The sequence below is a fragment of the Protomyctophum parallelum genome (genome assembly GCF_964188405.1).
Source record: "Protomyctophum parallelum genome assembly, chromosome: 21".
NCBI classification, from domain to species: domain Eukaryota; kingdom Metazoa; phylum Chordata; class Actinopteri; order Myctophiformes; family Myctophidae; genus Protomyctophum; species Protomyctophum parallelum.
Window position 1 is genome coordinate 10,235,078 of NC_139713.1, and position 263,602 is coordinate 10,498,679.

General features: G+C 43.7%; 4 protein-coding genes across 6 annotated transcripts; 2 read left to right on the plus strand and 2 right to left on the minus strand.

The window, feature by feature from the left end:
- The first annotated feature begins 22,032 nt into the window (after window positions 1-22,032).
- On the plus strand, window positions 22,033-185,347 carry lamc3 (laminin, gamma 3). Of its 3 annotated transcripts, none has more exons than XM_083793995.1 (28): window positions 22,033-22,694; window positions 31,090-31,394; window positions 59,945-60,075; window positions 69,056-69,222; window positions 73,125-73,313; window positions 76,201-76,318; window positions 81,443-81,541; window positions 87,290-87,426; window positions 88,186-88,305; window positions 106,472-106,673; window positions 117,705-117,814; window positions 126,502-126,729; window positions 149,460-149,648; window positions 157,456-157,704; window positions 158,984-159,137; window positions 160,118-160,260; window positions 161,775-161,953; window positions 164,315-164,552; window positions 167,124-167,362; window positions 172,220-172,296; window positions 173,121-173,255; window positions 175,191-175,410; window positions 176,700-176,852; window positions 178,913-179,015; window positions 179,977-180,179; window positions 180,724-180,867; window positions 182,252-182,351; window positions 185,017-185,347. In XM_083793995.1, the coding sequence occupies exons 1-28, from the start codon at window positions 22,307-22,309 to the stop codon at window positions 185,277-185,279; spliced, it is 4,983 nt and encodes a 1,660-aa protein (XP_083650121.1). In that variant the 5' UTR covers window positions 22,033-22,306; the 3' UTR covers window positions 185,280-185,347. The 3 variants fall into 3 exon arrangements, with proteins under 3 accessions (XP_083650121.1, XP_083650122.1, XP_083650123.1); XM_083793996.1 differs by having other exon boundaries at window positions 176,703-176,852; XM_083793997.1 differs by having other exon boundaries at window positions 175,191-175,404.
- Window positions 185,348-189,319: 3,972 nt separating this feature from the next.
- LOC310879148 (sorting nexin-6) lies at window positions 189,320-198,918 on the minus strand. Its single transcript, XM_083793588.1, has 15 exons — window positions 198,693-198,918; window positions 197,183-197,302; window positions 196,637-196,744; window positions 196,007-196,067; window positions 194,615-194,742; window positions 193,687-193,770; window positions 193,342-193,416; window positions 193,163-193,193; window positions 192,894-192,981; window positions 192,573-192,612; window positions 192,331-192,417; window positions 191,533-191,622; window positions 190,930-190,995; window positions 190,035-190,173; window positions 189,320-189,982 (listed from the first exon to the last, which is right to left on the minus strand). Exons 1-14 carry the CDS (start codon window positions 198,696-198,698, stop codon window positions 190,036-190,038), a joined length of 1,122 nt encoding a protein of 373 aa, XP_083649714.1. The 5' UTR covers window positions 198,699-198,918; the 3' UTR covers window positions 189,320-189,982; window position 190,035.
- A 941-nt stretch (window positions 198,919-199,859) lies between these two features.
- LOC310878660 (uncharacterized protein) lies at window positions 199,860-202,778 on the minus strand (the record flags this gene model as incomplete). The annotated part of the gene is made up of 3 exons (XM_083793029.1): window positions 202,686-202,778; window positions 201,745-201,985; window positions 199,860-200,293 (listed from the first exon to the last, which is right to left on the minus strand). The coding sequence occupies exons 1-3, from the start codon at window positions 202,716-202,718 to the stop codon at window positions 199,860-199,862; spliced, it is 708 nt and encodes a 235-aa protein (XP_083649155.1). The 5' UTR covers window positions 202,719-202,778.
- Window positions 202,779-206,679: 3,901 nt separating this feature from the next.
- On the plus strand, window positions 206,680-232,446 carry aif1l (allograft inflammatory factor 1-like). Its single transcript, XM_083793799.1, has 6 exons — window positions 206,680-206,836; window positions 207,066-207,127; window positions 214,686-214,752; window positions 221,415-221,456; window positions 222,661-222,823; window positions 230,123-232,446. The coding sequence occupies exons 1-6, from the start codon at window positions 206,812-206,814 to the stop codon at window positions 230,208-230,210; spliced, it is 447 nt and encodes a 148-aa protein (XP_083649925.1). The 5' UTR covers window positions 206,680-206,811; the 3' UTR covers window positions 230,211-232,446.
- The last annotated feature ends 31,156 nt before the right edge of the window (window positions 232,447-263,602 follow it).

Sequence of the window (263,602 nt, forward strand, 5' to 3'; positions counted from 1 at the left end):
CATCTCCGCCTGTAATCCAAGTTATTTTTTTATTGACAACGTGAACAAACCCCGACACCAGCGCTGCAAAAATAGACAGATCTACAAGCTCTCAACGTGTAGCGAACGGTGCTGCAGAAACAGGCAGGACGCTGCGCCTTGAGAGCCTGTGGATCAGCAGCAGCATGTGGGCGCCCCTCTGAGCCTCAGACGCCGGTGCGGGGAGGCAAGACTTCTCCACTGTATAGGCTCGGGGATCATTCGTTAGCTTAGCGCTTAGCTTAGCGTGTAGCCCCTACTGGTGCAACCCACTGATTGAACTTCATCTCCGCCTGTAATCTAAGTTATTTTTATTGACAACGTGAACAAACCCCGACACCAGCGCTGCAAAAATAGACAGATCTACAAGCTCTCAACGTGTAGCGAACGGTGCTGCAGAAACAGGCAGGACGCTGCGCCTTGAGAGCCTGTGGATCAGCAGCAGCATGTGGGCGCCCCTCTGAGCCTCAGACACCGGTGCGGGGAGGCAAGACTTCTCCACTGTATAGGCTCGGGGATCATTCGTTAGCTTAGCGCTTAGCTTAGCGTGTAGCCCCTACTGGTGCAACCCACTGATTGAACTTCATCTCCGCCTGTAATCTAAGTTATTTTTATTGACAACGTGAACAAACCCCGACACCAGCGCTGCAAAAATAGACAGATCTACAAGCTCTCAACGCATAGCGAACGGCACTGCAAACAGGCAGGACGCGATGCCTTGATAGCCTGTGGAACAGCCCGGCCGCAGCCCGGCTCCGCTGCTCCGCTCCAAGCCTCCGATGGACCGGTGCGGGGAGGCAAGGGAGCAAGTTACCCTGGCTGCGCAGCAGAAACAGACTGATCTACAAGTTCTCAATGCCTAGCGAACGGAGCGGCAAAAACAGGCAGGACGCGGCGCCTTGAGAGCTTGTAGATCTGCCTTTTTTCCGACCTGCAGTGAGCTGTTCTCACTTTACTTGTATGACACGAATACATCGTCAATCGCCGATTTTTGGTCAGACGATTGGCGATTGAAAAAAATTGGCATATCGCCCAACCTTAATCTACAGTACAAGCTATGACCTTGTAGATCTGCTTTTTTATTTTATAATTATATATTTTTTAAATTGTGAAAATGTGTGCAAATCTTTGAATATATATATTATTATTTTCTAGCGAACATTTTAACTCAAATATTTGCTTCTGGGGGTCCCTGGAACAAAATATTTTCAGATGGGGGTCCGCGGCCGGTCCTTGACATGGAAAAGTTCGAGCACCACTGATCATTAACATGCGATTTTCAGGAAACTGTGAGGACTTGGAAGACATTTGTAGAATCGGGTCCTCAGGTCTTTAGGTTAAGAGCGAGGGAAGCGAGGCTTGTGAACATGCAGTACATACTCCTGTCAATGCTCCTGTCTGCACTGCCGTCCACATACATACAGTCACGTTGGGCAAGACCTACGCTGCTAAAAAAATTTTGGGCGGAAGTTGATATTGATATCCGTGAATGAAAGGAAAGTGTTGTGATTGGTTGGAAAAATATCGTATCCGGGGGAAATACATCTGACGGATGTTCCGGACTGACACTTCCGCTGATAGGGTCTCGGCCTTAGGTTGTGACCAGGCTTTTCTCTTCACAGATGAGTAATGCTGCGGGACCGAGGCTAACATACAGTGGGCTGCTGTACTGTATGTGACCATTTGCCCTGTCTTACATGTGTTTGGCGGTTCACACTGTTAAGTCTGATTTCACACTCGTAAGTCACTGGATAACAAAGCCTGCTGCTAACCATCCATCCATCTTCAACCGCTTCCCCGCAGTCGGGTCACGGGGGCAACAGCTCCAGCAGAGAGCTCCAGACGTCCCTCTCCAGAGCAACATTAGTACCATTAGATCCTGGGTGATCCCGAGGCGTTCCCGACAGATGTTGGTGATATAAACCCTCCAGCCCATCCTTGGTCTGCCCCGGAGTATCCTTCCCCGCGGGACGTGCATCGAGGACCTCCCTATAGGGAGACGCTCGAGAGGCATCCTAACAAGATGCCCGAACCACCTAAGCTGCATGGCTCCTTTCCAAGTGAAGAAGCAAGTGAAGTGCTGTTAAACCACTATAAGTTATATAAATAGTTGCAAATGGCTCCGGTAATAACACATTGCAGAATCACCCACTCTCGGGTAAATGGGACAATTGAGCATATTCACACTGTGGCAATTCTGCTCCTACTTCATGCTTCAGTGCTCTTACTTCCGTAGTTATTGTAAATCACCCAAAATGTAGGGAGAAAAACATTTGCAGGATTGCTCTCCTCTCCTCCATGCTCTCCTCTGCTCTCCAGGAGGAAGTTGGCAAGTTGTTTACAGTCGGAGCACACATAGGGATTACACTATGATGTAGTAGAATGGAAAATAATATCTGCACGTACAAGCACAGGACCATGTTGTCATATACCCCCGCGTGCATGCTCGCTCGCTCGCTCGCTCGTACGCACACACACACACACACACACACACACACACGAGCACGTGCGCACGCACACTGACACACACAAACTTCCGAACTCAGTCAACCCCTGAAATAAAAATGTATGCAGTCTTAATGAGTACTCCAGTGTCTTATATTCGGGGAGTCTATTTGAAGTGCCAAGCAAGTAAAATACTTTGTGCTTACACTTCCAAACTTCCAAAACACCTCCCCTGTTCTGTTCTGTTCTGTACCATCAATAATCAGATGTTTAATTGGGCCTTTTGATTGTCCTGCAAGATCGGCTAATTGTGCAAATGAATCTTCGATTTTATCTTGTTTAATCCAAAGTGAGCCAATTACCTAAATCGCACGCAGAAAGCAACACAGCAAACACGACAGAGAGAAAAAAAAAGAAAACTCAAATAAACAAAGAATTTCTTTGTTATCAAATGTTTTTTATTTTAAGACAAAAATCACAATAATACACGTTAACAACATGAATGACTTAAAGAAAACAAAACACATATAAAACAACACATAACAGCAAAAGCAAGGAACACAAAAACAAACAATCCCACCCACCCCTTCCCCCCGAGACCAAAGATGGCACAAAATGTCATTACTCCTACTACTGTGCAATGGAGACAAAAAATAAATAAATAATGATAATAATAATAATAATGATTAAACCATGCCCTTAACCAAATCTGCAATACCAGACCAAATCTCAATGTTTTCCTCTTTTGCACCATGCAATCTTGCTGTAGACATTTCTAGATAAATGATGTCTAGAAAGGTCAAAAGCCCATTGGCGAAATGACAATGTATGAGGCGGTTTCCAGTGCGAAGCAACCATCTTCTTTGCGGCCGTTACGCCAGCAAAGAAGACACGAATACGGGTGTTATTTAATGGCAACTGGGATACATCATTTAATAAGAATAGAGATGGGGAGGGTGTGATGTTAACTTGTAGAATAGTCGAAAGGTTAGTAGCAACCAAATTCCAAAATGTGAGGACACTCGGACACTCCCACACCATATGAAAGAATGTACCTATGGCGTTTGACGTGCAGAAAGTGCAGTTGTGATTATTTAAAATCCGCATAGCACACAATCTAGCTCTGGCCCGCTGTAACAAGGAAAGTTTGAGACGTGGGCGTTTCCTATTCCACACAAATTTAGATATAGCAGAATGTATCTTAGTCCAATACTGTGCTGGCGGTGGCAGTGGGAGCATAGAACTCACAAAGTTAACCCTAGGGAGGACATTCATCTTTATGATTGATACTCGAGCTCGAAGAGAGTTGGGCAATGACGACAAATAAACAAAGAATTATGTGTAAACACATACACATATTGTACACATACACTGTATACAGGCATGCACCCGCATACTAACTAGTTGAGCTGCGACAGAGCATGCAAGCATGCAGCATTTTTATTTTATTTATTTTATATATTTTTTATCCCACGATTTTGTAACCTATTTTTCACCCCTGTGTCAATCATCTAATGTGATCCTGGGCTCTACACACCCTCCACCAACCTAGTCCCCATATATGGGGGACAAGGGGAGAGCAACGGACTTGAACTCATGCTTCCTTCATGCCTGAGTGTCCAAGTTGCTCCTTTACACCTGACAGGGGGGAGTTTCCCTGATTGGATGTAGCACGTGGAAGGAACACGATATTCCAACCACTTTCCCCTCCATCAGGCGCCCCGGATGGCCAGGGGGAGGCAGTTTAGTGACCAGGATTACTGCATGTTTTTTGTGAGGGTATACCTACCCTGGGGGACACGGGGAGAACATGCAAACTCCACACAGAAAGGCCCTTTCGCCAACCCCGCCTTCGGGTATGGGCACTGATGACGCGGAGGAGGAAACACGCCGCCAGCACCCACAGCGTCCCGAGCGGGAATCGAACCCAGGATCTTCTAGCTGTGCTACCGTGCCCAGCATGCAGCATTTATGACGGGATGCAACAACATCTGCGTGTGTTAATGCATGCAGATTTAAAACAGGATGCTGAAACATCTGCATGCATTATAAACACATGCAGAGTGTATGATTATGAGTGCAGCAACATCTGCATGCAGATTTAACCCGTTAAAAAAAGGGAAAGCGTCCGTGTAACATTACTTTTAAATAATTTGGCCATTCACAAATACAGTAGCAGATCTAAACGCTCATAGTGCGTCACTTCATACCGCACTATGAGTTTGTAGATTAACTTTCTTTATCTGGAAAACTTGTTGTTTGACTATACAGTATACATATTTTTAAAGTGAATTTTTTTTTAACTCAAACCTTTGAGCTTCTGTGGGTCCCTGGAACAAAATACATTTTGGTGGTCCTTGACATGAATCGGCACCGCTGATATTGCAACATAGGTTTTTCAGAAAACTGTTGGGCTTTTGAAGATGATGCTTAGAAGATGATTAATCAGCCTCAGGTCTTATTTGTTAACACAGAATGCTGAAACATCTGCATGCATTACAAACGCAATTAACACATGCAGAGTTGAGTGCAGCAACATCTGCATGCATTAACATCTTGGAAGAAATTCGTCTCACTGAGGTCACCTCCGATAAAGGTATAATACCTCTCTCTCATCCACACATGGACACACGCACGCACGCACACACACAGAGAAAGTCTGTAGCAGAGAGAGAACAGAGAGAGGTTGCAATGAATGGAGCGCTGCCTGACCAACACCAGGCCCCTGTCAGGTCTGCAAAGGACAGCTGAGTTACACACACACACACACACACACACACACACACACACACACACACACACACACACGGAGAGAGAGAGAGAGAGAGAGAGAGAGGACAGAGAGGCCAATTGTGTGTGAGGAAAGAGGGGCAAATTAGCTACTGGACGATAAAATGGCTCTTGGCCTTGAGGACGATCACAGCCACCACACAGATAAGCCGCTGTGGAGGTCGATAAGAGGGACCATTAGCTGACAAATGGCTGCCGCTACAATGTCATTAGAAACTCTTCCAATAGAATACAGGGGAGTGAGTGAGAGAGAGAGAGAGAGAGAGAGAGATAGAGAGAGAGAGAGAGAGAGAGAGAGAGAGAGAGATAGAGAGAGAGAGAGAGAGAGATAGAGAGAGAGAGAGAGAGAGATCAAGTTTGTACATAGCAACACATTAACCACATGAATCCTATGGCGTCCCTATTCTGAGCATGTTGTGCTATAGGTGAACCCTCGGCAGTCAACAGAGCTGTTGAAACCTCAGACTTCATGGTGGTGTAAAAGCATGGGTCATCGATATGTCCTTGGTCTTGTCCGCGTGGCACATTTTAGATTTTTCTGTTTTACACACCATTATAATGTTTCTTTTTGTGATCATAATACCCAACGGAATGTCAGCAGACCTTTGGGGCGAGGTCGCTTCTCGCCCTCAGGTTTAGAGGAGAGAAAAAACATAGTTTAAATATGGATTTACGATTTGTACACGTTCAGGGTATAGGGATTTAACCGTGTATCTACCAACTGGCTCAGTCACAAAGAAGCCATGCCCAGTTATAGGGAGCAGCTAATTAAAAGAGCAAATTACGCGTCAAAAAAATAATATTCAGAGTCAAATTTAAATGTAAAAACTTGAATCAGGGGAGCATGGAGCATTCTAATGAAGACATTGAAGGGGATTAATATGCAGGGTAATTGCTGGATCTTTCTCGATTCTCTCGAATGCCCTTTTTTAATCAACAGTCGGCTAATTACTAAAACCAGATGATGTTTATGGGAACAAAGGGAGTGTTTGGGTTGAGGGCAAGAATGGGAGTGAGTGAAGAGGACTATAGTGGCATTCCCCATGAGTACACCATGCAGTTCAGTTCCATTTTATATTGGAAACATAATAAAATGAAAAGAATAGAATTCATAAAAATTAAGTTGATAATAAAACAAAAACAATCAAAGTCAATTTGGAGATTCACATCTTACTGTACACTATAAGATTTCTGGGCACTTTTCCAAGTGCCCAAAAATGGATAATGAGATAACTACTGCTTGACACACACACACACACACACACACACACACACACACACACACACACACACACACACACACACACACACACACACACACACACACACACACACACACACACACACACACACACACACACACACACACACACACACACACACACACACACGCACGCACACACACTAAAATGTTGCCATACTACACTTTATTACTCTATTATCACTGCTGCTACATTTTTACTCGTATCATAACTTGTTTTATGATATCATGTTTTGTTTTATATGTGTTGTTAGTGCAGTCTGTGGAGCATGTCACAACAACATTTCATTGCACCGACACTACTTGTGTGAGCGAGTCATGAATAAAACCTTTGCATGCTTGTGTGCGTGCATGGGTGCACGTACAGTACAACAAAGTAAGTAAGTAAGTAAGTATAAGTAGTAAGTAAGTAAGTAAGTATAGCCTAAGTGTAGCCTAAATGTTAAGTAATTAAGTAAGTGAAGAAAATTGCTAGTTGTGTTTGCTAGACAAAGTATATGTGGCTATCAGGATACCGATCAGAGTAGAACCAGTAGACCAGATGGATTGTTAAAGTTATTATTTATTGGTGGCATTAATGGCAGTGAAACCAGGTTGATGATGAATAATGTGATGATAATGATGATGATTTTAAACTATAAGTAAAAAATACACAAAGGAAAGAAATCAACCAAAGTACAGTACATACAACAGGAAGGTAATTAACTTACAACAAAATGTCGAACCCATAATTAACAGAATGGCAAACAAACTGGTAGGTAAAGGAACATACAATCTAAAGCAGAAAAGGAACATCCATCCATCCATCCATCCATCCATCCATCTTCAACTGCTTATCCATAGTCGGGTCGCAGGGGCAACAGCTCCACCAGAGTGCTCCAGACTTCCCTCTCCAGAGCAACATTAGTGACTTCCTCCTGGAGGATCCCGAGACGTTCCAAGGCCAGTGAGTCGATGTATTTCCTCCAACTTCACCTTGGTCTTCCCTGGGGTCACCTCAAATTGGGGCCAGAGTAATCTAGTAAGAGAGTGGCGACACGCTTTGATTTCTCTGCAAAGCGGTGTGCTATGGGCTATAGTTCCAAACATTGGAACTATCCCATTGAGATAGAATGAGCACTTCTGCATTCCATTGTTACAATGGGAGTCACTAGATTACTCTGAGTGGGACGTGCCTCGAGGACCTCCCTAGGGAGACGCCCGAGAGGCATCCTACCCAGATGCCTGAACCACCTAAGCTGGTTCCTTTCCAGGCGAAGAAGCAGCGACTCTACTCCGAGTCTCTCTCGTGTGACTGAACTTCTCACCATATCTCTAAGGGAGATGCCAGCCACCCGTCGAAGAAAACAAATTTCGTCCGCTTTATAATGGTGGACACAGTTCTGGTCGTGCTGCTTGTGAGCATTCTGCATAGGCTCACCACAGGTGTGCCAAATTGGGCCCCACCCACCAAGTGTAGTACATTTTATTTTAGAGCGACACAGAGTGTAACGGCGGACGCCGTTACTATACCTAATGCATATGCTAACACAATTCTACATGTATGGTATAATGTAAATAAGGACACAAATTGTAACAAATGCATTTATTGAAGCTGGGGGGGGGGGACGGGGGGGACGACGACGACATTGCAGGGGGACACTGAGTTGTCGGTGATTAAGGGGCGGACGTGCCAATCTCATCATACACCTACAAATGAACAGATATAAGGCACATTAGTTTAGGAATAAATAGGACAGCATACTTTCTAATTGACCAGTATAATGAGAAGACTTGTGAAGAAGGAATGTAAATCTGATGTCTAAACTTACCTCTTGTTTATTCTCATCCTCCTTTCAGGGTGGTGTTCGGGCAAATGAGTTCCCTCCGGGTATAGGCACCCCTTTTATAGTTCCGGGAGGGTGACACCAAGTGGGAAATGGATAGAAGGGGAGATTGGGATGGACTATAATGAATGTAATCATGTATAGGATTAGGTTGTGCATGTATATATTTCTATGCTAAATGCTAAATGTGAATAGATATTGAGGGTGCATATACAGTACATGTAGTAGGTTTATGTAAAATGGCATTGTGTGATTCTAAGAGTGGGGAATATTATTGTTATTGTTACCTGGGGAATGGTATGGGCTAACCAGGTAATGGGTACCCCACCCTATAAAAGGCAGTCAGTTGTCTCTAACCCGAGTGATGACAGGTTGCATTGAATATGACTGTCAAAGTGATTGAGGAAAAGATTTATGAAATAAAGCCTTATTGAAGGTGCCCTGGACTGGTCTCCACTCATTTATCGCCTTGGCCACTCGGCACTCTTCCACAGAGTCAGAAAGCAAAGCATGTCAACAATAGAACAATAGAGCATGAAGTAGACAAAAGAACTGAACAATCGGTACTGGTGAAAATCTGGAAATCAATGCAGGACTTTCCGACTTGAACTGTTACAAGACATCTGCAATCATGAAGGGCTATGCAAAGGCCTCTCTGAATAGGTGAGTCTTTAAATGTTTTGTTTTACGGTCCACAGAGTATTTTGGTAGCCGCAATTTGCAACTCTAGATTTTTTTATAATGGGATGAATCTAGAGTTGCAACAAGCTCCATCCACTTCCTATTCATCATTTTTGGTTTGAGATCTGCTTGTCTTAAACGACTTTAAACTCACCAACATTGCAGCTGTAGTCCAAGCTTGAATTATCCTCTTTCAATCTGCCGAGCTTGTTTTTCATAAATATCCACCATAGAGATGTTATGAGCTACTTTCTGTCAAGACATCCTCTGCAAATGATTATTTTGTTAAGTGTTGCAGTTTGGAAGCACTCGTTTCTGTTAACGGGTCGCGCTGCTGCCTCCTGCATTATGTGTAAATTCGAAACAGGTTGAACGCAGGGCTGTTCAGTGACGTACGACGAGTGCTTCCAAACTCCAGCACTTAGAAAAATAATCACTTGCAGAGGATGTCTTGACAGAAAGTAGCTCATAACATCTCTACGGTGGATTTTTATGAAAAACAAGCTCGGCAGATTGAAAGAGGATAATTCAAGCTTGGACTACAGCTGCAATGTTGGTGAGTTTAACGTCGTTTAAGACAAGCAGATCGCAAACCAAAAATGATGAATATGAAGTTGATGGAGCTTGTTGCAACTCTAGATTCAACCCATTGTAAAAAAAATCTAGAGTTGCAAATTGCGGCTAAGTATTTTGGTAGAATGGGAGATCATTCCATAGCCTGGGAGATCATTCCATAGCATGGGGGCGAAACTAGCAAAGGCTCGATCACCTTTAGTTTTTTGTCTTGTGGGAGGAACAACTCCAACTTATACAGAACCGTAAGGGTCCATTTTGACCCCTTTGTGGTCCCCAAACACAATGTTGAGAATCAGTATTTTAGACTAAAAACAATAGTTGAAAATAGGGACATAAACATCATTCCTAACTGTGTGAAAGTCATGACATCCATTTCAATTTGACCATTTAAAAGAAGTCATGCTATGTTCATATGTCACGTGTCGATGAATAGGATTTTAAAGTATAGCTGCTAGGTTAGTTCCATTGATCCAATTCGGAACACAAGCGATTGATTGGTCATTAAAATAAACTTGGTCTGAAAATGCATGCGGCCTGATTTCCACGTGGGCCCCTGCATCCAGAACAGGTTGGAATAAATCGCATGCAGCGCCTCATCTATATTAATGCTAAAGCCCCAAGTATATAGGCGGAATATAAAAGTGGGAAGTGTGTGGTTTCATGATGTCAAAAGGGGACATTCATAACGGCATAATGGGTATGGTTATTTCTTTTTTGTGATGATGTGGCGCTTGTGTGTGTGACGCTCATTAGTTAGTCTGATGGCCTGCCCTGCTCCCCCTGTGGGGAGCGCTGGTGGCAGCTGCCTCCTCCTGCATTCACCAAGTGGAAAGGCACTGACAGGCGTGACATCAAATCACTGTTTGAAACCGTAACTCATCGCTGCGACATTATGTCATCATAAAAATATATAGGCAGGAGGCCAGGCCATGCACTGCCTTCGGAATAAAAAACACGCATCACGACAGCTTCAGCAGCAGCTATCTATAGGAAGAGATGGAGTATAGAGGGGATGGCGGGAAACGTTGTTGACGTGTGACGGAGTCGCACGGCGGAAATAGCTGATCTACAAGCGCAAAATGTGTAGATTGAGAGGCACGGCCCGCTGTGCGGCACAGCCGTGCAACGGAAGCATACATTAAGGCAGAACGCGAGGTGAAGGTGAGGGTACGGGGGGATTTGGAAAAAGGCAGGAAGGGAAAGAATAGCAATGTACTCGGCAAGGAGAAAGTTGAGTTTATGTGGCGAATGAATAATGAAAAAGGACATTAAAAGACGGAGAGGAGAGTTGGCACAAGGCGGAAGGGAGAGTAATGAGAGTAAAGCGAAGGAGACAGGAGAATGTGATTAAGTGAAGAATGAAGAAAACACTTTTAATCGAGCAAAATCGACCCCAGACCGGGGCCTTTTTTAAATGTCTTCAGAGAGAGACAGAGGCCTGCCTGACCTTGCTCCAGCAATCGTGTGATGCTGATTCAGAGTCTCAGACTAATGTCGTCAGCAAAGACGTGCATGAACCTGCGTGGGTGTGCGGCTGATTGTATGCATGCATGAATTTACCCGAGGAATTGTGTATAATGTATAGTGGACGGGGGAGGGGTGACGACCCGGGTACCACCGTATGTCTGCCTGGAATATAAAATGTGGCTGTTTAGTTGTGCTGGATTTTGACCAACCAACTGAGTCTAATTGAGAATTGAGAATGGTTTGTCACGGCTACATTCAGTCCTACATCATGCACTGTATATATGGTTGACTTGCCTGCATGGATAAGGTGGGCATGAATAATACTAAACACACCAGTAGTTCTCAAAGTCAGGTCTGGGGACCCCCAGGGGTTGTTGAGGGGGTTCCACGGGGCACCCAGCTAAATTTGTTAATACAGTATAGCTCGTTCATCCCCTGGGTTGTGGACGATTTTCTCTATATGGACAATAACATTGGGTCATCTTAGAATGGTCTCATATAAGAATTGTAGTCCAACAATAAACAAACTGTCCTGACGATATTGTCAGGGAGGTGGCTCTGACATCGTTTACGATTTTCTCACTCATTTGATACAGTCAGATTCTGGCGAAAATGTAACTATTCAGTGGCAGTAACATTGTCGATTTCTCGCCGTCAGTTGATTCTTCATATCCATATGATTCAATGAACGGACTCAGTGGAGAAACAATGACATTGCCAACACACTGTAGACAACAGGCGTTTTGCATTACTTTAAACAGACCAGAAATAATGTAGGTTGCATGACAATTATAAACATGTCCACTCCACACACCAAACATAACATGTGTTGAGATGTAGCCACATGTAGCTGCCCACAGGTTCAACAGAATGTCCACGCATCATTTATTTTTTTACATGCGCACCATGGGCCTCTCCAACTCCTCCAAACAGACACCAATAAGACACGCACCGTGAAAGATGTGAAGCAGAATCCTCTAATTAGTAAGTCCATCCAAGTGCATCCAAATTCTACATTACATCAATACATAAACAAATCACGATCAAAAGGAAATTGCGATATTTCAGAGCTCCCTGTAAATGTCTGAAATACGTGTCTCTTTGACGGGGGGCGAGCCACCATTGCTCCCCCGTATTTTGAACTCTGCACTCGGGTGCTTTGCACATTCCTCTCCTCATTTCAGGAAGGCACCACACTGAGTCCATTTAGCCCTCTCAAATGGCAGCTGCAGCTTTGAAGTCGAGAATACAAATGACATTTTCTTTGGTCAGAATTGGACTATTATGGCCGCTTTTTAGAAATTTAGAAATTGTATTATGTAATGAGTGTATAGTGAAAACAGGTTGACGTCTGCACTATCTTTTAATAGTGAATTAATGTTTAGAAGTGAATTAGAATGTTTTTTTAAAGATGTCGGGGTGAAATTACGTTTTTGATAATGCATCGTTGGATGCATTATCACACTTTGCAAAATGTTGACAATGTAAAAAAATAACCATTACAAGAACATTCTGAGTGTCATAAATCTGCAAAAAAAGAAATGTGTTTGAAAAATGTAAAACAGTGGTTCCCAGTGGTCCTTGAGGGAGTTCCAGGGGGTCCCCAGCTAAATTATATAGTTTGGAACCAAATGGACCCTTATGGGTCTGTAACTCTGAGTGCGTACAAATGGAACCCAATGGGTCCATTTTGTTTCATTTGTACACTCTCAGAGTTAAATTAACATTAATTTTACAATATAAATTGGGGGTCCCAGAGATAGAAATGTCATTAAATGGTGGTCTGTAGAATAATATGCATGTCAAACCTTGAAATTAAACTGCTATAGAGCCATAAAAATCTTCTCTTATGGGGTCCCTCCCTGGAATATCTCTTCAAATGGGGGTCCGTAAGTGTCAATTTGGGGGTCCTTGACATGCAAAAGTTTGGGAACCACTGGTGTAAAACACAAGACAAAGCTTTGACTATAATATTATGCCAGTCTCATAAACCAGGCCATTGCCTGCTGTCTTCAAGAGATAAGTCTTATGTGAAGAAGAGTGATATATCCCTAGAAATAAATTCACACACCTCACCTCTCTCACATGGATATTCTTAGTCACTGCTCAGGATATACACATCAACACAGCAGGTGCTGTCAGGTGGAAACCTCCCAAGTCCAAAACTGTAATTTTGCAGGAATATATGGAACAACATTTTACAGAAATAGTAAAAAATATATCAGATCTACAATCTTAAAACGCGTCGAAATGCGATGCTTTGTGAGCTTCTGGGTCTGATATTTTTGCGACTCGCTCTCGCACAACGAAGTAAGGCAGCTATTTGACAAAGAAAACACGGAATGTTTAAATATGGAGATGGGAGGTTTCTGCCCATCAGTGACGCCCATGCAGGATGCTGCATTTACAGCATTATGCAAACGCATGCTCGTATCGATTGCAAGATGAGCTGTGTTCACACACACACACACACACACACACACACACACACACACACACACACACACACACACACACACACACACACACACACACAGAATGAAGGGGATTTTGATAGGACACACACCCCTCCCCCTCATTGACAAGGAGTCTGCTTGCATATTGGCATTAGTCTCTCTCTCATTAGAATGGCAGTGGCGCAAAATACGGTAACTAAATAAATGTACTCAAGTACTGTAGTTTTTTGAGACACTGTACAATTTTAGATGCTTTAGAAAACATATAATTAACCAATTAAGCACTATACTTTGTTGATTCACAAATTGTCTGCTTGTAGACCAGCTTGAAAAAAAGTTAACCTATAAAGATATTTAAACTTATACCTGCAATTATATTTGGATTCTAGTTCATTTTGTTGTGATTAAGTAAAGGGGGTAAATGGCTACTGGACTTTTACTTGGTAAAATACTGTTCTACATTTTGTGGCATTACTACCTATATGGTACTAAAATGAGTACTTTGTCCACTCACTGCTCATTGAAAAGGGAGTCTAGATTGCTTACATAGGCATCAGTCGAAGAGATCCACACAAAGACAGTCAAACTGAATTTAAGCCAAAACTGCTTTCACCCGCAGTCAGCAAAGGATTTCACTGCAAATTGATGTGGTCCCTTTTACAATGTTCCCTGCCCGAGCACTGACAGAGCCCCAATAAATCAGAGCAATCACAAGGATATATGGCAGAGAGTCTGTAGTAAATCCTTCTGCAATCATAAATCCATACAGCCGAGCCCAGCGTCTCTGTCCACGCGTTCTCTCCCTCAAGCCTAATTTATTCTTCAGCGGAAAGGTGTCGCGCGACATGTCGTTCAACACGAAAGGAAAACGCATTAGAGATCTGTCACATCATGGCACTTTTTTTTGCTGATAAGCATATCCTGTAATTAGACTACCAGCTGTCTGCCTTCTTCTCACTTCCTCTGGCTTTTCCTTGCTGAAATTTCTACATTTCTCATATAATTCTCCTTACGTTCTTCTCTTAGCACACTTTTTACTGCTATTGGAGACATAGCTGTTAAAACAGTGGATCATGCAACCTTTTCCATTTCAAGGATGTCCCAGTTTGATATGCATTACATTTCATTATGTTTTATCTATGGGACTCCAATCTACTCTGTAAAATCCATGTTAATTTAACTCTGAGTAGAGAGCGTTCCAAACTATTAAACATTTAGCTGGGGGGCACCGAACCCCCCACCAAGTGGTTCCTACCCCACCCCACGTTGAATATTCTGTTTTTATTTTAAATTTTTCACAAAATACACAGAACACCCGTCCACAGCCCTCCCCCCTCCCCACATACAAACCCACATACATAGAATACAACACAGTTAAAGCATAATAACAATAATAATATTATACAAAAAACGTGAAAAACAAACAAAAAACTAAACTAAACAAAACAAAACAAGAGACAAATCTACTATACAGAGAAAATTGTTTCCGGTAGCAATCGATCCAGACTGAGATAGTTATAACAATACTGATACAGGTAAGGACAAAGTCTCCATGTGATTCAAATAGGGCTGCCAAATCTTCAAAAAATTCTCAAAACCCCTTGAACTTCTCAAAATATATGTAATCTTCTCAAGAGGGACACAACTGTTCAATTCTGAGAACCATCTTGCGATAGGTGGGGGGGAGTCAGACTTCCATGTTATTGCAATACATTTTCTAGCAACCCCCGAGTGCAACCTCTATAATTTTTATTTTGTGTCTACCTAAATTTGCACTGATTGCACTGAAGTTTCCTAAAAGGCAAAGGATCCAACGGGAAGGGAGCATCTATAATTTTAGCCAGTGTATCACAAATATCATGCCAGAATGTTTTAACTTTTATACATTGCCATGTACAGTGCAAAAATGAGCCTTCTTCCGTACCACACCTAAAACATAAATCTGAGATCTCAGGTTTTAGTTGAGTCGCAGACTAAGGTTCTGTGACCATCCTCTGGCAAGGATGGTTTGATGATTGATTTGACCTCTATGGACCCTTTATAAAAGATTTAGCCCCCAGGTCCCTCGCAAAAATCCCAGCATTTTTTGCGCCATAGCCAAAAATTAACTTTTGATCCAGATGACGTAGAATCATGTATGAAGACACTTTTTCATACAAGTCAACCATGAGGATTCCAAATCTGACACCATTTTAATCATAAGACATCGTTTTGGCCCCAAAATCCAAGAGCAGAGAGGCTGTCACGACACAAATCAGACCATAGATCTTCATCAATAATAATATTTAAATCTGACTCCCACCTTTCTCTAGATTTGTGTATGCCCTCCCTTGGGCATTGGCCACGCAATAGAGAGTACATAATAGAAATTAATCCGTATGAACCTTGATCATTATGTAATAAATTCTCCACATCACTAAACACAGGTAAAGTCATTTCCGGCCCTAACATCCTATAAGGTAATCCCTTAGTTGTAAAAAACAGAAAAAATCCCTGTTTAACAAGTCATATTTCCCCTTCAGTTGTTCAAAAGACATGAGCTGTCTATCTTTATAACAATGTTCCAAGAGTTTTACCCCTTTGACATGCCAGTTCTCCAGGATTCTATTGTCCATTCCATTTTTCTTTAATGGTGTTTTAGGAGATAAATCCGTTTTGTACTTAAGAATCTTACGAACCTCATGCCAAGTTTTAATTGAATGAATTGAGTACCCCACCCCACGTTAAGAGTAAGACTCACTGGTCTGTCCCGTCCGTCCGTCCGTCCGTCCGTCCGTCCGTCCGTCCGTCCGTCTGAATTTGTCTGGAGCTTGCTGATCAGCAATATATTTCTTGTGCACACTGCCAGTATGCCTATTTTCACTATTCCACTGTTTTTTAGTTTTAAGATTTGTTTTTTGGGCTTTTCACCATTATTTCTATAGTACAGAGAGAGAGAGAGAGACAAGAAACGGGGAGAGTTGGGGGCTCGGGGAATCAAACCCGGGTCACGCCCCCTCAGGCCTGACCGTGTCCTCCGACACTCATACGCACGCACATACAAACACATACACACAGAGACTTGCTCTGCATAATGTCTATTTTTATAAATTTTTAAAGAATTCACTTAATGTAGTTGTGATCAATGTCATTGTGATCAACGTCGGTTCAGCAGTGGAGACCACCCTCTGCTTATCACGGCCACTCTCCGTTCACAATTGCTTCCCTATATCTACCACACCTGCCTTCACTCATTGGCAACTCCCCATCACTCGACCGGCTTGTCTGTCTTCACAACAGACCAAACATGCGTCGTGAGTATAGCCTATAGGCTATGCGCTTGTAGATCAGCTATTCATTGCTTTCAAATTCACCGTCATCCTCCTCCGCGATTCTTCCTTCCTAGATTCGTCTCTATTTCTCTAGGAAGGTGGGCAGTGACAGAGATCAACCGCTCCCCGAGTAGAGCAATTAATGATGGCCATCAGCTCCAAAGACTTCGCCCCCACCCTGAGTCTCGCCCTGTTCCTTATCCCATTCCACGTTCATCTCATTTCGTTTCAATAAATTGTCAAACTTAAGTAGAGGTGTGGTCTCTTTCTTACTAGTGAAACCTTATGAAAGAATTGTATGGTTGTAAGAAGGGTATTTGCTGGTTGCATATCACTCTTACACCAGTGTGCCTATTAGAGCACCAGGACCAGACTGGCTTGTGGTTTCACATGGTATATATTTATTGAGGATGACATGGAGTGATGATTTTAACTGCACAAGAAAGAAACGGTATAACAGTCAGTAGTGCAAACTAAAGGTACAAACTTGGGCATAAACAAACAATACGCAAAAAGGACAAACAAAGGAGCAAACTTACACGTACATAATGCATCAACTTGTGGCACAACTGTCAGGGTTCCCACAGTACTTCTCTGATAGAGGGCAAACTGTTTGTGAGGTTACCACCTGGGCCTATATAGGCCAGCCGCAGGTGTGCCTAACTAGTAATTAGTATCGGGCCCCACCCACCACTAGAGGAGCAATGAGGTGATCTCCCACTCCACCCCACTCTCAGCTAGAGAGTGAGGGGATTTCGTACACCTTACTTACATTATAGTGGAAGGGTCTTTCTTGGGGCTGAAACCTTGAAGTCATAATGTCATAGATATGGTATAGACACGACTGACGTCAACAGGCTCGTCACATGACCATCCAAGATCCACTTTGGAGCCACAGCATTCAATGTCGATCCTGAGATAACACAGGATTAGATTGTCAAACACACACACACACACACACACACACACACACACACACACACACACATGTACACACACACACACACACACACACACACACACACACACACACACACACACACACACACACACCTTTTCTCATCATTGCCGTGTCACCTCGCTGTCAGCTTTACCCAGACACCTGTGTAGTGTGTAACCGAGGAACTGTGTGAGTGTGTGTGACAGTGGCACGTACAATCAATGGCAGCGAGATTATCACCCGAAGAAGACACGCAAACAGTGGTACTCAAGTCCTTAATACTGAAGTAAAAGTAGTAATACCACAATGTAAGAATACTCCGTAAAAGGCCTGTAGGCATGTGCCGTGTATAAAACGTTATTATGCCCGCCTCCAATGGAGGAATCTATAGAACGGAAGCCTCAGGGCATCAGTACGAGGGCTGTCACCAGAGCCAGAGGGGATTGTGCGGTGCCGACTTAATGCACACTCGCACAGACTTTGCACAAAATTTCCTTTCCGTTCAAGGAAGCTGGAAGCTCAATTTGGAACAATCCCAGTCACACAAGAGGGTGTCCATCCTTTGCATCGTTTAAGGTCCAACTAAAGGGATGGATCATTGACAATCAAACATGTGAAAATGTAGGTTTTAGTCGCTTTCTTGAGTGTCCTGTATTTTAAGTCAATAGGCTACTGTTGTTTTTCCTTCTCTGTTTGTACCCTTTTAGTAATTTGTATGTTTGTATGTGTTTGTATTGTTAGATTCACTGTATTCACATGACATGATCCCCACAGTCCATGCTGTCCCGCCCAAAATTAATAAACTCATAAATACAATAAATCATTACAGTACATTACAGTAAAAGCATAGAGTTTGGGATCAACGTACAGTAATAACACAACTTAAAAAGATAAAAAGCACATCTAAAAAATCTGAATATTTGTGTCTATAGGTGGAACATGACCTTGCTTTGACACAATCTAAATGTCTCAGTAGAAGAGCAGGGAGACAAAATACAACGACCTCAAAAATATGCAAAGTGCTGCCATATAATCCTCCAATGTAACGCGGTGAAAATTATTTCATTTACTTTGTGCTTTCCAGCCTGGCAAATTATGCACTGTGACATTATTGTGTCGCCTGCAAGAAGGAGAACAGCAAGTACCTTTCAGAGACGTGTGATGTTGAAGGATGAAGGGGACACGACGTACCATCCATGCTGTCACAAAACAGCATGGCTACATTAATGCATAACGTCGCTGTGCGGCAGAAACCTCTTATCTCCATATTCTAACCTTTTTGTGAAAAAATAACGTCCTGCTTGGTCATACTTATAACTACAGCATCACACAAAAGCATGGGGCGACAGTGGCTCAGGGGTAGAGTGACCGGATGGATGGGAACTTCAAGGTTCCCAGTTCGACCCCCCAGAGATGTGCAGGTTGGTGCCTTGCATGGTTTCCTCCGGCATCGGTGTGTGAATATGTGTGAATGGGTGAATGTAATACACAATCTCTGTAAAGTGCCTTCTGCCTTGGATAAAGGTGCTATATAAACGCACCATCAAATACCATCAAAAGTAGCAGATCTGCAAGCTGGATACTTGCTCCTTTTGCTGTTTTATTTTATTTATTTGAACCCTAAAAAGTAACAGTTTTAGACATATGAGGTTTATGTGCACAATGAGGACAGTTATGGCTGTGCTCTAGTCTACAGTAGTTTGTCTATTTCTATGTTGTTGTTAGCGGCCTAGAGGGGTGTGTTCAAGCTACGTGCGACACAACATTTCTTTGGGAAACCCAGCCACTAAACATGAGGCCAGTCTAAAGCGACACTGCAGTAGAACAAAAATCTTTATTACAAAATTATGTTTCGGTCCTTAAACCTTTATCGGTTCAAACATGATTCAGGCCTGGTACTGGCTCATGTCTAAAAACGGGAGTAGGTTATACAATTAAATTGTTCCCCTGGTGCACAAAAGTCCCACGAGAAACATTCTTCATGCCCTTTATGGCGATGATCTTGTGCATGCCGAAAGGATAATGTGGATAATTTTAGCACCTGCAAGTCCTCCTGTGACCGTATAACATCGCAGTCAGCATTTGCTAGGACCCCTTCCCCCCCCCCCCGCTGTGTTGTCCACTGCCAAGCACATTAATCACTGTAAGGATGGAATCGCATTATTGCCCATTAAGTGTTGCACTCACCACTGCAACCACTACAACCCACAGTGGTGGGAAGAAAGTATACTCTTTTGAAGAAGAAGAAGAAGAAGAAGAAGGAGGAGGAGGAGGAGGAGGAGGAGGAGGAGGAGGAGGAGAGGAACTCAAATTCTTCAAAATTCTCTTTCAAATGTATTTTGAAAATAGCCGATCTACAAGCTATAGTAGATCGCAATTTTCAAATAGGATTCTGCAATGCTTTTCAATTGGAACGGCACGGTTCTGTTGCAACAAATCGCTCCGTTAATCCCATTGAAAAGCATTAGCAGAATCCATGCATAGGCAGAATTAAAGTTTGGTGTGACCGCAACCGTATTACAACATATACGGTCCTTAAACCAGTCAGTTCAAACAAGACTATTTTTAAATGTATTTTTATTGATTGAAAAGTTTATTGAACATAAATGTAAAAACAGCCAAACACTCAGTCCAAAAGGGATTGCACCAACAAACAAAAAAATTCCTTGCGGTCTTGTTTCCATTTAGGCCCTATTTATTTATATTATTATATTTATATATGCAATCAATTCATAGACGGCTGAAGTATATAAAATAGGGCTTAATTGGTTACTGTACGTTTTGCAAAGTAACAAGTAAAGATGTCACTTGACTTGAATGAAAAGTACAATATTTGCCTCTGAGGTGTAAAGGAATAATATTAGTATAAGAATAAGTAAAAGACGTACCTCCAAATTGTACAGGGCAGTGCAGTACTTGAGTAAGTGTACAAATGCCTTCGACACTCACTGCCCATGACTCACTGCAACACAGACGTTTAGCAGATTCAGCCCAGGCTGCTACATTGTTAAAGTGATTATTTGCTCCATTAAATTTGATTGTAATTACCTGAGCCTTTTCCCCCAGCCTACGGAAAAGGCTTAGGGAAAAGAGGTATATAATGTTCTTTAAGCCAGTGTTCCCATTCGGCAGCTCTACTGGCCACTGCCGCCCCAACGCTTTTCAGGCCAATTTAGAAAGAAACCAGTGTTACACATCTTTTAATTCTAAGTCATTGGTAGGAAGGTTTCTGAACTGACCATGTCCCACCAATGAAACACTGAGTGAGTAGATGGAGATAGCAGTGCCATCTTAAGCATTAGTGAGGATCAATTACATGAAGATAAAGCGTGTGCTGTTGCTGGTGGTGGTGCAATGGCATAATCTGACCAGCAGGAGGGGAAGTCTATGGCTCATGTGCCCCAGTGCCTTCCATATGTTTTAACTCAAGACCCAAAAGAGAAATGTGTAGTACTTTATATTAATTATACACTACCGGTATTTAGCATTATAGTTAAGCATTAGTAAATACTTTATTCATCATGAATTCATCAAGCATTATTCATACAATAGTATAGCATTTGTTTCAGCATTTCAACTATACACTATTTAGCTTTAGTTAAGCATTCTCATTCTCAAGGAATTCATCATTTGTAATGCATTAATCACACATTATTGTTTATAGAACATGTATTAACAGATGTAGACATGATAGTTTAGATAGATACATGTTTTATATTTTAATGTGTGAATCATACTTGAACTCATGATACATTAAAGTTCACTAGTTGTTAGTTAAGTATTTTGAGAGAGCCCATCTAAAGTTAGGACTATATGCCATATAAATAATTTATAATTGCATAGAAGCAATGATAGAAAATGCTTAACTAATGCTAAATATTGCATGGTTGAAACATTTATAACTGTGTTTAATGCTTAGTAATGTATGAATAATGCTTTTCATAATGATATATCCATGATGATAGTGTTAAACATAAAAGTGACTTTCCACCCGGATCCAAACTTAAAATTACGTATTATGTCCCGTAGTTTTTCCCCAAAATGTCTTCTTCTTATTTTGTATCTTTTGGCATAAAACTTAATATATGAATTAAGCATAAACAAAAGTTGACTCGCGACCCTCAACAAAATGTGTTCCTCTGACCCATAGTTTGGCCCACCCTGCTCCACCCTTCAAGGCAGTTCCCTCCTCCTCTATCCCTCCTCTGTGTGTGTGCCTCTCTCTTTCATCCTATCCCAGATGAGAAGGGGTCCCTGACTCCCTCACTATAACTGCTCTGCAGCCGGCTGAGTGAGAACACATGTTACTTGGAGAAGTAAGAGAGGGAGAAAGCATAAAGGGCCACGCTGAACGAGAAAGAAACAGAGGTCTTAAGGCTGGAGATTTATTTGTGTTTCTATTGTTGGACTACTTCTCCGGGGTGAAGGAATATGAGCACTGCTGTTTCTCTGCTTGAATCAAAACTACTATAATGCACGTGAGAACTTTAAATACCTTGATGTGTGAATGAGATCATATAAGTATAGACTAGAACATGGATACGTCAGTGGCAGTGAGCTCCCTTCTCCTGGCGGTCATTTACCTGCACTGCACCAGCGACCTGGCCCGCTGCGCCATGGACTCCTGCTATGACGACCGGGGCACCGCAGGCCGCTGCTTGCCCAAGTTCGAGAATGCAGCGTTCAACCGCACCGTGGTGGCCTCCAACGTGTGCGGCGACCCGCCCGAGGACTACTGCATGCAGACGGGCTCCACGCGGCTATGCCGCCACTGTGACCTCGCGGCGTCGGAGCCGGGCCTGAGCCACAACGCCAGCCTCCTGACGGACTTCCACACGGACGAGGAGCCCACGTGGTGGCAGAGCCAGTCCATGTTCTATGGCGTTCAGCACCCCAACTCTGTAAACCTCACCCTCCATCTAGGTAAGACCACATGCAGTCACCCCGACACTGTGTGAACCTCACCCTCCATCTAGGTATAAGACCACATGCAGTCACCCCGGCACTGTGAACCTCACCCTCCATCTACTGTAGGTAAGAACACCGTCACCCCAACACTCTGTGAACCTCACCCTCCATCTAGGTAAGACCTCATGTAGTCACCCGACACTCTGTAAACCTCACCCTCCATCTACTGTAGGTAAGAACACATGCAGTCACTCCAACACGCTGTGAACCTCACCCTCCATCTAGATAAGACCACATGCAGTCACCCCAACACTGTGAACCTCACCCTCCATCTACTGTAGGTAAGAACACATGCAGTCACCCCAACACTGTGAACCTCACCCTCCATCTACTGTAGGTAAGAACACATGCAGTCACTCCAACACTCTGTGAACCTCACCCTCCATCTAGATAAGACCACATGCAGTCACCCCAACACTGTGAACCTCACCCTCCATCTACTGTAGGTAAGAACACATGCAGTCACTCCAACACTCTGTGAACCTCACCCTCCATCTAGATAAGACCACATGCAGTCACCCCAACACTGTGAACCTCACCCTCCATCTAGATAAGACCACATGCAGTCACCCCAACACTGTGAACCTCACCCTCCATCTACTGTAGGTAAGAACACATGCAGTCACCCCAACACTGAACCTCACCCTCCATCTACTGTAGGTAAGAACACATGCAGTCACCCCAACACTGTGAACCTCACCCTCCATCTACTGTAGGTAAGAACACATGCAGTCACCCCAACACTGTGAACCTCACCCTCCATCTACTGTAGGTAAGAACACATGCAGTCACCCCAACACTGTGAACCTCACCTTCCATCGGTAAGACCTCATGCAGTCATCCAACACTCTGTGAACCTCAGTGGTGGAAAAAGGTAAAAGTATCAATTCAATACTGCAAATGCTGCAATGCAGACATACTCATTTCACATCTTTTCAAATCTACAAACTCACAATGCATTGCATCACGAAGCATTGTTGTGTGTTTTATAATGGCCGAAATGTATAGGGCTGAAGTGGTTAATTTATGTGTTGTAATAATAATCAAAATCTACAAAGTAACTAGTAGTAACTACAATAGTAGTAACTACAGTTTTCAAATAATTTAACCCATGTAGGGTCGTGTTAATTTAAACAATGTATGTTAGAACTTTGACTCCAGTGTTAACTAGACCCACTACAATGATATTATAGGAATGAATGAATGTAGCACTCACAGTCACAGCTATCAGTGTGCCTGGGGACAAAGTCCAGTGAATGCTTTGTACACGTTCATTTGTTAGAATCAGAAGTCTTTATTGCCATGACATGTAAACATGTTAGGAATTTGGTTTGGTGGGACAGCAGAGTTCAGTTACAACAACTTTAGGACAAGTGCAAAACAGGACGAGACAGTGCAAAGAATAGTGAATAAAATAAAGTGCAGAGAGTTCAAGTGATCATTTCAGAGCACAAGTCAGTTCATTCCACTCTGAGTGGGGGTGGAGGGAGGATAAAGGGGGGACAATGACAACATATAATGCCACTGTGCCAGAATATAATTGGTTTAATAATGGTTTTCTCACTTTTGTCAGTATTTCAAATTTCCTTTTCTGAGTCAGACAACAACAACTTTTACAGGGAGTGTTCGATAGAAAACAGCTGTTCTTCAGAGCATGCCTTTGTACGTATTTTCTAAATGACTTAGTCTGTTTTCAAAACCACTCTGGTTCCACATGTGGCTTAGGGCCACATCGCTGTAATTGCAAACACATAGCTGAAGGCATGTATGTCTGTGGATTTTGTGGGATAAAATGTGAGTCAAGAGAAATGTTGTCTGCAAAGACAGATTTAATGAAAAATGGCCATATTTACTCAGCCACAAGATTACTGCATATGGGGGGAATGTCATCAACCTATTATTGTTTGTTATTTCCGGCCAGGCCAAAGCCCAGGTACAGTGATTTAGTTTTCGACCCTGTCTGTCTGTGGCCAAGGAATACACTGAACCCCACATTGTTTGAGTCATTCTCATGGTGGTGCTATATACCAGCCCAGTTTACGTTTCAGCCTCTATATACAGTACTTGAACTGTAGGTCTTGCAATCAAAATGTACAAATAAGGACCTTATTTCTTACAAAAAAACATTTGACTGTGTTGCTTCCTCACGTCCGGAGGGCTCCAACCCACAACTTACACAGCCCTGCATGGGCATTAAGGCCACCATGACATAAAGCGGAGAAACACTGTAGAACTCATACTATAAAGCTTGAATTATCCTTCAATGTAAATCAGTATTTCTGTTCAAAAGTCGATGTGAGGGGTCTGGGTCTATATTTATCACCCGTCCGTCCGTCCGTCCGTCCGTCCGTCCGTCCATCCATCCATCCACTAAGGACCTTAGCATCCGTGTCCCATTATTCTGCCTTGGAAAGAATGTCAACTGATACGGTGTATTGTCAAAATTGTCTAACAGCAGATGTTACATATGATTAGGCGCCGACTCTTTTTGTCCTCAGCCCTATAGCGCTCGCCTTTTCTGTATAACGACCATTTCACCATTTCACTCCTCCATCACCAGTGACTGTGTGTGTGTGTGTGTGTGTGTGTGTGTGTGTGTGTGTGTGTGTGTGTGTGTGTGTGTGTGTGTGTGTGTGTGTGTGTGTGTGTGTGTGTGTGTGTGTGTGTGTGTGTGTGTGTGTGTGTGTGTGTGTGTGTGCGTGCGTGCGTGCGTGCTTTTGGTACTGTAAGTATTTGAATGTACAGTACTTGTAACAGAGTATATCTACATTGCGGTACTGATAATTTTACTAAAATAAAACATGTGATTACTTCTTCCATCACTGTGTGCATGTATGTATGTATGTACGTTTGTGTGCATGTGCAAACATGTGCGCACGCACGTGCGTGAGTGCGTGCGTCTATGCGTGTGTCTGTGCGTGCGTGCGTGCGTGCGTACGTGTGTATGTATGTCAGGTTAGCACAGATCCAACCCGGGGTTAGGAATTCAACCTGACAGTTCAGTGCACCCACTTCCCCAGACTTTGTAGTGGCGGTGTAACAGAATACCAACCCCCACATGGTGGAGAATGAAAAAACGTTTGCTTCAAAAGAAGCAATAAAGAGTGAGAAAAGGATGACAGGAGTTGAAAATGTCAGCGCAGTGACTCTGGAGGAACTGTCTAAATCACATGCAGTCTCATAGCGCAGGAAGCGACTCCATCAGTCGGAGGATATCGATTTATTTTTATGCTGGAGAGGAGAGACCGCAACTAACGTGTTAGTAGAAGTAAAAGTATTGTACTTTAAATGTACAGTAAATGCTTAGTCACTTTCCACCAGTAAATGGCCTGTGTTCAAAATTGGACTTGAGTGAAAGTACAAAAGTGCATCAAGATATATGCTAAAGGCGGGATGCAAACCCCAGTTTTTAGGTGATAACCTAACCGCGGCACCCACCACGGTGGTTAGAACAATAAAGAGCCATGAGCGGATTTGAATGTTATCAACCCATCAGTCACGACTCACCAGTACACGTTACTTATCAAGACCATGCAATGGAGTCTACTGGATATTTCCTACCTACAGTACTGTATTGACATTGTTGTTGTTAATAGCCGATCTTACAACCTCACTATCATATGCGTCACATAATATACAAATGTGAGTATTTGTTCCACAATATAAATGCACCATTTATTTTACCACAACAATGAGAACGAATAAGTAGCACTTCAGAAACTCAACAGAGGCCTGGAGAGTCTGCCATGGACTCACGTGTCTGTCTGGCTTCACCAAAGTCATCTTAAGCCTTTCCCCCCACATCATTACAAGGTTTTGTCTCTCTACGGCGCTGTGCATTCATAGTAGGATGTCCATTCACTGGCACAGTGGTAATGATGCCTTCTCTCTGCTTTTCCAAAGGCAGTAAGCTGAGCTCTCTTCTTGTTATTCACCAACTCCCACTAATGGTATTTCTTTCCTTTTTTAGCCATACGATCATTTAACTTTCATTTACTCGCTGCATGAGGTGAGCTTAGCTTTGTCCTGCTGGCACTATGTGATGACAAAAAAAAGAACACAAATGAGAGTAGCATAAGATGTTACATTTGTTGGATGCCCCCGGGAGGGAATGCAGACTAATTGCAAAGGGTATTAAATGTATATTGTATACATAATGACTTGTGATAGCATCATCTCCTTTCAGGATTTTGTATGCTTTGTGAATGTAGTATAGTGTCTGCCTTGTATTTGAAATGCCGTGTGCAATTACAAGAATTTGTTTGTAGGCATTTGCTGTAAAGCCATTACTATATTATTAAGCAATACAAAATGCAACAAAAACACTTCCTCTTAGTACTCCTCAGCAGTTAATTCATTGAAGGCAGGAAAGTATGAACCCTGTACTTCAAAGAGAAGATCATGAAAGTGACTTACTGTATATTATGGTCTTTTCCAGGTTAAAATGGACATTTTTAAAGGCATGCACACTTGCACAGTACGGTAAAAGATACGAAAGCAATTGTGGGATATGTTGATGTGACAGTAATAATTCCGTGTTTGTTTCACTTGTTGACTGCAAAATTGTTTTCCACTTGGACAGATGACGAAAACGTTTAGGCATTCTTGGGTGACGTCAAGATAATAGTTAACAGAGTTGCAGACTGCACTGCGTTGGGTCCCAGCCAAAACCCATCTATATTGACGACTAAATCTCATGTGCATTAAACCTGGGATACGGGGGGAAATCATTTGATTCAATCGGACACTTTAGGTCACTTTAGGTTAATGCATGTACAGTAACCAGAGTGTCTTTGAGGAACATGTTCATGTTGACACACTTGTGTCCTGGGTGTTCTGTGTGTCCTGGGTGTTCTGTGTGTCCTGGGTGTTCTGTGTGTCCTGGGTGTTCTGTGTGTCCTGGGTGTTCTGTGTGTCATGGGGGTGGCAGAAGACAGCCATGCAACAGTCATGCAACAAGGTTGTGTCCCGAAACCATGTGACTCCCATTGGAAATGCATTGAGGCGACCATAACACACAGAAGACACAGGACACGTGTGTGTCTTGCGTGTGTCTTTAGGTGTGAGTGAGGCCTAAATGGACATCCTAAACCTTCTTGCTCCACGCAGTGCAGGAAAACAGTAGTGAAAGTTTGATGGCCCCTAGCGTCTAATGAGCGGTCGCTTTCTTTTGCCCCTGACCTGTGCGAGCGCATACTATAGTTCAGTGTATCTGGAAGTGCGTCTATCATGAAGTAGGCCTATAAATGAAGCCTCTTCCTGTTATCGTCCGTCAGGCCCTATAACTAACACAGCTGTGAGCCTATACTGCTGTAGGGTCTGGCACAACCAGACAGGCAGACTAAACCCATCAGCGGCGCGCTAGACTAAATATTTACCACCCACGTTGCAGCCAAGTCACTACTGTATAAACAGTAAAAAAGAAAAATCCCCACGTGGACGGTGGACAGACGGGCTTTAAATTGATACCAAAATCCATGAATGAGAATGTATTTGCATGTTTTAGAATTGAGACGTTAACGTCTGCAACTATACCAGGCTGTGACTGACCGTCGTGAGGGAGAGTTATGCTGAGTGTGGCAGATCTCAATCATTGTTTGACATTCTGAGGCAGGATGTGTCTTTCCTTTGATGGCACACACAGAACGAGAACCAGCTGCAGACATCTGTGTGTGTATGTGTGTGTGTGCAGTGTGTGTGTGTGTGTGTGTGTGTGTGTGTGTGTGGTTTCACTTGTGTGTGCGTGTGTATATGTGTGCATGTGTGTGTGCATGTGCGCGTGTGCACTGCTCTCTCTCAGTCTTTGTGGGAAAAATCTGACCTCAATTCCTTACCAGCGAGCCACCCCAGTGCTCTTTTTATTTTCCTTCTTCCTCATTATGTTTTGTTTACTCCCCCCGAACTGGCCCGACTGACTCCCCGTCTCTTCTCTCCTCTCCCCTCCCCTGCACAGCCCCACTCTGACCTGGCCGCAGTCTCCATCCATCCCACTGCATGCTTTGTTTATCATCCTCTGCAAACCCCCCTCAGAGTGTGCTTGTTTTGTTTGGAGAGGGAAAAGAAAACAGGCGTGCAGAGGACAGCCCCCCCCCCCACCACCTCATGCATGGGGCCTTTAATGTGGGCCAGAGAGACGAGATGGGGGGGGGGGGGTCTTATGCCGATACACACAACTGCGCGTTGCGTAAACATAAACATCCTTCCATTCAGCGTGTGGGAGTTCAGGGGTAAAGTCGCTTCAGCCTCAGTCGCCACCAAAAGCGATGGATGGATGCAGTTTTACTGGAAAATCCATTGTTTTGGGGGGAAACGACCGTCGGTCGTGCCACATATAAATTAGCCTTAAGGATAAATGTAGGGCTATAACTTGCACCATCCTTTACTTGTTTGACATTTTTTACTATTTTGAAAAACCTTTTTACAGTTAAATAGCCTATCTACATGCTCAACGTGTAGATCGGCTAGTTGAACTATTTAAAAATATAAAAACCTCAAAATTGTACAGTACTTGAGTTGAGTAAATGCACTAGAGTGACTTTACGCCACTGGCAGAAACTAAACTTGACAGGACTCAGTCAGGGAGAAGCATGGGGAGCGTTGTTTTTTCCCCCACAATGATTCATGTAATAGGCCTACAGCTGCTATAGCCGGTGTTTCAGAACATGTCAGATTTTATACCTGCCGCCGAAAATTGCACGACGCCGGGCTGGTCAATAATCAATACTATTTCCACCCCAGTTGTCCACACGTCAGGGCGATGGTGATGAAATCCACATTCCGTATCCAGCAGTCTGCCAGAGCACAATCGCATCAATCTAGCAGCTATAAGTGGCCATGCAGAAAGATTGTGTAGTATACTCAATGCAGGAATATATACTGTAGGCTGCTTCACTTATTCCTTTTTTATTTAATTGAACCCAGACTTGGGAGACTTGATCGTTCCACTCAGTATGCACCTCTAGTCTGACAGTGATTCACCCCCACTGCTTCAATTAGGGCACAACACCAATTACAGAACAAAGTTACCCAGTGTCTGCCAAATTAAATTTGTATTATCATCTCCACTTTTTGCCCAAGGATCTTCTTCCAGACAGAGGGCTCTCTTGTTTCACTCCACTCTCCCCTCCCCTCCTCACTAATTTAGGCTGTTTGAACTCCCTGGTAAAACCAGTCTCCCCATTATCTGTTATTTTCACTCTCAATTCCTCCAAAACCAAATTGTACGCCAACACACTGCCTATGATGTTCATCAAAGGCCATCGGCTAATCAGTGAGATGCATAATTGTGTGCGAGGCAGCAGTGCTGTGCTTTCACACACTAAAACACTGGTTTTCAACCAGTGGTCCGGGGACCACAATTTGGCCTTGAGGTGGTCGCCAGCTAAATGATGAGTGTTGCTAACCAAAATGGACCCTTGTAGATCTCTCTTGAGAGCGTAACATTAAACCAAATGGTTGGTTTCATTTTATGCTCTCAAGAGTGACAGTATTGTTAAACATTTGCATTATTATTGACTCTGAACCACTAATTGCTCCCGATGTGCAGGTTGGTGCCTTGCATGTGAATGTAATGCACAATTTATGTAAAGCGCCTTGGATAAAGGTGCTATATAAATGCATTTATCATTACAAACCCCCCAAAGCCACCGCTCACTTTGCATTATGGTGTGATTGTTTTGTAAAATGTTGAATGATTTAGCATTTTTGTAACACAAAACTTTCTCTTTTGAGGGTCCCCCCCCCCTGCACCCCCTCTGGCACCAAACATTTTCAGATGGAAGGTTCGCAGCCAAATACAATATCATTTTGGCGGTCCAAAAAAGTCTATACTGAGGCATTTTTTAGAATCTGCCTCAGGACTTAACAGGTTAATCACTCACTGGGAAAACATTATGAACACTCTGGAGTGATGAGAGGTTTGCTCATAATATCCACACTAGTACCACAATGTTAATACAACATATATGCACTTTGCTTTGTTTCCTTGTGACCTAATACGATTCACGTCCAAGCCCCATTATGCTCTTTGTAACGAGAAAAAAAGAATCCTTGGTGTTCTTCTATTCCTGCAGGAACGACATTCATTTATACGCAGCACAGAGGCGAGGGAAATTAAGCTCATCCACCATTACTTTCTTTTCTTTTCTCTTTTCTTTAATGCAATTATGTCTTTTGTTTTCGCCCTTTGCCTCCCGGGCCCCCATAAACTATCATCATGCAGCACTTGTCTCCTACATAGCCTATTCGTCAACCCACGATTCAAGTTCATAACTATATTCCATCTAATTGTTAAAGGCTATTCTTCCTCCGCAGTGTAAACCATAATACGCTCTGTTTCCCTGACCCACAGGGAAGGCCTTTGAGATAACCTACGTGCGATTGAAATTCTACACCAGCCGCCCGGAGAGCTTCGCCATCTACAGGCGCACGGAGCCCGACGGGCCCTGGCTGCCCTACCAGTACTACAGCGCCTCCTGCAGGAAGACCTACGGCAAGGACGCCAAAGGCTACATCCAGCCGGGGGGGGACGAGAGGGCGGCCCTGTGCACGGACGAGTTCAGCGACATCTCCCCCCTGACCGGAGGCAACGTGGCCTTCTCCACGCTGGAGGGACGACCCAGCGCCTACAACTTTGATGAGAGCGCGGTGCTACAGGTACACAATTTAACCACGGTCTGGAAGAGGCATTCCTTATCAGGGGTTCCCAAACTGTGGCACCCCATGTGGTGCACGACATGAAAAGGTTTAAGGCGGTTTTTATGGTGTTGGTGGTGCACAAGCGTCAAAATCCGGTAAACCACTGAGCAGTGGTATATACAGCAGCTGCATGTCTCTCAGTGCAGTGACATTCTGGGATTATTTGCCATAATCATGTTAAAAAGATTATCATTTTCGGCGAAATACAACGAGTATTGGGGCGTATGTGCGTCGGCTAGGTCAGGAGGTAACAGGGGGTGCACGGCCAAAATACTTTTTGCCTACAGCTTGTTTGCAAATGTAAACTGCTTGTGTTCATTGGAAGGCAGCCTCTTATCTGTATAGTTGTGAGAGGCAGGAATGCCTAAGGCAAGAGCTGAGAAGCCAGTTGGCAATAGACAATGCTTCCTGTATCCGTGATCTGATTCCTGAAGCACGTATTCTTGAGTTCCCCGGTTTGTGCATCTACTTTTGTGTGTTAAAGAATGTGTTGTGGCGCACAGTGGCACAGTGGGTATAATGCTTGCTCACTGCTAGAAGGTCCTGGGTTCGACTCCCACTGGGGACGATGTTGGCGTGTTGTGTTCTCTCAGTGCCCATATCAGTGCACATACCCAAGGTGGGGTCGACGAAAGGGTCTTTCTGTGTGGACTTTGCATGTTCTCCCCGTGTCTCCTAGGGAAGGTAGTATACTGTAGGTACCCTCACAAAAAACATGCAGTAATCCTGGTCTCTAAACTGCCTCCCCCTGGCCAGCTGGGGCACCTGATGGGCCCATGAGGAGGGGAAAGGAACTGGTCGGAAATAACGTGTGTTCCTTCCTACCACGCCAACAGGGGAAACTCCCCCCTGTCAGGTATGTCTCATGCTCATGCATTGGAGGTCAGTCCGTTGCTCTCCCCAGGTTTGCAGAGGGAGGATTGTTGGATAATTTTACAAAAATGTATTGTTAAATGTGAACGCAAATAAAGATGTTGTGCTGTGTATGTGTGTGAGAGAGAGAGAGAGAGAGAGAGAGAGAGAGAGAGAGAGAGAGAGAGAGAGAGAGAGAGAGAGAGAGAGAGAGAGAGAGAGAGAGAGAGAGAGAGAGAGAGAGAGAGAGAGAGAGAGAGAGAGAGAGAGAGAGAGAGAATCCATACATGTTTGGTTGTGTTTGTACTGTATGCATGTGTACACATGGTGTGTGTACTATCAAATCTATATTTTTAGTTTTGGGGGGTATTTATCACACATATGTACATACGTTAAATGTATCCTCTGAATTGAACCCACAATTTAGGAGCACTCGAGGTGCCATTAATACGATACAATACATTTTATTTAAGGCGAAAAGCTGGGATGTTGCTGAATGACTGAATGGACGGATAAAACACAATAAAACACATCCGCTGATATTGCTTGTCTCTCCAGGAGATTATAAGAAGCAAACAACAATATAAAGGCGGTGGAAGTGCCATCATTATTGCAGTTTCATGAAAGGTGGGAAAAGAGAGAAAATAATAGAAAACGCACATCAGATATCAATATGAACATAAATATAAAAGGTGTTTGATGTTGTATGCTGTACATAATAAGATGTGTGGACGTGGTGAAAATATCAGTGGGAAAATCAGATCAGATGTAACAGATAAGCATGAACTGCATGGTTAAACTTTCAGGAAAGTTTATACTATATAATCTGGAGAATAAACAGAAGCTTTACTTCAATAACGAACCCATCTATAATTCAACGCTGCGATCGATTAAGCATCTCACAACAGGCACATGCATTCTGCAGACATTTCTACCACCATCTCTAGTCTGGAACAGTGATGCCCCCCATGGGATTTGCCCGTGAGAGAATCTTCAAGATTAATCCAAATTCGTAAAGATAAAGATTGATCGACATCATTTAAAATAGCAGATCTACTTTGTTTCTTTGTGTCGGGGATGTGTAGGAGGTTGGCATTTATATGTCTATGGTTGGCATCACCCGACCTGAGGGAACGGCAGGGAGTGTGACGTTTGAGAAGTTCGGAGGCGACATACTAAAGCCTAAATCGCATGTGCTAAGGCTAATGTTGAATGGTGTGAAGTTCGATTGAGACGACGCAGTGCCGTCCAAGTTGCGTCTCGATAGGCACAGAATCGTAATGATTTGGGCTGAGCGTTTGCCCCTAAACTGCCACTCTGGTGGTGGACATTTTTGTCAATTTCATTTTTGCCACGGACATACAACATGAGTGGACAATAATGAAAAAACATTGCATGGATTCACCTGGGACGTATCCTCTGTGCCGCCCATCCATCGCACGAGACTCACCGTGCTGTAAACACCGTAAACTGTGTTTTTGTAAACTGACATACAAAAACAAGACAACCAACAAAACATTAACTTGGACATTCATACAATTACATTCATAATATTAATACATGACTTTCACAATAAGGCTTACAAACAAACAATACTGACCACTTTGCCTGCTTGCACATGGGGGTCGACTTGGAACCTTCAGTCTTTCTTGAAAAACCTTTTAGTTTTCTCTTCTCTATTTTACTTTACTTAATTTATTGTACTTAACTTTACTTTCTTCTGCTTTACATTTTATAGTTCACTTTACTTCGTTTACTTTACTTCTCCTAGTTTACTTTACTTCTTCTTGTCTACTTTGCTTTCTTCCTTCTGCACAGGGATCTCTCTCATGTGATCTGCACAGTGCACTCTCCTTCAATGTAATGAGACTTCTGCCCTCTCTCACTCACAACAGGTGTAACCAACAAGCTTAATTACCAGAAGCACAGATGCAACAAAGACACATAATTGAGAACCCTCAACACATAGAACACACTTAGAGCGCCCCCAAAAGGACAAATACAGAAAAATGAAAACCTTCACATGGCTGCAGTAACATCCTCAGTGATGTATCCCAAGGTCATCAGGGTTTCGGGTCTCTCGAACATCATACCAATCACTCAGGTGACCAGCCGGGGTGAGCAAGTCCCGACTTACGTCCCAGTAATATTACCAGAAACTAAAGAAGAAGAAGCTAGCCAATGACCATAACAACCCTTACAGGTCAATTTCGTTCTCTCAGAGCTAAGGGGGTCCTTTACTTGCAAATACAACATTTGACTTGAGAACCAAGTTGGACTATAATGTGCCATAGTGTCGTATAGTGAAGTGTTAGACATTATCTTGAAGAATTCCTGGAGACTTGACATTCAGTAATCGGGTCTCAAAATAAGAGCATTGTAATAAAGTAAAAAAGAAAATGAAAAATTTGCCACGGACAAGACCAAGTTTTGCCACAGACACCATTTACTGTAGTGTACAGACATACGGATGACCCCCATGGGTGCTGTTTTGGGGCTCCTCTCGCTCCTCTCTCTTCTCCTTATGATTTGTCCTACACTAAGACAAAAGGAACAGACCTTCTGGCTGTCCTGGCTTCCCGCTAACGAGCCAATTCCAGCCCTGTGTGCACATTGTGTCTTTCATGTGTCTCTGTTGTCTTCCCAACGTGCCCAACCTGCAGCGACATTAAAGCTAATCCACCGGCGTATACTTCATTTCTATTTTCTCTCATCGCAGACCCCCCAGGGACCATCACAGGGCCCAGATGAGACAGAAGAAATGTCTTCATCCTGCCGCTCTGTGCCAGATTAGTGTATGCTAGAGAAAAGATGATGTGCTTCTCTTTCGCTGTGTGCCTCTGCCGATATCTTCGCCCTCAATCTGTGTCGCTCTCACTCTCGACGAGGCTGCCTCTCTGTGCTCAATGGGAGGTGATGAGCTGTGATGAGAAGGCAGGTCTATGAGGAGGGAAAATAACTGTGTGTGTGTGTGTGTGTGTGTGTGTGTGTGTGTGTGTGTGTGTGTGTGTGTGTGTGTGTGTGTGTGTGTGTGTGTGTGTGTGTGTGTGTGTGTGTGTGTGTGTGTGTGTGTGTGTGTGTGTGTGTGTGTGTGTGTGTGTGTGTGTGTGTTTTTTTGACAATCTAATCCTCTGTTATCTCAGGATCCTCAAGCCCTTAGATCTCCATATATGGATATATGTACCTGTTCTGACATTCCATATGTTGATCCTTCCCCATCCGTCCTTCCTCTTCGATGTCTCCCTTTTGACTTATATCCACACTTTTCCTGGGCTGTGTTTCCTGTTGATTTCATTGGATATCATTGGTCATCTGACCAGTTTCATTGGCTTTCATTGGATCAAATCGACAGGAACTGGAGCACACACAGCCCAGGAAAAGTGTGGATACCTGCATGTCCATTCAAAATGGTGTAGTTCCAGACTTTCTTCAGTGCTTTGCACCTCCCCTGTTCCACATGCAGTCTTATGAGTCTATTGAGTGACTTCTAGGTTGTCCAGCCACGGTCGTGGCCACTAGCGAGGCTTTCTGTTGGTGTCCTCTATCCAACCATTCAAAGAGCTTGTGTGTCATTGCTTTGCCATTCATCTTCCTAGATGATGTTCCTCTTGAAACTTATTTTGAAGTGATGCTTTGCGTTTCCTGTTTTCCTTTGTAGTAGTTTGTCTCACCTTCCCTGATTTTTGGTTCTTGTTCACCTGTGTCCTGTTAATCTTGTGCCTATAGTGTTCCAAGTCTGTTTGTTTGATGGTGTTGCTCTCCTGCAAACTTCTGTTAAAATAAACCTCCACTGGATTCTGACTTCCTCTCATTTGGGTCCTACTTGGATTACATTCTGACATTTAGCATTTTTGCACACCCGTCTAGTGACTGCACCTTTCAACATCATTATAGGTGATAATAATGAGTGGGGAACATGCATCAAATCAAAATGTCTATCTAGGTGCTGAAAGCAAGTAGATTGTTGTTATTAATTGTGGAGGTAAAACTGGACCATTTGGTAGTGATTTCTGAAGACTGGGACATGGTTCTGTTTTACAGATTGTTTGCGGGGGGACTCGGGAATCTGGATATAAGCCAGTTACAGATGTTTGCAGGGACTCGGGATATATACGCCAGTTCGAAACGGGGACAATCCTGGAAAACTGGGTTGTCTGGTCACTGTAGACGGGCAAATTATATCTTCATATTATCCTGTGCCTTCGTGAACCCGTATAGCATCCCTATTCTGGGAATGTTTTCATTGACTGAATACATTATTAGTCGGAGATGTAAAACGGCACGATCGGTCCAGTGAGTTAAAGTCCCTGGACCACAGTGTGGTCCTATTCAATGCATCAACATAATTATAGAGCACAAAGAAATAACACAATAATACATCTTTTATTGTTTTTGTTTTTTTTCAGGCCTATTTAGAAAGAAACCAGTGGGTCGCTGACACATTTTTATGATTCCCTTTATGTTTTTGGTTTCTTTTAATTATTATTATTCCAAGACATTTTCAAAAAACATCCCCAATTATTTTCATTTCAAAACATTTTTTTGATTTTTTTGAGTAAACAAAGGTTTAAGAAATATATTATAGTATGAAAATAGCCGATCTGCAAGCTCACAACGTGGCGCGAATCGACGTGTTGTGAGCTAGCTTGTGGTAACCGCTTTCACTATGGGTCCCGGGCAAACGTCTGATTTCTTTTTTGGGTGTTGAGCGTAAAAGGTCAAAGGTGCGAGTTTAATGGGTGGTGTCAGGGCATTTCACATCTTGGTGGCAGAGCAGAATGAAGATTTCCCATGTTTGTTGTAAATTTGGGTGGTACCACCAGATCAGATCATTGTCGCTGTGGTGTGTCAGTCACACACCTTGGAGAAGTATAGTTCGACATGTATTTGACTATCTTCAATAGTAGGCTACCAACCCCAGTGATATTTGCTTAATTAACCCCCGTTTTCTACCCTGCCTGCAGCCATCCTAAACTAGCAAAGTGTGATGGAATTAGGTGGACTTATAAGGCCAAGAAGTGGCCGTATCTGTTTGTTGTGGGAGGTCTGAATTACAGACGAACGTTCAGCCAAAAGTAGCTGATCTGTAGATCGGCAATTTTCTTCTGTGAAGACAAGAGGTTTGGTGTAGAGGGAGAAGGGGGGTTGAAGTATAGACCCCTAAGTCAACTAAGAGGGTTTAAGAGAAGTGGTTATAGGCCTTTATACATTACTGGTGTTGTACTCTGCTATCGGTCAAAGCACAGCTGTTGCTGTGAGCATGTTATGTTAGCCTCATTTGAGCTGTTTTTTGACCACTACATACCCTGCTGTTGGCTGAGCCTTCTTTGGGTAATGGACCGTTCATGATGCACAACAAGGACAATGTTGAGCTTGAATGATACAAAGACAGCATTTCAGTTTTCCACACTGTTATGATAAGCATGAGTTGCCCATGTCTGTGTACGTGAACGTGAGACACATACTTGATATGTATTGTGTACTGCCTGAACTGTAGCATACTTTAGTTAGGCTACAAGAGACATCTCCGCGACAGCAATAAGGTCAGCCTTGCTGCAGTAGGCACGTTATTATGTCTCATATCTTGTTGTCACATCACTATGATCCAGTACTATATATGTTCCTGTTTGTGTAATAAACTTTGTGAACCTTTAGTGTAATACTGTCTCGCAGTCGCCGTACCGAAGGAATACTTCAACTGGATTATCACACACCACCCAGCCTGCACACACTACCTGTCTGTCAAACCAGACGAGGGTCCAGTACTTAGAGTTTACAACACACACCTATACAGTACTAAAGGCAGTCAAATGTGTTTTTCTTTCTGTCTTCTACCAGTCAAATATCTGGCCTGCCACTAAATATATTATAAAAATCACACTTGTGTGAAGTGGGGGGGGGGGGGGGGGGGCATGTTGATGTTCCATAGCCAAGTCTATGGATGGCATAAAATTACTATAGGGGTGGGACGATATGGGTACCTCACGATATCGCGATATTAGGCCCTCGATAATTCAGCAGCGTTTTCCCAGTTCAGTCTCTTTCATTTCAGGACAGCATTATTCATATTTACCGTATTTAAAACGAACACTTTAATCAGCGTTATTATACCGCCACACTGTTTCGCTGTTTTCTCTGCGAGAGCAAATATGTATTTGTTTTTTAAGGTTTTTTTTACATTTAATGTTCAGTTGTTGATGACTTTCTCAGAATGCGTGCGGCATTAATTGCCATTTCATTTTTTATAGCTGTGATTATTCCCGCTGTGTGATCCCACAGTAGTTAAAGCTGGGGGTGTAGTGGTGGGTGGGACGCGGGGGAGCAAAAATATGTTTTTTTGACTTGTCATTTAACTTTTATGAATACGATTAAGCATTGTAAATGCTTGTTTCTAAATAGGCTACATACACGTCTGCATGTTTTAACAGTGTGTTGTTTCTGCACGTGTCGTGCATATGTGCGTGCACGTGTTTTATGGGGTCTAAAAGTAGCAGTAGGCACTGGGGACATGCATAAATGAAACGTTATTTTAACCTTTTGCATGTCAGAGTGGTTGGAGGTGATTACTCTTCCATTGACCATTTTACTGCACATCTATCTACTGGTTGTCGACAAGCAGTGGCAGTGGTGGAAAAAGTACTCACATGTTTTACTTTCGTAAAAGTATAAATACTGCAATGCAGATGTACTCCGTTATTTTACTGTATTAAAAATCTACTTGAGTAAAAGTACAAACGTATCGGCATCAGAATGTACTTAAAGTAGCCTACTGATAGTAAAAGTACTCATATGTGTCCCAATGTCCCATTTCACAAGTTCAAAATGTGTGCAAAATCTTTTGAAAATAGCCGATCTACAAGCTCACGACGCATTGAGCGTGGTACTATAAGTACATCCTGATGCCAATACTTTTGTACATCTACTCAAGTAAATTTTGAATTTCGGACTATGTATGTATGTATGTATGTATGTAGGCTATTTGGTTAAAATGGGTAGGGTTTAAAAAAAGGTTAAAAGCTTGCTCTGGTGCACTGGCCTAAAAGTGGGTCCTTAAAAACTGCTTCAACTTCTAAAATGTATGTAGTGTATATGTGTGTATGTATTTTAAAAGGGGGGCTTTTTTGTAAAAATTCCTGCCCGCAATACCTTCATATATTTAAAAATAAGTATATTTGTGACACAAATCTTGACGTATTGCGGCTTTAAATGTAATTATTTCCAGGATTAAGACGTAAACCCTGCGGGGAGCAGCCTGCATGTGGCCCAGTGCGGCTGGAACAGATGCTGTGGTTATAAGCAGCAGAGGCGGAGCTGCTAATGGTCCTGCTGGCTGTATTTCACTGTCGTTTAGATGACATCGACCCATCGATTATAAAGCAGAGGACGATCAATAGGAGTCACAGATACACAGATTGGGCGGCAAATCTCCTCACCAGACCTGCTGCACGAGCTCCCCCATCGCCTCCCTCCCTCCACTGCTCTCTCTCTCTCTCTCTCTCTCTCTCTCACTCACTCTCTCTCTCTCTCTCTCTCTCTCTCTCTCTCTCTCACTCTCTCTCTCTCTCTCTCTCTCTCTCTCTCGTTCCCGTGTGTTTCTCTCTAAATGACAGGAGAGGACCCAGAATTGACTGCGATTCCACCGTTAGAATAAAAGGCAGATCAATTGGCATCACGACGTTCTCCCATTCCGCTCTCCATGCACCAGTTTTTACGGTTGATGGGTGCAATGAGAAAAGACTCGTGGATGGATGGATGGATAAATGAATGGATGGATGGGTAAATTAATGGATGGATGGATGGATGGATGGATGGATGGATGGATCATGAACGTGCATGCGTGCATGGGTGTGTGCGTGTGCGTGTGCGAGAGAGAGAGAGAGATTTATATGGATAGTTTGAAATGCAAAAAGCCCTGCAGCTTCCTCACAGGGGGCAGATCAACCTTGTTGTTGTGTTTTACTTAATGATGCGATAGACAAAGGGTGCCCACTTGGGCTACAAAAAAAAACATTGAAAAAGAGCTGAAGAAAAGGGTGGGAGTGAGTGAGCGAGGGGATGAGCCACCAGAGTAACATTGTTTATTGAATATGAGATGAAGTGAGGACATTAAGTGGGAGGGAAAGAAATACATGAGCTGCATGCTTTTAGTTTTAATACTTTTAATACTTCGCCAGGAAGCTGTTCAAATCTAACTTCAGGAACTGGCTAAATAGCTTACCTCCCCTCAGGAAAGAGATCTGGACGTCAAACTAGAAATGGAGACGACCTGGACACCCCATCATGCAGAACTGAGAGATACACTTGTAGAGAGGCTGGGGAATTGGCCATGTTTTGCACAATAACAGTCTTTTCAAGTTTTCATTATGTCTGCCCACGATCTCTGTGATTCGTGGGCTACAGTATAGGCGTTTACCCAGTCACTGATACTAAAATCTGATATTTAATTTTAATTTTTTCTATGAATCTGTGACTTGACACCCATACTGTTATAAAATGAAAATAACTGAGAGATACAGAAAATCACCAATGTGCAGACTTTTAAATGATAGTTTTACACCATTGTCAGATCAGTTACGAAACTTTTGGGAAATCGAATCCCTTGGAATCCACATGAAAGAAATGCATTCTGAGAAGGAAGACATGGCAGTATGTATCCCAAGCCGTGTATATCCACGAATTCCCAAGCCGTGCATGCCTATTCCCACTATAGGCTGAGGAAGAAATTCAGTGTTTTTAATGGCACCTCTGTCTTTTAAAACCTGTGATCATGCTGAAAGTTGAATAAAAATAAACATCAAAGAAAGTTAACATTTCCAACTTCAGAATTAATACTAAATAATGAACTCAAGACAATTAGGTAGCATAATTTCTATGAAGCTCTTAATGCATGATGAAAAAAAACACCAAACACTGCAAATTAGCCTATGCATAATGCTTCGCATCAGTAATCACAACACATGTAGCATTAATTTTATAATGACTAAAGTCAAGTATAATATTTGTGGGGTATTTACTATAACACACCACAAGGGGGCATGCAGTAAACACGTTGGCGATGAGTCACGTCATGTGAAAGTGAATCAGCTAAGTAAACACAGGTGTGTGTAGCCTAGTGCGTTTCTGTTTGGAGCTATGGTTTGGTTTGGACTGGCGGCGGGAGATTAACATTTCTTTCTGCAAAAGCAAAGCAGAGAAGAGACAACATTATTAATAAAACACTAGACAAAAGTAGGCCTAACACATGACATAATAGTAATACAACACATGCCAAGGATTCTGCAACACAGAAGAAGTAACAAAGACAGGACTAATCAAGAACGAATCAAAAGCTAAGGTAGGCCTATGCACCTGTTGCTAATTAGTCTGTCACAATAACATTATGCATACTGTATGTACAGTAAGAATGCCTATTGCCTGGCTATACAGTGATACAAGCCCATTGTAATGCATTGTATAGACCTGCTGCTGGCGTCTGGAAAAAGTGTTTACTATTCACAACTTGTTTTGCATTTAATTTGGATGATTGTCAGCCCCACTAGCACGGGAAGGAGCTTGAATGTATTTAGGCCTATTATTACTATAGATAAACCTTAAACCAACTGGTGAAGAAGGGAGGGGTTGAGAGCGGTTTAAAACCCATTTTGGGACGGGAACCCCTTTTGGTGTTAGCATTATGTTATGCTTTAGCTATTGAAAAATAGCTATTGCTATCTGCTATTTTTGAAAAATCGACTGACATGGAATATAGCTTTTTCAGAAAACTCAGGATGTAGAAGACATTTTTAGAATCTGATCTCAGGCCTAAATGGGTTAACCCTATATCTGCTGCATGTATGAGTGTATAGCAGGCAGCCCACCATGAAGGGTCAATATTGGGCAGTAAGTAGCCTAACCTTGAGTGCATTGTTGTGATTTTAATACAACACAGTTGCATTGTCAGCTGTGGTCAGTGTGGTGGCTGTTGCTAGGCTACAGATAAGATGATGATTATAATAACCAGTAAGACGCCTGAGGGCGAGAAGCGACCCTGCCCTAAAGGGCGAGGTTGCATGCACAGCACTGCACGCATCCGCCTGGGTGGCGGCAGACTGCTGGGCGAGCGCTGGCGCTTTGGCATGGGGGGGGGGGGTCAGATCAACATGTGGAATGAATTCTGTACTGGCCATATATGGAGCGTGTCTTGAGCGTACAGGGTTTGATGAGGTCAGATCAACATGTCAGAACAGGTCAGCTCCATATATGGAGAACTAAGGAGTGGCAGCGGGGGCAGCTCCAAGTGTGTCCGTGGTGGTGGTGTTGTTGAGAAGCGACAGACTGCTGCTTGTAGGCCTGCTGTGATTGGCCAGTAGTTGTTGCGTGCATGCTCGTTTCGTGCACACGCCCCCCGCGACTCACCAGACCTGGATTCGGTTTAGCTTTTTTTTTTTTTGCTTGCGTTGTCGCGCCCCTCTTGAGCAGACCGGTAGCAGACCTGTCGTTGCTCCAGGCAACAATGTGTGTGTTCCTCGCTCCACGTTTGCAAGGCCCTTAATTGTGCACTTGTACTGCCGGATACAATTGTATCCTGGCTGGACAACATTGTGGGTGTTTGCATTGTATCCAGTACAATGCAAATACAAAATGGCCAAAGTACAATATGGACAGAGGGTTTTGTCCCAAAAAGAAAAAGTATATATACTGTAAGCTCTGTTGTATGCAATGTTTACAGATTCGAGGCATTTGACCTGGCAGTTCTAGTTTTGTTTTGACATTGTGTTGTTTTGCTTTGCTGTCAATGTGCAGGGCTCTGAAAGCCTCGGGGAAAACTCTTCTCGAGTATTTTTGTAGGTGACCTTCGTGACACCGCAGGCGCTTGTCTGTCCACATTGTTCCAAAAGAAAAAGTCCAATGCTAGGGTGATTTGTGCTCCTCGGAATCCCCCCCCCCCCCCCTCCCTCCCAGCTCCAAACTAGCCTGGTTAATAAACCAGACTAATATCGCACGGACCGCGGGATATTAGTCTGGGGAGGCTCAGCTTGGATTTCATTTCCAGGGAAACATTTTCTCTTTGACGCAATTGGTCAGAGCTACTGTCAGTCAAAGGTCTCAAGCATTGAAAGTCACTGTACCAAAGCCCGCCCATATTGCATACCGTGTCCCGATTGGCCGCCCACATTCTCTGGTGTAGGAAATGGGCGTACAATTGAGCCTCTCCAGACCGAAATCCGCCGGCAGGCAATTTATTTTTGCCAACGGCTGTTTCGGTCTGGTTTATTAACCAGGCTAGCTCCAAACACCTGTTGTCGTATGAGATCTGTGATGGATGTCTCCGTGGTGTTGCTCTACTGACCGCACCATGCACCACCCCGACTCGCAAGGCCTGGTTGGAGCTATTTCCGTGCCAGAGACAGTGATGGACCCTGTCAGGATGCTCTGAGTAGTAGCAGTAGTAGTGGAGTGGAAGGATTTCACCACCTTTTCTTTTTTTTTTTTTTAAGATATTTTTTTGCGGCTTACGCCTTTATTGATTTTTTAAGGGATAGAAAGTAGGCTGACAGGAAACGGGAGAGAGATGGGGGGATGACATGCGGTAAAGGCCGTGTCGGGTCCGGGAGTCGAACCCGCGGCACACCGCGACTGGATCACCAGTCCGGTGCCCAGACCGTTACGCTACGGCCTGGGCCTTCACCACCTTTTCTTTCAGGCCAATGAATTCTCTTCTCTCTGCTGTCTGGAAGTGATGTCTGGCAGGTGTTGCCTAGCCTTCTACAAAGGCTATGCAAGTTACAGATGGTACACCTGAGTCATTATAGAGAAAAATAAGAACCCCTGCAAGAGACTAGTGGGGAATGATGTTCTACTGAGATGCACTCGCGGTCTATAGAGCGTCGCAGTCCCGCCCCCTTTCATGACAACGCCAGGCCCAGGAAATGATTCCCAATGCATTTTTCCCATATACGTTTCAAAAAGTATTTATTTAAAGACCTTTTAAGCCTCGTACAAAGCCAACTCGAGTTGTGACAAATCATGAGAATAAACACAATATTTTGGACCAAACAAATAATTACAAAGGCTTAAAAGGTCTTTAAATAAATACTTTTTGAAATGTCTTATGAGGAAAATGAACGGGGAATCATTTCCTGGGCCCTGGTAGGGGGCGGGACTGCGACGCTCTATAGCTTTGATTAATCCACACCACTCTCAATGGCAGGTACAGTAGGTACCTGTTCCATGATTAAATTCCAAACGTACTGACAACTATCGGATTTGGCATGTGTGCAATGACAACCAAAATCTTTGACAAAGTATATGGAGCATGCTTCATCCAGGGCTCATGTAATATTGTATAACTGCTGGACCTCACAGTAGATTTAGACATTAGTGTACAAGCTTACATTAGCTTAGTAATTATAGACCTGCTGGTTATTTGCAGGGTGCGTTGGAAGATGCATTAATTTCCTGACTGCCAAAGTGCCAGAACATCATATACTGTATAGACCTTTCAACCGATTGCAATGCGAGGACAGAAATAACCCTGTTGTATGTGTTTAAATATACTCAACAGAAAATCACAAGCATGAACTAATTCATCACAGCATTGGAGTTATGAGAACAAGAGCATTTTTTATGATATTGTAAAATGTTTAACACCACAAATCTTAGGGCGGGGGGTCCCTCCCCTGGCGCCCAATCTTTCCAAATGAGGGTCCGTGACACATGAAAATGTTTGAGAGCCGACCAACTGTGTATATATATATATATATAGGCTACAGAGACAACAGAATGGGACGGTGCACGCTCCAACTCAGTGTACATCTGTGGGAGCATCAGCTGCCAAGTGTTGGCATGTCTTTCAGACTGTTTATACACCTTTGAGTTATATCAGTCTATTGTCTTCTGTTCCAACCCTGAGGAAGGCACATTTTACTGCCAAAACTTTGGTGTTCTTCTATGATGTCCTAAAACAATTTCAAGTTATTGTAGTTGGTTGTACCCTTTTCTCCCCAATGTACTCGTTATTGCCAGTTAATTAATCCATTAGTCCATGAGCCAGACCCCCCTAATTTGTGCGTTAATTACGAAATGCGTGGGAAAATTCTTGTTTGAACTTTTGACTAACTGTAGTGTACAATACATCTCTACTTCACATTTTTGTATGACAACAACCACAGACTAGCAGCTTAGTGGTAGTTATCATGCAATTGAATACTTGCACCCCTATATTGTTACACGCAAACAAATATATGATTTAGGATTAGGGTTAGTTAGTAGATTATATCAGTCTTGTCTTCTGTTCCAACCCTGAAAAAGGCACACTTTACTGCCAAAACATTGGTGTTTAATTGCTATATGTAAATTAGCACTTAGCAGTGGCATTTTGTATTTCCGTCAATCGTACAGAAATCCCCGGCCTGACAAACAAGCTTTGTATTATATGTAGCCGCTGAACATCTTTAAAAAATATATAAACCTTTAACTACTGCGTGCACTCTTAAAGACATGCCACTGTCGAGTGGAATGTAATAACCGCTAACCTAATACTCCTCTGACAGAGGAACGAAGGCCTCTCCATCTTCCTATCCTTCAGAGAGCAGTATGAAGTAGAAAAATGAGAGCAGATCGCTCTCCTGAAATGAATTGTATTCATAAATACGTGAATCCTTTTAAGTGCTCTTACCTGGCCAGCCTTATAAACAGTAAAAATGTAGCAAAATGCAGGATTAAAGTCCTTCTCTTACTTCCCGGATTGTCAAGAAGGAGGATATTATAAAATGATCTCTGCCGCATGTTGTTCCGTGTGGCATCATGTAAACCATGCCATTTCACGCCGCAGTGCGTGGCCTATACTGTACAATACATACGGCTCATACAGAGGCATGCATATTTCATAAGGCTTAAAGCAGGAAATTGCATCCTGACTGTTTTATTAGCATTTTAATCCCTCTGTATAGTAGAATTGCGCCCGTGTGTATGTCTGGGTCCGGGTGGAAATGCCACTTTACATACTGAACGTATACTGTCCTCCCCAATTCATGTTAGGCTATAATATGTCCTGCTTTCAATACCTCTTTGTTTCTCCTGGCTTTCTTTTTTTTTTACAGAGCAGTGGTTCTCCGAACTTCTTTATTTCAAAGGAAGCCTAAATCTTCTCCTATGTTATGGGGTCCCTTTACACAACTCCATTTCTTGTCAAGGACCCTATATGTATTTTGCCGCGGAACCCCATCTCAAAATGTTTTGTGTCTCGGCCCTCCAGAAGCAATATAGACGTTTTTCTTTTTTTCTTTTATTTAAAAAGAATAGCAGATCTACAAGCCATGAGCTTGTATATCTGCTATTTTTGAATTGCAGAAGCATAAAAAAATGGTTAAAGTGAATGATCGTGATGCTTAATTTCCTTGTTTTGTTTTTAATTCTCAATAGGCCTACAGTAGCCTATGTAAAGCATTTTTTGTCTTCTCTGTGAGAAGGGGCTATAATATAGAATTGTACGTACTTGCACTATATTACCGGTAACTAATTTAACTGGGGACCCCTTGGAACCCCTCCCCCCCCCACCCCTCAAGGACCCCTGGGGGGGTGAGAACTTGAAGTGAACCACTGTTTTAGAGGTCGTCACAATAACAACATATATATTGGAAGATAAAGACAAAAAGGGGTCGTGTTTGGGAGGTTGATAATGGCGACATAATCCCACACGTGTGTTCCACGCGCTCCACCCGCCACCTCTTCATCAATCATGTCGCGTCGGTCGGTCCTCATGGTGACATCAATCAGACGCGTTCTGATGTCGTTATTTGTCACCGTCTGACAAAACGGTCAGGGATTTAATTTATACACTGCCGTCGCGCGGCGGTACGTACGTGTCACTCTGCCGGACATATAGCAGACCTAAAGCTCACGAATGTGTTGCGAAGCGACGCTTTGTGTGCTTGTAGATCGGCTGTTTTTGACGCCTGGCGGCGGCAGCGTGCATGTGAAGTATACGGTAAACCGGTGCTTAAACGCGCAGCGACACCGTCTAACAATCTGTTTCTAGATGTTTGCTTGGAGTGATGCCTTACTTCAAAGGGCCCTCTGTTGGTATGTTTGTAAAAGCCAGCTGTTTTTTCCCCCCGTCTTTTTCCTGATATATACACTCAGAAGATGAATGCTGAGGCATGATGAATTACATTTTAATTTGCTCACTCATCCATTAAAATGGTTTGTCTCTCTCTCTCTCTCCCCTGCCAAGCCTTCCAAGCTCTCTCACTCACATTACATGTGCATGCACGCACACATGCACACTGCACTCTTTGTCCCATGGAACCTGTGTGGTGGCAAATTGGAACTCTATTGTATTGAATGACAATGAGTAAAAGGTGGGCGGGCATGCAGGGAAGTACGTACATACATATTGAGAGGGTACAAACCTATAACCAATTTATCCATTCTGGACGGGAATTCCCTTCCCTGGAAGGTAACTCTCTTCAGACAGGTCTGATTTGTTTTTATATAGATCTGTTCTTTTCACTACTATTGTTTGACACTATCGTATGACAGTCAGATTTACAAAAAATAACAAGAAAAAAGAGGCTAAAAGTTGAGTGGAGATGCAAGGTTTCTGCCCGACAGTAACAATATATTGCTCTGTGTGCGCGCGTAATCATCTATTTATGCTTATGAGCACGTTCATTAGACCATACACATAGTTAGCATTTTGCAAAGGCTGACTCATTGCTAGTATATTTGAGGCCTAAGCCTATCCGTAACCCATTAAAACCTCAGGCCGATTCTACAAAATGTCTTCAAAATCAGTAGTTCTCAATCTTTTTTGTGCTGAGGACCCCCCAAAATTATATGCATTTGGCCGCGGACCCCCATCTGAAAACGTTTTGTACCTGGCTGGGACCCCTAGAAGATTTGTGTTTAAAATAAATGCAATGTGTTGTGACGGGATGTAAGCTTTTTGAGAACCACTGTTCTAAATCCTGAGAGTTTTCTGGAAAAACTAACTTTTGTTGCTATACCAGTGGTTTTCCACAAGTGGTCCTTGAGGTGGTCCCCAGCTAAATGATGGAGAGTTGGTAACCAAATGGACCATTTTATATCTTTAACTCTTGAAAGAGTTATGGTACATTATTGTTAAACCTCTGCATTACTTAATTTACAAGAAGGCTACACAATTACAGAATGTAGAAGAATAGTTATTTTGATCAATGTTTGCCTGTTATCTCTCCTAATGGTACCAACATCAATACAGCATGGATAGTGGACAAACTATTATTCAACGACAACAAAATATTCTTTAGTTTTGGCTCTGTGAGGCAAAAAGAAGTCATCAAATGGTAGTCCGTGGCTCAAATGCTGAATAAATAATCGGCCTTGATATGAAAATGGTTGAAAACCACTGTTGTATACAATTATTAAGTACACAGATGCTTTCCTGGTGTTAGTGGCTTAAGTCAGCACAGCAAGCAGCATGGTATAGTATTCTGAGGTAATTTCAGGGGACAGAATGAAAGTTAATTAAGCTTTTGCTGGGCTTTGCACAAATAATAAGTTATGGGCTGACTACTAATTAACCTTTCGGGAAACTGCTTCTTCTTCTTTTTCCTTTCCAGTGCAGCAGACGTGATATCTACAACTATACAGTATGTGTCTGACTCGCATTGCCGAGCATAACGAATAGCTCTCTACCCTATGATGATAGTCGCTGATGATTTGTGGGAGCGCTACTTGTCATGAATGTCGACATGTAGCACGGTTTATCATTTCATAACACATAATATTACCGTACAGTATATCGTTGCTGTCCGTATCTCCATATTTCAACTTTTTAAATGTATTTATGTTTTTGGTAAATTAATGCCTTAAGACTGCAGAGGACTATAGGTTCACTTGTTTTTGGGGGGATTGTGGATTATGGTTCGTAATCCCTCCTGGTGTGATTGACTGACAGTGTGATGTGAGTTCTTGTCCTAGTCTAGTCTTTATCTTGTCTTGTTTTTCTTTTGTCCCTGTCTTTTGTCCTATAGTCTAGCCCAGGGGTGCCCATACTTTTTTAACCTGAGAGCTACTTTCCAAATGACCAGTCACCAGCTCAACAAGATCTACCCACCGAAAACATAATACCATTGCTGAAAATGGCGGCGCTGGCATTACATTTAAGACAAATGCACTTGGAATGGGAAAGGGGAGATATGGAATAGGTAGAGTTGTATTTCATTTGTAATCTACCGGCATTTGTGCGCAGCAGCACTCTTGAAAACAAAGTATTGCATTATGGGTTTGAGCTGACAGGACCTTTTTTATGTCCGTCAATCAAGTCAACTTAATTCAAGTTGCAGATGCCAATTTAGTTTTTATATTTAAATTAAATATTCTTTAGAGGCATGTTATGTGATCTATATACTGCACAGCCTTTGTGATCTACTGGTAGATCGCAATCTACCTTTTGGGCACCCCTGGTCTAGTCCATTTAGACCTGAGGACGATTCTACAAATGTCTTCTAAATCCTGACACTTTTCTTGAAAAACGTCAGTCGTTCTCATACATTTTCATGTCAAGGACCCCCAAAAATATATGTAATTGCCCGCCTGCCCAATATGGGACCCCCCAGAAGCAAAGATTTGAGTTAAAAATGTTCGCTCTGAAATAATATAATATAATCAAAGATTTGCACTACATTTTCACGATTAAAAAAAAATACAGATTATAGACTTGTAGGAGGGGGTGCTTTTTTCACCCACTGGAAATATACTTTTAATCAGTGTTTTCTTATTGGAAAAAAATGTGCTGAAAATGATGAGCTATGATAAAAAGTTGTCAAAATGTCCCACCTACCTCAAAACGTTCAGTGTGGCTGACAATTTACTGTCAGCCACACTGAAATGCACTGCAACATGTCATGAAGTAAACCTGACCCCATTTAGAATTCTTATGTGTGAAATGCTACACACAGTAGCTACACAAGTTTGTTCTGTTGAAAATAAGAGAATGAATGCAATTTTCAATTTCAAACCTAAAACATGTAAATGCTATAAAATGTTTAAAAGCTTTTTCATTTTCTCCTCAATTTAGTCATTATGCCAATTCCCCCATAGTCCCTGATGTTGTGCAAACTGCCAAATTACTTTATTGTAATCTTTTGCTTTGTTTATAGACTTTTTTTGTTTAATTGTTCTGCATCAGTTACAGATACAGAGGCTCACAACACGTCACAACATAGCACCATGCATTGTGAAGTTTGCAGATCAGCTATTAACCAATCTGCGGAACCGAGTCAAACTAAATTTAAGTTCTCGTCACTTAAATTATGATTATTTTGGGGAGACACGGCCTGAAAAGTTTGGGATCCCTCGCACGGTTTTAGTTTTTGCTCTGAGACCCAAATCCACACTGTAAAACGCAGTGTTCATTTTACTCTGACTCTGTGAGTGTCAACCCACAATAAGGTCCATGTCATTCGGTTTGTTTCACTGTGGGTTACAGACCCCGTAGCAGTCCTAATGTGGACGCTCTGGTGGTCCCCGAACCAGATGTTGAGAACCAGTGATATAAGGGTCTGTAAGTGGTCTAACCTTTTTTTGCTTTTTGAGGGCAAAGAGTGCACCGAAAATGAACAGAAGCTTTTATTGTATTATGTATTGTATTGCCTCTGTCTCGTGTTCAAAACCTCATATGTCCAAAACTGTTACAGCTTTGCGGTGCGTTTTTTCGCGCTTGTCGATCTGCTACTTTTGATGAAGTAAAAATGTGGACATAAGAGATTTCTTCTGCCCCGACAGCGATATTATAGTTCAGTGAGATATATGAGTATATAAGTGAGATAATCAACTCCTAGGTGTGCGTTAAAGAGTATTTGTTAAGGCACCTTTCATAAGCGCCCACTCAGACATCGCGTCTTAAAAGCCTTCCTAACACCCCCCTATAGGAGCTGATGATCACTTACTTTACTTACAGTATACCAGACAATAATAACTTAAGCAACAGTGAGTGAACAGTGGGGAGTGTCACGTGTGACAGCATGAACATTCCTTTATATTCCATCAGCTGTGCTCATGCTTTATACTACTACCACTCGATTACTTATATTGCGATTTGTATTGCACTACACTACTACACTAGCATTAGTTACATGTTACTTTGCAGATTTATATTGCTAGACTTGTGCACGTCGGGCACCGGCCTACTTGGGAACAACTTGACAAGTTGGGAACAATGCAAATGGGGAATGCATACCCCACCCTAGTATCCAATACCTGTTATATCTGTGGTCATAGCACCTGTTTTAACCTAGTCTGTCTGTCTGTCTGTCTGTCTGTCTGTCTGTCTGTCTGTCTGTCTGTCTGTCTGTCTGTCTGTCTGTCTGTCTGTCTGTCTGTCTGTCTGTCTGTCTGTCTGTCTGTCTGTCTGTCTGTCTGTCTGTCTGTCTGTCTGTCTGTCTGTCTGTCTGTCTGTCTGTGTCCCCTTTGTGCCCATACATGGAGATCTCTATCTGTCTGTCCTTGTCCCTTTTTGTCCATACGTCATCGCTGATGTCATCAGTATATGGGCATATTATGGGCAGAGCCATAGAGTAAGACAGAGTTATGCAAACTCCGTTCACTTCATTGAGCCAGTCATTCCAATGGTGGCTTTTCTACATAGACTTCTATTGAGCATGGGGACAACCGGAAGTTTACGGAATGCATTGGAGTCTATGGGCTCGCGCAAGTACATGAACCACGTGACCGGGCTGTTTTCTGCCCCCTCAATGATTATGGGCCCGCCTGGCCATATATGGGCATATGGGGGGATCAACTGTTGTGGGTTGTCCTTGTGCAGTGTTAAACATCTATGGGGAATGTGTGGAGATTGTCTGAAGAGTGCAAACTGACTGTGATGGGCGCTTTCACATCTTGTCATTAAGTTAACAGTTTTGTTCCAAGATCTCCCTGCCGTGTTTTCACTAACCTTTGAATCCCTGTATGACTCAAAACGTATTAAAAACGCGGATTAAACAATGAACATAACTTGTGAACGGGAGGGAAGCTGTTCTACAGTCAATGAACTTGTGTAACTCGTGTTCAGGAGTCAAAGTGTTAATGGCAGAGCTGCAATTTGCCATTGGCAGTCCATATTTAATAATGGACTGTCATTTGTGACGTCATTTAGACTTTTCTGTGTGGATGTATGGGTGTCGATGGCAATGCGGCTATAGTTGCCACCCTGCCTTTAACAAATGGCAAGATGGCCGTGGTCTGCATAAGGTGGGCCCATGCCGCCCATCGAACTCTAGGTGTGAGGACAGCAGTCCAAAGCCTCTTGTTTTAAGAACTCCGAAAATCTTGTGAAATTGGACATTCCGCATACTATGTCCTGATGTTTTGTACTTTTACAAAGTAAAATGTTTAACTTTTTACTTTGTACTTTAGATTTTTTACCCGAGAAAAGAACAAGGAGTACTTTTTCCTCCATGGCAGCTGTACAACATTTAATTGTGTTTCAACACAACAACTTTAAGGATGATGGATGTACCGGGAAAGCAGAGAAGGTAGAAACAGAACATTGTGCAAGGCAGAGCATGAGAGAGAGACAATAACCTCGCTTTCGGACAAAAAAACTTCTATCTCAGCTTTTTCATCTTTTTTACCTTTCTTTTAATTTAATTAATCCTATTTTATATTTTGTTGCAGTGGTTCTCAAACATTTTCAAGTTAACGACCCCTAAATGGATATGTATTTGGCTGTGGACCCCCATCTGAAAATGTTTTGTGCCAGGGACCTCCAGAAGCAAAGATTTTGTTAGAAAGATTCACTTTAAAAATATCGATCGATCGACGAGATAGATCATATTCAAAGATTTGCACAAATTTCCAAGATTTTTCTAAAATCGTACCTGTGCGAACTGAGTGGTGGAACAACAACACATTGCGAGCTTGTGGATCTCCTTGTTGGCAGAAACAACAAACATTTTGGGGAAATTGTCCTTCCTATAATGACATGCCCAAAATAGGGACAAAGTGTTTAAAGTGCTTACGTTTGTGAGGTTTTTATACATACAGAATGTACGAATTTGTCTGTTTTGGCGGAGAACGTGGGACTCTATCCGTGTTTCAATGTAGCCTCGCGTAGCCAGACGAATCTGCCATTGCAAAACAAATTGCCCCAGTGATATTGTCTGGCTACGCGAGGCTAGACCCCTCAAGGAGATGGATTGCTGAGGCGGTGCGCAACACCTATAGCATCAGCTCCCAGTACTTATACCACACTCTTAGTTACCCAAGCTGTGCTACTCATACGTTGAGTTTTCAGTACCCGGTAATGAACCCAGAACCCAATTGTCGTCCAGAGGCAATTGGCCCTTAGCTAAATCCCACCCCAAAAGCGATTGTCCAAATGCCAATCCAAATAGTTTCGCAACCGTTGCTATGCTGGGCACGCTTTCGTCACCTCATAGCTCTGTCAGTGTTATATTGCATGGCTGTGTTGTTGAACACATACACAGCTTAACGTCGGGAAAGTTACACGGCAGACCCACCCAGGTGATGGCAATAATACCAATCAACGTAGTCTTACCATTCATTACAAACTCGTCGTTGAAGTTGATTGAGTTGGATACTGTTTCTCCCTCTAACATTTCCTCGTATTTCTAGTTTATTGAAATAATGTGTCATGCACATTTGTCCAGTGCATAGCCTACTGCAGACCTGGTTGACTAGATTTAGAAAACATTTTGAAGTCCTATCTACTGAAATGATTTATATGGAGAAATCCCGCCATTTAATGTGCATGATGCATCTCAATGGGCGAGAAGCACAGCTTGCCAAGTCTCCTCTCTTAGTAACCGTTGCTAACGTGCCTACGGGTTGGGGGGGGACTTGGCGAAGGGCTAATTAAGTAATTACGTTTATTCAATTTACAGAAAAGTAAGTTTTGGACCTACAAGGTTTCCCCACTGACGGCAGTGCAGGTGGAGATGAGTCTTCTTTTGGTCTCCACATTTCCTCACCCAGAATGAGAATGAGTAACCCACTTATCCAGCAGCCGTCTGTTGCTCTGCTCTGACCTCTTCACCTCGAGGTGGATCCTCCAAACCGTTCTCATCATTTTCTTCCGTCCCGTGGTTTATCAACCTTTCCACCCCTCGTTTCATCTCATGTCATCTTGAGAACAAGACCAAAAATGAAGAATGGGCACCCGCTCTGCTTCCGAAGCAACATCCAGGGCGTCGGTGTAGGTGCAGAATCATCGGCACCACATTAGCCTGAGTGGAGCAACAGTACTCCTATTCTGCTGCACTAGAGCTTACTGTCAGTGGTGGAAAAAGTATCAATAAGTAAAGGTTCCGGTAGTACAAAAATATTGATGTCAAAATGTACTTAATGTACCAAAAGTAAAAAAGTGCTCATTTTGCAGAATGTCCTATTTCACAAGCTTTTGAATGTATTAAAATATTTGGTATAGGACTGATGTGGTTAATTTATGTTTTGTAATAATCACTATCCCAAGCTAAAGTTATGAGTGCACTACTAGACACGTTACATTACTACTTAATGGGTTAACGCCATCTCGGTGAACCAGGGAAACCAGACAGATTTCTTTCTTTACGTACGAGCCCCTGAGTAGGCCATAGTAAGAAAAATAAATGATCTCTTCCGGACGAGATAATTAATTTTTCCTACCATGGCCACTCATCTTATCTTGTCCGGATGAGATATTATCTTATCCGGACGAGATAATTTATTTTTCTTATCATGGCCACTCAGGGGCTTCGGTGAAGGGTAATGTAAAAAAAAAAGTTGTGAGTTCACACAATGCGCTTAGAGCTTGTACAGTAGATTGGCTATTTTTGGCAGGCGACCCACCGTCCTACGCTGAAGAATAAATCCAGCTTACAATTTACAATTTAGGCATTTAGCAGACGCTCTTAATCCAGAGCGATTTGCATTAAGCAAGAACAAAAAAGCATGGGAATACATCACATAAAAACATTTATCAAGAAACATGCGTAAGCTAAGAAAGTAACAGTGGATAATGAAGCTATACATATAAACTATACATCTATGCTACTATGCTATACATATGTACTATGACGTGCTATGACTACATGCAATGCAATTATAGTGCTGTCTAGATAACATGCTATAAGTCTGTATCAAATGCTATCTATGTCTACAGAAATGCTATCTAAGGGGGTGGGGTAAGTGCTATGGGCTTAACACGGGCTTAACACACTCTCGGTGCATTGAGAAAAAACTGGAGAGATAAGGTTACCAGGACCTGGACCATACGGTATACTGTGTAGACAGAAGAAAATTGGGGCTTTAGCAAAGCATGGCACAGGAAAGCAAAAGGGTCACATAGAAAAAGTACCATGAAGTTGAGTGAGTACAAAGGACAGAGAAAGTTGGGAAAAGAAATGGGCAGACCACAAGGAAGTATACAGGGGGCATATGGGGTTATATACGGCTGGCAGGGGGACGAGCTGAAATAATGAGGATGATGTAAGAACAAACCAAGGGGATTATGCTGGAGGAGAAATCACTTATTGTGGAGGAAAAACACTAACAGAATAAACGCGAGAAAAAGAGAGACGACACTGCAGCAATATAAAACTTGGCAGCAAACAAATAATGCCCCTCCTCCCCGTATCATCTCCTCCTACCCCTGATACGATTTAACCAATTTTGAGCGAGAACCCCTTTTGGTGGTTACATACATTATGTTATACTTTAGCTATTGAAAAATAGCAGACCTACAAGTTCATAGCGCGCCACGCCACCGAGTGGCGCGCTATGAACTTGTAGGTCTGCTATTTTTTTTAAATCGAAGAACGACTGACATAGAAACATAGCTTTTTCAGAAAGCTGTCGGGATGTAGAAGACATTTTTAGAATCTGATCTCAGGTCAGAATGGGTTAAGCTACCATGTGTTGTGGATGCTCTGCCGGGGAACAGGAACAGGTAGACAGGACAGAGTTAGCGGGAGGGGGAGAGAAGGAACACTGCAAATAATGGAAGGTAAAGAATAAGCCAAGTACACGCCTCGGCGGAGTTGAAGATAAAAATGGGGGTCAAGTAAGGTGAACGTGAAGGAAACGACACGCAGCATCTGTACCTACTGCTGATCAGAGAGAGAGAGGCAACTTTTTTAAACGAATGGCTCCGGAGAAAGTTTCTGTCTGTTTCTTGGCTGGTTTATTGGGGCTTTGGTAGGAAATGTTGAGAGAAAAAAAATATATATAAAGCCTGATTTAGAAATCAGACGATCTTTAAGCTCACAGCGCTTTGCGTCGTCACACGCTGTGAGCTTGGAGATCGGCTGGTTTCGACGTGCGACACCGGCACGCGGAAAAGTACAAATCACCTTTAATCCAGTGCTTTTTTGGAGCTTGTCCCATGAGACATGCTGAAACTAGGTGGAGCGGGAGGGTGGAACGTGCAGGGCTCCAGACTGAAGACGTGTGCAGGGAAGAAGGGGTCTGCACACGATTCCTGCTTCGTGCTCCATATTGCGGTGTCCTGGCAAAGCCTGTGGGGAATCCAATAATCCTGTAGAAAGCCACCTTGCCCGCGAGCTCCATTACTCTTATAACTGAGCGATTATGCTTTTCATATTACATGCCATGGAACGAATCCTATAATTGATCATGAAGAGCTGAAAGACTAACATAATCAAATTTAATCACGTTGAGCTCTAGTCTGTGCCTCCTAAAAGAGATCGTCTCTTTCGGGTGGAAACCTCACATCCAAAACTATCTTCTTTTCGGGATTCAGATTCAGAAAAGTAGCAGACATACGAGCTCATAATGCGGAGCAAAGTTACAGTAGCTTGCGGATGTGCTACTTTTGATGCTTTTGTTTTAATTTACAAAAAATTAAATAAACTATAACAACTATAACAAAGTTAAAATATGGGAGATAAGGGATTTCTACCCCGACATCGATATAAAAGCTTACATATTGGTCTTTGTTCGGCGGCAGCGGCGGCGGCGTTGAATAACAAAGTGGCTTAATTTATAACGTGAAACACGGAACACGGAATGACACCTCCTCGGAACCGTCCAAATCTCTCTCTCTGCAGACACTTGTTTGGTGTGATGTATCACAGCTTAAAGGAAGCCCTCGCCGCTGCAGTAAAACTTTATTACCAATTACTCTTTTAAATGGGCTCTGCTTCTAAAGGGGCCTCTTCTCATTCTGCCGAGCCAGACGGGTCATGGGCAGTGTTGCCATGTCCGCTTATTATAAGTGACTTTGGGCTTGTTTTTCTGTAGTCGCTTGCAAATATTGGTGAGGCTTGTTTTAAGTGTATAGTTGCTTATTTGGGCTTTCTTGTATGTTTTCCTGTGAACTTGTGTGAACTTGGATCATTTTATTTTAGAATCGGCCTCACAGGTCTAAATGGTTTAAAGTGCTCGTGCGATATATTCACTTTTTGGGTCTTGTTTTCATAGACCTGGTCCCAAACTCTGGCAACACTGGTCATGTTCTCTCCGTTTGAAGGATGCGGGGCACTGTGGCTTTCTGGACGCACCCTGTGTGGTCAGATACTTGACATTCCGAGACACAGGTCTGTCATGGAGCTCACATTATTGTAACATCTGGTCTAAATAAGGAATGTGTGTGTGTGTGTGTGTGTGTGTGTGTGTGTGTGTGTGTGTGTGTGTGTGTGTGTGTGTGTGTGTGTGTGTGTGTGTGTGTGTGTGTGTGTGTGTGTGTGTGTGTGTGTGTGTGTGTGTGTGTGTGTGTGTGTGTGTGTGTGGAGAGAGAAACTTAAGATATCTCCATATACACAACATAAACCAGGATGTATGAAGTTTCAAGTTAGGCATAATGTGCATACAGTACAAACACAAAGGTGGTGACTGTGACAGACATATGAATATGAATGAGAAGACTATATTAGAGTGCCATGGATTATTAACCGCTTGAGCCCTAAGCGTCCCTGTTCTGTGATCACAGCCGCCACACAATGTGAGAGATTTGGTGTAGAGGGGGGGGGGGGGGGGGGGGGGGGGAGGAGGGGGGGAGACCATATACCATATGGACGATGCACCAGGGGTCATTAACAGTGATGTAAATAGGTTTTTAATGTAATGAGTCCCGGGATGCAGGGATGGTCTTTTAGATGAGTCCCAGGGACAGACTTGGTCTTGTCCGTGACGGATTTGGGATTTTCCTTCTTTTTTTTTTTACACCATTATAATGTTCTTATTTTGATCATAAGATCAAATGAAGTCTCCAGGTCTTCTTCAGAATATGTATGATAATTATTTACTAGGACACTATGGCATTAGAAGTCTGACTACTAGTACTAGTGGTTCTCAAATGTTTTATTTGCAAGGACCCCCTTAACTATTAAATGGAACCACTGTTCCATTTGTACAGTCTCAGAGTTACAGACCTGCATGCAATCATTCATCAGGGCTAGCTCTTTGTTTCTGTTAATATCATCGTCCACTAGTTTTATATGTCTGTGGCTAAATATGGAACTTTGACCATAATGTCCACATTACTAGAGATTCCTCACATCTAGAGTTAGTTCTGGCTGCCTATGTCACACCGCCGATCGGACCTGTCATGCTTTGCCCTTTTATGCACATATATGGAGATCGCTGATGTATTCGGTACTATAAGAAGAGAGTCGCGACACGCTTTGATCTCGCCGCAAAGCGGGGTGATATGGGTTAATGCTATAGTTCCAAATATTGGAACTATCCCATTGAAATAGAATGAGCACTTCCGCATTCCATTGTTGCGAACGCAGTGATTGCGAAACGCAGTGAGCACTAACTATGACAGCAAGGGCTGAATGTCTGTGTGTCCCGCTGTTACACCACCCGCCCGCCACCAGAGGGCGCAGCTGTATCACACAAAACACACGCACGCACTCTCACACACACACACACACACACACACACACACACACACACACACACACAACTTAACTTAAAAAAAACTTAACTTAAAAAAAACTTAACTTAAAATGAAAAAGAAAAAACTTAACTTAAAAAAAACTTTAAAAAACTTAACTTAAAAATAAAATCTTAAAAAAACACAAAAAAGTGAAGTTTAAAAAGAAAACCTTAAAAAAGTATGTAATTTATTCTAATTGTTATTGCCATTTACGAGCTGCGTTCGCTTACAATGGGAGTCAACGCTATAGTGTCGTCACGCTCAGATGTCCCCTGTGTACCCATACATGAATGATTTGTTTGTGCCTGATGCCATGACGACACATTGAGGGGAGCACAAAGAAGAGAAACATAATATTTTAATAAAGTTCACTAAACCATCACAACCAGGTTGCAGAAGAGCGCTGTATATCGTAAACACTGAAAACACCAAATTACATGTTGTATTATGCGTCAATGGTGGTCAATGATTTAACCACTTGAACCCTACAGTATATACATTTCGGCCATTTGAAAATAGAATTTCAAAAGATTTGTATACATTATATACATTTGAAAACTTGTGAAATGGTACATTCTGCATATTGAGTACTTCCAACGTTTGGTACTTTAAGGACATTTTGATACCAATACCTTTTCTATTTTTACTCCAGTAAACTTTGAATTCCGGACTCTTACTTGTAACATAGAATTTCTATATTACACGTACAGTATTGATACTTTTACTTCAGGTGGTGCAGCAGACGTCCACCTCACCTCTCTCTCCCACATGTGCCTCTGTTTGTGTCCAGGAGTGGGTGACAGCCACCGACCTGCTCGTCTCCCTGGACAGGCTCAACACCTTCGGAGACGAGTTCTTCAAGGACGCCAAGGTGCTGCGCTCCTACTTCTACGCCGTCTCCGATTTCTCCGTGGGTGGCAGGTAAGAGACGTGTGAGGAATTGGCCCTCCTGTGAACATGTCACTATACAGATACACATGCCGCCTCTCCCTCCCTGCAACGCGTGAAGACGGTGTCTGTCTCACTCCACGCTTTGCCCCTATTCTTTCTATTTTCACCTGCACAGTCCCCAACACTATAGTGTGGCTCCGACAAGATAACTTTATATTCACTGTTGTGTTTTCTTAATTTAAAATAAAAAAAGCTGAACTCGTATAACGGATAATGAATGAATGTGGTAAATACTCACACGCATTCTCACACCTTAATTGCTTAATTACGAGTCTAGGAAGGATTTGACCATCGGTTTGATGAAACGATCGAGTGGCGCGATGACGAGCACAGAGGATTTAATGAGCTTAGTGGGATGTGTTCTCTATTGATTGCTTCTCCAAGAATCAAGTCCTTATTTAAACGGGATAATTTTTATTGGGTTCTTGCCGGTAAAGTGCACACACTATACACACACACACACACACACACACACACACAGCTCTGGTTCCCGCGTACCCACATAAATGAATTAACACACAGAATCACCTGGTGGTGACGTAATCACTAATCAGTATAGCACATCAGTATGCAACTCCAATGGCGCTGAGTCGACCACTCACTCAGGGGTCAACTCCACTTCTGACGACGCGCTTGCCTTGTTTGAACCCATGAAGAATAAGACCTGATGCCGATTCTAAAAATGTCTTCCAAGTCCTAATCTAATCATTTTCTGAAAAACGTATGTCATTGCCAAGGAATCTCAAAATATTTAGGAATAGCCAAAGTATAAAAATAATTCAATTAAAGTGGTTAAAATGATTGTGATGTTTTATTAACTATACTTTTGCTGGGGACCCGCTGGAACTCCCCCTCCAAGGACCCCAGTTTGAGAACCTATGTGCTATACAGTGTAGCTAAAATCTAAAATGACATGGGTCCTTTCCCGGTTTTGGTGGGTCAAATGATTTTACCAGGCTCGTCAGCCTATTACGGGTTGGGACTCGTAATGGGATTAGGTTATGGTTAGAGTTGGGTTAGGGATAGGGTTAGTTAGAATGGGGCCAGTCGCACCAACGGGACGCAATAATGACATGGCACCGCAAGAACAGCTTTCCAGGGGGCAAGATTATTAGCAGGAACGCTGAACAGCGACACATCAAGGGAGAGCTGCTGTCACATTAAATGGGCAACACAAACGGTTGATTTTGCCCCCAGCTCTTCACTGGTCTCACCTGAGAGCGAATACCATTGCTGTCAGGCAGAAACCTCTTAACTCAAATTTCTTTTGAGTGATGCAACCACTCCTATAGACAGCTATGTGTGTCCCTGCCTGGGTCCATCTGTCCCTGGCTGGCTGCCTTGGTCCATCCGTCCATCCAGCCTAACACACACGCACGCACGTGCGCACACATACACTCGCACACATACAGACTTCCTTTCCTGTTTACATAACGGACAGCCCTCTTCAATCCAGAGCTTTCATCCTGCACAGCAGATCGTGTGACTGATAAAACATGCCGTGTGTCTGCCTATAATCCCCCCCCCCCCCCCTGTGGATTCCACAAGTAGTTATTATTATTTTTTATTCCTCACAGTAATCAGAGAGGACATGGACGCACTTTGCCATCGCAGAAATAAGTGGATGGTTAAGTAGCTGAGATGGAGCCTTCATACAGAGTTCAAACGTGATCTGACACCTGTCATAAACACTCACGATGACGGCGGGCGAAGTGACAAATGACCTCAAATGTCACAACACCTGGGGGGGAGGGCTCTGCATGACAGCGTGGTAACCTCGTGCCGACAGCTTCCGTATGACTCCCCGTGCGACTGACTGCCAGTGACACCATGCAGTGGTCAGTGGTACATGGGTTGACAACTAAATTGTGGAGAAAAAGGGGGTACAAATAATTGTCTTCTCTAAATTATATATACTAGTCCTTACCCGTTGTATGGACAATTTCCCCCCATAAATATATTTAATTGCTCTTCATTTTAACTTGTATAATATATTTGTATACACACAGATGTAACAAATATACGTGGAGACATTTGAAAGGTGAAGATGCCTGTGGAACCCCCCATTGAATGGCATTTGTATGTCTGTTAAATGTGAGAGTGTAAATGGGTCAATTGTATACGCTGTCTCTGAGTTACATGAGACCCCCATTACTATTGTAAAAGCAGTAGCGAAACTCACACACACACACACACATACACACACGTGCGTTGCGAAAGTAGCGAGACACACACACGCGCGTTGCGAAGGTAGCGAGACACACACACACACACACACGTGCGCGCGTGGCGAAAGTACACACACACGTGCGTTGCGAAAGTATAGCTGCGTGCATGTAGCTCATGTGTACGGCACGGCGAAGGAGGTGGTGAGGAGGGAGCGGACAGTGTGGTGTCGAAACAGATGTTGCGCGGAAAACTGTGTCCCAGTATTAATCAGTGACCGTCCCAAAATGCAATTCACTTGTGACACTGGTGACACGTGATTTCCGGGGAGAGGAGTTTTGCCGCCCTGTGGCCGCGGGGGGTACTGCGCCCTGGTGCGTTTGTAATTTACTAATAAATTCATTAATAATCATTAATGTGTCAAATCGAAAAAAGGGCTTCGTTACGCCCTCCATATTCATATGGTCAATGCCTGTGGGAGTGATTGGTGCAGGCATTGAGGAGCTACGGCGTTGTTTCTGACAGACACACACACACACAGACAGACAGACAGACAGACAGACATTGTTAGAATTATAGTATGATGATGATAGTATGATATATTATGTATTACTGTTATGAGTAGAGTAAGGTATAAAGCACGTTTCCCAAACTGTGGATCGGGACCCATCCTTGGGCGTGAAGCATTGTGAAGCTATGCTACTGTACTTGTAGATCCTACATTTTCACTGGTTTGGTTCCCGGGCAAATGTCACATTATCTTGAGCTAAGAAGGTTGGGAACCATTATCACAGATGATACTGTATAGACAGTATGCAGCCATACTGTACATGCATTGGGTGTATGGTTAGAAGAAATGGCAATGGGATGAGGCAGTTGAAATAGAAGCATACAGTATATAGCACAACAGATGTACAGTACATGAGGCTAAAATAGCTGCAGATAGATGACATGTAGGTCTCACAAAGGTTGCCACAGAGGAATAACACTGTCAGTGCAGACGGAAGCATAGCCACATCATGAACCCTTGGGAGTCCCTATACTGTATATTGTGGCCTGCATGGGCCTGCTATTTCAGACATTTGTGGAAATAGGTGTAGATTTGGCGAACATTACAAGATCACAACGTATTGTTACATTGTGAGGTTGTTGGATCGTCAATTTCTTATTTCACACATTCTTATAGCCTGCACATCAACTGTGGTTATATTGATCCATATAGCTCAAATGAACAGATGCTGGTCGTGCAATGTTCAGCATCGACACCCTCCAATGTCTTTCTCCTCACAAACACACAGGAGGACACACATTCGACACAGGACACACATTCGTATAGCCTGCACATCTCTTCTCAGACACTGCATAATAATCTGGTATTGAAATATTTGTATGTATATTTAAGTAGCACTGGGAGTGGGAGCCATATGGCCCATAGGTCAGGACTCAGGAGATTAGCCTATAGGCCCCATGGACATGGCGCTAGTATGTCACCGCAACATGACTTTCCCGCATTAACCCACAACGCCCAACGCTTAGCTGGGTACCTTTCATACTCTTTGGAATGGTCACGGTCGAGCTACACCAGGCATTTCAAAGCGTGCGTATGTTGCGCGCGTACAGTGCGTTTGGAAAGTTCCAATTAATATCAATGATACCAGCTACACCATGGGCACGCGGATACGCGAGCACCACATAGGCAGACTCACCACATAGGCAGACTTTAAACTAGGACTGAATCTAATACTCGGTGTGTGCTTATGCAGGCTTGCGTACATTACGCGCATGCACACACGCTTTGAAAAGCCTTGTGTAGCTCGGCCGTAACCTTGATGGCTCCCCAAGCTGCTGTAGAATGGCTGCTCACTGCTCCTATAGTAGGATGGTGTAAATTCAGTGGACAAATTTCATATCATTTCATATAATGTGCAAACATTAAAAAAAACACCCCAAGGAGTGGGTATCCCACATGGTGTTTCTGAGCACTCATAGACACAACTCTTTCTACCTCAATGGCCTGGGACCCTCTAACCACAAGGCCTCTTTAGTCCCCGCTTAACATAAACAACCTCCAATATTTTTCTCATCACAAACTGAAGGACACATTCAGGGCCTGCACCATCTCCCTCAGCACCTGAATAATCTGGTATTGATTTTTACAGGCCATATTTAGTGTCTGTTTTAATAGCGGTGAGGGAGTTCAGGTGAACTTCATTTTCATTAGTCTCTCCTACAGTAGCTGGAGGGATAATGGGTGAAGGAGGAGGATATAGTTCTGAGGTTGTTGTTGGAGCTTTGACCACTTCGGTTCTGGGGACGATGCCGGGCCCATTTTTGAATAGTACTAGATCACCGGTTACTTATGACCAATATTTTTGTCAAATTGAGAGAAAATAAGAAATAATTGATTTCATTTTTTCTCTCAAAGAAAAAGGGACACAAATTGTGTTTTTATAGATATAAATAAACTCCCACTACACCTTAGATACTAGGCAGCCTCTTTAAAGCACAGCTCAATACCTATTTCTTCACTCTTGCTTTTCATCTACTCATTATTTACGCCTGATTCGCTGCCATTGTTTGCTATTATCTTCTTAATGGTGTTTTAGGTTCTTTGCTATCATTTTAATGTTATTTGATGTTTTTGCTTTTATTTGCTGTTTTATGTTTTTGCTCTGTAAAGCACTTGAATGCTATATAAATAAAGTTGTATTTATTTTTTATTATTATTATTACCATACAAAAAATATGAAAAGCAATAGGTATTTGGCAAGCTCACAATTGTGAGCTACTTCGGACACATTTCAGTTACTTGTCCGCAATTAGGGACGCCAGGTTGAAGGTGGCTAAAAAGCTTCGGTCACTTCGGTTGCAATATCCTGAAAATATCTATTTGATATCGACCAAGAAATGGACGACATCAACCAGACACGTGGTTCTCAAAGTGGTGTCCAGGGGCCAGGGGGACCTTTAAGGTTCCAAAAGGACCCTTAACTCATTTTGGGCGGGAACCCCTTTTGGTGCTATTTAGCTATTGAAAAATAGCAGATCTACAAGCTCATAGCGCGCCACCGAGTGGCGCGCTATGAGCTTGTAGATCTGCTATTTTTTGAAAAATCGAAGAACTGACTGACATAGAAACATAGCTTTTTCAGAAAACTGTCATTTTCATTTTCAACAGACATTTTTAGAATCTGATCTCAGGTCTTATTATGGGTTTCTTGAGAAGGACTGATCCAGATTAACATGGGTGTGGGGCTGTGTAGTTGTTGTTGTTGTTGGTACCTCATTGACAACCAAAATAAGTGTGCTGCAGGCATCAGGCACACATCTGGATCCTGGACATCTGGCTAATTGTGACAGAAGCTGCCTCTCGGTCCCTGTCCTCCCAACACAACTCCACAACATGCGTAGATGGAAAACCCACTGCGCTGCTATCGCACAAGACATGAGCAAATTGTGTTTATATTTTAAAGAGAGTCTCTGAGATGTTTAGGCTTAATCTGCGAAGAAAGTGAAGCAGCTGGATCCTAGGTTGGTCATTTATTTTAAAGTATACAGAGACAATTATGAGGTACAACAGCAGTGATTCTCAAAAAGGAAATATAGGGGCGCTAGCCCTTCCAATAGATGTCTTTGTAGCCTGGCATATTAATGGCGCAATCGTTCACTTTGTACGCACCAAATTTTGTACAAAGTATCTTCTGGACGTATATTTCTTTCCAAAAAAAGCTGATAGCCACGCTTTTTTTTTTTACATGGATTGTGATTGGATAACCCAGGGGTCGGCAACCCAAGATGTTGAATGAGCCATTTTCGACCAAAAACATTAATTCAAAATCTATCTGGAGCCGCACATTTTTTTAAGCCTTAAAATGCTTATATAATGAAGACAACAGGGCTGCAAGTGGATATTAGCCTATCTATTAAAATAAAGTGCGCTATGGTTTAACTTTCATTACATTATTATGCCATGTTTTGTTGCGGCCCGTCACCGTTTATATACCTGCACAACAGCGCAGTTTGTTCGATATCAATCGCATCACACGACTCATCACAGGCAACCGAGAATGCTGGGGCTGAATTGATATCATTGATTTGTTGACTGGTGATGTTGTTTGCCATTTTTATGGCTCTGTCTTTGACTGTCTTTGCGGAGAGAGGCATGTCTTTAATTTTCTGTATTATCTCAGTTTTGTTTTTGAAGTCTGAGAATAGGTGCTCTGATATTTTAATGAATGACTCCTTCATATGGGCGCGTTCGGAAATAGCGCACTGAGCCCACTGTGCAATGCAAACTAATAGGCGAGTGTGCTCCGGTGTGGTATTTCCGAACGCGCCCTATAGTCACCGTCTGTGAACGGCTTGCCACGTTTTATTATCTCCCGGGTTGCAACGAAACTAGCAGTAGTGGTGGAGTACTGGAGTTTGAAGCTGCGAACCACTTTTTAAAAGTTAGTTTGCTCTCTTCTGCAGTTCTGCAACAGCCCTCTTTCTCTCATTCCCAGCCGGGTGGTCAGCTGCAAACTTAACATGCTTTCCCTGGAAATGTCTTTCAATGTTACTTTTTTTGTTGCTTGATAGTTTGTCACTGCAGATTAAGCATATACAGGCAATCCATCTGCATTGGCTGTGAAGGCATAAGCGTCTGTCCACGAATTGTTAAAACCTCGGTTTTCGTCGGCTATTTTCCTTTTTCTCCCTGTAGAAGCCATAGCGTAGCAGCAGCCTCACACACACCCACCGGTTTGTTTACACCTGTCTGGCGCAGCATGCGAGTGTCGCATGTTATGACACAAATTTTAGTTGACATTATGTGCTGAAACTTAATATTTATTCTACACATTTTTACAAATTTGGGAAACTTAAGAATGTTTCTGTCACGTTTTGCCTCCTACAGAAACCATAAATGAAAAATAAAAATGTGAAAAAATAAACATTATACATTTTCATCGATTTTTTTGTAATGCTACAGAGAGCCACCAGGGGAGTGCTCAAGAGCCGCATGCGGCTCTAGAGCCGCCGGTTGCCGACCCCTGGGATAACCCAATTTTGATTATTTGAGTATAGTTTTGACTGCCCCCTGTCCCCTCCCCCCGTTAGCCATGCAAAAAACTATGGCTGCCATTTTCCAAAATGGATGCTGTCAAAAGTCCCTGACTAAAAAATTAGTCAGGGAGCCAGTTGCCCAAAAGATTATGCTATGCAATTATCTCATAAATTCCAGTGGGATGTAGAAGTGGCGTAATATCAGCAACGGGAGTTGCAGCACAAGCCTCGACACAGTAGAAGAGAGTAAGAGACACAGCTATAAGGTTTTTTTGAGTGGTGCAACCACTCCTGTCCTTGTACCCGTTTGTGTGTGTGTCTGTGTAAGCACGAGTATGTGACTTAATAATAGCAGTAGGGGGCGCCAGAAACAGTGAGAGGGGTAGTGTCTCTAATGAGAGAGAGTGAGAGAGAGAGGGGGGGGGAATTGCACCACTCAGTTCACACGTGTGTGATTTTTAACTGATGAGTGGATGTTGGTTAGCTGGCAAATAGGCCTGCTGTGAATGCACGCGTGCGTGCACAGTGCACACACACACATACTGTACACACTCGCAGCGCAGAAGTGTTTGCAGCACTTTATGTTCAGGGACAGCTGGTGCCTTACAAGTGTCACCAGCAGCGCGCGCGCACACACACACACACACACACACACACACACACACACACACACACACACACACACACACACACACACACACACACACACACACACACACACACACACACACACCGTGGAGCCACTGAGGGGGATAAACACTGTGCCTGATCCCAGGCTATGTTTATGCCAGGGAAAACCTAATGGAAAGTGACAGCTCCTCACACTCTCGTGTGTGTGTGTGTGTGTGTGTGTGTGTGTGTGTGTGTGTGTGTGTGTGTGTGTGTGTGTGTGTGTGTGTGTGTGTGTGTGTGTGTGTGTGTGTGTGTGTGTGTGTGTGTGTGTGTGTGTGTGTGTGTGTGTGTGTGTGTGTGTGTGTGTGTGTGTGTGTGTGTGTGTGTGTCGTGCGCGCATATTCTAACATACCAGAGATACATTGAAAAGTTACGGTGCCGTGCAAAAGTAACAAAAATAGCAGATGCACAAGCCCACAACGCATCGCATCGTGACATGTTGGTGTAGATCTTATTTTTTTGCTATTTTAAGTAACACAGGTGTGTCTTTGGGCATTATGAATAATAATCCAATTGAAACCTACGTATTAACAATAACGTGTGATCTACTATAAGCCTGTTCTTAATAATATCTACATGATTGTGTGAGAAAGACAGTTATTACTTATTATGAAAATATTTGCAGGCAAACATTTCACCTTTAAACTCATACAGTTTCATATAGCTGAATGATACCTCATACATACAGGCTTATTGCCTTTATTCATGACGCAGAACCTCAGAATAATTGACATAATGTTCTGTTTCTGTGAGAACGTACTCAAGACGCAGACAGTTCATACTGTGTATATATATATATGTCGTGGAATTAATCACACAAAAACTAAAAACAACAAACTCTGGGCGTATATGGTCCTTAGAATGTGAACTCACATTATTTCAAACTTTTCTTGCAAATTCATTCGTATATTTTGCCGCGGACCACGAAAAGATTTTGTGGCAGGGACCACCAGAAGAGAAGATTAATTTGTGCTTAAATGTAACATATAAAATATATATAGGATGTACATCTTATAAAAGTTTGAGAACCCGCTTCATTCTAGCTGTGTCTGTCTGTGTCCTCCAGATGTAAGTGTAACGGCCACGGCAGTGAGTGCGTGGAGGGGGACGACGGGAGCCTGGTGTGTGCGTGCCAGCATCACACAGTGGGCGTGGACTGCCAGAAATGTCACCCATTTTACCAGGACCGGCCGTGGGCCCGGGCCAACGGGGACTCCGCCAACGAGTGTCTGAGTGAGTACAACCGGATCCCAGTCTACGAGGGGCAAATGACTAATTAAGTTAGTTGAACAGACATTAAAACCCTCGGACTGCCACCCCAATAGCAGCTTTTCACTGCCTTCTGCCAGCTCTATTCATATTTTCTATTCATCTTTTTAATGCCAATAGGAAGTGTGTACACATCCAGGGGACGTGTGTACACACGTGTGTACACGTCCTAGCAATCTGTCGGTTGGATTAGTTATGACGTTCCCACACGTTGTACGGTCTAAATGGGTTAATAACAAAGAAAATCATGCCATATAAAGAGACACGTAACACAAGTAGTTATTATCCTGTAAAACGCATAGCCATGTACTCAATGTGTATAATAACGCATCACGATATCACGATCGATCACCTTAACTCACATTCACAACACTGCAAAGACACGATACTATTTCATGCGTTTGTTTCGTTTGGGTGCTACGTGCTACTTTGTGCTTTTGGTAGGGCATTAAAACATTAAAATGCCCTTCACCTTTCATTAGGGCCTATTGGGTAGTGTTTCAGGGCATATTGATTTTTGTTGCTGCAGCAAATTGGGCCTTTCCAAATACCTTCGTGAGACGTTACTGTCAAGATTTGACATTGAATGAAGTGAAGATAGTGGGCTGGCTGACAGGCACAATGCAGCTTCCTATTTTAAAATGTGCTCCTGAATTTAGCCGTTGTGTGTTTGCTTGAATTTAAAAGTAATCATGGAAGATGCTTTGGTGTAGTAGAAATAAATCGGGTCTGCCAAGTTTTAGCAAACGAAGTTGGTTTTGATCATATCGTCCCTGCATTACAATGTACCAAGTTATGCCTGGCGTTTTTTTTTACCTTTCATAATTTGCAAACTTTTTAGAGGTGAGCAAACTCACAAAATTGCCCTGTAGGCTGCCTTGAGTTTCGTTCTCCTTGAACGATGAAATTGCCTCCATCCCGCACTCAAAAGTAGGGCTTATATCTTCAGTTAACCCATTCTGACCTGAGATCAGATTCATACGAGGTTTCCACTGGACACACACTGGTCTGATTAACCCATTCTGACCTGAGATCAGATTCTAAAAATGTCAAGTCGTTCTTGGACTTTTCAAAAATAGCAGATCTACAAGCTCATAGCGCGCCACTCGGTGGCGCGCTATGAGCTTGTAGATCTGCTATTTTTCAATAGCTAAAGCACAACATGATGCCAACACAAAAATGGGTTCCCGTTCAGAATGGGTTGAATAGTTCAAGACTTGGTCCATTGAATAGCCTTTGTTTCTGACCATGCTTTGATTATGGGCCTTTGGCACTGTTTGGCATGTGCCCCATTCCATTACCCTCATACACTCTGGATTCTATGATGATGTGATGTCAGCACCTTTTCCTGCCGTTACTCGACACTCTGAAGCAGTGAAGAACTATTATCAGTATTGAGTGTCAGCATTTCTTCTTTTTTTTTAACGATATTTTCGGGGCTTTTTTTGCCTTTATTGATAGATCACAGTAGGTAGACATGAGGAAACGGGGAGAGAGATGGGGGGGCGGGGGAGACGCACAGCAAAGTTCGTCGTGATCGGGACTCAAACCTGTGACACACAGTCATGCTGTATTACCAGCCAAGCTGCCTGGACCGCTAAAGCTGCCAGGCCGAGTGTCAGTATTCCTTGGACGGCAATTTCATAACTGGCATAACTATTTGGCCAACAATAACATCTGATACACAATGGACACATCAAGTGTCCTCATAGTACAAAATAAATTAACCACAAGTCTGATTCCCTCGACATTGCTTCAAAACGTTCCTTTGTTACAATCGAGAAAACACTTTTTTATCATTTTTCACCCCAAATCCATTTGTATGCTAATCAATCATGAGTATATGAGCGTTCTGCTCATATTTGTCCAAAGGCGACTAATGATGGTTCTCTCTCTCTTCCCATGTAATAAAACGCATGAGCGTCACTCATATTCCCCAGCAACATGGAGCCATAAAATATTCATATGTCTATTGCCAACTCAACAGAGAGCTTTGATTCGTAATAAAATGGGCAATTCCCCCCTAAATCCCCCCTTAGGGTAAGGAGGGATTTGATGTTGAAAAGGGTATGAGGGTAGCGGGTGTGTGTGTTATCGGCTGAGTAATTTCCTCTTGTATAAACATGCATTACTGTTATCTAAGTGCCCCCTGACAGACGATTGGCTCCTCATTAGAGGCCTCTGTGAAATGAGATTATAGCAACGAGCCCCTAAATTATGATCCAATCCCAGAACGCATAATCTCTCATATACAGTGCATATATACACCTGCCTCCCTTCCCCCTTCTCTCCGTCTATTTCTGTCTCTTTAATGTTTTTCTCTCTCGCGCTCTCTCATTGATTTTCTCATTGTTTTTTCCCCTCCCCACTTGTCTGTCTGTCTGTCTGTCTGTCTCTGTCTCCCCCTGCCTCCCCTTGTTTCCCTTCTCTCTTACGTATAGCCTGGTTTATGTCATGCTGATGTATGTAAATAAGCGAGAGAAAGAGAAACTGCAAAAGCAGCAAACCTGCAACACTCCAAATTAGGAGACTAGTTTTATAGGTGCAACGCTCAAAAGTACAAATGGGATTAAAGGAATAGCCTATAAGAAATGTCTTTTCACTTGGTTTATTTACCTCTGACGGACAACGGACGTGTTTCGGAAAGATGGGGCCTTCCTCATAACCGACGCACTGTACGAAAGCGGGACAAAATAACCGATCTACAAGCTCACTCTGCGTTGTGAGCTTGTAGACCTTCTATTTTCAGTGCGTGAGTATGGAATGTTTGGTCCGTTTGTTGTTGCATTTTTCTAATTAACTTTCAGCATGATTGATCACACAGGTTTAAAAGTTTCATGACATTAATTTGACTTTTTTCGGTTTTCTTTTAGGTTTTATGACCTCAATTTACACCCACACAACCTGAACTTTGAACATTCAGTGGATTTTCTGTGATCTGGGGGTTTATTTCTGTGTCTGTGAAGCCTTTTGAGCTGCAATGAAAACAGGCAAAACAGTGAAAACAGTGACATCTGCTGGCAGATTTGCTGGCTGTGACAATCATAGCACTTGTTTGAGCCAGAAAACCCAGACCACAGAAAATCTACTGGATGTGAAAAGTTCAGATTTTATGGGTGCAATTGAGCTCAGAAAACCTAAAGAAATTAAAGGTATATTCAGTGATTTCACTTAATTCAAATATCACTTATTTTTTGTTTTGTTGTGATAATCCTCCCTACTATAGAGTCTGCTGGCCATATAAGGAGTTCCTCCCTGTCCCCAGTTAACCCCTGGGGGTCAAAAAACCGTAGGTTTCGTTTTTGACTCTCTATCCTGATTGGATGAAAGGCTGGGTCCCACAGCCAAAAACGAAACCTAAGGTTTTTTGAGTGAAATCACTGAATATACCTTTAAGTAAAATTACAAAAACTTTTTTTTTGTCACAATCAAAAAAAAAAAAACATTGGATTATTTTGATGGTTACTAAAACAAATGTATGTCCATTTTCTGTTTTTAATTAGACCAAATTATTGTAATAACTTACAATAATGTAATAACTTAGTAATAATATGGAATATCCTCAAAGAACATCTAAAATCCTCTGACCACCACATTTTGGTGGTCAAATGCGGAAGTGCAACCGAGCACTCAATGTTAAAGCCCAGCTGCACGGGGTTTCCCTGTCATGCATCCACGGGTCCGCCTGCAGTCCCTCCTCTTACCACTAGGGCCGGGCTCCTCAACGTTGGAGAGCCTCACTGGGGCCTTGGAGTCGACCCATGCGTCACGGAGCGTGTGTATGACTTCCATGTTTGAGTAGTATAGGCCTAGAGGCCATGCATTAACCATGAGGCTCTCTCTCTCTACCTTTTGTGTTTTCCCAGAGTGCAACTGCAGCGGCAGATCAGAGGAGTGCGTGTTGGACATGGAGCAGTACAGGAGCACGGGGAGCGGTGGGCGTTGTGTGAAGTGCACGGACAACACGGACGGAGCCCACTGTGAGCACTGCAGAGAGAACCACTACAGAGCATCCACACAGGACCCCTGCCTGGCCTGCCTCTGCAACAGCAACGGTAAAACATGGGCTATATATGAGAACCACTACAGAGCATCCACACAGGACCCCTGCCTGGCCTGCCTCTGCAACAGCAACGGTAAAACATGGGCTATATATGAGAACCACTACAGAGCATCCACACAGGACCCCTGCCTGGCCTGCCTCTGCAACAGCAACGGTAAAACATGGGCTATATATGAGAACCACTACAGAGCATCCACACAGGACCCCTGCCTGGCCTGCCTCTGCAACAGCAACGGTAAAACATGGGCTATATATGAGAACCACTACAGAGCATCCACACAGGACCCCTGCCTGGCCTGCCTCTGCAACAGCAACGGTAAAACATGGGCTATATATGAGAACCACTACAGAGCATCCACACAGGACCCCTGCCTGGCCTGCCTCTGCAACGGCAACGGTACAATATATGGGCTATGCACAACCAAGGCTGTCACGATTACAACATTTAACTTGATGATTGTCATGCAAACAGTGGCATGCACAGATGGCACCCCCTGTGCCCTTTTTTTTGTACAATGTACACTGTACAGTATGTGGACCATGGTGACATTGATCAAGTCTTGATACAAAAGCTTATAATATATTATTTAGGCCCCACAATCTATAAATCTCACACTATTAAGGCAACCGGGCGGTTCCACGCGCTGCACAAGGTGCCCTTTTTTCACTTGAGCACCTGCCCCTCTAAATGTCTGTGCACGGTGCACGCCACAGTCGCCACTGCATGCAAATAATTGCGTTTGGCGATTTAATTTTGTTTTTGACATTGGAACATATGAATGCATTTTCTTTTGCCTTTTAGGCACTGGGCGGATAAATTATACAAACAATTACCTACATAATGATTCTACAGTATACTTAACTGTTGTAACCAACTGACACACCTTCCAGTGAGGAGCCTTCGTCGCACTCCTCCCGCCCAACACTCCCAGTCCCCGCTGACAGGTGCCGCCCCCAGCCCATAGGAGTATGTGCAATTGGCCCCCTGCAACTGCAACGTTCTGTCAATTAAGCTTTGTAATTGATATCAAACCGGATCACTGTATTATTATTACATTTTTTGCTTGGCCTTTTGTATACAGGCTGACTAAAAAGCTGAATAACTCTAAATCTACGGAGCTCTCCATGGTTATGACAAAACGCGCAATGTTCGGAGGTCTTTTCTGATTATCCGGTGATCCCGATTGGAACATTGGCGTTTTCTAGAATACAAATATTTTTCAACAGCTAAAGTATAACATAATGCTTAAAACACCAAACGGGGTTCCGTCGAGAATGCAAACAAGTAACGGGATATTTCACTTTCAAATGAAATGCATTAGAAGGACATTCTAATGCATGAGGGGGCTGACATTTATTTTTTTACATTAAACATACACACACACACACACACACACACACACACACACACACACACACACACACACACACACACACACACACACACACACACACACACACACACACACACACACACACACGCACACCCCCTTCCTATTGGCATTGTGCTGTCCTTTGTGTAGAGTTTGAAGTGACTTTTGTTCAGCAGATAAGCTGACCAAGGCTGGCAGCAGCAGACACTACTGTATATAGATACTGCTCTCCCCCCCCCCCCCCCCTCCTCCATTAACCACACCTGTGTGAGTTATTATTGAACATCAGTGCTATGGCTGCCAGGCTATTCCGCCCTTCCAAGCCCATTGCGGAGCATGTCTTTGGTAATGGGGTGCTCAGATATTCTGATGTGGCCTTCAGGATATGTTATTAACATTACACTGAAGGGACTTGATGCACTCTGATGATGCAATGGTGTAAGTGGAACATGTACCTTTTTTTTTGCTTAAGTAAAAGTAGCAATACCACAATGTAGAAATACTCTTATCTGTTACAAGTAAAAGTCCTGTGTTTAGATTTTGTTCTTGAGTAAAACTACAATAGTATTTCTTGGTTGAAAATGGTTAAGCAATATACACATTTTGAAAAGAGTGCTACATATGGGACAAGGACATTCTGCATTATGAATACTGAAAGTATATTGATGTATATGATGTCAACACAACATGCGTCCGCATGTCGGACATGCGCTGCTCCTGCGCTTGTGGTTATGGTTAGGTTAGGGTTTGAGGTGGGTTGTCGTTTGTCGGACCAATGACTAGTCTGAACTAAGTACTGTAATGTACTCTAAGTACATTTTTGAATATAGGATGTACTTTTACTAATAAGAGAGTATTTTGTCTGTCGGCCAGGTGGAAACCTCAAAACTGTTACTTTTCAGTATTAAAAAAAATATATAGCAAAAGTAGCACTAGCAGACCTACGAGCTCAAAACCTGTCGCATCACACCGTTATTCCAGTGTTGATTTTGTCGACTAATACAGGGCTTGACATCAAGGCATTAAAGTAATAAATCTTTCCGGACAAGTGCATCAACATTTTACTTGTCCATTGGACAAGTGACTCTTGGTTTCACTTTTTCTGTGATGCCCTAGAATGCTAAAATTTCTTTCTAAAGTTTAAATTGAGCTATGGTTTTGTTATATTACACTTCGTATAAACCAGCAGCAAATTCAGGATGATCGATGAAGTTTCTCCATATTGTCGTTGCTAGGGGCGCCTAAAAGTCGCTAGGGGCGAGCATATCCCACCGCTAGCAACTTCTAGAGACTTTTCAAAGAGCCACACACCAAACGATTTCTACAAATTGATACTTTTTACTTTTTCGAATTTGAGTAAATTTCTTCGCTGCGTACACGTGTCTTTCATCTTCTCTTATTTGATTCAATTTCACTGTGTGCCTCCTCATGTGGATCTACTCCTCCTCACATCTCCACACCGCTGCCTCCACGCCTGTCATCCATCACCCCGCTGTACGGCCTCAGGCTCCGTGAGCTTACAGTGTGACGCGGGAGGACGGTGCGCGTGCCGCCCGGGCGTGACAGGGGACAAGTGCGACATGTGTCTGGCTGGCTTCCACTCCCTTGGCCTCGGTGGCTGCAGGTGAGTCACACAGAGTGACGCACACGTACAGTATATGCATATACACTTGGAGACGCATTGCGCATAATCAAGACCTGAGGTTGATTCTACAAATGCCTTTTTAATCACACATTCAATATCTCAATTTTTCTTTTTAAATAAACAATTATTTATAAAATATATATTAACGCCCAAATCTAAAATGACACGGATGCTTTCCCGGTTTAAATGGGTTTTGCTTAATAGTTAACTAAATGATACGTAAATGGTAAATGGTGCATTTATATACATACATTTATTTACATAGATTGTGCATTACATTCACCCATTCACACGGATGTCGGAGGTTAACCATGCAAGGCACCAACCTGCACATCGGGAGCAATTAGGGGTTCAGAGTATTGCTCAAGGACACTTCGATACTAACTCTGGGGGAGCCCGGGTTTGAACTGGGAACCTTACGGTTCCCATTCGGTCACTCTACCCCGAGCAACTGCAGCTCCATATACTGTACGTAGCTTGCTGAGTTAGTTCTGGCAGATATACTCGAGGGGATCACTCAACGCTATGCAAGTCCCACATGCCACACGCCGCCGTGGCAATCAGCTGACCATTTGGGTGGGGTATTTAAGCTCACCCAAGGTTGCAATCTTCCTGCATTCCTTCTGTTGTCCTTATGAGCCGTTTGCCCCCACCTCCACCCCAGCACCACCGGTGGGCTCTGCTATTTCTGTTCCCTTTGGGGGGGGGGGTGGTTAGGTTATCTATCTCCCTGCTCTTAATGGTGGTTGTGTAATTGTGCCGAGCAGGGAGAAAAATTTAGAGCCGAACGCCAAGATAATATATTATATGCACACTTATATATTCTCATTCTATAACAATTTATTTTGTTCAATCTATTCGTGACTTATCTGACAGAAATTATATAAGTCTGTTTAACGCATAATGAGGCAAAGAGAAGTAAACAGCTCCATTAACGCTGAGGTCAGGAGGGCAAAACATTAAATTCAAATGAGCGCTAGCTGAGAATATAGGATAACATCTGCGAGGCAGCACATTCAGATACTGTACACTGACTCCTCCATGCCATGGATCTTAATGACGCAAGGCATGCATTTTGATCATGTCTAAAGGATTATTCTTCCAACTTTATGACCTGTGTCCGTACGTGCACGCATGTGTCCATTTGCTTAATTGTGTCTGCACCCACACATGTACTTAACACATGTGCATGTGCTTGTTTTGTCTGTTTGTGTGCGTCTTGTGTCTATCCGTATAGTGTCTGTCTGTCTGTCTGTCTGTCTGTGTGTGTGTGAATTATGTTGTGAATTGATATTCATAAGGAGCCCATATCCATGGCTCCCCCTGACCTCAATGCTACCCCGCTCATAGAATGCTAAGTTGTTCTGGCAGTGAATTACATTACAATTTCTATCAGCTTTTCAGCTGCTATACATGCAGACAATGGATTATTAGCTCTTTACAGGCAGGCCTTGAACGTTGACCCTCCTGATTTAGCTGCAGTGACGTAGACACAGGCGCACCGGATGCGACGCAATTTTCTTAAGACCAGAATTCTCCAGGGATCTGTACTTGGTCCCTACTTTTTCCATCCTCGAGTTGGTAACCGAATGGACCCTCATAGATTTTAACTCTTGAGAGTGTGCAATGACTACAATAACTCTCAAGAGTTAGATAATTGTTAAACATCTGCATTACTTAATTTACAAGATATTAGTCTCTAGAGAATGTAGATTTTATTTTTATTTTTATCAAACTCTACTTAACCTGACTCCGCCAGATGGGGCAGTAGAGAGTACACAGGGGGAACCTGTGTACTCTCTACTGCTCCATCTGTCGGGTTAATCTCTACTATGGTACCACATCAAAATCGTATCCAACAACAACAAAATATTCTTTAGTTTTGGGTCTGCTAGGCTAAATCTCATCAAATGGTGGTCCATGGCTCAAATGCTGAATCAATAATGGGCCTTGTTGATATGAAAAAGGTTGAAAACCACTGCAATAAAGCATGAATTGTATGATTCGTACAGTTCCAACTCAAGCAATCTCAGCCAAAGAGGGACAGCCAATGTGATCTATGGGAGAAAAAGGTGTAAACAACATTAATAATGTGGAAATTACCCGTACTTAACTGGACCTGCGCACCCTGCCCGCTATGTCTGTAGAGGTTTGCTCAACGTTGCCATAAATCAAAGCTCAGAGGTCTACTTCATACACTGCATCCTCAGTTGAACTGGTCTCCTTCACGCTGACCAGGGGCGATAAGGAGAGGCTGGACTACTTACTCACAAACACTGGCAACATTTATGTTTGACACATTATTCAAATGTTCACTTTTAGACTGTTTTCCCCTCCTCACGACCAATTCATCACACTCTCTTTCCCCTTCACATACGTAGTCTCTTGTGGAAGATGTGCTCAGATTTACTTGCAATAATAAGTAGGAAGGAACACTGCAGTATAACAATACATTGTATACGTTCACAATTTCACTTGGAAGTACAACAGAATTGGCACATACTTACAGTGCCAAAGTAAAAAAGACGTGTGAGCCATTTTCAAAATTTTCAACTATAAAATAGGGTTAAGTGGTTAATGTATGTTTGGTATTGGTTGTACTGTGTGTGTGCTTTAGTTACAAGTAACTTGTATATCAATCAAATAGTAGAGTAAAAAGTACAATATTTCCCTGTAGTATTGGATGTACAGTAGTATAGTATTGTAAAATGGACGCTCTCAACTAAAGTAGAAAACAAAATACCACAACATTCAAATTGTACATAAGTGCTGTACTTGGGTAAATGTGGCCTACTTTCCAAATGTTCCTTTCCACCACTGAATCCAGGGCGCCTGTTGGAAAGGAGGGACAGATCATTTAGTGTCTAATATTTAACTCGGAGAGCTGGTGTACAAATGGAGCCTTAAGGGTCCATTCGGCTCCTTCTTGTGTGTCTGCTCCCGGAGCTCCAGACCCATAAGGTCCCATTTGCTCCCTAACGATCAATCATTTAGCCGGACCGCACATTGAGAAGCAGCGAGTATAGACAGCCCGGGTTGAGGTGAGGTGTGTGAATTACTCAGACCAGTGGAGCACAACCAGGTAGACTGCTTTGCCTTGGGGATAATTACATTATTCCTAATAATGGCACCTCGTTGAATAGGAAAAACTGATTCTTTCTGGAGGGAAAAGGAACAATCAATCAATGAAGGTGATCAAATAAGAGGAGTAGGACAGATGTGGCACCTGTCAAGGTTGTTGTGACAGCCCCATATTGGCTTTTTTGTTGTTGTTGTTGTGATTGTGTACAGAATCTAATCTAGCAGCTTAAGTTTTAATCAAATGTGCCTTGTAATAATGGTGAATAATGATGAAATGGACCAGAATATACGTCTAGGATTTCACTAAGCAGTGAAATATTGAGGTGCAATCCATAATGATTATGGCCTCCCACATTAGAGACGTTATATAGGCTGGCCATGAGAGATATTGGACTTGAAGGCATATTTCACTTAATAGAAAATGTGGGTAATTTTATCATCTATACTCAAGCTTTCGTGAACACCCCAGACAGTTTTTAAGTTGCTCAATTCAGTAAATATTAATTTTAGCTGCCGGCCTTCATATGGTATATAAGCCCTTCAAACCAAAACATTTTAACCATGTTAGATTAATCGAAAACACCCGTCCTTGGTTCTGGTGATTGATATTTATATTAATACAGGTAGTTCTTCTAACCAAGCAATTGGTTGAAATAGGCTCTCCAGTTGTGCTGAAATGAGCATGACAGCATACTGTACCTAGCCGTTAATGGAAGATTTGAGGATGGATTAATCACATTAAAAATATTATCAGTTGTGCTAATTAGACAGTTTCATCAGAGCAGCAGCTAAATTGGCTTGGTAATTGAACAAAAAGAAAGGTCTAATTACATTTTCCTCCTGTGTTAATAGCTGAATAGGATGAGGCAGGTCTACGCTCCTGTATTTTAACATCAGTTATTATGGTGGTACTTGGAGAGCCAGATATATTCTGTGGCGGTACTTGGTATAAAAAGGTTGAAAACCCCTGCCCTAAGGTATAAGTGGACAATATCAGTCACCAGAACCGCAAGGACGTTTTGTGCCAGGGACCCCCTGAAGAGAACATTTCTATTAAAGAAAATTCAAAATGATTCAATTCAGATACTTTCCCCCAAAATGGCACTGATCAACTGTTTTAAACCGCTGTTCTAAAAAGAGTATTCTGAATTTAAACTCGTATTACAGCAAATAAATGACACAGATGCTTTCCCGGTTTTAATGGGTTATCAATGTAACTTGGAGAATGGGGTAAATCGAACTGTACATCTTTAAAAGCTCAACTTATGTATTCATTTTAGTTTTGTAATGTGCCAAAGTAACTGCCAAAGATGATATCTCCACTGTAAATGGAGCTGCCTGGTACCATGTACTAATTGAACTAATGAGCACCAGCAGGCATCAGTGCTGGGACTAGTGCTGTTTCTCCCTAGCGCGCTCTCTCTCTCTCTCTGTCTCTCTCTCTGTCTCTGTCTCTGTCTCTGTCTCTGTCTCTGTCTCTGTCTCTGTCTCTGTCTCTCTCTGTCTCTCTGTCTCTGTCCAGCTCAGGGGTTCAGCTTGCACATTAACACATTGTCCAGCTCAGGGGTTCAGCTTGCACATTAATACATTGTCCAGCTCAGGTTCTCAACGTTTTTGGCTGGGCACCCCCGGAAAGGCTTTGGCCGTGTCTCGGGTTGAGAACCCCTGAGCCAAATTCCAATACCAAAACTCTCGGCCACTCGCTCACTCACACTCGGTCACTCCAGCATGGCAAATTACGGTGAAATTGGTGACCTGTCGAAATATGTGAACATCTTGTGGACTTCACACAACTTACACAGAGGTCTTTAAATATGTGGCCTGAATACCATGTCACATATGGTACATATTGTCACATATTTCAGCAGGTCACTAGTTTCACTGTAACACCACACCACCATGCTGGAGTGAGCGAGTGGCCGAGATTTGGCGTATTGGAATTTGGCTCTGGTCTAGCTCATGCAGTGTGTCCATGTGATCGTCCTGGCTGTGTGCTTTTTAACGACCGCCTTTCCTCTGCAGGCCATGCGACTGTGACCCCCGCGGTAGTGTGAGAGACTGCTCCCCGCTGGATGGAGGGTGTCACTGCAGGCCGAACGTGGAGGGACAAGCCTGTGACAGGTACAGTAAAGCTGCAGGCTCCGTCCACGCTGCCATCTTTCTTGTCCATATCCACATGGTACCACATCAATGCAGCACAGAATTGTGGACAAAATCTTATCCAACGATGAGAAGTTTTGGGTCTGAGATGCTAAATGTCATCAAATGGTGGTCCGTACGAGGCTCAAATGCAGAATAAATAATGGACCTTGATATGAAAAGGGTTGAATAGCTCACCACGCTTGGTTGTTTTGTTGCTTTTGTCGCTGCGAGTGTGAATGCAGCTACAGTATGTAGCACCTAAAGTGATCTGCTATTTAGCACCAAACTGGTTGCCCTGAAGTCACTAATGTTGCCCTGGAGAGGGAGGTCTGGAGCTCTCTGATGGAGCTGTTGCTCCTGCAACCCGACTACGGATTAGCGGTTGAAGATGGATGGATGGATGGATGGTTGGCCTGTGAATACGAGCCAAAGAAGCACTTTTAGTGCTATCTAACTACTAAATATACTAGATATTGAGTCCTCGGAATGTGTGAGGAGTCTGAGGACACATTATGCACAGTGATAGGCTGAGCATCTCATAAGAGGTTTGTCACACGACACGAGCCAATGTGAGTGGCGGAGGGAGGGAGAGAGAGGGGGAGATAAGAGTATACAGTAGGCTATTGTGAGGCATACAGCCGCCTCACGTGCCTGCGTGTGTGGCTGTTCTTAAGCCTGCACCGGAATGGGCAAGTTTTGTATAGTTTTTAGTATGGTATACAGTATATACTAAGGAAAGTGCATAAATCTTTGCCACAATTTAAAGTCACCTTGAAGAATTAAGGCAGTATTATCTATCCGAAACGTTGGTGTCTCTGTGTCCTCATTAAACTTGGCAGCTATGAGTGTACGGCTATACTTTTTTTCATTCAACATTTTAAGTCAAACACAATGTGCCAGAAAGTGCAGAAACGGAAACCAGAACAGAAAGAGAAGGAAGAGGGAAATCGTGTTCTGCTCATGAGTTGGAAATTGTAACTGATGAAGTAAGCAAAAAAGAAATAAATGGATGCAGTTAATTATCCATTCTAGGTCATCTTTTATGTCCTCAAATAACAAAAGTATGTCAATGTATACTTCCATACTGCCTTCTGTCATTTGAAAGGGAGTAACGGATAACAGTAACAGGAATACTCTTCACACTTTCCTTTTGTCATCCTGGCTGTCACCTAGCGTGTCTTCTCGCGAACAATGCTGTGACCGAGTCAGTGCACCTACTGTACTGTACAGTACATGCCCTTGGCGTAAAATAGTACATTGCAATTTCATGGTACATGGACGCGTTCAGTACATCACTTGGAAGTTGTGCATTTGAAGAGACACCATGCACCACCCACCCTGTATTTGTGCCACTCCTTAAAATATGTTAATGAGGCCAAGTGCAAAAAAATAAAATCATAATTTCCCGTAACGACAGCAACAGTAACAGTAACACACATTTGAATTATACTATTAAATTGTGATATTATCAAATGTGAATTTATAGTCTGTCGGGACTTGGGGTGGAAACCTCATATTGTCCAACACTTACTTTTCAGGATTCAAATACTTTTTTTTAAGAATCATGACACACACACACACACACACACACACACACACACACACACACACACACACACACACATACACACGTATGTGCAGACTGGCTGTTTGTGTCCATGTCTTGATCAGGCCTCATTCGGACGGATGGGAATAAGAACACAAATGCTCGACAGGAGCGATCATATAATATATAATAATATATAAGCACATAGATTTTCAACTACAACTCATCTGCCATGTCTAGGGACTTTCTATACTTTAGATCGGTTTCCATGGTCAATGTATTCATTGGCACACCATGCAGGTATTGTGACGTCTGCGATGTGATCCGTCTGCTTTAGAGGTGACAGACATACGTGTACGTGTATAGATAAATAATACAGACAAAACGTTAGTTCTAGACGACTTGGCCTCCAGCCAAGCTGTAAATATATAAAGCCAACCAATGTATTTACACTTATTCAATAGTGTGAGGCCTGGAGCTTCGTGTTTGGTTAATATTACACTGATCTTTATCTGTTTAATCATGCCAACCCCCCCACCCCCCCGAGGACAAACAAATCGACATACTGTAAGTCGTGTTCGCTGTCCTATTTGTCAGAATGATGGAATATTGCCCCAAAAAAACAAAACCATAGATCATTTATGAAGCTTAACGTCTAGATAGCACGGGCAAAAAAATCGATCAGGTGTCTGTTTTTTTATGCTAATGTCTTGCTGTTTGACCGTAAGACGTGCTTAATGTGAGAAAAATACAGAATGGTAAAATAAATAAAACAAGAGACATGAGAAAGTAAACCTATTGACTAGGAGAGCTGGGTATTGTCTGAATGTTCTGTTCCTAAATATAGTATCCATCCAGAGTACCCATTTTGATAGTGTTCCAGTTCTAAGTTTGTCTGCTCGTTTATTTGTGTCAACACTTCCAATTAGAGCTGGAGAAACATGTTGACTCCTGTTACTGAACAAACACTCGTCTATAGCACTGAGTACTATCAGGATATAGAGCTTTTTAACCAAAGAAAATCACTTGCCCGGCTATACCGTTTAATATTGATAGTTAAAGCGATATTTCACTTATAAAAAACACATTTCATCGCCTACTCAGGCTTATGTGTGAACACCCCAGACAGTTTTTAAGTTGCTTTATTCCGAATTTCCGCGGACCCCCAAAGTGGCTCTCAGATGGACACCCCCATGGAAAAGGAAAGGATCACCTGCATGGTGCAGAACGGTAGAGGCTGAGCTGCTGGAGATGGGTCTCTCTAGGTGGAGGAACATTATCCATGCCTTATGCCCCATTGGGGGCAAAGAGCATAAGTAAAAGTATGTTTATTCAGAATTTAGATATTTGATATTCATTGTATCAGACACACCCCTTCCCAAACCCATTGTAGATTCATCGAAAACACCCGTCCTTGGTTCTGGTGATTCATACTGCCCTCCGAAAATGTGAGGTGCCCGTGTTTTTTTGTATATATATTTTTTAATATTTTTAGGGGAGTGAGCTAGCCCCTCCTACACTCAGCTATTTGTCTATTTTTGTCTTACACAAACATTAAATTCTCATTGACAATGAATGGAGAATTTTAGTCAGTGTATGAGCAAATGGGTAGTGTCTATTTTACATCATGATGATGTACGATGATAAGAGCGCCCTTCACTTCACGCCGGTGTGATTTTTCATAATTCTTTTATATTTTTTATGGAACCTTGTTCTTCTCATTTCCCCCCCAAAAAATATTAAAAATGAAAAAGGTATGCGAAAAAACACGGGCACCTCACGTATTGAATCGAGCAACATAACTGTCTGGGGTGTTCACATCAGAGTAATCTAGTAAGAGAGTGGAGACACTAGAGTTTACTCCGATTGTAACAATGGAATGAGGAAGTGCTCATTCTATCTCAATGGGATAGTTCCAATGTTTGGAACTATAGCCCATAGCACCCCGCTTTGCAGCGAGATCAAAGAGTGTCGCCACTCTCTTACTAGATTACTCTGGTTCACATAAGCCTGAGTTGAAGAGAAAATTACCATTAAAAAAAAGAAAAAGTGAAATATCCCTTTAATGGCAGGGTAAGATAGGACCTTTTGTAGGCCAAGCCGTTATTAGACTCAACATCTTGTTTTTGTTCTCTCTCTCTCTCTCTCTCTCTGCTGTGTGATCCGACTAGTGTAGCATCTGATTCTCAGCAGTGTGTGTGTGTGTGTGTGTGTGTGTGTGTGTGTGTGTCTGTCCCACCTCTGCATCAGCCAGAGAGAGTGTGGAGGTCAGAGCAGAGCAGAGAGGAGCCGAGCAGCTGGGCTCTGTTGGCTCTCCTCTCAGTGCTGCAGCAAAGCCTGGCTGTCCGGCAGAAACCTTGTATAGACCAGTGGTTCCCAAACTTTTTCATGTCAAGGACCCCCAAATTGACACTAATTAGCCCGTGGACCCCCATTTGAAAAGATATGCCAGGGAACCCCCATAAGAGAATATTTTGACGGCTCAATGACCCCCAGTTTGACCTGCATTAGGCTTCCATTTGGTTCCATTTGTACACTCTCGGAGTTACAGACCCATAAGGGTCCATTTGGTTCCAAACTACCCCCTGGAACTCCCTCAAGGACCGCTAGGGGTCCCCGGACCCCACTTTGGGAACCATGGTATAGACGATAACTTCCCAACCTATTTTGTCTAGAGCTGAGTCATCTATAGGTTTAGTTTGTTGTTTGTTTTTTCTCTTCATTTCATATGTAGGCAATCATGGGCAAAATAATTATGTATTGGTTCATTAGATTGAGTGAATAGCTTTACAGCAGTGGTGTCCAAAGTCCGGCCTGTGGGCCAATTCTGACTGGCTCCCACCAGTCATGCATCCAACAAGCTTCAAACTGAGCAGATTGGACCTTCCGTTCCAGAGATAATGGCCAAAACATCTTTTAAGTACATAAAACGACACATTGTGAGCTTTGGGCTATTTTCAAATTGCCAAAGTATATAGCAATATAGGTCTGACGTGGTTTTGTTCTTTTGTACTAATAATTATGATCTACAAAGTGCGATGTGGTTGCGAAAGTGCTGTCTCGCCAACACTAACTTGGGATTCGTGAATCATTGCCCGCCACATAACTAATTTCTAACACCAGGGTCTTGACAGTTAGCATGCCTCTAGTTCTGGGTGCCTGACAGTGCCCTGCCAGCCTCATCCGTCTCCATTATACTGTGAGGGTCCATATATGTCTCTGCCCCATACAGCAGTAAGCAAGTAACTAATGTATATGTAACTAGTACAATATTTGCCTTTGAGTGTAGTGGAGTAAAAGTAAAATGATTGATTACTGGAAGTACTCCAGTAAAGTATAAAACAGGAACCCCTTTTGGTGTTTTTAAGCATTATGTTATACTTTAGCTATTGAAAAATAGCAGATCTACAAGCTTATAGTGCGACGCTATTTTTGAGTGGTGCAACCACTCCAAGGAACAGCAATGCCTGTGTTCACCTACCTATGTTTTGGTTCACTTATGTGTTCACGCCTATGTATGTGACGTTATTTTTTAATCGTGAAAATGTGGCATAAATCTTTGAATTATATATTATTTCAGAGCGAATGTTTTTAACTCAAATCTTTGCTTCTGGGAGGTCCCTGGAAAGTCATATTTTCAGATGGGGGTCCGCGCCAAAATACAGATATTTCTGGGGGTCCTTGACATGAAAAAGGTTGAGCACCACTGACATAAAAACATTGGTTTTAGGTTCAGAAAACTTTTAGGATTTAGGAGACCTCAGGTTTAAGTAACAGTAGCCTTACTAGCCTACTAGCCTAAATGTAGGCTACTTTCCACCAGTGTCTTTTGGACATGCAAGGTTTCCGCGCCGACAAAAGCGATGAAAGAGACAAACAGCTGGCAGGTGGCCTCCCCTGCAGTGACGAGCACGGCCCCACTACTCTTCCAAAAACAACATGCAGACATTAATGTCGAATAAAATGACTACAAGTGTTATGCTGCTAATTGGCGATGATGGTGTGTGTGTGTGTGTGTGTGTGTGTGTGTGTGTGTGTGTGTGTGTGTGTGTGTGTGTGTGTGTGTGTGTGTGTGTGTGTGTGTGTGTGTGTGTGTGTGTGTGTGTGTGTGTGTGTGTGTGTGTGTGTGTGTGTGTGTGTGTGTGTGTGTGTGTGTGTGTGTGTGTGTGCGCGCATTACAGATGCAAACCAGGTTTCTTCAACCTGCAGCAGGACAACCCAGCAGGCTGTCAATCATGTTTCTGCTCAGGCCACTCCCTGGCCTGCTCCTCGTCCAATCAGCACGCTGCAGCCAACATCACCTCCGATTTCCTTGAAGGTGTTGTGCACAGAGACACCTCTCGTACCGTATCAACGTTTATGAGTCATTTCATTGAAAGTATTGTGCACACAGACACCTCTCGTACCGTATCAACGTTTATGAGTGATTTCATTGAAGGTATTGTGCACACAGACATCTCTCATACTGATTTCATTGAAGGTCTGTAACTCTGAGGGCCCTATTTTGCGTGTCTTAAGTACCAGGTCTCATGACTTAACTTAAGACCTGGAGGCGTGGTTAATGCTGTTTGGCCATAAGTCATAAGACCTGGTACTTATAAGACACGCAAAATAGGGCCCTGAGAGTGTATATGCACATGGAAATTTGGTTCCATTTGTACACTCTCAAAGTTATGGCGGTCTCACCACCAGCATTGTAATTGTATAGCAGATGTGAAGTCCACACTACAACTCTGACCGTGTGGTAAAAGCAGTTCCAGAGACGGTTCCAAATGTGATAGAACATGGAACCGATTGCGGTTCATCACTGTGACCCCTTTTCCTCAGGTCAAAATGGGTTAACCACTTCAGCAATGAGCTACTTAAATAATTCAAAATGATTTCTAAAATACCCTATTTACTTGCTCAACTTCAAAATGTGGTTATTTCTGACGTTTCTTTTGTTATTTAATTGTATTTCTTTTATATAAATATATGTTTTTGACATGCCCAAAACTGGGACGCCAGATTTCTAGTGGTTGAATTGAAAGTATGGAGTATATGTAACGGTAACACACATCTTTGTCATTTCCTCCAGATCAGGACGGCTGGTCGGGAGTGTTTTCTGGGGGAATGGAATACCCCCTGCTGTGGAAGGAGGGAGAGGTCTACCTGCTGCCCCTCTCCGAGGAGGACATCGGCTTTTACAAAGCTCCCGGTGAGTCAGGAGGAAGGGAAGTGATTTGAGATCTCCTGTGGAGACAGAGCACCAGCTTATAGGGAGGGAGAAGTAGGCCAATGTCTCCCCAATTTCTTTGCTCATGTTGACTGTTAGCCACTCACTGCAAGCCTTCTGTCATACGGTTGGTTGGTTGGGTTGGGTTGGTTGTGTCTGTCAGTCAGTCGGTCGGTCAGTTGATTCTTCATATCCATATGAGTGAAACGACCGGGATTACATGTTTATTTTTCAAACACAGTTTCCCATTTACCCCTATGGGATAAATGGGAAATGGTGCATTTATATAGCGCCTTTATCCAAGGCGCTTTACATAGATTGTGCAGATCAATTCACCCATTCCCACACACATTCATACACCGATGGCGGTGGAAACCATGCAGGGCACTAGCCAGCACATCAGGAGCAATTTGGGGTTCAGTGTCTTTCTCAAGGACACTTCGACACTAACTCTAGGGGAGCCCGGGTTCGAACAGTCGACCTTGCAGTTGCCATCCAGCCACTCTACCCCTGAGCCACAGCCGCATTGGCGATTACAATGCAAATAAAAAGTACATGAACCCGTGGATTTGCGCCCTCTACCGATATTGACGTCAGACTTTACAGTGCTGTAGGCCTAATGGAAAAAAAGTAGATACAATTTTGAGGTATTTACTTTTCCTTCTAAAATGAATGTACTTGTGAAAGGGGACATTCTGCGTGATGATTACTTCTACGTTTGGTACTCTATTTTGATGCTAATATATTTTTTGTAAAGAATGTCTGTACTTTTTCCATCACTACAACGTGCTCAACATACTGTATAGAGACGCCATGGTTTGAACGCGATCAACCTATACTCGATTATCAACGCCCGTAGAGAAAACCCTATGACCCTTGCAAGTCTCAGTGAGCAACATGCTAAATGATATCAGAGGTATGGCATGTAGTGTACAGACTGTACACAGTACACACTACAACAGCCACAGCCACAGAGAGATGAATCAGGCCCCGCGGCAGTGGGTCGTACATACAGCGCATACGCCAGTTCCTCCACAGCCTTATCAGAGCCATTAGAAGATAAGGGAATAAGCTGGAACAGCTACAGGACTTAGGGTCCCGTCTGCCCGCCGGCAACAACAAGAAAAGAAGGAAAGGAAAGGACAGGGCTGATGGAATTGGAAGTCTCTGCCATGTTGCAGACGTCACAAAGTGAAAAAAATAAAAATAAAACTTGGCCTGGTTTCTCTTCATCTTCACCAACTAAAGTTCCAGGCATCAGCCCCTTCCAGCCAGCAAGCCCCACCCCCCAGCATCCGGCAGCGAAACAGGAGAAAATCCCATTAACTCAGCGTCCTGGAGGTTTTAATGCTCGAAATGTGTGATCACACAAAACGACTCCCGTTTTAAGACATATCTTTATTTTAGATGCGACAAAAAGCTTGCAGTTGAATGAGGGTTTGATCGTCGTGCGTGCATGCATGTGTTTGCGAAATGGCAACTGTGCATTCGACTGGCCATGTAGCGTGTACATGCATGTGTGTTTGTGTAGACGACGCGGTACCGAAAGTATTTATTTACTTATTTATTAATGAATTAACCCATTTAGTACCGAGACCAGATTCTACAAATGTCTTATAAATAGACACTTTACTGAAAAACCTACTGTATGTTTCTGTCAGTGGTTCTCAAACTATCTCATGTCAATGTATTTGGCCGCCGACCCCCATCTGAAAATATGTTGTTCCAGGGACCCCCCCCCCCCCCCCCACAAGCAAAGATTTTAGTTAAAAACGTTCGCTCTGAAAGAATATATATTCAAAGATTTGCGCCACATAAAAAAAAAAAAAAAGAAAAAAAAGGCTGTGCCGCGCTACGAGCTTGTATACTGCTTTTTTGTTGTTGTTGTAGATCTTCTATTTTTCATTAGGTAAAGTATAACATAATGCTTAAATCACCAAAAGTCCTGAATGAATTAATTGTGCGTATTTATTCATAATCTATTTGCATTTGGTCCGTAACGGCGCTGGTCTCTGCAGGCCAACAGCGCATGCAGAGATTAGTGGCCGTGCATAACGCTGCACGGGAGCTGCTTTGTGGCGGGCCTCCTTATCGCCGCTGTGCAGCACTTGTTTGTGTTGTTTCCCCCACATAATAAAATGCAGAGATCTATTGCCTCGTCGTCCCTTTTAATGATCTCATTTTCTCTCGTCCCTCGTCTATTTTACTTATTTTTTCTTTTTTCTACGTTGCATTGCATGTGTACGGTTATTTTAAAAGATTAGTTGCAGACTGTGGAATTCTCTCTCTCTCTCCTCTCTCTCTCTCTCTCTCTCTCTCTCTCCCCCTGCTCTGTCACTTTCATTTTTGGTTTTAACCCATTCTGACCTGAGATCAGATTCTAAAAATGTCTTCTACATCCTGACAGTTTTCTGAAAAAGCTATGTTTCTATGTCAGTGGTTCTTCGATAAAAAAAAAGATAGCAGACCTACAAGCTCGTAGCGCGCCACTCGGTGGCGCGCTATGAGCTTGTAGATCTGCTATTTTTCAATAGCTAAAGCATAAATTATGTTAACACCAAAAGGGGGTCCCGCCCAAAATGGATTAATTTGTATTTGTGTGTTCTAATCCCCCCGCCGTGTTGCCCATCAAAGCGGTAGATAATTCTGAGTGACAATGCCACATTACGCATCACACGGAATGCAATTTGTGTTGGTTTTCGTTTGAGTCCATTTGTCACCTCGGTGTGTTCTTGGGTGTTGTCTCGTTATGTAATGGACGGGAAGATTAGCTGGTTACTGAATTAATTGGAAGAGAATGGTGGCGGACAAAGCCCTTAACCCTAGTGCCTGAGTCGGGCAGAAACCCTTGTCTCCATATTGTGACTTTTTGTGGGTTTTCCCCCCCGTAAATGAACACCATACTTCATACTACAGCGTCACACAAAGGCATCAAAAGTAGCAGATCTACACGCTCGAAACGCGCGAGTGACATCTTAAGTAGATCGCCTAATTTCGGTGGTGAAGTGGTTAATCCGACTAAATAAACATATAGTAGAATGTTTTTGTATACTTTTTAGGTCTGTCAAACGTTTACACATTTTAATCAGATTAATCACAGTTTAAAAATGAATTAATCATGATAAATCACTATTCGAACTAATGTCCAAAATATGCCATGTGTTTCTGTATATTGTTAAGATAAATGTCAGAAGCCGGATATATACATTTAACATACTGTACGTATGAATGTATATTTTATTCTTTATAACAAATCCAGTGTGGTAGGGTGGTGTCTCTCTGTCTCTCTGCCTTGTGCAGGCTTTTATGGCAATGTTGCTTAGGGCAGATATAGGGCTAGATAGTGCTAGAGTGGATGGGATTATGGGATGTATGGGGCGGGTCATCCAAGCATGGATTAATTGCGCTAAAAACTTTAATCTAATTAATTTCACAAATGAATTAACTCTGTTAACTCTGTTAATTTGACAGCCCTAATAATTTTGTTTCAGTTTTGATCTTTTTTATTTTCTTTCCTTTCCCTCTGGCGATGTGTGGCCATGATGCATCTCACCTCCTGTGACTCCTCTCTTCCATAACATTAACTCGCATATATATCCCCATGTGGTGGTTTGACCTTCTCTGAATCAACTCATAGCGGCAGAGAAAAATAAATAAAAAACACTGCCTTTTTGTCCCAACCTTAACACCTCTCAAGACACGGTTCATGCCTCCCTCACCAATCTTCCTCGCCCCACTATTTGACCTTCTCTAATCTTCCCAACCTCTCTCTGCCAGCTTGACCCCCCCCCCCCCCTCTTTTCAAGATTTCCAAGTGGGGCTGTAGTATACCATCCAGAAAAGGCTGCACTAGAAATGTTTTTCATTTTATGTGCTGCTTCTTCTTCTTGATTAAATAATATAATAAATCCCCCATTTCTGCTCCTGGTCTTGGAACAGATTGTGGCTAGTTTACACAGCTCTGTGTTCCCAATGTCACCACAGGGTTTAAGACACAGATTTAAACACTTGGATCCAACTGCCAAACTCTGCATCACAGTGAATGAAACATGAATACATCCACAAACTGCCACTTCAACCACTATATTAACTAGCAGCCCTGATGAAGACCGATATAGGTAGAAACATGTTGGTTTAATAAAGTATTTTCTCCTCCTTTTTACAATTTTGAGTGCCCGGATCTCCCTTTCTCGATTGATCCAGGAGCACCTTTTTACTATTTTAACATTTCTTCTTCTACCTGCACGTCTGCGGTGACGTGCTAACTACTCCACTACAATTATTATTAACAGCTTTGCATTGTCATTACAAAAAAAAAGATAAGCTTTATTTTATATTTAATCTATTCAAAAATAGTCAATCTACTAGTTCACAACATGAAGTGAAATTGTAATTCAGGCTTTTTACTTGTAACAGATCTAGTATTTTTACATTGTGGTATTGCTACTTTTTATTAATATAACCCTATAGACCTGGGGCCGATTCTACAAATGCCTTCTAAATCTAGTTAGTAGTTGTCTTCACTTTCAACATATTTCAAACGTGTTCAAACATAGCAGATGTACACACTCGCAGCATGGCACGAAGTGACGCCCTGTGAGCTTGTACACCTGCTATTTCTGAATAGCCAATGTTAAAATCTGATCAAAAAATTTACAACAGATACCTTCCCGGATTTAGGCTTAAGAAAACATAGCGAATACTTCTCCCGCCATGCATGAGTGTAGTGGAAAAGCACATCTCCAAACAGTTTTTAGGCCATAAAGGCTATAAGTTGAAGTTGGGTAAAAAGAAAACCTGACTTCAACTTATAGCCTTATGTCCTCTCTAATTGAACAGAGCAGACTTTAGCCCGAGGCCCTTCATGGCTGAGCTGATGGCTTCATGCTCGAGGGGAATGTCGTACATCATATCCTTTAGCTCAGCCACCTGTCCACAAGCCCTCATGGACATGGTCCATGGCCAGAGCAGAGAGGCCAGCAGGCTGCCGTGCCAAGAGCGGTGCATGGTGGACAAAAAGTACTCCATTCATCCATCCATCCATCTTCAACCGTTTATCCGTAGTCAGGTCGCGGGGGCAACAGCTCCAGCAGAGTGCTCCAGACCAACCAGAGCAACATTAGTGACTTCCTCCTGGGGGATCCCGAGACGTTCCAAGGCCAGTGAGTTTATGTGTTTCCTCCAACTGCGCCTTGGTCTGCCCCGAGGTCTCCTCCCAGTGGGACGTGCCTTGAGAAAGCATATTCAAAGAGCCTAGTGACAGTCAGGGGTAAATATAAACTGTTACTGACTTACTCCTGATGACATCACAAAACCATTGACTTAGGACAAAAAAATCCTATTTTGGCCAATACTTTTACTTCTACTCCAGAGGCAAATATTGTATTTGTACGCCACTACATTGAATTGAAAACTTTAGTTACTACTAGTTACTTTGGAGATTTTGATTATTATTAAAAAAAACATGCATTAACCACTTCCTCAGTATAGTAGACTATTTGAGAGCTTGTAGATCAGCAGGGACAGTTAAAAGGGCAGGGACGTGTGCACATCCCTGGGGAGGATGGCTGAAGAAGAGGAGACTGGCCCTCCTCGAGCAGCTCAGAGCTGAAGAAGAGGAGACTGGCCCTCCTCGAGCAGCTCAGAGCTGAAGAAGAGGAGACTGGCCCTCCTCGAGCAGCTCAGAGCTGAAGAAGAGGAGACTGGCCCTCCTCGAGCAGCTCAGAGCTATCTGTCACAGACGAGTCTCGCTCAATATGTCCACTGCCGGGCATTAACATTTTCAACCATGCAGGAAGCCGGGCTGCATGGCAGCCTCTTTCATTTTAACCCGAGTGGACTTGGGGAGAATTAAGGAAGGAAAGGGGAGGGGTTTTTTTTTCTCCAAGGGAGAGAAATGGATGGAAAGAGATTGAATACTGATAGACTACAGAGTGAAGGTTAGGGAATAGAGAATGATATGGAATGCGTAATGAGCTCGGCGAGACCGGCGCGGCTTCTATTCAGACGAGGTTGTTTTGTATCCAGATTGTGTCCTTTAAACGCGGGTCGAGATGATGGCCGTTCATCGTCTGCCTCTCACAGCGCTGTCTCGATGGGGGCCACTTGGCGATCGGATCGCACGTCTCTCGCTCAATATGCTAATAAGCGGCGGTACTGTCAGAGGTGAGCAGGTGAAGTCCAGTGCATTTATTTAAACACTTCCCGGAGTCCCACAGGGCTCTGTAATGTGCTCCTCCTGTTTTGGCTCTCTGTTAAGTCAATGGTTCCCAAACTGGAGGTCAGGACCGCCAAATGATTCGCCATTTACTGCCAGCACTGTTTCTCTCTGTGTCTCACCCCTGCTGCTGGATACAGTGGGGACTTTTGAAGACTGCAAGACTCCAACATTCAGCACAAAATGATCAGGAAGCTAAATTGCCTATAGCTTATTTGGCTTTTGTCTTTTTAATAGTCGTCCGAAGCGTTATATTGTAACCGCGAGGTAGCAACAATTTGGAAATGAGCCGCTAAAATCCCCCCACCCACCCACCAAACACACACACGCATGCACGCACGTGTGTACACACGTGCACACACACACACACACACACACACACACACACACACACACACACACACTTCCGTTTAACATTTGCAGTCGTGCAAATAAGCCCTACTTCAAATCAAATTAGTCAGAGTCTATTCTGGTTGCTGCTGCTTACTGGAAATGAAAAAAATGCATCTTAAAGATATTTGATAGTTACAGACTCTCCCAACATTGGAAGATTGTGGAGTTGTCTGCAGGCTTTGATAGATTAGTAGCGATGCCAGGGTTCATGTGGTTAACAAACAAAGCACAAGGACTTATCGCATGGGATGGTTGAGGCAGGCTAGGGTGACAGCAGCAGAGACAGCCCCGAACAACACAACACGTCCAAGAAAGAACAGACAAATCCAGCCTCTGATATTAGGGCAAGGAGGGGACAAAACAGACAGCTTAGCAAGGCGTGTAGAACAGACTACACACAAACACACGCCAAAACACCAAAACAGACGGTGACAACGGAACAGTGAAAGCAGGGTAGTATAAACACACACGCACACTCACAGTAAACACATCACACATAACTACACAATTAAATTAACACCGCTACTGAATAATACAAAACATAACGGCAACAAAGAAACAAGCACACACACCATACAGTGTTCACTACAAAATAAAGTGTTGTTACTACAAAATAAAACTGCCAAAACCGGGAAAGCATCTTTGTCATTTTAGATTCATAGCTAGCAACTTTGGATGTAGGACACTGGTAAAATGATCAGATATGCACGATACAAGCTTGTACACCGAGCTTGTAAATTCTTTAGAAATGTTCTTTGATGGGTACAAAACTAAAAAGGGAAAAAAAAGAGAAAACACACAAATAGAGAAGGGTCTGGACAGAGACAGATCCTGACCGGTAAATCACCCAATCAATGGCAGTGGGGGAAAGTAACTGCCGGTAAGTACATACATGTACTCAACTTGTAACTTGTGTAATTGGTATTTTTACTTAAAGGACCTATAACATAGAATTCAACTTTTTCCATTTCTTTTCTGTTTTTGGAGCTCCCATATGTGTTTTCTATCCCCACAAATAACCAATTTTGAACAATCAGGCTTTCATCATATCAGGTGCTTAAATAGAAATTGCTCTCAGGAACAGCTCAACTGATTTTGGCCTCATCGTGATGTCATCAATGTCACCCTACTTTGTATAATTCCTCCTCTTCTTAAGTATTCAGTTCCAAATTAGCATTTCCACTTTGTTTACAATGTCCACCATTGTCGATTTTCCAAGCTGGCATGGAATGGAAACAACCTGGTTTTATCTAGCATCAGTATTATAATGACTCAAATATTAAATAATCTGCATATCAGCACCCCCACCACCTCAGGACATTGTGGTACTGCAGCTAAAACTGCTTTCAAAGTCCAGAAAGAAATGACCAGGCATGGTTATATGAGTGGTGATTGAGGCTCAAACCATTAGAAATAACTTTGAGGGACATAGACAATATGATATTAAATATTAAAAGCCGTTTTAGAAAGTATGTTATTTGCGCTTTAAAACGTAAGCAAAAAAGTACTTCCACGACTGATCAATGCCAAGTCTGAACTAGTGACTCCGTAGACACGATCAGAGATCTCAGCCTAGTGATGATGTGTTTGGGGAAATCTAAATGCAATGTATGGTAACCTTGCATCTCCAGCCTTCCCACATGGTCGAAAAGCGTATAGGGGCTAGCGACGACAACTGAGAGAACCATTCTCCATTGTTCCCTCCTGATGCTGGTTCAACATGAAGGACCGCACACAATGGTTCTGTAATGCTGCCATTTATTTATTTATTTTCTGAATTGTTTTCACCCAGTTTTTAGCCTCTGCATTGAATTTAAATGTCCCCAGATATGTACGCCTATTAGTGTATAAGCTGACTCTGTGAGAGTTTTGAGGGTCATTGAGAGAAAAATAAAGTTGAGAACTGCTAGGGAGCATGTGAGAGAGAGGGTGTGAGAGAGAGGGGGGTGTGGAGTTTCATACTTTGAAAAGGTGAAGAAGAGTTGAAGAGTGTTGGACAGAAGAGCAGAGTGACAGTGGGAGGGGGGATGGAGAGAACAGACAGTAATACATTGTCTCTCGGCACAGCTCTGCTGTTTTGAGCTGACACTCTTTGGACCGAGTTGTTTTGACACGTTGCCTTTGGGCTGGATGTGACCTCCCCCCCCCCCCCCCATCCCACCACCACCACCCCGAACGCAGGAATAGAACTCTCAGCTGGGCTCTGCTCATTGGGACGGACGCACTGGGGACACTGTTCTTCCCCTCTCTGCTCCCCTCGCGACCCCGAACCCAAATACACCAGCTCTCACTTAATTACAAATGGAAAATAGATGGAAGCAGATGGCATTGCTATTGGCGTGTGTGTTTGTGCGTGTTCACATGAGCGTGCATGTGTGTTACTAGCCTTGTGTTATTTACTAGTCCATAAATCCATGCATACATGCATGTGAGTCGCTACATGCACTTGTACAACACAAAGCACCATGCAGAACCATCGCATCTGTTTCACAGTTTTTGTCTCACTGCACTAGCTGCCATGTAACCATGTGTCTACTGTAGTTGGTTAGTGGATCAGGTAACCACTCATCTTGATAAGTGTTGAGTGGCCCACCCATCTGACCACTCAACACGGTGGCCGATTTTCAGAGCGTGAAATTAATATTATTAAAAAAAAACATACTGTTTTGACAATTATAATTGGTGCCCCTCTTGTACAAACCATTTTTAGATGGCTGGTCCGCACGGCCAAATACATAATCAATTTGGGGGTCCTTGGCAGGAAAATGTTTGAGAACCTGTGATTTCAGAAGACATTTTGTAGAATCGGCCTCAGGTCTTAAAGATGGAGTGCCGTGATTTTTTTCCACACTTAAACATGATCATCAGGTGTATTTAGGTGTATATGAGGTATAATTTTTTCAAAAAAGTGTACAGTATTTGTTAAAATGATGGTTTTATGTGGACACACCCACCAGTTCATTAGGTATGCGTGAGTTTAACCATAGCACCACCCACCTAATCCAGTCCCTCCGCCTCCTCCTTTAAGACCACCCACTTGTCCTAGTCCCTCCCCCTCCTTATAAAAGGACAGCCCATGGCTCTGCCCTTTTGTTTACAAAATGGCAAATTGGTGTCTGTAATGTAACAAAAACTCATGTTTTTTTGAATGTTAGAAGTGAACACACAATATTTCTGAGATATCGTATAGGCACCATTATGCACTTATACTGCCACCATCCATGTATAGGCATATAATCCATGCATCCATACCTTATCAGATCTGTTTTTTCTGATTTTTTATAATCATTTATTTATTTCCTCCAATTATATTGACCCTATTGTCGCAATCAGCTCAGCTCATCATCCAATTCGATCATAGTTTAACAGCAGAAACAATTAGTTTGATAGATCATTTAGCCTACAATATATTGTAGGCTATTGATTTCCTCCAGCTAAGCACCCTGGCATTAAAACTGTCCTTTATCTGACTGCGTTGAGTTTCAGCAAAAGTCGCCAGATTTAAAGAAACAAGCGGCCAGGTCCACAAAAATAAGTCACAGAAATTGCCGTGAATATTTATGAAAACGTTTCAACAACACCAATCCTTTTAACAACATATTAATCTGAGGGTCCTTCACATGAATCATTGGTCAAGTCAACCACATCTCCCCTGAAAGTTACTTATATGAAAACAAGCCCAAGTCGCTTGTAATAGCCAGACATGGCAACATGACATCCAGCGCGACACAACATACTTCTAATTCTTGACTTTACAGTATGGAGTTAGAACAGTCTCAAAAGGTTCACAGTAAATAACACAGATTTGTAACTCACAAGTTCAGATTTGCAACTCACGTGAGTGAATTTGTGTTTCACATTTGTGTTTTGTATCCACAAGTTCAGATTTGTGTTTTGTATCCGTGTTTCGTATCTGTGTTTCGCATCTGTGTTTTGTATTTGTGTTTTGTATTTGTGTTTTGTATTTGTGTTTTGTATCTGTAATTCGCATCTGTGTTTTGTATCTGTGTTTCGCATCTGTGTTTTGTATTTGCGTTTTGTATCTGTAATTTGCATCTGTGTTTTGTATCCGTGTTTCGCATCTGTGTTTTAAACACAAATAAAAAACACAGATGTGAAACACGGATACAAAACACAGATGCAGATTACAGATACAAAACACAAATACAAAACACAAATACAAAACACAGATGCGAAACACGGATACAAAACACAAATCTGAACTTGTGGATACAAAACACAAATGTGAACCTGTGAGTTCACTCACGTGAGTTGCAAATCTGAACTTGTGAGTTACAAATCTGTGAGACTTTTGAGACTGTTTTTGAGACTCTTCTGACGTTGGGCGTTAACGAACGTCATCATTGGCTGAGGGAATCTGTCAATCATTCTGATTGACAGATTCCTCTGCCAATCAGATCGGTCCGCCTTCAGCCAATCCTATGGCTCCTTACATTGTAAGGGGGGGGGGGGGGGGGGGGCTCCTTTTGCAAGACCCCCCAGTAACTCTGTCATTTCTCAACCGTTTTGCACGGGGGTGGGCTCGTTGGAATCATGTCGACCCCCTGGGGGTGTCTTTGGGGGTCTCAAAGATCGGGGACCCCCAGGGACCCCCTGGGACCCCCCGGGACCCCCAAATGGTAACTGTCATTTCTCAACCGTTTTGAACATGGGTGGGCTCATTTGAATTGTGTCGCCCCCCCTGGGGGCGTCTTTGGGGGTCTCAAGGTTCGGGACCCCCCGGGACCCCCAAATGGTAACTGTCATTTCTCAACCGTTTTGAACGGGGGTGGGCTCATTTGAATTGTGTCGGCCCCCTGGGGGCGTCTTTGGGGGTCTCAAGGTTCGGGGACCCCCAGGGACCCCCCGGGACCCTCAAATGGTAACTGTCATTTCTCAACCATTTTGGACGGGGATGGGCTCATTAGAATCATGTTGCCCCCCTGGGGGCGTCTTTGGGGGTCTCAAGGTTCGGGGACCCCCAGGGACCCCCGGGACCCCCAAATGGTAACTGTCATTTCTCAACGGTTTTGGATGGGGGTGGGCTCATTTGAATCGTGTCGCCCCCCTGGGGGCGTCTTTGGGGGTCTCAAGGTTCAGGGACCCCCAGGGACCCCCAAATGGTAACTCTGTCATTTCTCTACCGTTTTGGACGGGGGTGGGCTCATTTGAATCGTGTCGCCCCCCTGGGGGCGTCTTTGGGGGTCTCAAGGTTCGGGACCCCCCGGGACCCCCAAATGGTAACTGTCATTTCTCAACCGTTTTGAACGGGGGTGGGCTCATTTGAATTGTGTCGCCCCCCTGGGGGCGTCTTTGGGGGTCTCAAGGTTCGGGGACCCCCAGGGACCCCCAAATGGTAACTGTCATTTCTCAACCGTTTTGGACGGGGGTGGGCTCATTTGAATCCTGTCGCCCCCCTGGGGGCGTCTTTGGGGGTCTCAAGGTTCAGGGACCCCCAGGGACCCCCAAATGGTAACTCTGTCATTTCTCTACCGTTTTGTTAGAGTTGTACTTGAAATGTACTGTAATTCTGCAAACTTAATAAACCAATCAATCAATCATGACTTGAAAAAGAAGTGTGCAAATGCACAGAGACTTTTGTGGCTGGTATATCTGCTGTTAATGGTGTGTTTCGTCTATTTTTGTGTTTACAGTAAAATGTACCTGCTTTGCACTACTGCATGCTTCAATGAGGAATGCTAACAACCGAACCATGCTAGTTAGCTCACACATCGTACGGACTGGTCTAGTTTATTGTAACCACAGTTTACATTAGTGTATGTGTTTATTTCTATTTTTATATAAAAGCAACAAAATACATTTTCATGTGGCTTGAGTGTTTATTGCACAGTAATTGAGTAATTGCACAGTTTTGTCGGGTAACGGCGAGCCTTGTCAGAGGGAAATAGCTTGGTTAAATGTCCATATCAAGTGATATCTGAAAAGTGTGTGTGAGAGAGAGAGAGCTATAGTAAGAAGAATATGCAGATCAATATAAATGGTTCTCTCTGTCTCCCTCCCATCAATAAAGATCTATCATGAAAATGTCAAGAGTTACCATGTGGGGGTCCCCGAACTTTGAGACCCTCAAAGACACCCCCAGGGGGTCGACATGATTCCAACGAGCCCACCCCCGTCCAAAACGGTTGAGAAATGACAGAGTTACCATTTGGGGGTCCCCAAACCTTGAGACCCCCAAAGACGCCCCCATGGGGGCGACACGATTCAAATGAGCCCACCCCCGTCCAAAACGGTTGAGAAATGACAGTTACCATTTGGGGGTCCCAGGGGTCCCTGGGGGTCCCCGAACCTTGAGACCCCCAAAGACGCCCCCAGGGGGGCGACACGATTCTAATGAGCCCATCCCCGTCCAAAACGGTTGAGAAATGACAGTTACCATTTGAGGGTCCCGGGGGGTCCCTGGGGGTCCCCGAACCTTGAGACTCCCAAAGACGCCCCCAGGGGGGCGACACAATTCAAATGAGCCCACCCCCGTTCAAAACGGTTGAGAAATGACAGTTACCATTTGGGGGTCCCGGGGGGTCCCTGGGGGTCCCGAACCTTGAGACCCCCAAAGATGCCCCCAGGGGGGCGACACAATTCAAATGAGCCCACCCCCGTTCAAAACGGTTGAGAAATGACAGTTACCATTTGGGGGTCCCGGGGGGTCCCTGGGGGTCCCGAACCTTGAGACCCCCAAAGACGCCCCCAGGGGGGGCGACACAATTCAAATGAGCCCACCCATGTTCAAAACGGTTGAGAAATGACAGTTACCATTTGGGGGTCCCGGGGGGTCCCAGGGGGTCCCTGGGGGTCCCCGATCTTTGAGACCCCCAAAGACACCCCCAGGGGGGGCGACACAATTCAAATGAGCCCACCCATGTTCAAAACGGTTGAGAAATGACAGTTACCATTTGGGGGTCCCGGGGGGTCCCAGGGGGTCCCTGGGGGTCCCCGATCTTTGAGACCCCCAAAGACACCCCCAGGGGGTCGACATGATTCCAACGAGCCCACCCCCGTCCAAAACGGTTGAGAAATGACAGAGTTACTGGGGGGTCTTGCAAAAGGAGCCCCCCCCCCCCCCCTTACAATGTAAGGAGCCATAGGATTGGCTGAAGGCGGACCGATCTGATTGGCAGAGGAATCTGTCAATCAGAATGATTGACAGATTCCCTCAGCCAATGATGACGTTCGTTAACGCCCAACGTCAGAAGAGTCTCAAAAACAGTCTCAAAAGTCTCACAGATTTGTAACTCACAAGTTCAGATTTGCAACTCACGTGAGTGAACTCACAGGTTCACATTTGTGTTTTGTATCCACAAGTTCAGATTTGTGTTTTGTATCCGTGTTTCGCATCTGTGTTTTGTATTTGTGTTTTGTATTTGTGTTTTGTATCTGTAATCTGCATCTGTGTTTTGTATCCGTGTTTCACATCTGTGTTTTTTATTTGTGTTTAAAACACAGATGCGAAACACGGATACAAAACACAGATGCAAATTACAGATACAAAACGCAAATACAAAACACAGATGCGAAACACAGATACAAAACACAGATGCGAATCACAGATACAAAACACAAATACAAAACACAAATACAAAACACAAATACAAAACACAGATGCGAAACACAGATACGAAACACGGATACAAAACACAAATCTGAACTTGTGGATACAAAACACAAATGTGAAACACAAATTCACTCACGTGAGTTGCAAATCTGAACTTGTGAGTTACAAATCTGTGTTATTTACTGTGAACCTTTTGAGACTGTTCTAACTCCATATTACAGCCTCGTATATAAGTATTAGGACCTACATACATATTGACTACAACAGCCAACAAGAATGCACACTGTGACACTACACTCTGTATCAAAGCCCGACCACTGTGATTATAAAAGAAACAACCTACTCCTTGAGAACAACAAGAGCAACTATACAGCAGAGCAGGTAGGCTATAAGACTGGTTTGTTGTGGTTTCCTTCCTGAGGACCCGACGTGAACATTTACTTGCTTCCAATCTAACGAAAAACAGTCTGCTCTGCTGTGAACTGGTAATGTGTGAAATGACTGTTTGAAAATCTGCCACACAGTTAGACACACACAGAGCAGCAAAAGCAAACTGGCTGCGCTGTTCAGTTCACACGTGTGTATGTGGCAGGCAGCTCCGCCCACAGAGGTTGTCGTATTTAAAAAATATGTATAGAGGGGGAGGTGCGTGTGTGCGTGCAATATTTTTACGTCACACTATCCGTGTTTACTTCATTGGCCCGTTTGACCGTCAAGGGTTCAGCCTCCAGGAAGAAACCCTAAATACAAAGTTATTACACCATTGGACATAAAAACGACTCCAGGGTGTCTAATGAAGTACTGTCACCCCATAGACACATGAAAAGCTGGAAAAATACAAAAATTGTGGCACTCCATCTTTAATAATTGTTTTCATTGTCTTCTCCTTTCAAACGGCTCCCCCCGAACGCCACAGCCCTCTCTCTTTGAAGATCAGACGGCGTTTGTGTTGTGCTGAACTCTGTACAAAGCCAATATTGGACTGATTACAAAGCGGCCGTTTGTCCAGGCAGCCTCCGCTCTCAGCCTGTCTGTCTGTCTGTCCGTCCGTCGGCGTAGCAGTCGATGTGAGTTACATCCACAGTTGTGGAGTCGTGTTTGTGCGAGACGTGATTTAATTGAAACGGAGTTGATTTAATTGGTTTGGAGCGGTTCTAAAAGGCCCGATTGATCACAGACGTCTCCACCATTCAGGAGGAGACACGGGGGCGTCTGCCGGTCTGTTGTTGACGGGGACTTTATGTGTCTCTGGCAGAAAGGTCAAAGGGTCACGCTGCCTGGAGTCCATCACTCAGGAGTTCAACACAAAACCCACGGCTGGAAAGTTACAAAGTAGGATACATTTACTCTTTAAGTGCTTTAGGTATACTTTTACTAATCTGGAGTATTCTCATGAGGCAAATATTGTACCTTTCACTGCAATGAGTTAATTGCAGATTTAGGTTTTATGCATTATACTACCGACAAAAATAGCTGATCAACAAGCTAATGTTGCTGCCTAAGTGGTTTTGGTTTTGTTTTGTTGCCTTTGATGCTTCTTTGGTGTTATCTATGTTTAATCAATGAATGCAAATCAATGGTCATTAAGGGAGAGCAGATCACACTGCCTGTGGCTTCCGTGATGACACATGGCTTTGGAGATACTGTGTTCCCTCCTACTCGGTAGTCACTCATTGATTGGGTTCGAGGTTTTTACTGTCGCATCATGCACTCGCTGCGCAGTTATACGCCATTTTATGGCAGTCCTTAAACAATGAACAGCAGGCAGAGTAAATGCGACATAGTCATCGACACAGACCAGACTTGACGACAATCATAATTAGAAGGCTGTCTCTTCAACATAATTACACTCGGTTGTATAAGGGGCAATTTAGAACATGGCCTAAAAAGTAATGCTGTAGTAGTTTACTATTATTTCTTGATAGAATCATTGTAAGTTCTAGCCTGGCTCCAGCCCTGAATCGCTAGCCACGGCCATTATGAAAATATGTTCTGGCGAAACGAAATGAGATTCAGACTGAGTGTCAGGCTATGTAAGTTCAGTTTAACGTGAAAAAGGTTGAATTAAGTAATAAGTGATTTTATTAGCATTAAATGACCGATTCTACAGTGCATTCACACACCGATAGCTGAGGACTCAGCTGTTTTGGCGGCAAAAAAATAAAGGATAAAGGACTTTTCTTTATATGTTCGCCTACGTATAATACCAAAAATAGGGAGACCATGTTTAAGGTAGCTAATGATATGAACATGCGGTTGTTTATATTATAAAATGCAGATGGACTGGCATAGAGTCCACACTACAACACCCTTATATCATCTTCTGGATCACAGTAGGCCTCCCAGGCACCACGAGGGCTCACTAATGTACTTCACACTCCAAAGCAAGGCAGCAGCCAAGTGTGCAACCTGTTAGCTATTAGCCCACACATTCACACATAGGCGAGGGAGGATGAAAACTAAAATTGGCAGCATATGCTTTAAAGACAGTTTGGATTTGTTTCAATGTTCAAAGATATCTGTCGCGTTCAGTATTCGTTGTACCACACAAAGTATACAAGTGCCGTATACTTTATGGCTCAAGTTATCTGGATTTTATTTGCCTCTACATCCTTTTGGTGTATACGTTACACACACACACGCACACACACACACACACACACTCACACTCACACTCACAATCACACTCTCACACACACATGCAGAAATAATGCTCGTGTGTGGATTGGGATCGGAGGGGCATAGTACAGCATCAATGCAGTGAATGTGCTTGATGCTGTGGAGTGGTAGTGGAGTCTTTTTGAAGTCCTCTTAATGTGCTGTAATGAGGCAGAAATGAGATGGTGCTTAATTAAACAGTCTCCCACTGTGCTGCTGTTTGTGTTCTCAAAAACCCTGGGTCTCTTTCACCCAGACGGATAAACAAGGCCCTCTAATTGTCTAATCCTATAACCTCAACCTGAAGTCTTTTCCTCTCCGAACCATTTCTAACAGCCATTTCACGTGTGAGAATGAGGGTCTACACAGGTTGAAGTATCCCTGGGCAAGACCACTTAACCCCTGACAGACACCCCCCCACACACACACACACACACCTCCTTCCCTCCCTCCAAGGCACCTACTGTACATTATCTTTCCTCATTTATTTCTCACACTCTATCCTTTTTTTGTGCTTGGCCCCTCAAAAGTACACACACGAACACACACTCGTTTGTTGCAGTGTGCTATTAGCAGCAGGTCAAGTATCGACGTGTCCATGTCGGAGAGGGCTCCGCTTTTCTCCACGATCCCCAACATACGGAACTCTCTATAGCATTTGTATAGGCAATCTTTGACACTGGTGCCAACGTTGGCACAAAGGAGGGTGATCACTGGCACACTGGCATAAGTGTGAGAGAGAAGATTTTTTTTTAAATAAATAATAATAATCAAATAAATAAATGTACGGTAGTCAAATAAATATAGTCCCTCACATTTATATGTAAATCTCATCCTGCACATAATTCTACATTCATTAAAACACTGAACTCTGACTGGAGACAGAGTCTGAGAGATAGGTGAGGTTATTACTCAGAGTCTGAGACACTGAACCCCTAATTGCCATCGGTGTATGAATGGGTGAATGTAATGCACAATCTCTGTAAAGCGCCTTGGATAAAGGCGCTATATAAATGCACCATTTAGTCTAATGATCATTATAACGATGTGAAAGGAAAAAGGGAAAAGGTTATATTCGGACCATCAAAATATGTTGAAATGTTTCGATGTGGCGTCATTAAAAGTATTGTTGACAACGACACGGCGGTGACGACACAATGACTATTTAGAAAATAAAAACATGGCACTTCATTTCCAAAAGCTCTCTTACCAGATAAGTTCAACATACTGAACTCTACTGTATATTGAGTAGTTGAACATACTGTACTGAACTGTCTAGTTGTCTCTGCTCTCTCTCCTCTCGCCAGATAAGTTCCTTGGCAACCGTCTCCACAGCTATGGTCAGCTGCTGTCCGTCAGCTTCACGGCGGAGACCACGGAGCTGCTGCCCGGCCACGTCACCGTGTTCCTGGAGGGCCCCGGAGGACGCACGCTGTCCGCCAGCCTCTCCCCTGAGCCAGCGCTGGACCGTCACACGGCCACCGTTCCCCATCACGTCTTCTCTGTCAGGTACACCACCTGCTGCTAGCGTCCTTTCTAGCGTGTGTGTGTGTGTGTGTGTGTGTGTGGTCTGTACTAATTATTGCTATACTTTGTCCCCACAAGTATAGTAAACCTATCTACAAGTTCACAACGTGTCGATGTATATTGGCTAGTTGAACTATGCAAAAATGTTTTTCAAAATAGGAAAAAAAGGCAAAGAAGTTTAGGGATAAGTGGTTTAGCATATATATATATGCACACACACACACAAAATAAAACATTGCACAAATTGTCAAAAACGTTGATCCACGCTTTTGTTTTCTCTTGACTTGATTACTGCAATGCACTTTTTTCTGGCCTGCCGATGAAAACAACAGACTATACAATTTGTTTGTTTGGGTTGTTGTTGCTCTGTATATAGCAACATAGTTGTTTTATAATGTTGGGTTAAGGTCAAAAAGTATATGCCATGGTAAAAATGCCATTTATAAAATCACCGTACCACTATACTCCTCACAGGAATACTAATACAAACACATGTGTGTGTGTGCGCGCGGCCGAAACGGAGGATGATCTAGCTTTGTGATGACGAGCGACGATCTCTTCCTGGGAGAGAGGGCCATTTAATGATGGGGCCCTGTGGTCCCGTGGGGCCCCTGGGCTCTTACCAGGGGGGGAACGGCGGGGTGGCGTTCACCCATAGGGCCGTGCCGGGCCCGCGGTACGAGAGGGAACTCATTACCGCTGTTAAGTCACCAGACAGGACAGTCGGCATGCAGGACTGCTAGCCCATTTAGACCTGAGGACGCATCTGTGTCACCTTATAGCTTTTAAACACTTTAACCGTTATTATTGTAACTTTAGCTGTTGAAAAATAGCAGATCTACAAGCTCATAGCGCGGCACTTGGTGCAGCGCTATGAGCTTGTAGATCTGATATTTTTAGAAAAATCGTGAAAATGTGTGCAAATCTTTGAATATACTAGTGTATATTCGAACGTTTTTTTTTTTATTCAAATCTTTGCTCCCTGGAACAACATATTATTTTCAGATGGGGGTCGCGGCCAAGTACATATAATTCTGGGGGTCCTTGACATGAACAAGTTTGAGAACCACTGATACAATCATAGGATTTTAAGAAAACTGTCATTTTGTGGAATCTGCTCTCGGGTCTTAATAGGCTAGAAAAACCACAAAGGTCACCTCCTTTTCCTCATAACTACATCCACACACGGATCCACCGGCGCTCCCCTGACAGTGGAAAGTAACCAAGTACATTTACTCAAGACAAGTACTGTACATGTATGTACAATTTTGAGGTATTTGTACTTTACTGGAGTATTTACAGTCTCCAATACTTTTGCTTCTACTCCACTACATCTCGGATCTGCTTGTAGATCTGCTATTTTCAAAATATTTCTATACATTTAAATGAGACATTCTGCATAGTGAATACTTTACATTTTGATGCCAATACTTTTGTACTTTTACTCAAGTACATTTTGAATTCCGGACTTTTACTTGTCGTTGACTCGTTCTACATTGCAGTATTGAAACTTTTACTTAATGTAAAACATTAAAAAAAATCACACTTGTGATAATCATTGGTTGCATTCGTACACTCTTACACATTCATCACAAATGGACAAAATAACACTTTATATGTTCTGTATATTGTTTGTTTTCTGCATTGCATGTTACGTGTCATAATAGTTTGATATTATAGTACATTATAGCCTACGTGTTCTGCTGGATTATAAATTGATAGCTTAATTGATAGAAAGGTAAGGAAAAAGGAGATTGGGGTTGATTTAATCATTATCCCAATAATGATATTAACCTTTTTTTTTACAGCCAAGCAGATCGTTTTTCAACTTCATGGCTTGACCACTTTGGGTACTATTTCAATAGTCGTGGCAGAAACCGATTCAGACCATCGATAAACAGTTAAAGCAACACTCTTTACGAATGAGAAATGTGTAGAGAATTTGTGGGAATATGTAGAGATTAGAGAATGTTCAAATGTAACCCAGTGGACCCTTACAAGTCCATATGGTTACATCTCTGCATCTTCCGAGTGAAATTAATACTGGAGATTGCATATGACATCTCAAGTCAAGCCAAGCCAGAGAGAGATAATCCAGAGAGAGAGAGAGAGAGGTGTTGATATCGAGTCAAAGAAGTGGCTATTCCTAGAATGCTGGTGTTCTGTACCTGCCACATCTACATGACAGCTAAGGCATGAGGCAGCCATCTAATCACTGCAGTCTGCATCCCAGCGTTCTGCAGGGACAGTGACAGTCACACACTGAGTAGATGAGCCGTAAATCTGGGCAACCACCACCAGCGTGCCTTCATCCCCCCCCCCCCCGCCTCCCACGCCGCAGGAGTCGGCAAGGAAGCGATGAAAGCGTGCACGACGCTGCCATGATACATGACAAGCAGCGGAAGAGGAGAGGGAGCTCGGGACTCTTTCTTTCGGTGTGAATAAAAGACTACAGATATGACACGAGAATGCCGTTCAGCACGTGTACATGAAGACGAGGAAAGAAATAAGAGTCCTTTATTGAGCCGGTGGGGGAATTCAGTTCCATCTTCACCCGATTGATAGCCGTGTTGAGCATGCGAGGGGAAGCAGTCGGTGTCTTCGCTCAGGGACACGCTGACATATAGAGCGAACATAAGAGTACATAGGCGGGCCACTGACCTTCTCATTCCCAGGCAGCATGTAAAGGCATGGCGTTACATGTATGAACAACCTCGCTCTCAATGTCAACAAGACAAAGGATCTGCGTGGTGGACCTCCGGAGGCCACGGGGAGACGTCGCCGACAGTTCTTTTGGAGTGCACATCTCTCTCTGAGGACCACAAATGGGCCACACATAGTACATACGCACACACACCACGCGCGTGGTTAAAAGGGCTCAGCAATGCCTCTACTTTCTCTGTTGCCTGAATACATTCGAGGTAAAGCCCACTCACCGTATCCTCCTCGGGGCATTCGACTACATCAGGAAGCGCCACCCTGATGTCGAGCTGCCTCATGCAGTGCCACGGTACGGTACGGGGAGCTGCAGCGGGCCCGCCCTCCACCGTAAAAACATGCACTACAGAGGGTGCTGAGGGGGAGGACGTCCCGTCATGTCTGCACTACAGAGGGTGCTGAGGGGGAGGACGTCCCGACATGTCTGCACTACAGAGGGTGCTGAGGGGGAGGACGTCCCGACATGTCTGCACTACAGAGGGTGCTGAGGGGGAGGACGTCCCGACATGTCTGCACTACAGAGGGTGCTGAGGGGGAGGACGTCCCGACATGTCTGCACTACAGAGGGTGCTGAGGGGGAGGACGTCCCGACATGTCTGCACTACAGAGGGTGCTGAGGGGGAGGACGTCCCGACATGTCGTGGGGAAGCGAACCTCTTCCTCCAGGGAGGGAACTATACCAGTGGTGGAAAAAGTAAAATTTTCACTTAAAGGTATATTCAGTGATTTCACTTAATTCAAATATCACTTATTTTTTTGTTTTGTTGTGATAATATTCTCTACTATAGAGTGTGCTGACCATATAAGGAGTTCCTCCCTGTACCCAGTTAACCCCTGGGGGTCAAAAACCCTTAGGTTTCGTTTTTGGCTCTCTATCCTGATTGGATGAAAGGCTTAGGTCCCAGCCAAAAACGAAACCTAAGATTTTTTTAGTGAAATCACTGAATATACCTTTAAGTAAAAGTATCAATGCCGCATTATAGAACTACTCTGTTACAAGTAAAAATCCAAACTTTGGCGTCAAAATGTACATACCAAAAGTGAAAGTACTCATTATGCAGAATGTCTCATTTCAAGTATTGAAATCTTTTGAAAGTAACGGATATACAAGCTTACAATGCGTCGCATCGCGCGCTTGCAGATTGGCTATATTCAAATGGTCGAAATGTACTTCACATACAGTATGGCTGCCTGAAGTAAGTACAAATACCTCAAAATTGTACTTGAGTAAATGTAATTCACTCAAGTACAATTTTCACTGGGGACTGCAGTATACATGGAGAAACGCTGTGGAGCCGACCGAGGCTGAGGACATTATTCAAGGACATTATTCACCCTCGTGCAGCCGACAATCTGGTTGGCAGCGCTGCAGCTGTGTGACCGCGGCCAGACAAAGTGACACCGGCCTGTCAGAATCCATAGCAGCAGACATCTCTGAACCGGTCAGAATCCAATCCATAGCAGCAGACATATCTGAACCGGTCAGAATCCATAGCAGCAGACATATCTGAACCGGTCAGAATCCAATCCATAGCAGCAGACATATCTGAACCGGTCAGAATCCATAGCAGCAGACATATCTGAACCGGTCAGAATCCAATCCATAGCAGCAGACATATCTGAACCGGTCAGAATCCATAGCAGCAGACATATCTGAACCGGTCAGAATCCAATCCATAGCAGCAGACATATCTGAACCGGTCAGAATCCATAGCAGCAGACATCTCTGAACCGGTCAGAATCCAATCCATAGCAGCAGACATATCTGAACCGGTCAGAATCCATAGCAGCAGACATCTCTGAACCGGTCAGAATCCAATCCATAGCAGCAGACATATCTGAACCGGTCAGAATCCATAGCAGCAGACATATCTGAACCGGTCAGAATCCAATCCATAGCAGCAGACATATCTGAACCGGTCAGAATCCATAGCAGCAGACATATCTGAACCGGTCAGAATCCAATCCATAGCAGCAGACATATCTGAACCGGTCAGAATCCAATCCATAGCAGCAGACATCTCTGAACCGGTCAGAATCCATAGCAGCAGACATCTCTGAACCGGTCAGAATCCATAGCAGCAGACATCTCTGAACCGGTCAGAATCCATAGCAGCAGACATCTCTGAACCGGTCAGAATCCATAGCAGCAGACATCTCTGAACAGTGTTCACCTGAGACTGTTGAGCTGCTGAGCCTGTCGCCATGTTGCTTTGGCACATGGAATGGTGATTTTTTTATATAACTGCTGTTACTGTATTATGCTGGATATGTTTTCCACCTACATAAGAAGCATTTTGATGGCACCTATCCATTGCAAATATATATTTTTTGGGCATGTAGATGTAGATCGTCTATTTTATACCATTGTACAATAAAGTATAATGCAATAATCAGACTAATCGATTAAGTCGATTATGAAAAAAAATACTTTGTCTTGATTTGTTCATGATAATCTTGATTATTTGATTAACCTACATGAGCAACAGTTTGTCAGTTATTGGCTCTACATGATGGTTTTGTATGCTTACTGTATGTCAGGGGTCTTGATTGATTGAAGTGTTTATTAACAGTTTGGAGAATTACAGTACATGTCAAGCACAACTCGATACAAAACTGTTAACTGAGAACGACACCATAAAGCATTACACTCGTTTACAATTATTTAGTTCCTTGTTTGTGCCAAATCTGGGTTGCACATGTTTAGTTGAACTCCCTCTGGTGTTATGGGTGTGGACTTTGTTGACATTAAGGAAGTATTTAGACGGGTACATTCTTGGTGGTGTATCGAATCTTGTGGACCAGACACATTGCAAGTTGCCGTACTCTGTCGTCAACCCTAAACCAGATTCCAGCTTGTCAAAGTGGGCAGGGGTGAGGTGGGTTCGGGGAGTGAGGCCAAGTAGTAGCCTGACCAGTTTGTTTTGGGAAGTCTGGCGCCTTAATAAAGAATAAAGAAGCGCTAATTTCTTTATTAGTAACGCTCCTCTCAACTGGCCGGTCTCAATCATAACATTACATAACATTGGGTCTCTCTAAAGATTTATGTTACCTGCTTCCGGTTACCTGTTTCCTGGTCATGTGACCTGAGTAACAAATACGCTGTGTGTGGCAGCCAATCAGGACTAGGTCCTCATTGAGTCATGTCTGACTAGGTCTTCTACATTTCATGAGCTGTTGTTAGTCAGGTTTCACCTGACAAAAAGTATTCGTTACTGTGCTACTATAACACATTCAGAAAGGAATCAGGTTGAGAACCCCTGTACTACCTCGCAACGCTTCTTGGTGCGCGGTGTGTCTGTGGTGCACACACGCACACTCACACACACTAATTGCCAGTCTTTTCCTCACACAAACATCTATATTTGGGAGCCTGTGCTAAGAAACGGTGTGAAAGATTTTTAATTGCTTCTGCCAAAGCCTCTCTCCATGGTGGATGTCCAACCTCACCAGATGAATCACAATAAGATGTTGATGGGCTTGCTCTGTGTGTGCGTGCGTCTGCCTGTTAGGGATGCCCCGATCACGTTTTTGGGGGCCGATCCCGATCACCGATCGGCCGATTCCGATCCCGATCTTTTTTTAATTTTAATTAAAATAAATAAATAATAATAATAATATTTTTTTTTTACTTATAAAATAAACCTGGCACGCATATCATACCTTCCTGAAAAAAGCTATTCAGGTCCTGTGGGTGCAACGTCACTGAAAACTTTCATAATAGCAATTAAATTAATTTACTCATGAGTGCTGAAATTGTGAAATGGAGGATGTAAGAACACACTTTTGGCAAATGGTGGTTTATATCATGTATTTTAGACTAAAGCTTATGATTAGGAACAGGTTGGGGGTTAGGGTTTATAATTAGGGGTTGCATTAGTTGTGCAGCGATGTACAGTACATCAACAAACACTTGCCAGTATACAAGTTAGCAACGCATCAACACTGCAACGCGGTGTGAACCTGATGAAGGCTGCATAGCCAATAAAGAAATGGAAATGTGAGTTCTTTGTCCACCGCTTGTTTAATTTTTGGATGTGCTACCTTTTTGGATTTTTTTTTATTCCTATTTCTTTGGCGGTGTGAAGTGAACCCACTTTCAGCTAAGCTGTGCTAAAATGTCGTACATGTGCGCGCGTGCGTATGACGGTGTGTGGGTGGCTACACGAATGCATGTTACGCGATGACATAAATCGTGCCATCATTTGAAGCACTTGTCACTGCGGTTCGTCGTGACAAATTGACACCAGTGGTGTCACACCACACAGTAAAACGGTGTGTGCACTTTTGAGGTGCTTGTCAAATACATTTAGAGAAGCATAAATCCATGGGCAGAAGCACATTCATGGACCGGCACAGTATATCCTGTGAAACACTTGCACATTGTCACTGAGAAACCTTGTATCTCCACATGTGGAATGTTACTTCATAAATTAATGCTCCAATTTATATTTTGAAAGTTGCAAAATAAAAACCTCAACCGTTATCGAAAAATAAAAAAAATACATAAAAGCATGGCCAAAATTGGCATGCTGTGGTTTTAATAAATATTCAAAGTATCAACAACTTTACATAACTAGATTATTATTATTATTTAAACATGGTATTGGACTTACAAGGTTTCTGCCTGACAACTACCATTATGCTATCTATCATTGGTGGATGTGTGTTCACACCTGGTGCAAAGACACTCTTGTCTCGTGTGTGGTCAGGCTATACCGGTGGTGGAAAGTAACTAAGTACATTTATTTAAGTAATGTACAATTTTGAGGTATTTGTACTTTACTTGAGTATTTCCAATACTTTTACTTCTACTCCACTCCACATTGTGAGCTTGTGTAGATCTGCTATTTTCAAAAGATTGTTATACATTTGAAAACTTGAAATGGGACATTCTGCACAATGATTACTTTAACTTTTGGTACTTTTAAGTACATTTTGATGCCAATACTGTTGTACTTAATAAGTACAGTACTTCAGTAAACGTACTTAGTTACTTTCCACAACTGGCCCCTAGAGGTGTGGTGGAGCGCGGGAAAAAGTATAGTATAGTATAGTCTATACTATAGACCAGGGGTACTCAACTGGCGGAAGACCACCTCTTTGCGGACCACCCCAAATATATATATATATATATATATTTAAGTTAATTTAAGTTAATAATATAAATAACATCAGATGGTACATTTCTCATGTGAAATTGCTGCAAAGGCCCCCAAAATGTCCCCCAAGGGCCCCCAAAATTCTGGCGCGCGCTATGCGCGCGCGCAGTGTGGCCTGCCAGGGCGTATAACTCCCGGCCTGATTTGGAGTTCCACTCCGGGCCTGCACTCTGCACCCCATTATTGGTTGGGTGGAAGGTGATCTGATTTGTATAAGCTTGGCTTGACCATACTAAACGGGCATAGAGCCCCGCTCTCCGATGGACGCCGCGGATGGGACCGGACCTCGGTCTTATTCAAAAAAAAAATTGTGGACCTTCATCATTTCTAGTTGAGGACCCCTGCTATAGACTATAGAGGACTGGGTCTGGGCCCTCTGGGGAACCCCAGTCTACTAAGTATATAGAGTTTATGTCGATAAGGCTCTAACCCCAATAACCCAGCATGTGGACTGTGCACTTACATGCATAATGTATTGTGTGCGTGCTTCTTGTACATGCGTGTGTGCATGCATGCTTCTGTACCTTCGTGTGTGTGCATGCGTGCTTCTGTGCATTTGTGTGTGCATGCATGTATCTGTACTTGCGTGTGTGTGCATGAGTGCTTCTGTACATGCGTGTGTGCATTAGGGCTGGGTGCAATAACCGCAATACCGCCATACCGCCGGTATGTAACGCATACCGCGGTATCGGGTTCATTACCGCGGTAAAAAAAAAATTTTTTTTTTCTTTTTCTAATGAAATGAAAAGTGTATCATAATAAACAGTGACGCTCAGTCAGTCTAATCATGCCAGCAACACAACAACACCAGAGGGAGTTCAAAAAAACATGTGCAACCCAGATTCGGCACAAACAAGGATTGATTGATTGATTGATTGATTGATTGATTGATTGATTGATTAAAATATTTATTAACAGTTTGCAGAATTACACTACATTTCAAGCACAACTCAATACAAAGACTGTTAACTGTGAGTGGACACTAAGGGGTCCACCTAAATTCATTTCACTCCTATGCCACAAAAATGTGGAACGCCCTACCAACTGTCATTAAGATGTAAATCCCTTGACTCCACCCACCCCTTTCCCCCCTCACTGTATACGTTTTCCCCCTTTTTACCTCCTTTATGATGATTTCCTGTTTTTGGCTTTATATAAGTGCATAGTGTACAAAATGATATGATGAATTGAAAATGGTGGACCCTCTTGTAAACAAGTGTAATGCTTTATGGCAGGGGTATTCAATTAGATTAGGCCTCCTATGTGACACAGACTGAGTAGAAAACGTGCCATTTTATCATGATTATTGGTGAGGACCTATTATATGAAGATAGGTTCAAAAGTGGTCCTTTAATGATTACCGTCATTATGGTAATCCCACAATTAATATCGCACACACCATACCTGTAACTTTTATTAGCCCTCTTATTTTTTTTATTTTTTTTTGGGGTATGGGGGGCCGGCAATAACCGCGGTAATAAAAATCCCATACCGCCCCAGCCCTAGTGTGCATGAGTGCTTCTGTACATGCATGTGTGTGCATGCGTGCTTCTGTGCATTTGTGTGTGCATGCATGCTTCTGTACATGCGTGTGTGTGCATGCGTGCTTCTGTACATGCGTGTGTGTGCATGCGTGCTTCTGTGCATTTGTGTGTGCATGCATGCTTCTGTGCATTTGTGTGTGCATGCATGCTTCTGTACATGCGTGTGTGTGCATGCGTGCTTCTGTACATGCGTGTGTGTGCATGCGTGCTTCTGTACATGCGTGTGTGTGCATGCACGCTTCTGTACATAAGTGTGTGTATGCGTGCTTCTGTAAATGCGTGTGTGTATGCATGCGTGCTTCTGTGCATTTGTGTGTTCATGCGTGCTTCTCCACATGCGTGTGTGCATGCGTGCTTCTGTACATGCGTGTGCGTTATCCCCTGCTCTCCGCTGGTCCGTCGTCCCCTGATGATAGGCTCTCATCCTCGGTGGAGCAGAGGCTTAATTCCGTTTGCTCTGCTCCATGCTGATTGGAAGGGACTGACATGTCCGCTCCACAGGGAGTTTGTTCACTCTCTCTCTCTCACACACACACACTCTCACTCACACTCACACTCACACACACACACACACACACACACACACACACACACACGCTGCTTATCACTGTCCGAGCAGTTCCATTACCATGTCTTTGAGGGCCCACTTTGTAATTGCCTCCCTTTATTAGTTTGCCTGCATGTCAAGCCAGGAGAACAAGTACCCTCGGCGCAGCAGGGGGTGGGAGACAAGTGCCCCCCCCCCCAGAGCTGGACATGCACCCGGTCGTACACACACACACACAAACACGGTGTCACACGCACATTTTGAAATGTTAACATTTACATGAAGGATGTAAACACACTGAAACACATGAAGTCAAATCATGTGATTGGCTGATATGCGGTGGTTCCCAAAGTGGGATCCTTCAGCAGGCAAAGGGGGTTTATCTTGAAAAAATATATGTTAACCCTATCGCGATGCAACACGGCGTGAGCTTGTAGATCAGCTATTTTTGATCAAAAAAGAAATCGTGAAAATAAGATTTGTCATTTTTTAAGTATTCAGTGCCAAAAATGGATCAAAAATCACCATTGGGTTCAATTCAACACCCAAAAGACTAGACAAACATGAAACATTCATGAAAACTGAATGAGAAATAAATAAAATCCATCTTTGGAGCTTGATCCAGCATGTGCAGTGTTTGATAAGGAGACGTGTTGCACGTTGATCACACCTCAGCTGAATAAAGTCATGAATTTTAAAACCTAGCTGACAGGTTCATATTTGCATGTGTTGTGCGATGTGTGATGTGCCTTCATGGAGGGGACAGGAGATTAACAAGGCCTTCGCTGTTTACATGTGACTTGTTAACGATCAGTGGTGCAACTTGACTAAAATGATCAGTGCTGCAAATTATACTCTGGGCTGTTGCAAGTAAAAGTCTGGAATTTGCCACATTTTCACGATTTTTCAAAAAATAGCAGACCTACAAGCTCATAGCGCGCCACCGAGTGCCACGCTATGCTATTTTTCAATAGCTAAATGATAACATAATGTTTAAAACACCAAAATGGGTTAAAGTAAATCTGTCTGCACGTCCCTCAAGGCTCCATGAGGAGGACAGGACGTTGAGGCCACCGCTGGCGACCTTTGACCTGCAGCATCTCCTCTACAACCTGACGGCACTCACAATCAGCAACGCGGGAGGACACAACTGTAAGTAACTGTGTGTGTGTGCGTGTGCGTGCACATGCTTTTTGGATCATATATGGTATAAATTAAAACGATCGCAATGTAAGCTAGCAATGTAAAGTAAACTTTTTTAGTGGATTGTTTCCGGGTCGTGGGTTTCAGAGTAAAAGCGTCCAGACAACTCTGGCACCCCAGAGCTCCTATTTTGAAAAACTTCCGGCACTGATTGTGTTTTAATAACAGTGACAAGGACCGTGTGTGTCACTGTTATTCACTGTTACCCCTTTTTTGGGTGGCCCCTGAGCTTGAGCCTTTTCGTGATAACGCGGACGCTCAAGCTCAGGGCCCCCCCCCCCCCTAGCTCAGGGGGCCCGTTGGATAATCCTCCCCTGGCGCGGCAGCACGTGCCTGCTACAGTAGCCTATGTGGTGCTGCATGCATTAGCTCACAGCGTGTCTGCCAGACATCCGACTCCCATGAATCTCTAATGCTAATGATATAAGTCATTCTATTTGAGCTCCTCAACTCCCACTCATTTGCGTGTCATGTTAAGCATGATTGACCCACTTTGCGCAGGCAATGTGATCCCTATCTATCTTATCTCGACTGGCTAGTCGTCTTATTAACACCCAGTCAAAAAATAAATCCTCGGTGTACCAGTAAGGGGTGAATTTGTTACACTGTTTTAAGTGAATACAAACTTAAGGATTTATTTTATGCTGTGTAGATCAATGGTTCTCAACCATGTTATACCAAGTACCACCTCAGAAAATATTGGGCTCTCCAAGTATCACCATAATAAATAACTGATGTTAAATTAAATTACAGGACTGTAAACCTTGCCCCATACTATTCAGCTATGCACAGTGAACACACAGGAGGGAAATGTAATTTATTCTCTGATTTAGTTTGTGTTCCAATCCTAATTATGCTATTTCTAATGTGCTTAATCACTTTCTATTAATGGCTAGGTGTGCTGTCATGCTCATTTAAGCACGGCTGGAGAGCCTATTTCAACCAATTGCTTAATCAGAAGAAGTATGTGTAGTGATATATTTCATACCACAGGTTGAGAATCACAGGTGTTGACTCTCTCTTGGAAGAGAGAACGATGATAACCAGATCTCTCTCTCTCTCTCTCTCTCTCTCTCTCTCTCTCTCTCTCTCGTAAAAAACACATTGAGACTAAATTCTCTTTTACAAGTGTGAACTGGTACACAGCTCTGCCAGTAACAATAAATACAAGACGATAACAAGCACATATAACATTCATAAACACAGTACCCACCCAAGCTACCTAAGAAGCTCAAGGGAAGAACAACAAAGTATAATAACGCGACTAATACAAGCTAGTGTATAAAAACTAAGCAACAAAATGTGCTAATACACTAAGAAACAAGAGAACCAATATTTGCTATACCTGTACGAGACGTCAAAGCAGGAGCAATGTCTGGGAGTGGGAAGTATGTGCCCATGGCAATCCTTTTGAAAGTCACTAGGGTGGATCATATAGAAGTCAGTTTGAGTCTGGTCTGTATACAGTAGGTCATTCCATGACCAGGGTCAGAACGCATCTCTATCTCTCTATACACCACAGCACAGCACCACAGCACTTATTTTATTATTCCATTGTTGCATAATCATGCTGTAGATGTTACTATTCACACTTACTTTCACCCAATGTATTTTAAAGCTGCAATCCGGTAGGTTCTATGCTGTGTCCTGATGGAGACTGTAACACCTCCGGGATTTGAACCCCGGTCTCTCGTGTGTGAGAACCACATTTCTACCGGGGACAGGCTTTAGTTCCAACATACTATTGGTCCGATTGTCATTAGACCGTCAACCTACAGTACCTCAAACCCCAACCTAACCATAACCACAAGCAAGGGAGCAGCGCATGTTCGACCGCATGTCCGACCGTTGTTTCTACATTTCGGAAATTTGGTGTGTCGGATCTGCGTGTGCATCCCATTTTGTTACTGGCGGAATGTTATTTTAAGGACGTCACACGCACATTGCGCACGCCTACATGTGCGCACAGAACAGCTCCAACCAGCATTAGAAAATATGCATTTTATTTTACCTTAATGTCTTCTCACCTATGGTCATGAAGTGTGGGTCATGACCGAAAAAAATGGATGGATGGAATAATTATATTATAATAATAATTAATTATAATTATACGTTTACGGGTGTATAAATAGTACTAGAAATGTACCAGATCAACTATCACAGCTGGTGAATTTCAGACTAGAAGGCTTTCTTACCTTTATTTGTAGTTGTTACGTCCCCACCAAAGAGGCCCAGGTGTTACATTGGGAAAAGGCGCATTATTGACTACCATAAGCCCTCAATGGGGGTTGGGTTTTAGTGCTAATTCGCTTATTTCCATCGAAATATGTAGTAAAGTGTGCCACTTGGGTCTTGGCATACTATTTACATTATGAAGAGAGAATATATTCAAAACAAATTGATTTTTGAGCGATGGAAATGAGCGAATTAGCACTAAAACCCAATGCCCCATTCAATTAAATTCCTTGAGGGCTTATGGCAGTGGAAATAGCCAATAATGCGCTTTTGCACAAAATTACACCTGGACCTCTTTGGTGGGGACGTAACAACTACAAATAAAGGTAAGAAAGACTTCTAGTTTGAAATTCTCCTTTAAGAGACGCTGCAGTAGCAAAACTAAAAAGGTTGCTTGCCTTTGAACGACTATCTTTCTCTTCTTCGACGGTGGCTGAGGCATTCTTGTTGCGGGCAGATGGGATACTGGCAGCAGCAGTACTGTAGCCAAAATTCTCTGTTGCTTTCCGTGTGTGTGTGTGTGGAGTGAGGACGCATTTCCACATTCCTGCTACAAACCTGTTAAATGCAAAGTAGCCACTTGGGTACTTTGAATCAAGGGGAACACCTTCAAGTGCGTTCAACCGTGCATGTGTGGGCGGCTGTGTGCGTGATCCTGGCAAATAAAAAATACTGGCTCCAAGCACTGCAGATGTACTAGTTATACATGATTCTATTAATATTACCATACAGATTGGTATATAGAAATAACAATTTCTTCATTAAAAGGATTTTCCGGGCGCCGTTTTAATTAGGGGACACGCGTGACTCATTGCTCGCTGGCAACGAGTCTTGCGTTTCAGATCAGACATGGAAGCACAACATACATATGGAATTGTATAAGTCATGCTCCTTCTTGCAAACTTGTTCACGCACTCACACAAACGCACACACACACACACACACACACACACACACACACACACACACACACACACACACACACACACACACACACACACACACTACACAATTCAATTGGCATTGCTGCTGCCTCCTTTGCACATCACAGGGGAGGGACTGCTAATGATTTGTGTTAGGTCTTAAATTAGTTCTCAAACAGTGTTAGAAGTGGCTTATCGCTTGCAGGCACGCTCGGCAGGCGCTAATATGAAAGTCACATAAAGCTGTGTACACCCCCCCTACCCCACCACACCCCACCTCCCAGCCACACAGCAATATCCTCAGTGGTGCCATTTATAACGCAATGGAGCGTAACAAATGTAAACCAAATGGACCCCTTCCGGGTCCATTTGGTTTACATTTTGCACACTCTCTGAGTTGGATTAAAGCTCTCTGTCTCTGTCTCTGTCTCTGTCTCTGTCTCTGTCTCTGTCTCTGTCTCTCTCTCTGTCTCTCTCTCTGTCTCTCTCTCTCTCTGTCTCTCTCTCTCTCTGTCTCTCTCTCTCTCTGTCTCTGTCTCTGTCTCTGTCTCTGTCTCTGTCTCTGTCTCTGTCTCTCTCTCTGTCTCTCTCTCTGTCTGTCTCTCTCTCTCTCTCTCTCTCTCTCTCTCTCTCTCTCTCTATCTCTCTCTCTCTCTCTCTCTCTCTCTCTCTCTCTCTCTACGTCATTCTCAGGCGGTTCTCTGTATATTCATCTGGCCTGCTCGTTCGTGCTTTCCGCGCCGGCTTCTTTCTTTAGCACGTTTAGCGCAATTATGCTCCAATCCTTCCAACCACTTAAAGCCAATAGTATAGTTAAGTGGTGTACCCCAGGGCTCTATAGTATAGCCCTCCCCCGTGTTTTCTGTCCAAGTTTATAGCTCTTAAGCCCATAAGAGAATTAAAATAAATAAAATGCTATATTTGCTATGTTTGCCCAAAGGCAACTTACTTTTTCCACCTTCCAAGTAATGTCGTGGAATCAAAAACTATAATATTTGTATTTCAACCGTAGTGGAGTGAAAGTAATTTAACCCAGCTTGTAGATCTGCTATTTTTTTTAAATCGTGCAAATGTGGAATATATATTCTTTCAGAGCGAACATTTTTAACTTAAATCTTTGCTTCTGAGGGGTGCCTGGAACAACATATTTTCAGATAGTGGTCCGCGGCCAAATACAGATAATTCCGGGGGTCCTTGACATGAACTAGTTTGAGAACCACTGACATAGAAGGATTCTTTTTGTTTTTAATTGGCCTCAGGTCTAAACCTCAAATACTTAAACAAAGTATACACACAGTTACTGTGTGTTCTCTTGGTCACACCTCCAGACCTTGTACTTAACCCATTCTGACCTGAGATCAGATTCTAAAAATGTCTTCTACATCCTGACAGTATTCTGAAAAAGCTGTGTTTCTATGTCAGTGGTTCTTTGATTTTTCAAAAATAGCAGACCTACAAGCTCATAGAGCGCCACTCAGTGGCGCGCTATGAGCTTGATCTACAAGCTCATAGCGCGCCACTGAGTGGCGCTCTATGAGCTTGTAGGTCTGCTATTTTTCAATAGCTAAAGCAACAACACCAAAAGGGGTTAACCCATATAGTTCCCGAGGCGGATTCTACGAATGTTGTCTAAATCAGTATACAGTAGTTCTCACATAAATGTTTTTCAAAAATGTTCAAAAATAGCAGATCTATACAAGCTCGCAGTACGGCACAAAGTGACGTGCTTTGAGCTTGTAGATTTTTTTATGTTAAATGATGCATGTTAAATGGCACAGATGCTTTCCCGGTTTGAATGGTATAAAACAACTGGTGCATCAGAAAAGACCAAGCTAGGACCGATGAACGTGAAAGCATGAACTCCCACGCACCATGTTCAAATGCAAAATATCAAGGTTTTTTTTATTGCAACAACAACAAAAAACTTGTTTCCCAATATACTTGAGTATATTGGGTATACAGACGTGTGGTCCCTGATAAACAAACCTTGATTTTATTTTTTTGCAGAACAGTCGAATGCAGAAGGATTTATTCAACCAAATTTCAGGAAACATAGAATACACACCGGACTGGAAACACTACTACAGAACACTAAAACAACCAGTATAGACAGGGAATCATACACACGTGATAATGAACATAGGGATTGGCCAGGAGATTAACACAGGAGGGGAAAACTAGTGATCACAGGGAGGTGAGACACCACAAGTAACAGAGGAACCCAAAATACACTAGATACTATACAAAATATAGGTACACCATAATAAATCACCACAGTTCATGACAGTGTGGTCAAAAAGAGATATTTATTAGATTTGAACCTCACGGCACCTCATGAGATTTGTTGTTAATGCTTGCTCGTTAGTTGGCTAAACTTTCACTATCGCGTTACATATCGTGTTTGCTTTCAGCATGGATGATATGAGAACGGGGTTTGTAATAAATCAAATAAAAAACATGATATGACGAGCTCAGTGGAGGTGAACAGTGGCAATGATCCGAAAGTAGAAGTGCACTGCAACAGTTAATAGAACTAATCAATTTAATCGATCATAGAAATCATTATTGTACGGAGCCCCGGAGTGGCCATTGAGAGAACAAAATCACACTTGTATATATTTAAAATGTATTTCCTTTAGAGGATAGCCCCTTGAGATGTATCATCTCGTTTTAGAGGGGGTCCTCGGGCACAACACAATGAATACAGTACATAGACAAAACAATACATTAAACATGTCGACACAGAACAATACACTTACAACATCAACAAAACATAGATGCTCTCCAAACCACTCAAACACTACATCAAGACCAGAAGCAACTACACTGAAACACCTAACAAAATACTAATAATAGTGACAAACTGACAATAATGAAAATAATAAAAAATAAAGATAAAGCTATAAAGAATAATAAAGCATTAAAGTACACACCTCTCTCCAAAATTCAAAAACAAGTACAAATGGGTTTCAGGTCTGTGAAGTGAGAGGCCCGATGACATCTTAATTACGATGTCATTTACTACCCTAAACACAAACATTAAAGTTCATAGACTTGCCTGGCAAACAATGATAGTGTATAGACATAATTATTTGGTGACCCCTGTAAATAAACAAAGGTAAAGTTGAGACAGAATGGGACTGGTTGGGCATGTTGGAGACATATTTGAACAAGGGCCAAACAATGGTGTCCCAGGCAGGTAGCCAGCCTACGGAACAGAGGAGAGATAGACAGAACTCTGATCTCTTCCGTTCAGCCCCGTTTACTTTTGCAAATGGAACTCTCAGCCCTAATCCCATTTCTGCCATTGTCCACAGAATGGAAGCGACAGGGACCTGAAGTGTCAGAGAGAGAGAGAGAGTGACAGAGAGAGAGAGAGAGAGAGAGAGTGAGAGATCTGATAATCTTTTTTTTCTTAACCCATTAAGACCTGAGTCCGATTCTACAAATGCCTTCTAAATCAGTGGTTCTCAAACTTTCCCCAAATTGAAATATATACATATACTGTATGGCCGTGGACCCCCCCGTCTGATTTTCTTTGTGCCAGGGACCCCCCAGAAGAGAAGACTAGTGTAAAAAGAATAATGTATATTTCACTATTTCAGAAATAGCAGATGTATACGTAATGTGACACGCTGCAAGCTTTTAAAAACTATTTGTATAATTTCAGCACCATGGACAGCTCTGTTTGTCATGCGTTCTCTTGTGCACACCTCCAGTACTATACCCATTTTGGGTATAGTTGATCGGGCCTCGAACGGGCTCTCTCTGATTTATCCAGGGACATCCGTCTTAGTGGGCAGATTTTATGTTGGTTGAAATCAGGTGATATTCTGGGCCAGATGTGACTAGTCTTGGTTTGACTTGATCTGGCCCCAATAGAGACGTCACTGATTCATCCAGGTCCTGACCGTGCTTGCTGGGTAGCCTTCTTATTGACCCTGATGCCATTGGCTGTCATTATCTTACATTTATTGCATGGTTTCTTTCTTTTTTAAATGTTTTTTTGTGGCTTTCGCCTTTATTTTATATTTTTTATAGAGGGACAGACAGTATAGGCTGACAGGAAATGGGGAGAGAGATGGGGGGGGGGGGGGTGATATTCAGTAAAGGCCGTCGGGATCGGGAGTCGAACCCGCGGCACACTGCCAAGCTTGTGCTACCGTCCAAGGTCCCTGGACCGCTGAGCCACGGCCCAGGATGGACCGCTGAGCCACGGCCCAGGATGGACCGCTGAGCCACGGCCCAGGATGGACCACTGAGCCACGGCCCAGGATGGACCGCTGAGCCACGGCCCAGGATGGACCACTGAGCCACGGCCCAGGATGGACCGCTGAGCCACGGCCCAGGCCTAATGCACGGTTTCTATACGTACATCTGTACTGCAGTTCTTCCATCCGACCCATCAAATTCCCGCCAGGCACAGATTATGTTGATTTAAAGATAGTGCCACCCTAAAACATGATCATCAGGTATTATTATTATATAAGGAGGAAGAAGTTTTTCAATTTTTCAAGTTCAGCCTCAAGCGACACACACGTACGTACGTACGCGCGTGATAACCGTTTTGAACATGCAGTATTGTCAGAGGACGTTGGTACGAAATGAACAGCTTGACATGAACAGGTGCATGTAATGATACAAGTCTGCTGGGGAAAGTTAAATCTATGCCTCTCGGTGTAACACACACACACACACACACACACACACACACACCAACCACACAGCGAGCTCTCTCGGAACAGAACATCCAGACTGTTGGACCTTGAGACCTTGCAGTGCAGCAGGTTTGCTTTGAGAGCAGAACGTGTGTTGAGGGATTCAGTTCAACATGATCTATCCTCGCCCTCCGTGTTCGTCAGATCTCCCAGTAGACCCAGAAGCCCTCTGCCGCCATACCTCAGCCCTCTGCCGCCATACCTCCCTCCTCCATGTCTCCTCTATGTTGCTCTCTTGCAATGATGGATCCATTTATTACATCAACAATTCCCCGGGTGACTGTGTACAAGATGTTTTTGGGTTCCGATTCCAATCCTGATGTATTTTGACAGCGGACCGACCGTCTGAAAATATTTGGTGCCAGGGACACCCCCAGTGGAGAAGATTTATGTTAAAGAAGTCTAGATCTGCTATTTTCTTTTGTATAAATCATTTACACCGGGAAAGCATATCTGTGTCCTTTTAGATTTTAGAGCTGGCTAGTCAAGAACATAGCAGAGCCTGTACATCTGCTACTTTAACAAGAACATAGCAGAGCCTGTACATCTGCTACTTTTGAACATTTTAGCAAAAATCTTGAAAGTATGCTGAGAACTACTGATTTAGAAGGCATTTTGTAAGAATCGGCCTCAGTTCTTAATGGGATAATAATAATTTAAAAAATTGGGAGGGGGGGGGGGGGGCATATGCGTTTTCCACCCGACAGCAACAACCCTGACTTGTCCCTTGTTCCACCCCCTCCTCCCCCCATCCTCGCAGACACGTCCCAGCTGTCCGGAGTGACCCTGGGCTCGGCTGCCTTGTCCTCCGGGTCGGCCGAGCGCCCTGCGCCCTGGGTGGAGGTGTGTTCCTGTCCCGCTGGCTTCGAGGGCCGGCACTGCGAGCGCTGCGCCCCGGGCTTCACCAGGGAGGAGCCTGGCAGAGGGCGGCTCTCGCCGTGTGCGCCCTGCAACTGCCATCAGCACGGACCCTGCCACCCGGAGACAGGTACTGTGTGTGTGTGTGGGTGTGGGTGTGGCCTAATGTATACAACAGGATGTGGGGACGACGATTATTGATCTACAAGCTAACACGTTGCACCGTGATACGTTGTTAGCTTGTAGATCTGTTATTTTTGTCACGTGACACCTTCGCTCAGTGGTGGAATGTAACTAAGTACATTTACTTATACTGTACTAAGTATTTCCAATTTCCAATTATTTTACTTAGTAGATTTTTATTATTATTACAAAATATACATTTAACACTTCAACCCTATATACATTTTGGCCATTTGAAATGAGCCTATCCAAGTTCACAATGTGATGAATTCCAAACATGATCAAAGTATTCCAGCACCACGCCTGCAGACTTGCATCACAGCACCATGGGGTGCCACGGCAGAGAAACCCTGCTCTAGAGCCTCATTATTGCCTGAGGTGAAATACTTGAAATGAAATGCTAAAAATGTGTGGGGGAACCCTGTATGTACTACTGTACAGTATGTACTCCTAAGTACATTTACTCCAGTACAGTTTTGAGGTGCATTTAATTCACTCGATTATTTCCATGTTTTGATACTTTCTACTTCTACTCCACGATTCATCTCACAGGCAAATATTGTACTCTTTATTTATTTTTACTTTGCAGATTTATTTAAATGATTAAAGATCTGCTATTAAAGTCTGCAGCCAAACACATATTAACTCACTCCGCCAAGATCGTCTTTTTTTCCAATGGTGCTCGGCGCCATGACATCCTGACCAAGATGCCCGTGGCCATAGACTCCTGTAATGACCGTGATCTTAAAACACGTTTTTCTCGGAATTGAGGCTTACATTGAAGTGTTTGAACAGAATGTGGATGTTCGGGGGCTCATTTCTAAATCGTCACTATACCTCGCGGTTATAATATTAACCCCTGGGCTACAATTAACGGAAAAAACTGATTATTGCTAAAAATACAAACCTACCGTTAACGGAATTAACGGAATGTCAATCAATGTCAGTTATCGGGGGTTCAACGAAGCAAAAATTAGCATGTTTTCGCTCATTTCACTAATGTTGGATGTAATTTACCAGAAAACGGCCGAAATCCGCGCGATCGTGCGCTATCGTGCACGCGCGCCGTCTCTATGTGCGTCGCTGTAAAAAATGTGATATTTTGCGATGTTTTGGGGTTGATTTGACCTTAATTTGACTTAGTTATGAAAAACTTAGCATTAGCTTAGCATTCCGGACAGCCAACTGAGTGACACGGGGTTAAAGTACTACCGCATGTTATCGATCGTTGAACCGGAAGTGACTTGACCAGATTCGTCTATTTTTGCCAAAATCAGCATAATGGTGCGTTCCCGCCATCTGGTGGCAAAACGAGAGAATACATTATAAATGCCATTTACATTTGAATGATCTGTTCAAACCATCAGATCTTTCTATTAATGTTAAAATGATGAATAAAAAATATGCCAATGTGTTACCCAAACAAAATAATTGGGATTGGTAGTCCAAGGGTTAAGTTATTAACGCTTCTGATGACATTTAGAATGACATATTTGCTTCCCGTTCATTTTGGGATGAATTTTGGGCTCTTCAAAATAAAAGACCCCAATATATCCGGCGGCAGGTAAGTTGCAGCATTGGACTCAATGGTGGCGGTCAATTTGGCAGTCCATGACATGAAAAACGAATAACCACTACAGTGCAATACTCCTCTCCATCTCTTCTCTCTCCTCTCCTACAGTATACCCACAGACTTGTGTCTCAATATGAGCTGCCTCAAGGCTTGTGTGTGTGTGTGTGTGTGTGTGTGTGTGTGTGTGTGTGTGTGTGTGTGTGTGTGTGTGTGTGTGTGTGTGTGTGTGTGTGTGTGTGTGTGTGTGTGTGTGTGTGTGTGTGTGTGTGTGTGTGTGTGTGTGTGTGTGTGTGTGTGTGTGTGTGTGTGTGTGGGGGGGTCTGGAATTAGGACTGGTGTCATTGCCTGTCTGCCTTCGTTCGCCTCAATAAATCTCGCCAGCCTCTCCCCTCTGTTAATGAAGTCGAAATTCAACCACACATTCTCAAAGTCTCGGCTGACTTTCTCAATCCATAGTTCTATCAGTGTTTGTAATTGTTCCGTCTCTCTTTTCCCCAAACATATTGTTTCTTATTCATTCTCCCACTTTTACATTTACTATGCCAATGCCCCTGGTGAACGATTTACCAATGCCCCTGGTGAACAATGCCCGATGCGAATGATGGCCACTGGTCCTGAAATACTAGTACCCATTGTCATAGTACTTAGCCTTATGCAGTGGTGGGAAAAGCACTCAAACTGTGTACCCACCTTGACAAACACTAAGTCATTGGATTTGTTTAATCAACCGAAAGCCAAAAGCAATTCCATTTTCATCCATATAGGTGTGCCACAAGTACGAAAAATTTAACTGTTTCTTGCAGAAAAAAGATTTTTGGGGGGATAATTACTTACGCATGATCATGATCATGATCAGGGGTGACGTGACATTATACTTGGCTGGCAATATTAGTGGGAGGGGCCTATGTAAGTGACTGCGGCAACCACACTTTGCAATTTTTCAAATTTGCGACTTTTCTAGTTATTCTTTTTCCATTTTAGTTTTTGTTCTATTAACTCAGTTTGGATAAGTTTGGTGAAAAGCTGGTGGCTGCACGGTGGCAGCCCCTGTCACGGGGTAAGTGATACTCCAATGTAGAAGTACTCTGTTATAAGTAGAAGTCCGGAAATCAAAATGTACTTGAGTAAAAGTGAAAAAGTATTGGCATCAAAATGTCTTTAAGGAACACAGTTTAAAAGTATAGTATAGTATAAAAGTAGGCTACTCATTGTGCAGAACCCTGCAGAATGTGTTTAAATCATATCTTCTCTTGTGCGGGTCCCTGGGGCAAAACATTTTCAGATGGGGGTCCGTGACCAAATGTATATCAATTTGGGGGTCCTTGGCATGAACATTTTTGAGAACTACTGACATAGGGTATACACTATACAGAAATGGTACCATCATCATACCAACTATTATGCATTTACAGTAGTTCTCCTATAATAGCTTGCATTAGATGAATGTGTGTAGAATAGAAGTAAATGTCAGCCATTAATTACGCCCTCTCTGTTAGGCTGTACGTGCGCGTTTACATAGGAACTAATCAATCAGAATTTGGGAGGGAAATGGAGATAAGCAATTTAATAGTAGAACAGACACACTTTCATTTTTCATACTGAAGAAAGTGAAAGAAAGAGACAGAGAGGGAAGGGGAGATTGAGCAGGGCCGTGTGTGTCCCCAAAAGTCTTACTTTGCATTTTCAACATTAGCACTAAAGATATTTTAAAATATACTTTCGGGAACAGAAATACCAGCTTCCTTACTGAGATTTCGGGAGGTGTAGTTCCAGACTCTATATGCTGTAGCATTGGGAGATTGTAGAATCAGTGGGGCAACCAGAAGATAGTAAGTAAGTAAGGCAACAATAACGTCAGCTACAGCAGTGTGGAATAGTTGTCTGGCTACACGAGACTATCATTTTTCAGCAATTTCCCATTCCATCCAAGCACTTTTGATGTCCTCACAAGTATAGTAATACAAATGTGTATGTGTGTGTGTGTGTGTGTACTTTTAATTTATGTGTGCACCTGTTAAAGATCAAGGAGGATTTGGTTTTCACTCAGCAGGTTGGGGGTGCGGTAGCATTTATCATATCTTGGCACCTCCTGAGGAGTGCAAATGGAGTTCTATAGCACCGGATACTGTACATTCACACACAGAGATACATGCTGCTGAGCACACACACACACAGAGGAATGCACATGCATGCACGCACGCACATACACACACACACACACAGGATCACACAGACACGTGTGATTTACATCATATGTCTGCATTCTGTGTGTGCACTGCCGTATGCACACATTCACACACTCAGTTTCAAGATAATACATAATGAATTTCTCGCACATGCACGCATGCGCACACACACACACGCACACACACACACACACACACACACACACACACACACACACACACACACACACACACACACACATGGCTGGCGCCGGGCAGTTTGGACTAAAGCAACAACTTTGGAGTATTTTTCGGAGAAAACAAGCAACAAAGAAACGACAATGAGTGGATCCTTATGGGAGGCGCGTGCATTGATCATCACGATGGGAAGAATGTAGGCGCTGTCTAACAGGTTGCGAGGCGTGTTGGCGTCCATCGTGTTAAGGGTCCATTTGGTTACCAACTCTCCATTTAGCTGGGGACCACCTGGAACCCCCTCAAGGACCACCGGTGTTCCCCGGACCACTGGTTATAAACCACTGATATATATCATGTACAGTGCAACACAGAGAAGGTGTAACAGGAGCCATGGTGGTGAGTGAGTCCAGCATGTTTCTGAAGCTCTGAGGTTGAATTCCATCGATATCACGTTCAAGCAGCTGCTAAATATAAGCCTTTCTTATAGATCTGCTGGAAGACAAGACGAGAGAGAGCCTGTCAGATTCACAGCCTGTATAACAGCCACTTAGAAAGCCAAACTGGATCTAAGTTGCAACTGTACTTCTTTTTTCCGTCTTCACCCAAAAATATGCCAATCTACAAGCTCACAATGAGCTTGTAGATTGGCTATTTTTGGACTGAGCAATATATTTATTATGGTTTGGCGATGTATTGGATCTGCTTTTTAGGTACTCAGATCAAGCACATCAGTCCCGACCATAGGGACTCTGAATCCCCCGTACCTAAACGGTAGATCCAAAACGACAGGTGGTAGCTGGGGTGGAGGTGGGTGAGCAGCAGGTTTGTATACAGCAGCAGCAAGCAAGGTTAAAATAGCCAGTATGAAGATGGAGTGAGTGTGTGATTGGCTGAGTGAATCATGTGAATGAGAGCGTGATGCTGAGGCGGCCCAATTAACGGCTGGCAGCAAATGCACTGAGGTTCCCTGAATGAACTTGCTCTGCGCATCATGTCTACGACAGGCACACATGCTCATTAGTTAGGACTTTTTCCGTCACTCTTATATACTCTTATATACATACATGACATTATAATATATACTGTAATGTAAGACATAAAAGGTTGTATGAAAGTCTCTAGGTGCAGGTCAAGGTAACTATGAAGGAAGGTTGATTAAAGAGCTGCTCTTCATCATCCGTCATCAGGGGGGAGGGAGGGCCAGCCTGCTGTTTTGCTAGCACAGTCTTAATTGCTGTGTAATTACCTATAACGAGTTGCATCATCGTGGCGGCACGCCCACCACACACAACAGAGATGGAGTACGTCGTCGCTGTCGGCCAGAAAGCTTGTAACTCCATTTTTCAACTTTTTGTTTGGCGTAAATCAATGCCCTACTTAATGCCCTAAACCTGTCGTGTCTAAAGTAGACTATGTTTTTTCACTATAAGTCCATCTTGTGGGTTTAATATTGAACCAATGAAAAGTCATAAGCGCTTGTGACAAAATAATAACTGAAGTGGATGCGAGTTGGGAACCTTAACTTAAAACCTGAATTGGAACGACTCCGATTCCATCTTAACTGCGCGTCACTTCGGCGTCTTGCTTCTGGGGGCTTGATCCCAACCCTACATTGGGTCTATTGGAACCAGGGGGTCCTCTCCGTGCTGGCTCGCGCTGGCCATTTTTGTCAAAATTCTGTTTTTGTCACAGACAAAATGAATTTGATATTTGATATTGATTGAATATTTTATTATTATATAAAAATGCAAAAACAGCCCAAGGTATAGTCAGGCCTTTTGGTACCCAAAAGGATTTCCGAAAGAAAGACATTGCGGTCTTGTTTCCATTCGGGTCCCATGTACTCACACACATAGTCATGAACAATAATCTAAAACAGTAATCGATCACCTCTCAGTAATATCACAAGTAATATTACCAGAAACTATAAAGAGTGACCATAACAAGAGTGTTCAAATGGACCCGCAAAGTTAAGGTGGTCATTGCATTATAAAACATCTGAGATCCACTACTAGTTGGACTCCTAATATGCCATAGTGTCGTAGTAAATCAGTGCCATGATACATATTCAGAAGAAGAACTGGAGACTTGACATTCAGTAATTGGGTCTTATGATCAAAATATAAGAACATTATAATGGTGTGTAAAAAAAGGAAAATCAAGAATGTGCCACGGACAAGACCAAGTCCACGCACACGGACATGATGGCCCCTGATTGGAACACGTACAGGCTGTCCTCAGTTGCTCCTATAAAAGTTATGGTTTAATTTGGACATGCGAGGTTTTCGTGCGCCATATGCGGCGCTGCTATATCCACTGGTGGTTGTGGTTATAGAAGCTGCAGCCATGCGGCCGATGGTGCTTCATAATCATGATTTATTAAGGCTCTCTGAGTCGTGTCGTTTCTATTTGCTCTAGCACAACACAACAGATTGCAAATGTTAATATTGGTGGTAGGAAGGAGTCATTTGCGATTTCCGCATGCAGCGCGTCGCCCACTGGGCTAATGAAGTCAAGCATATGTCCTTCAGATGCACATGAGCCGTAGTCCTTATCTGTCAGTGTGTGTGTGTGTGTGTGTGCAGGCGTGCGTGCATTTGTGCATTTTTGCGTGTGTGTGTGTCTGCGTGCCGCTCGCACAGACAGCGCGCATGTGTATGTATGCATGCATGTGTGTGTGTGTGTGTGTGCCCAAGTGTGTATTCATGTTTGTGTAATTTGCCAGTGTCATTGTGTGTATGCACTGACGCACACACTCCTTCACTTGCGTGTGTGTGAGCTCACGCGCCTCTGTGTTAATTGGATACATGCCAACCATAAAATTGGTCGAAGGCCATAATTTATAAACTCAAGGGAAAGCAAAGTATAAGGAGAGAGGAGAGCATGCAGCCTGTTCTAATGTATAGATAAATAAATGGAGACACGCAATTTTCTCAGCAAGACCCAACTTATAGAGGAGCTCTCATTAATCACCTGAATCAATGACATGTACATGATGCGCCCGTTCTGCTCTTACATTATACGACCCTTCCCTGAAGGAGGACACACCACATCATCTCCGTCTGAACAATTATCCCTCAGTCACCTTGCATTAATACATTTTGGGCGGGAACCCCTTTTGGTTTTGTTTCAAGCATTATGTTATACTTTAGCTACTGGAAAAATAGCAGATCTACAAGCTCATAGCTACGAGCTTGTATAGGCCTGCTATTTTTTTTTTAATCGTGAAAATGTGGGGCACATGTGGAGCCAAAGTTTTTAACTTTTTGCTTCTGGAAGGTCCTTGTAACAACATATTTTCAGATGGGGGTCGGCGGCATATTACATATATTCTTTGGGAGTTGACATGAAGATGTTTGAGAACCACTGACATAGAAATGTGTTTTTTTTTTCAGAAAACTGTCAGAATTTAGAAGACCGTTGTAGAATCGTCATCAGGTCTAAATGGGTTAATACCTAAACTAATTGCATATCGTCAGTGCTGGCGGGCAGAAACCTTGTATCTCCGTATTTCTAATTGTGTATGGGTTTTTATAGGTAATTTAAAGCAGCACTATATTATTATTTATTTTTTAAGATTAGTTTTTGGCTTTTGTGCCTTTATTGATATTAGTTACAGTGAAGACGGACATGAAAGAGGGAGATAGAAGGGGAGAGACATGCAGCAAAGGTCGTCATGAACGGGACTTGAACATCACGTTGGTGTGCTGTCAGGCCACAGCCTATATGTGGCATGCACCTGGACCACTATAGGCCAGCGGGTGCCCCTATACATTTTAATTTCTTTTAATAAAATGTTAATTTGTCCAATCTGTAATGTATGGTAGAGTATGTTAATACAATGTTAGCAGTGAGCCCAGTTTCTCTGATGTCATGGACACTGGGCTCACTTCCTTCCTGGACTACAATTCCCATAATGCTTTGGTGCACTGCTCCTCCTTGTGGATAGGGGGAGGGCTGTCTTACTGAGACAACATGTAGTCCAGGAAGGAAGTGAGCCCAGTGTTCATGACATCAGAGACACTGGGCTCACTGCAAAAATCTAAGATATCTAAAACCACATATTACACACCCCCAGGAAAGTGTTCTAAGGGTGAAGTGTCCCTTTAATGCACTGGTGGGCATGTCTACATAAAAACAACATTTTAACAAATATTGTACACTTTTTTGTAAAAGATTCTTCCTCCTCAAATCACGGCACTCTTGGACACAGCTTGTTTATCGACTTATTTTTTCTTAATATTTTATCCCACGATTTTGCAACCCCATTATTTCTAACTGCTGATTCGGTCTGGCTTATTAGCCAGGCTACATTATTTCACCCAGTGTCAATTATCTAATGTAATACTTACTTCACTGAATGAGGAGTCCCAAGCCGCTTCTTTTCACCTGACAGGGGGGAGTTTCCTGGTTGGACGTGCACGTGCATGTGGAAGGAACACGTTACTCCAACCAGTTCATTTAATTTCGATCAGGCTGACCAGGGGGAGGCAGTTTAGAGACCCAAGATTACTGCATGTTTTTTGTGAGGGTACCTACAGTATAGCGGTGACATGGGGAGAACATGCAAACACATTAAGGCCCTTTATCAACCCCACCCAGGGTGGGCACTGGGCACTGATGACGTGGAGGAGCTATCGCTAACATTTTGATACCTGAAAGCGTGTCTCTGTGGGGTTTATACATATTGATTGAATGACAAGTAAGTATTACTTAGTCACAAGTTTGTGACTAAGTAATAACTGCATTGGATCCATCCATTGGAAGTTGGAACACAGTTTATGTTTTTTACATTTTAAGTGAAACTGAAAAGTAACTTTTAAATGTCAAAGTGAGCTAGCCTCAAATGTCTCGTTTGTGTGCGGGATGAAAAGGTTACTTGTTTTTTCTCCGTTGGAGCATCGTTGGATGCAATGCATGTCCTATCCCTGTGTTTTCTGGAGGTCAAGCAGTGTGGTAGAATATTTTGTGTGTTCACAGAAGATTTTAGACAACTGAGAGATGCATTCTTGGTTGAACTGTCTGGTGTGTTGTTAATTTTGGCAGCGGCTGAAATGCTTGCGCTTCAGTTTTTCCGCTTCTAAAGCTAATTCCGTCAAGAAGAGACAGGCTCAAGGCCTCTCAAATCATAGACCTCTCTGGCAATCTGACCAGCGAGACATGCTGAGCAAGGTTCGTCTGAACGAGAGAGAGAGAGAGAGAATAAGAGAGTGAGAGAATGTAGTACTATAAGATACTGTTTTATTTGTATGCTTAGAGTTGTGTTGTTTGTGCGGATCAGAAATAACGATGGTCACACTAACGCATTAAGACCCGGCGCTGATTATACGAATACCTTCTAAATCAGTAGTTCTCACACGAAGTGACAGGCTGTGAGCTTGTATGTACATCTGCAATTTTTTAAAGCCGACGCAAAATCTAAAATGAAACAACTGCTTTCCTGGGTTAAATGAGCTAACGGCCTCATTTATACTTAACTTATATAAATAATATTGCAGATTGGCTATTTTCGCCGTTCTGGACACGACTGGCATGCAAACTGAGCATGAATCAGGCTTAATTCCGACTCACTGCATCCCTGTCCTTCTTTCTTCTCCTTCTTTCACTCCCCTTTTCTCTGACGCCGTCTTCATATCCCCTCATACGGATCCAAGCGGGGGTGTCTCAGGGTTTTAGCCTGGCTGCGACAAATATGGCCCCACCAGAGAGATTAGAGCACTGGGTAAGCCTGGCTTGACTCCTTATCAGTCGGCCTCGACTTCTCTCCCATAGATTTCTCTAGCTAATGACCTTACAGAGCTGAAGATGGCATTTAAGCGGGCATTTTGGGAAAAGCATAGTCCTGCAAGCATGCTCCTTCCGAGGCAGCCGGAGGGGGCAGAGACTCTCAGTATCTTCTCTTTGCAAGTTTAGCCAGATTTTGCGAGAGAGAGAGAGAGCTACCTGGTTCATGAAAACAAGCCCAAAAGAAGCGACCTTAGACCATGAGCAACTCTAAACCTATACTGTGCAGTATATGGCTATTGCATTAGAAAATATATTTATATTTACAAGCTACTTTACAGAAAAACAAGTAAAGCCCAAAGTCGCTTATAATAAGCAGACATGGCAACACTGTGGCCATGTCCTCACTTGTACTCTAAATTGATGCGAAGTGACAGGTACTCTGGGTGATGTGGCCTTTATTAGGCCGACATCAAATGTGTATTTCACTGCATGAGTCTCTGGTAGTTGGTTCTCGTTCTCACACACCAAGGACAAAAGAATAAATGTTTTACTTTCCTTATTGTACCGCAGTAGTTGACAGTGTTGACATTTAGCCATGCAGAACTTCCGAGAATTATTCAAATCGTCGCACAAAATGTCAAAGTGTAAGGAACAAGCAAACGGGGAACATAAAGTTCTCATTTATGTTGTACTGTAACTGCAGTACACAGCCTCCAGATGTTTACAGTCAGCTAACTAACAAAGGTTTATTCATGGCGTCTAAGCTTCATGAGCTTTACAATATTATTGGATATTCTGTAAATCAATTGTTCCGACATCGCATTATTACAACATTGCGTTTGCCCGACTGATCCCATTATAACTAACCCTATATCCCGAACCCTAACCTCACACTACCTAACCTAATGGTTGGAATAATAATAATAATGGGATGGCATGGCAGCAAAGTGTAGCTAACCTTTGCCAGCCGATCCAGTGATTTTCCATCATGTTTTCCATCATGTTCACATGTAGACCAGCACACAGACCACCATTGTTTCTGTCCCCATCGGGTAATTAACAGCGCTCAGTCGGCTGATGCAGACTTTGCAGCGCTCTGACAGCACGCCGCCGTCGTTTTACCCGTTTTGTCGGTGTACATCGAGGTCCCATGCACGGATAATTATCATCACATATCAAAGTGGAGGTCCTTGAAATGTAACTGTTTGAGGACCGCTGCCCTACCTACGATTAGGGAGAGACCACACCCGACCACTGCAGATGCACTAATAGTGTGTTAAACTCCCATACAGGAGGGTTATCCTGTGTATGGCTGTAGAGAGAGACAGCGGGTGGGGGATGATGGATGGTCTGTCCCTCTCTCCAGGGCAGGAATGGAAGGTACACACAGGAACAGGAGGGAGCGAGAGACCTGCTTTCTTTCGAGGCCGCGTGGCGCGCGCTTTATAGTTTTGAAATGACAAAGAAAAGGTAGAAACGTACATAGAATATAGTTTAGGGTCAAATCTATTTCAGTTACACAAAAAGCGAACGTTAGATCAAGGGTATGAAAAAAACATGGTGCCTTTTTTTGCGGCGCTGTAACTTGTTGTATCGTCCTACCTAGAGGTATTTTTTTAATTCATTACTGCCGAACTCATTCCATGCCACATGAAGCCTTTGGACGCCTCCCCCTGGTTGGCAAGAGTGCCAATGGCGCCTTTGGACGCCGTTTATTTAATTTTTTTATTCCATATTTTCGAAAATTCCTCTAATCTGTTGTGCAGGTGATGATATGCACATTACATGCACAATATAATTACATTTAATATATTTTATTTTATTCATAATGGGCTTCGGAGGACCAAAACTGGTGTCCACCAGGTGGCACTGAATGAGTTTAATCGTCAGTCCATGAGAGGACACATTCCTCATTGCACATGCAGAACTGAATTTCCTCTGTTCTGCTTCGTTCCGTGTTCAAACGCTTTCGATAAAGGCGCTATATAAATGCACCATTTATTTTTATTCTTATAGTAGTTAAATGTGTGAGAGACTTGATTACTGTTGCTCGTCTGTTTGCTGAATGGAGTGGCCCTCACAGTGCGGTCCCTGAGGGTTCCTTGAGAGGGTTCTAAATGGAGCCTTATACAACTCTGAGAGTGTCCATTTGATTCCATTTAGAGACCAGGATTACTGCTTGTCTTTTTGTGAGGGTACCTACCTACCCTAGAACATGCAAACTCCACACAGAAAGGCCCTTTCGCCGACCCCACCTATAGGGTATGGGTGCTGATGACGTGAGAGAACATGTCCCCAGTACCCGGCCTAAATTGGGCCCGGGACCTTCTGTGTGAGGCGGCAGCACTACGTATTGACTGCGCCACCACAGATTATTTGTTTAGGAAGTTACAGTACATCAATTATAATTAAAGCAATCGGAGTGTCTTATTACAATTCCCCTTTAGAGAAGCTACGCTTCAGAAAGGCACACTTGGTATTTAGATTAGCCTACGAATTGGAGGAGAAGCAAAGAAGGGGACAGAATGCAAGAACCGAGGCAGAGAAGGGAGTTGGTTAAGTCTGTATTTATAGGGAAACGGAAGGAGCATGAGGGGTGGTCCTGCTCCCTAATAGCTCCACTTAAACCCTATAGGCCTCTACTTAGTTGCCTCATGTGGCCCATAGAACAGGAGCCTAATTTATCTCTGTAGCGTGAGGTGGCTTGATGTACAAGTACACCCCTTGGATATGACGCTATAGCATGTCACAGGGACTTACAGTACCGCCCAATACTGTCTGAATTTGAGCCACAGCACGTCACAATGTGACACTTTGTGATCTTGATGTGATCAGTAATCATAAATGGGCTATTTGACCTATTTGACCTCTTTCATGACTTAAAAAAATGTGAATAAGTCAGCCTTCATGATTTTGAATGATAAACAATGACCTCATGAATTGATGTATAATTAGTGCAACATGACTTATATACCGATAAACATTATGGCTGGCCAGTTGAAACACTTAAAAGGAGAGCCGACTATAGCCCAACATACAGCGGGTGCGCAGCGACGTGGCACAGGCGTTGCCATGCAGCAACGCCTGGAAAATAGAACAGTGGCGTATCGGAGCGTCAGGCGAGGCGTGAACGCGCGTCGGACGCTGCCGGTGTGGGATAGGTTCATTGAAAATAACGGAGGCGGATGTTTTGACGCGCGGCATTCGCAGACGGTGTGTGTTGGGCTTATGTCAGCCGCTGTTTTCACCTCGCTCTTGCTGCTTTAAAGCCTATAGCTTTTTTTTTATCCGTTTAATTATTTGCATGTCGGTAGTTAACTGCACTTTGGCTTTGTAGGGCAGTATATGAAAGACCTGAAATATAGAGCTCTAAGCAGCGCGCTCGACTGCTTTTTTATCTAGTTCCACATTAGACATGCTGATAGACATGTAGCACACACAGACATATCATTCATCGCTCATCACTTTCTTCCACTGTGTCGCAGGCATAATAGAACCGCTGCATAGCATACTGTAGTGCCAAAATTGCATATCTTGTCTGCCTGTCACGTATTAGCAAATTAGGCACAAAATTGGAGACATCTGCTCTTTTTATGGTTAGAGTTTATAGCCTTCTCTCTAGAAGATCAGGGCCCCACTCAGCTGCATTTAACGCGTACACAAATCCATATTTATTTAGCACGGCATAATAATATCCACTAAGTGACATTTCGCAGGTTCGCTGGGATTGATGTAAGCAGATTATTCGACGGAGGTTAGAAAAACAAGTACGCAAGTATGCCAGCAACACTGACGGGATGATAAAAAGGGTTATTAAAGATCAACTAAAGAGCCCTTTGATGTGGCGCGTGTTCCTGTTTAGGACTAAACTACCGCCGCACAACTGCTGCCACGGCCAAGTCGCCAAGACATAAATTTGGGACCAAAACAATTAAGCTGTCAACCTTACACTCGCTCAGATGGAGATCACAAGTGGCAGAGTGTTATAGTCGCATATGTTAAAACATCTTTGGCTGAGTCAGCTGGATCACACGCTGTTTGTTCTGTGGAGGGTTTGGGAGGGGGGGGGGGGGGGGGGGGCAGGGTGAGGGGTCAGAGAAGGAATCCCCCCCCCCCCCCCCCCCCACAACACATCTGCGCCCTCTTTCCTCAGCACACTCTGTTACCCATTTTGACCTGAGATCAGATTCTAAAAATGTCTTCTACATCCTGACAGTTTTCTGAAAAAGCTATGTTTCTATGTCAGTTGGTTCTTCGATTTTTCAAAAATAGCAAACCTACAAGCTCGTAGCGCGCCACCGAGTGGCGCGCTACGAGCTTGTAGGTCTGCTTTTTTTTTAATGAGCTTGTAGATCTGCTAGATTTGAATTATTTGCCCCCTGTTTTACATGATGTTACTGTGCAGTATTTTCCTTTATAGTAGAGCAACATCACTTACAGAAGCAGTATAACTTGGTGTCCTTGAGGTGGGGGGGGGGGGCTGGTGGTCCCGGACCCCAGCTGAAACATTTGGTCCAATAATGAACCCATACAGGGTCTGAAACTTTGTCTGCGTGATCTGCGGACCCATAGGGGTTCTTTTTGAGTAGTTATTGGGACTTTAACTGTGTACAAATGGAACTAAATGGACCTTTGATGGTCCATTTGCTTCCATTTGTACGTTTGTACACTCTCAAGACTCTCATGCTGCATTCTAACAGATACAACAAAGCTATGCAGCATATTCTGTAGCTTTGTATCTTTGTAGCTGAAGTTGAAACGAGACCAACGTTTTTTGTTTGATTATGAATATTATTTTTGCAGCTACAAACGCCAGATGTACTGTACTGTATCTTTGCATCTTCATGCTGCTGGCTTTCATTGTGAGTTAATGGTAGCGTGTATCTTTGTATAGCTGCCAGTGTAAACGCAGCATTAAGACTGCAGTGTGTAAGTAGTATGCTCACACATGTGCAGCGGGTGCTCTGGCAGCACAGCTGTGTTAAATTAAGAGTGCAGCAGCATTAACATCAAACAGGCCTAGAGCAGATGGAGCTTTGCAAGAGAACGCTTCTACTGCAACACCCCAGCATCTCTCTCTCTCTCTCTCTCTCTCTCTCTGTGCTCTCTCTCTCTCTGTTCCCACCCACTCTGAATGCTTGTACAGTATGCATTAGTAGATGTATTCTTGTATGCATTAGTAAATAGAAAGACGTATTCTCTGCCTTAAAGCTTTTTGTGGTGTTCCAGTAGGCTGGGGGGATTCAAACCATTTGGAAGAAAATAAAGAATGTTTAGAATAGAATGCTTTATTGGAATTATTATTATTATTTAATTTTTTAAGAATCGCAACAATGTCACCATTTAGAATATTTATTCACAAAAAAGCCGAAGCTTGTTTCCATTGCAGTTCCACCAGACATGGAACGAGAGGCAGCGAACTGTACAAACACCCTGAAACAACAAAATGCAATCATTATATAAAGTTAGAAGCAATACATATACGACAAGTTTTATTTGTAATTGAGTTGATACTCTTAACCGTTTCCGCGCCTTTGCCGAAGCCCTTCGGCAATTGCGCTTTTATAGTGCTTTCGATCAAGCGACCCATAATGTTACTCACGTTAGCCGCTTAGCTAGCTGTGTTGTTAGCACAGCACTGGATCGTTCATCTTAGATCGTCGTCGCCATAATAATCCATTCTATCCGTTTCTTTCTAGCGCCTGTATCTCCTATTCCTTGTCCCAGATGGCATTTTGGTCAAAACAGCATTTCTTTGACGGCACGGCTGTGGAGGTTCCCAGAGCTCCGGTCTGGGTTCAGATTGTCAATAAGGAAGGCCCAGCTCTGTGTAGTTTCCAAATTTAGGTCTACTGCGAACTGACAAAATAAGAGCTCGATTTTAAAAAATGCTGGCGTGAATTAGGTCCTAATTTTTCAATAAAAAACATTGTGCGTGCGTGCGTGCGTCATTATAAAATAACTCCTATATTTCTAGTTTGATATACACACAACATATGTTGCACATGTGTGTCTGCCTAGTTCTTTTACGTTGTTAATCTAAGAAACCACACACTACATCCATTCATTGCTACACAGATCTCCCAAGAACATGAAACATAAGAACATGGAAATTGATGGGGTGTGATCTTTGGAAACACACATTTGGCGTTTGATAGTTATTTATTTACTGTGCACATGGGAACGCAATCCCCCCCCCCCCCACCCCCGATCGTCTCACGAAAACAAAGCACTAAAGAAAGAAACTCCCTTTTATTTTTCTGTATTTTTCCACCTCTAAAAGTCATCTAGCGTATATTTATAGCAGTCTGTAATATTTATCCATTTGTAGTAATTTGTCGGAGGTGAGCACAGTGTGGAGGACAAGACAATATAAAGACATAAAGAGAGCAAAACAACAGCAGACACAAAGTGAGGCCACAGCAGCAAGAAAAGCATCTCTACAATAAATCCACTGAATCTGTGTTTGTCTGTCCTTCACATTATCTCGAGAACTATTCGACCGATCGGCTTCAAAATAAACATTGAGTTGTAGATCAAACATATGGTCGTGAGACCTATTGTCTGAGTCAAGGCGGTCCAACATTCCAATCACGTTAGCAGTACTTGCTTATTCATCCACAGTCTGCTCGTAAACAAGGCATAAAACAAAATAGCAAAAATAGGCATTGTAGGCCTACAAGCTTGTAGATCCGACGATTCTCTTAAGGGTTTGACATGGGAAAACAAAAGCGAGTGCACTGTGCATGCATCAAAGCACTTGTGGGGATAGGCTCTCGGCTTTTGTCAGGTGTAAATCGTTTTTTTGGTTTAGTTTATTAGCACATTGTATTACAAAATAGAAACAAAGAAAAGAAAAGAAAGAAGCCATGGCAGGCTTATTTGGAATATATCCTTTGCTTAATGGGAAGAGATCATTAAATAACATACGTTTAAAGTTCAACAAGTACAATACAACAGAATAGAAGTTTACATGGAGGAGTACAGCCTCAGACTGCTTGTATCTGGGTAGAGCTATACAATACAGTGAGGAGCAGAGTGGGGGGGGGGGGGGGGAGTAAAGGTGGTGTGACTGTGAGAGATAGGAGGGAGGGCAGAGAGTACTGTACATGCAGAGCTACAGTACAACATGTATAAGATGAAGTGTCCAGGTTACATGTTTCAAGGAGCAAGGCTGTGCAGTCAGACAACACGTGCGTGCGTGCGTGCGTGCGTGTGCACCTCAGTGTCGGAGCGGAAGAGCAGAGGGAGATATCTGCACTGCAGGCCGGAGTGATTTTTTGGTCCGTTGTTTGTCGGCGAGACCTGCCGAAAATAGCAGACCTATACAAGCTGTGAGCAAGTCGGTGAGATCCTATAGCAGCAGGTGACAGTGGCAGCTAGTGTACGAACACTCATCGTCGGTTGATCAAACAAGTTGTCTCAGAGTTATTACAACGTGATGATGAGGACGATGAATGGCGTGTGCCACCATATACATCAAGCCGTTTTTTTGTTTTGTTTCCGAAGCGTGCAGTTAGCTTTTCTGAGGCAGGCGTGATGGAATGTGCGTGGTAATGCTGTCTATATAGGCCCCCCCTCAGTGGCACGTACTCGCCTCCCATATCGTGAGCAGTCATCTTCACAGCCAGTAAAGTCAGCACATTCAGTGCTATACCATTACATTTCCTATGGCTCATTGGGGAATGACAGCACGCACCATCAGTGTCATTGTAATGCCTGGTGAAATTTAAGAAAGTCTCTGTGCATTATGCTAGGGAACAATCATTACTGCTAAGTAATGATCGCTGCTCAGACGACTGGTATTACATGCTTGGAAGTCGTGTATTAGTCACCTCGACTCACTAAAGGAACCGATAACGATTTTTATGCGGTGCTACACACTTCATTAGACCACAGTGTAATTATTTCCCCCCCCCCCTAATAGTTATGCGATAATTTTCATATCCAAGGCGTTCGTTATTCCATCTCGTGCACTCGCTCGACTTTGCGTGTCTGAAGTTTAACAGTGCTTTATCTAGAGGGAGAAGACTGTAGTTTTCGTCACCCCGTAACTAGAGGCAAGATTCGTTTTTTTTACTCAGACACTCTTTGTGTGTGAACTAATTGGTTTAATAATGAACAGCTTAGAGAGTGTCTCCCTGGATAACGCCGCAGGCTATGAGAAAATTATGAGAGATTTTAATGAGTGTTCTGTAAACTAGTCTTGAAGTGATTTGTTATGCCTGAAACTTGTTAAGATCGGATTTGTACTTCGTTGTGCGACGTCGGTGGAAATAATAGCCGCAGAGCTCAGAACATGTTGCGCTTTTGTGAGCTTGTGATTGGCTATTTTCGGCATCCGGGTTCCTCCCTCGCAGACCTCCGTTGTAAATTAAATGGCTTGTGTTAGCAGTAGCTCACCATGTTTTTCTTTCGCCAGAAACGTTAATATGTCGGGAGCGATGCGATGAAAAATCACATCTGAACCTCGGATGGAGGATGATCACCACGGACAGTGCTCGTAGTTTCAGAGATAACAAAGAGATTCTACTTTTAATGGGACCCTATGGGATGTGTACGCACGTTTCCTTGAGTGACGGGCCAGTGTTAAAAGTAGATTTTCAGCAAGACGGTTTCATATCGATATAAAGTACATTAATTGACAGAGAATTCCATCAAAAACAGACAACAGTAGTTGGATTTCAAATGACGGAATATTCTGCCCCAGGGCATCCAATTGTGTGTGTGTGTGCAGTGTGCGCTCGGGAATTAGTTGATTTGACCCCCAATCCAACCCATTGATGAGTCACGCACTATTAATTTATTATTTTTCTACCCTTTTTATCCTATCCTTGATGTTGTTTACAGTAGATTCATAGTATTGCTCAGAGTCTAAGGCATAAATATATTTGTTATTGTCATTGTCAGTAGAGGCAGGTAAATAGTAAATACAGAATAACGTCTGCTATTTTAAAAGATTTTAATACATTTCAATACATATGAATGATACCTTGTGAAATGGAACATTCTGCACAATGAGTACTTTTACTTTCGGTACTTTAAGTATATTTTGATGCCAATACATCTGTGCTTTTACCCAAGTAAATTTTTATTACAGGACTGCACTTTTCCCCCACCACTGCAATGCATGCAATACAGTATTAAATGTTCCGCAAGAGATCATCGCAGAAATGTCTGTCATTTGAGCATAGTGAAATAATTTGATGATCTCTCTCTCGTCCTGCAGACCTTGAAGAAATACAAAAGCGTCTTGTCACAACATTATCCAGAGGCATCGTAGGGTACTTTGTTACCTCACATTAGCCAGAGGCATCGAATGGTACTTTGTTACCTCACAGAGCAGAAAGTCTTAACAGAAATGTTGAATTTGAATTAGCAATCAACTTGAGTCACACATTAGCCCTAGTAGAAATATTCACTTGCTGTTGATTTCACTGGGGCTGCCGCAGTTTATTTATAAATCACCATTTAAAGATTATTTTTTTTTGCGGCTTACGCCTTTTATTGATTTTTGAAGGGACAGACAGTAGGCTGACAGGAAACGGGAGAGAGATGGGGGGATGACATGCAGTAAAGGCCGTGTCGGGTCCGGGAGTCGAACCCGCGGCACACTGCGACTGGATTACCAGTCCGGTGCCCAGACCGTTACGCTACGGCCTGGGCCTATAAATCACCATTTAAAACAATGTTACAAAGTGCTGTACAATTAGCAATTTAGGCATTTGGCAGACGCTCTTAATCCAGAGCGACTTACATTAGGCTTACATGAGGCTGTACAGTGAGTGGACAACAAGGTAAAACAATCACATGGAACTCACTCCCAACTCACATCAGAGCTGCCCCCACCCTCGAAATGTTCAAAAGCACACTCAAAACCCACCTTTTCAAACTGGCTTTCCCTACATACAATTCTTAGAACCGTCAACAGACTTTCCATTTTTGTATTGAAAAGGGAAGGGCATTCCACAGTGTGGGAGCAACTATACTGGAAATGCCCGGTCAGCCTTAAGTTCTCATTTTAGTCACAGGAATCATCAGAATTGCCCTGATCTGAAGACGGTAGGTCTTCAGATCAGGCCCTTCTGATGATTCCTGCGACTAAAATGTACATTTAAAGTACATTTAACTTAACTACTGTACTGTCGAGGTGTTAAGAAGAGTTGACGGTCGTTTTGTCACGTCTCCATAGCAACACACTAGTGTTTAAACTGTCTCCGTCAAACCTGACGAACCCTGAGGATCCATTTATTAACCCATTAAGACCTGAAGCCGAAAATCCAAAAAGTTTTTTGAATTAAGAAATAAAACGTATGTTACTATATCAGTGGTGATATCAGTTATGCCAAGGACCTCCAAAAGTATACGTATGTATTTGACCCCCATCTCAAAATATTGCGCACCATGGACCTCACAATAAGTACCAATGATTTCAGTAAAAAATGGGACTTTAAAAAATATATAAAATATTAGCTTTTTTTCATTATTTAAAAAAACATACTGCAGCAGATCTACAAGCTTATATTGCGGCATGAGCTGCAAAGTGATGCGCTATGATGTGCTTGTATTGTCTGCTCTTTTCAAATAGCCAAGGTAAAAGTATAGCCTAAAAAAATATGTTATATGGTGGTCAAAATATATAGCAAAAAATGAGTCAAATGACACATGGATGCTTTCCCTTTTAATGGGTGTAATTTAGTTGAAGAGCATCAGCTGGAAACGTCGCTACTGTTGGATGTGCAGAGAAATTGCAGTTAAGGGAGCTGCTAGTGGCCCAGGCCGTGGCGTAACGGTCTGGGCACCGGACTGGTGATCCAGTTGCGGTGTGCCGCGGGTTCGACTCCCGGACCCGACACGGCCTTTACCGCATGTCATCCCCCCATCTCTCTCCCGTTTCCTGTCAGCCTACTATCTATCCCTTAAAAAATCAATAAAAGGCGTAAGCCGCAAAAAAAATATCTTAAAAAAAAAAAAGGGAGCTGCTAGTTTGGCTTCCTTTTTTGTTATATTATCTTTGCCTGTGTGTGTGTGTGTGTGTGGGGGGGGGGGGGGGTGGGGGGGGTGAGTGTTGAATGGTTTTTCTTTTTTGGGGGGGGATGTGTGTGAGACTATTATGTACCGTTTGATGATACCGGCGTGGCCATTAGTATCCATAAGCAATGATGCACTGCTGCAATTATGCATGGAACAATAACAGAGTTGTGTGTGTGTGAGGGGAATTCAGTCGTCTATACCGTCGAGAAAAAAACGTTGCAGCAATTCAACCCATCCTCGAGGGAAGCCTGAGCAGAACCAAGTGCAAATAGGCTCCGCTTCACATTCTGTTATTCAAAAACAGTAATAGGTACTTTGGGCGGTAAGACGTGAGTATGGGGTGGAGGCAGGGAGGGATGGAGGGAGGGCGCACAATTCAATTTACCGTGTATACAGCTATTTAATTATAGCCATTCAACCACCTGTACTCAACGTATAGTCTCCAAAGGACAGCTAATTATTCCTAATTTCCTATATACTGGTGCTGCACCTGTCAGCAGGGAGTGTTGGGCGGGAGGAGTAGGACAGTACGTCCTCCCGGTGGGGGCTCCTCACTGGCAGATGAGTCAGTAGGATATGACCGCAGTGACAACACAACTGTGTGTGTGTAGGGAGGAAACAATTGACGACATTGGGGAGAATAGGGGTTAAAAAAAGCAAAAAATATATACATTTTAATAAATAATGAACACTGCCATAACCCATTTTGCGCGGGAACCCCTTTTGGTGTTAGCATTATGTTATGCTTTAGCTATTGAAAAATAGCAGATCTACAAGCTCAATCTCAGGTCAAAATGGGTGGGCTTTTCACACAGGGAAGCGACACTTTACCTGCGTTCTGCCTTGGACCCGACGGGGTCATACTGCTCATGTGAATAGATAGTCCTCTACATCTGCCTCTCTCTGGCTCCGCCTTCTGCCGCTCTCTCAGCCAATCGTTTTCAGCAAATGATAATACTTTTTTGGGTTTTTTTTTCCAGGCTGTGGAAACTTACCAGTTTGTTTTTTTAAGACCGACAGTCATAGAAATGATAATCTCTCTGCACATGGGGTGGAAAAAGTTTGCTTCTCGAAGGTCTTTTTGGTGCAGATCTGGCCCTTATTTTCTTCTCTTTTTTTTTTCTTTTTTTCTCGCAAAGCAATTACAGTCAGTGTGAATTTAGTTCTGCTTTTCTCAGGCGAGAGCAGCAGGAAAATGTTTTCTCATTGCGTTTGTTAGGGCAGTGGTTCCCAAAGTAGGGGTCCTTGAGAGGGTTCCAGGGGGTCCCCAGCTAAATGATAATTAGGAACCAAATGTACAATATACATTGTGTTCCCAGAGATAGAAATGCCATTAAATGGGGGGTCCGTAGTGGTCAAACCGGGGGCCCTTGAAATGAAAACGGTATAAAATCACTGCTAGAGCTATAAAAACAGTCTCTTATGGAGGGGTCCCTGGCATATATTATCGAATGGGGGTCCACGGGCTAATTGTCAATTTGGGGGTCCTTGACATGAAAACGTTTGAGAACCACTGTGTTAGGGTGTTAGTGTTGTGTGTTCATTCATGGCTGGCTGGGATGATTTTCACCAGAGACATACTGCCCTCTACTGGTTGGTGGTGAGGAGGAGGAGAATACCGTGTGTGTGTGTGTGTGTGTGTGTGTGTGTGTGTGTGTGTGTGTGTGTGTGTGTGTGTGTGTGTGTGTGTGTGTGTGTGTGTGTGTGTGTGTGTGTGTGTGTGTGTGTGTGTGTGTGTGTGTGTGTGTGTGTGTGTGTGTGTGTGTGTGTGTGTGTGTGTGTGTGAAAACAAAATGTGTGTGTGTGTGAAAACAAAATGTGTGTTTATTCATTTAAGTGTGTGTACGTGATTGATTGATTTCTGATTTAATTGTTTTTTTGGTACGTGTATGTGTGTTAAAACTGTATGTGCCTGCATGTTTCTGTGTGTGTGTGTGTGTGTGTGTGTGTGTGTGTGTGTGCATGCGTTCCTTCATTCAGGTGTGTGCGACTGTTCCCACTTCACCACGGGGACGACCTGCGACCGCTGCGTGGACGGTTACTACGGCAACGCTTTGATTGGCACCCCCGCTGACTGCCTGGCATGCCCTTGCCCGCACGGCAGCAGCTGTGCTCTGATCGCAGAGACCGGGGACGTGGTCTGTACCAACTGTCCTCCTGGACAGAGGGGTGAGTTAGTTAAACATCATGGTCTGTACCAACTGTCCTCCTGGACAGAGGGGTGAGTTAGTTAAACATCATGGTCTGTACCAACTGTCCTCCTGGACAGAGGGGTGAGTTAGTTAAACATCATGGTCTGTACCAACTGTCCTCCTGGACAGAGGGGTGAGTTAGTTAAACATCATGGTCTGTACCAACTGTCCTCCTGGACAGAGGGGTGAGTTATAGTTCACATCATGGTCTGTACAAACTGTCCTCCTGGACAGAGGGGTGAGTTAGTTAAACATCATGGTCTGTACCAACTGTCCTCCTGGACAGAGGGGTGAGTTATAGTTCACATCATGGTCTGTACAAACTGTCCTCCTGGACAGAGGGGTGAGTTATAGTTCACATCATGGTCTGTACAAACTGTCCTCCTGGACAGAGGGGTGAGTTATAGTTCACATCATGGTCTGTACCATGATGTCGGTGATCTGAAAGTTATATTTTGATATACATTAGGCTATATATCTAGGGTCACCATAAGTCCTCTTTTACGCGGATATGTCCTTTTTTGGGGTGCTTGTCGGAGGGGGGGGGGGGGTTATGAATTCCTTCAAATGTCCTGGTTTTGCTCGTATCTGTACGGGTAACGCTCAAAGACCATTACAGCATATGTGACTACATTTGACTGAGGGACTGCCATTGGATTTTTTAGATTTTTTGTTTTTTTCATTATGAAAGCAGGGAATCATAGCTTCAAATTGACATATTGGTTGTTCAGTTTGACCCACCAGTTTTGGAGATATGTCTTATAGAGTAATGTCTTGTAGAAAACAGCAAGTTGAGAACAGGCTTGAAAGGTTCACTTCTCTAACATTACACCTAGCTACATGTTTAGGCATTTATTTTTGATATTTACATTTCAGCTCTGACACTTATTTCAGACATGCTCTAGAGTCTGCCTGTGCTATTAACTCATTTTTGAAAAATATAAAAAGTCTTTCTCCTCTGGTGAAAAGCTGGAGTTTGCGAGATGGCAGTCTCTCAGTCAAATCTGGTCACATATGTATTTACAATGCTCGTTCAAATGGTTAGTTTGAAAAATAATACTCTTGAGAGGCGGACTTCCAGCCCGAACCCCGGAATGTGTATTATTCATTACTCAACTCTGCTCCTCACCACGTGCAGATCAAAGACTGCACTGAACCTGAGCTCTCTGTGAAGTAATGACATCATGGCTACAGTGTATGAACATATAGCTATAGCGTTCTATTTCGTCCCTGCTGACCGCCAGAGGCGGTGCTTTAAGCACTGAATACGTCCCTTCGCGCATGCGCAGTCGAGTATTTTATACCAACAATGTCGGTTGACCCCGTGATGACCCGGAGTCGTCTATAACTTCCGGCAGTCGTCCGGGGCTCAGTCCCTAATTTCTTCTCGCTTTGCGCAAGTTGTACATAGCACAGAGTTCTACAGCAGAATTAAACTGCACGATAACAGAACTATTGCTTTGCTACTACTAAGTCGCCGGTAGTCCCGCGACCATTGTTGGTCGGAGCTGTGACGCGTGCGTTCGCCCTCCAGGGACTGCGACTTAATACTACTATTATTGTATCGTTTTCGAGTGGAGCTGGGCTTCACATCGTCTTCTTTCCCCGTGGGAACAAGGTAAGCAGACAACCCCTGTTCGCATAGGCTGCGTGCGCGCTGCTTCCCTGCAACACACACGGTCGCGTGCTACAAACGGCGACCTGAGCGTCCCGTTTTAGCACCCGTCAAAGTTGAACGGATAGCTCGTTCTCTTTGACAGCTTACGCTGTCTTGTTTTCCCACGAAGGCTGCGCCGCAGTGCTGGTGACGGCAAGCGTTAGCACTACCCGCTCCCAGCACGTGAGTCGACGCTAGTATTATTTGTTTACTACTTACCTATACTACTTATACTTATACTACTTATACTTATAAGTGTACTTATCTACTGCTATATTACTCTGCCTCTCTGAGCGAGTCTTTGCTGGCACTGGCCAGCTATATAGCACCGCCGCGTGCTACAAACGGCGACCTGAGCGTCCCGTTTAGCACCCGTCAAAGTGAACGGATAGCTCGTTCTCTTTGACAGCTTACGCTGTCTTGTTTTCCCACGAAGGCTGCGCCGCAGTGCTAGTGACGGCAAGCGTTAGCGCTACCCGCTCCCAGCACGTGAGTCGACGCTATTATTATTTGCTTACTACTTATACTTATACTACTTATACTTATACTTATACTACTTATAAGTGTACTTATTTACTGCTATATTACTCTGCCTCTCTGAATGAGTCTTTGCTGGCACTGGCCAGCTATATAGCACCACCGCGAGGTTACGTCAGTAACCCCGGTTATATGAATTGGCTTGACTGATTTAGTCACTTGTTCTCAAATAGTGTACTTTAATTTCGGCACAGAGCCATTGCCACTTTATAGGTTGGTTTTTCTGAAATTATATATATATAACTATATCATTATATATATATCATATATACTGGTCTCTGCTAGAGCACCCCTTACCTGGCATAGGCGGCGTGCGCGCCCCCTCCCTCCAGCTAAGCGGCCTTTAGCAGCTACAGTAGCCTCTACTGGCACAGGCAGCGTCCGCGCTCCCTTCCTACCAGTTTACGGCTCCACCCCTAGCGACCACTAGCGTCCGCGCTCTGGGCTACATCTGCGGGTTTCCAATGGACGAACCCCGCCACCACCTGTGCACCTCCTGCCAGGCTCCTCTGCGGCCAGAGGATGGGCATGACCTCTGCCCTGGGTGCCTTGGCCCCCAACATCTGAGGGAGGCACTCGGTGACAACCCATGTCACGTGGACGCAGGAGCGTCCAATCTCTCTCGCCGGTAATGAAGGCTAACAAAACCCTCCCCGGACAGAAGATACGTTATCGTTTAAAGCGGCGCTATCCCCGCTAAACAGACGTTCATATGATATCATATACTTATCATGGCATAACCTCCTGTGTGTGGGTAAAGGCTGCGTTCGCGCCGCCTCCCTGCTCTGCATACGAGGTCCGTTCGACTGTGAACGCTAGCGCTTATTATAAGACTTGCCGAAGGATAAGAACACTGTCATATTACCTTCGTTTGTTAAACACGCTACTTTTTAAGCTTTGTTTAGCCCCTGCTGGTGATGGCAAGAGCCTTGCTGGCCAAAGCCATATACCGATATTGGCAGCATTCAAGCTTAACTGCTTTTGCGAATAGCTGTATTGTTGTTATTATCAGCCCGGTACAGGAGCAGCTTCCTGCGTCCTCCCAGGGTATTGATGTTGCTACCAGTATAGTTTGTAGCAAAATAGTATTAACAGCTACTGGTGTACATAGCCTGTCTGGTTGTTAACCCAGCTGGCCCCCAGTAGTGGGCCTAGCTGAAGCTGCTACCAGTATGTCTGGAGCTCAAAGCTCCATTAACAGTTTTTTGCATATACAGTGGGTGCAACCTGGTTTGTTCCCACAGGTCGGATTAGTGCCCCTGGGTACCTGTAGGTCCTATTAGCCCAGCTGGTCCCCAGCACAGAGTATCTGGCGCTGCTGACAGCGTAGCTCACAGCTGCTACCAGTAGCTTAAAGTTAAAGCTGTTTATGAACAGGCTATAGCTTGTCTTGTTTTTTAGTAGCCTAGCTGGTCTCCAGCATAGCTCTCTAACTGGCGCTGCTACATGTAGTTGTAGCCCAAGCGCTTATTATACTATTGAAGATAAAAAGCTATCTGTATATAGCTTGCCTTACTGTTTGTTGGCCCAGCTGGTACAGGGCAGGCAGCGTATGCGCTCCGCTCCTCCAGCATACGGCCAGCTTGATGTTACTTACTACTAATCGTTTGTTAGCTCAAGCATTTATTAACAGCTATTGGTGTATAGCTTGTTATGTTCATTAGCTGCAGCTGATACAGGCAGCGTACGCGCTCCCTTCCTTCAGCAGGTGGCTCCTATCGGTGGAGCTATCGGTTGTAGCCTTTTCTCCAAAACTAGCTTGTGTCGGTTTATTTAACCGAACCTGGCTGGGGTAGGCAGCGGTAGCGCTCCCTCCTCCCAGCATGAATGCGTAGTAGTGCACGTGACTAGTGTATTGGAAGTGTCTTTTGTTTCGCTCTGGACTAGCAAACATAAATAATAATGCACTGGAGTTTGGATAAGCGTCATAGTGCCGTGATAAACGGTCACATAGGAAACACTACAGCTGCTACATAGCAGCGTCCAAACCTTGACTGAAGGCTACTTTATTATCATAAATTATAAGTAAGCCTCCGCCGGGGGTACAGGTAGCGTAAAGCTCCCCTCCCCCACCGCGACCATGCAGGTCGCACAGTCTATCTAACAGCAACGTTTGTGTGCTGTTTCTATGATGCACTTTACATCTGGTTGAATCTCAAAGTGCTGCAATGAGCATTTGCATAAACGTAAATGCATATTCACATGCTGCGGCAGGTATAGCAGCATTCAGTTTTTCGATTAAGTCATTATATGCCGATCTAAGTTAAAGCCTCTGCTGGCACAGGCAGCGTACGCGCCCCCTCCCTGCAGCATATGGCCAACACCTAGCAAACCAGTAGCGTCCGCGCCCTGGGCTAGTTGGGACTGGTGTGCACCGGCCGGTCCAAAGGAACCGGTGCCACCACAACGGAGAGCACCCACTTTCGTACCTCGAAAGCCTCTGCTGGTACAGACAGCGTATGCGCTCCCTCAAGCATATGGCCAACACCTAGCAACCAGTAGCGTCCGCGCCCTGGGCTAGTTGGGACTTGTGTGCACCGGCCGGTCCAGAGTAACCGGTGCCACCACAATGGAGAGCTCCCACTTTTGTACCTCGTGTGAAGCTCTCCTTCAGCCGTGAGCCGACCTTGGTCCTGCCCCGTGTGCCAGGAGGAAAAGGTCTGACCGCTGACTACAGCAGATCCGAGAGGGCTCAGCTATCTGCAGAGTTGGCCCGCATGAGGGCCATGCTCACTTCAGATAACACCTAGGCACCTCGGAGGGTGCCGAAGCGCCTACCTCTCCGATGCCACAACTGACTCGAGGTTGATGTGCTCTCCCCGACAGCTTAAGCTACGCACTTCCATGACTATGAGGAAGATGCAGAAGGCGGTGCCTCCCAGGCATCAGAGCCGGCCTCCCACTTCTCAGCTCATGCGCATAGCCGTGGAACGCATACTAAAGCAGGCAGTCGGCTCCTCCAAGCGCCTTCTTCTTGCTGTCTTCGCCGTCCCCCACGCCTGTACCTGAGACAGCTACAGGCCTGCCGGGCGAACGATCAGGGCCCTCTCCCATCTCTATACCGATGGTGAAATCCTGGCAGCCCTGCCCTGATTGGGAAAAGTGTCCTGAGACAACCCGTTGCGACGTGACACTTTAATAGATTTGAACGCACAAGGCGATAAGGGCTGGCCTGGGTTACATGCCAGCCACCAAGCCTGTCATTGCATCCCTCATTGTGTTCCCCAACGAGGCCCGGTGGCAGAACGCTAGGTGACCTCGACCCCAGTGCAGGAGCACAGACAACCTGCTCACTGGGGCCTCCCGTTCACACTTAATAGTGGCAACGTTAATACTGGCTCAGTCACCTTTGGTGTGTCACTGGAGGCATTGGCGTCATGTCCTCAGAGCGTGGGCGGCTGATGTCCATCGTATCTCTAGCCCGTCGCCAAGTCGGGTTTTCACAGTCAAGCTTGACTGATGAGCCTAGGCCAACTCTCCGTAGTCTCCCTGAGGAGCCAGGAGCACTAGGTGGTTCAGCCGGGCGAGAATCGCCGGAGCGAACCATCCAGGGGGGGAAGACCAGGCTGCAGCTTGCAGGCCTACGACACATCCCGCCTCCCAAAGGGCCGAGCTCCAACATTGATGAAATCATCTTGACTGCCCTCGGAGCTCGCGTATCACCGCCGGCCCACACTAGAGGCCAGCGTGTTCCCTGGCGTCCCACGCAGGGACCTGACTGTGACTGTGACTTTCCGGGCTGTGCAGTGCCTTCTGACGCCAGCCCCCCATATCCGGCGGGTCAAAATGGCCATTATCAGCAACATGACGAGAGCCCTACTATCAGACCAGGAGTGATGTGTCCTCCTGCCCAAGGGCGCAACAGAGGCTGTATATCCTCAGTCACACTAAGGGAAGTCCGATCTACATACTTCCTCGTGACGCAAGACAGACGGGTGTCGACATGTCTTGAATCTGATGGGACCCATATGAAGTTTATGCCAGTCTACTGGGCCGAACACGGCAATGTGCTGGAGCGGCAAGTGGTGCGCTCCGCTCTATAGCACACATTCTCATACTCATGGGACCTTAACCGGGTACTGGACGCCCTGTGCGGGCCTACCTTCGAACCCTTGGCACAGGCAGAGCTGAAGTGGGTGTCATGCAAGACAGCCCTTCTCCTGGCCATTACATTGGCAAAGCGTGTCAGTGAACTGCACGCTCTGTCAGTCAGCGAATCATGTCTGAGGTGGAACGCAGACGGCTCGGGGGTCACGCTGTGGCCAAACATAGCATTCCTCCCGAAGGTGCTGTCGCAGGCTCACCTCAACCGGCCTATCAGGCTGGCTCGATTCAACCCCCCACCTGGGGAGCTGACAGACAAACTGGAGCTGTTGTGCCCAGTCCGGGCCCTGAGAGCCTACATTGAAGCTACTGCACGCATCAGGCGAGCAGAGCAGCTGTTCTTTTGCCATAGTGGTGTGAACAAAGGCGGCGCTCCCTCCAAGCAGCGCCTGTCCCACTGGATTGTAGACACAATCAGCCACGCCTATGAGGCAAGTAACCTCCCCGTACCATCAGGGGTACGGTGCCACTCTACAAGGAGCATTTCCACATCATGGGCTGCCATGAGAGGGGTGCCCTTGGAGGACATTTGTGCCGCCGCCTCATGGGCTTCGGCAGGCACTTTCTCAAGGTACTACAGGGTGAATGTTGCCACTCCCCACCCAGTGGACGTGGCCCTCTTCCCCGAATCCTCCGGTTCTACCCTTTGAGGTCTGTAATCAGGATTCCTCGTGACTTGGCTGGTATAAGTCATTCAGTGCTTAAAGCACCGCCTCTGGCGGTCAGCAGGGACGAAATAGAACGATAGTTACGTATGTAACTACGGTTCTATGAGTCCTGAATGACCGCCAGAGGCACTCTTGTCACTCAGAATCCTCGTGTTCTCGCGAGAAGATTCTGTAGGGACTGAGCCCCGGACGACTGCCGGAAGTTATAGACGACTCCGGGTCATCACGGGGTCAACCGACATTGTTGGTATAAAATACTCGACTGCGCATGCGCGAAGGGACGTATTCAGTGCTTAAAGCACCGCCTCTGGCGGTCATTCAGGACTCATAGAACCGTAGTTACATACGTAACTATCGTTTTAAAGGACCACTTCACCCGACACCCAGTTTTAACATGACCTTGCGTCACCAGGCTTTTGTCAACCTGTCATATACTTGGTCCTACAAGATGGCATCATTTCTGTGGACAGGTCTGTGGACAGTTGAGCAACATCATTGGTAGGCAGGTTTATTCATTTCAAAAAGAGATTTAAACCTTTGTTCTTGACTTCTTGTGTTGCAAGAACAATAGTTTTTATTACAGCATGCTAACTTTATAGGAAGAGAAAGGTTGACGTTTACATTAGCTTGAATCCCCATCATGATGTCACTGGTAGGAAGGTTTCTTAACTGGCTTGAAAATGGGTGAAGTAGTGAACACAAAAATAATGTCAAGAAATCTCAAGCTGAATGTCTTGTACTGCTACTTTGACTGTAAGCGTTTCAAAGTTGATACAAGTCTGACCTCTGACCTTGGCTTCCCCCCCCCCCCCCCTCAGGGAGTCGCTGTCAGATGTGCGAGGATGGTTTCTATGGCGACCCGCTGGGCCAGTCCGGCCCGTCGGCTCGACCGTGCGTGAGGTGCGACTGTAACGGCAACGTGGACCCCAACGCGGTGGGCGTGTGCGACCACCTGACCGGCCGCTGCCTGAAGTGTCTGGGGCACACGGAGGGCGACCACTGTGGGCGCTGCCAACCCGGCTTCTATGGCGACGCGCACAACCAGAGCAGCAGCCAGAAATGCAAAGGTGAGTGGACAGAGCAAAGTTATAAAGGTATACTGTAAGGCAAAATATTGTACTTTTACTACACTATAAATATTTGAAAACTTTCTTCAACACCACTTCAGACCTATTTTATAATTTGAAAATAGCCAATATATTCTAAACCGCGTGAAATGGGACCTTTTGCACAGTACATTTAGATGCCAATACTGTTGTACTTTTTGAATGCAGGCCTTTTACTTAACAGAGTATTTCTTCAATAGGGTATTGATAAAACATAATAATAATACTTTCCCCACCACCGCTGAGATTCAATGACACACATCCAGTAGAGCCATCAGTCTCCCTGAGTGACACTCACTCTGCTGTCTGCGTAGCGTGTCTGAGTTGCACTCCGGCCTGGAGGAATATGGCTGGCACGCAGACACCCCTCCGATGGATGGAGGGAGGCTGTGCTCGCACACAGCCAGATCTCACAGCGGCTGTGGTGCAGACACCATGATAGAGAAGAGCTTTTTGATAACAGTGGGAATCAGGGATTCGACTAGGGTGGCATGAGGCTACAAGAAGAATCCCCCTATTCAAGCTTCCAGTTCTTTTAGATAAAAGATACCATGGAGCTAGCAGTGGTGGAAGTAGGACTTTTTTAAATAAAAGTAGCAACACCACCATGTAGAAATATTCAGTTAAAAGAGTGTATAATAATATAATAAATGTATAATTAAAAAGCTTGCTCGAGTAAAAGTACAAGTTTAATCCACTCAGTTTGTAGTTTTGTATTACTAATCTAAATCTGCAACGTAACTTGTAACTGAAGCTGTCAAATCATTGCAATGGAGTACAAGTATACAATTATTTAAACAAACATATCAGGCAAAGCTCACTTTTAACCACTAGGCCTACAGTATGTATTAGCAATTTAATGCTATGATTGCTTATCAAACATATTGCATTATATTATAATAATTATTATTCCTGATCAGAGCGTTTGTGTTGTTTGTGCTGTGCTGTGCTGTGCTGTGCTGTGCTGTGCTGTGCTGTTGTGCTGTGCTGTGCTGTGCTGTGCTGTGCTGTGCTGTGCTGTGCTGTGCTGTGCTGTGCTGTGCTGTGCTGTGCTGTGCTGTGTTGTGCTGTGCTGTGCTGTGCTGTGCTGTGCTGTGCTGTGTTGTGCTGTGCTGTGCTGTGCTGTGCTGTGCTGTGCTGTGCTGTGCTGTGCTGTGCTGTGCTGTGTTGTGCTGTGCTGTGCTGTGCTGTGCTGTGCTGTGCTGTGCTGTGCTGTGCTGCGTTGCGTTGCATTGTCCAGCTTGCAGCTGCTATCCAGCGGGGACCTCGGGGCCGCTGGACCAGTGTCACCCCACGGACGGACGGTGTCACTGCCTGGGTCACGTGACGGGGAGGGACTGCAGTCACTGCGACGAGGGCTACTTCAACCTGCAGCCTGGGAGAGGCTGTGAGAGGTGAGCAGCATTCTGTCAAACATCACAATATCATCCCTGTTGGGTTGGAAACATCATTATGTCCAGAACGGCTGCTTTTCAGGATTCAAATTAAATCTACAAGCTCGGAAAACACAGATTTGGTGCTGCGGTTCGAGTGACGCTGCAGTGATCAACTATAGGCCGTTAATTTATGAAGCAAGAAACACAAAAAGTTTGAGTGCGGTTTCTCCCCCGACAGCAACGATATTTTAAACGTGCAGGTTCTCAACGTTGGCTCAACTCTAGATTGGGCTTCCAGTACAGAATATTTTTTGTTATTTTCAACATTTCTGCCTCTTATATTATCTGACAATTACTTTTGATGCAGTAAGGGTCTTTTTTTTCTCCTTCTTCTTTTCGTTCCTTTTGAGGTATTAAAACGGTCTTAAAAGTCCTTCACTGATAGAGTGATGTCACAGGCAAGCTACATGAGAACCGTTTGAATTTACAATGACAATTTAGGCATTTAGCAGACGCTCTTAATCTAGAGCGATTTACATTAAGCAAGAACAAAAAAGCATGGGAATACATCACATACATAAACAAGTAGTTATCATGAATCATATGTAAGCTAAGAACCTAACAGTGGAATATCTATATAATGAAACATATATACTATATAGTGCTATCATGTCCACATAAAATGCTATAAGTCTACATAAAATGCTATCTAAGTCTATATTAATGTTATCTAAGTTACATACTGTAAGTTGAGCCTTTGCATACGCCTGTAAGATCGTCTGGGCTAGGGCAAGTGCTACGAGCCATGATGAGGTGGGTTTTCAGACTACGGTGGAAGATTGGGAGTGAGGCTGCAGTTCTGACTGCAATGGGAAGTGCATTCCATAGTTTTGGAGCCAGAAGGGAGAAGAGTTTGGGACGTACGCCGTTCCCACGTGTCAATGTGCCTGGTGGTGATTATTAATGTTGTCTTCTTCTTTTCTTTATTTCCTATTAAGGTGTGAGTGTAATCCGGTTGGCTCTCTGTCCACGGCCTGCCACCCGGTCTCAGGACAGTGCATGTGTCGTGCAGGAGTGGAGGGGAGACTGTGTGACTCATGCCGAGTCAGCTTCTTTGGATTCTCTGCGCGAGGTTGCAGAGGTACTGGAGCTGTACTTTGCATTCAACAACAATATATATAGTTTAGACCAGTGGTTCCCAAAGTGGGGTCCGGGGACCCTAGGGGTCCCCAGCTAAATGATAAGTTAGGAACCAAATGGACCCTTGTGGGTCTATAACTCTGAGAGTGTACAAATGGAACCAAATTTGTTCATTTTGTTCCATTTGTTCCTAATTCAGGTCAAACCGGGGGCCCTAGAGCCGTAAAAGTCCTTGGCATGTATTTCCAAATTGGGAGTCCGCAAGCTAATGAGTGTCATTTTGGGGGTCCTTGACATGAAAAGGTTTAGTTACCACTGGTTTACACCGTCAAATATTAACCTTTATTGAGAAGGATATCCCCTTGACATGTATCATCTTGTTTTCGAGGGGGTCCAACACCATACAGTAAATACAGTAGACTGAACAATACAGACAAATACATTCATGCATACACAGACAAGGACAAGAAACTAGCCGCTCCCACCCTCCCTAATCACACCACAGAATAACAGACTTCATGCATCAGTGTACTCATGTAATGATGTAAAGATGTAAAGGTCATTAACATAAAACAAAAACAGGCCATAAACCATTACAAACATGCAAATGCATCATGCATTATTAACAACATACTTATATGAATACACAAAGTACAAACATGCACATGCACCGTGGATGTTAAATTACAGTGTATTGAATTACAGTGGATTCACAGCATGTTTTATAAGAGACAGAGAGAGAGCAATTTCATAGGCATTTAGAAACAGGAGCAGGGCATAAAGATATTGAAGGCGTTATAATGGATCTGGGGGAACTGTGGAGATTGTGTTGCTGCTGCCCTTTGTAAGTGACAATGTACATGCACCTAATGGGCTAGCACATGACATGCTACCCCTTCAGAGCTGAAGCTGCAATCCAGAATCTTCTCTATATGATGGAATATGTAGATCTGAGGCCGATTCTAAAAAAAGAAAAAAAGGCTTCTAAATCCACAGTTTACTGAAAAACCTATGTTTCTATGTCAGTGGTTCTCAACCTTTTCCATGTCATGAATTATCTGTATTTGGCCACGGACCCCCATCTGAAAATATGTTGTTCCAGGGACCTCCCGGGAGCAAAGATATGAGTTAAAAACGTTCGCTCTGAAATAATATATATTCAAAGATGTGCGCCACATTTTCATGATTTTTCAAGAATAGCAGATCTACAAGCTCGTAGCAGTGCCGCGCTATGAGCTTGTATAACATTAATGCTTAAAACGCCAAAGGGGGTTCCCGTCCAGAATGGGTTAATACAATGTAATACAAGCTCACAATGCATACCATGGCAGCATGCTTGTGGATCTGCTCTTTCCACCGAATGCTGGTTGTGGTTAAATGTCCACCCCATTGCTCCTCTCTTCCCCTCATGGTTAAATGTCCACCCCATTGCTCCTCTCTTCCACTCATGGTTAAATGTCCACCCCATTGCTCCTCTCTTCCACTCACGGTGATTGTCCTCTTCATCCCCTCCAGCCTGTAACTGTGACCCGATGGGCTCCATCCACATGCAGTGTCACAGCAATGGCACTTGTCTCTGCCGCCAGGGCTTCGTGGGCTACAAGTGTGACAAATGTGAAAGGAACTATTATCACAACAGAGCCACGCACCAGTGCGAGGAGTGTCCACTCTGCTACGGACTGGTCAAGGAGCAGGTGAGTGCGGGCAGACGTGCGTGCGTGCGTGAGGGGTGGGGCGGCGGTAGCTCAGGGGTAGAGTGGCCGGATGGGAACCGTTCAAACCCAGGCTCCCCCAGAGTGACCTTGAGCAAGACACTGAACCCCTAATTGCTCCCGATGTGCAGGTTGGTGCCTTGCATGGTTTCCTATATGTCATCTGTGTATGAATGTATGGGTGAATGTAATGCAAAATCTATGTATATCGTCTAGGATAAAGGCGCTATATAAATGCACCATTTACCATTTTAGGATTAGACATTATAGTGGTTCTGTTCGTTATGGGGGTTAGATATGCATGATTAATACAGTTGAGTTGAACACCAGTGGTGAACGCTCATGAACAATTGCATACAATTGCATGTACTGTACAGTGTACTGTAGCGTGGCACCGGCCCATTATCCAGTACAAATGGCTCTTGAAATAGCCGAGCCTCCGGGTCATGGGGTCTTTGTAGTGTTGCGTGGCAGCCATATGGGCTCACTTTGTATTTCTAGATCACAGGTAAACACAGGATGCTCAGTGAAACACAAGCAGACATTTTGCCCTACTGATCCCCCAGTACAGCGCTTCCATGTCCCCGGAGATTAGCATCAGCTCCTCCACATCCGTATGCTGCCCCCGGTTCTGTTCTCCCCATGGGCCAGGACAAAACCACAGGGGCACTCTGTCATTCGCTGTGCAGTATAGTGAAAGAAGCACTCTGATGCTTTAAAGAATGTAGAAGAATTGTTATTTTGATCAACGTTTGCCTGTTCTCTCTTCTAATGGTACCACATCAGTACAGCATGGGATTGTGGACGAGTCTTACCCAACAACAACAAAATATTCCAAGTTCTGGGTCTGAGAGAATAAATCTCATCAAATGGTGGTCAGTGGCTCAAATGCCGAATATAAAATGAAATTAAAAAGGGTGAAAACCACTGGCCTAAGTGAAAGTAGCACTACCACTACTTACTTGTAGAAACACTTAAACATTTTAGTTGCGTAAAAGTACAAAGGTACTGGCATCAAAATATAAATTAACAAAAGTAGTGTTTTATTGTTCTATCGCTGCTTTTTTGTGTTGTGTTGTGAACTTGAAGTATACAACCTATAATTGCCTTGGTTGCTGTATGTTTTGTAATAATAAAATCTAAATCTGCAAAGTAACTATAATGAGTACACAGACGAAAAACCGTTTAAGTCCACACTAATTATCCATAATGTATAAATGATGGATAAGGGGTCAAGACAACGAGGCCTTTTCGTGGAGGGTCAGAATAAAATTTGGACTTTAACTGTTTTTCGTCTGTAGTACTCTATTGTAGTGGATTTAAAAAGTAATTTTTGCCTCAGATGAGTATAGATGAGATGCTCAACAGTACTTATTACACAAGTACACTTACTTGAGTAAATGAGCCTAGTTACTCACCCCCCATGGGCTGCAGACATTCTCGCGCGCGGTGCTTTTGTGTTCTCAGTGGGACGGCTTGTACCTGCATAAACGCTGCATGCTGTGATTCTCACAGCGTTGGCAATTCACTGAACACGCCAAGGCCTGTCAGCTCCGTACACCTGCAATTATTCTCTTTGTCCCCAATGTCTGTCTGCCTCTAATTATTCTCTATCCCTCCGTCTCTCTCTCTCTCTCTCTCTCTCTCTCTCTAGCTCTGTCTGTGTGAACAGTTCCTCTAGTACTAGTACACACACACACACACACACACACACACGTTTACGTATGTATGATATGCATTTGTATTATGTAAAGGAGACGCTGACAATGGGGAAATAGAGGGATGGAACGGTTGAATAAGAAGAAAAGTGATGCAGATATCAAATGAAATAGAAGACAAGAAAATGCGTAACCCGTTAAAACTGGGAAAGCAGCTGTGTTCTATAACCACTTTAACCATTATATTACACTTTGGCTATTCAAAAAGGAAAACAAAACTCCTGCACGCTGTCTTCAGCAGGTGAAAAGTTTAGTAATGGATTCTAGATGTAACAACTTTAACAAAGTATGAGTGAGTGTGTATATTATCTAAAGACATAAATTGCAGTTTTATATCTCATGCTGCCAAAAGACATTAAGTAAGCGGACTTGGATAGATAATATGGAAACTATATACTGTACTGTATGCTGTCGTAATTCTTTTGCCGGGACTGTTTTATTTGATTTAATGCAATATTTTGATGCCGAGCGAGAGCGACGTGAACCCTATCCTCCCGGCCGTCTCGTGCATAAATAAATACAAAGTAGCGGTTTTTGGTCACGGCGGGATCATAACAATTTTCATATTCTCATTGATAACTTCCAAAAAGGCTGATGGATGTTTGTGTTGTTGTTGCCGCTGCAGGCGGAGAGGCTGAGGACTCGCCTGGAGGACGTGGAGAAGCTCCTGGCCCGCTTCGACTGCCGGGGCAGATTGGGCCACCACCACGTGCACCATCACATGCTGATGAAGGAGCACCACGCGCACGGCGGCGTGCATGGCGGTGTGCATGGCGGCGTGCGCGGCGGGCGTCATGAGGAGCAGCAGCAGCAGGGAGAGGACGCGCTGCCTAACGCTCTGGAAGACTTCCTGGCTATGCAAGGTGCGAATAGGGGCTGCGACTGGATGTTTTCTTAGCCCTTACTTTTTCCAATAATGGAATAAAGAGTTTATTTTTATTTTCACTTCCATCTTTTAGATATCTTTGCTGTCGGACAGAAACCTATTTTCTCCATATTTGGCCGATAATCCAACAGTAGGATTAAATTATTAATCAATATGTGTTTAATAAATAATGAATAGATAGATAGCAGTAGTACAAGCTGGCTCACAGCGTGGCACAAAATGTTGCTTGTTACATCTGCTATTTTTGAATAGCTAAGCCAACATGAAAATATGGATAGAGGTTCAAATGATTAGTACTGACCAAACTGAAGAGGCATTTCACACAGTTAAAATCCTCTGGGATTGCGAAGTGCCAGCATCGCAGAGCCAACGCAATGACTTTTGGACGGTCTTTGATATTGGGACGGTATCAGGATTGCATGGTTTTCAAATTAATAGGCTTTGAAATGTTAGCCCATGATTTTTTCTCCGCGGTCCAAAACATTCAATGAATTTAGATTTCCCTGGACGTATCATTAGGTCGGAGATCTCTGATAGTCTGGCCATATGCGGCATAAATGGGGCCAAAATGGGGCCATTCCTGCCATCGCTCATGTTGTATTCACAGTTTCTTTCACTAAAGTAAAAGTGTCAATTCTGCAATGTAGATCTAGTCTGTTATAAGTAGAAGTCCCGTATTTAAAATGTAATGATACGTAGCTTGCGGTGTTAGTTCAGTCAGATATACTCGAGGGGTTTCATGCTGTGCTCAAGGGCGTATACGTACATATTTTTGATGAATTGAACAATGTGGACCCTGTTGTAAACAAGTGTAATGCTTAATTGGGTCGTCCACTCACAGTTAACAGTCTTTGTATTGAGTTTGTGCTTGAAATGTACTGTAATTCTGCAAACTGTTAATAAGTATTTCAATCAATCAATCAATATACTCAAGGGGTTAATATGCTGCATTACTATGTGGGTGTATTCAGTTTGTGCAAGACCCACATGTCATTTTTTTATGTGGCAGTCAGCTGACCAATTGGGGGGGGTATTTAAGCTCACTAGACTGCATGCTTCTTCCTGCCTTCTTTCTGCATATGGTTCCTGGTTGTTGTTATGTGATGTTTGCTCCCACCTCCACCCCAGCACCACCGGTGGGCTCCGTTATTTCTGTTCCCCATGGGGGTTGTTATTGTATCTATCTCCCTGCTCTTAATGTTTAATGATGATGTTTTAATGTGCCGAGCAGGGAGACAAATGTAGTAGAGCCCAACGCCAAGATAAAATATTATATGCACACTTGTATTCTCATTCTATAATACGTATTGGTTAAATCTTTTCTTGAGTTATCTGACTGAACTAGAGTAAAAGTACAAAAGTGTCAGCCCGGATTCGAACCCATGACCTTGCGGTCGAAAGGCAAATGTAATGTACTTAGTTTACTGGTTATTACAGTAAACACTTGGAACCTAAGCTTCCCAATTATGAGGGCGCAACGCAACGTATTGTGAGCTTATAGATATTTGGTGTAGAGAGGGAAAACAGAAGGGGGGCCTAGCATAGACCCGTGGGGAACTCCAGTCAACTGGAGCATGTGGGGTTTATTAAATGGCAGGACGCCTCACATCACGAGATTGGCGACGCATAAACCCTTGACTGTGGACGACCTCAGGCACGCAACGAATGACTATCTGTCTCTCCTACGCTCGACACCGACGACAACACAGTGAATAAATCACGGTACAAAACTAGTGAAACCATCCTCTCCCCATTACTGCACCACACTGCTGATATATTCATAATATTCAGGCTTACGGGCTCAACATCAATGGCCAAATAGAGACAAATCGTGGCGCACAGAACAAGGCACTGTGACCAACTTAATCCCTATTTATATGACAGGCGGAGCATCTCTAATCCTCAACTCATTGTGATTATATTTGCAATCACGATAGCAGTTTCCCTAACCCCAAGGCACCTCTCCCCTACACACGCACACACACACATATACACTGAACAGAGATTTAGGTTCAAACCCGGGCAGAACAGCTCTGCAGGGCACTGGTTGTTTGACTCGTAATGACTTGAAAGAGATTTTTGTGGGCACAAAAAGGCAACACAGGACAGGCAGTGTTCCATTGTTTATCTTTATGTTATCTCCATTTCCTGTTCCACTGAATTAGGGGTTCAGCCTCTTGGTGAATGGTAAATGGTGCATTTATATAGCGCCTTTATCCAAGGCGCTTTACATAGATTGTGCATTACATTCACCCATTCACACACACATTCATACACAGATGGCGGCAGAAACCATGCAACGCACCAACCAGCACATCGGGAGCAATTAGGGGTTCAGTGTCTTGCTCAAGGACACTTCGACACAAATTCTGGGGGAGCCCGGGTTCGAACTGGCAACCTTGTGGTTACCATCCAGCCACTCTACCCCTGAGCCACCGCCGCCCCTTGCTCCATGACACTTTGACACTGACTCTGGCGGAGCCAGCGATCGAACTGGGGTTCCCAAGCAGTTTATTCGTTTTTCATTTGTTGCTCTTGTTTCTTACAGAAGCGCGGGAGGCCTTCATCAGGCAGTTCTCCCTGCTCGAAGCGTCCACGCACACTCTGCTGGCCCAGCTGCGAGGCGTCACCTCCGCCCTGAACTGCAGCGTCAGTGCGGTGGCACAGAAGAACGGCGGCGGTGGCGGAGGGAGCGGGAGTGTGTGTCACGCTCTCAGCCGCCATGTGGTCATGGTGGGAGCTTCTCAGAAACAGCTGAAGCAGGCGACGCTGGACCTGGACAACATGGTAAGAAGAACATTCCGACCGCTGGAATAATGCGCCATCAGAGCAATGACACGCACCGCCGGGACAACACATGATGTTTGATTACGAATCAGATGTAGCATGGGGCAGAACCAAGAAAATTCAACAACACCACATCCCATACATATATACATTAAACATTTGTTCATGAAGTGAAGCCTTCACTTTATGAAGTGAAGGGAGGTGCTGGGGAGCTCAGGAGGAATACACACTGGCCAAAGTCTCTCCACAGGGCCAGGACACAGCACAGGGCATGGGCAGAGACAGGCAGAGTGTGACATTGACAGAGGCATGTGAATGCCAATAGGCTTTCACCCATACCAGATGCATGATGATATTGAGTGAAACATGATTGATTTTCATCCTTAAAGCAGAATAGCTGTGCTCTGTGTATACTGATGAAGTAAAGATATTTCGTCTGAATGCAAAAGCGCTGTGCGATATTACTCTGCTGAGAAGAGGGACATGACACGGTTTGTTTGACGGACACAGAAAACTAAACCATTTGTTCTGCACGCACCACTCAAGCTTTTTGCCGTCTATCTGAATTGCGTACGACAGCTCTGAGTCTATTATGGATATTGCTGCCTTGTCATTTGGTTTTGGGGAAATGAGGTTTTGTCAGTCCATAGCTTTTTTGAGTGTGTTTGTGTGTGTGTGTTTACGTGCATGTGTGTTTGAGTACATTATATGCGTGCGCGTGCATTTGCGTATAGGAAAGCCTCACCGGGGTAAGCCTGGAGCAAGAGCAATGCAATTCCACATTAATAGGCAGAGCGGTCCCCTAAAACGAAGAGAGAATGCATGCGTGTCAAATGTTGATTGAATTTTCTCCCTTTTTTTTCTTTTCTTTTTCTTTTTCAAATTAAATGAAATATTCAGCAATTCTATCTCCTTTCACCACAACACATCAGGAGCTGTAGGGGGTCTGGTTCCATTTCTTCCAAGGTGTCCTTGGTTGTCTTAAGTGCCTCTCTCGAAGAGAGTCATATGGGTCCGAGACACTTGGTGGCGCTGGAGCACAGAACAAAACATAAACTCACGAGCTAATTTATTGGTTCGTGGAGCTGTCACTCAAGGCGGCGCCCCCGGTCCCAACCCGCAGGTATAAAACCGGTGGGCGTGAGAGGGAGCCCTGCAGCAGCGCAATAGTATTGTGGTGCTTGCCGGATGCGGCGATGAGGGAGAAGAGCTTAGCGCTAGCGCAGCTGGCGTCCTTGTCCCTCTTGGTGGGCAGGGTGGGTTCCTTGGCCAAAGGTCTGATGCTTGGGGCGGTGGGGTCCAGCAGGTAGGCTCCTACTGTCGAGCCAATGGTTGGCATCGCCCCAAGACCTACCGACGGCATATCAATAGTGTCCAGTGGCACCTTGGTGTGGCGAAGTGTGGGGGGAGTCTGGCTGGGTTCCTTCCAATTGGACGTGAAGGTGGAGTGGAAACCTTGGGCCAACGGGAGGATAGTCCTCCGCGCGGGGGCCTTGGCCTCCGTTCCAGGCCAGCGGTCCTCTGGGTTTGGGGGGGGTACTGCCAACTCCGGCCAATCACGGTCGCATCTGATGGCGGCCTGGTGTAGGAGTTCGTTGAGGTCCCATTCCTCGACGGGTGGGCGTGGAGCCGCTGGGGCCCCCTCGGGGGCCTCAGGGGGTCCATTGTCCTGGGGAGGAGCCTCCTCTTCCAAGACATGGTCACGGTGAGGTGGGTCGTCGTCATCGTCATCGTCGGGGGCTGGTGCGTCGGCATCCAGGTCTCTGTCGTCCTCATAACCCACCTGGTCTATGACCCTGTACTCTCCAGGAGGTTCCTGGGCGGGGCACGGTTCGTCCAGGGGATACTGCCGTTCCATGAAGTCTCCCCATCTCTCACCAGCTGGCAGCTGGTAGGGGTGAGGGAGGGGTTCGTAGTCTGGCCTGGGACGCCGGTAGGTTTGAGTGTCGTCACGGTATCGATCCAGGTCGTCCCTGGAGCGAAGGTCGAAGCTACTCTCTGTCCTAAAGGAGGAGAAAGAGAAGGAAGCAGCGGGCTGGCGGCGTGGGCCGTCTAGTGCTTCTGCTTCGTAGGAGGTGTAGCTTGCGTTGGTCCTGGGGGCCTTTCTGACAGGGGAGGTGTATCCAGGCCCCTCCATGTGCCGCTGTGTAGCCGCTGGTGCACGAGGCCTGGCGCCTGTAGATGCCTCGCAGGGACCTAGGAACTGTCTTCCAGACTGGGTGGGGGGGGGGGCGGGCCTGTGAGGGTGCAGAAGTCCCCTCCAGACGGGCCCTGACTCTAGACAGCCTGCGCCCCTTCTCTCTGTCTGTTAGCTCAAGGCAACATGGGCAGAGGCCCACGACCTCAAAAGCATTCCTTGCATGTGTTAAACCCAGACAGTACATACACATGGAGTGGCCATCACCTGGAGTCAAGAGGTTGTTACAAACCCTGTTGAAACAGAGCCTCGGAAGGGGTCCATCATCGTGGTCATCTCTTGCAGCCATGGTGGAGATGGCCTATTCTCAAACCCCTTATTTTATATTTTTTATTTACTTTAATATATAAAGAAATTATTTTTTATTACTTAGCTCCTCCACTAAATAAAAAATATTTTTCTCACTTAACTCCCCTACTAAGAGGGTAACGTGAAGCGGAACACACACAGCGGTCAGCTTTCAGTCGACGGCTGAAGGCTACCCCACGTGTTGTTGCTGGCTTACCGTGTAAAGGCCTGCTTCTTGTTCCCAATGCGGGGAAGGGTTGAGAGAGAGTGGGGAAGGGTTGAGAATGCGGCCCGTCTCGCCTGCAGTAGATCGGTGACGTCGGCCCACTGTTACCGAGGGTTGTAGAAGCGAGGCTGCGGGCTACGGCTAGGAGGGGGTTAGTCAGTGACTAACGAGAGGCTAGCGGTGGAGAAAAAAGCGGCAGCAACGCTGAAGCTAAGCCAACGACAAGCTAACAAAGCTAGCTACGAGCTAACAACGCTAGCTAGAGGGTAACGAGAGGAGCGGGAAAGTAGAGGGAAGACAGAACAACAAGTCGCCGGGCAGGCTCACTTGTGTTACTAGTCTTATTAAGTTTATCTTCAGAAGTAGCTCGTAGAAAGAACACCGTCTTGCAGCTGCGAATCCCCGCGGTGCAAGTCAGTTCTAGACTCGTCCGTCTTTCGGGGAAATTAACTTCAACAGCCGGTTGTGAGACTTTGGTGTACTTGCTGTGCTGTGTGCATCCAAGTGCAGAAAAATGTAGGAATGACTCGGCGTTCACGCCCACCGGTTTTATACCTGCGGGTTGGGACCGGGGGCGCCGCCTTGAGTGACAGCTCCACGAACCAAGAAATTAGCTCGTGAGTTTATGTTTTGTTCTGTGCTCCAGCGCCACCAAGTGTCTCGGACCCATATGACTCTCTTCTTCGAGTCACTTATACAACTGAGGTTACTGAAGTAACCCGAAGTTTCAACCCGAACTGAGTCGTTGTTGTTGTTGTGGTTGTCATGACTCATGACCTGGCCCGTCAGTCAGTGACAATATGAGGAAGACACTTTTTTTGTGTGTAAAAGTAATCATACGTTTATCTGCATGAACAATCCACGAACCGAAATATACACCAAAGAGTAGTATAAGTAGCCTTGCCGAGCCTTGAGGCCCATATGGCAGGAGCCAATATATCTCCTGTTTCTGTAGTGTGAGGCAGCTTGATGTAGTACATCCCCTGGACATGACGCTAGTATGTCACAGATGAGGTGAGTGCCAAGCATGCATGGAGTCTTTGGTATGTATGACCCGGTCAGGGATCGAACCCCGACCTCCCAGTCTCAGGGCAGACACACTTGCAGTGGTTAAAAGCTGGTAAAAAAAAAAAAACAGTCATCTGTAGAATCAGTGGTGTCGGTGATGTGTTGATGATGCAGTAGTGTGAGTTGGTGCATGATATATAGCACAGTGCAGACAGACAGAGACACACACACACACACACACACACACACACACACACACGTGCGCGCACACACACACACACACGCAAGCAAGCTGTGTGTGTGACATTGGATTATTTGCCAAGTATTTCTTGCACCTGCTTGAAAATCCTCTGCCCATCCTATCCTATATAGAGGAGCAGCGGGTGCTATTTTGAACAGTGCCGGGGGCCAGCTACTGTATAGCTGCAGGGGTCACAGTGGCCCCATTGTGTAACACTCGCATATAAGTTCATGTTCCCGGTCGTTCCCGGTCTCAGGGGAAAGTGTACTGTCCCTTAACTACTACCGTACCGGGTTCAAATCCCCCACCGTGCCTCCAGCTTGGAGCAATGCGGACATCCATACTGTCTGCACCACACTGTTGTTGTTTTCAAGGGACGGAACAGAGTGTGATCTTTGTCTCTGAATCAGTGGTACTTAGTTACTTTTGCTGTGTACAAAGAGGCTCTACGCACACCAAAGTCCTTATGGCGGTGCCGGCACACGGGAGAAAACTGTAGAGGAGATCTTGAATAAACAAGAAGGTGGCCGCACACACCAATATCCAGAGTACCAATATTTATTAGGACAGCAGGTAAGACAGGAATATCCAACGTTTCGGCGGTTAAGCCTTCATCAGGGAATGATGAAGGCTTAACCACTTAGTTCACTTAGTTACTTTGACAGACATGTGAATTGTGTGGGGGGGGATTGACATAATGACCAAATTAGGGCGAGGGGCACGGGGATTCTTGGCTACTCTAAATAAAAAATGTAAAGTTCACCCATAGAGTGATATCATAAGAACATCATTCTTATCATATAGCTCATCAGACAGTTGGAAGTCCCTCTAAATCACAGGCAACGTGCACGATTTGTACTATGTTCATTTTGCTGTCATTTTTTTTCCCCTTCATAGATCATTCCCTTTGAGATGCTGTCAGGGCCTAACAAATGGAACATTGCGGTCAATGACTCACAGGCCCTCATGACAAGGTAAGTGTGATCCATGGGGTTTGAGCGATCAATTCTAAGCAATAAAGGCCACGGTCGACATCATTCATGAAGTTCCACCTCCACTGACACGTTCCACTTACCCTGTCACTCGCATCGACACCGGAAATAGCCAAATCCACAAAGCTCGCAACTAGGGATGTCCCGATCACGTTTTTTTGCTCCCGATCCGATTCCAATCATTTGATTTTTAGTATCTGCCGATACCGATTTTTCCCAATCCGATATATTTATTTGTATAGAATGACTTATGCCATATCACAATAGTACAAAATCCAAAATCATAGCATATAGAGTCTAATATCATGAGTTAAAGGAGAATTCCATGCTGGAAGGCTTTCTTACCTTTATTTGTAGTTGTTACGTCCCCACCAAAGAGGTCCAGGTGTTATTTTGTGCAAAAGTTCATTATTGGCTATTTCCCCTAATATAAGCCCACAATGAATTGAATTGAATTGCATTCAATTGAATGGGGCTATGGGGTGTTGTGCTAATTCGCTTATTTCCATCGTTCAAAAGTCAATTTTTATACTATGTAAATAGTATCTCAAGTGGCACACTTTACTACTTATTTCGATGGAAATAAGCGAATTAGCTCAAAAACCCAACCCCCATTGAGGGCTTATATTAGGGGAAATAGCCAATAATGCCCTTTTGCACAAAATAACACCTCTTTGGTGGGGACCTAACAACTACAAATAAAGCTGTAAAATAAGCTGGGGACCACCTGGAACCCCCTCAGGGACCACTGGCTGAGAGCCACTGACATCGGGGATGCTGTAATGGCCTGTTCTTTTGTCTCCCAGGCACAGAGAGATGGCTGAACACATGGAGGACGTTACCGCGAAGGCCTTGAGGGCTTCCAACCAAACCTTCATCCTCCTAATGGCTCTGCTGCTAGATAACTCCACACAGGACGATATCATCAATCTATCTGCACAGTGAGTCGCAACGCATGCACGCACGCACGCACGCATGAACATACAGTACACAGGCGAGCAAGTCAAGAATGCATGCACATTGCACGCGCGCGCATGTGCACACGCGAGTGTGCACACACACACACACACACACACACACACACACACAGGAGTGTATCATGAATCTAATGTGCACTGAGGCAAGCGATTTTGCATACATACAGTAGGTACACACTCGTACAGTACATGCAGATACTGTATGCACATGCACTCACACACACACACACACACGCACACACATACTGGACACACACACATGCACATCTGAAGAGCATATGAGTCGAACTGTGCAGTGAGGTACGTAAGCATGCAAGCACGCACGCCCGCACACACACACACACACACACACGCCCGCACACACACACACACACACACACACACACACACACACACACACACAGGAGTATATCGTGATCAAACTGTGCTGTGTGTCACACAAACACTCTAACCCTCACATTTACACTTACACACACGCGCAGCATTCCACTGAGGTTGTGGATTGTTCTGGTGTTTCCCCAAAGTGCACCTATATGCCTGTCTTAACATCACAAGGTCGCACATCCTCTTTACTGCAGACCTTGGAACCACTGTTGCCACGTCTGCAATTATAAGCAACGTTGGGCTTGTTTTTTTTCCCGGGGTTATTTATGTGAAGTCGCGCGTACATTTTGGTAGTTCCCGGTTGCAATTTTCTTGGGGCTTGTTTTCTAAATGTTTTTTACCTTAACCCATTCATGGACGTGAACCGGAACCCCTTTAGGTGTTTTAAGCAGGTTATACTTTAGCTATTGAAAAATAGCAGATCTACAAGCTCGTAGCGCAGCACTAGCTTGTAGATCTGCTATTTTTGTAACATCGCGAAAACCTGGCGAAAATCTTAGAATATATATTCTTTCAGAGTGAAAGTTTTAAACCCAAATCTTTGGTTCTAGGGGGTCCCTGGAACTACACAGATGGGGGTCCGCAGCCAAATACAGATAATTCTGGGGGTCCTTGGCATGAAAAAGGTTGAGCACCAGTGCACCACTGACATAGAATCGGCCTCAGGTCTAAATGTTGTTCAAACCAGTGGTTCTCAAACATGTTCATGTCAATGACACCTTCAGAGTGCTCCTGTGGCCCAACAGTCACTTTGTTTTGGGCTTGTTTTCATAGACCTGGTTTTGCTTATTTCTCTTGCAAAATCCGGCAACAACACTGCTTGAAACCCTGCATGCAGCCGGTTAAGACAGCCGGCCACAGGGGGACGCAGGCGTTCCCGTTGCCGCGCCCTCAAAAGCCCATTTCTGTCTTGGATGTGCTGCTGCTGCTGCTGAGCTGAACGCTCGCTGCCTCTCCTACTAGCGTGTGATTGCTCAGAGGATTACACGCTGCACACACCAGACAGAAAGATGTAAAGAGCCCACTGGCACCGCGGCCATGAAAGGCATGTGAGAGAGCTCGGAATTGATTGCCCCTGACCTGTTTGGTTCAGTGCACAATTCCTGTTTTTCGTTCCTGGTTGTGTAAGGTGCGTGCCGTGCGTGCGTGCCTACATAGTAGTACATACACACTCAAAGGGATCAGGTATTAGTAACACTCGGAATTAGTCGGAACATAACATCAATCTGATGTATGATTGATGGAAACGCACTTGAAACACACATTTCTGTGAATTAACCTTGTGGCCTAACACGATATCAATCCCTGGAAGACAGATTGGGGTCCGCAGCCATATACATATTGATTTGGTGGTCATTGGCACAGAAAGGTTTGAGAACTACCGATTTAGAAGGAATTTGTAGGATCGGCCTCATGTCTTACATCGTTAATGTTTACTAAATATACTGTATATGCACACGTCCTTCTCGTCCATCTCTCTCTCTCTCTCTCTCTCTCTCTCTCTCTCCCCCTCAGTCTATTAACGATGCAGCAGATGAAGCAGAACCTCACAGAGCAGGTGAACCAGACTCTAGCCAGTCAGATGGCCCTGGAGGAGAGATCCGCCGGGCTCCATGTCAGCCTGGCTAACATCACCTCGTCGCTGCAGCACCAGCTGTCTGCCAACAGTCCATCACAACCACCACCGCACTCCAACCAGACAACACCCGCGAGCAACCGCACAGCTGAGGTCAGTGTCAGGACAACTAGAGAAAAAGGACCGGGAGCATTTCGTTCAGGACGGTCGATCACTGTGCTGATGTGCATCATCTCTGTTGTCAGAAAGCTTGTATGTTCAAAACGGATACTTTTTCAGGAAATGGAAAAATAAGAACCTGTCCTTCCAATAGTTCCAATGTTATTTAGACGCAAGCTCTTAATATTCTGCGAGGGCATGACATTGAGTAGAGACTTGCTAGGCCTGTGTTTGGGGTGGCCGTAGCAGTGGTGGAAGAAGTACTCGTATGTTTTAAGTAAATGTATCAATACTGTAATGTACTATACAGTATACTCTGTTACAATAAAAGGTCCGGAATTCAAAATGTACAAAAGTATCGGCATCAAAATATAAAGTAGCAAAAATAAAAGTACTCATTGTGCAGTCAGTGCAGATTCAGAATGACCCATTTCACAAGTTCAAACGTTTTCGTATAATTGTAGTAAAAGTTGAATAATTGTAAATACGGATGTAAGTAACAGAAAATAACAAAAATTTGTATTTAGCCTACGTAGTACGTACAGTACTTGAGTACATGTACTTAGTTAGTAGTTACTTTACACCACTGCTTGTAGGTCACTGGTTCGCCTCCTGGAACCATATGAGCAGCCATCCACTGGGTGAAGCTGGAACAGATTTTGTGCTTTAAGAAATCCGACTTCCACTTCGAAATCCATTTCTGAAAAGGATATTTGGTTAAGCTGGTTATATAATGTGTGTTGTGCATGAAAGACCAAACAAAGGTTATGCGGGTATTTGTGTCCAAATTAGATTTAATGTCCGTAAATAACTGGAATTCCTTAACAGTAAATTGTGCTAAAACGAAAGGGACAAGCTGTGACCATGTACACCTGCTAAATTTGAAAATGTTTTGAATAATTTAGAATTCCTTTCAGATGGCGGCCAAATACACATCAATGTGGGCGTCCACAGTGGGCGTCAACAGAAAAGGCCCGCCGACTACCTATTTTCACTGAGGAACCTGAATAAATACAAAATAAAAACTAAGCTAGGATGACTAACACTATTACGACGCCATCAAGGCCCACCGAAATAAATAGATTTAGTCGACTAAAATGTTATGATATTCAGTCAACTAAAACTAGACTCAAATGTGACTAAATGAAAATGTATTCAAAAGACTATGACTAAAACTAATTTGAAATTTGCTGTCATTATCAACACTACTTGACATGAAACGGTTTGAGAAGCACTGGAATATAATGTGACTGATGGAGACATAACAGTTGTCTCCTGCTCTGCTGCAGCAGCAGCAGGGTGAGGATCTGCTCAGAAGGACGTCCGAGCTGACCCTGCATGTTCAGGCCAAGGAGGAGCTGGTCAGCAAGATCCGAGAGGAGATGGATCCTCTCATTCAGACTGCCAGCAGGAACCTGGAGATGGACCATGACATCCACAAGGTGATCGCATCAGTCATGCACACACGCACACTCACTCCACCCACACACGCACACACACTCCTCCCACGCACGCACACTCACTCCACCCACGCACACACACTCACTCCACCCACGCACGTACACCACATTAATAGGCGTTTTTGGTAAAAATTTATTCAACGGCCCATAAAGAACTGATGTTCACGGTTACAAATGAAAGATTTGGGGTGAAAGTACAGTACTGTACATACGATCGCGTGGCCTTTGTTTACTTCCGGTTCACGGACCGGGACCAGTTGGCCTTCAAAATAAGGGCCTGCACTGAAAAGACCGTGGCAGTGGCAGAATAATTAATTTTATGAATGAAGTAATACCTGGTAGTCAATGTGTTAAACCACGTTGATTTTGCCCAGGGTCACTACCGTGGTCCTTGACTTTGAAGTTTGATCCTATGATTTTGTCCAGGCTCACCACCGTGGTCCTTGACTATGATCCTATGATTTTGTCCAGGCTCACCACCGTGGTCCTTGACTATGATCCTATGATTTTGTCCAGGCTCACCACCGTGGTCCTTGACTATGATCCTATGATTTTGTCCAGGCTCACCACCGTGGTCCTTGACTATGATCCTATGATTTTGCCCAGGCTCACCACCGTGGTCCTTGACTATGATCCTATGATTTTGTCCAGGCTCACCACCGTGGTCCTTGACTATGATCCTATGATTTTGCCCAGGCTCACCACCGTGGTCCTTGACTATGATCCTATTTTAGTTTTCAAACAACTCCTCTCCTTGGCTCCTGCTTCAGAATTAGAATCACATTTATTGTCTCATCAGTCATCACAACTACAGGTGTAGTCTTATTTGCAGTTAAAGGAAGAGTTGGAATAGAGAAGAAAGGAACAGGAAGGCACAGTCAAATTAAATATCATGGTTGTCGGAAGGAAGCCTTTTATATTTAAAATATAAAAAGTAGCAGATCCACAAGCTCAAGATGTGACACGAAGCGTCAGGTTTTGAGCTTGAATTAGAATCCTGAAAAGTAACATTATTGGAAACCAGTCAGGTTTCCACCTGACTGGTTTATATAATAAGTCCAATATACATACATTGCATGATGAAAAAATAGCAATGGATATTTATGGCTTTGTTATCCTCCTCCTTCATATGCAGGATATTTCTGCACCTCACATCAATGCGTTACATGTTGTTAAAAAGCTTGCATCTCTTACTGACTCAACTCTTCAGGAATTCGCAGAGAGAACTTGAATAGGGATAACCCGTTTGATAGCGTGCCGTGTGAAAGAACGCCAACCTGCCTGCCTTTGAAGAGCTGTGCGAGTAATGTGCAGTAGAGAGGGCCAACTTTAAAAGTAATAAAATCAGCAGAACTATTAATTTCATATTTCATGCTTGTAAAGGAAAAGTGGGTTATCCATCCATGTCCCTATGACTGTATATACAGTGAGATAGATTGGAAAGCCGAGTGGGAGACGGTGTAAGACAGGACACATGTGTATGCACTCACACACACACACACACACACACACACACACACACACACACACACAATTTACAATTTACAATTTAGGCATTTAGCAGACGCTCTTAATCCAGAGCGACTTACATTAAGCAAGAACAAAAAAGCATGGGAATACATCACATAAAAAGCATTTATCATGAAACATGCGTAAGCTAAGAAAGTGGAATATCTATATAATGAAACTATACATATAAACTATACAAATATACTACTATGCTATACATATGTACTATGACGTGCTATGACTACATACAATGCAATTATAGTGCTGTCTACATAACATGCTATAAGTCTGTATCAAATGCTATCTAAGTCTACAGAAATGCTATCTAAGGGGGTGGGGTAAGTGCTGTTGGCCATGATGGAGTCTGAAAAGGTGGGTTTTCAGACTACGGTGGAAGATTGGGAGTGATGCTGCAGTTCTGACTGCAATGGGAAGTGCACACACATGCACACACTATTGTGGCTAACTGTTGACCCCGAGGTTGTGTATCATCCTCATGTCCTCAATAATGCTGTCTGTGTGTGTCTCTGAAGCTGAAAGCTCGTGCTCAGGGGGCAGAGGTCATGGCCTTGTCATCCGTGGTGGCGGCTAAAGAGGTGGAGTCGGAAACCGTCCGACTGCACAGGGAGCTGACAGGTGAGGGCAAAACGGAGCCATTCCACTCCAGCCCAAATGGAACATGAAAGGATGATACCGTAATATAATAGAACGTGGTGTTACATTCCAATGCTTTCTCATCATTGTGTTGACACTGAAAGCAGCAAAGACTTACTGTAGCTATAAGCAAGCAATAATATGTCAAACATTTTGATCAAAGTTTTTTTTATTAATGTTCACACGAAAATATTATTTTTTTAACATTTTTTTCCCCCTTTTTTCCCTCCCCTCCCCCCAGAGTTCCCGCTCTGAAAGAGCCACAACCCCGGTATCTTGCACCATATGAAATAAAAGGCACATACAAATATACATAGACATAATAGAAGACTAATAGAAGTATGCAAACAAATAATAATAATAATACAAAATAATATGTATAAAATAATTAAAAAATAAATAAAGACAATAATAATAATAATACAAATAAAAATAAATTACAGTAGGTATATGTCAAACATTTAATGACTTTTATGTTTTATTTTTTTATTAAGACAGCAGCAATGGGTAATACATTCTTTGGGAGCGTTTTACCCATTCCTGGCTGTCTGAATACCAAAAAAAAGGTAATTACATTTTTGACATATTAGGCCTATTGCTTATAGGCCGTAACTGAGTGGTTATTGAGCCTGCCTGCCGAATCTTATGATATTTAGTCAATTCAAATTAGACTAAAAGTAAAACATTTCAAACGATGTTAATCGTTGCCCGTCTAAAAGTAAGTAAGTATAAGTAGCCTTTCCGAGCCATGAGGCCCATAGGGCAGGAGCCTATCTCCTGTTTCTGTAGCGTGAGGCAGCTTGATGTACAAGTACACCCCCTGGACATGACGCTAGCATGTCGCAGGGACTTACCCCCAATCCAACCCTTGAAAAAGGGGTAATAAAAGTAAGTATACCCTATGACTAAATGGAACGTTTCTGTCCACCTCAACGCCATGCAGACATGCAGAGGGAGTGGCCTCGCCGCCAGGCCCAGACCAAGACTGCGCTGAAGAAGGAGAGGCCTCTGGAGGAGAAGGTGCTGGCGGACGTCCGGAAGAAGGTCAGGCAGATGGACAAGATGCTCACGCCAGTGCTGGAGAGCACCGGCATCTCCAGCAACACCAGCATGGAGGCGGAGCGCACCGCGCACACTGTGGCAAAGGTAGGGGGTGTGGGGGGGTGTGTGTGTGTGCGCGAGAGAGAAAGAGAGACAGAGGGTCATGTGTGTGTGCATGCGTACCGTTTGAATTGTCATTCCACCATCTAACTATAAATGCACAAAGTCTCTGTACGTCTGTAATCCACATAACTCGAGAACCGTTCGCCCCACCGACTTCAAATTCGACACACGCGTTCCACCCCACCACCGGGGGTGCAGTGCCCGGTGTTGAGTCGGTCGGACCCACGGTTGTCCAGAATCACCCCAAAAAGTCCTCTGCCCGGGCTCTGGACAGGGCCCCTGCCCAGTGTCCATATAGCTGGTCTGTTCTGACATCATTCTGACAGCATAGACTCCATATTTGGGCATTCCTGACAAAGAACTCCATATATGGCCGGGCATAAAAGGGACACAGACATAATTTCTGGGTAGGGCATTCATTGCCAACTTACATCGTTCCAAGTAGGCCAGTGCCCAACGGGCACCGCTCTAGAGGCTCCAACCGTCCAACGGGCACCGCTCTAGTCTGCTACATGTTTGTGTCCAGGACTCCAAGGCCACTCTGACTCAAGCCAAGCTCACCAGGACAGCGTCCGGTCAGCTCCGCTCCCAGGTGGAGCAGACTCTCCAGCAGCTGGCTGAACAGGAGGACCGGACCAAGGCCCACGCACACACCCACACCACCTCTGAGGTACGCACACACCCACACCACCTCTGATGTACGCACACACCCACACCACCTCTGAGGTACGCACACACCCACACCACCTCTGAGGTACACACACACCCACACCACCTCTGAGGTACGCACACACCCACACCACCTCTGAGGTACACACACACCCACACCACCTCTGAGGTACGCACACACCCACACCACCTCTGAGGTACGCACACACCCACACCACCTCTGAGGTACGCACACACCCACACCACCTCTGAGGTACGCACACACCCACACCACCTCTGAGGTACGCACACACCCACACCACCTCTGAGGTACGCACACACCCACACCACCTCTGAGGTACGCACACACCCACACACCTCTGAGGTACGCACACACCCACACCACCTCTGAGGTACGCACACACCCACACCACTTCTTAGGTACACACACCCACACCACCTCTGAGGTACGCACACACCCACACCACCTCTGAGGTACACACACCCACACACCTCTGAGGTACACACACACCCACACCACCTCTGAGGTACGCACACACCCACACCACCTCTGAGGTACGCACACCCACACACCTCTGAGGTACGCACACACCCACACCACCTCTGAGGTACGCACACACCCACACCACTTCTTAGGTACACACACCCACACCACCTCTGAGGTACACACACCCACACCACCTCTGAGGTACGCACACACACACACCTCTGAGGTACACACACACACACACCACCTCTGAGGTACGCACACACCCACACACCTCTGAGGTACACACACCCACACCACCTCTGAGGTACACACACCCACACACCTCTGAGGTACACACACACACACACCACCTCTGAGGTACGCACACACCCACACACCTCTGAGGTACACACACCCACACCACCTCTGAGGTACACACACCCACACCACCTCTGAGGTACACACACCCACACCACCTCTGAGGTACACACACCCACACACCTCTGAGGTACGCACACACCCACACCACCTCTGAGGTACGCACACACCCACACCACCTCTGAGGTACGCACACACCCACACCACCTCTGAGGTACACACACCCACACCACTTCTTAGGTACACACACCCACACCACCTCTGAGGTACACACACCCACACCACTTCTTAGGTACGCACTCACCCACACACCTCTGAGGTACGCCAGCTGCTACGCATGCTGATTTCTGCTCCCTTGTTGTTTTCCAGTTCTGTAGGCAGTGCAGGAGTGCCATTAGTAAGGGGTAAGGGATAATGTCTGGCTAACTGGTCATTGTTGGGAGATAATTCACCGATGCAAAGCTGCATACAATCTGTCAGATGTATGCAGATGATGTCTAACTGGACATAATGGTTTGTGTCTTCTTCTCCCCAACAGCCTGACGTGTCCCTGACCAGCGTGAAGGAGGACATGGAAGCTGCCAAACTCCGTTTAGAAGCCTATTCTAATACACTGACTGAGCTCATCAATAAGATAGGTAGGTACCATTTTCTTGATAGCCACATGATACCCTAACCTCGCGACCCCAGACTTTCCACCTGGGAGGAAAGCCTGGTCTGTGTTTCTAAATGGCCTGTGTGATCCAGTCTAGACAGACAGACAGCCAGGATGGCTTTTTCGGCGTCGCTTTGTTTTGGTCCCCCCCTGTTTGTTTTTAGTCTCACCAGTCGCTATGAGTTGGGAAAAAGATGGATATTCTAAACAAACTATTCCAGGAAGTACTTGAAGAAACGTGTCGGATTCATACCTATACACACACACACACTCTGATTAAGGACATTGCATGCACGCACACACCACACAGAGGCATCCAACTATTAATTTAGACCACCGGCCGGTGTGGAAGCAACTGAAGTGACTGTGGGTAGTGGGGCAGACAGGTCCTATATATATAAGTGTCAATGTTGATGAATGCATTCACAACTTATTCATGATTCACAATGATATCAATGTTTCACGATGATGCACAAATGAAATGATATACACACAGACTTGCAGGGTAAAACATTCAGTTTATTGTAACCGGTGTTTGCTCATTGTTTGTCACCTGTATCATCACATTGTTGAGTAAAATCAAAGAGTAAAATCAAAGTGTTTAATTTGGATGTCCTTGGCATGAGAACGTTCAGAAAACTTAGTTCAGTATTTAGAAGGCGCTTTTAGAATGGGCCTAGAATCTAGCCCTTGAGAGGTTAGAGCCCCTGGAGGATTTTTCATGGTGTGTTTTCAGTCCTTTAGTGAAGCCTAAAATGTCAACCCATGCAATAAAGAGTCTCTGCTCCTCTTTCAATGCCTCATTTAGTATGGAAATCCCTGCGCCACTGTTTCATCCCCACGGTCATGTTTCAGCATGAAAAGGCCAAAATGTCACCAGTTAATCGGTCCCAGAAGCCTGTACTTGTCTTACAATCCAAGTCGGTTGAAATGATACAGCAGAGTGTAGAATTTGCCGATGCAATCATACAAGTTCCAAGTTCACGATGAATAATTTCCAACGCTTATTAATGTGCTGTAAAAGGGAGGGAACTTTCATCTTTAGTAGTCAAAAGGTTACTCTGCTTGTGATCATAATGATCAAATCAATATAGGCTGCGTAATGTTTATACAGTCTATTGATTTGAGTGATGTGAGTTTCTCTAAGCATTTCTAATCATAGTGACCTTAACAAAGATCTGGCTGATCACACTATATTGTTGCAAAGCTTTTATCTACATTCTCACACCACCACATCAAAGCAGTTTGTAGCGACAATTTATTTTGGTGGGCCTTGATGCCGTCGTAATGGCTGATTTTACACTTGCTGAAAATAGCCGATCTACAAGCTCACAATGTGCCGCACTGCAACGTGTTGTGAGCTTCTAGATCGGCTATATATTTCAGCATGCAACCAAGTGTAAAATGACTTATATGAATCTCTTGTCCACTAGTCCCTAACTGGTAAATGGTGCATTTATATAGCAGCGCCTTTATCCAAGGCGCTTTACATAGATTGTGCATTACATTCACCCATTCACACACACATTCATACACCGATTGCGGCGGAAGCCATGCAAGGTACCAACCAGCACATCGGGAGCAATTTGGGGTTCAGTGTCTTGCCCAAGGACACTTCAACATGTAGACAGGAGGAGCCGGGATTCGAACCGCCGACCCATGGATCATTGGAGGACCTGCTCTACCTCTTGAGCCACAGTCGCCCCTAACATTTTAGTTTTTATTTGTTGACGAAATTGTCAATATATTTAGTCTTAGTCATCATAGCTTAGTTTTCATTTAGTTTCCGTTTAGTTTTCCTCAGTCAAAAAAGGTAGTCGACACAAAAAAAAATCGAAATCAACACTATCCTCTCTTCCTGTGGCCCGTCCCCAGATGAGACGGTGCCCCTGGAGCGCTTTGACCAAATCAACACTATCCTCTCTTCCTGTGGCCCGTCCCCAGAGGAGACGGTGCCCCTAAATCAACACTATCCTCTCTTCCTGTGGCCCGTCCCCAGATGAGACGGTGCCCCTAAATCAACACTATCCTCTCTTCCTGTGGCCCGTCCCCAGATGAGACGGTGCCCCTAAATCAACAATTTACAATTTACAATTTAGGCATTTAGCAGACGCTCTTAATCCAGAGCGACTTACATTAAGCAAGAACAAAAAGCATGGGAATACATCACAAAAAAGCATTTATCATGAAACATGCGTAAGCTAAGAAAGTAACAGTGGAATATCTATATTATGAGACTATACATATAAACTATATATATATATACTACTATGCTATACATATGTACTACGTGCTGTGACTATATACAATGCAATTATAGTGCTGTCTACATAACATGCTATAAGTCTGTATCAAATGCTATCTAAGTCTACAGAAATGCTATCTATGGGGGTAGGGTAAGTGCTATGGGCCATGATGGAGTCTGAAAAGGTGGGTTTTCAGACTACGGCGGAAGATTGGGAGTGATGCTGCTGTTCTGACTGCAATGGGAAGTGCATTCCACAGTTTTGGAGCCAGAAGGGAGAAGAGTTTGGGACGTGTGGAGCGTTGTCCCGGCGTAACACTATCCTCTCTTCCTGTGGCCCGTCCGCAGATGAGACGGTGCCCCTAAATCAACACTATCCTCTCTTCCTGTGGCCCGTCCCCAGATGAGACGGTGCCGTTGGAGCGCTTTGACCGCGTGCTGAACGAGACGGAGCGGCGGCTGACCATGCTCCGAGGCAGCGTGGAGAGCCCCGGGCTGGGATGGAAGATCCAGAAGCTGCGCCTGGCGGCCAAGGAGCAGCAGAGCCGCCTGGGCGCCCTGGAGCAGGACATCAGAGACATCAGAGAGGAGAGGGACAGTCTCAAGGACATCACCCTGAACCTACCGCAGTCCTGCCCCCAAGCCACAGGAACGGGCAAAGGCTAGACTAGACCGGGGGGGGGTACTATGGGTGGGGGCGGGCGGGCGTGTGTACATACTGGGTGGCAACCACTTGAAACCTGGAAGGAGGTAGGGCCCGCACACCATTCTTTTGGTAAAGAATTACTTTATTGAATCGACAACGTTAGGTCAGTATAACCACTTGAAACCTCCCAGCATCCATATTCTGGGGGGAACATTAGCCCCCCCTTGGCGAAGCGATTTGGTGTGTAAATGGTAAACAGAGATAGGTCCAAGTGTACAGAGCCAACTCAGGTCCAGTTTACTAAGTCTAGAGGGTTTTTAATGTTCCTGGCAGTGTTGGAAAAGTTACTCAAAAACGGCACACACACGCTTGGATACATCAGTACAGACTTTTCCTCTTTGTCTGCCATTATTTACATCCTCCTCCTTCCTCGATTGTAAATTCCCCTTCTCTCCCCCCCTTATCTTGCACCGCCATATTACCAACAACATCAGAAGTTTAATTAAACTATGGATAATAACTAACCATTCCGAGCTGCCAGAGTGCTCTGTCAAAGTTTAAAGAAAAACGCTGATTCTTTTTCTTTTTGTGTGCAGCAGGCCAGCTAGGGTTTAAAGTTGTTGCGAGTGCTTCTCTTAAACTGACACGTTCAATATACACTTGAGCTCTTTCTCATCATCTTCTTATCTATTGTGTTGCTGTTCTGTACTGTGATATGGATTCCCCTGAGTCTGCAATAAAGAATCAATCAATCAATCATCAGCCGGGCCTTAATTAACAATTAGCGGTGTGTTGGCCTCAGCTGTTCAGGTCAGCCTTTCGGTCAGCGTACGACCTCTGTTAGTTATTCTCACACTGGGTCTATACCTCCTCTGAGCAGCTTCTCTGTTTCATTATAATGCGTACACTTCTGGTGTATTGTTACCTCCAGTGGTGGAAAAAGTACTAACTTTTTTTCTACTTAAGTAAAAGTATCAATAGTGCAATGTAGAAATTACAAGTAAAAGTCCGGAATTCAAAATGTAAATGTACAAAAGTATTGGCATTAAAATGTACTTCAATTACCAAAACTAAAAGTACAAGCTCCACATAGCAGATCTACAATCTATTGATCTTCTGTAGATCAGCTTTTTTCAAATGAAACGAAATTGTATGGACCCCATAGTAACTAAAGTTTTCAAATAAATATAGTGGAGTAAAAGTACAATATTTGGATCTGAGTAGAAATTGGAAATACTCAAGTAAAGTACATACCTCAAAATTATACTTAAGTACAGTGCTTAAGTAAATGTACTTTACTTCTACAAATGTCTTCTAAATCCTGTTTCTTCTGAAAAACTATATCAGTGGTGCTCAAACAAATTGACGTAGATGCCTTGCCGGTTTGAATGGGTTAACCGGTGCAAGAGTGGGTGACACTATTTTTCCATACAAGCTTCCACGAAACTGCAGTTAACAAAGGGAGAATCACAAGAAAGGGAAAGTGTAAAATAAATTCAATATCAAATGTACATAAAGATGTGTACTCAAACCTGATCGCCTCAGTCTTGTGGACATTAGAGACATAGACCCTGACAGACATCGACAGTGCCTTCGTTTTTTCGTTCCGCGCCTCGCCTGCCTAATGTAGTTATTGCTGTATATGTTGTCGTTTAATAACCATGCAGGGAGTTGTCACGAGACATATTCATCATCACGTTCATGTGCTGTAAGAAGTACAGGTTTCTGTATTCACAACAGCTCTGAGTGAAGACCAGATAATGTGGTTGCAATCAATGAATGGGATTATTTAAATGAACGGAACCGCAGTACGACTATTGTGAAATAATAATCTTTACTTGTGTGTGTGTGTGTGTGTGTGTGTGTGTGTGTGTGTGTGTGTGTGTGTGTGTGTGTGTGTGTGTGTGTGTGTGTGTGTGTGTGTGTGTGTGTGTGTGTGTGTGTGTGTGTGTGTGTGTGTGTGTGTGTGTGTGTGTGTGTGTGTGTGAGAGAGAGAGAGAGGAAAATAGAGAAGTGATATTAGGGTTTCAAACAATCACTTTGCAATATACTGGAAATCCTCTGTCTTTATTAATTTTGTCTTTCAGGTATTGCAATATATAAGTAGGCCTATACAAAGATGGATTCAGTAACATATTCTGTCACTCATTGATTGTGATTCCCTTATACCAATAAACACACATTGTAACACTGTCAGTCGCGTTCTTTCAACACCAATCAAAATGTAGTTGATTAGGTTCATCATAATCCCAAATGAACCCAATGAACCTACACACACACACACACATACACACACACACACAGCCAGTAGTATGGAGGTCCGGTATCTTTCACAATGCAGCTCACGTGCCAGACGTACCTAGACCTGTCACGCAACACAGGTTATACTACATGCAGCTCACATCCCAGGACCATATCGACCTGGCTGCCGCCAGGCTATGCAATGGGCAGCCCAAGACAGAAACAAAAGAAAAAGACGTGCCATCTCCGGTTTAAGTACCGTAGGTGGCCACATTTTTTAGGAGACTGGAAGCAGGTTCAAGTCTGTTATTTCCAATGAAAGGGTGAACGTGAACACCTTCTGAACCATTGTTTTTAGCCCCATGGTCACTGAACTACATGTTGGACCCCAAGACTTTTACACTAAAATGGCTTTTCTCAGGGAGACAAATCAGGAGAAAATCGACTTATCGACCTTTCTCTGTCCCAGCAAAACACACTTGTGGGATGTAGCGTTCGCGACTTCAGACGGTCGCCCAAATTATTTTTTCCTGGGTCCCCAGATGACAGTTAAGTGACTTTTAAGACAAAAGAAAAGAGAGAATAAAAAAATAACACAGCCTGTTACTGCATCAAAAGTAATCAACAATCAATACTATAAAATAATTGGTCAAACATTGACCAAATTGTCAAATAATATAAGAAAGCGGCATTGTGAAAATAGACTATGTACGTTGTGAGCTTGTAGATGGTCTATTTTTACAATATTTATCTGTGGAACCGATTTTCAAACTACATCGAACTCCTACATGTCCAAGTGTTTGTCAGGTTCCCTGACAAACACTTGAGACCCCCCAATTGTTGGGGTTCAGTCCAGTTCAAATATGATTATTTTGGGGCATCACAGCCTGAAACTCCTGACCATTTGTAGGATCTGTGTACCATTTTGCCTCTAGTGGATGGTGTATCTTTAATAATTTAACATCTCTGATATGCAGCTCTCATCCCAGGACTGCGTTGACCTGTCACCCCTATGTTGTGCTGTACATACAGCTCACATCTCCATCCTCCATGTAAGGCCAAGCTAAAGACGCCATGGTGGTCCGTGGCTCAAATGCTGAATAAATAATGGGCCTAGATATGAAAAAGGTTGACAGCAACTTTCAAGATTGACTCACTATAGTTTATTTATAAATTCCAGGAATTTTTATTTCTCTGTCTGTCTGTTACTTAGGCCTATCCAATTTCCAATACTTTTGAAAACTACATTTCAGAGGAAAATATTGTAATTTTGTGAACTTGGTTATAAAATGCCACTTAAAAGGAAATGGTTAAACTGGTTGGTTTTGGAAATATTTGAGGGGCCTGCATGGTCAATAACCTGCAGCACAGTCACTTTCCAGCAGCAAACAAGCATACATGCTTGTATTGCAGTTGACTCGTGACAAAGACATACAGAAGTATGACATAGAAGTTTTCCTATAGCATAGGACTGTCCTATGCTGTGCTTCTGAGCAATGGTCACCAACGTTATGGCCATTTGAGCTATTAACCACTGCTGTAACACTTTTGTAGTGCCCCATATACAATGTGTGCAATTTAGTGTTTTTCTTGTCTTTCTTTTTTTGTGCCTATATATTCTCATGACGGACATGTGTTGCACTTGCACATAATGCAGGAGGCAGCAGGACGTTGCGTTACTGAAAACAAGCGCTTCCAAACTGACAAACTCACCTGTAGGGACTTTCTTGAAAGTATAGCTCACAACATGTCTATGGTGGATTTTTAATTTTATTAAACAAAAGCATTGCAGATAGAATATAATTCAAGCTTTCCATACACCTGCAATGTTGGTGAGTTCAACATTTAATACACTCAGAACAGACTTTTCTGTTTGGAGGTATGGGCTGTCAAGGCCAGAAAGTCGTTTTTTGTGCCACTCAGTACTCCAGGTACAATGTCACGCACGCACATAGCCTCAATTGTAACGTATCATGTACAATCAATCACCAATAATGTGGTCATACTGTAGTAATATCGTGGTCAATGTGGACTATAGGCCTGCTGGTGCAGGTTGTAGGGAATAGAGTAGATAGACCATCTCCCTGAAGGCCTCCTGGTGCAGGTCGTACGGACTAAATCAGGGGTATTCAACTAGATTAGGCCAGGGGCCACAACTGTAAAGTGTGTGTGTGGCCACACAGTGCGCGCATGTGGACGATTTGTGGGTTCTCAAAATGCATTTTGTGCTCGAACACGAAGATTTATGTATAATACATTTGTGCTCAGTAATGAGCAGGATCATATATGTCTATACAGGTATATGCTACCTTAGAATAGACCTTTTTGACAGTTCATAAACATATAATTGCCTCCAGGTGCAGGTGATTGGGACTAGGCCTCCTGGTGCAGGTGGTAGGGACTAGACCATCTCCCTGGCCTGAGGGCCTCCAGGTGCAGGTGATAGGGACTAGGCTTCCTGGTGCAGGTGGTAGGGACTGTCACTAGAGTCTAGTGACAGTCCCTACCACCTGCACCAGGACTAGTGTCTAGTGACTAGACCATCTCCCTGAAGGCCTCCAGGTGCAGGTGGTAGTGCTCAGCGGTCTGCCTGGCAGCGTCCAGCTGTTTCTCACACCACTGGACCAGAGCCTGCTGCAACATCTGGACACGCACTTCCTTCAAGCGTGCAATCTGGAAAGCACACACGTGCACACACACACGTACGTGCACTCACGCATGCAAACACACACACACACACACACACACACACACACACACACACACACACACACACACACACACACACACACACACACACACACACACACACACACACACACACACACACACACACACACACACACACACACACACACACACACACACACACACACAGGGATGTTTCATGGTCATGATTCACCAGGATGCTGCCTGGCTTGGTTCCAGGCATAATTAATGCAGATATTTTCTGAACTGTCTGTGGGTTTTCTACTGCTATGCCCTACAGCAGTGGTTCCCAAACTGGGGTCCGGGGTCCTTGAGGGAGTTCCAGGGGGTCCCCAGCTAAATGAAAGTTTGGAGCCAAATGGACCTGTATGTAACACTAACTCTGAGAGTGTACAAACGGAACCAAATGTCAATTTGTAACTCTCAGAGTCAAATTAACTTTGATCTATACAATAATAAATTGTAAAGAGTCCCAGAGATAGAAATGCCATTAAATGGGGATCCATAGCCTAATGCATGTCAAACTGGGGGTCCTTGAGATTAAAATGGTTGAGAATTACTGCTAGAGCTGTAAAAGTGTTCTCTTATGACGGGTCCCTGGCATATCTTTTCAAATGGGGGTCCGCGGGCTAATTAGTGTCAATGTGGGGGTCCAGGGTTAACTCAGTTACTGCCGTGTGTGTGTGGTGTGTGCGCGTGCACGCGGGGGTGCATGTGTACCTCCAGTTTGGCCACTCCAGAGATGTGATCGAAGTCCTTCTCCGAAGCCTTCTTCAACTCCTCCATCTAAATGCATATAGAGCACAATTTAATTTGTAATCTATACAATGTATAGGTTATGCATAGAGCACACCAATTTATAAACTGTACAATGTATAGGCAATTAGCAGAATGGACACAGAGTGCTGTATATTGTACCTCATATGTCCAAAATTTTAACCTTTCAGCATTCAAATAAAAAAATAGCAGATCTAGAAGCTCAAAGCGTGTTGCTTTGTGCTGGATTTCGAGCTTGCAGATCTGCTACGTTCGATGCTTTTGTGTGACGCTGTAGTATGATCACATACAGTAGGACGTTACATTACAAAAAAAAGCTAATGGACAATAGTTTTATTTGTATTAATTTTTTGGGGCGAACGTCTCTCGGATTATCATCGGTCGAGGATGCGATCGTAGTAATATTCTGTGACTAAAAGGTAAGCCTTTTTTATGAGTGTTTACTCTGTAATGCAGAGTAATGTGTTTTACTCTGTTTGCTTTTATTGAAACTCTGAGTCCACATGAATAAAGTTGATTGATTGATTGGTTGATTGTCTGACTCACAGCAGCCTTCTTGACAGGCTTGGCTCTTTCAGCGTTCCTGGTTGCGGTCTCCAACTCCACCATTTTACACGTCCTCCTGAACAGCATCTCCTGTCAACCACAAAAATGGTTTTCCAAACAATTTGTATGGTCATGACTCGAGTAAAGATCCCATTTTCCCATTATTAAAATAATAATAATAATAATAATTGTATCGTTGTGCGCTTGTAGATCAGCTATTTTCACTTGTTTGGGTCCCCGGCAAACGTCTAACCTCTCATTTGGGTCTCGATCGTGCTGAAAAGTTTGGCAACCACTGTGTAATGCAAATAAGTGGTTCTCAAAGTGGAGTGGGGGTTCCAGGTTCCGCAAAAGAAATAGACCATGAGAACAGATTCTACAAATGTCTTCTAAATCATGACAGTTTTCTGTCAAACCTATGTTTCTATGTTAGTGGTGCTCAACCTTTTTCATGTCAAGGACCCCCAGAGTTATCTGTATTTGGCCGCGGACCAACATTTCAAAATATGTTGTTCCAGCGACCTCATGGTCTAAATGGCCCGGGGCGCCTGATGGAGGGGAAAGGAACTGGTTGGAATAATGTGTTCCTTCCACGCGTTACGTCCGGCCAGGGAAACTCCCCTCTGTCAGGTGAAAAGAAGCAGCTTAGACTCCTCATGCATAGAAGCAAGCATGAGGTCAGTCCGCTGCCCCCCCAGGTTGGCAGAGGAAGTGTAGCGCCCAGGATTACAATTAGATAATTAACACTTGCAAAAATCGTAGGATAGGAAAAAAAAACTAAGATGTGAGAATACAGACCTTCTCTGCTTCCTGGTAGCGAGAGTCCAGATCCAGTCCCAGACCCAGGGTGTTCACATCATTGTCCGCAACGCTCGCAATGTTCTTCTACACACACACACACACACACACACACACACACACACACACACACACACACACACACACACACACACACACACACCACTTGAGCTACTCCTTTAGTATCACCACTCCATGTCAAAATGACTGCTGTGAAGCTGCGTTTGGAGTGAACATTTTACCCTCATGGAGTCGATGACTTCTGAAACCTTCACGCAGATCCTGTAAGAGAAACATGCTGTCAGTCAACGCTCAACGCATTCTGTTTTACGCTCAACGCATTCTGTGTTACCCTCAACGCATTCTGTGTTACTCTCCACACATTCTGTTTCTGTGTTGGGTTAGTAAAGTCTTAGATGTTGTCTTACTGGTAGTGTTAGGGTTAGTAAAGTGTAGTAAAGTGTTAGTTGGTCGTCTCACTGCTAGTGTTAGGGTTAGTAAAGTGTTAGATGTTGTCTCACTGCTAGTGTTAGGATTAGTAAAGTGTTAGTTGGTCGTCTCACTTGGAGAAGGCCTGTTTGTTGGGTTCCTCTCCTGGTTCCACAAGCAGCTGCAGAGAAGCAGAGAGGTGTCCACAAGCCACTGCTGTTTCTGAAGAACACACACACACACACACACACACACACACACACACACACACTTTTTTTGTCTACGTTGCCTACATTATGTCTATGACCATCCCTGCCTTGTGTGTGTGTGTGTGTGTGTGTGTGTGTGTGTGTGTGTGTGTGTGTGTGTGTGTGTGTGTGTGTGTGTGTGTGTGGATTCTTACTTTGCTCTGTCAGCACCACATCCATGAATCTCTACAAGAAAAATATTGAATAAGAACATTTTAATAAAATTAAAAATAAGAAAAACAATAAACAGAAACTGCAGTTACTGTACCACGTGCTGTTTACAATTCTGACTAATAAAGTATTCAATTAATGAATCAATTAATCAATAACTCACCTCAGCTGCTGTCTTGGTACAACCGATCAGAGTCAGGTTGTGATCACGCTCCGTTTGGAAGAACTCGTCAACATCCTGCACATACAATGATTACATATTAATACACAATGATTACATACAAAAGGTGTGTGTGTGTGTGTGTGTGTGTGTGTGTGTGTGTGTGTGTGTGTGTGTGTGTGTGTGTGTGTGTGTGTGTGTGTGTGTGTGTGTGTGTGTGTGTGTGTGTGTGTGTGTGTGTGTGTGTGTGTGTGTGTGTGTGTGTGTGTGTGTGTGTGTGTGTGTGTGTGTGTGTGTGTGAGAGAGAGAGAGAGAGAGTGAGTGAGAGTGTGTGTCCTTCCTTCTTACCTTATGTCCTTCCTTCCTCATGCCTTCCATGGCCAGACTCAGTCGGTTGAAGATTCCTTTCTTTGCGTTCTGACGTCCAGGAGGCTGGGGATTGATTGAATAACTTAACACTTTGTTGTGGTACAGTTGTCCAGAATTGTTTAATGTTTGTGCTGTTGTTTTTGCTGCTCTCTTCCGCTGTCTTATGATGAAACATTTAGGCTGTTTTTATGGAGTTTCAATACATTCGATTTAAGTGTTATTTTCCTAGTGATAGCGCAGTAAAGCTGCCATGTGTTATTGTCACTAACCTATCACAGTAAAGATGTCATGTGTTATTTTACTAGCCTATCACAGTAAAGCTCTCATGTGTTATTTATTTTACTAGCCTATCATAGTAAAGCTGCCACGTGTCTTTCCATTTAGCCAGATGCTGTCTGTCATAACTGGTTTATTACCACAACCATAAAAAACCTTATATCTAAAACTACAGTAGGAGTTGTATCTCTCTACTCTCATAAAACAACAAGTTGTATTCTACTATAAAATAGTAATGAATGGCAAATATGTTTAGGGATAAGGTGTAAGGCGTGGCACAAGATAGGGCCCTTGATCTCTAAAGCCAAGTTCCAATGCCCAAAATCTCACTCACTCCAGCATGTGACAAATTGACAATCGTGTAGACGTCACATTTCAGTGTCCGAATGCAAATCGTTTGTTCATTAGTAGAGTTCAACCTAGCGGTATTCAGGCCACATATTTAAAGACCTCCATGTAAGTTGTGTGAAGTTCACAAGATGGTAACATAATTCGGCAGGTCACCAATTTCACCGTAATTCGCCACGCTGTGTGAGTGAGTGTGAGTGAGTGAGTCAGTGAGGGAGTGGCCGAGATTTGGGGTATTGGAATTTTGTGGCTTATGTGAAGTGAAGTGTGTTTATTCACTGACCTCTGAACTTGTAAGGAAGATCTCCAGAGCTTTGTTTTTGCTGAGTGTTCTGTGTGTGGCCACCAGGTGGAGGTATTTCTCCAGAGCCAGACAGTATGGCTGCCAGTCCTGTCCTAAAGCCAGGATGCCTACAAGACAAGAAGACACAGAATACTAACCCGGAAGCCAGATGCCTGTACTGTACAGAAGGCAGTATTTATAAATATTACATCACACTAACCTCTCAAGACAGACTCTTGAGGGCGCTGTTTTTCCTTTATTTTTTGACGATGGCCGTTGGGTTCTCAGATTGCACTAACCCTAACCATAAGGCCACTCTACAAGCTCACAACACCGTCACATTGCGATTAGCTGTGAGCTTGTAGATCGGCTATTTTTGCCAAATGTTTGCTCACAGAATACGAACGCTATAGGGTTCATAAGGTTAACTAGCCTACTCTATAGTTATTTGAATCTATCTCCTGTCATTCAGAAAGAAATGTATGTATAGGCCTATATAATTAGTACCTACCTACTGTACATTAGTACCTATAGAGTATATTTATATAATTAGTACCTACATAGAGTATATGTATATAATTAGTACCTACTACCTACAAAGAGTATATGTTTATAATTAGTAACTACAGAGCAGCTCAGCTGTGTCCAAAGTGCGGTCCGCAATTTTATACGGCCTGCAGCTTCATACCTGGATTGTATTATGAACAGTATGATAATGATAATGAATTTATTTATATAGCACCTTTCTGGACATAGTTACAAAGTGCTTTACAGTGTTTACACTTAAATGTATTGAAACTCCATGCAAATATGGGACATTTTGACCCATTTTAACCATTTCCGAGAGTATAATTTGTCAGTGTTCCTTGTTCCTTGTATCTTTTCTTTTTTTTGTACCTTGCTTGCTTGGTTACATTTGGTAATGTGACATTACTTTACTGTACACTTTTTGTTCACAGCACACACCTGACAAAAAAAGACCATTGATATTAAATATTGATGATGATGATGATAGTTAAATAGAATCGTTTAAATCCTAATGTACATTATGTAGTTGGCCCCTTGGGTGTTCTAATTTTTATAAATCTTATAAATATGGCCCCCTTTGAAAAAGGTTTGGACACCCCTGGCATAGAGTATATGTATATAATTAGTACATACATAGATTATATTATATAATTATAGTAAATGGTGCATTTATATAGCGCCTTTATCCAAGGCGTTTTACATAGATTGTGCATTACATTCACCGATTCACTCATACACCGATGGCAGAGGAAACCATGCAAGGCACCAACCAGGAGCCTATACAGCCCTAGTACATACATAGAGTAAAATTAGTACCTGCATAGAGTATATGTAGTACATACATATTATATAATTATTACATACCAAGCTGCTTCATAGCCTTAGCAGATGCATTCACCTGAGCCTTTGCAGGAAGTGGTGGAAACTGGAAAAAAACCAAAAATACATGTGCGTGACTTCATCGTACCCGGAAGTTATATAAAAAAACAACTTACTTTCTGGCCTTGACATCAGATTGTATTAAACAACGTTAAACTCATCAACATTGCCGCTATATGGAAAGCTTGAATTATATGCTCTTTCTATCTGCAAAGTGTAGGTTTCATAAAAATCCACCGTTATGTACATGTTGTACATGAGCATGCTTTCTGTCAAGACATTCTGAGCATGTGATTATTTTTGCAGGTGAGTTTGGAAGCGCTCGTTTTCGTGTGCTGCCTCCTGCATTATAGTTGTATTTCAGATTAAAAGCCTCTAGATTTCAGATTAAAAACCTATGTATTTCAGATTCAAAGCCTCTGTGTATTTCAGAATAAAAGCCTATGTATTTCAGATTAAAAGCCTCTGTGTATTTCGGATTGAAAGCCTATGTATTTCAGAATAAAAGCCTCTGTGTATTTCAGATTAAAAACCTCTATGTATTTCAGATTAAAAGCCTCTGTGTATTTCGGATTGAAAGCCTCTATGTATTCCAGAATAAAAGCCTCTACTAACGATAATTCCTTGTATCTCAGGCGTTTCGTCTTCAGAGAAGAGTTGGTGTTGCAGCCAATCAAAGTCCTCGTAGGTCCTGACCACATGGTACTCCCCGGTCCCCGAGAGCTGGAGCGCGCACACACACACACACACACACACTATTATGAAAAATAAGTGATGCAATGCCTAATAATAATAATAATGAAATACATGCGTTTAACCCATAGACTGGTTTAACCCTAGACCACGAAACCCAACTTTTGTCAAACAAGTGAAACAACACCTGTATATTTGACCCCATGTAATGTAATATATTCCATCAAAATATTTCTCATCAAAATATATTAAAATACAGCAATACATGGCAATTTGAGGTACTCTTCTTTAATATTTCAACATGGCTGGGGATCAGTGAAAGTGTGATCGTATTATTTAAAAACATATTCTAGTTCTAGTCATAATAATCACATTTTTACTGCTACATTCATTGTAACAGCTTGAAAGGAGTATAAACTAAAGCATGCTTTTAATCAATCAATCAATCAATCAACCAATCAGCTTCACCTTCTGAGAAACGATGATGAAGTTCAGAGTATCTCCATCTATGGACACTTCTGTCACTTTGATGTTGTGACAGCTGACATCCAGCGAGGATGATGATGATGTCACTTCCTGATCCTCATCCTAAAAGAAATTACAGCCACCTATTAATTAAACTAGTATAGTATTAAAAGCTACAGTCACCTAATTAATTAAACTACAAATAGTATTAAGCTATAGGCACCTATTAAACTATATAACGCTACATTCATGGATACATTTGCATCAGTAGCGGGACTGAAAATCCTCGACTAAACAAGTTCTTAGTTGACTAATAGTCATAGAAATGTGTCCACTAATGTGTAAATGTTTGTGTTCACACAGACCCACAAAGCTGGGCATAGGAGGGGCTAGCACCCCTCAAAGAAATGCCTCTGGTGATAAACCCGCCCCATATTTACTGGGCCCTGATTGGTCCCTCACTAGGGATGGAAATCCAATCTCAACTGACCAAATCTCCAGAGGGCTTTTTTCTTTTTTGAACCCATTTAGGCCTGATGTCGAAATTCAAAAAATGTCTTCTAAATCCTGAGACTAGTTTTCTGAAATACCTAGGTTTCTATATCAGTGCTGTGGTGCTCAATATTTCATGTCAAGGACCCCAAAATTATATGTAATTAATTGCCCACCGACCCCCATCTGAAAATATGTTATTCCAGGAACCCCTCAGAAGCAAAGAAAGAATATATATTCAAAGATTTGCGCCACATTTTCAAGATAAAAAAAAATAAAGCAGATCTACAAGCTCGTAGCGCAGCGCTCAGTGCCGCTTTCGGTGCCGTGCTATGAGCTTGCAGATCTGCTATTTTTCAATAGCTAAAGTATACCATATATGCTTAAAACACCAAAAGGGGTTCCCGTCCTGAATGGGTTTAACAAACCAATTGTAATTCATATCATTTATAAATATCATAAAGGTTCATAAATCGGTAACAGGAAGAGTGGGCACTAAGGAAGAGTGTGAGTCAACATGACGTTATTGGAAAATTAGAACATGCTTAATCGCCAGTTAAGGTCTAATATTTCTACGATTGCTAAAAGAACTATTCATTTTGGGGCATAAACAATTTAGGTCTGATAATGATGTACCGTGCATGTTCTAATCATGTTTACTTTACATTAAAATATATATATTTTTACATTCTGGACACAACAGGCAATTTTACATTGAAGTGCCCACTCTTCCTGTATCTCATACTGTACATAACACCATTGCAACCATGCAGTGAGAACAGCAGTGAAATCACCACTGAATATGTCATCATACTGTAACTGTAACATTGCAAAAGTATAGTCTCTCTCTCTCTCTGTGTGTGTGTGTGTGTGTGTGTGTGTGTGTGTGTGTGTGTGTGTGTGTGTGTGTGTGTGTGTGTGTGTGTGTGTCTACTATGCTGTACTCTGCACACCGCGTGTCACATCACATGACAATCAGAAGCTGCACAGAACTTTTTAGGCACTAAGAAGTCATACTTACCATCATGGTGAAACATGCAGTGTGAGACCTGCTGTGGTACTACTAGGAAGTGTTGTTGTCCTTTTAGGTTGAAATCTGAAACCTGAAAGAAGACTCCAAGAGGTCTGTGTTCTTCTATAGAGGCTACAGTAACTGTCTAGACTATAGAGGTGTGTGTCTTCTAAAGGTACTACAGTAACACTGGCCTAAGTGCTAGCATAACTGTCTCCTATAGTGACTGCACTCACACTGTCATAACATGCTGAGAAGGCACAGGATATCCTTCGGGGTCAAAGTGCACACCGGTGCTGTGTGTGTGTGTGTGTGTGTGTGTGTGTGTGGGTCAGAGAGAGAGAGAGAGAGAGAGAGAGAGAGAGAGAGAGAGAGAGAGAGAGAGAGAGAGAGGATATAAAGTAGTGTGTAAACTAAAGTGCTGGCACAGGGGAAACAACAGAAGGCGCTGCAGTACAGAGGAAACAGCAGAGCAGAGGAAAGCATGTGTTACTGAGTGACAGAGTATCTACAGTATAGGACACGCCCCCTGACCAAGATACTTTTTTTAAATTATTATTCAAAACTAGCCAATGTACAAGATTTGTAGATGTGCTGTTTTTGAATAGCCAACGTATAGAATATGGATAAAGTGTTTAAACTGATTGTGATGCTGTATTGACACATTTAGGTTATCATTAAGGATCACTAAAATAAATTAATCCGTAAATGGTTTACAGATCTGCCACACGCAGTGGGGGGAAATATGTAGAGGAGAGACTTTATTATTATTATAAACCAACAAACATCACAGCCGACAGACTTTTCAACAGAGAAATGACGTCGGCCTCGGTCACAGTCACACGTCAGGACGGTGCTGCCATCAGTCAGGTAGCGTTTAGCCAAATTCCAATACCCAAAATCTCGGCCACTCGCTCACTGCAGCATGTCGACCTGATGAAATATGTGACAATCGTGTAGACAATCACATAATGTTAGTGTCCGAATGTAAATCATGCACATCTTTGTTATTATTTAGCGGTATTCAGGCCACGTATTTAAAGACCTCCATGCATGTTATGTGACGAGGTGGTCAAAAATGTTGGCAGGTCACAAATTTCACCATAACATCCCCATGCTGGAGTAATCGAGCGTGAGCGAGCGAGTGGCCGAGATTTGGGGAATTGGACCTTGGCTTCAGCCTCCGCTAGTACACATCCTAACGGTGCTGCCGTCGGGTTGCGGTGCGTTCCAACAGTACTCCTGCTGGCTGTCCTGCTGCTGGTCCCCGAACCAGTGACCCTGATGACCTGCAGGGTCATGGAAATCTGACCCCCAAAAATCCTCCCCCTCGTCGGCGGCAGCCCCTCCTTCCCCTCCCGGAGGTTGAGGAAAAATCCAGTGCCCCGTCCCCGGCCCCTGGCCCCAGAAGGGCCCCTCCTCCCCCTCGTCCGGGCCGTCGAACGTGAACATGTCGCCGAACAGCTCGTCGAAGCTGAAGTCGAAGAAGTCGTGATGGTGGTGGTCGTCGTCGGAACCTCCTCCGAACTCCTCTTCGTTCTTCAGGTAAGCCTCGTGGCCCAGTTGGTCGTACAGCCTCCTCTTGTCCTTGTTGGACAGGACTCCGTAAGCTGAGGGAGAAATGGACTTATTATTTATTGTGCGAGCTATTCAGGATTTATTTTTCTGTATATTTAATTAATGTATTATTAGGGGTCAGAAGACCCCCTATTGTTTTCGTACGGGCATTGCCAATTTTTGGCAGTTCTGTGCTGTCATTTTCCACAAAATTCAGGTAGAGGTAGAGGTCGTGGGAATCCCTCAAGAACTGCTTGCAGCTATTTGGTTTTGTTTTGCATAAGTAGATTTGTGTTACAGCTAATGCTTTTATTTTGAAGGTGATGGGCATTTTGGGGGCACAGCTGAGAATGAGAAGAGGCAATCATGTGAGCTCCGGGAGGGGGTAACAGGTACGGCCGGCCCTTTTCCATCTCGCCCCACTACTCTACCTAGCTGTAAATAACAAACATAATTCATGTTGGTGATTATATAAAAGGTATTATCATATTAATTTATCATTGTTAAGTTCACTGTATATCCACAGGCATAATAGCATGATGATCCCATTACAAAACATGGGCTACATGGAAGAAATGTATTTAATAAAACGAGAATGAACTGCTAGAAGGTCCTAAATTAACTTAATTAAGCAGTATAGAGATCGACTACTATGTAATCAAATAAATCTGTATACAAGATAATTCCAGATTTCAGAGAGGGAAAAATACAAAATTAACTGTTAACTACATTAAAACATTTCGCGGGGGCGAGTTGGTAAATGGGCGAGTCGTTTGGTATTCCGGGAGGGTACCAGCAGGTCAGGGCAGAGCCTAGAAAACATTTCAACACCTGTTTTGCTGTATATCTGGAGAAGCTGAAATAAACACCACAAAACTTTGCTGCCATGACTGGACAAATTCACAATGAACTCATTCATGAACTAAGAGTCGCTGCCTGGTGCCTTAGTGGCTTTTTGAGATGTTATTGTTGGTGTAAATTAGCCACTATACATTTATACTTCTGCTTCTTGTTGGATAAGATTAGAGTTCTCAAATTCTGCCCGGCCCAGACTTCTGGCCTAGAGGTCCGGGCACTATAGGCTCCGATGTAGCCTGACAGCATGCCACGGGTTCAAGTCCCGATCCCGACATCCTTGCTGCGTGTCACTCCCCCCCAACAAAAAAAAAGAAGCTGACCCTACCCTACCTGACCCTAGTTGGGCCAGGCAGAGCCTCTGGTTCTTTAAAAAAAAGAAATTACTACCCCCAAAAAATACATTTCAACTGCCCCCTATATCGGCCTAAGGGTAAGGCCAACGGAAATGGAAGTTGTTGGACTGTACATGCATCACACGCACAATCTTTGGTGTAGATCGGCCCGAAACACAAAACTTCTCTTTGAGTGTACCTGCCACCCTGATTTGAGAATTGTACCTAACCTCATTAGTAATTGTAGTTACTGTCCACCACAGGAGCACCACTTACAACAGGTCATAATATCAGATCTATTTTAACCCCTTTACCTTCAGCCATCTCCCGGAAGGTCTTCTCGGCGTCGGGACTCTTGTTCTTGTCGGGGTGGTATTTCATGGCCAGCTTACGGAAGCCCCGTTTCACCTCCTTGTCGGACGCGGTCCGCTGGATGTCCAGCGTCTCGTAGTAGCTCCTCTTCAGCGCCGAGGAGGTGGAGCTGCTCTGGGAGCGACTCCGGTCCGAGGCCTCCTCCTCACCCAGCACGGCCATGCACAGGCAGCACACCAGCATCTAAAAGGGTTGGCACCACATGGTGGGAAAAGTACTTACTTAAGTATCAGCGGCACTGCAATGTAGAAATGTAGAAGTTTACTTGAATTTACTTGAGTGAAAGCACAAAGGCCTCAACGTTTACTTTACAACGTTTACTTAAAGTACCAAACGTGCAAGTCATTGTGCAGCATGTTCTGTTAACTTTCACACCATTTCAAAATGCATAAAGAATCTTTTGAAAATATATAAGTTTTTTTACAGAAATGTAGTCTCATGATCATTACATTTTACATGACAATTAATTGTCACACAAGTAATTGCGATTAACGGTTAAATTGTTTGTTTGTTTTTGTCATTGAACATTGGAACATTATGAATAAAAATTAGCTTGGCTTTGTATATGCTTTGAAGTTACACAAGGTGCAGATATGATAAATGAGCTAAATATCAAAATAATTAACAGACTTATTTATTTAATGACTTAAATAAGAAAATAACATTATTGAACTATTCCCACTTGTTTGACATATGAACATTTTTCAACATGATTATGATGAAGGAAATGTAATTGCGATTAGTTGGTTTACCTATATGATCCTAGATGACTATTTCCATGCATTTGATGAATTACCTGGTGTTCACCTTGCTTGCTGTCAGTGGCTCTGGATTAAGAGCTAAAATGCCTACATTGTACATAGTATTATTGTGACAGGCCTACCAGAGTCCCGGAGGAGGCAGCATGCAGATCCATCCTGAATGTGATGAGATATAGAGAGATGTTAGAGTTTCAAAATTGTCTGATACCAAAGTACTGTTGCTGCTTCATCATCGTATGTACACAGAGAGGCTAAACACGTCAGCAAGCATGAGGAGGTGTGTGTGTGTGTGTGTGTGTGTGTGTGTGTGTGTGTGTGTGTGTGTGTGTGTGTGTAGTTGTGTACACTGTACACTGGGTAAACGGCTCTAACAGCTTTTTTTATTTCCTCGTGTCACGAGTCCTGACAAAACCAGACGAACAGCTTCAGATTATTTTGCTCTATACTTAAGGGGTCTTCAACATAGGGGGTCTTTTCAACAGGGGGTCCCTAGGGGGTCTGGGACCCCTCACAGATACAACATTTCTGTTGTGAGCTTCTAGATCTGCTATTTTCGACAAAGAGGTATGGTGTACTGTAGAGGGGGGAAAGGAGCGGATCAAGTACAGAGATGAAAGGTAATGATGAGGTTTCAAGTGGTTAAATGTCTGGAAATACACATTAAAATGAATCCAACACAACACTGATGATAGTTGCTGTCAAACAAGTCTATGAAGATATCTATGAAAAGGTGTAATCTGATTAATAACCCCTCAGCTAAGGGGTCCCTTCTTCATTTCCCTCCCAGCTACGGGCCCTGCTTCGGGTGCATGCATGTGTTTGGTCCGTCATACTAACTGACAGAGTGACAGGCATTAGTCTGACACCCAAAACCCAAACCCTAAACTAAAACTACCTAACCTCACAGGAAGCGTCATGACATCAGCAGCTTGTGATTGCAACTTAATTGTTCCCGTTCGTGGATGACTCTGCTGGTCTCAGACAGACGAAGAAACAAACGCCCTCAGCTATGAACTCTCTCTCTCTCTCTCAGCTAAGGGGGTCCCTGTAGCTTCATCTCTCTCAGCTAAGAGATCCGTCCCTGCTTCATCTCCCTGTCAGCTAAGGGGTCCCTGCTTCATCTCCCTCTCAGCTAAGGGGTCCCGCTTCAATCTCTAAGGGGGTCCTTAGCCTGAAAAACTGTTGTCTGGTAGGCTATTATACTTACAAACGTGTAAATATCTGGATGTATCTCGATCTCAAATGATGCAGAATGTTGTTCTCTCCCTCTAACTAAACTACTATATTTAGTATTGTAGATTATGCAGCTGCCGACATATTTTACTGGAATTTGGATTAACATTTAGTCAAACTATTCTCCCGTGCATAACAAAACAAAACCGAACACAACAAACCGATGAAAACACACAGTGTGTGCTAGATAATTTTCAACCAGTAGGTGGCGTAAAAGATCAAGGAAACGGAGAGAAAGCGTGTGCATAGAGATAGAGCGTGTGTTTTTTTGATTGATTGAAATATGTATTAACAGTTTGTAGAATTGACAGTACATTTTAAGCACAAACTCAATACAAAGACTGTTAACTGTGAGTGGACGACCCAATTAAGCATTACACTTGTTTACAACAGGGTCTACATTGTTCAATTCATCAAAACATTTAGAGACATACAAACCTGTATCCTGTGTCCTGATTGTAACTCGCCGTACGATCGTGTCGCGCACATAAAACAATATCCATTTAATTGTAACTGCTAAAAAACAGGCCTGTGTGTGTGGGGGGGAGGGGTTGATTGGTTACTGGATAGGTTTGCTTTGGCAATGTAAACATGTTTTCTCATGCCAATAAGGCCAATTGAATTGAATTGAATTGTATGGATAGGTTTTGTTCAGTCATGTTCTATCTAATCATGTATAATAATTATTTAAATAGCCTATACCGTTTTATTTGTTGAACATTTTGGACCAAATTAGTTGTAAGTTCATCACGTCTCCATATATGGTCACGCCTCGTTACATCACACCTCCATATTCCATATGTTGATCTGACCTCATCAAACCCTGTACACTCAAGACACGCTCCATATATGGCCAGACCTCATCAAACCCTGTACACTCAAGACACTTCCCCCGCTGCCACCCTTAGATCTCCATGTATTGAGGTGACCTGTTCTGACATTCCATATGTTGATCTGACCCCCCAGGCCAAAGCGCCAGAGCTTGCCCAGCAGTGTGCCGTCACCCATGGCTGATGGGTGCACGCGACCTCAGTCGCTTCTCGCCCTCAGGGCGTCTTACTGGTGTATTATCCATAATCATGAATGGATTTGCTGTATGTGCAGACTATAAAGAGAGCATATGAGGTGATGCTGATAAATGTACAGTGTCAGCCAGCTATGCAGTGGGGAATACTTGGAATAAATGTATACAGTTAATCTAAAGTGAACATAATGAGCTATGAACTGAAACATTTATAGCAGTGTGCAGCCTATAAGCAGGCCTCTGATTATGATTCTAGTGTACATCCCATGAGCAAAGCAGGAGTCATTATTCAGTCATTAATCATTCATCCGAGGACAGAACAGAACACATGGGAGCTTGGCTATGTTGCTTAATAACTACCGGCACAAGGGAGCGACCGAGCCATCATTCTTGTGCGAGGGATGATGAGTCTAGCTGAAGTTATACGTGCTCCCCAGGCCCACAAGCCCACAGTCTGGCTGAAGGTACGGGTACGTGCTCCCCAGGCCCAGTACGTGCTCCCCAGGCCCACAAGATCATCATCATAGAGGGAGTGGGATGGGGTTCAAAGACGAAGAAAGGAAAGACCTAGTTTTATTCACCCTATTGTGAAGAGGTGGACCATATCCATGATGTAGGCATATATGCCTGCAAGAACGAATAGCTGTAGGCTACCTCTGAAAGCCTTGAGATTCAAAATGAAGACGATATACATTATCAGAATGTTGAGACCTTATAGAGTCTAGACTATAGCTCAGGAGAAATATCCACAGAAGATAATACAGTCTTATTATTTTTTCACTTCATTTTTATTGATGAAAAGACAGACAACAAAAACAAAAAAAAGACAATGCGAAAAAAGAAAAAGGAGAAAAACAACAACAACAAGGCTGCATTATTCATATTACAAGATACATTCATTGAAATCCTCATACATTATCGCTAGGCTGAAAGAAGAGATCCCACTTTTCCCACTTGAATGTATGAATGTTAGTTTTTCCATAACAGCTTTGTGTGATCGCTTTCTTACTTGTTGCTAAGAGGATCTTGATTAAATATTTATCATGTATTAGAAACTCTTCAGGGATATTTCCCAGCAATAAAAAGGAACAAGTCTGAGGTATCTTAAAACACAGAATGGTCTCCAAGGTGGAGTGGATATCCTGCCAGTATTTCTGAAGTCCAGAATATATATGAGCGTGCCTCCTTGTGGCCACACTGTCTCCAGCAATAACACACTCAAGACAAAAATGTATATAATTTTCAAGGCATAATTCGGAAGGACTTTCCAGGCACAAAAAAAGTACAATTTGATTCTGGTTCCCCATTGACCAACACCAAGCGGGAGAGACCATACTGTGTGGCTTTTTAGCCACAAAATATGGGTCCATTTCTACAGCTTCACCATACTATACTCTGTGACTAGTAGGTCACAGAATAAGGTTCTGGCTCCACACACAGATTTCCATACACATACATACTCATCTCAGCACTATACACCCATATCATGCTTACACACTTATACACATACATGCAGTACATTAGCCACATATGTGCCCTGTAGGGAGAGGGCACATATGGGGCTAGCAGTACATATGACTTTATGACGTAAATATCCACGGATACCCCAAGCCGTGCATATCCACGGAAAGCCGTGGATATATGATATGACTATTTTTTACACTAAACTTTATAGCTGCCCCTGCCACCAAATCCTTTCACATAATGCATTGTTTGAGAGAGAACCACCGCATTACACCACATGGTGTCAGCAGAGGGTTACTCTTACGCATCGTTCAGTGGACACAGAGCATCATCATTGGTGCTGTAGCTGAGAGCAGGCTGCAGCCAGCCAGCCAGTCATTCAGTCCAGGAGAGAAGAGGTCGGTGCTGCAGCCAGCGGCAGCTGAAGTGAACACACACACACACACACACACACACACGCACGCACAACAGTCGCATCGGGAGACTTTATTGTTCTCTGGATCGCAGGACACGCAACAAACTCCGCGATGCCATCGAATCACAAAGCTCAAGGTAAAACGGATCCATTGTGGCGTTTCCCCCCCCCCTCCCTCCCTTTCTTCTAACGCCAGGCAGTATCCCTGCTTATTTGTTGTATAGGTGTTGTAGTAGCTCAGCTAATGCTGTCCTAATCTGTCCAATGGAACATTCAGTAGGCCGGTTAGCTCGTAAAGCTAGCCCTATATAGTCTGATGATCCAATACACATAATTGTTAAAATAACGAGATTGTCTCTTTGGCAGGAGGGAAAACCTTCGGACAGTTGAAAGCCCAGCAAAGGGAGAGACTGGAAGAGATAAACAAGGTAAAGTCAACGCCGTTATTTGACGCCTGCCTGCACACACACGTGTATAACGTTACATTCATTCAACTAGACCAGGGATTCTCAGGATCTGATCGGCGTTGTTTTAACTCTCCTGAGTGTGACAAAATGGCACCAAATGGACCTGGTTCCATTTGTGTTACACTCTCGGAGTTACAGTCAAGACATATGGGGGTCCCTAGGGGGGGTCAAGGGGGTCCCCGGACCATTGAACTTAGCTCACATAGAGCCTACTATACTTGGCTTATACATTGGCTTATACATAGGTTTTATTTCTCCTAACAAATGATGTCCACATGACATGATGACACATTGAACCAGGATTTATTGATTGATCATATTGATTGGTTTAGCACTTGTTGAATGGTTGCATCATGCATGATGTGGCAGCATCTATGTGTCCTCTTGGCTTATCTGACCTCCCGCTTTATCCATCCCTACCTAAGCTGGAACTTATTTGAAGGAGTAAAACGTTGGTTTAACGGTAACCCAATGTGTAGCGTGAGTATGTTGATACAATATACTGTAACTACATCTGTAATATATGGTAAGACAGAGTATGTTAATACAATATAACTAGTGCATCTGTATGGTAGAGTATGTTGTTGTTGTATAACAGGACACCTAGCCTCTGCAGGTTGAAAAGTAGCCCTGCCTGGCTGAATCCCATTAGCGTAATGTCTCTGACGGTCAGTCTTGGAAGATTATTGGTCGAAATGTAGTCTCACATCACGCAGGAGACTTTGAATCCTGGGTCAGTGGGTAATGAAACCCCTGTTTTGGCCTGGGGCAGACATTCACAGACAATAGCCAGTCTACAAAGCTCACAACGTGTCGCAACACATTGTATGAGCTTTGTGGGCTTTTCCGGTCAACTAATACTTAGTCAAGTAATACTTGGGTTGACCGACGAAGCCCTGGGGGTCTCCGGCCATCCAAGTACAAGGGTTTAACCCATTAAAACCGGGAAAGCACCTGTGTCATTTTAGATTTTACCATTGTCTATTTAAAAAATATATCAGATCTACAAGCTCGCAGCGCTGCACAAAGCTTTTCGATCTGCTAGTTTTAGATTTTTGATAGTGTGAGAACTACTGATTTTAGAAAGCATTTCGTAGAATCGGCCACATGTCTTAATGACCTGAGGCAGTGGTTAAACTCGGGGTTTTTACTGTGCACTCCATTGAATGTGTTTGTAGTGACCCATTCTGTGCAGAGTGCTTCGGCACGCACAGATTTACAGAGACCACCAAACCAGACGCAGCTCCTCTCGCACACCAGAGAGGCCCTCTCTAGATTCCCTTGTGGTCCAACGGGAAACAGGTGTCTGCTCAGACCGGCCTGGCTGAATGAGGGCTTTGTGTCGGTGCTGGAACCGTCCCTACTGTAGATGCTCCCACGTGTGTGTGTGTGTGTGTGTGTGTGGTGATGGAAGGAGTACTCACGTGATTGACTTATTAAAGCACTTTCTTTGCCCAGGAAGTCGCTAGAGTGCCCAGCAGATGGGGCAGATGTTACGCTGAAAAGCCCCGCCTTCCATTACCCCCCAAAACAGGGAGACATAATCTTCCATTATTATGTTGCACTGTCGGGATGCACACGCAGATTAGACACACCAACGGACCGACATGCGGAAACAACGGCCGGGAGATGCGGTCGGACATGCAGTCGAACATGTGCTCCTCCCATGCTTGCGGTTAGGGCAAGGTAGGGTTTGAGGTAGGTTGTCGGTCAGTCGGACCAATAGTATGTCTAAACTAAATACTGTACCCGACAGCGCGGGCATGGGAGTATGTTGTGTCTATTCTGCGTGCGCATCCCCGCGCTGTCATATCTAAGCTCTCTCTAGAAGTGTTTATTTTTCAAATGAGATGCTAGGTTAACTCAGAAATTAAGATGGAACATTGCCGTTTTGATCAAAACCATGGAGAGCGCCGTAGATTTAGAGTTATGAGCCACTTTAGTAGGTCCGTAAACAAGGAAGTGAAAGGCAGTGCTCATGCACGAAACACAATGGAGACCCTAGACCCTAGGAGGGTGTAATTATAAAGACGTCTGGAGACGTTGAATAGAGAAAAGAAGCGCTGCCGTGGTCTTTTGTAGTTGTGAATTGAAAACAGGTGCTCGTTGGCGAGGGTTCAAACGAAAATACGAAAAACGGAGTCAAGGTACTCTGTTCCAGTCAGGTGAAAAAAGCCTTTATTTGTATGTCATGGCAAAGATCATTACAAAATCGACCAATGCGTTTCGGCTACAAGCCTTCGGAATCGTCAGGGTCCTTCGTCAATGGGCACTGAATCTACAACTAGTAACTAAAGTTTTCAAATAATTGGTGTAAAAGTATAATGTTTTCCTCTGAGATGTACCGTAGTGGGGTAGAAGTAAAAGTATTGAAATGTATTAATACTGAAGAAAGTCAAAATATCTCAATGATGTACTTAGTTACTACTTTACAGTAGTAACTTAGTTACTACTTTACAGTAGTAACTAAGTTGGTGTGTGTCTTAGTTACTACTTTACTGTGTGTGTGTGTGTGTGTGTGTGTGTGTGTGTGTGTGTGTGTGTGTGTGTGTGTGTGTGTGTGTGTGTCCTCTCTCTGATCCCCCTCCCGGGTGGCCTGTCACCAGAGCACTAATTTGGTTCATGTCACAAAAAAATCGGAGAATAGCAGAAATCGGGTCACAGCATGAGGGCAGCCTGGAGCGCCATGTGGAGAACTTACTGTGCAGTAACTTAAGTCTTGCTTTGATATGCAGTAAATTCCTCAGTGTTTACAAATGGAGGCTGCACATTTATGATGATGATAATAATAATTATAGTCTTTTATTTGTCCCAGAGAGATATTCCATTTCACAAGTCTGTTAAAAAACACAATTAAAAAAAAACACACACAAACACAGAGTCTCCAGACTACACAAACAATTAACATACCGCATCAGCGAGGCATTTTGTTTAGTGCTAAGGAATGAAAGTCTGCACAACAGCATTGCTCCTAAAGTGTTTAGTTTACTTTATGACACAGAGCGGCAACAGTTGTCTCCCTTCATCAGGTGATGATGAATGACGGCCCTGATGAAAGCCAACTGTGGCTGAAACCCGAAACGCTGTACCATCATGTCATCCCTTCTGTCTTTTAAATTAAACTAAACACTCCAGGAACAATGTTGTTGTCCAGACTTGTATTCTTTTGAACGGTCACTCTGTCTAGTTAGTACAAGCAACGAACTGGACGACGTGTGCAAGCCACTGTTATGACTCTGAGCTTTGTTTCGTGCTGATGAGTGCACAAAACTACGTCTTAGACGAACTTTTTCCCCCATCTAACCGTTCTGCATCTCCATCCAGATGGCATGGTTGTGAAGTGAAGTGACGGTTGAGGGGATCATCGGTATCATTTACTATTGTGTGTGTGCTAAGGCGTGTGATGGCTTTATTGTTCATAATATCCGATGCAGGTGTTGGAAATCTACTCATCTTGGCAGCAATGCGTGTAATACTGAATAGTTTGTTCTTTGGTAGACAAGAGGATTTTGCTGTGCAGAGATTCCATTTCTGCTCTTTTTGAGAGCATCCGTTTATAGTACACCATGGTATGACATGTTGAATCCTCATCAAACACCATTAGGATATATCGCCTCTGTCAGATGGAAACCTCATTATGTCCACAACGGCATTCAAAGGATTCAAATTGAAAAACATCAAAAGCAGCAGATCAAAGGTAGAACACGTTGCTGCACACCACGTTTCGAGCTTGCAGAGTTAAATTATGGAGATGAGAGGTAACGATATATAGTTGCGACTGCAGGTCGCACATTACTATGAAAACCTGTCCGTCAGTCAGTCACTGCCTCCATATATGGTTGTCAGTCCATCACGCCTCGTGACACGCTCCATATATGGCCGTCTCCATATATGAAGATCACGACACTGACCTCATCAAACTCTGCATAGCCATACATGGAGAAGACTGTATCATAACCTAGATCTGCATATATGGAGCCGGTTAGCAACTCTACATCTGACCTCAAACACTTAGATATCCATATATGGAGCTAACCTGTTCTGACATTCCATATGTTGATCCCTTCCCACCCGTCATTCCTCTTCAATGTCTCCCTTTTGACTGATAACCTGTCCATTCAAACTCTAGACGGGCCGCCCCAAAGTTATTAGTGCAGCCGCGCCTGGCAGCCAGCGAAAACTAGAGTTCTCAACAGGCCCAAAAAATACATGGGGCCCTGATCAAACCCTGTACACTCAAGACACTGCCCCCGCTGCCACCCTTAGATCTCCATATGGAGCTGATCTGTTCTGACATTCCATATGTTGATCTGACCTCATCAAACCCTGTACCCTCAAGACATGCTCCATACAGGTATATGGCCAGTACAGAATTAATTCCATATGTTGATCTGAACCCTCATGCCAAAGTGCCAGCACTCGCCCAGCAGTCTGCCGTCACCCAGGCGGATGCGTGCGTGCACGCTTCTCGCCCTCAGGGCGTCTTACTGGTATTTTTAGCTATATTGTTGTGAATGTGATTAGTTGATGTCCTAAATTAGTTGATGTCCTAAATTATGCATCTCTAACCTTGCGAACTTGAGTGCATTTACACCTGAAGAGGACCTTGCCCTGCCCTCACTATACAGTAGTCAATGTGTGGCTATTTAATCGCCTCCCATTTTTCAAATCCCGGCAAAGACATAAATACATCTTATGGATTACAGCTTTTAGGTCAATCTTATGGAGCATGCCAATCGCCATGTGCTGAAGTCCTACTGTTGGGAAGAAAAACAGGTTTCCGTGCAAGTCTGTTGTGCCATATTATACAGATGGCTTATCATAAAATATGCATGCTGTGCCACTTATCGAAGAAAAGTTGTTCACCGGGCATTGTGCACATGCTTGGGACAGTGCAGGTATTTAAAGAAAATGCTTTTATGAAAAACTTTACAGAATTGTGAATTGTAGTTCACTAAGGAAGTTATTTCTCAGCGTCTGCAGCACATGGAAACTTGAAATGACACGGATGCTTTCCTGGTATGAAGACAACCGGTCTAAATGCACTAATAGATTTACGATATGCATTAAAATCAAAGTGCTAGGTTAATTTATCCAACTCAGAGTGTGCACAAATGGAACCAAATGGGTCCATTAAGGTTCCATTTGTACACTGGTTACAGACGCGTATAACGGTCCATTTGGTTCGTATTACTTCCCAACTATCCATCATTGAACTGGAGTGGAGACTGTGTGTGTGTGTGTGTGTGTGTGTGTGTGTGTGTGTGTGTGTGTGTGTGTGTGTGTGTGTGTGTGTGTGTGTGTGTGTGTGTGTGTGTGTGTGTCTCACATGGTAGATCAACTCAATTATAATTTCATTAGAGTCTCTCTCCCTGAAGCCATTTGTCAATGTACGGTACTGTAACATACGGTACTGTAACATGACAAATGGTTCCACAATGAGCCAGATGAACATGCACTGTATCTGAGGAGTTATAGGCCTACATCATATCGTGTCTGTCAGGTGGAAACCTCATACTTTTCAGGATTCAAATAAAAAATCTGAATCAACTTTATTGTCACATCACAATTAAAAAAAGCGGGTGAAATTCATTTTTGTGCATAGGTGTAATGCCCATCGTGTAAATGTTTTCCAAGAAAGGCAGGAAAGAAGATAGTTTGAGTGCTTTTACCGCAGAAAGTACAAGTAAAGGGTTTCAGATCATTCTGAAGCTTGTTTCACAAACGGCACGGCTGTTGGGAATGACAAAAGTATCAGAAACGTGTCGATTCGCGGTCTGTTACGTTTACTTTGATGCTTTTGTGTGATGCTGTAGTATGATCAAGTAGTACCGGTATGTTGTAGTAGGGCATTACTTTACAAAAAAAAAATGGAAATAAGAGGTTTCTGCCCGACAGCAACAATATCAAAATAGTGTTGAATGGATGGGTGCTATTTCTGCATGTGCATATTTCTGTTGTACGACATAGGGCATTAATTTACCACGCCGCGCATGGGACCGGACCTCGGTCTTATTCAAAAAAATATTTGTGGACCTTCATCATTTCTAGTTGAGGACCCCTGGTCTAAAGTATTAGGTGTAGTCATGATAGGGTAACAATTGTGGGTATTCTGAGCATACAGTAATAGCCAAGATAATCCATGAATATATTGCACAAGTAATATTGAAAGCTGCCTGTTTGCACTGCTGTTACAATAATAGGCATGCAGAAATCAGGCACTAATCAAGCATCAACCGTCTGTGGTTTCAGCTTTGTTTAACCCATTCCGTTTATCAGGCAAAATGTATGTTGCAATATAGTGCTGCACAATGAATCGAAAAAACATTGCGATCTAGATTCAGACACCTATCTATGCAATATCATTTCAACATTTTCAGCATGAATTGTGCAGCACTAGTTGGCTGTCCAATTAATTTAGTTACTCTTATGTTTTTGCTACAAGAGACTAGACTTTAAGAGTGTTTTAAGTCAAGCACTTTATGTTGTCTGTTTAAAGCCACAGTAGTTGGCTCCAGGTGCCACAATAACTACAGACTAGACAATAAATATTTTGATGGGAAGAATGCGAATCGTGTGAGGATTGTGATCTCAATTCTTGTGGTGTAAAATTTATATTCACATTTGAGCAAGAATCGTGCAGCACTATTGCAACCAAGAACCATAACTATAAATATGTATTTTTTTTAAATCCTTCTAACTGGAAGTCCACACCGCAGCTATGACCACAGTGGTGCACAATATCGCTGGGAGATATTTGATGGATGATAGAAACACTGACGACAACACCCGCCCAAATTTACAGGGCTTCAGGTTCAACACATCGCTCAAGTTCAACATAATTACAGAGCTCTATTGTTCATCAGTAGAGCTCAGTGGTTGAGAGTGTCTGCTCTGATATATGCTCTGTCATACCAAAGACTATGAAAATGGTACCCTGCTTGCCACTCATCACCAAGGGTTGGATTGGGGTTAAAGTCCAAAGGACATAATAACATGAGTCCAACATCAATTCCCTTGTGCTTCATGTGACATGTCCGGGGGGTGAACTTGTACATCAAGCTGCCTAACTCTTAAGGAAACACCTGACCTATGGGCCACATGGCTCAGAAAATATTGGTTCCCAATGCTACTTACTTACTTAGCAGTGTGTAGATTCATTAAACTCTCGTCATTTCCATGTTGGGTTTTCAAAAATAGTGGAAATGGCAGATCTACAAGCTCAAAACGTGTCATGTTGTGGCGCGTTTTGACCTTGTAGATTGGCTATTTCCACTATTTCATATAAAGTATTAAAGTTGTTAGATTAACCAAGTTATTTGTCTTATATTGTGTCTTATACAAAGCCTAAAAGCTGAACAGAAATTGCATTTGTATTCATTGTGTTCCAATGTTCAATGCCAAAAACACAATGAAATCGTCAATCGCAATTATTTGTATGACAATTAATCGTCAAGCTAAATGTGTAATGGTGACAGCCCTAACTGCTTTCACCCCCCCCCCCCCCACCCCCATGCAGGAGTACATGGAGGACCAGAAGTACAGAGATGAGGAAGACCTACCCGACAAACTGGAGGGATTTAAAAGTAAGGAAGGATTTCCACTTGGTGGTTCTCAAACTGTCAAACAGGGTGATGAGTGACTGGACTTGCTTCTCACACACACACACACACACACACACACACACACACAGACAGACACACACACACACACAGCACCCACTTTGACAATCCCTGCTCTTGACTCTTTACATGGAAACATATTCACCATCACTTCAGAGAGCGAGAGAAAGAGACAGGCTGGGTGTTGTTAGTGACTGCCTGCAGCAAGCCTTAGGCTCAGGGAGAACATTATTCCTACACACATACACACACACACGCACACACACACACACACACACACACACACACACACACACACCCACATCAGCGATCCTCAGGCAGTAGTATACATTATGCCCACGCACTGCTGTTGTTTTGCCTTCTCATGCCGTTGTCCATGATTGAGTGTTTGTGATTTCTCAACCTGCACACGCACACAAGGGTTTGGTATTCTGTTTGTGACTTGCTGGGAGCGCGTGTGCGTGCATGTGTGTTGCTATACTTGTGTCTTGTGAGTGCCAAATATCCCCAGAAGTATAGCAGAATTTGAGAAATGGACGTTGTGAGGAATACCCCATGGGCTCACAAGAGGTTAGGGGGGGGGGGGGGGGGGGGGGGGTGAGGTTAAGACATTTAGAGCTCAGGGTTTGGGTTATGCCTGATTTTAGTGATTTATACTTGGTTGTGCATCGAAAAGAGTAGATCTACCGTCATGCTTGTAGATCTACTATTGTCTTGACCCATGAAAACTGACTGGTTAAGCATCTGTGTTCATTTTACATGTTTGTATTGGCCATTTCAAAAATAGCAGATTCCAAGCCCCAGAAATACAATCGCTGTCCTAAAATGTTGATGTCCTCACAAGTATAGTAATACAAGCGTGTGTGTGAGTGAAAGCGAGAACTGCCCTTATTTCTAAGTGGGTTGCAAGGCCAAGTCCTTTGTGGCCTTGGAGGAATGTGGCTGGATGCTCCTCCGCTTGTTTTCATAACGTCCAGAGCTTTGAGGGAACTTGTTTCAGGATGTTGTTTTTAGGGGGGAAAAAAAGTATGAAGCCCAATTTATACTTCGCCGTGCGAGCCGTGTCGCTCAATGACAATAACGGCTTGTACTTTCACTTTGAAGATGGGTTATTTTCTCTTCGGTAACACCGTCATGCGAGCGATGCGACAAAGTATAAATACATGAGCCCTAATAATAATGCTGCTACCAAGAGCTCTGTGATATCGTGACTAGGCACAAAAAGCTGTTTTACATACCTGGGGTATTACTGTGTGGACGTGTCTGTTTTGTTGTCATTGTGTGAGGATTTGGGGTTGGAGTAGTTTAACGTTATGAACTCTATCCTCCCTATTCTGGGCATGTCATAGGCGAAAATAAGTGCATTCAACTAAAACATATATATATATTTTTAAGTGATCATTTGTAACTCAAATCTTTGCTTCTGGGGCTCCCTGGAACAAAATATTTTCAGATGGGGGGGGTCGGTGTCCAAATATATGTCATTACGGGGGTCCTTGACATGAAAAGGTTTGAGAACCACTGATATAGAAGACACACACATTTTTCAGAAAACTCTTTCAATGGGTTAATGCAGGACACTGTTGTATAACTAGGTTATAATATAAATCAGGCTGTACAGTACAGTGTTATTGTTCCATATGGCTTGCCGGAGGAAATTGGGTCATAGAATGTAAACAACAAAAGGTTATGTTGATGAGTCACATTGTAGGCAAACGTGAGAGGAAACATGATACGGCGTGTGTCCCTGTGATGTGGACAATGCTTTCTCTGCATGGTGATGTGATATGGACGCAATCAAATATCACTGCATTCTTTTACCAAATACCTCCATACTGGGAATATTGTATGCAATATAATTTTGATTTATTTGTAGTATGAAAGTATGAAATACTTAAGTAATTACAGAAGACAACCCTTTCACCATCTGGAGTAACTCTCCTAAATGCATTGCTACTATATACAGTTTTCAACTAAAGGAAAGGCCTAAAGGAAAGGTTTTTAGCTTCATGAAAAAAAGAGAGTAATATAACGGTATCGTTCGGTTCTTGACTCTTGATTCGTCTTTCTTGATTCTTGTGAACCTGGATTAGTTTCCACACAATAACAGTCCCAACCTTGAGCTGTAATTGACTGTCCCCAGCCACTCTGCGTTGTCATCGCCAACTGTCGACCACATCACTGTCCCAGACAGTCACTTATTTCAGCACCATGGTGATGTGCCTCCAAGTGCAACGATCTAATTATGCTCTCATTTTAAAGTCTGCCGGGCCTAGATCAGTACGTGGTTACCAAACTTTCTATCTTGAGACCCAAATGTGTGATAGGTGTAATTCGTGTTGTGAGCTTGCAGATTGGCTATTTTAAAGATATATATTATTTGATAATTTGGCGAATTTCTGGCTTGTTTTGATACTATAGTTTGTTGTGATTTCGTTTGATGCAGTAATGATCTTTTTTCATTCCATTTCTTATCTTTCCGGGGGGGGGGGATACTGACACACTGGTTGAGAACCACTGATCTAGATGGAAGACAGTCGATACTTTTTTCGATTAGGTCTAATTGAATAATCGAGATGCACAGTTCTTTTTTTTTTTAAATATATCAATGAATCTTTTTTATTACTTTGTCCTCAAACAGTCTGCGTAGTGCAAACGTTGTGGAAATAGCAGATCTACAAGCTCACTACACATCGCAAGCCGACGCTCTCCAATTTGCACCATTTTGGAAGGTTTCGTTTTTTTCCATTTCGCCTATTAACAGTTTCCGTGCCGCGAATGGATTACTCCAGGTTAATGTCGCTGCCGTATCGGACATACCCGCCTTTTGTTTTATGTGTTTAATCCGCCGTAATGTAATGAATCAAAAGAAAATCCGTCTTCGTCGCGGAGTATGAGACTGGATGCCTTCGCTGTGATGACAAAACCGGAAATCGTCACATGCTGTGGGCTGCTAGGGCTTCTGGGAAATTGAGGCCAATGGAAATGCATTGGGTGCAACGCCTCATTGAGACGAGTCTTGTGTGCGTCTTCCCGGTGCATCCGGGTGGTGGATGCGACACTCGGATCATAACAAACCACGGGACCTTTTTTCGCTGGATTTTCGCGGATTAAAAGCCCAAATAATCAGCGTATGCTCTAAAGGTAATACAACAATCTCGGCAGTGAAAGGGGGTTGATTAAAATGCGTGTTAAACGTAAAAAACAGTCAAACTGTTAATGACGAGCCCGAAGTAGGGATGGATTACTAATCAATCATTTGATTAAATGATCAATAGTCGATTAAGTCGCACCCTGTGAAATGACCCTCTTTTTGTGCTTTGTCACTGTGTTCAACCTTAATCACCGCCGTCTTGACTTTGCTATTTTCACCAGAAATCATGGAGAGACAAAGGAACAGATAGGCTTTACAGTACAGTTGAAGGGGCCAAATTCTTGAGAAACAACAGGGAGCTTGTATATGGGAGTCACACGTTACCTAAACGGGCCTCTTTTGTCTTTCTGTGTCACTCCCTCCTGGGTCTTTTTGGAAGTTTTTAAAGTAATATGCTGTTCCACTGTCCACCGTTTCAGGTCAACGCGTCGGAGAGAATAGGAATGAATGTGCGACACTGCGACAGAAAGGTTCAAGAGCAGAGCTGTTGTATTGTTGTTTTGGTGTTTATCAGTTAATGGATGCATGCGTGTGTGTATGTGTCTTTGCGTGTGTGTGTGTGTGTGTGTGTGTGTGTGTGTGCGTGTGCGTGTGCGTGTGTGTTTTGGGGGACTTTTGACGAACAGGGCTGGCATTGTCCTCATCTCTTCCATCCCCCATGCTTCATATGGCAACACAGTTCCATAGCTTTTACTCTCTTCTCCCATCTCCCATCTCTCTCTCTCTCTCTCTCTATCTCTCTCTCTCTCTCTCTCTCTCTCTCTCTCTCTGTCTCTCTCCCTTTGTGTCACCCTCTGACTCCCCCCCCCCCCCCCCCCCCCCACCTCGTTCTCTCTGGTGGACACAGAGGCTCCATTGTGACAGGAAAGCCAGCAGACATCGGATGAAGGACATGTATAAAAGGGGGGTGATGAGATTGAAGGGGAAAATGTGTGCCTCAGGTTCTTCACTTCAGAAGAGACTCTAGAACAGTGTTTCCCAAAGTGGGGTCCGGGGACCCCCAGGGGTCCTTGAGGGAGTTCCAGACGGTCCCCAGCTAAATGATAGTTTACCCTTATGGTATGGGTCTATAACTCAGAGAGTGTACGGGTCCGTTTGGTTCCAAATGGGTCCAATGGGTTCCATTTGTACACTCTCAGAGTCTGTAACGTAGTAGTACAAACACTGTACAATTCTCAGTGTTGATCTAACTCTGAGGCTCCTTTTCCACCAAAAAGAAGTTTGATTCTAGAACTGGTTCCGTTCAAGATTCTTAAACCTTCATGCTTTCACCATCTCTGGGACCCCAATTTAATTTCTATATAATTAATATTTAATCAATGTTAATTTAACTCTGAGAGAGTACAAATGGACCAAATGGACCCATTAGGGTCCATTTGTAGACTCTGGTTTGTACACTCTGTACACACTGGTTTGTACACTCTGGACCAAAATGGACCATTTTGGTCCATTTTGTTACAAACTATTATTTAGCTGGGGAGTGGGGACCCCCTGGAACTCCCTCAAGGACCTCTGGGGGTCCCCGGACCCCACTTTGGGAACCACTGCCGTAAAGGGTCCAGTCCATTTGGTCCCCTTTGTGGTCCCTGGACCCGACGTTGGGAAGCGGCGCTCTAGGATGTTGTTCCCTTGAAGTGAAACAGCATACTGCAGCCGATGACAATGTTTCAACATCATTTGTTGACACAATCTGTCCACACACAGACTCACAAGCTGAAAACAATACCAGCCGTGGCTGGCTGGTAAAAAAAAATACAGAGGGAAAACAAAAAGGCGGCAATTTAAGAGACAGGAATGGTTACAGTCACAGACTTTGCCCGTCTTCTTGTCTAGGGCTTGTATTTTCTATGGGCTATGTTGAATACAAGAACCCTCACCTCAAAACACGATTGTCCCGGGTCAAACCGTCGCCACCAGCAACGTAAAACTTTGCCTAAAACTTAACCTTTATTCCTAAACGTAACCTCAGTAAAACTATGCCTAAGACTTAGCCTTATTCCTAAACGTAACCTCAGTAAAACTATGCCTAAGACTTAGCCTTATTCCTAAACGTAACCTCAGTAAAACTTACCGGTATGTCCAAACCTAACCATATTCCAGTGTAACCTTGGTAAAACTATGCCTATACCTTAAACCTTATTCCTAAACGTAACCTCAGTAAAACTTATGTCCAAACCTAACCATATTCCAGTGTAACCTTGGTAAAACTATGCCTATACCTTAAAGCTTATTCCTAAACGTAGCCTTGGTAAAACTATGCCTATACCAACCTCATTCTTTCTCTATAATTTCTATCCCACGATTTAGCTGTATCTCACTAATCAGCCCTCATGTGTATATTATTGGTCTTGTTCCCCTACACAGTCAATCCTTGTCGGGTGATTGTTTTGTCGAGCAGGGCAGGAAGTTCATGGAGGCCATGAAAGGCCACAGCCGCCGTCGCCCCTTGTCTTGGCGTTATGCCCTTGCTTTAAAAAAAATGATCTACCCTGAGGCCACAGTGGCCTTGATGCCCCGTTCGTACTGCCCCAGCTGATTCTGACCGCTTTCTCATTTGCTTCTCGTCTGCCAATATTGGTTTTGGTCTTCTGAAATAATAAAAAGTTGTATTTGTGTTTCGCTAGTTACCCTGTGTATCTAAATCATTACTAACGCTTAAATACAATTAATAAAAATGGTGGCCTTGTTGCCCTGGCATTTTGACCATTCAGGACACACGCTGTGGTTGCTACTGGTTTTGTTTTATTTCAGAACGCAGTAATATGGCTGATGTTGGTCACCTATGTGTACTTTGGGGTCAAGTAAAGTGTATGGGGAAAATACCGCCATACCTCGATTTGCGATTCTTCTTTTTTTTTAATAGAAAAGATATGCCAATACCGCCAAACCTCGATTCGCGATTCTTCTTTTTTTTTATAAAAAAAAATAATATGATCTCACGATTTTGTAACCCATTTTCACCCAGTTCCAACTGCCTAAGCTGTAATCCTGGGCGCTACTCTCCCTCAAAACAATACCATCGGTAAACAGTGATTTTGTTTTACCGTGATGACAAAAGCCCTAGGTCTGTGTTTGAAATGCCGTATGTTTATGGGTTAGAAACATAAGGGTGTGCCTCATTATTGTGAACTAAGACTTTCCTTCTAGCCTGTTTAGACACAGAGAGAAATCATGCCTGATGTTACATACGGTATAATTACTGTAAATATAAACAGAGCAGACATTACATTAGAGAAATGGTCTTCCATGTAAGCAAACGGCAAAAGTGTGTTGGTTTACTTTATAATATATATTTGATTCCAAAGTCGACACAGCTCGGTTTACACATTTCTTTATTCCATTGTATTTCTACGTATATAGTTTTGTCTTGTTTTTTTTCTCATGCAGGGAGGGAGAGAGAGAGAGACACTGAGAGACTGACACTCTCGGTTAATGTAATTACTGACAATGTCTTGTGTTTTGTATTTTCCAGATAAATATGCTGAGTTTGACTTAAACGACCAAGGAGAGATTGGTGAGTAGCAGCAGGGTTGGCGTTGCTGTTTGGGGAAGAGGGTAATATCCATGGCTCTGCTCCTGATATCCCCGTCTGGTCATTCCATTGTATACATTTTTTACCGGCTTCTGGTCAGACTGAATGAAATGCATGCATTTCCCTTTGGGAAATGTAGACTGTCTGATATGTTTGATAATTTGACCAATTAGACCTGAGGCCGATTCTTGGAATGCCTTCTAAATCATTTTTCTGAAAAAAGTACATTGATATATAGCTAATTATATAATATTTATATATATATTCAGAGTCTTGTTAGACAGACTCTAGAACTGCATGCACTCACGCATGCACATGCACATGCATGCACACACACACACACACACACACACACACACACGCACGCACACACACACACGCAGAGACACAGATCAGAGTCTTGTTGGACAGACTCTAGCACACTACAGCATCCCAGTCAAAACAACCTGTGATATGAGAGGAGAACACTAATTAACGCTGTGTCGGGTCAGGTGTCACTGTCGCGTATTGTGTTGCACAGCAGTTTGTGACCCAGCCCAGGGTGTATCTGTATAATAATAGTAGGATAACGGGTGTGTGGCGAGCAGGAGTTGAGCTAGTTAAAACAGGGCATTGGGGGTTTACACAATGAAGAGCTCCTGTGTTTCAGTGAGGTTTTTTTTCATAGCGTCTTTTGAAGTTTGGAGCTTTCTTGACTAAGAATCATTTGTACTGTATTTATGTATAAAATAATATTTATTTTCTTCCAACACATCGGGACACACACACACACACACTTTGATGGGCCGCTGGCCATAATATTGTCGCTGTCTGGCAGAAACCTTGTATCTTCATATTTTAACGTGTTATGTGTTTTGATAAATGAATGCCCTAATTCGTCATACGCAGTGTCACACAGACGTAGCAAAAATAGCTCATCTACAAGCTCAAAAATGCGTTGCATTGTAGACCAGCTATTTAAGCTACTTTTTTTTAATCTGAAAATTAACAGTTTTGGACATATGAGGTTTCCACCTGATAGCGACGATACAGTATATCAGTGCCTGAATGAATAAATACATTTAAACTAAAACATTGTGTTAAGAAAATAATGGATTGGACAAATGATTATGGATGACGTGGCAAGACATAATAAATGTCTTGGGTGAGAATGAAATAGTTACAGCATATATTTCCCCCTCGTCAGACATAATGGGCCTGAAGCAGATGATGGAGAAGTTGGGGGTTCCTAAGACCCACCTGGAGGTGAAGAAGATGATCCTGGAGGTGACCGGAGGAAGCAGCAACACCATCAACTACAGGGACTTCGTTAGGATGATGCTGGGAAAACGCTCCGCCGTGCTCAAACTGTGAGTGTCCGTGTGTGTCTGTCTGTTTTTCCGTGTATCTGTGTGTCCATGTATGTGTGTGTGTGTGCGTGCTAGTGCGTGGGTTTACTTTTGATAGTGTCACATCCTATATACTAACCTGTATACCTGTATACACATCCTGTATACATACTGTATACTGTATACCTGGGTCTGACAGAATGTGCCGCAGGTAAATATGAACAGAGCAGACATTACATTTGAAAAACGGTCTTCCACGTAAGCATTTCTATTCTATAGCAGCAAGAGTTTTTATTTTTGTTGAGGGGCGCTATCCCCTCCAATGCATGGCTTTTGAAAATGGCATAATGTGGCAGCCAAGTCTATGGAGTTTTTAATGTTTGTTTAGAGCAGAATAAGAATTTGAAGGTTTTGAGAAAAATTAGGTTAGGTTTTCAGAATCAGCCTCGGGTCTAAATGGGTTAACCCATTTTGGGCAGGAACCTTTTGGTGTTAGCGTCATGTTATGCTTTAGCTATTGAAAAATAGCAGATCTACAAGCTCACAGCGCGGCACTCGGTGCCGCGCTATGAGCTTGTAGATCTGCTATTTTTGAAAAATCGAAGAACGACATTTTTTGAATCTGATCTCAGGTCTAAATGGGTTCAGGCAGTGGTGCTGACTCACTCATCTAGAGAGATTGTTGTGGCTGTAACACTGTTCTTAATAACACACTTTGTTTACTTCCTGCTAGACCACTCAGAATTCCCCCACACACATTCTTCACATTCTACAACTCCTTCAGTTATTTTCAGATATCAATGTGTGAGACATCATTATTTTTCCTAATCTGTAAGGAAATGAAAACATGACCGTGTATCTTGCTAATTGCTATTGGGTAGGAACTCGATGATTAGTTTTCCACCATGTTGATACAGCATTAGAGCCAGCCTGATATATCGGTTTGGCCGATATATATCGGCCATTATTAGACTTTTTATATAACAATGATTTTGTTTTTACCACTACTAACCTGGTTTCATTATCTTGGTCAAAATGATGGTAATTGTTGGTCTAGGAGTCTCCAAGCGTCGGATCCAAAGAATGTAGCATCAGTCAGGTGCTCTAATAAAGTGGTTCTCAAAGTGGGCTCCCAGAGGTCCTTGAGGGTTCTAGCGGATCCCCCAGCCAAATTAGTTAATACAGCTTCAAAATCAGTTTAACAACTTTAACCCTACATACATCGACTATTTGAAAATAGCCGATCTACAAGCTCACAATGCACTGCTAATTCACTATGAAACCCGCTTTGAGCTTGTAGAACTGCATTTTTTTTTCTTGAGAAAGAGATTTTGAGACCTCCTTTTGACAACTCTTGTATTTTGGGGGTCCTTGACATGAGCAGGTTTGACAGACCACAGACTGCTGTAATGTGCGTACGCCAGAAGGAGGATGCGTGGTGTGTGTGTGTGTGTCATGTGCTGTGTCAGCTCGCCTCGTTGTTTATCTCCCAGGCAGCAGGGATTCTTGAGGGATGACCACGGTGGTGATGTCACCCACTAGCACCCACGTAGCGTTATCCTTTAATCACCGCGGCCATGAAACGGTCATTAGTCAGACCCGGGGCCTTATCCTCAGTCAGGATCATGTGCTTAGGTACGTGCTAATAGGTTAGATACTTTAACCACTATCACCAGTAACTCGGCCATGACCTAAACATCTCTTTAAAGAAAGAGAGATAAAGTCAGCTAACATATTTGCCCTCAGTGCAAGTTTGATTTTCGTTTTGTTAGATAAAATAATGATAGTTCAGTCAGAAGGCGGTGCCGGTGGTGCTAGGAACAAGCAAAGCACATAGGAGAGAGTGCAATGAATCAAGTGTGAGCTTAAGTAGACCGCCAATTTGGTCAGCTGCTTGGCATGTCACATAGAGTAGGGCTACAGACAGTCCATCGCCCACATAGTGCTGCACATGCGTGTTAACCTCTCGAGTGTAACTATCTGCCTGAATTTTGCTTGCAGGCTATGCATCATTAATACATAACATACATAACAATAACATACATTTATTAAATAGCTCTTCCCATAGTAATCATTATTGTAGTGTTCTCTCCAGCTATTTAGTGAACAGAAAATACATTTTCCGTGTCGGTATACCAATTTCATCCAATCAGGAGAGAGAACTCACAAGTTAAATTGGAATATATGGAACAGAAAAGAAACATGAGCAGACCAATGTAACATTGTATATCGTTAATACATAAAATGTATTGATTGAATACTTTATTAGCAGATGTGTTACAGGTACAGGTAGTGCAGTCAAACTTTTTGCTAAAAGGGTAACACAAAAAGCCCCAGGAGGCTTGTCTCCATTGTGGTCCATTGTACTCAATTCATCAGCAATACTGATACAATACATGAAACCACAGTAGTGTTACAGAGGACGGTGGGGCACGGGGCAGGATGCTAATTGGTAGTTCTGTTTCCTAAATGGATTGGAGTACGAGTGTTTGTGAGGTCATGTATACTAGTGTGGTGCTGGTGAGTGCATGGATGTGTAGAGTTTATGATTGACGTGCTAATGTGTCCCTGGGCACACATCAGAGGTCAGACGTTATTATGTCATGTCAAACTTGTGACATCTGGCACAGGCCTATATTTATCATCTCTATCGGATGGAAACCTTGCATGTCCAACAAAAAAGGTTCCTTTTATTGAAAAAAGTTAAAGAAGAAGTGAAAAGAGGCGATCTACAAGCCTCACATCTACTGTTGAGAAAGCAACACTCAATGATGTCAAGATGGGCATTAATTTACACAAACGATCTATGGAGATATGAGGTTTCTGCCCAACAGCAACGATATGAGTCAATCACAGTCATAGGAGTTCAGTATGGCTGAATAAAATACTGATTGGGCAAAAATAAATCCTTATATATATTACACTGTATTACATCTGAGGAGCAAGAGGATGAATTTGCAACACCACCTAAGTAGCTCTAGCAGATTCTGCTTGTAGCAAAGCATCTTTGATTTTAATTTCACTTGACAACTTTCACCGTAGAACATGTCTAGGGAATGTCTCCAAGGCACAGACATTTTAAAACTAATTTAATAGTCTGGCTAATGCTCACCAAGAATAAAAGAAATCACACCCGTGTGAACTGAGTGGTGCAACTCCCCCCTCCTCTCCTCTCTCTCTCTCTCTCATTAGCAGGCAACAGTGCAGTACTAATACTATCTCTCTGTTTCTGGCACAACAGCGCCCCTACTGGTACTCATAGTCATATACTGGTGCTCATGGCCACATGAACACATAGGTGAACACGGACATTGCTGTTCCTTGGAGTGGTTGCACCACTCAAAAATACACCTACGCGTTGTGGCAACAATGCCTTCATCAGGGTGACTCATTGACAAATTGATGATGATACAGAGTGGGACATTTGTATTATAAATTAAATTAAAACGATCAGTGCTGTCAAAAAGACATTAATTCACCTTAAAAGGTCCTTCAAGGAGAGGCAGTTTATTGCGGCCTGTAAGCCCTTTAAACCTGCATGGCCAGAGCAGCGAAAGCCAGGGCTTTACCCTGCCGGTGTTTTTGACTGTAGCATGTCAGCTCTGCTGCACTAAGCTGACTCAAATATTTTCAATTCCAAATATATGAATCAGCAGAGAAAACACGCAATTACATTCTCCAGAATCTCTACTGTGTGGTATTCCTTACATAACCATTTAAAGCCTATACTGTGTACTTAGCTGACCGGAGTCCCCCAGGGGTCTACTGGGGCAACTAGGCCCCATCCTTTTTCTTCCTGCTACACTCTTCTGTGAACATAGCAGATCTACAAGCTCACTTGTATTTTCACCGAATGTACAACCCAGAATAAGGACACAATGGTTCAAGTTAGGGTGACCATAATAATTATTTTTTTACATCACATATCTTTTTGTCAGGATCAGGGGCAATTATTTTAGCACTTAACACACTACCTTTATATGTGTAAGCACTAAGCACTCAAAACAAATGCTATTATTTTAATTGTTGTGAAAAACCGGGGGCATTTTAGGCCAAACGGGGACGTGTGGTCGCCGTAGTTGAAGTGGTTGAATCCCCCACACCCCGGCCCAGCTTGATGTAGTGCACTTCACATTATAATTGCAACTAGGGCCTACTCATCACAGGAGAATATGTTGTCTGTAATTATTGACTAACGCCTGTGTCGAGGAGACAATGGCAGGGTTCACATTTCAGGATAGAATAGAATAGAGAATAGACCTTTCTATAGCTGTAGCTGGTCTATACATTGATCCTGTGGGGATCATGTAATGTGTTTGTATGAAACAGAAGAAACATCATAACAATACATCAATATCTATTATGTAGAACTCTTATTATTTTCCCACAACTATCATTTCAGTCCTCTGTTAAAAACGTTGCCATCAGTCTCTAAAGGGCAATGCTTATAACAAAAAGTTAAAATAGCAAAAGTTCTGGGTTCCCAGATCTCAGGGTTAGTCAGGGCTGGACTGGGACAAAGATTCGGCCCGGTTATTTTCGCGTGAATTTGGCCCAGACCGGCACACCATAACTAACCCTGAACGTGTGAAAGAAATGCATTTCATTGCATTGTTCACTTAGTCCAGTGCTTTTTGGGCGCTTTTCAAATCAAGGACCCCCAAATTGCTGTGGATTTGGCTGCGACCCCCCATCTGAAAAGAGTTTGTCATTGTCAAAGTATATAAAATATGGTTAAAGTTGTTAATATGATTGTGATGCTATATTGACATTTGTTTCTGGACCCCACTTTGAGAACCAATGAAAAGAGTCAACGAGCCATAGTGTGAAATTGCAAGTTATCAGATTGATTTGAATATTTGAAGTTTGTGTCCCCTTTGTAAGTAAATAATTACAGATTTGTCCCTAAACAAACAGAAGGGTGGTTTATTTTGCTAAAATTGGCACATGATTAGATTCTGCCAGATAAACCTATTAAATTACCTTAACTGGTTTTTGCTCGAAGAGCAAATATGCCAGTTTGTAGAACTTTTCAAAGCCTGTTCCCACTGCAGCATTGAATGCACTGTGTACACACATCACCTTCCAACTGCACTACAGTACAATTAAGGTCTGCAAGGTTTCCATTACATTCTTTTCCTTTTCTCCAGAGAGAGACAGGAGACTGGAAGGAGAGGGTTGGCTACAAAACGGCTTTAATGTATGTTAGTGTTAGGCAGGGCTTTTGGCTGGGGAACAATTGACTAGCCATCATTAGACGGAAATAATAGGTCAGTCTCTGCAAATGAGCCAGGTCTTGAGGCCAAATGCTGACCTTTGTAGTTTGTGTTTGTGCTTTTTTTTCTTTTTCTGAGAATGTTATAGAAAAGGAGAAGGTTTAGACCTAATCCTACAGATGGCTGTGCCCCGTTAAATGCAATTTAAAGAATGGAATAGCACTTAAATGGCTGACACCATTGGCTTTCTTTTATAGATTGGCTTAGATGCTGGGTTAATTTAATTCAAAGCTTATGTTGCAGATATAGCCGTGGTCGTGATTGACAGTATCGCCAAGTAGAGTAAGTCGACAGTAGTGCAGACGGCGTGAGTTTGAGGAGCCGATGGACTGTGGGGTCCATTGGATCACTGCTCCTTATGGGCTTAGAGGAGCTTTGCAGAGGTTTTCCAAAAAAGGAAAGTAAAGACGCGCAGAAGCACAGTCGGGCATTGCTCGGAATAGCTAATATGTTGGCTCTCTCATATCACTGCTTTTCTCCTTCATTCCCTGACTTATTGCATTCCCATTGTTTCCTTCACTGCTTGGTCCACATACTCTCACTGCAGCTCTCGTCAAATGTTTTATTTGGGAATGACTTGGTGTCCACACAACCATCTCAGTGGTAGAGTGGGAGGTTACGTTGGGGTTCGATTCCCAGCTGGGTCATACCAAAGACTATAAAGATTGGGACCCAATGCCTCCCTGCTTGCCACTCGGCATCAAGGGTTGGATTGGGGGTAAGTCCCTGTGACATACTAGCGTCATGTCCAGGGGGTATACTTGTACATCAAGCTGCCTCATGCTCAGGAACAAATGGAAGGGTCACCTACATCATTTTCTCTACCCTGAAATTCCAGCCGGCACATGCGTCACACTCTGTGGCAAACTGCTGCCGAAACTCATACATTTGAGTCAATGGAGCTAAGTGGACAAGCATATGAGCAAACACTATTTCTGAATGATTTGAGACCATTGTAAAATAATCTCTTCTGGAAAATAAAAGAAGACATAGCACATCATTGCCTGGCATCCACTGTGGTGCTTTTTGATATGTACACTGTGTAATTTTATAGAGGTATCTAAAGAGCACAAAGTAAGTTTCTGAAAGTATCGCAAGACAGTCCACCGTTTCCTGTCTGGCAACCAAATCCCGCGATACCTTCAGGACAGAATAATAAAATGATGTACTATGCACATTGAAAAGCAAATGATTAGAAAACAACCTGTGATATGTCTTTTTTTATATTCCTAAACCGATTATATGACAAAAACAATCATTCATAATAGTGTTTGTTCAAGAGCTGGTCCAGCCATCTCTATCCACTGCCATGTATTTCATCAAACTTCCCGTGCGAGATTTGCTACCCATGAGCGTCATGGCCAAAGAATGCATAGATATTTAAAATAATAGATGCCTCATTGGCTGCTGCAGTTAATTGGAGCGACATGTCTCCATTGAAGGCAGGAAGTCAAGCGGAAGTGCTGCTGAAGGCATTTGCTCGAGGCACGCTGCGTTGCTGCCCAAGTGGCGTCACTCATGCGAATCCTCAGGCTCTTGCTGCCACTCAAGTGGCCAATCACAGTGTGTCTTTTCCGGGACTTCTGTTACGCACGCGGAAGCTTGACAAGCTTCCACTATGCTTTGCAAGGAATCTCTGGGAAAATTGTGCCTTCACTTTTGACATGAGCCCCAGAGCCGGAAGAGGCGTCTAACTTTTTATGTCCATGATCATGGCGCATTCCTGGTGTCCAGTCACGTGACTCACGTCCCTTCCTTTAATTTTGTTCCTACATTAGCTCACGCTAAGGAAACAGTAGATAGGCTCCTGCCGTATAGGGGCCACAAGGTTCGGCAAGGCTGGCTTACTTACTCAGTGCCCACGCTGTTATTTGTAGGTGTTCAGATTATCGATTATGTATCGACTAACTACACTGGAACAACAAACCCCCTCATGTGTTTTAATATTTAATTATTCATACTGTGTAGCTTTGCTATTACTTAATTATCACAAATGTCCACATATGTCTCTCTCTCTCTCTCTCCTGCCCTCCATTCCCCACAGAGTGCTGGTCTTTGAGGACAAGGCCAACGGCGCCAGCTGTAAGCCGGATGGACCCCCCCCAAAGAGGGACATCTCTAGCCTGCCATAGACTCAGATGTTATGTCGGCTTCCATCCAGACGTGCAGGTGGTGCGTAGGGACATCTGGCTTCTAGTCATCACTGAGGGGATGTGTGCTGTACATAGCCGTACCTGTAGTCTAACCTCAGGATACAAGGACAACCAATTTCTGAGAAATTAGACCTCCCCCCGCAGTGTGCGTTAAGGAGGAGGAACACACACACACACACACACACACACACACACACAGGACATAGCAGTGGTGTCCATTTTGTGGTTAAACAGATAAAAAAGCCCGTCATTTTTTCCCATTTATATTAATTATTTTAAGCCTGGAACCAAACCACCCAGGCTCATGTTGAATCACGACCATAAAAAAAAACAATAGATTCTGTGTCAAACGATATTTTAAACGATTTTTTTATGTAGTAGATAATATAATTGAATATTCAATTATGTTTTGACACGGAAACATATGTTTTATGGTCATGATTCACCACGAGCCTGGATGGCTTGGTTCCAGGCTTATTTTATAGAAATACTTTTGGAAATCTCTTTTGCCAGAATGAATGGGCTTTCTATCTGTGGAACCAGAAAATGGCGCCACTGCTCTGTCCTATTAGGGCTGTCAAAAATAAAAACATTTATTGCACAAATTGCTGTGATTAATCACGCATAATACCATTTTAACCTTTTTTTTATTGTATTTAAAATCAAGGATATTGTATTTTCTTTTTAAATAAACACTAGGTTTTAAGAGGTTTTAAAAAAGTGTGACACAATCAAGGTGATGTCTTTACCTAGTACTGTAGTTCTTTAGCAAAACATCCGCATTTACACAAAGATATCCCTGGGTTGTCGTCTGGTCACATTGTCAAGTCACACCACAAAACACTTCCGGTCATACATTTACTATGTAAGTTATTGTATTGTTAACGCGTTAAGCATTTCAAATTAATCGGATGCTATATAATGCATTAATTTTGACAACCCTAATACAGTATATGATCTGCTCTATTGGAATCAGTCATGCGTTGCTTTAACTCTATTCAAGAAACATTGCTGGCTTTCGGAATTAGGATTTCATAAATTCGTAATTCAGATGTGTTCCCTGATTTGGCCTATAGTTCTAAAGCTTTGAAATATAGTGTGAGTTGCTGTTAGAATGTAAGCACAATTAATAATGATTTAAAACAAAAAATGGTAATGCATTTTGCATGATTTTGTTGATATTTATGTTGTTAAGCATAACATTTGTAAATGGGGGTTACAAGGTACTGCTAGCTGACCCACTTGTATATGTAGGCATTATGTCCACTAGACTGGTCTGACCCATGGGACTGATGGCAGTAGAGGCCTGTACTAGCTAGCAACTTGCACTTGGTTAATCTGACTAATTGGTTTTGTCTATTATAAAAGAGAAATAGTTTAGAAATTTGGAAGAAAATCGATATAAGAAATATACTATTGTTTGATTAATCAAATAGTAATCAATAGAATAATAATAGCTAAGAAAACAATCAATAGTTGCAGCGCTATTGATCAGTAGGCGGTGCTTTTATACTCGTAGACTTTATTTTATTTTATCTCGTACCCCGATAATAAGTGAACCGCCGTCGTAACCCTGACGTTGCTTCGCTAATCCCCAAATCGTTGCCGTGTCCGGCAGGCGATCTCATATCCCCGTGTTTTAACTTTTTGTTCCTTTTTTTCCTGTAAATGAATGGTCTACTTTTGATCACACTAGTTTGTATATCTGCTCCTTTCAAATTTGAATCCTGAAAAGTAAAGGTCCTTTCAGACGGGCATCGATTAACCCAGACGTTGTCGCCTGGATCAACGACAGGTTCTGCTCCAGGTCTGCTCAAGAGAGACGCGACAACACAAGCATATAAAAAAAAGAATAAAAGCTCAACAGAATCCAGGTCCGGTCCGTCGCGGGCGTGTGCACGAAACAAGCACTCGCACGCCAATATATAATATATATAATAAATACGCTTGCGTTAATTGTCGCAGGTCTCATTGGAAGTGAATTACTAGGTGCGTTAATCGCTGCCCGTTTGAAAGGACCTCAACAGTTTTGGACATATGAGGTTTCCGACGATATCCTGCTTCGTACTACAGGCCTCCGTCAGGTCATAACCTTTGACGATATCCTGCTTCGTACTACAGGTCTCAGTCGGGTCATAACCTTTGACCTTTGACGATATCCTGCTTCGTACTACAGGCCTCCGTCGGGTCATAACCTTTGACCTTTGACGATATCCTGCTTTGTACTACAGGCCTCCGTCGGGTCATAACCTTTGACCTTTGACGATATCCTGCTTTGTACTACAGGCCTCCGTCGGGTCATAACCTTTGACCTTTGACGATATCCTGCTTTGTACTACAGGCCTCCGTCGGGTCATAACCTTTGACCTTTGACGATATCCTGCTTCGTACTACAGGCCTCCATCGGGTCATAACCTTTGACCTTTGACGATATCCTGCTTCGTACTACAGGCCTCCGTCGGGTCATAACCTTTGACCTTTGACGATATCCTGCTTTGTACTACAGGCCTCCGTCGGGTCATAACCTTTGACCTTTGACGATATCCTGCTTCGTACTACAGGCCTCCATCGGGTCATAACCTTTGACCTTTGACGATATCCTGCTTCGTACTACAGGTCTCAGTCGGGTCATAACCTTTGACGATATCCTGCTTCGTACTACAGGTCTCAGTCAGGTCATAACCTTTGACCTTTGACGATATCCTGCTTCGTACTACAGGCCTCCGTCAGGTCATAACCTTTGACCTTTGACGATATCCTGCTTCGTACTACAGGCCTCCGTCGTGTCATAACCTTTGACCTTTGACGATATCCTGCTTTGTACTACAGGCCTCCGTCGGGTCATAACCTTTGACCTTTGATGATATCCTGCTTCGTACTACAGGCCTCCATCGGGTCATAACCTTTGACCTTTGACGATATCCTGCTTCGTACTACAGGCCTCAGTCGGGTCATAACCTTTGCTGTGAAAAGTAAAGTCGACGTAGACTAGATCTGTTTTTATTTTTTTGTCTTTTTTTTTGTCCTTTATTTTTTAATGACGAGTACATACTGTATATGTAAATATTTATATTGATGAATATGATGAGAAGCTGCATAATATTTTGTATTAGTGTTCACGCTCATAAATAATAATAACCCTTGTGATAACTGTGGAATTGACATGTTCTCTGAATATGTGCAGTGTTGTTGTTTTGTTTTTGGTCTGTTTTTTTGTGTGGGACCAGTGATTGAGGATGTAATAGTGTGTGTGTTGTGTGCAAAGCCTAAAAAGTATATTATTCAGAAAGGGCTGAGCCCACAACAAACTTATGTGATATTTTAACTGTGAATAATGTTATTCCTCTTGTTTCTTTACGTTAATGTAGCATTGATAGTTGTACAACTGTAATGTAGTTGGATTTAGTGAGTTTTGTAGTTTTTTGGTTTCGTGGTCATGGTTTAAGACACTGGTTCTCAACATGGGGCCCATTGAGGGCCTTTCAGGGGGTCCCTGGCTAACTAATTGATCATATTACGAACCAAATAGACCCTTACAGGTCCAAATTTGGTTGCCATTTGCATACCCTCAGGCCTCAGTAGAGCTGAACTTGCCCTTGAGGGTTTTACGATGTAGGTCCCGACATCCCAGAGATGAAAGATCGTATAGAATGGGGGTCCGTGGCTTAATGCATATCAAACTGAGGGTCCTTGAAATAAATAAATAAAAGGTTGAGAATCACTGATTTAAGGGAATACTCATGCTGTTTGATTTGACTCACTTTAGAGAAACTGACATCGTTCACATCTTAAGGCAGCCTGTGAAAAAGAAAAAAAGAGGCTGCCAACTTTTGGACAGAGCCGAGTTCTGAGAGACGCATCAACAGGTTCTGATGCGTTCAATAGAGTACAGAAGTCCTGATGTAATTCGTTCATCCCTGGGTCGCGGATGTATTTTCTCTATGGAAAATAACATTGGTCATCTTCAGATATAAGAATTGTGGTCCAAAAATAATCAAACTGTCCCCGGCGATATTGTCAGGGAAGTGGCTCTGTATCGTTTACGATAGTCAGGAGTTACTCATATTTGATAGTCTGTTTCTGGTGAACATGCTTGGCGACGGTAACGTTGGCGTTTTCTCGCCGTCATGTGATGCTTCATATCCATACGAGTCAAACCACCTGACTTGTTTGTTTCTTTTTGGAGCACCGTTCTCATATGCAGCGATATTAAACGCGTCTATGGGAATTCAGAATGGGGCGGGACATAATCCAGGTAGGATGCGTAAATTACATCAGACTTCTGCACTCTATTGAAACCTCCAGAATGTGTGTGTCAGGTCCTTCGCCCATACTGCCTCTCTTCTTCACTATATCTTCACTATACCATCTCCTCAAACCACTTTCAACTGTTCCACTTGATCTTGAAGATTTTATCTTTTATTGGTGTAATAAATAGTCATTTGCACACCTACAGGTGCGTAGGAGAACATGGGCCCGACGTACTGAAAAAGGAAGAAAATCACTGTCTTCAAATGCAGTTGAAAAGTTTTTCCCTTAATAAACTTTTCAACTGCATTTGAAGGGATTTTTCTTTTTCCATCTTTTATTGGTGTAAAGATGGTGCATCTTTTAAAGCAGCATTATGTTTTAATGAAACACTAGGAAAATAGAGCACAGTTTTTCCCCTTCCATAAAAGTCTTTAACTCTCCTCAGTTGCAGGTATTCCTGGCAGTCTTGTGTTGGTCAGTGTATCATTTTTAGATGCCAATCCCCCAGTGTTGATTTTGTCGACTAATACTAGGACGACAGAATGTTCGACGACTACCTTTTTTCACTGACAAAAGCTAAATGGAAACGAAAACTAACCTATGATGAATAAAAAAGACTAAATGAAAGACTAGATATATTGACAATTTCGTCAACAAATAAAAACTAGACTAAAAGTTAAGAAGGGACTAGTGGACAAGAGATCCAGTACAAGTTATTATACACTTGGTTGCATGCTGAAAATAGCCGATCTACAAGCGTGACGCGTTGTGAGCTTGTAAATCAGCTATTTTCAGCAAGTGTAAAATCAGCCACTTCAAGGCCTGCCAAAATACATTTTTGTCGATTAAATCAACTGTAGATTTAGTCGACTAACACTAACACATTCCAGGTGACTAAAATGTGTCAAAATCAACACTGCAATCCCCTTCCCCTCCCCAACACCCTGGTGTGGAACAGAATGTTGTCAGTCAATCAGATCAGTCAATCCTTCGTCATTGGTTTAACCATCCTTTATGCAATTAACGTACGACAACAATAACCTGTGCCCTGGTTTAAAATCTACTGTATACTATGGTTCATGCTAACTTCAGGCAGAGCTTGTTTTCAAGGCATACGGCAGTTTGAAGAACATCACAGAAAATTAAAGAACATTACATTTCTGTATTATGTATGTTCATTAATCATATTATTTCCAAGTGCCTAAACATCCAGAATACTGTAGAGCAGAAACACAGGCAGAGGAGGGAGTCTTTGAAGCTCACAATATGCTCCAAATTACCATGACATTGTGTTTATTCAGCTTTGGGTTTTACATCAGTTGATTCTTCTTTGTGTGGGTGGTATTTCTGGTGTCTGTAAAAAAAAAATACAAGGAGAAAAAAGGGTTCTCATGAATCATGCAATGTTAAAAAGTTTGTAATTGTGATTTTCCTCTTTCATCTAAATAGCTGCTTATCTCCACAACATGTTTTATGTTGTATATCACAACAAACTACGGTTATATATTTGTTTTGTAAATCGGTGACATCACGAAGATGTACTCTGCGGGCCAAAAAGTACACTGTCGTGATGTCACTGATCACATGACCCCATGTTCTAGACCTCCAGTTCTAGACTAAACAGAATGGGGGGAGTTTTTATTATTATTTACATACAACTCTAAGGTATATTAATGACAGTTCAATGTTGACAGTGAGTGGTATTCCCCTTTAACTCCTTTTCGTCTTAGTGGCACGCCTCTCCTCTCCAATTCTTTACATCCACCACCCAACTCCATAAAATATGTTTATTGTCTTTTTGTCGATTCTGTGATTTGTGCCTCAAGTATCTTAGATATCACTTACTTTTTGTTTAACATACTATGGAACATGAAATGGTTACTGTAGTATTTTAATTCACTTTACATCTTTGAACCATTTTAGTTTTTTTGTTGGCGGTGCGTATTAAAGACTAATATTGTCTTTTAGTGTTTGATTTAACCACAGTTAAGATGCACATGTTTTGTTCTTTTGCAAACACCAAAGGAATTAAAATTATTTTTCACCAACTTCTTTGCCTTTGAATTAATCATTGTGTGCATATACTTGTAATCACTCGTATAATTGCAGGTCATTTTGAAAACTAAAGTCTGAAATGTTATACTTTCAGAAGAAAGGGGCATTTGACCATATTACACTCATTATGCTCTTACTTCATACTCGGGTGGGATTCCCATGGCACCAAATTGCTCACGGCCAGCACTGCCAGTACAACAGTACAATCTCACAATACATTGCATTGCAACACGTTGTGAGCTTGTACTGTTTTCGAGAAAATAAAATGTACTTTTACACTGGTACTGTAAGTATATTTAGCTGCCAATACCTTTGTACTTTAACTCAAGTGACATACTTACTTTTACCATAACAGTGTTTATTTTGTATTGTACTATTGCTAGCCTGACTTCTTCCTCCACTGAAGGTGGATTGTTTGGTTTCTGAGCATTCTGTGTATTTGTGTCTCCACTTCTCGTTCAGTTGTCATAATGGATAATACCATAAAAATAATTGGTATATACTATCGAGCACAAATGTTTTGATCCACAACAGTTTCTTTTAAGTATTTCTGGAGCGAGTCAGCGAGACAGCAAACATAGCCTATATGCCGGTGGCTCTCCGCTGTCTGCCATACTGTGGGAAACAATGCTTAATGAGCAGACTGACAAGCAGATCTGGTAGGATTAGGTACCTCTGTAATTAAAATGATAATCACTGTTCCATGCAGCAGTCTGTCAGTACATGTGTCTGGAACAGCGGTTCACAGGGCACGTGGCCTTTCGATGACACCTGTCCTGTGGCAACCATGTGTGTTATGCATGTATTTCACTTTTCTTTTTTTTATCCCATGATAGAACACACTTGAGGGGATTCCCGTTGGTCCCCGTGCAGCTAAATTATTGAAATTTAGGAAACAAATGGACCCTTAGGGGTCTGTAACACCAAGAGTGTAAAAAGTGAAGCATACTCCAAGAGTGTACAAACTGTACATACTACAAAGGGAACCAAATGGATCTTTATGCGTCTGTACAAATGGAACCAAATGGATTTTGTTGCCGTTGTACACTCTCAGAGTTAAATTAACACTGAGGATTTACAGCTGTATCAAATAATTTAATCAGCTTCACACTAACCTTTCTTTGGCCTTCATCCAACTGACTTTTTTCAAAGAAAAGTCATGAAATCTAGGTTAGCTCAGCACACAAGGAGGTCTATTGAGGTCATACTGTGTCAACTGGAGACGATTGACTTGACAGAACGCTTCTATTAGTCGTCACTGTCAGGTCAGGTCAGTTAAATACTACCCTCAACCAACCACTCATGCCCTATTTTATGGCCGGATCGTCGTGGTGTTGTGTTGCACGACAATAGCGTTTACGCACACACAAGGCATAGGTAGGTCAGTAGGTCGTGGCAATGCCCGTTGAGAACATGTGTCCCTCCGGTTATGCAATCAGGCACGTGCAGGGGGGGGTCCTTTTCAATATTGTATACAGGTTTAATGTTTGTTTTTAGTTCAATGTTTGTTATAAAAACGCCATTGACAATGAAGGGAAAATGTACGTCATCTTGTCCCTAACACAAACATTAAATGCCATTAACAATAAAGAGAATTTAATGTTTGTTTTGTCACTGTTTGTTTTACATCACCATTACATCACCGGTCCTAATCAACATGAGTTAGACTTTAATATATTAGCGCCCCTCACTTCACATGGGTGTGATTTTGTTATTTTTATTGTCCAATGACACGGGTTAAAAGTTATTGTGGAACATCTTGCTCCATTAGCATAAGACATCCAAAGTAGGCTACTACATTTCTGGTGTGAAATGGCACAAGGGACCCCCACACAAAAAGTCCACCCAATAATCGGCGAGCACATTATGCCCTTTTCGGAGGTTTGGGCTCCTGCCCTCTCCAGTCGTCTCTGCACGGCCCTAGTGTATGCAATACACCCATTGTATCCATTGTCAGCGTATACCCGTTGAACCCGGGAGTACTTTGTGCACTCCCCATTATCACATATAGTAGCCTACTTGGAGGCCAGTCTATTGATGTCTGTGATGATGATTTTGTCTTATTAATTGAAAAAGCACGTGCCATTCTGTGTTGGATAATGAACTGTTCTGGGGCACAATGCCTGAGTTATTACAGTATAATATGTGTGTCAGTCTAGTGACCTTGTAATAAGCATCCATTCTCCATTAGCTGTTTCATGGCCCTCTGCTGGTGACTCACAGTCATGACTTGCCATGACTTGTGTAGTACATGAGTAGGCTAGCAGTGGTTCTCAACCTGTGGGTCAGGATCCCCAGGGTGGGCTCCCACTTGACAGTAAAGGACTTTTAAGACCTTTTAATACCTTAAAAAATCACACCCGTGTGAAGTGAGGGGCGCTCTTATCGTCATACATCATCGCATTCCGTGCTCAACCAATCAAATCATCATCACAAAAGTCATTCCGGCCAATCACTTTTGGCGTCTTCACTTTTCTGCCCTCACTTTTATCTTCAATATGTACTTCAATCAAATCATCACTAATGGGGTGATCAGCCAATCACAAGCCAATGCATCAAATGCAATCAACAAACTATTGTCCACATTGTCAAGTAAATAGCCAATCTACAACGCCTGCAGGCACATTGTGATCGGCTTGTAGATTGTCTATTTTCAAAATATTTATTTGTGGAACAGAGTCAAACAAAGTTATATGCCTCAACTCCTATACATTCCAAGCGCTTATCAGGGTGTGGAGGATCCAGTTCAAAATTCAAATATGATGGGCCACGGCCCGAAATGGTTGAGAACCACTGCTGTAGGCTAGTACAGACTACAGAGGTAGGCCTACTAGTATTGACCATATATGCACACCACGGCCATCTATCTTGCCAGCAAGATAGATGCTAGATGCAATTTCCCATTGACGCCCACCCATACATCCAAACAGAAAAGTCCTGTCTGATTGTATAAAACCTTGTTAAAATCACCAACATTGCGCTTGAATTATCCTCTTTCTATCTGAAAATGTTTGTTTCATAAAAATCCACTGTAGACATGTTATGAACTGGGCCTACTTCCTGTCAAGAAATTCCTTGCAGGTGATTTGCGTTGGAGTTTGGAAAAGCTCGTTTGGAAGCGCTTGTTTTCAGTAAACCTCCTGCTGGCTCCTGCATTATGTGCAAATTCAAAACAGGTGGCAGGGCCTTTGAGTGATTATCCAACGAGCACTTCCAAACTTCAACGCAAAAAATAACCTGCACGGAATTTATTGACAACACTTTGCACAGTTTGCAGATAGCTTTTCATACAGCTGCAATGTTGGTGAGTTTAACATGGTTTAATTATACAATCAGATTCTGTTTGGATGTATCATGGGCTGTCAATGGGAAATTGCAGCTATAGTTACTACCTTGCTGTCAAGATGGCCACGTTGTGCATAATAGGCTACATTTTCTCAAGGAAGATTTCACTATCCATGGCCATGCTGTATCAAATATTACACTCAAAATGTCCTAAAAAAAAGCCCACCAGTGTTTATTGTTTTTATGTATGCTTATGACACTTGCTTTGGCAACTTAAAACTGTTATCGTTGTGTTTGCAGATATTCTGATTCAGCAGAGGAGCCCCAGCCTTATAGAGTATCCCCAGCTTCATCCCATGTTTTTCACTTTAAAACAATGCAGTTAACTTATGACATCTAGTGGTGTGAAACAGTAATAGCAACCAATTATGTGGAATTACTGCTTTAATTTAATTAAAATAAATAGCCTACATGAACTGCTAAAGAAGAAAATAACAATATAAGCCTGTCTGCCCAGAGCTGTTGACTCTGAGTCTGAGACTGCCATTTATAGGCGCCAGGGGAGAAATCGGGTTTCAGGACAAGTTCGACGCAACTAGACGAGGGCTCCGTCTTTTGAGCTAATTTAGAACTTCCTGTCTGAGAGCTAGCTAATTTAAGACATCCGGTTGCCTTCAGAATAAAATAAGGCTATTTAATTAATAATTATTACATTACATTATTAGTATTATTATTACATTACAGTTATTGTAAAGACACACATTATGTTTCTGTGTAAAAATAAGTAATTAAATAACATCAAAAAGTTATCTAAATGGATAAATGCTATTCACTGGAGTGAATATTCTATTATATTCTAAAAACGACTTATAAATCCTAAAGCCTTGTTTATACTTCACTGTGCAACGGTCCTATGCTGGACAATAGCAGATATGCAAACTCACAGCACATCTCATTCAAGACACTGAACTTGCAGATCTGCCATTTTTGAACACACTATAAAGTTAACCATTTATCATGCTGCTCTACGTGGCACTGCATTCTGTGACATTAAACCAAATGGCATTTTCCACTCTATGACACTACTGTTCTACATTTTTGTCTAATAAAATAGGCTATTAATTTAATCAATCAAACTGCATTAACTAACAGAGATACTACTAACCAAGCTATCCATGTCAACATGCTCTATAGGAGTCTCAATAACAGGTATAAGTAACGTTTAATGTTTAGTAATTTTTAATGTAGCAGAAGAGGCCATTCATTGAACAGAGTTTTGCACAATTTTAACATCCCAGATCGATTGAAATATGAATCTACTGTGCTGTGCTACACCATGATATATTAAGAGTACAATAACATTCCATTGTGAATAAAAACGTATTAACCACAGTGTAATGCTAAAGGTTTCATCACAGGGCTGTCTGCTTCATGTAATATCATTAAAAGTGTTGTTGGTGACAGACTGACAGTTATATGAGTTGGAAGCATTAAGACCCATTTTAACCCCCAATGGCTTCCTTTCTGACAAATAACGTTATTGTAAAAGATTCACGCGTTCATATGTAGCTATTTTGCATTTACATTTTTATGAGAAGCGGGTGGGACCAAGGGACCCGGATGTAACGTAGAGGACTACAATATCATGACTACAATAGATTCGCGGTTAAATCTCGCGGGCGTGGCCTCACACCGGAAGGAAGTGCCGCCGCCCTCAAATACGGAAGAGACGCGTGGAGGTAGGTTTGGTCAGTGTTTGTTTGGAACGTGCCACGTCACCATCGCGGGTCCGTCTTCGGAGCAAGTAAGTGATTAAATGTTATTTAATACTTAACGCTGTTGTTGTTTGTGTGTTCAAACGTCTATCACTTGAAGTTACTTGTTATGATGTTTATATATGATGTTTGTACGAAACTGTAAAACAGTGTTTCAGTAGCCGAATGGTTAGTGTCGAAGGTTTATAAACAACTATGCCCGGCCTCAATGTTTACTAACCGTCGACAGTACCCACTCGACTACCGAAACACGGCTTTAAAGAGTAGTATTTACATATCTAAACACAACAAGTAACTTCAAAAGTGATAACATGTTTGAGCCACGGACCACCATTTCACATTAATAGACTCTCACAATGGTGGTCAGTGGCTCAAATGGGTCTGAGAGACTAGATGGCCTCAAATGGTGGTCCGTGGCTCAAACGCTGAATAAATAATCGACTAGAGGTGAAAATAGTATTGTTTGGTAGGTAAAAGGACAAACGTTCTGTGAAAATTGGCACGAAGCAACAAACATTCTTTGAAATTGGTGGGAAACGATCCCGGGCACTCATGTTAACAAAGCTCAGTCACTAACCACTATGCTACAATCAGCATTATATAATCAAAGGATCAAAAGTAGCAATCTTCTACATTCTCTAATTGTGTAGTTTTTTTGGAAATTAAGCAGATGCTTAACAACAATTGAACTATTGAGAGTGTAAAGATCTACTATTGGGGTCAATTTGGTTACCTAAATTAAATTGCTCTGTATTGTGACAGTAATCATTGCTATAGTGTGTGTTCAGTAACAGTGTTAAATAGCTCTATAGTGTGACAGTAATCATTGCTATAGTGTGTGTTCAGTAACAGTGTTAAATAGCTCTATATTGTGACAGTAATCATTGCTATAGTGTGTGTGTTCAGTAACAGTGTTAAATAGCTCTATAGTGTGACAGTAATCATTGCTATAGTGTGTGTTCAGTAACTTGCAACACAGCAGCCAAGTATATGCAGAACACATATACACGCATTTGACATAACACAAACAACAAGACAATTTACATACATAAAGACATGAAGAAAAGAGCAATATCCACCGCTTAGATTATCCTGTGGCTACTACAACTCCTGATTAAACCCTTTTCTATTTATTAAAGAGCTGGAGAGACAGGAATATTCCTGTTACTGAACACACACTATAGCAATTATTACTGTTACAATAACTTTGTACTTTTGCTACTGATGTTTGTGTGCAACATTTGAGCTGGTGTCAAGTCACCTTAATTCAAGTGATAGATTATATACAGGGGCATGCCATATGGTCTACCTGCACAGCCTTTGTGATTACTGGTAGATCACGATGTACCTTTTGGGCACCCCTGCAATACAGGATTCCTGTCCAGAATTGTTTTTTATTAAATATAGAGGGTTTAAGTGTAGGGTTTGTCATGTTGGTGTTCTCTATAACTTTTCGTCCTGGGCATGACGTTAAACTGTCCAGTGTAACTCCAAGTTACATGGGGTGGGTATGGTTTGAGAGTTTGTGATGCTCAGTTCTTTTTTTGCGTCTCGGTTCCTCAGGTGGAAGCTGCATAGTTGGGTTTTTGATGGGTTGGGTTTCAAGTGGCTGGTCGTTTGTTTAGATATTGAAAAGGAGGGGGGCGAGCGCGCTACCTTGTGGGAGGCCGTTCTTTTCGGCTTTCCATTTACTCCTCTGGTCAGTGGTCATTTAACTGAACATAGAAGCGCCTGTTGTTGAGGAGGCTTTTCCTGACCATTGTGCGGTGTTGGACAGTGTCGTAGGCAGCAGAGAGATCTCTGAATGCTGCTCCAGTTATTTGTTTCCCCTCAAACCCATCCTCAATGTGTTGGGTGAGGTTGAGCTCTGTCCAGCACAGGAGCGGCTGGGACGGAAACCAGCTTGGTCTTTAGTCAGCTTGGTATCTATGAGTGGCAACAAGGCGTTGGAGTAGCAGCTTCTCATATAGCCTTGTAGGTGATGCAGAGGGAAATGGGTCGGTAGCTCTTTGTGGATAATGGGTCTATGCCAGGTTTAGGGATTGCAACCACGTTGGCCTTTTCCCAGACAGAAGGGATGGTTTTCTGTGCTATGCATGTGTTCAGCATCCCCACAAGCCAGGTCTTTGCGTTGGGTCCCAGGTGCTGTAACATTTCTGCCAGTAGGTCATCAATCCCTGCTGCTTTTCCGGGTTTCAACTTTCCCATTGCAGTTTCAAGTTCTTCTAGGTCGAAGGGTTTGGTTTGAGGGCTGGCTGATTGTGGTTGGTCTGATACCACTGTGCGATGGTATTCTCCTGTGGGTCGGTGGCGGTCTTGGTCACAACTGGTGGCCAACAGTTGTAACCAACACCGCCACCGACCCACATAGAATACCATCGCACAGTGGTATCAGACCAACCACAATCAGCCAGCCCTCAAACCAAACCCTTCGACTTAGAAGAACGTGAAACTGCAATGGGAAAGTTGAAACCCGGAAAAGCAGCAGGGATTGATGGCATACTGGCAGAAATGATACAGCACCTGGGACCTATCGCAAGGACCTGGCTTGTGGGGATGCTAAACACATGCATAGCACAGAAAACCATCCCTTCTGTTTGGAAAAAGGCTGGAGTAGTTGCAATCCCTAAACCTGGCAAAGACCCATTATCCCCGAAGAGCTACCGACCCATTTCCCTCCTCTGCATCACCTACAAGCTCTATGAGAGGCACTACAATTTCTGAACAGACTATATTTACATCAATATGTCTGGGTCCCCACCTACTCACTCAGGGTTGACGTGTCACACCTGCAGTGATGGGAGGGGCACCAAAATGTGGTATTTTGATTGTTTAATGGGGGCACTCCCTTAGTATAAAAGTGTATGTTTTGTGTACACATGACCTGATGAAGATCAAATGGATCGAAACGCTGTCAGTATTTCAACAAAGAACGTCTTTCTTATACCTGTGGTGTGCGGGCTCCATCCAATACCTACACCAGTTGTGATGCAACAGAGTTTGCTGTGACCGTTGTGAATTATGGGTGGTGTGGTTTTTGCCAAGACGGTGGATTGTGGCCCATGCCTTCCTGCTGTTATTTGACATGTTGGTGTTCTCTATATCTTTTCGTCCTGGGCATGACGTTAAACTGTTCCGTTCGAGAGGACCAGCGACCCTCGAATGTAAACGGCCACGAAAGGAAATTATGTGTGTGTGAGGTGTTCTCTATAGGTTGGGTTTCAGGTGGTTGTATTGTAGTAGCTTGACATTTCTTGGAGGGCGCTTTCAAGGACAGACTCAATCTTCTGGAAGTCTGCTTGTTGGGTCGTAATGCAGAGGTTGTCGGCGTAGATGAAACGCTGGCATTAGGCATTGGGTAGTGGCTGGTCGTTTGTGTAGATATTGAAAAGGAGGGGGGCGAGCACGCTACCTTGTTGGAGGCCGTTCTTTTGGGCTTTCCATTTACTCCTCTGGTCATTTAACTGGACATAGAAGCGCCTGTTGTTGAGGAGGCTTTTCCTGACCATTGTGCGGTGTTGGACAGTGTCGTAGGCAGCAGAGAGATCTCTGAATGCTGCTCCAGTTATTTGTTTCCCCTCAAACCCATCCTCAATGTGTTGGGTGAGGTTGAGCTCTGTCCAGCACAGGAGCGGCTGGGACGGAAACCAGCTTGGTCTTTAGTCAGCTTGGGATCTATGAGTGGCAACAAGGCATTGGAGTAGCAGCTTCTCATATAGCCTTGTAGGTGATGCAGAGGGAAATGGGTCGGTAGCTCTTTGTGGATAATGGGTCTTTGCCAGGTTTAGGGATTGCAACCACTTTGGCCTTTTCCCAGACAGAAGGGATGGTTTTCTGTGCTATGCATGTGTTCAGCATCCCCACAAGCCAGGTCTTTGCGTTGGGTCCCAGGTGCTGTAACATTTCTGCCAGTAGGTCATCAATCCCTGCTGCTTTTCCGGGTTTCAACTTTCCCATTGCAGTTTCAAGTTCTTCTAGGTCGAAGGGTTTGGTTTGAGGGCTGGCTGATTGTGGTTGGTCTGATACCACTGTGCGATGGTATTCTCCTGTGGGTCGGTGGCGGTCTTGGTCACAACTGGTGGCCAACAGTTGTAACCAACACCGCCACCGACCCACATAGAATACCATCGCACAGTGGTATCAGACCAACCACAATCAGCCAGCCCTCAAACCAAACCCTTCGACTTAGAAGAACGTGAAACTGCAATGGGAAAGTTGAAACCCGGAAAAGCAGCAGGGATTGATGGCATACTGGCAGAAATGATACAGCACCTGGGACCTATCGCAAGGACCTGGCTTGTGGGGATGCTGAACACATGCATAGCACAGAAAACCATCCCTTCTGTTTGGAAAAAGGCTGGAGTAGTTGCAATCCCTAAACCTGGCAAAGACCCATTATCCCCGAAGAGCTACCGACCCATTTCCCTCCTCTGCATCACCTATAAGGCCTAATAAAAAAAAACTTTGGTTTCCGGTTGCCGACCGACTCTATTAAATATGCGCGACTCATATTATTTTATTGGCATTTGGTGGAAAAAAAAAAAGAAGCTCAGAATGCGACCGAGTAAGACCCAAAAGGTCTTTATTAAAATTAAAATTATCTTTGATGAGACCATTGGGACGCGCGAAGTCAAAATAAAGTTTTCTTTCGTCTAAAATATCACGTGCGCAAATGTTTTGGAATGCGTCATCGCGAGGAGACGCACAACACAACAGTGACAACATACAGCATGGACCTGTGCACGGTGTCTGTGACTGTCCACTGCCCGTGCAAAGCACCGCCACAGATCATACGATTGAGTACAAAAACATTTGAAGACATAATTAAGGAGGTGAAACCGTGCCGGTGTCGGTTTAAGTCCGCAGAAGGGAGACACGACCGAGCGGATAAATGGACTATCATCTCAGCCGACATACTCTCCCCCCCCACCCTGGAGCCTCTAGGCGCCCAGGCTGGGTGCGTGCTGGGCATGTTTGACTTTCGGTATCTATAGCCCTGAGATGCGAGGAGGAGGAAACCCATTCGGCTCATGCTTCTACCCCGTCAGAACGTTAGCTAACGTTAGCTTAGCCCCATATATGTGCTCGGAGCTACAGAATGAGCGTAGGGAGAGGAGAGGGCACATATGGGGCTAACGTTAGCTATGTTTTTGTCTTTTAATAACTAGCACTATAGCTATGTTGATGCCAGCAACACGTTCTAACTTTTTATGTCAAAACATGAATGGGCGTAGGGAGAGGAGAGGGCACATATCATATATGGGGCTAACGTTAGCTATGTTTTTGTCTTTTAATAACTAGCACTATAGCTATGTTGATGCCAGCAACACGTTCTAACTTTTTATGTCAAAACATGAGCTGGAAAGCAGAGGTTGTTTTACGTTAGGTGGGTTGTTGCTGACACCACCGTTACCTAAAACTGGATGGCCAATAAATGAAGTACACGTGATTTCACAATGTTTACAAGCATGAAAGATTCATGCCACCCCAAAACACAGGCGCAACTAAATAAAATAGGGGGCTTGCAAATGTAGTCTTAGACCTGCCATGATTCCACAGTTCAAATGAACTGAGTTGCAGGCAGGAGGAGGGGCAGCAGTTTGACGTGACTGTGCATTTCATTACTGTCAGAGCCTTCTAGTTACTGTAAGACAGTACAATTTACAATTTAGGCATTTATCAGACGCTCTTAATCCAGAGCGATTTACATTAAGCAAGAACAAAAAGCATGGGAATACATCACATAAAAATAATTTATCATGAAACATGCGTATTAAGTATTCAACCAGTGTGTGGACATTCTATTCAAAGTTTTCAAATGTTTAGCTGTAGGCATGTAGACGTAGTGTTATGTGTACTTGAACCATTCATTATTTAAAATATGGTATTTCAGGCAAATATTGAAGTTATTAAAAAAGAAGCCTATCCATCATTGCCGTAGGAAAAAAAAAAGTTTAAAAAAATCCTCTACCCATCCTTCCCACGAAAAAATAAAAAAAAATAAAAAAAAATCCTTGCTACCCAACTTTCCCACAAAAAATAAAATAAAAAAATAAAATAAAATAAATTCCCTACCTACTCAGCCCAAAAATGACAGCCAATCGGAAACCAAAGTTTTTTTTTTTTAGGCCTAAGCTCTATGAGAGGCACTACAATTTCTGAACAGACTATATTTACATCAATATGTCTGGGTCCCCACCTACTCACTCAGGGTTGACGTGTCACACCTGCAGTGATGGGAGGGGCACCAAAATGTGGTATTTTGATTGTTTAATGGGGGCACTCCCTTAGTATAAAAGTGTATGTTTTGTGTCCACATGACCTGATGAAGATCAAATGGATCGAAACGCTGTCAGTATTTCAACAAAGAACGTCTTTCTTATACCTGTGGTGTGCGGGCTCCATCCAATACCTACACCAGTTGTGATGCAACAGAGTTTGCTGTGACCGTTGTGAATTATGGGTGGTGTGGTTTTTGCCAAGACGGTGGATTGTGGCCCATGCCTTCCTGCTGTTATTTGACATGTTGGTGTTCTCTATATCTTTTCGTCCTGGGCATGACGTTAAACTGTTCCGTTCGAGAGGACCAGCGACCCTCGAATGTAAACGGCCACGAAAGGAAATTATGTGTGTGTGAGGTGTTCTCTATAGGTTGGGTTTCAGGTGGTTGTATTGTAGTAGCTTGACATTTCTTGGAGGGCACTTTCAAGGACAGACTCAATCTTCTGGAAGTCTGCTTGTTGGGTCGTAATGCAGAGGTTGTCGGCGTAGATGAAACGCTGGCATTAGGCATTGGGTAGTGGCTGGTCGTTTGTGTAGATATTGAAAAGGAGGGGGGCGAGCACGCTACCTTGTTGGAGGCCGTTCTTTTGGGCTTTCCATTTACTCCTCTGGTCATTTAACTGGACATAGAAGCGCCTGTTGTTGAGGAGGCTTTTCCTGACCATTGTGCGGTGTTGGACAGTGTCGTAGGCAGCAGAGAGATCTCTGAATGCTGCTCCAGTTATTTGTTTCCCCTCAAACCCATCCTCAATGTGTTGGGTGAGGTTGAGCTCTGTCCAGCACAGGAGCGGCTGGGACGGAAACCAGCTTGGTCTTTAGTCAGCTTGGTATCTATGAGTGGCAACAAGGCGTTGGAGTAGCAGCTTCTCATATAGCCTTGTAGGTGATGCAGAGGGAAATGGGTCGGTAGCTCTTTGTGGATAATGGGTCTTTGCCAGGTTTAGGGATTGCAACCACTTTGGCCTTTTCCCAGACAGAAGGGATGGTTTTCTGTGCTATGCATGTGTTCAGCATCCCCACAAGCCAGGTCTTTGCGTTGGGTCCCAGGTGCTGTAACATTTCTGCCAGTAGGTCATCAATCCCTGCTGCTTTTCCGGGTTTCAACTTTCCCATTGCAGTTTCAAGTTCTTCTAGGTCGAAGGGTTTGGTTTGAGGGCTGGCTGATTGTGGTTGGTCTGATACCACTGTGCGATGGTATTCTCCTGTGGGTCGGTGGCGGTCTTGGTCACAACTGGTGGCCAACAGTTGTAACCAACACCGCCACCGACCCACATAGAATACCATCGCACAGTGTTATCAGACCAACCACAATCAGCCAGCCCTCAAACCAAACCCTTCGACTTAGAAGAACGTGAAACTGCAATGGGAAAGTTGAAACCCGGAAAAGCAGCAGGGATTGATGGCATACTGGCAGAAATGATACAGCACCTGGGACCTATCGCAAGGACCTGGCTTGTGGGGATGCTGAACACATGCATAGCACAGAAAACCATCCCTTCTGTTTGGAAAAAGGCTGGAGTAGTTGCAATCCCTAAACCTGGCAAAGACCCATTATCCCCGAAGAGCTACCGACCCATTTCCCTCCTCTGCATCACGTCTTTCTTATACCTGTGGTGTGCGGGCTCCATCCAATACCTACACCAGTTGTGATGCAACAGAGTTTGCTGTGACCGTTGTGAATTATGGGTGGTGTGGTCTTTGCCAAGACGGTGGATTGTGGCCCATGCCTTCCTGCTGTTATTTGTCATTATGGTGTTCTCTATATCTTTTCGTCCTGGGCATGACGTTAAACTGTTCCGTTCGAGAGGACCGGCGACCCTCGAATGTAAACGGCCACGAAAGGAAACTGTGTGTGTGAGGTGTTCTCTATCATTTCATTCCAGACTTCACTGTCTATCTCCTGTGTTTTCCATTCATCTTGAGCGTTACACAGTCGTCTGATTTGCGGGGGGAGGTGCCGGCTAGCGCATAAAGGCACGGACGGGACAGGTGTTGTCTTGACCCATCCCGTGATGATGCGACAGGTGTCATTTAGGGCTGTGTCGACCAATTTGGTGTGACGTGATCGGCTCCAGCTTGAGCAGGCATACTCTGCTGTAGAGAAAGACAGGGCCATGGCAGTTGCACGGATTGTTTGTGGGTCTGCGCCCCACTTGGGAGTTCACTAGTTTTCACAGGATGTTATTGTGGGTGTTGACCGTGGCTTTTGTGTTCTCCAGGTGTTTTTTTGAAGAAGAGTGTCCTGTCCAGTGTAACTCCAAGATACATGGGGTGGGTATGGTTGGAGAGTTTGTGACCATCCCAAGTGACGCTCAGTTCTTTTCTCGCGTCTCGGTTCCTCAGGTGGAAGCTGCATAGTTGGGTTTGTGTGTCTTTCTTTTTCTGTCTTTCTTTCTTAGGACGGAGATCAAGGTAGACGCCATAGGAAGGCTCAACACTAGCCAATGCCCCTAGAGATCCATCCCAAAGCTTCCCTCAGGGAGCACAGCAAGCCAGCTAGCCAGCAAGCCTGCCCAGTCAGCCAACGCAGCCAGTCAGCTCCGCCAGTCAGCCAGTGTAGAAAGTCAGGCTGCCAAGCCAGAGCATATCAGCCCTTGCAGTCAGCCATTGCAGCCATACCAGCCTTGCTCAGTCAGCTCAGCCAGGCCTCTCTTGAGGCCTGGCTCTCTGTCTGCCTGGCCCGGTCTGCCCTGCCCTGCCTTGCAGCAACAGAACCAGCCTTTCTGGAAAGCCAGCCAGCTCAGAATGCGAGCTGAGCAAGCCAGTGCAGCAGCAAGCCCAGACTAGGTTACCGCAGCCTTACTGTGCAGCCACAGCCACTCAGTCTAGACCAGCAGGAGCTGGCCAGGCTCCAACCCTTGCAGCGCAGCCTTAGGCCGGACAGTCCCCCTGCCTGCACTTTGTTGCCTTCCTGGCCTGTCTGCCTGCCTAGGCGCCTCGGTCTTCCTGTCTGTCTGCCTTGGCCTGCCAGTCTGAAACTGGTTTAGACTAACTGCGTGCTTGCCAGCTGCGCTGGCTTGCTGAGCTCGTATTCTGAGCTGGCTGGCTTGCCAGCAAGGCTGGTTCTGTTGCTGCAAGGCAGGGCGGGGCAGACCGGGCCAGGCAGACAGAGAGCCAGGCCTCGAGAGAGGCCTGGCTGAGCTGACTGAGCAAGGCTGGTATGGCTACAATGGTTGACTGCAAGGGCTGATGTGCGCTGGCTTGGCAGCCTGACTTTCTACACTGGCTGACTGGCGGAGCTGGCTGGCTGCGTTGGCTGACTGGGCGGGCTTGCTGGCTAGCTGGCTTGCTGGACTCCCTGAGGGAAGCTTTGGGATGGATCTCTAGGGGCATCGGCTTGTGTTGAGCCTTCCAACGGCGTCTACCTTGATCTTCGTCCTAAGAAAGAAAGACAGAAAAAGAAACACACACACAAACTCAACTATGCAGCTTCCACATGAGGAAGGCAGGCAGGCACGCAGGCAGGCACAAGCTGCCTGCGTGCTTGCTTCGCCCTCCAGTTGCTGCTCCAGTTATTTGTTTTCCCTCAAACCCATCCTCAATGTGTTGGGTGAGGTTGAGCTCTGTCCAGCACAGGACAGGACGGAAACCAGCTTGGTCTTTAGTCAGCTTGGTGTCTATGAGTGGTATGAGGCGTTGGAGTAGCAGCCTCTCTTGTAGGTGATGCAGAGGAGGGAAATGGGTCGGTAGCTCTTTGAGGATGATGGGTCTTTGCCAGGTTTGGGGATTGCAACCACTTTGGCTTTTCTCCAGACAGAAGGGATGGTTTTCTGTGCCATGCATGTGTTCAGCATCCCCACGAGCCAGGTCTTTGCGTTAGGTTCCAGGTGCTGTATAATTTCTGCCAGTATGTCATCAATCCCTGCTGCTTTTCCGGGTTTCAACTTTCCCATTGCAGTTTTGAGTTCTTCTAGGTCGAAGGGTTTGGTTTGAGGGCTGGCTGATTGTGGTTGGTCTGATACCACTGTGCGATGGTATTCTCCTGTGGGTCGTGGCGGTGTTGGTTACGACTGTTGGCCACCAGTTGTGATGCAACAGAGTTCGCTGTGACCGTTGTGAATTATGGGTGGCTCCCTGAGGTCCTTGATCGCCATTGGGTCCAACAGTGGTCATTGAAGCGTGCACACACATGCACACATGCACCTACACACACAGGGGCACATGCGTATGCACACCTGGACCTTTAAATGAACAACAACACAAAAACTAAGGCACTGGTGTCGGACTTCTGGTTTACCGGAACGGGGTTCAACTCCCTGCAGTGCCCTGCTCAATGTGTTGTATTTCATTCATTGGTCCATGGTCTCAGGTCATTGAGCGGCGCGCTATAGTGTGCGATTCTTCATCATTGTTGAGGATTTTTTAAAGGTGAAAATCAAGGAAAAGCAAAAGGCTATAGTCCATGGTCACGGACCGCATACTGGTCAAGGTCATTTATACTGGTGAAGATCATTTACTAGTCTTCTAAAGGTCATTTATACTGGTGAAGATCATTTACTAGTCTTCTAAAGGTCATTTATACTGGTCAAGGTCAATTACTAGTCTCATGAAGGTAATTTATACTGGTCACAGTCATATACTGGTCACGGTCATTTCTACTGGTGAAGGTCATTTATACTGGTCAAGGTCATTTGTACTTGTCAAGGTCATTTATACTGGTCAAGGTCATTTACTAGTCTTATTGAAGATAATTTATACTGCTCAAGGTCATTGATATTGGTCAAGGTCATTAAGTGGCACGCTATAGTGCGCGATTCTTCATCATTGTTGAGGATTTGAAAAAAGGTTAAATTGCAGAAAAGCGAAAGGCTAAAGTCCATGGTCACGGAGGGCATACTATAGTATGTTGTTTTTCTTTTTTTTGGTGGTGTGCGGGCTCCATCCAATAACTACACCAGTTGTGATGCAATAGAGTTTGCTGTGACCGTTGTGAATTATGGGTGGTGTGGTCTTTGCCAAGACGGTGGATTGTGGCCCATGCCTTCCTGCTGTTATTTGTCATGTTGGTGTTCTCTATATCTTTTCGTCCTGGGCATGACGTTAAACTGTTCCGTTCGAGAGGACCGGCGACCCTCGAATGTAAACAGGTGTTGGGACAGGGTCAGGTGTTGTCTTGATGCATCCTATGATGATGCCACAGGTGTCATTTAGGGCTGTGTCGACCAATTTGGTGTGACGGGATAGGCTTGTAGGTGATGCAGAGGAGGGAAATGGGTCGGTAGCTCTTTGGGGATAATGGGTCTTTGCCAGGTTTAGGGATTGCAACCACTTTGGCCTTTTTCCAGACAGAAGGGATGGTTTTCTGTGCTATGCATGTGTTCAGCATCCCCACAAGCCAGGTCTTTCCGTTAGGTCCCAGGTGCTGTATCATTTCTGCTAGTAGGTCATCAATCCCTGCTGCTTTTCCGGGTTTCAACTTTCCCATTGCAGTTTCACGTTCTTCTAGGTCGAAGGGTTTGGTTTGAAGGCTGGCTGATTGTGGTTGGTCTGATACCACTGTGCGATGGTATTCTCCTGTGGGTTGGTGGCGGTCTTGGTCACAACTGGTGGCCAACAGTTGTAACCAACACCGCCACCGACCCACATAGAATACCATCGCACAGTGGTATCAGACCAACCATAATCAGCCATCACTCAAACCAAACCCTTCGACCTAGAAGAACTTGAAACTGCAATGGGAAAGTTGAAACCCGGAAAAGCAGCAGGGATTGATGACCTACTGGCAGAAATGATACAGCACCTGGGACCTAACTCAAGGCCCTGGCTTGTGGGGATGCTGAACACATGCACAGCACAGAAAACCACCCCTTCTGTCTGGAAAAAGGCCAAAGTGGTTGCAATCCCTAAACCTGGCAAAGACCCATTATCCCCGAAGAGCTACCGACCCATTTCCCTCCTCTGCATCACGTCTTTCTTATACCTGTGGTGTGCGGGCTCCATCCAATACCTACACTAGTTGTGATGCAACAGAATTTGCTGTGACCGTTGTGAATTATGGGTGGTGTGGTCTTTGCCAAGACGGTGGATTGTGGCCCATGCCTTCCTGCTGTTATTTGTCATTTGTCATTATGGTGTTCTCTATATCTTTTCGTCCTGGGCATGACGTTAAACTGTTCCGTTTGAGAGGACCGGCGACCCTCGAATGTAAACAGCCACGAAAGGAAACTGTGTGTGTGAGGTGTTCTCTATCATTTCATTCCAGACTTCACTGTCTATCTCCTGTGTTTTCCATTCATCTTGAGCGTTACACAGTCGTCTGATGTGCGGGGGGAGGTGCCGGCTAGCGCATAAAGGCACGGACGGGACAGGTGTTTTCTTGACCCATCCCGTGATGATGCGACAGGTGTCATTTAGGGCTGTGTCGACCAATTTGGTGTGACGTGATCGGCTCCAGCTTGAGCAGGAATACTCTGCTGTAGAGAAAGACAGGGCCATGGCAGTTGCACGGATTGTTTGTGGGTCTGCGCCCCACTTGGGAGTTCACTAGTTTTCACAGGATGTTATTGTGGGTGTTGACCGTGGCTTTTGTGTTCTCCAGGTGTTTTTTTGAAGAAGAGTGTCCTGTCCAGTGTAACTCCAAGATACATGGGGTGGGTATGGTTGGAGAGTTTGTGACCATCCCAAGTGACGCTCAGTTATTTTCTCGCGTCTCGGTTCCTCAGGTGGAAGCTGCATAGTTGGGTTTGTGTGTCTTTCTTTTTCTGTCTTTCTTTCTTAGGACGGAGATCAAGGTAGACGCCATAGGAAGGCTCAACACTAGCCGATGCCCCTAGAGATCCATCCCAAAGCTTCCCTCAGGGAGCACAGCAAGCCAGCTAGCCAGCAAGCCTGCCCAGTCAGCCAACGCAGCCAGTCAGCTCCGCCAGTCAGCCAGTGTAGAAAGTCAGGCTGCCAAGCCAGAGCATATCAGCCCTTGCAGTCAGCCATTGCAGCCATACCAGCCTTGCTCAGTCAGCTCAGCCAGGCCTCTCTTGAGGCCTGGCTCTCTGTCTGCCTGGCCCGGTCTGCCCTGCCCTGCCTTGCAGCAACAGAACCAGCCTTTCTGGAAAGCCAGCCAGCTCAGAATGCGAGCTGAGCAAGCCAGTGCAGCAGCAAGCCCAGAGGTTACCGCAGCCTTACTGTGCAGCCACAGCCACTCAGTCTAGACCAGCAGGAGCTGGCCAGGCTCCAACCCTTGCAGCGCAGCCTTAGGCCGGACAGTCCCCCTGCCTGCACTTTGTTGCCTTCCTGGCCTGTCTGCCTGCCTAGGCGCCTCGGTCTTCCTGTCTGTCTGCCTTGGCCTGCCAGTCTGAAACTGGTTTAGACTAACTGCGTGCTTGCCAGCTGCGCTGGCTTGCTGAGCTCGTATTCTGAGCTGGCTGGCTTGCCAGCAAGGCTGGTTCTGTTGCTGCAAGGCAGGGCGGGGCAGACCGGGCCAGGCAGACAGAGAGCCAGGCCTCGAGAGAGGCCTGGCTGAGCTGACTGAGCAAGGCTGGTATGGCTACAATGGTTGACTGCAAGGGCTGATGTGCGCTGGCTTGGCAGCCTGACTTTCTACACTGGCTGACTGGCGGAGCTGGCTGGCTGCGTTGGCTGACTGGGCGGGCTTGCTGGCTAGCTGGCTTGCTGGACTCCCTGAGGGAAGCTTTGGGATGGATCTCTAGGGGCATCGGCTTGTGTTGAGCCTTCCAACGGCGTCTACCTTGATCTTCGTCCTAAGAAAGAAAGACAGAAAAAGAAACACACACACAAACTCAACTATGCAGCTTCCACATGAGGAAGGCAGGCAGGCACGCAGGCAGGCACAAGCTGCCTGCGTGCTTGCTTCGCCCTCCAGTTGCTGCTCCAGTTATTTGTTTTCCCTCAAACCCATCCTCAATGTGTTGGGTGAGGTTGAGCTCTGTCCAGCACAGGACGGGACGGAAACCAGCTTGGTCTTTAGTCAGCTTGGTGTCTATGAGTGGTATGAGGCGTTGGAGTAGCAGCCTCTCTTGTAGGTGATGCAGAGGAGGGAAATGGGTCGGTAGCTCTTTGAGGATGATGGGTCTTTGCCAGGTTTGGGGATTGCAACCACTTTGGCTTTTCTCCAGACAGAAGGGATGGTTTTCTGTGCCATGCATGTGTTCAGCATCCCCACGAGCCAGGTCTTTGCGTTAGGTTCCAGGTGCTGTATAATTTCTGCCAGTATGTCATCAATCCCTGCTGCTTTTCCGGGTTTCAACTTTCCCATTGCAGTTTTGAGTTCTTCTAGGTCGAAGGGTTTGGTTTGAGGGCTGGCTGATTGTGGTTGGTCTGATACCACTGTGCGATGGTATTCTCCTGTGGGTCGTGGCGGTGTTGGTTACGACTGTTGGCCACCAGTTGTGATGCAACAGAGTTCGCTGTGACCGTTGTGAATTATGGGTGGCTCCCTGAGGTCCTTGATCGCCATTGGGTCCAACAGTGGTCATTGAAGCGTGCACACACATGCACACATGCACCTACACACACAGGGGCACATGCGTATGCACACCTGGACCTTTAAATGAACAACAACACAAAAACTAAGGCACTGGTGTCGGACTTCTGGTTTACCGGAACGGGGTTCAACTCCCTGCAGTGCCCTGCTCAATGTGTTGTATTTCATTCATTGGTCCATGGTCTCAGGTCATTGAGCGGCGCGCTATAGTGTGCGATTCTTCATCATTGTTGAGGATTTTTTAAAGGTGAAAATCAAGGAAAAGCAAAAGGCTATAGTCCATGGTCACGGACCGCATACTGGTCAAGGTCATTTATACTGGTGAAGATCATTTACTAGTCTTCTAAAGGTCATTTATACTGGTGAAGATCATTTACTAGTCTTCTAAAGGTCATTTATACTGGTCAAGGTCATTTACTAGTCTCATGAAGGTAATTTATACTGGTCAGTCATATACTGGTCACGGTCATTTATACTGGTCAAGGTCATTTGTACTTGTCAAGGTCATTTATACTGGTCAAGGTCATTTACTAGTCTTATTGAAGGTCATTTATACTGCTCAAGGTTATTGATCAATATCAATGACCTTGATGACCCCAAGGTCATTAAGTGGCATGCTATAGTGCGCGATTCTTCATCATTGTTCACGATTTGAAAAAAGGTTAAATCGCGGAAAAGCGAAAGGCTATAGTCCATAGTCTCGGAGGGCATACAAAAATGTGTGGTGCTATACAGGCCGTTCTGGAAAATATGGGACAGAGGTTCATCGTTGGCATCCAGGGAGTGTGTGTGCAAAATTTGGCATCGACCGGGTTAATGGTGCTGGAGATTAGCTGTTAACAAACTGACGGACACACACACACACACACACTCACTCAGAGTGCAAAACATACTCTATCCCCATGGCTTTGGCCTGGTGCCATACCGTTATTAATTATTGCCTACAATGTCAATTGTGAAATTACTTTACCGTTGCAATGCAAAATTTACATTTCAACGAATGGACCTCGTAAAACAAAACAAAAACCAAGGCACTGGTTGTGGTACTTCTGGTTTACCGGAATGGGGTTCAACTCCCTGCAGTGCTCTGCTCAATTTGTTGTATTTACATGGTTCATTTTTATTTTCTGCTCATTGTGTTGCCTTTTCATAGATGATAACCCCCAGGTTCTTTAATGTGTTTGCACTCCCTACAGTTAGGTTACCAAGTCTATTTATTTATTATTTCTGTTCACTAGAACTAGAACCAATTACCAAAGTAGGCTTTCTAATGACACAACTCGCCTTTGTTTTTATGTGTAGCAAAAACGTTCTTTTTATTTACGCCAAAGAGTAGAGGCTGGTCTGCATTCATGCGAGCGGGGAAGTTTAGAGTAACATAGCTCTAAATGAAACGCATTAGAGATATGGACCAGAGCTAGTAGTCATAGCACTTCATGGTATATGCATAGTTTATATAGTTTCATTATAGATATATTAAACAGAGAGGACTGGAGTCAATTGGGTTATATTATGTTTAACACTAATTTGAAGCTGTCAAAATCTGACAGACTTCTGGCGGCCATGGCCACGCCCACCTTTTGGTAACGCCCACTTTCGGCCAAGCCCACAAAAAGGACCCCCCATGTCATTTGCCAGGCAGGCTCCACTCTCAGACAGATATTTGGCTCCGTCTTATGAGCTAATTTAGAACTTCCTGTCTGAGAGCTAGCTAATTTAAGACATCCGGTTGCCTTCAGAATAAAATAAGGTTATTTAATTCGTTAATTAAATAATTGTCAATGCCCCAAGGCACAGCACTTTTTTGAGCGTTGACCTCAGTAGAAGGTCTGCTGCCGTGAATTTTACACCTCTCCCACTTAGCGGAGAGTGGGGTGTGGTACAGGACATCTCCCCGAACGCGTGGGTATACTGCATCTACAAGTAGTACAAGATAAATTGAAACCATTGACACCTACTTCGATGGTTCAGTTGTCATCTATGCCGGGGAATTTAGCAGCTCTCATTCAAGCGTTTTTTCAAAATCCAGGTCACACATTTGATTGCAAAACAATCTGTGGTGTCACTCAACAACTAGTGAATAGCATCTTACTTGGCCTTAGGAATGCACAATGACCCATTAGATTTTATACACAAACTAGTAGTTTGGTTGAGTATGTGTGGTGTCCACACAGTTGTTCAAGCAAAACATACAGACATCTGTACATTCTGTGCCTGGACAGTTGAAAGCAATTAACAGAACAATAACGGAGGACAATTTGGAAGAAGATGATGATGATGTGGTTTTATGCAATGAAAGTCTAAATGACAATATGTGTGAAGCTATACCATTACCAATTCTAACATTTCTACAACAGACATCTGCTATCAAAAAATGTCACACACGGCTTGAAGAAGCAGCAGCGCAGGACTCAACATTTAGACGGAAACTTGAGAAATTCAATCTAGCCAACACATCAGTGTCATTAGTGTCTCAGAAATGTTCTAGGACAGAAGTATGCACCATATTAAATAGATTTGTAGAATACACACTTCGGTCTCCTTTCCTTGGAGATGACCTGCTTTGCCTGAAAAGTCTTAGTCTGTATAGTTGTAGCCTACTCAATGTGGTGACAAGGCCTTACCATCTACAAAGAACATGTCACAATTCATAGTGCAGCCACTTGACGTGTCACAAAAAGGCATCTTAGACACTATTGCACAAATATTACCTGCTCAATCTGAACAATGTGAAACATGTCAGCAGGAAAAGAGCTTATCAACATATGAAGTAATTAACAGCCCACATACCTTACTTCTCCTGTTAAGAGCTGGCACAAAAATTCCAAAAACGTTCAATTTATCCTGTCTGTACCACCAAAATGAGTATGCTTTGACCAGTATGTGTGTATTTTTCGACAGGCCACCATATGCGTCATTGTACATCCTTAAAGATCATAAATGGCATATCTGGACAAATGAATCGAATGACACAGCAGGCTATACCTTTGATGCAAAGAACATCCGCTCGACAGCACACAAAGACAGTAGTCACAAGTAGTTTCTATGTCGTGTCATACGAGAAAATAAACAGTCGAGAAATAATCAAGTTTCGTCAGGACAAACAAATGCATAAATGCACAGACAGATGCAATCAACGCACACAAGTGACACCCATTCCAAAGCTAGAGGTAACTCCTTGACCTGACTTAGCTTGCGTAGAGAAAGTGATTTCATGTCAATGCCCCAAGGCACAGCACTTTTTTGAGCGTTGACCCCAGTAGAAGGTCTGCTGCTGTGAATTTTACACCTCTCCCGCTTAGCGGAGAGTGTGGTGTGGTAGAGGACATCTCCCCGAACGCGTGGGTATGTCCAGATAGTTGCCTCGCGGAGGCCTCTTTGTCCAGTGTCCATTCTGGGTCCGGAAACGGTACTTTTTTCAGCGTTGACCACAGTAGAAGGTCTGCTGCTGTGAATTTTACACCTCTCCCGCTTAGCGGAGAGTGGGGTGTGGTACAGGACATCTCCTCGAACGCGTGGGTATGTCCAGATAGTTGCCTCGCGGAGCCGTCTTTTGTCCAGTGTCCATTCTGGGTCCGGAAACGGTACTTTTTGTCAGCCTTGACCCCAGTAGAAGGTCTGCTGCTGTGAATTTTACACCTCTCCCGCTTAGCGGAGAGTGTGGTGTGGTAGAGGACATCTCCCCGAACGTGTGGGTATGTCCAGATAGTTGCCTCGCGGAGGCCTCTTTGTCCAGTGTCCATTCTGGGTCCGGAAACGGTACTTTTTGTCAGCATTGACCCCAGTAGAAGGTCTGCTGCTGTGAATTTTACACCTCTCCCGCTTAGCGGAGAGTGGGGTGTGGTACAGGACATCTCCCCGAACGCGTGGGTATGTCCAGATAGTTGCCTCGCGGAGCCGTCTTTTGTCCAGTGTCCATTCTGGGTCCGGAAACGGTACTTTTTGTCAGCCTTGACCCCAGTAGAAGGTCTGCTGCTGTGAATTTTACACCTCTCCCGCTTAGCGGAGAGTGTGGTGTGGTAGAGGACATCTCCCCGAACGTGTGGGTATGTCCAGATAGTTGCCTCGCGGAGGCCTCTTTGTCCAGTGTCCATTCTGGGTCCGGAAACGGTACTTTTTGTCAGCATTGACCCCAGTAGAAGGTCTGCTGCTGTGAATTTTACACCTCTCCCGCTTAGCGGAGAGTGTGGTGTGGTAGAGGACATCTCCCCGAACGTGTGGGTATGTCCAGATAGTTGCCTCGCGGAGGCCTCTTTGTCCAGTGTCCATTCTGGGTCCGGAAACGGTACTTTTTTCAGCGTTGACCACAGTAGAAGGTCTGCTGCTGTGAATTTTACACCTCTCCCGCTTAGCGGAGAGTGGGGTGTGGTACAGGACATCTCCCCGAACGCGTGGGTATGTCCAGATAGTTGCCTCGCGGAGCCGTCTTTTGTCCAGTGTCCATTCTGGGTCCGGAAACGGTACTTTTTGTCAGCCTTGACCCCAGTAGAAGGTCTGCTGCTGTGAATTTTACACCTCTCCCGCTTAGCGGAGAGTGGGGTGTGGTATAGGACATCTCCCCGAACGCGTGGGTATGTCCAGATAGTTGCCTTGCGGAGCCGTCTTTTGTCCAGTGTCCACTTTATAAAGTCCATGCACTCCAGTGAATAGCATTTATCCATTTAGATAACTTTATTATTATTAGGATTTAATTACTTATTCTTACACAGAAACATAATGTGTGTCTTATAGCATCATAGCATCATTTAAATGCTTAATTTGTAGTTTTAATGTGCAAATTAAACTTTTTTTCAATACTCTAGAGGGTACTCTTATTTTGAAGAGATCGTCCACCGGAAGTCTTAAATTAGCTCACTAGATTAGCTCACTAGACGCTGCCCTAGACGGCTCAGTGACCCAAACATGTCCATGGGGATCGAACCGGCCAACTTCGGATTCCCAGTCGGCCAATCAACCCGCTAAAGCTACGGGCAATTATGTCAATATATAACGGTCTTCACATAACGGCAGCAAGACACTATTAACCAAGGTGATTGTTGTTCGTTCGTTGTTTAAAATTACTTTATTGTAGATCACAAATCACAATGACATAACACTAGACACAGTGAGACACTTAATAGCATCCCAATGTTTTATCTTCTTTAACCGCTGTTGTTGTTGTTGTTGTTGTTAATGATTTAAATGGACAAATGAGTTCAACATGCCTATGTGGCATGAAATGGACTACTCTGTTACTGTAGGAAAGAAAATGAAAGAAAGAGGAAAAACAAGCATCCATTTGTAACTGAGACTAGTGAACAGCATTTCCACAGTACAAAATGCAACACTGACGAGTTTACTGTGCATAAATGCGACATACATTTTAACGCGGCTTTCCTCAATATCTGTGGAAAGCCTGGTTTCAATTTACTGCTCCGTGTTCAGATCCGGCCTAAAGCTCGCCTACAGCAACCGGTCATTTGCACACACATACAGTGAGGCTCCGTTTCCGTATCCGCTCTATTTCCAGACCGGACCAACAATTTGCAAAGCAAATGAATCCCACTCACTCTACTCTGCTCTCTACACTACAGCCTCTACCTTCAAGAGTGACTTGAAGACCGGACACCGGTACCTCCCACTCTGCCTTCCATGGGGTTGCCATGTCCGCTTATTATAAGCGAATTTGAGCTTGTTTATCTGCAAATAATTTGTATACTTGCTTATTGTCTTCACCAGAGTGAAAGTCATGGCCGAGATTCTGTCATTCTATCTGTGTACAATCTAATCTCTGGCACCGTAGGCTTGATGGCAGTGAAAGACTGCTTTTAGACAGCTGGTGGATGGAAATTTAGCTCCACCCGCAGTGTGGGCAAAGCATTTCCGTTATTTTGTCCGACGCTGAAAGTTGCAGCATGGGTGGAGCTTGGTGGGATTCATAATCACACGTCATGGACACCCACATTAATATGTAACGAGTAAAGGGCAGTCCATACTCTCTCCGACCACCGAACTTTTTGTCGGAAAGATCAGACTTAAATTTTTTCTCCGAAGTAGAATTCGGAGAGTCACAACATCTGGGAGTGCAGCTTTCAGAACAAAAATTCGGAGGAATGCGTTTCAGAAGTTGCGAGTGACGTCATGTTGTAGTTGTACCGGAGCTTTCCGACGAAAAGTTTGGTGGTCGGAGAGAGTATGGACTGCCCTTTAGACGACGAGGTCACGTGCACGCATCCGCCTGGGTGACAGCAGACTGCTGGGCGAGCGCTGACGCTTTGGCATGGGGGGTCAGATCAACATATGGAATGAATTCTGTACTGGCCATATACATGGAGCGTGTCTTGAATGTACAGGGTTTGATGAGGTCAGATCAACATATGGAATGTCAGAGCAGGTCAGCTCCATATATGGTGGAGATCTAAGGGTGACAGCGGGGGCAGTGTCTTGAGTGTACAGGGTTTGATGAGTGCCCAGGCAGGACCAGGCCTTAATTTTCGGGCCTGTTGAGAACTTGGCTGCCAGGCGCGGCTGCACAAATAACTTTGGGGCAGGCCCGTCTAGAGTTTAAATGGACAGGTATCAGTCAAAAGGGAGACATCGAAGAGGAAGGATGGATGGGGAAGGATCAACATATGGAATGTCAGAACAGGTCAGCTACATATATGCAGATCTAAGGGTTTGAAGTTTAAGGTCAGATGTACAGTGCTGGCCAATATTGATGACATCAGGGATCTCCCATATATGGGCTGAATATTCAGTGACATCATCAGGGATGAGATCCCTGATGATGTCACGTGATGTCACGAGGCATGACTGGGGGTGACCAACCAAACAACTGACTGACGGGAAAAGCACGATTCCATAGTAAATGTGACCTGCAACTATCCAAGGAAGACCCCACACCTGAAAATATATTTGTGCCAAGGACCCCCGTTACCGTTAACCTGACGCTGCCAGATCCAAGAAGCTTGCTACACAAATTTGTTTCACAGCTTATTGGGATCTGGGATCGCGGAAGCAAATTCGATGACGGGGCTGTCCTTTTTTTCAAGATACTTGGTAGATGATTGGATGGGACCGTCTGTCTATCACCGTGTGGGCGTGCAAACACAACCAATCATATTGACGTGTCTATATAGCTTCACGTCCGGTTTCGCACATATCCCGCCCTTAGCTCACGCTGATTGGTCCGGTACGGAACGGATTTTTGTCAGCTCAACTGCCTGAGAGATCCCAGATGATTGCTGTGTTGGGAACATGGTTACCCAATACCGCCCTCATCTGGCAGCGTCAGGTTACGTTACCGT

Bases quoted from the DNA above. Each gene is read 5' to 3' on its own strand.
- lamc3 (XM_083793995.1), top strand. From the start codon at position 22,307: ATGGATACGTCAGTGGCAGTGAGCTCCCTTCTCCTGGCGGTCATTTAC. The intron at 159,138-160,117 runs GTGAGCAGCATT...TTTCCTATTAAG, and splicing joins CCTGGGAGAGGCTGTGAGAG to GTGTGAGTGTAATCCGGTTG. The intron at 161,954-164,314 runs GTGAGTGCGGGC...TTGCCGCTGCAG, and splicing joins ACGGACTGGTCAAGGAGCAG to GCGGAGAGGCTGAGGACTCG.
- LOC310879148 (XM_083793588.1), bottom strand. The intron at 193,771-194,614 runs GTCAGTGAATAA...ATCAATCCCCAG, and splicing joins TCTTCCTTACAAGTTCAGAG to CCTCCTGGACGTCAGAACGC. The intron at 192,418-192,572 runs GTAAAATGTTCA...GTGTGTGTGTAG, and splicing joins AAGTCATCGACTCCATGAGG to AAGAACATTGCGAGCGTTGC.
- aif1l (XM_083793799.1), top strand. From the start codon at position 206,812: ATGCCATCGAATCACAAAGCTCAAG. The intron at 206,837-207,065 runs GTAAAACGGATC...TCTCTTTGGCAG, and splicing joins ATCGAATCACAAAGCTCAAG to GAGGGAAAACCTTCGGACAG. The intron at 214,753-221,414 runs GTAAGGAAGGAT...TGTATTTTCCAG, and splicing joins CAAACTGGAGGGATTTAAAA to ATAAATATGCTGAGTTTGAC.